This window comes from Euleptes europaea, chromosome 6 (assembly GCF_029931775.1).
Source record: "Euleptes europaea isolate rEulEur1 chromosome 6, rEulEur1.hap1, whole genome shotgun sequence".
Taxonomy (NCBI): domain Eukaryota; kingdom Metazoa; phylum Chordata; class Lepidosauria; order Squamata; family Sphaerodactylidae; genus Euleptes; species Euleptes europaea.
The window spans coordinates 98,201,177-98,440,329 of NC_079317.1; the positions used below are offsets into that span (position 1 = coordinate 98,201,177).

At 44.5% G+C, this 239,153-nt stretch overlaps 3 protein-coding genes across 4 annotated transcripts; 2 read left to right on the plus strand and 1 right to left on the minus strand.

The window, feature by feature from the left end:
* The first annotated feature begins 24,901 nt into the window (after nt 1–24,901).
* ANO9 (anoctamin 9) lies at nt 24,902–67,414 on the plus strand. The gene is made up of 24 exons (XM_056851977.1): nt 24,902–25,006; nt 25,266–25,328; nt 30,230–30,346; nt 33,782–33,933; nt 34,864–34,913; nt 38,132–38,190; nt 39,313–39,386; nt 42,981–43,115; nt 44,545–44,641; nt 45,229–45,289; nt 46,247–46,329; nt 48,214–48,318; nt 49,031–49,195; nt 49,298–49,334; nt 49,566–49,677; nt 50,598–50,655; nt 52,534–52,631; nt 53,958–54,121; nt 57,283–57,435; nt 58,537–58,684; nt 61,409–61,525; nt 63,269–63,362; nt 64,560–64,672; nt 67,387–67,414. Exons 1-24 carry the CDS (start codon nt 24,902–24,904, stop codon nt 67,412–67,414), a joined length of 2,388 nt encoding a protein of 795 aa, XP_056707955.1.
* Nucleotides 67,415–87,189: 19,775 nt separating this feature from the next.
* Nucleotides 87,190–133,782, plus strand: SIGIRR (single Ig and TIR domain containing). The gene is made up of 10 exons (XM_056851674.1): nt 87,190–87,307; nt 99,327–99,653; nt 103,013–103,190; nt 104,056–104,191; nt 111,727–111,865; nt 112,556–112,699; nt 114,061–114,163; nt 114,540–114,690; nt 127,683–127,857; nt 133,583–133,782. The coding sequence occupies exons 1-10, from the start codon at nt 87,214–87,216 to the stop codon at nt 133,774–133,776; spliced, it is 1,641 nt and encodes a 546-aa protein (XP_056707652.1). The 5' UTR covers nt 87,190–87,213; the 3' UTR covers nt 133,777–133,782.
* A 6,727-nt stretch (nt 133,783–140,509) lies between these two features.
* On the minus strand, nt 140,510–222,951 carry PKP3 (plakophilin 3). 2 transcript variants are annotated; one of them, XM_056851672.1, is made up of 14 exons: nt 222,790–222,951; nt 195,183–195,369; nt 162,163–162,251; nt 160,634–161,364; nt 158,784–158,907; nt 157,878–158,082; nt 149,895–150,069; nt 148,850–148,967; nt 147,336–147,503; nt 145,793–145,978; nt 143,979–144,132; nt 143,523–143,715; nt 142,186–142,273; nt 140,510–140,668 (listed from the first exon to the last, which is right to left on the minus strand). In XM_056851672.1, exons 1-14 carry the CDS (start codon nt 222,826–222,828, stop codon nt 140,633–140,635), a joined length of 2,493 nt encoding a protein of 830 aa, XP_056707650.1. In that variant the 5' UTR covers nt 222,829–222,951; the 3' UTR covers nt 140,510–140,632. The 2 variants fall into 2 exon arrangements, with proteins under 2 accessions (XP_056707650.1, XP_056707651.1); XM_056851673.1 differs by lacking the exon at nt 195,183–195,369.
* Nucleotides 222,952–239,153: the final 16,202 nt, after the last annotated feature.

Here is a 239,153-nt window from a genome sequence, read left to right on the forward strand (position 1 = left end):
CTAACAAAAATATTTTCTGGTAGGGTATGAGCTTTCGTGAGCCACAGGCTTTAAGGTGTTAGTCTTTAAGGTGCTACTGGACTCTTGCCCTTTTCTACTACTTTTCTACTACTGCAGACAGACTAACACAGCTACCCACTGTGAATTAGTCTTAAAAATGAAACCTTTAAAAAAAACATACTTGGGGAAGAAGCCGGGAATTACTTTTGAACACATGAAGCTGCCTTCTACTGAACCAGAGCCTTGGTCCATCAAAGTCAGTATTGTCTACTCCGACCAGCAGCAGCTCTCCAGGGTCTCTGGCAGAGGTCTTTCCCATCACCTATTTGCCCAGTCCCTTTTAACTGGTGATGCCGGGGATTGAACCAGGGACCCTTCTGCAGCCCAAGCAGTTGCTCTACCACTTGAGCTACGGCCCTACCTCCTGATCTGACTGTCTCTTGAATGCTGGTCCTCATCAAATTTTCCCCTGTTTCCTCGAATGTTCCCTTTTCTGAACTTCCCATTGTTTGTCTGTGTGTGTTTTCTGAGATTGCTGTTAAAATCTTCCCTTTTGTCTCAACTACTGTCTGGTTTGGGTTTATTTTTTTAAAAAAATAGGTTAATCTTGTACATTCTTGCAGCTCCCCCTCTTCACTTCCCACTTCTTAATTTTGTTTTGTTTGTACTTCGATTTCTTTGCTTTCACCTCCTTGTATTTTGTTCCTCGTCTCTCTCCCCCCCCCCACTCACCCCCAAACTCTTTATCCACCCTGGGTAGCTGTTCCCACTGAGGGACCGAGCCCTTCTGTACTGATTGGCAATCCTTTTAGCGAAACTCATTTGCATTCTTGACTCTCATTGTTTCTAACAGAGGACTAGCGATTTCTGAAGAAAGCTCTTTCTGTCTCTTTCTCCCCCTTCCCACTTCCCAAAGCTTTGTGTAAAATTGTCTCTGCACCAAGAATAAAGAGCTGCACTGTGGTTTTCTTTTAAAACAAACACACAATATTTTATTTTTGAAAGACGTTGTTTCTGCCTGAATTATTGTATTCGGAGGCTTTGGCACCAGCAAAATAAGAATATAGTTGACTTGCTCCAGGCGGTCCAAGTGAATTCATAAATTGAGGGGTGTGTGTGTTTTGAGTAAACACACAGCATAGCAATGGGATGCGTGTTCTACTAAGGAAGGTCTGCAGGCTGCTTCCCAGAGAGAGGCCATTTATGCTTGGTAATTAGCAGCGCGTTTCAGGCTGCATTGCCCCACATATATATATTTTTTTAGTTTTTCACGGGCCATTTATGCATGGTCAATTTGGATGCTCGCTCAAAACTCTTTTTTAAAATGCGACTTTAAAAATGCCTATTCACGGTCCCGATGCAAAAAGAGACATTCCACCCCCACTCGCCTGCTCCTTTGTTCCTGTTTGCATAGCCATTAGCATGTGCATAGCTAACCCGCCGCTGTTGTTTTGCATGGTTCCCTGAGGGGGATTCTTCGTGGCAAACACCAAAGGTCACGTTAAATGGGCTCTTTAGTAATGCGCAGGTATGCGCCGGCTTAACAGCCACTTCTGGAATGATGGTTCAGCGTGAAAAATTCAAAAAAAATATGTGGAGCAATTCAGCCTGGAACGCGCTGCTAATTATCATGCAAAAATGGCCTCTGTGTGTGTTAAGTGCCGTCACGTCACTTCTGACTCATGGCGACCCTATGAATCAGTGTCCTCCAAAATGTCCTATCTTTGACAGCCTTGCTTAGATCTTGCAAACTGAGGGCTGTGGCTTCCTTTATTGAGTCAATCCATCTCTTGTTGTGTCTTCCCCTTTTTCTGCTGCCCTCAACTTTTCCTGTCATGATTGTCTTCTCCAGTGACTCTTGTCTTCTCATGTGTGTGTGTTAATTGCCGTCAAGTCGCTTCCGACTCATGGCGACCCTATGAATGAAAGTCCTCCAAAATGTCCTATCTTTGACAGCCCTGCTCAGATCCTGCAAATTGAAGGCTGTGGCTTCCTTTATTGAGTCAATCCATCTCTTGTTGAGTCTTCCTCTTTTCCTGCTGCCCTCAACTTCTCATAATGTGACCAAACTACAACAGCCTCTGTTTAGTCATTTTAGCTCCTAGGGTCAGTTCAGGGTTGATTTTATCTATAACCCACTGATTTGTTTCTTTGGCCGTCCGCTGTATCCGTAACACTCTCCTCCAACACTGCATTTCAAAAGAATCTACTTCCTTCAATGTCCAGCTTTCACACCCATACATAGTAATAGGGAATAAGAATAATAGGGAAAACGCTCCAGGGCAATGGAACATATGAACCTACATTATACTGATTCAGGTCATTGGACTATACCACGCTCTGCTCTCTGTTTGATTGGTGTCAGCTCTCCAAGGTCTCAGATCATTGTCTAGACATGCCAGGAGATGAATTGAGTATCTTTTGCATGTAAAAGATGTGATCTACTACTGAGCCACTGCCCCTCCTTAAGAGGAAAACATGCAGGGTGAAATATTGCCTTCTTAAATTCTGAACTATGTACAGGAAACTCCCTAAGGGTCTGGGCTAAGCAACCCACTTGCTGACCCTCAGATTCTTCACCTACCCTGCATCTTGAGGATGCTCATAGCCATAAATACTGAACATACATCAGGGAAATGGTGGTACCACAGGGAGGAAGGATAGCTGCAACTTTCCCCCATAATCCCTTTCATTTGAAAACTGGTCCATGCCTCTGAGATCTGGTATCAGTGGCTTTAGAATCATATGCTTGCATTCCCTCCATGAGGCTGTAGCTGTTAGGTAGTTTGCAACTTCACTGATGTCTGCTGATTAAATAATCTGACTTAATATGAGGAATTCATTGCCACAAGATGGGGCAATGGCTGCTTGCTTAGGTGGCTTTCAGGAAAAGGTTAAACCAGTTTATTCAGGATAGGTTCCATCAATGGATATTAGCCTTAATGGTGAAAATGAACCCACATGTTCAGAGACCATGGCTGTCTCAATTCTTTTTTTTTGTATGTTTTACTATATAAAATCAATAAAAAATTAAAAAAAATCTTTTTTCTGTTGAAGGAAATACGCTAGACATCATAGTACACATAATTTTTTTTAATACTTAGTGCTTTGCATATTTTGTCATCATGTAATCTTTGCAACAGCTTTGTAGGGTAGGTTATAATTATTGCACTCATATTTTTGGGGGTGCTAAGGCTGAGAGAGAAAGGCTTGTCACCTAGTTCATGACAGAGGTGACATTTGAACCCAGGACCTCCTGGTTTGTAGCTCACTCCTTTAGCAATTAGGCTATACCAATTCTCAGATCTTTTAGAACCTCCCTTAGTTTAGGATTTTGAAAGCCTTACTTCTCTAACTGATTCCTCCCCATTTTACAGGCCAAAATTTTGTCAGGTGCCAGCCCCTCCACTGCAGATGCTTGGGAATATCCACCTGCCCTTGGGATTAAGAACCACTTGAGTAATGAAGACAACAACCTACCTGATCACTGACAGCTTAACGGTACTTTTTGATGAATGCACTTTGAAATTTGCTCACTTACCTCTCTAGCATTAGCTGCCAAGACCAAACCAGTGGATGTGGCAACCGAGTTTGACAGCTGATCATTATTACTAAGAATATCCTGGCATTTAAAAGAATAAGATCTGAGCAGAAACCATCAATTGCATTCTAGTCTTCCTTCCCATTCATTATTTTTTGTGCTATTGAAGGGGAAACGTGTCTGAGTTTCTATTGTGTTGCAGTTTTTGTGCTGCATTTGATGTCAGTTTTAATCAAATTGGCTACTAGACTAGCCATACAGTAGCAACTTTGGGTGTGCAGAAGCCCATCCGTATCTTTCAGCACAGCCAGATGGACATCCATCAGGCACTTGCAGTCTGATGATTGTTCCAAGCAGATTGGTTTTAAGCAGGTTATAGGCTGAAGCTGGAGGCTTGGTGTGTTTGAATGGCTAGAAATGTGACTCTGTCCATACTGATAGCTGCACGAGTTCACCAAACTGACCTAAATGCACAGCTAGGTTCCTACAATAGTAGGAAATGTCAAAGCTTGTGCTCTTGGAAAAAAATTAACTTTCAGAAAAACAACGGGGGCCTTATCCCACAGCAGCTGCAACATTAGAAGCTGGGGAGAGAGGTTCCAAGCCAAACATTACCTCCTATAGGTTATTGCAATGGAAGCAGGGCTGAAAAAATTTCTAGCAACCAGTTTTGTAGAGAAAATGAAAAAGAGTTTAACTTCTTAGATGCCCGTTTGTTTCACATTTCTTTGAGCCAGTAGAATTTTCCAGCCCTGGCTGATAGACTCATTAGTATTCAACCTGACAAGTAAACAGGTACTATTTAAAAAAAAAATTATCAGCTAAGTCCGTAATGGGCGCCTTGGCACAGAGTGGTTAGCTGCAGTACTGCAGTCAAAGCTCTGCTCATGGGCTGAGTTTGATACCGACTGAAGTTGGTTTCAGGTAGCTGGCTCAAGGTTGACTCAGCCTTCCATCCTTCCGAAGTTGGTAAAATGAGTATCCAGATTGCTGGAGGGTAAAATATAGTTGACTGGGGAAGGCAATGGCAAACCACCTCAGAAACATCATCTGCCTAATAAATGTCGGGATGGAAGTCGGTTTCAGGTAGCCGGCTCAAGGTTGATTCAGCCTTCCATCCTTCCGAAGTTGGTAAAAAGAGTACCCAGCTCGCTGGGAGTAAAGTGTAGATGATTGGGGAAGGCAATGACAAACCATCCCATAAACATGTCTGCTTAGTAAATGTCGGGATGTGACGTCACCCCATGGGTCTGTAATGACCTGGTACTTGCACAGGAGACTACCTTTACCCTTCTAAGTCCATACAGGTCATATTCACAGAATGCAGGTTAGCTAATTTTTTATTTTGTAGAAATCTTTATATAATATGGAGAACATGAGCTATTGATACAGATTACCATTCCACTGTTAGAGCTCTTAAATCAAGCACATGGGCTTCCCTACAGTTACACAATTACTTGATGCAGTGTGGGCCAATTATCGTATTACTTTTTTGTCCATCAAGTTTTATACTTGTCTGTACTGTTTAGTATAACTTGCTTTAGATAGTTTGTTGTTTGCATTGGTCTCTCATTCTGTAATCATAGTCCTATTGCCTCATTCATGGAATGTCTTATGCTGTCTACACTATTTTAAATCCTGTAATCTGCCTTGCCTGTACTGTTTTATACTTGTATGTACTGTTTAGTATAACTTGCTTTAGACAGTTTGTTGTTTGCATTGGTCTCTCATTCTGTAATCATAGTCCTATTGCATCATTCATGGAATGTCTTATGCTGTCTACACTGTTTTATATCCTGTAACCTGCCTTGAAACTATATGAGAAAGGTGGGATGTAAATAAATAAATAAATAAATAAGCATGCAGGAAATAACATAACAATAGCCTCCTTGAACATACATTTGGACTGCAACATACATCTCAGAAGGCTAGTATCCTCCTTAACTTCATACTCAAGTACAAGTCTCCATGTAAAACAAGGTAACATGAATGACAGCCCTGAATTGAAAACCCAATAGAAAAAGTTTCCTGTGTTTCTTTTTTTATCCATCTCTCCCTCAGCAATATTATCCATGTAATGCTGAAATCAAAGAGACACCCCCACCCACCCACGCACACATCAACTTTTGCTGGGTTTTTGGAACTGGTCTTTAAAAGCACCACTGTCCAAAATATGAGTACACTCTTATGCACACTCAATTATGGGGCTGAATTAGTCATTCTACTAAGTGCTCTGCAGTCTACCAAACGTCTGCCAAATGCGGGTTCTTGTAATGCTCTAACTATTTGGGAGACTTCCCAGTATGAAGAGCATATTCCTCTCGCTGCGTGCACTGCAGTCTTTTAAAATTTCACAGCAGTTTAGAACATGAATGCTATTATCACAAGAAAGAAAGCTATAGAGGGGGAAATAGGGAATGTTGAGAACCTGCCTAGCACAAGTTGCAGAGTTCTTTGTGTTGCACAAGATCATATTTATGGGTTTGTGTCCATGTTTGTATATGAATGCTGGGAACTTAGAAAGTTTTGCTCAGAGATATGGATCCCCAGAATATGACTTAGCTTGTCATCTTGCTATGGTCTGGTGGTGAAGAGTGCCATCAAGCCATAGTCGACCTATGGTGACCCCATAGGTAGGGTTGCCAACTGCCTGGTAGTAGCAGGAAATCTCCTGCTAATAGAACTGATCTCTAGCCGATAGAGATCAGATCACCTGGAGAAAAATGGCCGCTTTGGCAATTGAACTCTATGGCATTGAAGTCCCTCCCCTCCCCACGCCCCACCCTCCTCAGGCTTCGCCCCAAAAATCTCCCGCTGGTGGTGAAGAGGGACCTGGCAACCCTACCCATAGGGTTTTCAAGGCCTGAGATGTTCAGAGGTGGTTAGCTGTTGCCTGTCCCTGTGTATCAACCCTGGATTTTCTTGGAGACCTCCCCATCCAAATACTAACCAGGGCCAACCCTGCTTAGTTTCTGAGATCTGATGAGATCAGGGTAGCCTGGACCATGCAGGTCAGGGCCATGGTCTATCCCACCTTATAAACACCAGCAGGCTGTCTGTTTCCTATTAATGTCCAGAGGTTGCTCTGTGGAAAGTGTTACTTGAAAGCCTATGTTGTAAATACACTCTAAAGCTATTATGTTTACACAGCGTTTATGAGCTTCACAATTCAAAATTAAAGGGCTTCCCCGTTGCCCATAGCATTTAGTTGCCTTGTCCAAGCCTTACAAGACCCCCTCCTCCCCCATGGCATGATAAATAATGAAGGTGTGACACCAAAGCAGCTGAGCCCATTGGTAGCCAATACATGCAACATCTGGGCTGCATCAGATCCTCTGATGTCCCAAAGAACTTTGTACATCTAGGAACAAACAGCTGACTCACTTGTAACAGAAACACGAACCTGCTCTGATGTCAGAGCAGGTGAACCAATGTCAGAAAGAGAGTTGTGGCAAGCAGAGAAGACAGATTTTATAAAAGAAGTGGATTGTCATACTAACAGAACATTTGCTAGTTACATAAAAAATACGCATCATCTTAATATCCATGACCTTACATTTGTGTCCACTATTTGCTGTCATACCATATCAAAAATTATACATTTAAGCAGCAGTTTCCTTATCCAGTATCATAGGATCACATGATCGTACACATATTTTTCTAAACACAAGCCAGCCATTTTCATCATCATAGCAAAAGGAAATCCACAATCACAGATCTTAATGCTCCAGTGTATGTTAACTTTTCTATATACATTTGTGAGCCCAGATAAGTGATCACAGGAAGAAAAAGAGGGATAGCAGGCAAATTGAATTAAATTGCTTATAGATTTTATCCTAACTAATAGGTCTTTCCTTTTCAGTATTGCTTGTGGTTTGAAAGAGAACCACAAAGGAACAGACAGGCAATGGAGCCATTTTCTGTGTTTAAAAAGAAAAATCAGTGGGTTGGATCCAGCCAGCTAACGGAAACTCCAAGTATAAAATAGTTGTATGTATGGTAAAACAAATTGCAATGGGAAAGTCACTGGATAAAATAATGTAGATTAATAGATGCAATGTCACCAAAAACACAGTAGATGGTGCTGAAAGACAATTCAGTTCCAAAACAGTTCTTTTCAGTTCCAAGCTATTTTTACCCCAACATTATGGACCACTCTAGTTTATACAGTTCATTCACTTTCTGGTCTTGACGGTACAACAGTGAGCTGTTCATATAAAACAGCAACTTATACCTGAAAGACACTGACTGCTCACACATACTTGAATTAAGAGAAGACTTGTGGCATCTTAAACACTAGCAAATATCATCAGACGAAGAGGGTTCTTAACCATGACAGCGTGTGCTAGAATCAAAATTTGTTAGATCTTTAAGGTGCCACTAAACTCCCATTTACTTTACCTGAAGCAAATGTACAGTGCAACCCTAAGCAGAGATATGCCTTTCTAAGACCAGAACTGGACTTAGAAACGTGTAACTGCAATTCTCCTACCCCATAGGATGACATGCCTTCTTGCTTTAATCTACCACCACACTATGTAATCTATCATCTATAGCCAACCTCTACAATACAAATGCATAAATATACGGATTCCTGCTCTTTGAAAGCTGTATAAGGTTACCGCCATCGCTATCACTTGTGGTAATGTAATCAATTCCACAGGTTAATTATGTGCTGTGTGAAGAGTTATCATCTAAAGTAGTAGCCATCACCAAATCTTGTGGTAATGAATTCCACAAATTAATTATGTGCCTTGTAATTTACATTGTACCATTGATGCAGAATACACTTCACAGAGTTACAGCAACTAAAACAAGTAAGTTTCCTGCCCTGAGGAGCTTACCTACCATCTAAATGTAGCCACTTTAGAACTCACAACCAATCAGTTTCATTTGGTGACCTTGAGTTCAAATATCCTGCAAAATATAATTCTCTCGAACACAATCTTATAGTCAAATTTAACCAGTTGACCTCAAATTCTAATATTATGAGCTGAGGGAATGAATCTTTCTACCTACTTTCCCCATTCTGTTTAAAGTTGTATGAATCTCTAATAACAGCAGCTCTTTTGCTATTTTAAACATCTGAACTACAGGACAGGTGCTAAAGAGCTCATTCACAGGACAATCTGTGTTTTTAAAAATATGCTTTGAGCCACACTGCTAAAGAAACAGCTGGCTGTATGAAAACCACCCAGGGCAGGCCTCCCCCCACATACATAACTGTTCATAGACTGCTGAAACTCTTAATATACAATCACTGAGAGTCTATGGGGGTTTCCGCATCATGTATTCCCAGCGATGTATTAAGAGTTTGAAAATGTTTTATAACAGTTTGAAACTGTTATAAAAAATACTGTTCGCACTTTGTTTGGCCCCTTTAGCTGTGAAGACGTCTTCCAACCATTTTTTAGCCGTGGCATCCAAAACCCCTTTTAAAGCAATGTTTTTTATAACATTTTCAAACTCTTAATACATTGCTGGGAATACATAATGCGGTAACCCCCATAGAATCAAAGAGTTGGAAGGGACCACCAGGGTCATCTAGTCCAACCCCCTGCACAATGCAGGACATTCACAATTACATATATATCAGCTTCTGGGAGGCATCTGTCAAGAAGCTGAGGTCTCTCAGTTTCTTGGGGTTCATGATTTCCTTGGTTCAGGCCTAGAGGCCTATGATTTTTGTAATATTGTGAACAGTAAAATAGTTTCCTTTTGAAAACTGCTTCTGTGTAGGGAGTAAGGTAGGCCCCAGCTGGTGCTCGTTAAAGCCTTCTCTCCCCTTTCTGGAATGCAAGGCCGTGCAATGCCATAGAAACTAATCGGTCAGCCATCATGACGATGTCCAAGTGCAGGTAGTTCTGCAGGCTTCCTCACCTGAAAACATCTCTGAGTGAGTCAGCATTCTGACCAAGTGATTAATTAACAGCTAATTGCTTTCGTTTTCTCAATTGGCCTCTATGAGCTCATGCCACTGAGAAAACGAATATAAGGACGGACCAGTCCTGAGCCAAACGATGCACGCTTTGGGGTACAGCAGGAGAGCTGTGCTGGCGGCATCAGAACCCATTTGATTTTGGCCCTTGAGGGGGAAACTCTGGTCAAGTTGACCTGCTTGGAGAAACTTTGGACAATTTGTGAAACTCTTGAATGCTGGAAGCATCTTTGGAAGTTGGTAACTATAAATCTGATGCAAGAAACCTTTGCCAATCCTTTTGAACCAAAAAGGCTTTTGAATGTATTAGTTAGCTATGCTAAATGGTTTATTATTTTATTGCCTATCACTTCATGAAACCCTTTTTCTTTCCTGTAAACCAGCATAAATCTTATAAATAAATTGTTAGCCTTTAAATGGATTGTGTCGTTTGATTTTGGGATTCCAAGCCTAAATTCTAAGTGCCTTGTGTGAGTGTAAAAACCACCTACCAAAAACCTAAGACAGTTTTGGGAAGTGTGAACAGTCCTGGCTAGGTCTCAGCCTGGCAGGAAAAGTGTCACACTGAATTTGAAGCTTGGCAGGGGTTACTCTGGACCCAGTGCCTGGAGGCTTAAATTTTGGTCCAGAGTTGGTGGCAGCTACTGATTAAACTTGGGGTGGAGACCCGGAGTTTAATGTTTTGTCCTTTTGAGAAACTTTTGATCAAACCAAAGCAGCTCCAACTGGTGGAGGCTGGTTGGAGCTCTTTGACAGCATCTGCTTAGGCATTGTCAAGACCAGATGGACCAGATGGGTCAAGACCAAGACCAAGATGGACCAGATGGGCCGTAGAGTATGGCCCACCGGGGCTCTTCATATGTGGCAATGTGGTTGAGAGTCCGCGCTGCTATCCACCGCAGCTGCCATGGCTTTAAACGACGAAGGGCGGTGAAGGGCGCCCACGACAGTCCTAAAGAACAGTTACCCTTGGACTTCTCTCCTCCCCCCATCCCCCGCCATGGTAGGATTGCCAGGTCCCTCTTTGCAACCAGCGGGAGGTTTTTAGGGCAGAGCCTGAGGAGGGTGGCGTTTGGGGAAAGGAGGGACTTCAATGCCCTAGAGTCCAATTGCCAAAGCGGCCATTTTTCTCCAGGTGAACTGATCTCTGTCAGCTGGAGTTCAGTTGTAATAGCAGGAGATCTCCAGCTAGTACCTGGAGATTGGCAACCCTACGCCACGGCCTTCCCCGGAAGAAATGCCCCTCTGCTCAGTCAGTCGCAAATGACAATCAACAGGAGCGCTAAGTTGTCCTCGTTGCCCCACCCAGGCAGGGCCGGTGCTACCATTAGGCGAACTAGGTGGTCGCCTAGGGCGCAAACCTCAGAGGGGCGCAGAACTGGCCTTAGGGGCACAGTTTTAAATAGATTAGTTTTTTGGAGGGGAATTGCAACTGTCAATTTATATTTTTTAATTTTAAGATGAGTACCACAACAGTGCTAAGGAATATAATTAATTATAATGTCTTGTGCTTTTATTTTTTCGACAAGACACCTGCTTTTGAAAACTGGTTAGCAATGGGGGCGGGGCACAAGTAGTTAGCCTTGCTTAGGGCACAAAAATAACTGGCACCAGCCCTGCACACAGGTAAGACAGTGGGGGCGGAAAGGACAGCACCCTTTCCATCTGTAGCTATAGGGCCCATTAACACATGCTGAGTAATGCACTTTCAATCCACTTTAACAATTGTTTGCAAATGGATTTTGCCGTTTCACACCGGCCATTTATGCATGGGAGGTTTTGCCTTGGATGTGCCACTCTCTAATGCACCCTCTAGATGCACATTTTCCCCATCCAAATGCTCAAACTCAAAAATAAGCCCCTGTGCAGTTTTGAGAATTTGGATGGGGAAAATGTGCATCTAGAGAGCGGCACATCCAAGGCAAAACCTCCCATGCATAAATCCAGCTGCAAAGTGTATGGAAAGTGCATTATTCAGCACGGTTCTAGTTCTTTATTATTACAGTCCACGACCAGTATATATATATAAAAAAGGAAACATTAATTACAAAATTACAAAAGGGATAAAAGTAATATACCAAAATTCATTAATAAACACAGGATAGTCCTAATGGATACTGTAATGCCCAGATATAAGGGCTGGTATAAAATACTATGTACTCATATGTACACATATGGAAGCTTTGGGAAGTTGGCATCCGGGAGCCATGAACCAACAAATCATGCTCTCTGCACCTGGTACGGCCTTTCACCAGTAGAGAGCTCTGAATTACCTTCATCCTTAGGAATGTGTTTTCTAGTTACTAAGATCACAAGACCTAGAACTGGCTTAGAGACAGCCTTCGGCCAACATCTATAGCAGCGGTTCCCAACCTTTTTTTGACCAGGGACCACTAGGACTTTTTTGTTCGGTGCAGGGACCCCAAGGTTCAAAATAAAAATTTCGAGAATTTGAAAATAAACTTTAATCATAACTGTTAGTTAAACATTAAACTTAGAATAATATTTGAATATATATTTTTATAATGTGTGTGTGTGTGTTAAGTGCCATCAAGTCGCTTCCGACTCATGGCGACCCTATGAATGAAAGTCCTCCAAAATGTCCTATCTTTGACAGCCTTGCTCAGATCTTGCAAATTGAAGGCTGTGGCTTCCTTTATTGAGTCAATCCATCTCTTGTTGGGTCTTCCTCTTTTCCTGCTGCCCTCAACGTTTCCTATCATGACGGTCTTTTCCAGTGACTCTTGTCGTCTCATGACGTGACCAAAATACGACAGCCTCAGTTTAGTCATTTTAGCTTCTAGGGTCAGTTCAGGCTTGATTTGATCTATAACCCACTGATTTGTTTTTTGGCAGTCCACGGAATCCGTAACACTCTCCTCCAACACCACATTTCAAAGGAATCTATTTTCTTCCTATCAGCTTTCTTCATTGTCCAGCTTTCACACCCATACATAGTAATAGGGAATACGATGGCATGAATTAATCTAGTCTTGGTGGCCAAGAACTTTTAATTGAAAATATTAATTTATTATGGGTTTATAACTTTGTTTCGCGGACCTTAATTTAGTTCTCAGGGGTCCGCGGACCCCCGGTTGGGAACCAGTGATCTATAGGTTATGCCAATTAGAGTGGACACTTAATGTGCGTTGGTGCTTTTGCGTGTCAATCTGCTTGGCAGCAGCCATGCGCCTGCCCCATGCGCATGCATCAATGATCCCAAGCTTCCTTTGTTTCTCGGGTGAGTAACTCTGCACATCTTCTTTGGGGGTTATTTCACCCCCCAGATCTGTGTTTCGCGAAATAAAGGACGGTTGCTCTTTGTAACCTCCTCCTAGTTGTCTTCATTGGACTCTATAAGACAACATGTGCCAGGTGAAAGGACACCTGTCTGACTACCATTACTCAGCAAGTGTGGAAGCGCCTTGTGAGAGCGGCAGGCGGCTCCAGGGACGGGAGAGGCGCAACCGCCGCACGCGGAAGTCCTTCCCATTGCGACCCAACCCGAGGGCGAGAAACCGAGGGTCGGGGAGGTGGCAACCGAGGGGGCGCTGCCAGATTGTCCCTCTAGGGGGCGAGGGGGGCCGGGGAGAGCCCCCACTCTAGTTGAGGACGGGTCTTTCCCTAGTCTTGCCCGGCAAGGAAGGAAAGCAAGGGGGAAGACCAGCGCCGGTTGCTCGCCACCATGCAGGTAAGACGAACCAGGTCCTTGGTGGGTATCCCGTGCGGCGCTTCCTGGAAGGTTTTGCATTGGATTTGCCGCTCTTTAGATGCACTTTTCCCCATCCATATTCTCAAAACTCAACAATCAGCCCCCCTTGCAGAGCTTTGAGAATTCAGATGGGGAAAATGTGCACCTAGAGAGTGACAAATCCAATGCAAAACCTTCCATGAATAAGGTTTTGCATTGGATTTGCCCCTCTTTAGATGCACTTCCCCCCCATCCACATTCTCAAAACTCAACAATCAGCCCCCCCTGCAGAGCTTTGAGAATTCAGATGGGGAAAATGTGCATCTACAGAGTGGCAAATCCAGTGCAAAACCTTCCATGAGTAAATGGCGTGCTCTCTACGTGCACCTTTTCCCCCCATCTGAATTCTCAGAACTCTGCATGGGGGTTGGTGGTTGACTTGGGGGGAACTTGGGGGGGGCAAAGGGGCCTCTAAAGAGCGGCACAGCCCAGGCAAAACCTCCCCTGCGGAAATGGCCGGTGCGAAATGGCGAGATCCATTTGCAAACCATTGTTAAAGCGGATTGAAAGTGCATTATTCAGCATGTGTGAACGGGCTGGACTTTGCTCACGGGTTGGAGGTTTCTCTCGTACACCCGCGTTCTGCGCCTTGGGGCGAAAACGCACGGTCGCTTTAGCCTCCTTTCTTCCCTGTCCCAGCCAGGATTCAGCCAGGATCTTCGATCCTTTATCCCACGATCGCGATCTTACCCCCCCCCCCCAACGAGGACTCGCCTTTCCCCAGCGCACAATGGGATCGGACTGGAGAAACCGGTGCAACCTGAGAGGGGTGTTGTTTTTTTGCCTTGGATCCGCCGCTCTCTAGATGCGCATTTCCCCCGTCCGAACTGTCGAAAAACTCGGCATGGGGGCTCGTTGTCGAGTTTGGAGAGCTCGGATGGGATGCGACTGACCGAGCAGAGGGGCATTTCTTCCGGGGAAGGCCGTGGCGTAGGGTTGCCAATCTCCAGGTACTAGCTGGAGATCTCCTGCTATTACAACTGAACTCCAGCTGACAGAGATCAGTCCACCTGGAGAAAAGTGGCCGCTTTGGCAATTGGACTCTAGGCCATGAAGTCCCTCCCCAGACCTCGCCCTCCACATTGTTCATCAATTCTGCATCAGTGGTACAATATAAATTATAATACCTTACAAGGCACATAATTAATTTGTGGAATTCATTACCGCAAGATTTGGTGATGGCTACTGCTTTAGATGATAACTCTTCACACAGCACATCTAGAGAGCGGCGAAGCCAAGGCAAAAAAAAAAAAAAACACACACACACACACACACACAAAAAACCTCTCGTGCAGAAAAACGGCCTTTAAAAATAACCCCCCCTTGCAAAGTTTTGAGCGTTCAGATGGGGGAAATGTGCATCTGCAGTGGCGAACGCAAGGCCAAACCTCCCCTGCAGAAATGGCCTTTGAAGAGGTGGCATGGCCGTCTTTGAGAAAGTTCAGGATCTGACCCATATTCCGAATGCCAGCAGTGAACTTAAAAGACTGGTACCAGGTTTCCAAATCCCCATAGACTTCTGCAGTTTCAGGCGTTGATGAGGTGGCAGACCCTGAGTTGCTAGAATGGACTACACTGCTGCAGGCTCTGGATTCCAGTTTTGAATATATTTTTTTCCATTCATGCAAATAGCACCCTAGCGCAGCCTGCAGAAATGCCCTGCGCCAGCACCGCCCACCTGACAATATTAGTTTTCTATTTGCAGGGAGTTTTAACACGAGGGACATGCCAAAATATGTTAACCACACCTCCAGTCTAGTCTGATGAGATGCAGACTAGATCATTCTACCCCCTCACCATTCTACCACCTTATCCCTGGCCCAATGGCCTGCATGTGTGCACCACTTACGTTCTGGTTACCCTGACCCTTAACATGTAACATGGATGAGTTTTCTCCTCTTGAAAAGAGTATATACGCATCAACGTTTTAAAACCACAAATGTACTACATTGGTTACAAAGATATAGGGGCTTCTGTAAAAAAAATTCTAATATGCAATGAAAATTGATAACATGAAAGTTTGTTCATATATTTCTGCAAATCAAACATTTTCAAAATTAATGTAATGCCCTAGGCAGGGTAGTTCATTATAGTTAATCATTTATGTCAGTGATACTTAAAATTTATAATGTGCTTTTCAGTAGGCATGTTCAGTAGCATACACTTCTCCATTTCCGGGGTGGGGGGAGCATGGGGCTGCACCCAGCCAAGGCCCATACTTTGTAATCTGTTTTACATTATTTCAATATGATGTTATTTATATTTCCAAAAAATATGCTGTCAACAATCATGTAGTGTGTGTGTGTGTGTAATAATCTGAATCTCAGTCAAAACAAGGTTTAGAGTTTATTTAGGGAAGTATAGAGGTACAGGAATGGAAAAGGTACTCAAGCATAAGAACAGTTAAATAGTTGTGTTCAGAAGAGTTAGGAGAGAAAGCGAAAGAACGTCAAGACTCCGGCTGAATTTATAGAAGGGGAGAGGAGAGTTTTTAAGAGAAAAGGAATGAAAGCAATAAGGAATTTGCCTGACTGTCTGAGGAGCTGGGTAGAGTATGTTGTCCGTTTCGATGATTCACAAGTTGAGAATAGGGGCTTCAAGCAGAACTTCCAAAGGTCCCAAGGAGAAAATAAGGCAGAGGAGGGATGCTGCTGTGTGGCAAGGAAATGTACCAAAATCCCAGCGAAAGAAAAGCGGAGTTATCAGCCTTTGCACGAGTGGAGAGGATGAGACTGCACAGTTTTGGCTGGCTGAGTAGTGATCGCTATAGGGGCCGGCACAAAAGAATATCAAAGAAATAATTGTAAAGTCCAGGAATTCAGGGTGCATCCAGGATGAGAATGTGGATTTCCTGGCTCTGTCTGAGTTAAGGGAAGGGGGGGCGTCCCAGGAAGGAAACAAAAGGTGATTGTAGGCGATGTGGACAAAAGGGTTGGCGGGGTTAAGGCTTTGCTCATGCCTGAAAAAGGAGCCCCGTGGCGCAGAGTGGTAAGCTGCAGTACTGCAGTCCAAGCTCCTCTCACGACTTGAGTTCGATCCCGACGGAAGTTGGTTTCAGGTAGCCGGCGCAAGGTTGACTCTGCCTTCCATCCTTCCGAGGTCGATAAAATGAGGACCCAGCTTGCTGGGGGTAAAGGGAAGATGACTGTGGAAGGCACTGGCAAAATACCCCGTAAACAAAGTCTGCCTAGTAAACGTCGGGATGTGATGTCACCCCATGGGTCAGGAATGACCCGGTGCTTGTACAGGGGACCTTTACCTTTACCATGCCTGAGGCAGGCTGGTAGGCTAGCAGACATTGATGCAAAGTCAGAAAAAGGTGATCAAGTTTACCAGGCTGCTTAATAGTAATTAGCTTTTTCGCTTAGGAAGACTTGCATTTGCTGATGAATTTACATCGGTGCAATAGCTTTGCAAGCCCCTATGGCTCTGCATGCAGATGTCCCATGAATAACTCAGTCTGCTGCCCAAGGTTTTGGCCACTTGTTAGCATAGCCTAAGGAGAGCCTTGATCTCACCTTCTCCAAAGGCATTGCTAGCTCCTAAAATGGGCTTATTCACAGAATTACCCATTAAAGGTGCCCTCCCCCTCATCTTTGCAAAAAAACAAAACAAAACGAGCCCCGTGGCGCAGAGTGTTAAGCTGCAGTAGTGCAGTCCAAGCTCTGCTCACGACCTGAGTTCGATCCCGACGGAAGTTGGTTTCAGGTAGCCAGCTCAAGGTTGACTCAGCCTTCTATCCTGCCGAGGTCGGTAAAATGAGTACCCAGTTTGCTGGGGGTAAAGGGAAGGTGACTGGGGAAGGCACTGGCAGACAAAGTCTGCCTAGTAAACGTTGGGATGTGACGTCACCCCATGGGTCAGGAATGACCCGGTGCTTGCACAGGGGACCTTTACCTTTTTACATCCTGAGAACATGCTAAGTTGCTACAGAGGCAAACAGGACTGATTAAACTTGACAGCCTGAGAACCTTCACAGTGCTGCCTGGCAGCCCGGAGTGGCCTTGCCCCCAACCAGGAAATACTGGAGGGCATGGCAGCCCCCTGACGTTTACGCCCCTGGGCAAGTTTGCCCTCCGAAGAATGTGAGGTTTTTAAATCGGGGAACTGTTAGTACAAATCATTATTTGTTCCCGTGTTCTTGACATTGAAACAAGCTGATTACAGAATCTCTGTGTGCCTAGCTTGAAGACTGTTTTGTGTGCCTATCCCTTGATTTGAGTGACTTTGCCAATGCCACCCTGTTTCACAGCCACTTGTTAAATTACGATGGGTAGCCATGGCAGTCTGTCTGTAGCAGTAGAAAAGAGCAGGAGTCCAGTAGCACCTTGAAGACTAACACAATTTCTGGCAGGCGATGAGCTTTCGTGAGTCACAGCTCACTGTGAGCTGTGACTCCCGAAAGGTCATACCCTGTCAGAAATTGTGTTAGACTTTAAGCTGCTACTGGACTCCTGCTCTTTTGTACATGTTAAATTGGTGTGCACCCTGATCCTGTGCATGTCTATTCAGGAGCAAATCCCATAAATTCCGTGGCACTTATGGCCAAAGAAGTGGGCATAAGGCTGCAGGATTGAAAGTATCACTTGAGAGGAGCTACGGTAATATTTAAAGAATTCATTAGCTGATTAAAAAGCAAAACAAACAGCAAACTAAATGTTATTTAACTAGATGACGTCTCTAATTTTGGTCAGGCTATCAGAGACAGATGGGAATGCATTGGGGTTGCCAACCTCCAGGTAGTCCCTGCAAATATAAAGGCTCAGTGCTGTAAGGATAATTGGAGCAACCCAAAACAGCACTATAAACAAATATCTTATGCAAAAAGGGAATTTTATAGTGAAAAAGTGCAAAATATATACAATTATATACAAATAAAGATACAACAAGATACAAATGTACAATAAGCAATCCAAAAATGATTATAACAAGGATATCACAGATCCTAATTGATCTGTGATATCCTTGTTATAGTCATTTTTGGATTGCTTATTGTACATTTGTATCTTGTTGTATCTTTGTGTGTGTTAAGTGCCGTCAAGTCGCTTCCGACTCATGGCGACCCTATGAATGAAAGTCCTCCAAAATGTCCTATCTTTGACAGCCCTGCTCAGATCCTGCAAATTGAAGGCCGTGGCTTCCTTTATTGAGTCCATCCATCTCTTGTTGGGTCTTCCTCTTTTCCTGCTGCCCTCAACTTTTCCTAGCATGACTGTTGTATCTTTATTTGTATATAATTGTATATATTTTGCACTTTTTCACTATAAAATTCACTTTTTGCATAAGATATTTGTTTGTAGTGCTGTTTTGGGTTGCTCCAACCTCCAGGTAGTAGCTGGAGATCTCCCGCTATGACAACTGATCTCCAGCCGATAGAGATCAGTTCCCCTGGAGAAAATGGCCGCCTTGTCAACTGGACTCTATGGCGTTGAAGTCCCTCCCCAAACCCCGACCTCCTCAGGCTCCACCCCAAAAACCTCCCACCGGGGGGGGGCAAAGAGGGACCTGGCAACCCTAGAATGCATACAAATGTTTTTAACTGCCAATGCAAACAAAATTTCCCAAGAGTTTCATACATCTCCAGGCTTGGGTGGCGGCCACAGTGTTGAATGGGAAGGGGGAAGAGGAAGGCATTGTTTACCACAAGTTATACATATGGGAAAGATTTTCTCAGCCTGATAGGCAGATATAGAAAGAGTTGCGAAACAGTTTCAGACCGTATTTCTTACTTTCATCCATGCTCTAGTTTTTACCATATAAGCATTTGCACACAAGCCTCCTCTTTATGAGGCAAATGGACAACCATTCTGAATCTGATGAAGAACAGGTGGCCTGCTGAGGTGAAAGGGCTCTTTCAAATTGTAAGATAGTCACAGCAACCCTGGGAACTGTATTGCCTAAAATTCTTGGGGAGAGGGAAACCATGAGAATTAAAATGTATAAAACTGGCACATGTTTGACATAGTAGGGTTGCGAACTAGGGTTGCCAGCCTCCAGTTACTAGCTGGAGATCTCCTGCTATTACAAGTGATCTCCAGCCAATAGAGATCAGTTCCCCTGGAGAAAATGGCCACTTTGGCAACTGGACTCTATGGCATTGAAGTCCCTCCCCTCCCCAAACCCCACCCTCCTCTGGTGGCAAAGAGGGACCTGGCAATCCTGTTGCCAACCTCCAGGTGCTAGCTGGAGACCTCCTGCTATTACAACTGATCTCCAGCCGACAGAGATCAGCTCACCTGGAGAAAATGGCTGCTTTGGCAATTGGACTCTATGGTATCGAAGTCCCTCCCCAAACCTCGCCCTCCACATTGTTCAGGGCTGAATTGGCCATATGAACAATATCGTTAAAGTAACCTTGCCCTCCTCAGGCTACGCCCCAAAAACCTTTTCCCAGTGGCGAAGAGGGACCTGGGAACCCTACTGAAATAGAGATATATACTATGGATAATAGAACACTTGATGAAATGGTCTGTAGAATACCTCTGTGACTAAACAAGTTTGTATTTCTACTGTTTAAAGACTCTTTTTACATTGCATTAATGCTCAGTTTTTGCTTCCATCCGAACCCTTTTTATTCCTAGCTTGCAAACGTACTAACTGCAACCAAGTGTTGGCTTTATTTGGAGATAACTGCATATTAATTAATGAAGCAATGCTGAGTACAGATTAAGAGACTCTCTTCTGGTGACATTTCAAAAGAACCACATTGCATGCTAGATACAGATTGTGCCTTGGATCTGGGCCACTTTTATTTATTTAATGATTCAATTAAGTATTTATATGCTTACTTGTTTCACAACGGAGACTCAAAATATCTGGGAAACTCACGTTTGAATACTGACTCTGCCATTGAAGCTTGCTGGGCAACCTTGGGCCGGTCACACACTCTTCGCTCAACCTACCTCACAGGATTGTTGTGAGGAAAAAATGGAGGAGAGGAGAATGCAAGCTACGTTGGGTCCCCATTGGGGAGAAAGGCGGGATATAAATAGGGTTGCCAGCTCCGGGTTGGGAAATACCTGGAGATTTTGGGGGCAGAGCATAAGGAGAGTGTGCTTTGGGGAGGGGAGGGACTTCAGTGCCATAGAGTCCAATTGCCTAAGCGACCATTTTCTCCAGGTGAACTGATCTCTATCGGCTGGAGATCAGTTGTAATAGCAGGAGACAATAAATTCAAGACAAGGAAGCTGATAAAGGAACAAGCTAACCAACCATCCCAATACTCTCTCACACAATAAAACATGAGCAGTTCTGAAAAAGCCAGAGTTCAGTTTCAGGAGAAGACTCAGATGGTGGACTCAGATAAAGAGCTGAGGCAGTAAAACATTTTCATTGAAATGTTCAGCCACAACTTTGCTGCCTTTCTAAGATATGTTGGCAATGAAATGAACCAAGTTTAAAAAAAAAAACTCACCCCGTGGTAGCTTTACAACCTTCACTAGAACCTCAGCTGTTTATCTGAAGCCAAATCCATCCTGAGATTGAAGATTTCCCCTGAATTTTGGGGCAGAGCCTAAAATGAACGTGAGCAGCACAAACAGAAAATTCTCTACAGGACCAGAGCTATTAAACTGGGAGATATTTACATTGCCCCTGATTAGGATGAACTTTTATAGAACATAGTTGATAATCTTATAACACTTGCAATATGGTCAACAATATATAATTTTCAGCTCTGCTTGGTTAATCTATAACTTCTATCAGCCTGTGACTCTGAACCCAATTTATGTCAGATCCTGAAAATACTCAAACAGCGTTAATTTTTTTATTGAAGTATTTTTTGTTAAGGAGATGTGCCTTTCACCTTTTATCTCCTCAATGAAAGGAGCTATAGACTTACTTCAAAAAGAAGAAAGCAAGCTGGGAAATCAGAGAACCCAATGTACAGACTGCTACAATGTTATGCAACAATATCAAATTGTTCAATTCAATAAAAAATAAAACAGAAAAGCCCCCTGAGGGCAGGGGAGGAAATAGAGGCTGTGGGGCCAGGAAAACCTGGGCTTTCTCATCTTCGTGGCAGCCGTCAGCCTCTGGAGACTTCATGTGGGTTATCTGCCCTGGGTTTATCGCTGTTAGAATCATAAAGTTGGAAGGGACCACCGGGGTCATCTAGTCCAACCCCCTGCACAATGCAGGAATTTCACAACTACCTCCCACCCACCCCCAGTGACCCCTACTCCATGCCCAGAAGATGACCAAGATGCCCTCCCTCCCATGAACTGCTTACTGTCATAGAATCAGCACTGTTGGGAAGTGGGGTTTTTTCCCTGCTTCTTCACAGTATGGTGGTACATTTGTGCACCATCTGGGGATTCCCTGTTTTTTCTCCAATCTCTGTGAAACCTGCTGTGCTCCATATTTTTGGGAAAGATCGCAGTAAAGCCCAGATGGTTGCTGCATGAGAAAATTTGGATTTTCCCACCCACATGGCAGTAGGGATGCCAGCCTCCAGGTGGGACCTGGGGATCCCCCAGAATTAGAGCTCTTCTCCAGACTACAGAGGTTAGTTCCCCTGGCAAAAATGGATGCTTTGGAGGGTGGACTCTGTGGCATTGTACCCCACTGAGGTCCCCGTCCTCCCCAGCCTCCATCCCCAAATCTCCATCAGTTTCCCAGCCAGGATCACCCCCCCATCCCCTACTGATCACCAGGGGGGACCTGGCAGCCGTACATTTCCCCTGACCTTGGCTCCACTTCATCCATTTCCTCCCCAACCACTGGGGGCTTTTTTGTTGTTTATAAAAAATAAACAATTTCATATTGTTATATTACTATGACATTAGAACAGTAAATGTATCAGGTTCTGTGAATTTCCAGCTTCTGTCTTTAAAATAACCATGCAATCCTGAAGGTGGGGGGGCAAAGCACCTCAGGAGGCAGTACAAGCCCAGCACCGGCGTAAGTGCCACTTTTGGGCACCGGCACAAGGGCACTTATGCTGGCACCGTGGAGCAGTGCTGCAGGATGAGGCCGGGGCACTGGTGCAGCCCCATGTAACTCTGGCACAGGCACTTGCTCCAGCAGCAAAGGGGGTGTTCCTAGGAGCATCATCAGCTGTAGTCAGATTCCTCAGGGCTTTTGACCTGGGAATGCCCATTTTTTCTGGCGTAAAGTTACGCCTGCTGAAATCATGGCACAGCCCATAGAGCCCCGTTACAGCGTTTCCCCCAAATCCCCCCCCCCGACTCAGCCATGTCGCCAGCCCCATAGAGGCTGTGAACTCACAAACACATGAAGCTGCCTTATACTGAATCAGACCCTTGGTCCATCAAAGTCAGTATTGTCTACTCAGACCGGCAGCGGCTCTCCAGGGTCTCAGGCAGAGGTCTTTCACATCACCTACTTGCCTGGTCCCTTTAACTGGAGATGCCGGGGATTGAACCGGGGACCTTCTGCATGCCAAGCAGAGGCTCTACCAATGAGCCACAGCCCCTTGATCTGTGGAAGCAGATCAAGTGGTTGACCAATGGGTAGGGACTGGAAGGGGGCCAAGCCTCCATGGTGCTAGCCAATGGGTGAGCCCCTGCCCACTCATAAACACCTGTCCCCCCACACACACCTTTCGCCCGGTAAGGCATGAGGGGCTCGGGATGCTGCCCATCAGCACCCTGCTGTGGGGACTCAGCACGAGCAGCGCGGCACTCATGGTGGCAGCAATAGCACAGGGTGAGCACTTTGCACAACAGGGCTGGCACTTTGCCCAAAATAACCCACCTGGGAGAGCAAAGTCCACGCACCCTGTGGCTGAGCTTTCCCACTCAAGTTCAATTTCAGGCACAACAGCTGCACAGCCAGGACCCAACGGGGCGGCCTCACCATTACAAGTAAAGTGGGCAACGCACCCGAAACCTCTTTTTCGCCCCCCTCCTTTCCCTCTACCGGGGTTGGCAGCCCTCGTGGGCCAGGCAGCTTTTGTGTTCATCAGTGCTAGGCAGCAGCAAGAGCCCTGGGGCCCACGAGTTGCCATTGCCCGCTATCCCCGCCTATAAGGGGGTGCGATGTTCTGGGGTGAGGGCAGAAGGGAGGATGAGGCGGATGTGCAACTGTTTCCCATCCCCTGCAGTAATGGGCCTTTCCCAGTGGTCACGGAGTGAGGGTGTTGGGGTGAACAACAGCTCTCCAACACTCACAGGTCTATGTATCCCCAACTATAACTCGCACCCTTCTGTTTCAGAGGAGCTCAACCCCCCGCCCCTTGAAAGGATGGCAAGCAGGACCCACCAGCGAGCGCTGGCATTTACAGCAGCACCAGGCAGGAAGTGGAGGGCCCAATGTTGCAACGGCGAAGCCTGAGGGGGTGGGGTCAGTGCTGCTAATGCCCCAGACCCCACCCCCAAAGGCTCCCAACTGGACTGGTTGAACATCCCAGAGGATCCCTCATGCGCCCATCAGGGAGCCTTTGGCGTCCTTCTGCAGCCATGCATGCTGTATTTTCTCAACAGTCTGCTGTGGGAAGCCATCCAACAGGTGAAGCTTTGCATGCGGCTGGCAACCTTTCACTCCACCCACAGGCTCACCCGCTTAACCAGCCTTCATTCATAATGGATCTGGCCCTGTCATACACCTAAGTTGCAGAAGTTAGTGGAATGTGAAGCTCCCGCCAGACCCAGAAGTGGATTCAGAGCCTTGATGCTCCCATGCCCGTTCCCCCCCCAATAAAGCTTTGACAACCATGTGTGTGCATCTCTGATAGGGCAGGGTTTGGGGAGCGGAGGGACTTCAGTGGGGGGATCATGTCACTTCCGAAGTGGCCAGTGTCTCCAGAGGAACCAATCCCTGTCACCTGGAGATCACTTGTGATAGTGGAAGCTCTCCAGCCACCCCCTGGGGGATGGCAACCTGACCTCATCCTCAGTACATAGCCTTCTGAGCTAGGTGGACCCACCTCACTGTCATTGGGGCCTGGAGAGCCTCCGTGAGGGGCTTGAGCCCACCTTACGGGGCGAGTGCTGAGGGGAGTCTCACTCAGCCACCGAGGCGATGGCCTCTGGGCAACTTGGGGCTTTTCTCAGAGTGGCACAGGGTGTCACTGAGGGGCAGAAGCATGCAGAGGGGGAGTGCACCCCAGCCCTCCCCCAGCCTCTGCTCCAGTTCTTTGGGGCCGGGGTGGGGTGGGGTTGGGGACAGCTTCCATCCTACTTGGCCTAGCTCTGCCCCTCCCCATTGCTCCCTCCGGCTTGCCTGACTGCTGGGTCCCTGGCTCTGCCCACTCCACCCTGGCACAGTGGCACTGGCGCCTGACTCCTGCTGCCATACTGGAGCTGGCTGCCATGCATCAAAATGCTTAGGAGGTGGCTCGGTTGTGCTGTTGCTGCGCCATCCCTGGGTGCCGCGCAACTACCCCCCTTAAGATTGAGCTGTAAGTCTCCAACCCTTTCTGTTGTGGAGATATAAGAGGAACGGCATATATCTCCATAATGGAAGAGGCTAGATCAGTGGTTCTCAACCTGGGGCCATATGGCCCCCCAGGGGGCCCCAGGATATTCCAAGGGGGCCACAGGTGAAAATTGCGTAAATGGGGGGCCACAGAGGGAAGTGAGAAGTGAACAAAACAGAGAAGTGACCGAGAGAAGAAAGCAGACAAAAAAAACAGAGAAGTGAAGAAAATAGAAAACAGAGAAATAGAGGGAACAGAGAAGTGACCATGCTTCCCAGTGGATAGATCGCCATGCGCACTCTGTGGCAACATCGCTTCCGCTTCCTTCTCCCTCCCACTTCCGCACTCCACCGCTGCGCGCACCCAGCTGTCCTCATCTCGTCTGTCACGGGCAAGGTGCGTGGCTGCAGCAGTGGCAGTGTTTGTGGGGTGCTGTTTCTTCTAGCATGGAGATGAAGTGATTGACAAAGATTCACTGCTTGGTCGTGGCTGGCACAGCAATTTAAGATCCCGAAGCAGGCCCAGTAAATGAAGTCGGCAAATCTGTTTGGGGACTCTGCCAGAACTGATTTTGTACGTGCAATTATGTTTTGCTGTTGTAGAAGAACGGCCACAGTTTAAATCTCTCCCCACTTCTATTTCTTTTTCTCTTTAGAATAACATTGCATTGAGACTTATGCGAGACCTTCCTTGGGAAGACACTGATGCTCTGATCCCAGTAAGTTACATCCATCCCAGGTTGGAGTTCTTCAATAGCCTGGGGGAAGACTGCTGTCGTCTAGGATGATAGTAATATGAAGGGCCAAACCAAGGGCTCCAACCCTGCTGTATCCTAAACCATGTATGTTTAGGGCATCATACTTTGTTTCCCAGTCCTTACACCAATAATGGATTACTACCCTGACAGACTCTATGGCATCCTATCCCCACTGAGTTCCCTCCTCGCCCCAAACTTTGCCCTCCCCATTAGTTCTGCCAACATCCAGGTGGTAAACAAACAAATAAACAAAAACAGCTTCAAACTGCAAAACAGTACAAGTTTGTATTAACAACACATAAACATGCACCATACATATGGTACACCAAACATGGACAATGTCCAACCAAGTAAATACTATATACAATTAAAGCCACCGCAGGGAATATCTACAATCCTGGGCTTGAGAGCATCTTTTTTTCTCCAAGAGGTAAGGTAATAAGTCAGTTCTACAGAAGTCCGGTTCACTTTCTGTTTCAGCTTATCCCAGCCTTCCTCAGGGGCTCACTAAATATAAGGCAAAAATAAACATGCAGTACAGGATGGCATAAATCAAGAATCAACAAAGTCATATATACAATCATATACTCACACGCTAGCTGTATTCACACTGCTTATGCGTTGGCAAATTAAAGATGCTAAAGCCCCATTTTTTAAGGGCTTTAGTCACATGACAATGTAAGTAACTACAGCTGTTAGAAAATTAAAGTTACAGGTGCATTATTGTATTAAAGTCACAAAATACCATATTACAAAAAGCATGCCAAGTCTAGTGCAGTATTTAATCCTTTTGGGTACAATGTGTCAAAAAAATGTATGTATTTAGATTCTTGACGTTGCAAAATTAGATCAATGTTTGCTTTCTCATATTTATGTGTGCTGGTATAACGCCACAGCACAAAAAATGACAGATCTTCATCAGAATGATTTCTCTCCAGGAAATGAGAAGTTAAGGGAGCCTCTAAAACCTTATTTCTTAACCTAGACCTATGTTCGCTGATGCGATATTTAATAGGTCTGTAGGTTTTTCCAATGTACCAAAATTTACATGCACACATAATACAGTAAATAAGGTTACGTGAGTCACAATTGTTAAAGCTGCGGATAGAGAAATCCTTTCCTGTGACAGGGTTGGTAATATCTTTTACTGTCAGCATAAACCTACAACTCTGACAGGAGCCGCATTTAAAGTTGCCATTTGGTAGATGAGAGCCAGTAATTTTAATTTGCTAATTAATTCCCAGCTTGCTAATTTTTGTGTGCCTATAACTTCCAGGTGGTGGCTGGAGATCTCCCGCGATGACAACTGATCTCCAGCCAATAGAGATCAGTTCCCCTGGAGGAAATGGCCACTTTGGCCATTGGGCTCTATGGCATTGAAGTCCCTCCCCTCTCCAAACCCTGCCCTCCTCAGGCTCCACCTCCCAAATCTCTAGGTATTTCCCAACCCGGAGCTTGCAAGCCTGCTCCCCATACTGCACTCCTAAATCTCCAGGAATTTCCCAACAAAGAGTTTGCAACGCTACTAGTACCAGCACACTTACAGATGTGGCCGAATGAAGAGGCAGATTCTTGAAGAGTAGAATGGATTGTACCAATTTAGGCCACAGGTGGGGATCCCATTGATGAAACCTCTTTTGCATAATAAAAAATAAAACAGTCTTGAAAGTTGAAAATGAGCACAGAAACGAAGAGGCCGGGACAGAACCTTTCTGCTGGCTATTTTGTTTGTTTTGTTGACATCCAGGAAGGTTTATTTTCCACGCTTCAACACGTGTGTCCCACCCCTGCCTGCCCCCTGCAGTGGTACTGTCAATTCCACCACCACATTCTGTTGCTTTGTCTATTGGGCTTCAGCTGGTCGTGGTTACCTTCCTCCAAGCTGGAGTAGGGTGTGGGGAGGCAGCAAACTTGGCAGCTATGAAACTTGTTGGAGACAGGAAGCAAAAAGTAGGTGTGGGATCTGTTGAAACAGATGTTATCATGTATCTTCACCATGAGCACATTTACTAGCAAGAAACACCCACCTATTTAATATAAAGTGTTTCTGTGTCAATTAATCTAGGATTACAGTGTCAGTTTTGTAAAATGTTAGTATTATTTATTAACAAAAACACAGTACTGAGCCATACAAGACATAGAGTACAAATTACATGGCTACAGGGCAACATCTAAGGTTACATGAAAATAAAAGTTTTGTGTCGTACTATAATCCTTCTTTGAGATAAGCAGTTCACAGATAACCTCCTGGCAAGGAGTCAAAACTCCTTCTCCACTCTGTAATCTTTCTCTTCTCCACTCTGTGATCTCTCTCTCAAAGGAAAATCCTTGTTAATTAAATCTGTAAATTGTCTTCTCAGAATATACAGATAAACAATGGGTTGCCGGCTCTTGCCCTGTTTTGAAGTACCTTCATCAGAATAATTCTTATTTATCCATAGTAATAAATGTCAATGCATAGTCATCATTCGAATAAATAATCTTCCTCTTCCTCTATATTTAAGGTGATTCCAGGTCAGTCTGTCTTTCAGGTACTGGCCAAGTTGACCTGCTTAGCTTTAGCAGTCTAGTAATCCTCCATTACCGAACACGACACTTCTTCTCCTCTTCCCTCTCCCCTTAGCCTCCATGGGTTATAACTAGGGTTTCTAGCTCAGGGCTGGGAAATTACTGGAGATTTGGGAGGTATAGCCTGGGGAGGGCGGAGTTTGAAGAAACTTGAGCAGAGTATAATGCCATAGACTCTGCCCTCCAAAGCAGCCATTTTTCCCAGGGGATCTCTGTCTGATCCCCTAGATCTGGATATCAGTTTTAATTCTAGGGGATCTCCAGGCCCACCTGGAGGTTGGTAACACTATTTATAATGAGGATGGTGAATGTCAAGAGGCCTACTCTGACTAGAGCAGAATAGTGGATGGCCCTTTTGACGCTCTCCCATATTGAACACAGGTGAAGTTAATAAGAAGCAGGGATCGTGAATCAATCCATATCTACCCAACCCCATTAAAATAGAGACATCACTGCAAAACAATCCATGCATTTATTTAACAGTATGGGAAACGGAGTTCTGAAAGCTAGTCAGACAAATGGGATGGCCAGTTCTCTTGGCATAATAAAGCTTCTGTGCCACTGAAAGCGGGACTGACAGACTGCAGAATCACAGGTAGAGCTGTCCCTACCACTGCATACTCATAACAGGTACCATTATGGTGGTCCATCAATTGTATGTTGTTCAACTTGCAGTGGCGCAGTAGCCAGACTAGGACAAGAGAGCTGACAACCACACCGCAGAGCAGCTAGATGCGTGCTGGTCCATGCAAGTGTTGAGCAAGAGTGTCGGCACTGCACTGTGAATGGACTCCATCCTTGCCTCTGCACAAGGTGCTCTTCCAATTCTTCTTCCTTTCCTTTTGGGGGTTTCCTTGGGGAGAGTTGCATTGAAACACTGTCTACAGTATTTGTTTGAACTGTTCTATGAGGCTCTGATCCTGCAAGGCAAAGAGCATCGCGAGTGCGTAGTCAACAGTAACTGTGGCTGGTAGTTAAAAAACAACAACTGGTCCCATGGGAAATGGAGATGATTGTGGTCTCTCTGATGAAAAAAATGGCTTGGTCAAAAAAAGCCAGGGATGAGGAAACAAGGATTCCATTCTTGGACACTTTCTTGGGACTAAATTCAGCTTTCAGATTTAAACAACTCCCAAAGCCCAACAACTCTCATTTATTTAAAAGAGCTACCTCTCTACATGTTCAGGATGACCTACAACTGCTAATAACGTATAAAAATTTAAAAGCAAAATCACCTTGTTTCCACAAGAAATCACCAGCTGCAAATTAACCCTTATGAAGTTTCCACTTCTAGTCAGATAGCTTCTAGGAAGACTGGGGGATTTAGATTAGGTTACATGGAATCTATTCTCCTTCTTGCTGTCTTTCTCTCCCCAGAGATGCTTGCAGAGTTAATTTTTAAAGTGTACCCATAAAATAGTTTGCCTGTACACTTAAAAATGCAACACGTGTTTGCAACAAATGCAGGCTTTCAAGTACATGTATTAAATGTGTTGACTCGTCTGGAAACTGAACGGGCCCCAACTCCCAGTCAAGGATGGGCTTGGTGACAAGGTTTGCTGTTGCATGGAAGTAACCACTTGTGCTACAGCTCTTGCGCAAGAGGAAATGCAAGAAGAAGACTGTGTGAGCTGCTTGTTCTAAGTCAAACTTGTTGTATCCCGACATGCATTTCTGGTTGTGTAAGATTTCGTGCGCCCTGACCTGGATGGCCCAGGCTAGCCTGATCTCGTCAGATCTCAGAAGCTAAGCAGGGTCAGCCCTGGTTAGTATTTGGATGGGAGACCACCAAGGAATACCAGGGTTGCTGTGCAGAGGAAGGCACTGGCAAACCACCTCTGTTAGTCTCTTGCCATGAAAACCCCAAAAAAGGGGTCACTATAAGTCAGCTGCGACTTGACAGCACTTTACACAACTCAAGATTTTGCACAACCAGTTGCTGGGCACTATAGTATAAAAGGAGGAAAGCGCTAAGTGTTGCACAAGATGCGCCAACTCTGTTTAAGCTTCTTATCGCTGGATCCAAACCATTGTGTGGATACTGTGTATAGGCCTGTCACGGACAGAAGGGGGAATAGCAGCTTTTGCCCATGATAGACTGAAATGTATGACATAGATGAGTCTGACAGGGGGAGTCTGAGACAGGAGGGCTGCCACTAACGTTTCACCTGACAAGCATACTAAGGCAGAAATTCAGCATGGCTTGAGATGGAAAGAATCGCTAAGATCATGCTTGCAAAGGAGAGATTCTTATTGTGACACTTTTGATTCAGCTGGTTGTTTTCTTTGGCCAGATGCCGAGCAAATGGGATTTTGTCCTAGTATGTGACGATCACAAATCTTCCAGTAAAAAGAGGCGCAAGGAAGAAGAGTTTTTAGAAGAACTGCATAAGAAAGGATTCATTATCAAGGTGAGAGAGGTATTTCAACAAGTATTGTTTTTTTTATAATATACATACATACATACATACATATATATATATATGTGTGTGTGTGTGTGTGTGTGTTGGCTTAAAATAAAGCCTTAAAATCACATAAAACAACAGCCGTATTGGTATCTCTGTATAGCTGGTACAGGTTCTTGGCTATGACCGTTTGGGCTTTCTCAGCAGTGGCGTTTTCAGTTGAGGAATGAGCTCCTCGCAGAGATTAACCTTATGCCTAATCTTTTAAGTTTTAGGCGCCAGATGAAAATAGTTTTCTTTATTTAGTTTCTGTTTGTATTATGCTTTTTGGACAGCTCTTGGCAGAAGCTGCTTTCTTGCCTTTTTAATTCCCTGATAAATTTGATTTCTGTGTATTTACGTTACTGTTTTTTTCCATATTGTTACGTTTCAAACATGTTTTGAAGTATTTCAGCGTGTGTATTGATTTCTATTTAGAGCATACATTATGGGAAAGTAGCCACTAAATGACATAAATACAATAGCTTGTAACTTTTAAGTATTAATATGTCTCCTGTGGATATACATTCCATGTGTCTGACAGTGAGCTCTGACTCATGAAAGCTTATGCTGGAATAAATGTTAGTCTTTAAGGTACACTGGACTCCTGTTTTGTTCTGTAGCAACAGACTCACACAGCTAAATAAGCACCTCCAGAACTAGGTGATTGAGCCAAGAGATGCGCAGACCTGCTTCTTAGCAAGGGGTTGATGAGAATGGCTTGTTTTCATAGTTGGAGGGGCATATAGTTGAGGGCAGCAGTGGTATACAGCAAATCTATCAGCTGGCCTGGATCTTGAGCCCCCCTCCCACATTATGCACTATTAGATCATCTGGTCTTTTTGGCTGACTCCATACCAGCCCGGTTAGCCAGTGTGCGTTTGCTCCCAGTGCCGGAACTGGCAGCTGTATTTAGTACTGTTAGAACCTGCCCACTGCTGCTTTTTTAGCACCATTTATTGTTTTAAGTTAGTTTTACTCTTTGTGTTTATTTAGTGTATTTTAAATTGTTGCTACCTGCCCAGAGACCTGCTCTGCAGGGAGCGGGTGGGCTACAAATATAAGTATAAATAAATAAAATTTGGTTGAGGGGCCATCAGTATGCTGATGACATTCAGTTCTACTTCTGCATTTCATTAAAGGTAGATGGTGTGGTGAATGTTGGGGGAAATTCTGCTTCCCCCTCTCCCTGTTCTTTGTGATGGGACTTCTCTGCCTGCGTACTTACCAAAGCAGAGCCCAGAGAATTCGATAGGAAAACAGACCTTTCACACAGGATACTCTTAAGCATCCCACCAAGCATATAACAGTAAAACATGCAGTTTATTGAACTTACAAGAGGATATAGGGCAAAGAAAGAGGCAAATACTTGACTAAATATATATGACAGAATTTAACAAGCCCACATACAATTTGACAACAGAGCGCTCTGGGTCATTCCAAAGAAGAGACAGAGTGGTCTCTCCCTGGGAAGGACAAAGGGCTGGGCAGTTTGACCACCCTTTTATAGGCTAAAACGTGAGGAGGGGGTCCCACACGGACACCTCCTTTCAAATTCTTAAGGAGATCAAAATCAGGGCTAATTTTCTTTGGAAATATCCTGTTCCCAAAATAAGTCGCTCAGTTCCAGAGTCTCTGACACTGTTCGTCAGCCTGGGTACATAAACAAATCCCCCCTCAATCTATGCAGATAATTTGTTGCCGGTCCAAATGATCCTTCTATCCTTGAACATAATTTCAGGCACCTAATGTGCTTTGGTTATTCAACTCCTAAAAATGCAATCTCCTGTGACCCTCTAAGGTCAGGAGCCTAGTGGAAAAGCTGGGGTCAGCTACAGGCCTATCCCTTGAAAGCCATAGTCAGGCTTTCTAAGCTCTAGGCTATAATATTAAAGTAGAAATGTGGTTCTTCTTAAGCCAAACTATATATTTAATATAAAAATTCTCACCACAGTGAACAGGTATCTGGATGTAGTAATATCTTGTAGACCTGGGGGTGGTGGTGGCGGAGTGGGGCTTGTTCTGGATGGAGTTACATTCCCTCTAAAAAGTCCAGGTTCACAGGCTGGGAGTGTTTTCCGATCCAGTCTTATCTTTGGATCCCTCGCAGTGCAATCACATCCAACTCTACACTTTCTTGAAAAGGAATCTCCTTAGGGCTCTCCACGCTCTGGTGCCTTCAGGGTTAGAGGACTGTACAGCGCTGCCTTTTGGAAAACCCAGCTGATCTAACAGCTGCAGCAACGCCGACAGGGATACACCGGGGTTTATGTGATCGCGTACTGCAAGATTTGCATCGGCTTCCAGTGTGTTTGTGGGCCCAAGTCACTAAGGTCTTCCTCTTTTGGCTTCCTTCACCATCTGAAGTGAAGTGCGTAGGGGATGGTGAGCGTCCTCTTTCAGACATGGTGCCCTCTCTTTGGACCACCTTTCTCCTGTCATTTCTGTATTTAGGATATTTCTATGCCATCTCTTCAGAGTCCTGCTTGAGGCAGCTTACAATTAAAACCATGTTACAATATTAACAACAAACCACTGATCAAGCTTCTATGAGGCTTGCCTGACACTTTTTATTATTGGTGTTCAGGTACCCAGTGAAGAACAGTCCTGTTTGCTGATTGTCTCCCTGCTGTGTCTGTGTTTGTGTAGTGGGAACTGAATGATTTGCCTGTTTGCTGTGGTTTGTGTTTTATTTTGTTAATTTTATATCGTTATTGAAATTTTTATTGGGATATACTGTTACAGCCCGTTCCTGAGCCTCAAGGACAAAAGTCCTTAGGAGGCCAGGAAAGAGCCGCGCCAGTGTTCGCGCCCCCCTGCGCTGGCACCCGTGCCACTTTTCGCCATCCTGGATGGCACGGATTCCGGTGGGGGGACCCGGACGCCATTCTCCCAGCGCTGTCGCAGCAGTGCCACCCAGGGACGCCGTCTGGGCCTTCTGCCAGCATCCAACCGGAGCAAAGCCCTGCGCTGGCGTCCTGGGGGGCGTTCCCGGGGTGTGCCGGGGGGCGGAATTGCCAGTAGGCAGCTTCCTGACCCCTTTTGCCCCAGGTACGCCGGCGGAGAGAACAGCAGCCTCGCTGTTTTCAATGGGGCACAATGCCCCATTTAAAAAATAAGCCTACGAAAGGCTTTTTAAAGACTTTCAGCGTCCGGGGGACAGCTTGGGAGGTGCCGCGGCAGCACCTCGGCCACACTGCCCCCTGCCACCGAAGGCTCAGGAATGGGCTGCCCGTGTCTTTCAACGATCTACCTGAAATGTGGGATATAAACACTTTGGATAAATAATAAAATAAGTTGCTAAGTCTTACACAGTGAGGGTAGAAACCTTAAAAGGCCTGTCCAGTCCCACTCTCAACCTGTTCCCTTTATTTTATACTCCTTATCCTCTCTAATTCTTAGACAATTAAGGACAAAAAGATATTTCATGGTCTCCGTGCCCCAAGTGCAGTTGTGCGAAAATATAACTTCCTTTTGAGTAATCCTGACTCTGAACAGGAGGGTCTGAGTGCACAGCCAGAAGAGGAACAGCAGCAGGAAATTACTTCTATAAGGTAAAACCATTTTTTAAAAATCCAAACTCTTTGATGCTTTCAGGGGCTGGTCTACATATGTCACTCACTATGCAGAAGCCACTCTAAATTGGTCCATATGACAAATGTTATAACTTCGTTTACTGTTCAGATGGAGGAGCTTGCCACATGGATGGGCCAATTTTTCCGCACCATTGCAGATGTTAGCGAAAAAAGCACAAATGTTAGAGAGAAAACGGTTTGCACTGGTGCTCTGCGCTGTAGTCTGAAATTTTGTGGTTGATGAGGCAAATTCTATCCATCAGTCCTCTTGAGCCTGGCATTGAGTTCATGAGACAGGCTGGGGAATCTTTTGGCATACTGTCTGTGTTATGGATAATAATGCCATTGACGGTGGTATATTTCTGGGCTGGTTCTCTGGGGAAGATCTGTGGTATAGTGTTTTGCAACTGCTTGTCCTACCTGATGATAGGTTTTAATAAAACTATGTTCTCGTTTGCCCTCATCTCAGTCTTACCAGCTGTACATCTGGGTGAGAATCTTCTTTATTTCCTTCCACAACAGTATTCGTTGTGTGGACGGAGGCTGCATAGTGAGTGGTTAAGAGCGGCAGACTAATCTGGTGAACCGGGTTTGTTTCCCCACTCCTACACATGAAGCCTACTGGGTGACCTTGGGCTAGTCACAGTTCACTCAGAACTCTCTCAGACCCACCTAACTCACAAGGTGCCTGTTGCGGAGGAGGAAGGGAAACCTTGCAGTAGAGAAAAGCAGGGTAAAAAACCCAACTTTTCTTTTTCTGTATAGCTTCAAAGGCTATACTGAAAATCTTTTTCTGGCATACACTTATTAATTTTGGTCTCTGGAAAAGGTAATAGAAAGCTTACATATGAATTCTAGGCTTCTTCTCTTCCACTGCCAACTAATTTTTTTATTCTTGTGTATTTTTAGGATACGTATCGTCCATTTTATCCTGCAGACCACAGAGATATCTTCAAAGCGTATGGAATGATTCTTTTTCTTTGTTGTTTCTATAATGCTATCAATGTGTCTTTCCTTTCCATCTGTTATGTGTCAGTGTGAGATTTGAGAAGCCAGGTTCTGATTTCTACACAGGACTAAACTATGTAATATGGTAAAGATCTGTGACCAGAACTCTGATATTTTAAAATGTCTACCGATAGGGTGTTTAAGTGGTCCCACCTAGATGGGAATCATAGTGTGGGGAGGATATTAATTCATCATCCTGTACCGTTTTCTTGTTTTAAATAAAAGGTAAAGGTCCCCTGTGCAAGCACCGGGTCATTCCTGACCCATGGGGTGACGTGACATCCTGACGTTTCCTAGGCAGACTTCGTTTACAGGGTGGTTTGCCAATGCCTTCCCCAGTCATCTCCCCTTTACCCCCAGCAAGCCCCCCTAAAAAAAAAACCTGTTGTTTGTGTCAATAGGAAACTGCATGTTTTCGATTGGAACAATTGGCTGCTGTGTCAGTTCGTTTTAGGAGAATTGCTTGTGGGGGAAAGCAATGCTGCGACCCCCAGTATCCAGGTCCTAATGAAGCTTGGCTCCCTAGCACTGCTTTTAAAGAGATAAGAAAGCTGATCACAGATCTTCAAAGTTTTGTCTTGCTTGTCTCTCAGACACCTGCTTTCATTTGGTATCCTGGTTTTAAAGTACCTGTGTTTAAATGGCAAGGTACACGCATGGCACAGTGACTTGTGAATGGTGCTTGTATGTGTCAGTGGCAAGTCTTCTTTTCAGTTCACTCACACACTGATGAGTGCTTAATCCTGTCCTGAGTTTCCCTTCTTGTGTGTTTCATGCAGGGAAGCATGGACATTTATATACAGCTTCAAAAAATAAACTGTGGTTTGGTTCTTAGCTGTAAAGCTCACTGAGCGCTCTTTGTCAAGTACTGTCTCTTTGTTGGATACCTGGGATATAGGGTTGCCAGGTCCCTCTTTGCCACCGGCAGGAGGTTTTGGGGTGGAGCCTGAGGAGGGTGGAGTTTGGAGGGGGGAGGGACTTCAATGCCATAGAGTCCAGCCAAAACGCCCCTTTTCTCCAGGTGATCTCTGTCGGCTGAAGATCAGTTGTAATAGCAGGAGATCTCCTGCCACTCCCTGTAGGTTGTAATCAAAAAACGGCTTGCAAGTGCTAATCAGGAGTGTGGAATTCAAAATACAGCACAAGACTATTATTTCCAAATTAAAGGAATCAAACAAAAGCAACTCTTGCTATTAAAGATATATATTGGAAACAACTCTAGAGCAAAGAAATGTATATCACAATTGGTCTGAGTCAGACCCCAACTCTTAGCATAAGGCTTTACAGTGCAAAATATATATCTTCCAATATATATCTTTAATAGCAAGAGTTGCTTTTGTTTGATTCCTTTAATTTGGAAATAATAGTCTTGTGCTGTATTTTGAATTCCACACCACCTGTAGGTTGGCAACCCTGCTGGGATATTAAAATGCCTGTTCACTAGGCAGTAGGGGTTTAATGTAAGTATTCCTCGGCCTCATGTAAAGCTGGCAGCACAGCAGCATGTGAGTTAAGTGTTCAGGATCCCCAGTCTTACATGGACAATACCTATCAATAAAAGGGATTCCTTTGTATCTTCCTTGTACGATAGCTGAGGGAAGAATGTTAAGTCTAGTGAGCATGAAAGCTCTGCGAATGACCGGTGACTCCAAATAAGACAAGTAGGAAACTGCAGCTCCATAAGCCGGAGTAATACTATGAAACATGGGGGAACAGTGTCTATTAGCTAGGAAGGTTAGGGTCTACATTTCTATAGTAGGCGTTGACGTATCAATCTAAATGCTTGCTCTTTCCCAAGCATCAAAAGAGAATCAAACGGGATACCGACAGACTTGATTTTCCTGATAATTAATTTCGACCACTGGCTCATGTAAGAATCTCCCAGCAATGCAGGAATATAGCCAGGATATTCAGTTAGAAAGTGCAGACGTAACCAGAACTTAATGGTCTGGATCCAAGCTCTGGTCTCCAAAAAACCCTGTCCCGTCTCAAGGCACAGAGCTGCAGACCCTACACAATTGGGGACTGGAGAGCTCTCTTTGGAAATTGGCACTGCTGCTGCTTGGCATGGCACACTATTTGATTTTTTTAGATGAGCTAGCGCCGTGGGGATGACCTGCTGTGTGGGTGGACTACCTGCAGTAAAAGGTGGGGTATTAGATCTGGCTCCCATTCTAGTGCTATTATAGCTATTTTCAGTCATTACATTTGGGGGTGTTCAGCCACGTGTACTGGGAGAGTGTCCTACCCACAAGCCTTTTAGGGGTTGCCAACCTGCAGGTATGGCTCGGAGTTCTCCTGGAATTAGAGTTGATGTCTGGGCTACATAGATCAGTTCCTTTGCAAGAAAAGGCAGCTTTGGAGGGCAGACTCTGTGGTTTACCATAGAGTATAGGAGAAACACAAGTCCTAGAGTGACATTACATCCCCACTGAGCTCCCTTCTCATCCAAACTCTGCCCTTCTCAGCCACCACCCCCCAAATCTCCAGGAATTTCCTAAGCTGTAGTTAGCAACCCTAGAGCCTCTCAATATGTGCTATCATCATTTCATCTCAATCAGGAGTAGACTGGGATTTGAAAAAAGCCCTGGAACAAACCAATCTGAGCAACTCCTTTGGAGCTACAAGCCAGCACTACAGTGATTCTAGGCGTGGGCAATTAGTTCACCCATTGCATTCTCCCCCAAACTGGCAGTTGTGCAAGAGGAAATAATTTGTCAGCTGACACCAACTGTCATAACTGATGGAGGGTCTGAGCCAAGCGGTCCCTACGACAGTGGCAGAATTGCTGGGGCTTGGACCTGCTTGCCTCTGGCCACTAGTGGCTCAAGGGCAGTGGCCCACTGAGGAATTTTCACATATTTTAAATGGCCAGTGCACCTCTAATCTGAATAAAGCACCACGTGAAACTGAAAAGACATGCGGTTCCCCATTGAGGTGAAATGGTGACAGGGCATATCAGGAGGATCATGGTTATCACATGCTGCCACTATGACTGAATACAAGGACTGAGAAGGGTTTCTGAAAGGCTTACTTTTTACTGCTTCATATTAGAGTAACCAAGAAGACTTAGGTGTCTATTTTTTTGTACTCTAAGAGTCACAGTTTGCACTGGGGCCTTACACTAGGCTTTTTTGTCTTTAACTTTTCTTTCTTATTCTAATATTAGAGAATTTTCAAGATTTGAAGAGGGAGAATGTCTTTGAAACAGCATTTCCACTCCATGAGGTGAGAGAGCCTGAGTGTATCCTGATAGATTTTTTTTTTTTTTGGAACAAAAATGTAGAACAAGAGAGGTAATATGAATCAACTTTATATGGCTCTAAAAGTGTTCAAATGCAGTGTGCAAATTTTCAAATTTCCTTGATGCGTTTTCTATATGGCACTTTCCATGGGCCCCATGAATTTGCATGCAGGTCATTGTCATCTTGCTAATATTTGAAAACTCACAAGAGAAGTAGGCTGTGCCACATTTCACCTTGACACAGAGGAGCTGACCCGCTTCAGGGGTCAGGTTCTCTCACAAGCATCTCTACTTTGTTATCTAAACTCTCAGGGGCCTATGTTAATAACCTGACCTGTGCAAGCTGCATAGTCTGCTTCCTGCTATCTAAGAGTGTCCCTGGTGATGGTGGTGGTGGTGGTGGAATCCATTCTCCCGCCTGGAAAATTTCCAGGACCTTTGGTTGTGAACTTTGGGGTGAAAGCAAATGAGGCACTGGGAAACTTGTTTTTTACAGCTTAATTTCAGCTGCTGAGTCCCAACTTGGATTGGGACTCAAAGGGGAGAGGAGAGGCGTTCCACCCCACATGGTTCCACTCATCAAAACTGTCCACCACCCCCACCACCCCGTTATTAGAAGAAAAAAAGATAAGGAATTAGTCTTGGGGAAAAAAGATGGGGAAAAGATGGATGCTTTCTCTTTTTTTCTTTCCACAACGAAATGTTTGCAGTAGATTCAGTGTCTAAAACCAAATCTCACAATGATTATACTGAATTAGACTCCTGGTCCATCAAAGTCAGTATTGTCTGCTCAGGCCGGAAGCAGCTCTCCAGGGTCTCAGGCAGAGGTCTTTCACATCACCTACTTAACCTTTGGCCCTGTCAATATGTTAACCAATAACATAAGGACACTGGGTAGCTGAAGCATTAGGTGGGGAGAGTCTGGACTAAATGCATGTGAGAATGCATTTGGGATAGTGGGACAAGGCTACTGAAGGAGAAGTATTACTTGATAGATGTTTGTTCAATATACTTACACATACTTGGTGGTCTGGCCTAGAGAAAGGCCTTTGGAATGTACAGCATGTCAAGAGCCTTAAGAGATGTATTCATGTTGTTATACCCAGAAAGAAAAACTGGATACATTCCTGAAGATAAATTGGAGAAGCATCCGCGGTAAACTTCTTGTTAAAGACTTAAGGTAAGGGAACAGGTGGTCCACAGAACTCTCTTGAGTTGCACAAACCTATTGTGGGAACGTTTTCATTATTTTAATTGAAGTCATATTCATGAATTCAAATTTAGACTGGGTGAAAGGATATCTTCTGTATGCCTGAATATTTATTTTTTTTGCTCTGAATGGAGCAGATGATTGGAAGTTACAAGCTTACCATAAAATGTAATAAGATGGAGGCAAGTAGCTCCAAGCAGTTGCTGGATCCTGAGCTTTATTTGTAACATTGTCCAGCTCATCAGAGGAGCCCCGTGGCGCAGAGTGGGAAGCTGCAGTACTGCAGTCCAAGCTCTGCTCACAACCTGAGTTCGATCCCAACAGAAGTTGGTTTCAGTTAGCCAGCTCAAGGTTGACTCAGCCTTCCATCCTTCTGAGGTCGGTAAAATGAGTACCCAGCTTGCTGGGGGTAAAGGGAAGATGACTGGGGAAGGCACTGGCAAACCACCCCGTAAAAACAAAGTCTGCCTAGTAAACATCGGGATGTCACGTCACCCCATGGGTCAGGAATGACCTGGTGCTTGCACAGGGGACCTTCCTTTACCTTTTTACCAGCTCATCAAACCACTAATACTCTGTTTCAGCTTGGAATCAATTGATTCTTCAGCATTTTACTAAGTTGTTATGAAGACTAAAACCCAGGTTCATCTGTAAGTGGTGTAAGCCAGAATGATCCACATTTTAATAATTTTAATTAAAGATCTAAAACTCCATAAGGTGCCTGGATTTGATTTATGTCCTTCTGAGCTTTTTAAGGCCAATCCAATGTGGTGGGAGAGAATTTTGGCTCCCATCTTTTGTAAAATAAATAATTCAGGTATTATGCCTGATTCTTGGAAGCAGGCCATAATTGTCCCAATCTATAAGAAAGGAAGCTTGTTGGTTCCTCTTATCTATCGTCCCATAAGCTTATTAGCTGTAGTGGGTAGACTTTATGCCGTGTTTTTTGTATAATAAATTATCAGCTTATTATTTGTATAATAAATTATTCATCTAGTATTCTGGGAATGGAACAAGCTGGTTTTCGTAAGGGGCAATCTCTGGACAATCATAGTTTGGTCTTATGAATATTGGTTGACAAATATACCAGAGCTGAAGGAGGTATTCTATTTGTGGCCTTTATGGATCTAAAACAAGCATTTGACTAAGTAAACAGAGAGTGTCTTTGGGAAAAATTAGGAAAAACTTCAGTTGATAGAAGGCTCTTATGGCTTATTCAGTTATTATACTCTGACTCGATGGTTCAAGTTCAAACAGGAATGCTTGGGCAGTTAACCCAAGAAATCCCCCAAAATAAGGGGGTGAGACAAGGATGTCTATTGGGTCCTCTTTTGTTTAATTTATATGTAAATGATTTGTTTTCCTCTCTAGCACCCTATTTGATACATGCCCCCACACTGGCAGGACAAACAATACCGCTGTTGTTATATGCGGACGATGGACTGCAACTTTCCTGCTCTCCAATAGGCCTCCATAAAACACTTAAGGCCTTCTCTGATTATTGTTATTGTTTGAAAGAGATACACAAAATACACAAAAATCTAAAATCATGTGTTTTTTCTAAAGTCAGAATGATCCCTGTTTATAGCTGCAATGTTAGTGGAAGTCAACCTGCTCAGACAATTCAGTTATTTGGGTATTACATTCCAGGCTAATTTAAACTGGAAATTACATCTTTAAAATATTAAATTCAAATTGAAAGTTTCTAGCAATGCCTTGGTTCATTTTTTCTATTCTAGAGGTGGGGATTATTACAGCTTTTAATGCTGACTCCCCAATTACTGTATGGTATTGAAGTCTTGATAGATGTGGTTGATGAAGGCATCGGTCAATCACTAATGCAATTTCTCCATTCCATTATGGGGATGCCAAACTGTGTGTCTGGGTTAGCCCTTAGAGCGGAATTGGGCCAGAAATCCTTGGAGGCTTTCGTGGCAAAGAACCTTTCTATTATACCATAAGACACTTGTGTGTAAAGAGGGGTTTATGAGCCTTATTGGAAAAGATCAATCGGCATTCTCTTGGGAAAAGGTTATTGTAAATAGATTGCAGCAGCTGGGTTTTAACCCTAATGAGGCGTTCGAGATGAATGTAATTAAATCTAGGACGACATCTCTTGGTTTTAGTAGAGGGCGCGGCGAGTTTACTGTGTGGCTACTTATGGTTTAATCACTTCTAACTCCATTCCACAATATGTCTTCCATTTAACGGTATATCACTATAGAAGAGCGTATATGTTGGCTAGGCTGAATGCTTTCCCGTGTAGGGTTACTGAAGGGCGCTTTGCAGGCATTCCCTATTCAGACAGAAGCTGCGTATGTGGGGATGGCCATATAGAGACCTTGGAACATATTTTGCTGTATGACTGTCTTTGGGATGATCTGTATTGCTGTCTTTGGGATGTATAAAAATATTTATACATTTTATCTCCCCCCACAAAGCTTAATTCAATGGTTGTTATTTGGTACCAATAAAAGTACCACATTATTAGTGGCTACATTTTTGCGGGTGGTAACTAAATGTAAAAAGGGTTAATTTTGGGGATTATATTAGTGTGATGCTGCTTGTGGCCTTTTGGCTGTTTAAGCAATATCATTTAAGCAAGTAAGTGGTTTAAGCCAAAATGATCCATAAAGGTAGCCATGTTAGTCTCTGTGTGTTAAGTGCCGTCAAGTCGCTTCCTACTCATGGTGTCCCTATGAATCAATGTCCTCCAAAATTTCCTATCTTTGACAGCCTTGCTCAAGTCTTGCAAATTGAGGGCTGTGGCTTCCTTTATAGAGTCAATCCATCTCTTGTTGGGTCTTCCTCCTTTCCTGCTGCCCTCAACTTTTCCTAGCATGACTGTCTTTTCTAGTGATTCTTGCCTTCTCATAATGTGACCAAAATACGATAGCCTCAGTTTAGTCATTTTAGCTTCTAGGGTCAGTTCAGGCTTGATTTGATCTATAACCCACTGATTTGTTTTTTTGGCAGTCCACGGTATCCGTAACACTCTCCTCCAACAGCACATTTCAAAGGAGTCTACTTTCTTCCTGTCAGCTTTCTTCATTGTCCGGCTTTCACACCCATACATAGTAATAGAGAATACGATGGCATGAATTAACTTAATCTTGGCGGCCAGAGACACATCCTTACACTGTTAGTCAACTGTAGCAAAACGAAACAGAAGTCCACTGGCACCTTAAAGACTAACATCATTTATTCCAGCATGAGCTTTTGTGACTTAGAGCTCACTTCCTCAGATCCAATGGAAAAAACTTTCCATTGGATCTGGGGAAGTGAGCTGTAACTCAAGAAAGCTCATGCTGGAATAAACACTGTTAGTGTTTAAGGAGCCACTAGACTTCTTTTTTTGCAGCCCAGAGTGAGTATATGCCAGCATGTGAGGGTTAAGTATCAAACAACTAATCCATCCAGTCCATTATAGCTTTGGAACATGGTGTAACAGCAGGTAGTGTTGAAAACACATTACATAGTATAGTTTCCAACTCTATAGCCGGGGTGTTGAAATAAGTTTCAAGGGTGATCTGTGGCGGATAAGCTTCTGTGTTTGCCTTTCAGGATGTATTTTGGGGAGAAAGTCGCTCTCTATTTTGCCTGGCTACACTGGTACACTTACGTCTTACTCATAGCTGCAGTGCCAGGCATTATTCTTGTCATATATGGATTCATATCCTTCAATTCCAGTCAGGTCAGGTGAGTAGACCTAAAAAGATAATCTAGTGAGTTTTTTGCAAGTCATCAGAGTATACAGACATGTACGAGCATTTACCTGTCTTCATGCCATATTCCTCCAGATAGCCATTTCTGGCTTCTTCTACATGAACTGTTTCTGCATGGAACCTTTTTAATGTTTAGATGCGAATGATTTGCAGGATTGTAGGTTCTGCTTGTGATGTTGTGGCAGGATTGTTTTACCAAGCCAATCTGATTGCAGTCCCTACCTGAACGGGCAATAGTAGCATAGTAGACTTGAAGGTCTGCTGACCCTCTCTTCCCCCAACAGAACTCTTATGTAGACTGGCAATCATAATAAGTGATTCTTGGATATTGGGCCCAGTCATGTTGCTGTATAAATGACTTGGCACAATATCCACAAATCTTAGAATTACAGAGTTGTAAGGGACCACCAGGGTCATCTAGTCCAGTCCCCTGCACAATGCAGGAAATTCACAACTACCTCCCCCCATACCCCCAGCGACCCCTACTCCATGCCCAGAGGTTGGCCAAGATGCCCTCCCTCTCATCATCTGCCTAAGGTCATAGAACGAGTATAGTTGACAGATGGCCATCTAGCCTCTGCTTTAAAACCTCCAGGGAAGAAGAGTTTACCACCTCCCGAGGAAGCCTGTTCCACCGAGGAACCGCTCTAACTGTTAGAAAATTCTTCCTGATGTCTAGACGGAAACTCTTTTGATATAATTTCAACCCATTGGTTCTGGTCCGACCTTCTGGGGCAACAGAAAACAACTTGGCACCATCCTCTATATGACAGCCCTTCAAGTACTTGAAGATGGTTACCATATCATCAGTTATTATGACTGTGGCATCAGTTATTATGATTATCAGTCTTCATTTGAGTTGTTTTTTTTTTTTGAGGGGGAGGAGAATCAGCAGACCTTCAGGAACAGCACAGGGGAGGCAAAGTGGGGGGTCTGCAGTGGGGGGGATTACAGGAGTCACTGCCCTTTCTTTCCAATACTGAAGTTCTGGTGGGGGGGGGCTGTGGCTCAGTGGTAGAGCATCTGCTTGGCATGTAGAAGGTCCCAGGTTCAATCCCCGGAATCTCCAGTTAAAGGGACTAGACAGGTAGGTGATGTGGAAGACCCCTGCCTGAGACCCTGGAGAGCTGCCGCCTGTCTGAGTAGACAATACTGACTTTGATGGACCAAGAGTCTGATTCAGTATAAGGCAGCTTCATGTCTTCATGTGTCCACTTAGTCTTTGGAATGGGATGGTTGGATAGCTAGGAGTACCATGGGCAGGATGGATCTTCTGTTAGCTCCACCTTGCCTTGCTTGTGTGGACCTGGTTGAGTTAGTTGAATGGGATTGGTACTGGGGTGAGGGATTCTTCCAGGCTCGCCTTACAATCTTGCCTCATTTTGCTGTCTTTCCTGCTCTAGCCAAGAGATCTGTGCAGCCAAGACTACTATCATGTGTCCACTCTGTGACCAGAAGTGCCCATTTTGGCCACTGTCAGACACTTGCACTTATGCCAAGGTAAGAGTGCCCTGCATGAACGGAATACAATTCTGCCCTTGTACTGTTATGACTCCAGCACAATCCACCCCGAGGGAAACAAAATATTCGCTTCTACTTATGGTTACATTGTAGAAATTAAAATGAATTGTTATCCATTTAAGGAAATGCTGCAGAGGCATTGTGAGTGTAGAAATCTCCACACTTTGCTTTTTGTCTTTTTATTACCCCATTCATCATGTTCTGAGTTTCAGAAGAAAGTTGTTTGCAAATTGTCTGACATGCCATTACCTGTGACTAGGGTTGCCAGCTCTGGGTTGGGAAATACCTGGAGATTTTGGGGGTGGAGCCTGAAGAGGGCAGGATTTGGGAAGGGGAGGGACTTCAGTGCCATAGAGTCCAATTGCCCAAGTGGCCATTTTTCCTAGGGAAACTGATCTCTGTTGCCTGGAGGTCAGTTGTAATACTGGGAGATCTCCAGCCTCTGTGTGGAGGTTGGCAACCCTATCTGCGACCTCCCTTTTGGTTTTAGAGACCCCCCTGTTGCTGTGAGACTGTTCACCTGAGTTGCGTTTTTTTGCGTTTTTTCTTCTTTCCTTCCCAATTAGCTCACCCATTTGTTTGACAATGAAGGGACAGTGCTCTTTGCAATATTCATGGCTCTTTGGGGTAAGTTTCTGCATGGGTTGATCTACAGTCTGTTTTGGATTTGATGAGACAGCCCCTCACTTCTACCCAGGGAATTTCTCTCCCCCTCCCCTTGGAATCTTTTATTCCCTTTGTAAAATCTAGGGAATCTGATAGGGAAACTTGAAATTTGTGCTGATTAAAAAACACACACTCTAGACCTCTACCTCCACATCAGAGAATGATGTATGTTTACAAAAGACTGAAACTGGTATTTGTAAGAATGGAATTGGAAAGGACAAGTGAGATTATATCCAAAGATTCTTGCTAGGAAACCAATTAGCTAAATGACAAAGATTTGTATGCCCTGTAGCTGTCAGTCTCACATCATTGATGAACTGTCCTTGAAGTCTGCTTAGTAGCTTACTACAGATGAATGCAGCAGCTCATTCGTTTATGCTCTGACCACATTGTACCTTTGCTGAACTAGTTTAACTCAAGGATTACAAATATAATGGAACCTGGCCTGAGCGCCACTGAACTGCATGCAAACCTCAGCATCGATCCAGCCAACTGTGTGTTTGCAACCAAGAATAAATCACATGTGAGAGCAGGTAGAGAGGCATTACTCTTGAAAACAAAGTGCTGGGGGATGCTGTGCAGCACCTCCATAGATCTAAATTTGTGTGTGTGTTTTCTAATTAGGCTTCTTAAAATTTCCTATGATTAAAGAACCCCTGTTCTCTATGAGGGCCTTAAAATATATCCTGACCTCCTTTTCATTAGAATGGCCAGCAATGTGTACGGAAATCAATTGTTACATCTAAATGATGTATCTTGTTCATACCCAGACTCCCTCTGCTTCATCCATGCTATAAAATGGATTGACGTATTTAGTGTCATTGGCTGGAGGATCTCTAAAAGGGGTTGAACTGGAAGGCCTTTTGGTTTCCACTGCACATACAGGTCTCTGTACTATATAGGGTCTTTATATTTCAGCCACTGTATATTTGGAACTATGGAAGAGACAGAGAGCTAAAGTGGTCAGTGAATGGAACCTGTACTCGTGGGATGACGAGAAGGTAAGAATGACTCACCCGTTGTTGTGTGTTTTTTTCATTGACCACTATGCCATTGGTCTAATTGGAAAAACTGTTGTTACACTGATGTTTGTGGATATGCTGCTGTCATTGTGCTAGTGCTGGTGTCCTGTTTGGTATTGCAGAAAGAGTGGGGGAGCTCATATGGTTGATTTCGCCCTGTACTAGTCATGATACTGCTTGAGGACGTTGGTAGAGGCTTCAGGAATCCTCTATTCCGGTCCTGCATTGAGGCAAATATCTGTAATAGGGCTTGGCAACTAGTTATCTCTGGGGAAAAATATGGACTCTTGAGAGGTACCATCTGTCCCAAGTTGCCACTGCAGGGCCATGTATGGAAGGAGTGCCATCTGTAGACCTTGGACGGTGGGAGTGGACTGTGACCCACCCCCTTCATCCTCTCATCAGCATGGCCTTCCATTGAAGTGTGATGCTGACCAGAGCTCTCTGCCTTTAGCATGCTTCTCCCTCTGTTTCAGTAAGTTCATTCTGCAGCTCTTCACAGTGGCGGGCTTGGGTATTCTCTCTGTGCTTGAAAAAACAGAATTTCCAACACAGACAGGTCTTGTACTCACAGTTCGTGACTTATCAGGCCATTAGCTCCGTGGCAGAGCACTCTCTTTGCCTCCAGAAAGTCCCAGGGTCTATCCTTGCCATCTCTAGTTAGCAGTAACTCCAAAAGTAGAACTAGGAAAGACTTCTGCCTCAGATCTTGGAGATCCTGCCAGTCACAGTAGTTGATCTTGAGCCAGGTGGACTAATCGTCTGAGGTGGTAAGGCAGCTTCATATGGCAATATGCCTTGTCCTTTGGGCTACTGGAACTAGTTTTTATAACGGAATTACTTGAGGAAATGCCTCTCTATTCTGGTTACAGAGCTATCAACTGATTTCACAATAATTGTGCAGTTAGAACAGGGGTGGGGAACGTCAGGCCCGGGGGCTGTTTAAGGCCTGTGAAATCATTTGGTCTGGCCCTTCGTGGGTCCTGGCAGATCTCTAGCTCAGAAGGATCTAAGACTGGTGATACACCCATTCCAGCGGACAGGAACAGCCTCTATTCAAGGCAGATGTGAGTTTATTTTGCAGAGAAAAGGAACCTTTCCCCCCCTTGCAGAAGAGTGGTTAGCTATGGAGCTGCTAGGACCACCCAAGAAACTGTGTTAACCCTTTCCCACCTGGGCCATGGAGAAATGTATTCCCTCTGTACTACAAGGGGGTGGAAGTGGTGACAATGGAGGGGTTAAAGGAGGCAGGGCCAGAATATGTGTGTTGGGCGGGCGGGGGAGGGAGTTCTTAGCCAGTGTGCCCTCATTTTATCCCTGCAGGTAGAGGTAGTAGGAGCCGGCTGTAGAATCCGGCCCTGACCATGCGGAGCAGGAGCAACTCTGGCATGCGGCTGGACTGCTACGCCCGGCTGGTGCAACAGACCATCCTGTGCCACCAGGTGGGCGAGTGCGCCACTGGTTGGTTGCCTGCCTGCTTGCCTGCACGGGAGGGTGTCATCTGGGGCAGCTGCCTGCTTGGGGCTTGGTCGGCTAATTTTTAAGTTGATAATTTTGTATGGTCCACGAATGATGTTATAAATATCCAAATGGCCCTTGGCGGAAAAAAGGTTCCCCACCCCTGAGTTAGAATATCAAGGTGGACTTGTTTGTGTGTGTCACAGTTCTGTAGGAACAAACATCAAAGTGTTTTTGTCTTTTGGGAGGGGAACCAAGCTACCAGCAACAGGGGCTGACCTTCCAGGTCAGGATGCACAGGCAAATTCCAGTTAGAGTTAGCATTTTGTTGGGGGAGCTTATGGACCATCAGTTGGTCCATAAGGATCCATCAATCTGACTTGTATTTCTACTCTTTGTGTTCAGGAAGAGGTGGCCATGGAGCTCATTAGTAATCCAGACCGTGAGATCCGGAAGTACCAACACTCTTATGTGCGCACTACCGTTGTGCTCATCTTATTTGCACTTATGGTATGTGATTTCCCCCCCTTTTCCTTCTGGTACATATTTAAACTTCCTTGGACTGAGGTTAGAAAGGACATGTGCAAGGGAGCAGACTCAACAGAACATCCAATTTCCTTTCCTTGTCTTCCACAAGTTGTGGCAATAAGACTTTGACAGATACCTCCAGAATGAGACAATTAAACAGAAAACGAATGGCTAAATAAGGTCCAGCTGTCCCATTGAAAGGGGGGGGGCAATTAACAGCATTACTCTCTGCTGAAAGCCTCAAAAGGTTCATTTTGGAACCATTGCTAATTGTTGCCATCTGCACAGATATTGTCATGCCAGGAAATGACCACAAGCTGGAATAGAGTACACATTACACCTGCCATTTCTGTTCAACGAACATATGAACAATACAGACTGAATTGGTTTAATAGTCCTGAAATGGTTTAATAGTCCTTCTATTTCCCGAGGAAACCCTGGGAACCTGTAGTTTTGTAAGGAGGGGTTGCAGATTTCTAATCATTCTTAGCATCTTCATCCGTCTTCACTCATCAGGATTTTTGAGTGAGGAGGGAAGCTTTGACAGTTACAGTGAAATAAAATTAAAATACATTTGTGTCACAGACATGTCCCATAAATCTGTAGTTAAGATGGTACCTGACAATTGCCCATTCCCCCTCTGGATTTCTGCATTTGTGTCTTCCAGTATTACTGATACATTTTTGCCTTGTAGATGTGCGTGCTGATTGGTATTGCCCAAGGGATTGTTGTCTATCGGGTCATGGTGACTGTCTTATTCGCTCAGTCCAATTCTGAATTCTTTCGAGACCGAGCCACTACTATGGCAGTAGTCACAGGGGCTGTGTTGCATTACTTGTCCATCGTCATTATGAGCAAGGTATAGAGTACTGCACAGTGGGGTATCTTACATCTCTCTGTCTTATAGTTATTTTTTATAGTATGTATCTTACCACTGTTGTTTTTCTCTTGTCTCTTGCAGGTGAACCAGCGTGTTGCTGGGTTCCTCTGTGATCTGGGTAAGAGAAGCTTCATGCTATGTACATAAGTGCATCTGCTTGACATGTATTTGGACTGAGTATCAGGGATAAATAAAGTATAAGGGTGAGTGGGGATAAGAGTTGCCTATGGGCATGATCTCAGAGTCAGTCATAAGGGTGTTGGAGCAGGATTGCTTGGAGGCTTATAAGAATACGGATGGACATGCCACGTACTGCCACTAACTTGTGTGTTTGTGTTCTTGTTTCCAGAGAAGCCAAGGACATTCTCTGAACGTGAGAACAACTTCACAGTCAAAATCTTCACCCTCCAGTTCTTCACCCATTTCTCTTCTCTAATTTACGTTGCTTTCTTCCTTGGGAGGTAAAGAAACAAGTGTTAATGTGGCTTGTCACTTAAGAGTATTTAACCCAAGTTTTCCAGATACTCAGTTCCTGCCGTTTTTTCTCTGCTTCAATTGACATCTGTAAAATAGATGGAGTGATGCCTTTCCTCTTGTGGTTGTTGTAAGAACAAATCCACACACTGTAAAGCACTTTGCAAATTTTAGATAATATTTTACATTTATTAAGGATCATTAGAAGAAGAAGGTTGGTTTTATATGCCGAGTTTCTCTTATATGCTGAGTTTCTCTACCACTTAAGGCAGAATCAAACTGGCTTACAATCATCTTCCCTTCCCTTCCCCACAACAGACACCCTGTGAGGTAGGTGAGGCTGAGAGAGCATGACTTGCCCAAGGTCACTCAGCTGGCTTCGTGTGTAGGAGCGGGGAAACAAATCCAGTTCACCAGATTAGCCTCTGCTGCTCATGTGGAGGAGTGGGGAATCAAACCCGATTCTCCAGATCAGAGTCCACTGCTCCAAACCTCTGCTCTTAACCACTACACCACGCTATTGCTTTGGGGATGTAATGGATTAAACCCCAGAGTTGCTTGCCATAGCGTGTCTTTGGCAAAACTGTGGCTGCTGCATTCAAAGAACATGAGGTTGATGATTTTTCTCATTGCCTTCTTATCTTTTTATTTTGCGCTTGGTCAAGCGAGCACCTGCCTTAGTTTTCCCTATTTGGGGGATCCGCTTTGTAATTTTTCCACATCTTCATAATCACCTTCCAAATGTGAATCTAATAAAGTGAGCTCTGACTCATGAAATCTGTTGCTGGAATAAATGTTTTTAGTCTTTAAGGTGTAACTAGACTCCTGTTTAACCTTCTGAACTGGGTGTGTGTATGTGTTCCTCAGGCAAAGGATCGATGACTTATTATTTTTATTTTCTTGTTAGGATTAATGGCCATCCTGGAAATTATGTACGTGTTGCTGGCAAGTGGAGACTGGAAGAAGTAAGTTTCTTTGCCCCACTGGCTCTCCTTCCATCCAAGGCACGTTTGATTATAACGAGCAAATCTGAGTCTTATATGCATGAATGGTTGAAACATCTTGGAGCGTTGCCAATTGCATGTTACAGGTGTGCGGCATTTTCCTGGACATTTATTTATTTTATTTACTACAACATTTATGTTCCACCTTTCTACCCAATCAGGGCCATCAAGGTGGCTAACAATTAAAGTAAACATAATAAATATACACCTTAAAACCAATTAGAAAACAGAGCTAAAATACATATATAAAACACAAAACTGCAAATGAAATCATAAGGCAGGAAGGAGGGATCAGTTCTTAAAATTTTATTTTCCAAATGAAACAAACATAAACAAATTATTACATTATATTGGGACTTACTTTATGGTTATAATTCAATTATTACCATCTTTAACTTATACTTTTCTATATTCTGATTATATTTTCATATCTAATAATACATTTATTGCTTAAATTCTTACATTCTATTTCTTTTATTGATTATCACCTGTATAGTTAAAGACTACATTCCATTTTTCATAGAACTTCGATCTGTTATGTACTAAAGATGTTAATTTAGCCATAGTTGCATGTTCTGTTAATTATCCATTCAGTTACGTCTGGGTGCTCCTCTGCTTTCTACTTTCTTGCCTACACCACTCTTGCTTCTGTCACCATATACCTAAATAATTCATTATATATATATATTGGCATGTTGTTTGGTGAAATATTTAATAACATGCTTTTTGGATCTAACGCAAACTTAATTTTCAGTATTCTTTGCATTTCATCATGTATCATTACCCAATGTTTTTGTGCCTTTCTACAAGTCCACTACATATAAAATGTTGCATCTGTTCCAGCATTTCCCATTAAAACCTTTATTAACCTTTGCAGTGTCTCAAGGTGTTATATACCATCTAAAATACATTTTATACCAATTCTCTCTTAGTGTTTGGCATTCTGTAAACTTAATTTCTTTTGTCCATAGATTCTTCCACTGAGTCATATTTATACTCCCTCCAGGATTTTGCATCCATTTTTATCATACAGTCTTTTACTTGTTCTGTTTCAGTCTCATACTGTAATAACAGTTTGTAAATTTTCCCGAACAGATGTCTTAAGTCTCCTGTAATTAAACACTCATAAGTCATCTTTTATCTTAAACATCCACCTTCCTTTTTTATCTGTTCTTTCATTATCAAAGCTATTTGATGATATATTAGCCACTGAATAGTCTTTCCTTCGTCTTTTATTGTTTGCCATGTTTCTATTTTACCCCGTTTGTCCATCATATTCTCAAAAGTTGTGTAGTCTGTTTCCCTTCATATAATATTATCACAGTGTGCATCCACTGGCGATGTCAGTGGTGAAATTGGAGGACTGATCCTGCTTCTATGTTGGAACCACATTCTGAGCAGTCCATCTCTTAAAATATGCCTCCCATCTTGCTTTTGAATTGTTTTTAATACATTCTGAATCCACAGATAGTTATGAATTCCTTCTTTAGTATCAATTATTTCCTGTCTCACATTTCTGCATTTCAGATCAATCGTCCAGTCTGTTATCCAAATGAATGCTGCGACTTGATGATATCATTTGATATTTGGGGCTGCCAACCCTCCTCTTTGAGGGAATACCAGAGAAAACAAAAAAGTCTTCTCCAGCTGGCAGAAGACAGTGACAGAGGGGGATAAACAAATATCCTGGGGGAGGGTATTCTATTCTTTTAGCACCATAACCAAGAAGACACTTGTTCAGGGTCTAGCCTTTGAACTTTTTAAAGAACATGAATAGTAGTAAGTGATCTTGGGAGCAACCTTTAGATACAAAGCGACTCTTTTTCTTTTTCTTTCTAGTGCCATCCTAGTGGTTGCCTTTTAGATCTCTTTATCCAGATGGCTATAATCATGATATTAAAGCAGACCCTGAGCCACCTTCAGGAGTACCTGTTACCGTAAGTAAGCATAATTCACGTGGTTGGAACCAGCAGGTCCCACCTTACTCCAGATGTTGCAGACTTCCACAGTTAGAAAAAAGGAACTGTGTGGGGATTGTGTGTGCCCCAATCACATTTCTTGGGTTGGAAATATTTTGTGAAATGTACTTTGTCCTTGGGAGAGAACCAGCTGAATTTGGGGCAGGATGAATGTTGCGTTCCTTCAGACCAGATTAGGCAACAATTTGGAGTGGGGTTGGGGATTTTCTGTGCTTGCAGCATGAGGCTAGACCTCTTGTTCTTGGATAAGGGCCCCTTCCTGTTGTGTCTTTTGCTCAGTTTTGCTCTGCATTTTTATGGGGTACAATCTGTGGAGGAGTTGATGTATGAAAGAATATGAGTCTTGAGGTGGGGAGGGTTGAATAACAATAACAATAATTTATTAATACGGTCACTGACCAGCAAAAAAACACACACCACCAAACAACAACAGCCACAACAGATAATAAGAAAACCACAACAACAGCTATGGTTTTTTGTGTGTGATTTAACTACCTTCTGTTTGTGACTCTGTTTGTGACTCTATTTCCACTGTTTGTGACTATATGAACCAGTTCATATATATGATGGTCTTCACATGAGCACTTTTAGAGCATGCACAGGTGTCTGTGGACTCTATCTGTGTAGGTGATTTTTGTGAAAACAGGTATCTTCATGTAGGGGCCATGTGATTCGTGCAATTGTGGCACAAACTGTAGCTGCCACTTCACGAGTTATATCTGTTTCAGCTTTATGCTGCCTTTCTACCTCAAGGTGGCTTGCAATGAAGAAACAAAAAAAACTATCATAAAACCAAATTTAAAGCAATTTGAATCTAATTGAAAAACATCTTAGGGTGCAACAACCAACACCAGCTCATCAATCCCCCAGTCGTTCAAAGGTCTTTCAGATAGAAAAGGCTTTTTGAAGGCCTGCAATGATGGCATCAACTTTACCTTCTAGGGAAGGGAGTTTCTCGATACTCCCTGCTTAGAGGTGGTGTTCTCACAAGTCTATCAGGTTCCATCACATTCCCGTGAAGTGGAACCAGGTCTAAGAGGAATAGTTCTCTTTGCAGAAGCATGGACATTCAAAAACTGAAGTGACACCTTTTTAGTTGATTCTAGGCAGTGTCCAGAATATTCCAGACTTCCATCAGAAAACAGACAATTCCTTGTGATAAGGAAATCCCACAGTGGACTTTGGCTGTTGCCAGCTTACACATAGCTATTTGTGGACATCTTTGGCAGCTCACAGGTCCAGTACTTTGACATTTCCCTTGTCTTGTTAAATTTTCTCCTGCAGCTGGATAAAGTATCAGTGTCGAAAGCTTTGTGCCAAGCCCTGCCACCACAGCAAAATTCATGTAGAGGAGAGCGCCCAGGACAAATGCAAGGAGGACTGGTTGTGGAACTACCAGCTTAATGAAGTCGACGACTTCAGTTTGTTCAATGAGTACTTGGAGATGAGTAAGTGAAGCCAGGGAAATGGCTTGGGGGAAAGTGAATAGCAAGAACAAACGGGCACAACTCCACTTGCTGTCACTGGTTTAGTCCGCAGACCAGCTGTTTAGGGAAGGGTGTGTGGCTCAAGTAATAGAGGAGGAGCTTGAATGATAATGTACACGTTTAATTTATTTTGCCTCACAATTGTCTTGTACAAGATTTGTTGTCTTGTACAACAAATGGCTTTTTGAAGTGCTAGGGGGAAAAACACCTTGCCAACAGAGAATGGAGGGAGGTGGGATATGTGCGCAGTACATGAATCTTCTATCATATAACCTTCCATTCTCTGGAAAAAGTGTGAGCTGTCACTAGCTTTAGATTATGCTGAGAATTTTGGAATAGAGATCAGGCTTAGGAATACTCTCTGTAGTGAAAAACCCTAAACTTTGCTGTAAGAAAAGCTACTTTCAGAGGGCAGCTGTGTTGGTCTGCAGTAGAACAGCTAGATTCAAGCCCAGTAGCACCAGCAAGATGTGTACCCTGAAAATCTTGTTGGTCTCTAAGGTGCTGTGTGTGTGTTAAGTTCCGTCAAGTCACTTCCAACTCATGGTGACCCTATGAATTGATGTCCTCCAAAACGTCCTATCTTTAACAGCCTAGCTCAGGTCTTGCAAACTGAGGGCCGTGGCTTCCTTTATAGAGTCAATCCATCTCACGTTGAGTCTTCATATTCTCCTGCTGCCTTCAACATTTCCTAGCATGATTATCTTTTCCAATGCCTTCTCATAATGTGACCAAAGTACAATAGCCTCAGTTTAGTCATTTTAGCTTCTAGGGTCATTTCAGGCTTGATTTGATCTATAACCCACTGATTTGTTTTTTTGGCAGTCCATGGTGCTACTGGACTCAAATCTAGCTGTAAGAAAAGCTAAATTGTACAACCTATAATAATTATGCAATTTTTCTAACTTGCATGGCTCCTGCTGACTTAGGCACTTCTGTCCACCTGTCTTAGGCTAACTTTTTTGCAGAATAAAATTGCTACTTTATTTGGTGGTAAATGCCACAGGTATGGTGATTCAACTCTAACACAGCATTCGTATCAATGTTTGTTCTGAATCCTGATGGGACATAATTCCAAATAGGTCTGCGTAGAACCACTGTCACCCGCACTCTACTTAAACTCAGCATCTGCTGTTTAGGTTAAAAATAGACTAGATGCAACCTACCGGCGAACAGAAGTCCCAACGCTGTAATTTATTTTTAAAAGCAGGTACATCCTTCCCCAAATGGGTTAGGGATGCAGTACTGAGGGACTCTTTCCCCTCATAATGGACTGGATCCAGCCAGCTTTTCCTCTGGTGAAAAAAGGAAGGGATCCCCTTTTACCACCAGGAAGGTTGTGCTCATGGGGCCTGCATGGATCAAAGTCATGTGGGAATGGTCTGTAGTAAGGAGGGGAATTAGGTGAGATTGAGTGAAAAATACTTACTGGATCCAACCAACCATTTCCTTGAACAGGTGTTAGTCCTGGTAGGGACTAATTAGTCCCAGTTTTTGCCCGAATACCAGAGTATCTTCATTGTCATTGGAGACGTGATGATGTCACTTCCAGAAGTGACATAATTGCACTGACAACATTGAGGCCTAGGCCTCATTTCGTGCCTGGTAAGACCGCCCACCCTCTCCCCTGCCAATTGCCAAGGGGTACCTGGCAACCCTGCCCAGAATAGCCAAATCTTTTTTTTAAAGATATTTTATTAACATTTTCAAGAAAAAACAAACAAATTATATACACATACATTCACACAGTTTGAACTCCTTTGAAGAGTCTATTTCATCTTACATTTCAAACATCTTATACATTGTTCTTATATTCTACATTTTGGATAATAAATTCCTTCTATAACATATAGTAAATTTTATAAGCTGATCCTTATATCTAACAGCCTATCCTTTCCATTTAACATAATCAAAATAACATTCCCATTTCTTTTTGGGATTCTTCAGTCGTCTTCTCTTTCATCAAGCTGGTCAGTCTGGCCATCACCACAAATTCGTCCATCTTTTGTTGCCACTTTTCCAAATCTGGAATGTCCTCCTGTTTCCAAGATGCTGTCAGTACTAGTCTAACCGCTGTTGTCAGATAGCCAAATATTTCTCTGTGGTTTCTGTCCAGATTATCTGGCTCAATTCCTAGCAACATAGTTTCTGGGTTCAAAGGAAATTTGATTCTTAAAACTTTCTGCATTTCTTGATGAATTTGTATCCAAAATTTCTTAACTTTCTTGCATGTCCACCACAAATGAAAATATGTTCTATCTTTGTCTTTACATTTCCAGCACCGGCAGTCATATGATTCATTCATTTTTTTTAATGTCCATTGGTGTGATGTACCATCTAAAAAATTGCTTGTACCAGTTCTCACGTAGATTATTACTGGCCGTAATAGCCAGATCTTGTCTAATCTCAAAAGCTAAGCTTTACCGGCCCTTGTTAGTATTTGAATGGGAAACCACCAAGGAATAGCAAGGTCATCACACAGAGGCAGGCGGAGGCAAACCACCTGTGAACATCTCTTGCCTTAAAAATCCTACAGGGTTGCCATTAGTTGGTTGCAACTTGGCAACAACAACAAAAAAAAAGACTTATCACAAGCTGCTTTTCAAATAAAGGGATACACACTTTAAATAATCGTTTTAGAATACATGTTTTAAGTAAGTAATTTGCATAATTTTATTCTACTTTTATTTGATGTGAGGAGGGGCAAAGACCTGTACAGGTCACTAAAGCCTACCACCCCACTACTGGAAAGCTTACTCAACTTCTCTCCATCTTAGCATCTCAGATTGCAAACGAATTACTACACAGTTCTGAAATCATCTTTGCCTCCTTAAGGAATAGTAAACTTGCTGGTTTAAAACATGAAAGCCGAAATTCTGAGGATGCCAAGTTCTGTGTCTGGAACCAGTTCTCCTCGTGAAAAGGAGACTCAGAATTGTGAGATCCACACAGCCTTGGCAACAGCTGACGATAGGAGTAGACCTTAGCTTTGTACCAGTCTGCATATGGTTTGCAGGCTATTGGGCTATGATGCATCTGGAGGGCCAGGAAAGATAACACATGCTAGAATGTTGTATGTCATTTAGTACTTCTCTTCAGTATGCTGTGTTCTAAATCTTCAGTGATCCAGTACAGCTTCACCACCATTTTTGTGGCTGCTTTCCCTCTTGCCCCATTGCTGGCCTTTATCAACAACCTCATTGAAATTCGGTACGATGCTGTCAAGATGGTGAAACTGCAGAGGCGCATGGTGCCCAGGAAAGCCAAGGATATTGGTAAGGTGATAGTCAGGGAGAAAAACTCCCCATTCAAACCTCTCAGGAGAGGCTTCTGTGTGACCCCCAGGATTTTTAGTGTGATGATACTGGACTTACATACAAAGTGGCAGCTGACCTAGGCCAAGGCCGAGTGAAAAGCTTACTTAAGAGGAATAGTACAGATACAAGTCTTACGTAAACTGGGGGAGAGGGGTTCAGCCTTGAGAATTGCACTTACTGAGACTCTGCTACTTGGTTATACTTTTACCCCAGATATTGTGAGGGACCCAAGATTTCAAAGACCTTTACTGGGTCCATGTGCCATGCACAGAGCCCCCCCCCCTTGTGTGTAGGGTTGCCAGGTCCCTCTTTGCTACCGTCGGGAAGTTTTTGGTGTGGAGCCTGAAGAGGGCAGGGTTTGGGGAGGAGAGGGACTTCAATGCCATTTGAAGTCCAATTGCCAAAGCGGCCATTTTCTCCAGATGAACTGATCTCTATCAGCTGGAGAGCAGTTGTAATAGCAGGAGATCACAAGCTAGTACCTGGAGGTTGGCAACCCTACCTATGAGATAAAGCCTGGGGAAATGAATTAAACAAGCTCTGCAGGATTCAGCATCGGGAAGGGAAAGAGCCAAGCAGCAAATGCATCTAACACTTAGATCTAGTCTGGAGAGGTAGCCTTAATTGCATGTGCTCAAGCCCCAGAGGCAGGGTTGTAATTGGCTGGCAAATGAAGTTTAAGCCTGGCTTAAAATGGCTAAACCTGGAATAGATACTTGGAGCCTGCTCTCCTGCTTTTGCTTGGCCAACAGGGCAATGTGTTGTGCTTGCTCCATGTCAGGCTCCAGCTCTTCTTGCTTGAAGCCCCTGACCTCAGGGACCCTCTCTGGGCATGAAATGGGCAGTGACACCTAACAAAAGCACTCGATTAGAAACTGGGTGGGGGGAGAAAGGAAGAAATAGGTCTGCTGGTTGTTCCCTTTCCCTTTTATAATTACTTTGACCGGGGGACCAGTAACCACATTCTTCAGCCATTGCTGGCAGCTGGGGGGCAGGCGGGGGATGCTCTCAGCGTCGAGCTGACCAAGGCAATATGTTGCTCTCTCTCCCCCTTTGCAGGTATCTGGCTGCAGGTCCTGGAAGCGATTGGTATCTTGGCTGTCATTGCCAATGGCCTGGTTATTTCCATCACCTCAGACTTCATCCCCATGCAAGTGTATAAATACACACTTGGCCCATGTATACAGGAGAACTACACTGGCATAGAGTGAGTGGCATGCAAGAGCAGCCTGGCAGCACTGGAGATGCAGCACGTGGCAGTCATGGTGGTGATTTTCTAGGAGCGGAAGCTGCTCCCCCCGTTGCCAAAGAAGTGTCTTGAGAGAGACTGTCTGTAAAGTAGGTCCCACATCCTGGAGGGCGATGGGAAGATCTTGAAAGGTGTGAGAAAGGAAGAAGTCAGCGCTATATAAAGGGGGCAAAGTATGGCAAAGGGGGGGAGGAGGATGTTTTAAAAGTTAACAGTTCCATTCCACTGGCAGCAGAAGGCCTAGTGTATAAATTGTTTATTACTGTCCTTTGACCAAACATAAAATATTTACAGGAACATTGCCCTACCCAGAGCAGCAGTATAAAACAATACATTTTAATTAAATCACTGTACAAAATGTTACCCTCGTTAAAACAACTGGTCAACAATACAACTTAAGCAATCACTCCACTCTACAACTTTTCATTCCTGTTTACATTTAGGTTTCCTATGATTAACTACTATTCTACAAAACTGGGCCACAAACTTTGTTACCTGAGAAAATTCATCCTTAAGAATGCCTGGTGTATTTCTCCAGCACAAGGCATGTTCCACTGATAAGAACTTAAAAGAAAAGGTAAAGATCCCCTGTGCAAGCACCGGGTCATTCCTGACCCATGGGGTGACGTCACCTCCTGACGTTTCCAAGGCAGACTTTGTTTACTGGGTGGTTTGCCAGTGCCTTCCCCAGTCATCTTCCCTTTACCCCCAGCAAGCTGGGTGCTTGTTTTACCGACCTCGGAAGGATGGAAGGCTGAGTCAACCTTGAGCTGGCTATCTGAAACCAACTTCCGTCGGAGTCGAACTCAGGTCGTGAGCAGAGCTTGGACTGCAGTACTGCAGCTTACCACTCTGTGCCACGGGACTCCTATAAAACAGCCTTGCATCAGAGAAAGAAACTTTTGCATTGCAGGCATGTGCCATGGGCATAAAATGGCATAGAATACCTGGCTTATGACCCTAGACAAGCTCTGATTTGCATCCTGCCACCAGGGTAGGTTTTTGTGGCCGGGTATGTGAAGGAATCAGCTCTAGAAGGCAGTGCTTCTTGTTCCCAGTGTGCCTTTTCTGCTTTAGTCTGCCTCTTCTCCTTGGTCATGTACTGCCCTGCCTTGCCATGTAATCCCCACTGCACAAAAGTGAATGATATAAGCCAAAGCAAGAGCTGGGAGGAGTTGCTGGGTGGATCAGTGTTCTCCATGAGATAGGCAGTGATGGCGAACCTTTTAGAGACCGAGTGCCCAAACTGCAACCAAAAACCCACTTATTTATCGCCGAGTGCCAATGAGGCAATTTAACCTGAATACCACCCCCAGAGGGGGCCCAGAGGGAGAGGCTAGGGTTGCCAAGTTCCTCTTCGCCATGAGTGGGAGGTTTTGGGGGTGGCGCCTGAGGAGGGCAGGGTTTGGGGCAGAGGGCGCCTCCTTCGCACCCACCGGCCAGCCACGCCCCTCCACCCGCACAGGCCCAGAGGGCACTGGAGAAGCCGCCGGACATGCCGAGTGTGGGTGCTTGGCTTCTGTTCCCCGCTCTCCCACCCACCTGGCTGGCTGCTCATGCTCCAGCTGCGGCAATGGCGGCAGCTTCTGTGGGAGAGTCTGGGGGCCACCACCAATGATGTCGGAGGTTCCCCACCCCTGGGCTACAGCCTCCCCCATCTGGGGCGGGGCAGAGCCGGAAAGGCCAGTGGCTTGGAGGAACCGCGCGTGCCGGCAGAGAGGGCTACGCGTGCCGGAAGTGGCACGTGTGCCATAGATTCACCAACACAGAGATAGGGAGTTAAAAAATCATTGGGTCATTACTAGGCATAAAACGGAAGCAAAAGTTCATCTGGATGGATGAGGGTGACACTGGAGACTTGTCCGTCCCTGGCTTCAGTCTGTAACATGAACGGTTGTGTTAGATGATGACAAAGCTGTTTTCCCAAAGTTTTTTAAGCCAGGTTTTTAAAAATCATTTTATAGCTGAAAAGAATCCCGTTTAGGGGATAGATTAAAAATCTATTTATCTCCCACTTCTTTCCTCAATGAGGATTGAAAGAAGCTTGCAGTGTTGTTCTCCCTTCTCCAGCCCCCCCCCCCCAGCAACCACCCTGTGAGGTAGGTTAGGGTGAGAGAGCTCAGGGTTACCCAGTGAGTTTCCATGGCAGAACAGGGATTTGAACTTGGGTCCCCCATATCCTAACCCTCTAACTACTAAATGGCACCGACTCTCTTATTTTCACCCCCCTATTTTAAAGTGCTTGGTAACTTAATGGAAAAAGATAAACAAATCTAATAGCAAATAACAAAATAACAAATCTATTTTTTCCCTTCAACAATGAAATCAGGGAAGAGTCTTCCAGTAAAAGCAGGCTCAGGATAGGTATTTTGACAAGTAACTAGGAATATTTTTAATACAAATCATGAAAGGATGCACACTACCTTATACAAAATACAGAAATGTCTCAATTTATTTCATAACTTTAACACTAAAAATAAAATGATGGGCTGGTCAACACATCAACAGTGCCAAGTCTAATGCTTTGAGAAAATATATACAAGTAAAATATATAAGATCAAAACAAAATCAGTGCCTTTCTGAAAACTTTTCTTAGCCTTGCCAGGGTCTTGTAAGCTGCATAATTTGTCTAGGACACTGTTGCACCCCAATTCATGTCTTGTCTTTTCTGCCTGCTTGTAGCTGTTTGACAGGTTATGTGAACCACAGCCTTTCAGTATTCTCTATCCAGGACTTCGAGAATCGCAATGAACTATTAGAGTTTATAGACTCCACGGGGAATAAAATAACACACTGCAGGTACTTGCAACTTTGCTTTTCTTTTCGTATTCTGAGCTTCACCATGGAAGCCTCACAGCCCCATCCTTTAAGCAGAATATCAGCCCATTCCTGAGGTTCGGGGCCGAATGGGCTTAGGATGTGGCGTGACCCCTACGCTGGTGACCGTGCCACTTGCGCCATCTAAACTGGCATGGACGCCAGCATAGGGGCCCATGGACGCCAGCCTCCCAGCGCAAGTCCTCTTGCTGGCATCCCAAGAGGCATTCCCGGGTTGATCCAGGGAGTGGAGTGCCATTAGGGAGCTTCCTAACCACTTTCAGCCCAGGAATGTCTCCTTAAGCAACGGCGGTGCTGTGCCACCTTTCTGTTGACGCAGCATTGCTGTTTTCAATGGGGCTTCCCCCCCACTTTTCCAAATTTTTATTTCAAAATAGCCCTTTCCCCCCCCCTCCGCTGCAGCGGCAAATCTCTTTGGAGGCGCTGCACTGCCGCCACGGCCACACCGTCCCCAGCCGCTGCAGCTCAGGAATGGTCTGTATGTGTGTAAGCCTCATTTTCTTTCACATTATCAGTACAGCGCTAGAATGGTGTGGCTGCTCCTTTCCCCACATGAAATGTATATAAAGGGTCCAATGCATGGAAAACCAGCATAATGCTGGGCTTGAGGTGGCTTTCATTCCATCCCAATTAAACTGTATGTGTGTTAGGATGACGACTAGCTGGTGGAAAGCAGCCTTGTCTTCTTGTGAAGTCTGGGCCTGAGCCTTGCGTGCTGCAAAGCAGTAGAACTTCTTTTATCTTGATGGCTTTGTGCAATATGATATTGGTGGGGAGCAGAGAATTTGACATAGTTCATCTAAAATGCTTTTTATATCCTGTTTTATCAGGATACAAAATGGTAAAAAAAAAGTTTGCACCAATTAATGTCTGGAATTGCTGGTTTCTGCTCCAATTCCAGGTTTCATAGCTGGAAAGTAAGTTTCTTTGTAAAAAGGAACATTACTTTCTTTCAGTGTGTCTTGCAATTTTATGGACAGACATGGCAGGGACACAGGGTCTGTTTGCTGGGATGAGCTTTCTGCCACCAGGTCTCCTAATTAGTGGGAAGAGCTTCCGCCCGTCTCCAGAAATGGAGCCCTTCCGAGCCCATTGAGCTACAGCTGCCCTTCATCAGGCTGGCCAGGAAGGGCTGCATTGCAAGCGGCCTGAGCTCTACCCATACATCTACTGATGTATCATTGTTGTTCCACCCACCATTCCTGGATAGCAAAGAGCAACTTTCAAGGAAGAGGGAGGGACGGGAGGAGGGGATGTGGCTCAGTGGTAGAGCATCTGCTTGGCCTACAAAAGCTCCCAGGTTCAATCCCCGGCATCTCTAGTTAAAGGGACCAGGCAAGTAGGTGATGGGAAAGACCTCTGCCTGAGACCCTGGAGAGCCGCTGCTGGTCTGAGCAGACAATATTGACTTTGATGGACCAAGGGTCTGATTCAGTATAAGGCAGCTTCATGTGTTCAAGAAGGCAGAGCTTGACTCCTCTCATAAAAGAAATGTGAATGTGTAAGTAAGAACTTAAATGTTGCCCAGATTTGGAAGCTCATCTGAGAACAGGACTTTGTTGTTACTACAATATGAGTGAAGGGTATGGTCGGTCTTTCCCCCTCTCTGTTAGCTGCCTCTGGAAAAAAATGTATGAAAACAGAAGGTTGGAATGAGGCAGTGCACTGTGCGAATTTTATGTTTTGCCATACCCCTTCCTGCAGGTACCGAGATTACCGGAACAGCGATGACTACAGCTACTCGGTCGAGTTCTGGCATGTTTTTGCAGCACGCCTTGTCTTCCTTATCTTGTTTGAAGTAAGTGTTCTGGGTAGAAAGCTGTGGAAGGCAGTCTCTGGCAGAGTCTCAGTGTGTTGGTTTGGGGAGTGGGAGCACTCTGCTTGCTTAAGGGCATTGTTGTAGGTGCTTTATGACCTCAGCTGTCTCCGCTGTGAATTGGGGAAGGGCTGTGGCTCAGTGGTAGAGCATCTGCTTGGCATGCAGAAGGTCCCAGGTTCAATCCCTGGCATCTCCTGTTAAAGGGACTAGGTAAGTAGGTGATGGGAAAGACCTCTGCCTGAGACCCTGGAGAGCCGCTGCTGGTCTGAGTAGACAATACTGACTTTGATGGACCAAGGGTCTGTTTCAGTATAAGGCAGCTTCATGTGTTTGTGGTCCTTCTGGTAAGTTGCAGCTATGATGTTCCTAACCAATTATCGATGACAAAGTCACTATAAAAAAATCTTCTAGGTGCACCACCTCTACTAAATTGGTTTGAAGTCCTGGGCTTCAGCAGGTTGACATATATGTTTAACAGATGCTTTGCATATAAGAGAAGAAACAAGTCCCTGCTGCTCCTTTCAAGAGCTCCATTGCAAGAGAAGTTTTCCTTACTAGCAGTCAAACTGTATCTATCTGTAGGATATGGGAACTTGCACTTGCGGGGGATGGAGGCTGGGCCCAGCTTCACGGTTAGAGAAACCAGCCTGCCCAAAATTCCCTTACATGGAGCTGTTGGTTTATTATTTGTAACATTTGTGTCCTATCCTCATTTAACAGAGCCCCGGGTCCCAGCTATTCTCCCATCCCAGTACTGGCTGGGCCAAGCCTGCTCAGCTTCAAAAATGGAATCGTGCCTTCAGTCTATTATCTGGGCCTGGCTTCTTGCCAGTCAGCAAGGGAGTGGCAGTCTTGGTTTCCAGGAATAGGAGACCCATGTTGAATGATTGTTGGGACATCCCATTGTTGGCCCAGTGGTGGGTTTAGAAGGCTCCCAGGTCAGTTCCTTCCCAGTCAATGGAAGGGTCTGTATTGAATGTAGTAAGAGCTTGATTTGGATCAACACTGCTGAATTTCATTATGTACCAATGAAACAGGTAAGCATCCCCAAAAAGCCATTGTGAAGCAAATGAGAACAGCAGATTGCATTGGCTACTGTTGGTCACTGCCTAGATTTTGACTATGGCCTGTTTCTTATGAGGAACAAAATCTGATCTAGCCATTGGCTTTTTGCAGCACGTGGCCCTGTGCATCAAACTGATTGCAGCATGGTTTGTACCTGATGTCCCCAGAAGGGTTAAGAATCTGCATCTGAAAGACAAATGTGAGAAGCTACAGAAACTACTACGGTAGGTAGTTTTTGTCTTAGGCATGATTCTCCTAACATAACTAGGCATTGCATTGTACAAAAAAAGTTCACCACAGGGAAATGCAGCCATACTGCAACTGTGACTTCTTGGTGGCAATCCATTTAGAAATGCTACAGGGACCCGATTCAGACTGAGACCATGGTGTGGGGAGGAGGGGCTTCTGCCTCCCCCTACTCCATTTTCGCAAACCAACACAATCCAGGAGGCATCCTCCAGCAAATAGTGGGGCCATTTCAGCTCTCTGAAATGATTCAGGGGAGGAAAGCCTTTCTACCCCTACACTATTGTCCTGATCCGAATTGAGCCTCTGCAGCACTTCTAAATGGAGTTGCCAGCGGGATCTCACAGCTGCAGTATGGCTGGAAGTCCCTGTGGCGAACTGGTGTAAAATGGCCCTAAGAGGCAAAGCAAACAGGAGACTGCAAGTTGACTTTCAGAGAAACTGATCTTCTTGGCAATAGATGCCTTTGGAACTAGTCTTTCTTCTGCTTATGCTTTGCTCTTCAGTTACATGGGACTCACCCATCTCTGGGTAGATAGCAGCTTTGATCATGCTGAAGAAAGACTTAATAACTATATAATTTGATGATGGAACTTTTACTTATCTCCAGTGCTTGGATGTCTTGAACAAGATCTAATATCATGTTTTGGCCTGATTTCCTTTAAAAGGAGCCAGTTATACTTGACAATACAGAATGTAATTGGCTTGGTTTTGATTTATCCTACATGACAATTGAATGGTAATATGTCTTAAGGACTCTCAATGTCTTCTCAGTTGGCCTTAGTTGTTAGGAAATTGGTTGTTCAGAAAGTCCATCAGGGCTTGGGAAAGTTGAACTGCAGGGAGTAGGCAGGTGTGTGTTTGTGTGTGTGAGAGAAAAGTTTTAGATGCTGAAAGAGACTGAGAGGGAGAAACAGACAGACTGTGCTCAGTTTCATAAAGTATGTCAGATGTGCAGGATCTCTGTATTTCCCCGAATTGGGAAATACCTGGAGATATGGGGGGCGGAGCCTGAGGAGGGTGGGATTTGGGGAGGGGAGGGACTTCAATGCCATAGAGTCCAATTGCCAAAGCAGCCATTTTCTCCAGGTGAACTGATCTCTATTGGCTGGAGATCAGTTGTAATAGCAGGAGATCTCCAGCCACCACCTGAAGGTTGGCAACCCTAGATCTGATGTTGGTAACTGCTCTGCTGCTCTGAATTGCCTCTTTTCCTCCACCTGTGCTGTATTGGTATATTTGTAAATAAAGCAAACACTACAAAAACACATTCAGTCTCCAGTACTCTCTCCTCGAAAGGGAAGCCATCTAGGTAAATTATTACTCCTGGACCTTCTCATTGCTCAAAGAAGTGGGCTCCACGTCACAACATTGTGATTATGATCCTAATCACACTTACCTTGAAATAAGTACCAGTGAAACCAGTGGAACTTACCTCTGACTACAGATGCCTTGGCTTGGGGTGCAAAAGTGATGGTCTGGACACCAGTATTCCATATTGAGAGCCAGTGTGGTGAAGTGGTTGGACTAGGATCTGGGAGAGCCAGGTTCGAATCCCTGCACTGCCCTGGATGCTTGCTGAGTGACCTTGGGCCAGTCACAAACTCTCAGCCTAACTTACCACACTGGGTTGTTGTGAAGATAAAATGGAGAGAAGAATGATGCAGGCTGCTTTGGGTCCCCTTGGGGAGAAAGGTGGGGCATGGATGAAGTCAATAAATAAATATCTTCCAGTCTAGTTCTTGCATTGTAATTGAACTGTAGGTCATTTTCTTGACGTACAATAATTGTGTCATCTTGCTTCAAGTGTACACCTGTGTCACAGGACAAGTTCTAAAAGCAGTGACTAGTCCACCATGAAGGCACTAGAGCATATTTTCATAACTAGGCTGGAGATCTCAAAATCCCTGAAAGCAATTAGTTCTGTACATTTCTTACCCTGCCCTTCATCCAAGGAGCTTATAGCCCTTGTGACTTCCCCATAAAATAAACCCTGCAGGCCCTATAAGAGGGAACTCTGAACAGACTGCAGATATGAGATCATTCAGCTTCATCCCCTTCTCAAACACATTAAACGGAATGATTTATCATATTTTTTCCCTACCAATATAGTGCCAAACTAATCTATATAATGAGAAGGCTAAATCATGGAATGATCCAGTAGGAACATTTCAACTGGATGGCATACTGCAGGAGTTAACAGCAGCTGAGAAGATGTTTCTTTACTGCTACCACCAGTTATGGTTGGTTTTGGTGCAAGATAAAAGTCCACAGGCTTAAATGTAGTGAGAATTTACATCCATATCTACTTGCCAGTTGGCCAGTCATTGATTCCTGTGTCTGAAACCTATGGTATAAACCATGCCTAGACTACAATCATCTTTTGTTGGAATGACCTGTGATATTTTTTGGGTTTGATTTACAAGTAAATGTTTTGCAAGGTGATGACCATACATCAATTGTTCAGTACATTCTGTCTTGAACTTCCAACTTCAAATAGTCCTATCTTGATTTTAAATATACCATTTTTCTTTAACATGCTCAGAAGGGCTTACAAGAGACTCCAAATAATCTTCCATCCAAGCACTGACCAGTTCCACATTTCCTTATTTTTGCCATTGCTTATAAGATTCTATTAAAGTGTCGTAAGATGCAACTGTGAAATTATGAAAGCTGTTTTTCTATTGTTTAGTGAATTTGATGACTCCACAGAAGTATAGTGAAATACCACGGAGGAGTGTGTTGAGGAGCCAGCACTTTGCAGAATGGTGCTACATACAGGCTTTGAAGATGCCAGATGGACTTTGCAGGCCTCATCATTCTCTTACTTATGCTGCTGTTAGACTTTGTCTCTTCGCCGAAATGCAAAGATAGCTTTATACGGCAAAGCAATTTTGAATATTGCAGGATTTCTCAACAAGGTGAACGTGTATGGTAGGAATACAGCTATATTTAAGAGAATGGGGCAGAATTAAATGGGGATGTTTGCACTGTCAATAAAACAATTTGTTGAAATGCTCAAAAGCATTTTGGTTCACCAGGATTCCCATTTCCTTCCACCATGAGAGGCAGGGAAGAGCCCAACACATCTGGCATTTATAGTGAAACTTGCACAAGACTGTATGTTTCATAAGCACTGGTCATAAGCCGACCCCAAATCTCTGTCTCCATTCATGGGTGTGTATCTATGCTCTATTTTATTCTCCTCCTTGTTTTGCTAATGTCTCTTGATTTGGATAGAAATATATTGGGCTTGAAGTCTAGATTCTTTAGTTAAAACCCAAAGGCACGTGTGTACAGTGCTTTTAAAGTTATGTGTCTTTATTGGCAGAAAAATCCCAACAGAATGCCCCAGTTTTTGCAGGCTCCCATGAACTCCTAAGGCAGCTTGAAGGATTGGGTGTGAAAGATGCTGGAAGGGAAATGCACTAAAAGAAAGGGGGGGGGTCTTTTCAAAGTAACTTTTGCACCTTTTGGATAATTTCCCTTGTCTTTCTAATGACATGCTGTTGGATTTGGGAAGTTTCTTAACTTCTGTGTGTCAGTTTACACAATGGGGCCAATTAACTATCTACCTCATGAAGGTGATGCTTAATTCAGATCTAAAAATCACTTTTAAGGCCTTATCTATATAGTAAATGTTTTCTAATTTTTTAGTCCAACGAGCCCTTAGAGTAGATACCCTCATTCAGGCTCCAAGAGCTGTAGTTTGTGTGTGAGAAAGATATCCTTCACCTTACCAGATGTTCTTCGCCTTTATAAGCAGAGTCTATATTCCTATTCCCAGTACAGGCATGCTTCTTTTGGATTCTTCATTCAAGGTGCTTTAAGAAATGAATGAATTGTATTTCTGACCGACCAACCAACCAGAAAATTGTACACTTATTTACAAAGGTAACAAACCTTAATAATAATCAATTTAATTATCCCAGATAGGACTGTTGATATCAAACAGTCTGCTTACACAAAGACAACATGGGAAAAGAATATAGGGCTTTGGTACCTTTATACAGAAGAGAGAATTTTTGCTGGTGTAGTTTGTCATATCACTGTACTACATGGGTAAGAAAAGCTGCAATTGTTGAAATTCACTCTTCTTCTCCACCATTAAAAGCTCAGAGGCTCTGTGCTTCAGTGTATTTGGTTACCCTACATAAACAAATCTGTGTTTCAAATAACCATGTGCCTTCCTTACGACTGAGTGGTGTTGGTCTTGCAAAACAAAAAGTCAAGGCTTGAGGTTTTCTCTTAGATGTGGTCCAAATACTTGTGTCATTCATCTTGTGTTGTGTGGATTGAGTAAGAACATTGGAATAAATGCTGTAGTTTAGTCTTTAAAAAACAAACCAAAAATGTCACTATCTGAATTCTTCAATTTGTCATTGTTTTCAAATCTTACATTTTGTACATATTAAATTACTTACCGTAAAACTATATCATAACACTGAGAATATAATGGTGCAACTTCTGCTAAAGGCCGCCTCTATATTATTTTTTACTGTAGGGAGGAATCCTGACTTGTTGCAAGGAATTTAATTGATTATTTCAGTAGTCACAGCTATACTTGGGAGTTTTGACAGAAAAAGAGTATGGGTCCAAAGAAAAATTGATCTTTAGGTGCCTAATACATATGTACTTTCCATAGAAATTAAGTTCCTATGTCCAAATTTCACTGGAAGTTAGTGATATTTGGGGAACAATCCCAAGTACATTCCTTGAAACACAATAAAGTTTGATTCTAGGTAGATTTGTCTGAGAATCTGTAAGTGCCTCAATCCTAAAAGCATTTTGCTTAGGGAATCATGTTTTAACTGTATCTTACTCCACTATAAAGTTCACAGTTTGTGGCTCTGTAGATTACTTGAACAAGACAAAAAAAAACCTCTTGTGTATTGAAGGGGGGGGAGCTTAATTCTACCCAGAATGCCTCATATTATTTATTCCTGGGTTGTGCCTTCTTCTTTTCAATGTTGTATTTTTTTTAAAAACACACACAATTACTCTGAAATGCTGTGCAATAAGTGTAATTTTTAATAACTGAAATTTTATACAATTAACATGTTAAAAATAAAAGCTAAACCTTTCAAACAAAAAGAGTAGCTTTGTGTTATTTTGGTTTTGCATATATTGGCAGACATCCTGGGCTCAGAGAGAACCTAGAATAAGACAACTGTGCAGTGCTCATAGGTAGTTCTATTGGGTGGAGGCTGTTATATCAGCACCGTTGGTATTATGACACTGCGGTCTCCAGTGAATCAACATGTAAATATATGTGATGTTATGAATTTAAGAGCCCTGATCTGGATGGCCCAGGTTAGCCTGATCTCATCAGATCTCAAAAGCTAAGCAGAGTCAGCCCTGGTTAGTATTTGGATGGGAGACCACCAAGGGATACCAGGGTTGCTATGCAGAGGAAGGCACTGGCAAACCACCTGTTGGTCTCTTGCCATGAAAACCCCCAAAAGGGGTCGCCATAAGTCGGCTGCTACTTGAAGGCACTTTACACACACACACATGAATTTAAGAAGTACGGTAAGTATAATCTTTTTAGAAGAATAAGAGTTGGTTTTTATATGCCGACTTTCTCTACCACTTAAGGAAGAATCAAACCGGCTTACAATCGCCTTCCTTTCCCCTCCCCACAACAGACACCCTGTGAGGTAGATGGGGCTGAGAGAGCTCTAACAGAGCTGTGACTTGCCCAAGGTCACCCAGCTGGCTTCATGCGTAGGAGTGGGGAAACAAATCCAGTTCACCAGATTAGCCTCCGCCACTCATGTGGAGGGGTGGGGAATCGAACCCGGTTCTCCAGATCAAAGTCCACTGCTCCAAACCACCACTTTGTTAGTTGAAAATGGCATTTGATAATTGTATTCAATATCAATATCAAAACCTTTATTGGCATAAAATAAATATATACATAATTAGGTAAAAATAAGGTTTTAAAACTAAAGTGGGACTCTTACTTAAAATCATAAACGTGGATTAGAGTAATTTAAAATAAGTCCCAGGAAGCTGGCAACTTCTGCAGTAACCTGAGAATGACTATCGCTTAAGATAAATCTGACTAGCTCCTTGTCAGTGCCGCCGGGGATGTCTTTCAAGAGGGGTTCAATGATCTGTTCGCGAAAGGGTGAGCCATGCTCACTGTTTCGGCTTGGCCATGAGCACAAGAACATAGCCTTTTCGCGTTGGGGATCTTAGCAAATCTGCCCCTGGTCCATGCCGTGGGAAGGATATTTAAGCAGGCCTGCATAAATAGGCGTCTGAGGGATGGGGAGGTCAGAGTGTAGAAGTAACCAGGTAGAGAGCTCGGGGTATTGGAGATACCATAGAGTAGAGGCGAGTATTTAAAAGGTTAGAATTAAAAACAACAACACTGTAAGACATTTTGATATCTGAATGTTATATTTAGATTATACAATTATGATATAAAAGTTGTGCAACAATATATCATACCCTGAAATTTTACTCTTTGGACATTTCTTTCTTTCACATAAAATAATTATATTACCCAAAGCAGATGATCCTCAATTGACTTACCATATAAGCTTGTAAAACTTACTTTGCTTATATCTACCTGTCTCTAAAGGAAGGTTAACCATGTATGTGATCAAGCAGATGTTGAGAACATCTCTGGTGGACAACCTTGATCTAAAATGAAGTACTCTGTTGCTGTTTTTGTTTGGAGCTGATGGCCGGCCCCGACACGACCCCTCCTTGGCTACCCAAACCACACGACTGGGGGCCTGACTCATCCATGTGAGGAGGGCCAGCAAAGAGAGGCAGCTGGGACTAGGGATGCCAGCCTCTAGGTGGGCCCTGAGGATACCCTGGAATTACAGCTCATCTCCAGACTACAGAGATCAGTTCCCCAGGAGAAAATGGATGTTGTGGAAAGTGGACTCTGTGGCATTGCACCCCACTGAGGTCCCTGTCCTCCCCAGGCTTCACCCCCAAACCTCCAGTAGTTTCCCAACTCGGATCTGGCAACCCTCCCCCCCTCCCCAGATGGTGGCCAGGAGGGACGTGGCTGCCAACTTGGAAGGCTTTAAGAGGGGAGTGGACATATTCATGGAGGAAAGGGGTATTCATGGCTATTAGTTAAAATGGATATTAGTCATGATGCGTATCTATTCTCTCCAGGATCAGAGGAACATGCCTATTATCTTGGGTGCTGTGGAACACAGGCAGGATGGTGCTGCTTCAGTCGTCTTGTTTGGGGGCTTCCTAGAGGCACCTGGTTGGCCTCTGTGTGAACAGACTGCTGGACTTGATGGGCCTTGGTCTGATCCAGCAGGGCTTTCTTATGTTCTTATGTTCTTAACGCTAGCTGGGACCAAGACAGAGTGCTCCGACCCAGCCGAGAGCAAGGCCAGGAGCCAGGCAGTGGTGTGGAGGAACATGACCAGAAGGCAAGGCCAAGCCTGGATCTGGGAAGGCCAGGTTGGGAGACAGTAAGAGACAGCCTTGTGCAGCAAGGGGAAGGAGCAGGGCAGGGAGTCGGGCAGCAGGGGGAAGAGGTGGGGGGAAGGATTAGTTCCCTTTTATAGCCTCCCAAGTAGAGCAGGTGGAAGGGGATTAGATACAGGTAGGGTGGGGATGGGGCCAGGGAGTCCCATAAAATGGAAGGTGCCACACACCCAGCCAGGGAGGGAGGGAGGGGCTGTGCTCCTACAAGGAGAAAGAGAAGGACAGAGTTAGCCATTCCAGGGACGGAAGAGGACCATAGTGCCAGAACCCGCCCCCCTTCTTCCCAATTCTGAGGTTGGAATGAGGGCCTCCTCCTCACCCCCCTTTTGTCTGGGGAAACAATGGGGGCGGGAGCCCACCCTGGGGACAGGGGAATTTCACATTTACACTGCACAGTCTCAAAATATGATCTTGCATTTACAAAGGTCTGGATTTACAGTAAATGATTATCCTCATCATCAGTATATTTAATAGTCAAGTGGTCTGTTTTGAAAGACAGCGTGGTGCAGTGGTTAAGGTGTTGGACTAAGACCTGGGAAACCCAGGTTCTAATCCCCACTTACACCATGGAAGCTTGCTGGGAGATCTTGGGCCAGTCACACGCTCTCAACCCTGATCCTGGCTAGGGCTGACAGCTGTGGGTTGGGAAATACCTGGAGATTGTGAGGGAGGACCCTGAGAAGGGTGGGGTCTGGGGAGGGGAGGGACATCAATAGAGTATAATACCATAACTTCCACCTTCCAAAGCGGCCATTATCTCCAGATAAACTGATCTGTCACCTGGAGATCAGTTGTAATAGCGGGAGATCTTCCATTACCACCTGGAGCTTGACAACCCTAACGCTGGCTAATATCTGGATGGGAGACCTCCAAAAAATACCAGGGTCATGACATGGAGTCAGGCATTGGCAAACCACCTCCGAACTTCTCTTGCCTTGAAAACCCTATGGAGTCAAGTCAGCTGTGACTTGAGGGCAAAAAAAAAAAGTGTTTTGTGCCAATCGGAAAAGCAGCAAAGCAAGGCCAACCATCGACCACGTGGCAATTCTGCATATCCAGGGGATTCCCTAGATCTGCAGAAAAATATTATTTTATAAATTAACTGAAAGAAGGGGGGAGATTTGTTTGGTGAAGACTAACAGTGCATTCCTAAGGAGAGTTACTCCACTCTAAGCCCTTTGAAATGAATGGGCTTAGACTGGAGTAACTCTCCTTAGGAATGCACTGGAAGTGTTCTAGGAAGCACAGGATGTTGTAAGTTAAAGGGAGGAAAGCCTAAGGGGAGAAGAGGACAGCTGGCTCAAGTTCCTGAGGACTCAGATAATCCTGGATGGAGAGATTTGTGTACAAACCAGCCTGCTCCGTACCAAGAGCCTTAAAATGTTGTGTGTACGTTAAGGGGGTGGGGCGCAGAGGGCAGTCTGGTATTTAGCTTGCTCAAGCCCATAAAGGTTTATAGCATCCTGGAGGAGGAGATTTCTCAATCATTTATAGCCATGTCCTAATAGGGTTGCCAGCTCTGGCTTGGGAAATTCCAGATTTAGAGATAGTGTCTGTAGAGGGAGTAATTTGGGGAGGGATTTTCCCTGGAATCTATGGTATACCAGAGTCCACTCTTTGAAGCTGCCATTTTCTCCTGGGAAACTGATCTTGGTAGGTTGGAGATCATTGTAATTCTAGAAGAACTCCAGGATCCACCTGAAAGTGAGCAACACTATGCCTGGGCCTGCATTTTGTTCCCTCCCTCTATCAAAGGTCAAAATTTCTGCATGTTCAAGTTAATCCCTAGGAATGTAGAAAAATTTGACTGTAAACTAAACACCCACACACACACGGATGAGGCCTGGATGTACTCAGTTGTAGGGTTGCCAGCTCCGGGTTGAGAAATACCTGGAGATTTTTGGGGTGGGCGGGGTTTGGGGAGAGGAGGGACTTAAATGCCATAGAATCCAATTGCCAAAGCAGCCATTTTCTCCAGGTGAATTGATCTCTATCAGCTGGAGATCACCTGTAATAGCGGGAGATCTCCAGGTAGTACTTGGAGGTTGGCAACCCTACTCAGTTGCCTTTCAAGCGACATGTAGAACAGTTGTTATTTGAAGAGGGGGAAAGAGGAGGAAGATCTATTGGTCTGCTGAAACCCCCTATGAGTGTAAAGTAGGGGGAAAGTGAGAAGAGGAAGGGGTTTCCATTTACTTCTCTCCTGCCCTACCTTGATTCCTTGTGAGCTCCCTATTTGAAAACTATGAGATCTGGAACTAGCAGAACTGTACCCTTAGGAACAGGTACTGCCAGAATTTTAAAGGAAAATAAAGTGATATTTTAGGGATACAGGAATGTCTAGTAAGCCAGAGTCATTACGTACAATTTCATGTTACCGTAATTAAAAAGTGTTTGAATGTGCCCCCGCAGTCCAAGAGCAGAGGTACTTCAAGAAGATTGCTTAAGGTTTGCTATAAAACAAGTCATTTAAGTGTATCTTTATCTGCCCAGATGCTATAGATCTTACTGATTTGGCCTTCACACCACTTGTTTTACATTGGCACAACTATTATATTGAGCAGGAGAGACAATGACACCAAGCACTGTGGATATTCAGAGTTAGGAATTCAGTCCGTATGGGATGAATGGAGCGGAGGTTTCTCCTCATCACGTCCAGATTAATGTAGCAACTCCTATTAAAAGACCCATCTAATACAGGCAGAGTTTTATTGGAAGCACGTTCAGAAGAGGGAACATCCTGGCACCTGCATCTGAATCGCCATGGAGAGACACTCATTACTTTGTGCCTCCCGATGCTTCTTCTGGTGCTGGCAGCTTCACATGATAAAAAGGGGTTTATTTTGGAAGACAAGGCTCTTAGTGTTGCAGGAAATTCCCCTCATACCCAGGATTAATTTGACGGGCTCATTATTGTAAGTTACAGCCATTCATTTATGCTCAGGAGTGCAGAAGCAGGAAAGTGATTGTAAGTTACAGCCATTCATTTATTCTCAGGAGTGCAGAAGCAGGAAAGTGAAATTACACACATCATTAATACTGATTAGAAAACTCTGCCATTGCTTCCTTTCCTACTTTAATCATGTTCAGCATTTTCTCTCCCATCACAGCCAATACTGTAAGGAGCTATAATAATTCAGGCGCTACAAGAAGCTGGGTTACCCTCATAGCTATCTAAAAGGTGTCTTCTCCCTAAATACCGTTAATTTGTTTATGGTCTTTGGATGGTCACAGGCTAAACCTTAACAATTTCAGAATCTGACCCTAAAATCAGGCTGCTCACTGCATTTCCCAAGTCCTCACATGCTTTGAGACTGCCCAAACTGGCCACTCCAGCTAGGGTTGCCAGTGTAATTTCCAGCAGGGGTCCTGTTCATGTAGAGCTGTGCAACTAACAGAAGTTCAGCTGGTGAAGTAATTACATGTAATTACAGTGGGAGGAAAATCATCATCTACTTAATTTAAACTTTTCATATATAACAGGATATAACAGCCAAGCCAGAAAGAAAGTTGGCAGCCCACTTCCAGCTCTCTCTTTGACACACTGGCTCCAGTCTCTACCATGGCAGGAGGGTTTAGTCCATTAAGGTTTTTAAGCAGAAGCTAGATGGCAATCTGTCAGCAATGCTGATTCTGTGAACTTAAGCAGATCATGAGAGGGAGGGCAGGAATGGTTGTGTCAGTGTTTGGCTCTCATGGCCCTTTCTGACATGCCCATGGTTATGCTAGGGTTGCCAACCTCCAGATGGTACAGACAATGGCTATATATAACTCTATGATAAGTATATTTGAATGATCCACAAAGGCTACAAGGCCAATGTTACATAAAAATTACACTGGTACTACAAAAAGTATGAAAAGTACAGTCACATTCATTCCAAAAATACAATCTTCTCTGAAGGATGGTGCACAGTGACGATGCCTAGAGAGACGATCGTTTCACAGTTCTTCATCAGTCCCGTTCCTGTACCAATAAACATATCTTACAATATTGTGCAATAAATATCTAAACTTCTACATTAACAATATTTTCAAATATCAAATCAAGCTTATTTTAAGTTGTTACAGTATTCATATTTGCACATTATTCCTTAATTTTAGCCTCAGTAGCTCCAATACTGTCTCCGATGATGATTAATCTTATTAAGTATAACAGCAACCACCACATACAATTTTTTAGTTCCAATATTTCCACAATGGATAACCTGGTATTCCTTGGTGGTCTCCCATCCAAATATTAACCAGGGCTGACCCTGCTTAGCTTCTGAGATCTGACAAGATCAGGCTAGCCTGGGCTATCCAGGGCAGGGCAGGGGCCTTGTACCCCAGCCCAAGTATCAGAGCACTTAGGAAGCAACACTCAATGCTTCTCAAACTATATCTAGGAGAAAAAGAAGTGAAGCAGTTAAATATTCTGCCATTCTAACTCATACAGATGAGGGCAGTTACAGTATGTGGCAACAGAATAACCAAGTATGTATACACTATTCCTATGGCAGAAAATCTCTCTTGCAGGTAAATTTATGAAGTGGCACTGTGTTCCAGCCCCCCCACCTGGCTGAGTAGCTCATTATAGGGAAACTTTTATTATAATTATCAACCACTAATGCTACCATCATTGAACTAGAGCTAGGGGCTTAGTCAGCCATATATCCCCACACCTTCAATCCCTATGGAAGCAACCCCAGTTCACTACCTCCTAGCTCATATATGGAGTTATATGGTTTGCAGTGAACTCTAGTGATGTACCCAGAACCATAATTCACATACAAGTCACCACTGTCCATGAAACTTGCCTTTAGGTAGATACAACTGCCTTATGCACTCCTAGCAAATAGGCTTAGGGATGGAGCATCTGCTCTGCAAGCCAAAAGTCCAAAGAAATTTAGGAACGGAGCATCTGCTGTACCAACAAAAAAAAAATCCCAGCTTCAATCTCAGGCTGCAGAAACAGGAAAAGACCCTGCCTGCCTCTGACGGAGAGCCTGGAAGCCCCTGTCAGTCACCGCAGACAGCTAGGTATGTCCCACTACAATGTAGTGTCATATGTTTATATCTTGCCTTGGTAGAGTAGCAGGAATCAAGACGAGATTGTTATCTATACTGTTTCTGTTCGTGAACACTATATTGTGATTAGGTATCTGGGACAAAGCTAGGTGATTTCTAGCATTGTACGGCAAGAAAAACCGTAGAATAGCAACTCCTTTATTTAAAATATGTTTAATAAAGGAGTGGCTCTTTCTAATACCAGAATATACCTCTAAATTCATGAAGACAGGTTCCTAGAAATTAAAGACCCTGACTAGGTTGGAATAGTTTCTAGATCGAAGTTAAAAGGACAATAGTAGTATTCCATCTAGCTAGCATAAATTTAACTAGATGGAACCTAGATTTAACTGGTATCTTGTAAAATTAATGGGAAATTGACATTGAGGGCAACGTCTCCAGGAATGTAGTTGTAAATATACAATGGTACTATTCACAGTGTATATATTAACAACATTGCAAAAGAAGGTTCTGCAAAGTACAGACATAAACAACAATTACAGGGTTAATCCCCCCACTTCTTCTTTGCTCCATAGCAGGTCAGCCACCCCTAGGCAAATTACTCCAACTTGCCACCAGCGCTTATCTTTGCACTAAAACATTCATACGATGAAAGCAAGAGATGCCTTCTTATTGACCTTATGGTGTGGCACTGACGGCAAACTTCAAAGTTCATAACTCATAACTGAAACTGCATCCCATGTTCAGGTTATCCCAGGTCTGCAGTTAGGTTTATAATATTACAATGAAAATCCCAGGCTGGCTCCTGGCTATTTAAATGTTTGAAGCATTTAGTGTTTAAAGCATTTAGTGTTCCTTCAAGGCCTGTGCAAAAATCCCTGCACCTTTGTGTGGCAAAGGTGTGGAAAGTAGATGAGGCAGCAGCCAGATAAAGGGAAGGTCCAGGTAGCGTTGCCAACTCTGGGTTAGAAAATCTCTGTAGATTTGCAGGGTGGAGCCTGGAGGTGTGTGTACATAGTGTGGGGTGGGGCTCCCCCTGCTGACCCCCTTAATTCCCCTCTTCCTTTGCAACACTAGATAATTCGGGGTAGGGCAGAGTACAGAAAGCTGCCAGCAGGTAGGAGAGTACAGCAAAAAATCACTGCTAGTGGTAGGACCCAGCGGAAGCTGGGCAGCATATAAAGAGAACAGAACAGTTCAGGCCTGGGGCTGGTGGGGGTGAGTGAACTTAAAAAGAAAGCAGCTCAGCCGCACACAGCACAGAGGAGGCTATAGCCTGACAGGCTACAATCTCATCTTGGGACTTCAATGCCATAGAGTCCAATTGCCAAAGTGGCCGTTTTCTCCAGGTGAACAGATCTCTATCTGCTGAAGATGAGTTGTAATAGCAGGAGATCTCCAGCTAGTACCTGGAGGTTGGCAACCCTATTGGGGATCCCTGCTGTAGACTGACTGATCTGGGACGGACTAAAACTAGGAACAGCGCTTGCCCATAGACAATACATAACTGCCCATAGAGAATGCTCACTTACCCATTGGTAATAGTGGAAACCATGCTTGCCAATAGAAAACAGTGAGACCACGCTTGCCAATAGGGAAAAGTGAGACCCTGCTTGCCAATAGTAGTGAGACCCCGCTTGGCAACAGGGAAAAGTGAGACCACGCTTGCCAACAGGAAACAATGACACCACGCTTGTCAATATGGAAAAGTGAGACCGCGCTTGCCAACAGGGAAAAGTGAGACCACGCTTGCCGATAGGGAACAGTGAGACCACGCTTGCCAACAGGGAACAGTGAGACCACGCTTGTCAACAGGAAACAATGACACCACACTTGTCAATATGGAGAGTGAGACCGTGCTTGCCAATATGGAACAATAAGGCTATGCTTACCAATAGGGGATGAAGAAATGAAGGAATTCACACTTGCCCATAGGCAATAAACAAAGGAATGATGGAAGGTAGGCTTGAAGGAAGGAACACCTGAGGTTCCTTCCATGATGCTCCCCCAATGGTGTTGTCTCAGAAGCATCCAGAGCTGAGCTCCATTGTGCTGGGAACTGTCTGGGCAGGCCTCCCTTCATAAGCAAGTGACCCCTGATTTACATCATCACCATGCTCGTTGTTAGATGCCTTGGGCACCCTCTCCACCAGGCAGACACCTTGCAGCCAGGGTGCCTTGTTACGCCAAGCACAGAGGGGGTCTCCTTTTATTTGGGGAAATTAGCTGGAGACTAAATATAGCTTTGCAAGAGGCTGGCGTGGGGATCTTTCTAAACCAATTCTGCCCCTAGGTGAGTGAGCCAAAATGGAGAGCAACCCAATAACGAGGAGGCCTTAATGAATTTTAAGGGTTTTATTAAAAGTAATGAAATAGGGTAAAAAAACACACAAACAATTAATTCCCAACACACACAGAGTAAAGAAGTAAAGGTTTTGAGATTCCCAAGGGGTTCATAGTCACCTTTCCTGCAGAATGAGGTTCCAGAATAGCAGCTGCACGAGGGAAGGGGAAAAAGGACTACACGCCAGGTGTAGGACTCACATCTTGTGTTCTGGATCCAAAATGAGAAGCCACTGACATGTGCCAGGTCTCTCTGTTTTATAGTCAAATTCTGCCCCTGGGGCAGACTGACTCACAGGGCATGTGAACAGTGGGGCACAAAGGTAAGATTGCTTTAAAATTGAAGAACGATTGAGTGGTGAAAAGGATTGATGGCTGTCAAGTATTGATTGATTGCGATATTGACAGCTGGCCGGGAGTTAGGAGGAGGAGAAGGGGAAGGAGAGAATGGGAAAATGGGATTAGCATGTAGTCAGACTATCCCAGAGAAGGAATGCAAAGTGAGGAAGGGGATCTGTCATTGTTCAGAGTCCAAGGTCGTTAGACAGATCTTGATATGCTTCGGGAGCTGGGTACTCAGGAGATTGAAGGCTGGATCCCCCTCATGGAGACCCCTACCCCAACCCAGCCTTTTTGGCGCTAGAGAGGAGCCAGGAGCCTCTGTGCCCCAGGACCGCAGCTGATGCAGGCGGTCATTTATCTATCTATTGCCTTTCAGTGGGGCCCATCCCCACTCCCCGGCTCATATACGCCAATCTGTGGCCTACACCAACTGTGACAGACCTGCTGGATCACGTTGACCCAGGCTGCCTCGAATTTTCCTGGGACCCTCCAGCGCCACCAGGCCCCCAGGCCTGGTGCACCAGCTGAGGCCAACTCAGGAAGTCATGCACCGGTACCCCGAGCTGCCTGAATGACCCTTCCCTGAATGCTCGGTGACTGCGCTCCAGCGGCTCTCTCTGAACTGCCCCCTGGCCCCAGAGTTGGCCCCACCCGGCGGGATCTGGACCCTCCCCTTTCAGACCGACCTTTCAGATCAGCACTCCTCATTCTTGCAGCATGTGACTTCAAGGAGGATCCCCTAGCCACGCTGCCATGGCCTGGAAGCCAGGCCAGCTCCGACTCCCTGGGTGGCCACCAAAGCCAGGCCCACTCAACTTAGGATGGGCCATCTAGTGACCTGGATCCCAGCAAGAGAGGATCGCACAAGATCACTAGTGGGCCGAGATCAGCCCCGGCATGGGGTCCCAAGAAGGGACATCGAGGGTCCCAGAAGGAGCCGATGGAGCTCACCCTGTAAGTCATTCAGGACCAAACCACACCCCCACTGTTCCCTATTGGCAAGTGTGGTCTCATGATTTCCTATTGGCAAGCGTGGTCTCACTTTTCCCTATTGACAAGCGTGGTCTCACTTTTCCCTATTGGCAAGCGTGGTGTTATTATTTCTTATTGGCAAGCGTGGTCTCATGATTTCCTATTGGCAAGCGTGGTCTCACTTTTCCTTATTGGCAAGCATGGTGTCATGATTTCCTATTGGCAAGCGTGGTCTCATGATTTCCTATTGGCAAGCATGGTGTCATTGTTTCCTATTGGCAAGCGTAGCCTCACTTTTCCCTATTGGCAAGCATGGTGTCACTTTTCCCTATTGGCAAGCGTGGTGTCATTATTTCCTATTGGCAAGCAGGGTCTCACTTTTTTCTAGTGGCAAGTGTGGTCTCATTATTTCCTATTGGCAAGCGTGGTCTCACTGTTTCCTGTTGGCAAGTGAGGTTTCCACTATTCCCAATGGGTAAGCATGCATTCTCTATGGGCAGTTATGTATTGTCTATGGGCAAGCGCTGTTCCTAGTTTTAGTCCATCCCGACTGATCTTGCTATTTTCTACTACATTCATAGTTAAGACTGCTGAACGAATAATTTGAGAGCAACAGCATTTAATTCTTCCGGCCATGTACATATTTCACTTTCTTGTTTGTATTTTATACAGGCATCTAACTTGGCACATTAATTGAATCAGCAAAATGAAATATAACAATCCAGCGCTGAAGCCATAGGTCTGAGAATTCACACCTTGCTAAAGTTAGGGGGAAAAACCCACAACTGCTTACATTTCTGGGACCCCCGCTAACACCGAATAATAACCAAACCTTGCTCCTCACAACCTTGGAAAGAAAACAGTCTAAAACTAGCCACCCTAACTGCCCGGCTCAACACCCTTATTTCCAAGCCTCCCCTACTATACAGTGCAGGCTCATAAATACAAGAATACCAAAATGTGTATTAAATTTCACAACAAATGCAAAACATCAATCAACGATACAGTGTGATAAAAAATATATACAGTGCTATACGATATGTACAAGTTCTTGAACAGATAAACACACTGGCTATTTCTTAAGACAGACGTGAAGCAGAGCCCACTTCATCAGGTGAGTAAAGTCACTTTCAAGTGGACAGAAAGCATTGCATTGCAGCCCCGTTGCGAAGGGGAGCATACACCAAAGAAAACCTATATAAAAATAGCAAAAATAGCAAATAGTATTTGGAAACTAGGTTGGTTAGTTAACCACCTAGAACGAACACGTAATCTTCCCCAGCATTTTGGATGTGTTCCACGGGGAGTCGCCTTCTCTTCTAAGCTCGAGGCTGATGAAGCTTTAATGGTGAAAACGCCAAAATACCCGGAAAAGCGTTTCCTTGTTGTTTTGTTGCTTTCTGTCCGCTTCAACATTCTTCACTTGAAAGTGACTTTACTCACCTGATGAAGTGGGCTCTGCTTCACGTCTGTCTTAAGAAATAGCCAGTGTGTTTTTCTGTTCAAGAACTTGTACATATCGTATAGCACTGTATATATTTGTATCACACTGTATTGTTGATTGATGTTTTGCAATTGTGAAATTTAATACACATTTTGGTATTCTTGTATTTATGAGCCTGCCCTGTTTGGTTTCTGCAATATTGTATTAACAGTGGTTTTGAGTCTTTTTGCTATCCCCTACTATACAAGCTGCCGCCCGCTTCTAGCCGTGTTACTCGGCGCGCCTGCTTCCTCCTTCCGTCTGCGCTGCAAAACAACAAACACGAACCTCACCCTATCAGAAAAAAGCAAGAGTCCAGTAGCACCTTAAAGACTAACACAAATATTTTCTGGCAGGGCATGAGCTTTCGTGAGCCACAGCTCACTTCTTCAGATGCAAGAGTCCAGTACCACCTTAAAGACTGACAAAAATATTTTCTGGCAGGGTATGAGCTTTCGTGAGCCACAGCTCACTTCTTCAGATATCTCACAAAAGCTCAGACCCTGCCAGAAAATATTTTTGTTAGTCTTTAAGGTGCTACTGGACTCTTGCTCTTTTCTACTACTGCCGACAGACTAACACGGCTGCCCACTGTGAACCTCACCCGGTTCAGGTGTGCTTGGCCCCAAAACAAGGCAGCCCGATGGATGCTGGGAGAGGTAGTCTTTTCACGCAAGACGTGCCAACATCTGGGAGCTCCCGCACTACGTTACCCAGAATGCCCCCAAATGCAGGTGCCAGGAGCCGCCCTTTGGTCTACCTGTGCACGGTCTATGGGCTGCTATGGCAACAAAGAAGAAGGCAATGCAAAATCTTTTGTTTCCTCGGTAACCAAGGTGTTGGCTGCGGCCAATAGGTTACTTCTGGCGCGTTGGGATATGACTTCTTTGGATGGAGGTAGGCGGCCGCTCTAGTTCATCGTTTTTTTTCTTTTGTGGTCCAGGAAGGTATACACAACCTCTCTCTCTTTTCTCTCTTTTTTCTCTCTTTACTCATCTGACAATATAAGAACGTTATTTTGTGAGGAACGGGAGTTGTAGTCAGACAGTATTACCCTGCATTTGGGCAAAGTGCCTTTTGTTAAAGCAATAATGTTATTTGAGTACAGGAGAACTCCTTCATAAAGTATAACTTCCCTTAACTGTGAAATCCTAAAAACACTTTCCTGGGATTATGCCTAATGAATAGACTGCATAACTTAGTAGGATTAAAAACACACAAAAAAAACCTAATCGTGGATATGATACAAATTTACTCGCAAGTCAGCCCTGCATAATTCAAAGGGGTTTACTTCCAAGTAAGTGGGTATATAGCATTTGTTTCCTCCTAAATTCAATTAGCATAGGACACACACTCCTACTTATATGGAAGTAAGATCAATTAATTTTCATGCTACTTAATGTGGAACTTTGTAGGATTACAGTTTTAGATTCAGTTTTTTTACTTTAGCTGGAAAAAATAAGGATAATCCAGCCAAAGCTATGCACTTTTAATGTGCAATCTCATAAACATTAATAAGGAATACATCTTATTGAATGCAGTAGGATTGCTTCAGCATAACCATATTTAAAATTGCACTATACATACTGCTGATTTCCCATTTAAACGAAGGGGACTTAAATGTGCTGTACGCATTTTTGCTGTATATTTAGTCATTACTGTTTGTTATAAAACTATACTGCTGCTTCTGACTTCTAAAAATTCCTAAAATATAATGTTATTATTGGGAGAACATATTAGATTTGGCATTTTATGCTGAAGACTGCCCTCATAAAACTGAATTTCAGTTTATTAGCGACAAAGTGAATAATTGGCGGAAAATTGCAGCGGTGAAATTGTGTGGTCTGATTTCTGGGGTAACAGAGTTGTCTGGTAGCTGTACCGAATGAATGAATGAATCCATGAGTAAAAGCCAACATAGTGCTGCCTCTTCCCTAAGATTGTCTTTTGAGGCTTTGCTCCAGGTGCCCTCACCATAGAACTGAAGGTGGAAAGCAGCTAAGGAGAGAAACTTTTCCGTGAAGGCTCTGTGTCTGTGGAACTGTGTACCTCAGGAGGTTTGCCTGGCACTGTAGTCTCTTTTAGATGTCAGGTGAATGCATGTTTTTTTCAGTTGACTTCTGAAGAAGCTGGTTTGAAGCCTAGGGGTACTGATCTACAGGTCTGATTTAATTTTATTTTATTTGATTTCTAGGCTAGGAGCGGCTTACAACTTTTTAAAACAATCTAAAATCTGTGGATAGTTACATAACATACAACAATAAAACCAGGTTTAATTTTTATTGCTGCCATTTCTCTGATATTGATTTTTTTTTTTTGCCAGAGTTCATAATTGATTATTTTAATTGTTTTACTATTGTGAGCTGTCTTGGACATCATATCGGAAAGAAGGGTTACATAAACAGCCCTTACTTTGCATTCCTCTCAGTGGGGAAACAAGGAATGAAAAATTGAATACAGTGTAAGCTGCAAACAGAAAAAACGTGCCAGATAATAAGATGCCTGATCCTACAGTATAAAATAATGCCAGAGTTAACCATCGAGTTGCCTTTGTGAAAACTGGTAAATGTAAGTGAGCTGTGTCCTCTTGATTAATGTTGTCAAGTAAATTACCTGGATGCCTTTCCCAACTGATTAATTAATGAGCGCATTCATTCAAGACAATACATTATATAGTGAAGAGAGGATATGATCACTCTAATTTGCCAAGAGCGGCTTCTTGGAGATCACAGGCATCCTGTGTTTTAGACAAAATAAAAAAATAGACTGTTCTTTTTAAAAAAAATTATTGGAAAACAACAATAACAATAAACAATAACAGCAACTAAAAAGAAGCAGGAAAAAAAGACCTTCATGATTTAAAATACAATACATCTAGATACACAATAAAATAACAACAGGATTCCTACGCTACATCTTATTTCTTTGTCTTCATATTCTTCGTTCCATCATGACTGAGCACAACACATTCCCCTTTCTCGCCCTTATTTATAAAATTCTCTATTTTATTTATAGTTTGTGACCATAACTCATCTAAACTTATTGTATTTTTTTTCTGAAATGTTGTTAGCTTAATTAAAATATACATATATCTTTAACTTTAACCAGCCATTCCTCTATCCTTGGAGCCGATTTTTGTAAAAAAAAAAAAAAAAAAAGACTATCCTGTGTGTACAAGAAGTTAAACAGCCAGACAATTTCTGTGCCATTGTATGCAGCATCATCCCAGCTATGATGAGCTGGAGTACTCATCTGTGACAACGGTTGAAAGGCAATTACTGGCTTCTGTGTAACGTTTTGGAATCTGATTTGGTCGCTCTTATTCTCACCGAGTAGCTCTTTTCTTATTGTACTGACTGAGAAACAAGATATTAAGAGTAGTTGCCTTCTCCAGCGGTCTCTTGCCAAAGGCAAAAAGCAGACAGGAAGCAAAGGAATGTGGTGCTGGAGCAAAATTTTGACCGGTGGTATAAGTTACCGCAGAATACCCAGAATATTGCACTCAGTGTGAGCTCAGTACATTTTAGCTGCACTATGTGAGGTCTTGCACAGGGCAGATGTGGGCAGGGCAGAGGAGGGTGGTGTTACTGTACAGTCCTGCTTCCGTTCACAGGGCCAGAGAGGTCTCCCACCTTGGCACTGTTGCAACAGTGTGGCATCCGGTGCATATTTTAATTAAGGGACATAATTACAGTAAAGCATTTTGCATGTTGACAGTTCCATGCCTGCTGTTCCTCTTGGTAACCAGTAGCTCTGTGTAGTGTGAGCCTATCAGGCAGGGTGTAGAGGCATATCTGGAAGAACTATTAAATTGTCCATTATTATTCAGTTTATGTTTACCCTCACGTGGGAAGTGATTTGGATTTTTTTTGGTCTTGTTTCACAGAAATGCCTTGGGCTTTTTTTGGCTCTGTGGGAACACATGCATAAAATAGGCAAGGTATCCCTCGAGATGAGGCTCACACAGCCAATATGGTTTAGAGTACTAAATACTTTTCGATGCATATTAATGTAGGGCAGCAATTTATTAATCAGACACTGATTTTGAATACTGGGCCAGGGGACAGAGGCAGAGTTCTGCCTTTCCTTGAATTCATCCACGAGTGGGCTCCTCTTCAGTGCTGTTTTATTCACTGGATTGCCTATAGCCTCTCTCAGAATGTGTATTTTTTCTTCTGCGTGGGTTGCAACAAATTTATTTTGGTGTCTTTTAGTGGTATCATTGGATTTCGTAATGTTCCTCATTGTCATAATGTAGCTATTCAGGTCCGACCTTGTCTTGCAGTCTCAGCTTTTATCCCCGGGGAAAAGCATCCCCCCCAAAGAGCTGGAGGTGTTTACCTGTTTTTGCCCCTGTGGTTGCAGCTTTGCAGCAGCCTTTGCTAGAGTTTGGGATGACTGGCTTAGTGCCACAGAACGGCAAGTCTCACAGCTGTACAGCTCTTGAGCAACCCGCCTTCCAGATCTGTACTGAGCAAACTCCTGGTCGCTTGCTTTACTGCCAACAGGTTGGGCGGGTTTTAGTATTTTTTTTTTTAAGTGTGCTTGTTTCGTTTTCCCATTGCACGCAGGTGGAACGATAGGAGGAGCAATGATAACAGGTGGGAGGCCCCAGCTCTCTCTAATGCAGGCCTGGAAGGCTGTGATTGGGAGTGGCAGTGGAACAAGCCACTAAAGGACAGGTGATTGAACAATAAGGGGGAGGAGGTATTCAACAGGCAACGCCAGTCTTTTGGACAGTCATGTAATTAACATGGCTAATATCAGGGAGCACACAGGGAGGAAGTATAAGACGTTTCAGGATTTGAAGGTTTCTGCCTGAATCTGGAAGAGAAAGGTAATTCTTTCCCCTTGTATTTGTTTTCCAGTTTGCAGACTGCTGCTTGTGGATAAGCCAAAATGACTGCGAAGTTGCCCTTTCTTCTTTCTGTGACATCTGTGCTCTTGGCTCTTGGCGTAGGGAGTGAGCAGGAAAGGACAGCAGCTTTACAAGGTGAGACTCGAGGAGGGGAAAGTGACATTTTAGTTGTGCTTGTGATTGTTTTAGGAACAGACCCAGAGCTGGAGGGGTTGTCGATAAAGGCTCATGGTCTCACTCTCTGTTCTCCCTTCCCGCTGTCCTTGTTGCCTGACCTTAACAAATCATTTGCCTTAGCCGTCTTTATTGCTTGACCCAGAAAACTGTCTTCTCTGTAGAGATGGGAACATCTCTTTTTGCAAAAGATGCCCTTCATTCTGAGTCAATATCAATATTTTGAGGGCGTATTTGAAACTCAGGTTTAAATCCTCTTTCCCATCTGGAGATGGGACCGCACAGTGCAGGGAGGTTTCAGGCAGTGGCATTCTAAAGGGCCGCTTACTAGTGCAATGAATAGTGCAACAATTTGCTGCTGATTTAGCAGTAGCCAATCCTTTGGGCTGGGGTGCCACGTGCCCAGTCCAGAATATGAAAGGCTGCTACTGCAGTGTGTGACCTCTTGTGCCTTGGAGCGGTTTTGCTTCTAGTGTGTTGGGCTCAAGCGCAAGCAGCTGTGTAATATTGAACAGGTACATCAGCAGTTCTGACTCTACTATAGCTTAGGGGCTCTCATGCTGCACTGTGCCTCTTGTAATGCTTGTGCCGTACATACATTGATTATTTATGCACATTCATGCAAAGTTATTGCCTCACTCTGTTTCCTGGGAAGGACAGAAAGACAAACATCTTGCAGGTCTTGCTAACTGAAAGTTGTGAGCTCTGTTAAACATTTCCTGGGAAAATAGGGACCTTTGCATTGTAAAGGCTGCTGGTGACCTGACATTCCTGAGCTTTACAAACAATTTAACTATATATACTTGAACACAGAGAGGAGTCAGAGACAGAGAACTGTACCGGCTTAACATTTGTTCTCCAACCTCCTAGTATGACAATTCGCATTAAAACTTTAATCTGGCACCAACAATATGATGTCCTGTCCCTATAATGGAAAGGGGATGAGGGAAATTTGCTGCTTCTCTTCTTGTAGTTTCTTTCTATTGCTGCATGCTGTTACTTTGGTTCTGGAGAAAGATCACAATTCTCATCTAGTCAACCATCATTCTGAGAACCCGTTCCAGTCCAATCTTGTATTTTGGTCATTATAAGACTTCTGAAGGGTGGGTGCAGAAAGGAGTGCTTCAGCGTCGGCTGTTTGGAATACTGAGAGCTTTCTAAAGAGGCCATATATTTTCTTCACCTTCCTCATTCTTAAGCCAGAACAGCAATGTGTGTGTAAAGTGCCATCAAGTCACAGCTGACTTATGGCAAGCCCAGCAAGGGGTTTCCAAGGAAAGTGAGAAGCAGAGGTGGTTTGCCGTTGCCTTCCTCTGCAGAGTCTTCCTGGGAGGTCTCCCTTCCAAGTACTGACCTTGCTTAGCTTCCAAGATCTGATGAAATCGGGCTCTACCATGCCGCTTTCCCTTCCCAAAACAGCAATTTATTATGCTAAATCATTCTAATAGTCAAGGTAGGTGGCTTCAGTCTTTGATAATCAACAAGGTAGCAAAATGAGGCCACACACAAACAAGAGGTAACTTTCTGCATTCCTGGGGGAACACCCAAACATGCAGAATTATTAGTTGTCTCCTGTATTGCAAAAGTGGGCAAACATCCCAAATACAGGGAGACAGATGACTGCAAATGCATGGTAATCCTGAACACAGAGCACAGATGTAAGCCCTTACCCTGCACAGTGTTTATTAGGCTGAAGAGAATCATACTGCTTGCCTCTTGCTTCCCAGTATCCATAACTTGCTGGAGGGCAGGATGTATGTCATGAGTAATGAATAATCAGGCTAAATTTTCCTCCAGGATTCTTTAAACTGGTAGACAGTCTGCCCACCTTTGCAGTTTAAACACTCCTTTGGGGATGATTGATTAAAACTGATGGGAATGTGCTTAACTAATACACCCTACAGGACCATTAAGATGCGAAACAGCAGCCTCTCTGATAGTTTAAAGATTTTATGGGGGGGGGGGATCAGAGGTAGGGCATGCATACCATCAGGTACACCCCCCCAAACCCCAATTTCAGCAAGGACTTTTACATACAGGAGGGCAAATGAACATACCCCTCTTTCCTGTGTTTCTCTGCTTGGGTTCAACAATGCAGAAACTTGAGTTAAAAAGGGAGAGGGAAAATGTCTTTGTTTCCCCCCCTTTTCCTATGATGCTTCTCATGCCTGAACATTATTCCCTTTAATGGATTTATCTATATAACTTTGACCATTCGGGATCTCAATAGACCAGGTATAGTTGCTTGTCATGATTCATGCAGAACTTGAAGCACTGACCAGGGATACATGGCAATGCAGGTGGAAATGAGGGCTCCTGCTTGCATCTGAATGTGTGTGGCAGTGCAAACAATCATACACTTTCCTGTCCATCTCCAATCTGTGCACATTTGACATGTGCCCCAAGGAAGCTTCTAAACTGAAGCTGCTTCCTTGCATTCATCTTCTATGCTGGATCAGAAAGTTAATATCCCAGTATTTACGTCACATTCTACACAAGTCATGCTGAATTTATTTTGTTTAAAATGAGTATAAATATGTATTGCTGTGTTCTTTCTCTCATTTGATGCTCTCCAGCATGCTTCTAAATAGGCTCTCAATTGCATACATTAATTGAAGTTAACAGTGCAATCCTAAACAGTTATATCCTTTTAAGGCCATTAATTTCCCTGTAAATCTCATTGCACTATAGGTCTCAGAGAAAACAATGTGTTTATTGCTTCTTAGGGAATTTAACTACACTTAGCTTTCTCTGGAGTGAACCCAGTATGTAAAAGAGCATATTACATGTGATCAGGAGTTATAAATACTATCTATTGAAGAACAAAAATTGGTCCTTGACTCTTCTACTGAATGTAATGGTGTAAATTCTTTCCATATAAGCAATTGTTCATTTAGCATAATCCTGCAGTTGTGAAACTTTATTATGTTTCTGTCTTTCTGAGTGCATGTTATTATTTTAATCTATGCACACCTGATTGAAATTTAAATGCAAGACTGTGCGGAGTGGTAGATTTTGTAATTTTATACAGCTGTAGTTTTTCTGATTTACACGCAGTTTCTTTAACTGGGCCTGGCCATCCATGCTGAGTAATGCAGTAGACTTTGCACCTGTTGTCCCCAAGAGGCAAAGACCTAATGTCATCTGGGTCTGACCTCCGGAAACAGTGGTTTGCTTCAGGGAAAACTACTCCTCTGGGGAAAATGTAATTTTCCACTCGGGCTTCTTGAAGTTTCTTGAGGCTCTTGCTTCTGTAATCACTGAGGCCTAGTGTATCATGCACACCAAGATAGTATCAAAGCAGTATATGCTCCAAATATCAAAGTTATACGTCGGTTGGAAGTTGAGATAAACCTTATCTCTGTCTCTGCCCCTCCTTGGTACACAAGGTTTACATATGTTGGCTGTGGCCATGGGAAAGTACTGACAGTGTCAATACAATAATGTTCCTGTCTGCTGGACTCATAAATAGGATTATAATCCTTGAATTTTACATTAAATAGCCTTGTTCAGTTTTCACTGTTGCGACAGACAAAACTAGCCCGCATTTTATAGATACTGTTTTTGTATGAGTAAGCCATACCTTGGAAAGAAGCTGTCCTGGCTGGAAAGGGTATTTATGGGTGAGGAAGGGAAGAAAGCAAAAATACTGATTTGCCGAGCTAGTAATAAGTTAATTTTTCAGTAAATCCATTCTTTATTATGGCATTTCTACATTTGTATAATAGGGTGAACGTTCCTTACAGGGAACTTGATTACACTTCTTGTTGTGGAGCACTGCTGTGCACTCGCTGTCTCCAAAGATCTCTCAGGCCCTTTCAGCACTGGTGTATTAATGCTAGACGTTATATGCTGTCATTGGTGTAATACCATGTCCCCATGGAATGGCTAGAGCCCTGTGGCACAGAGGGATAAGCTGCAGTACCGCAGTCAAAGCTCTGCTCACGACTTGAGTTCGATCCCGGCAGAAGTCGGTTTCAGGTAGCCGGCTCAAGGTTGACTCAGCCTTCCATCCTTCCGAGCTCGGTAAAATGAGTACCCAGCTCGCTGGGGGTAAAGGGAAGATGACTGGGGAAGGCACTGGCAAACCACCCCATAAACAAAGTCTGCCTAGGAAACGTCGGGATGTGACGTCTCCCAATGGGTCACTAATGGCCCGGTGCTTGCACAGAGGACTACCTTTACCTTTATGGAATGGATAGAAGTGAAGGGATAGCTAACTGGCATTCACTTTTTACCACTGTGATTGATGAATGCTCCAGCACAGGCTCAGCACAGTGGGAAAATGCTCAACCAGTAAAGAAATCTAGAATGAACCTTTCTGAAGTAAACTTTGGAGAATGGGGAGCCTTTTTTAAATTAATGGAAAACGGTATAGTACTGCAATAGCCCAGCGAGATGCTGCACGGCCATGACGGCCGTTAAAAAGAATAAGAACAATATGGATTGCACCCAAATGAAGCACTTCACTAGCCAGCGTGGTGTAGTGGTTAAGAGCGGCAGACTCTAATCTGGCAAACCGGGTTTGTTTCCCCACTCCTCCACATGAAGCCAGCTGGGTGACCTTAGGCTAGTCACAGTTCTCTCACATCTCTCTCAGCCCCACCTACCTTGCAAGGTGTCTGTTGTGGGGAGAGGAAAGGACTGCAAGCCAGTTTGATTCTCCTTTAAAAAGGAAGTGAAAATCAGCATGTAGAAACCAACTCTACTTTTTCTTCTTCCAATAAAGTGTTGAGAGTATGCGCAGCTCTCTCTGTGCATGTCTATGTTTAATGCTTGTTGTTAGTGAAGCCTTTGGCACAGTAGGAGGCCACGGCACGTGCGCAGGCACATTCCATGCAGCGTGTGCAGCAGCAATGATTGTGTTAGTGGCAGGAAGAACGGCCTTTTCCCATTGGCAAGATATTACAGTTTGAATGCCGGGAAAGTGAGATCCCATGAGCAGAAGTGCTACCTTGAAGTAAAGCCCCTGTATTGCCTACATTTCACAAGAAAGGAATAACTGTAACTCGTTTGTTTTACTATCTATCCTTTGCCAGGAAAATCCCTCGCAATTTGACAAGTATGGCCTGATCTCTGTTATTTTGTCAATTCTCTCTTGGATGTCTTTGCATACAGCTTACTGGGGTGTTTCCTTTGTCTTCTGCTAAGCACAGCTGTGGCGGGGCAATGCGCACAAAACTCTTTAAGCAAAAACTTGACTCAGTTTTGCTTTGCTTTACATTTCTAAGTGTAAAATCCCCCTCTCAGAGAGACTTTGCCCCTGTGGTAATAATTGCACTGAATCAATTGTTCATGTCTTATTTCAGATTTTATACAGACATTCACAGCAAATTTTTAGGCCCTCTTTTGACAAAAAAGTCAAACTTTCCTGATTGTTTTAAAGCTCTTTTCTTGCTGAATAATCACTCTCCCGCTATACTGGAGATTGTAGCACAATTTCTGAGACTTGCTATGAATGTTCGTCAGCAAGTTAAGTAAAGGGCTTTTATTAATTCTGCCATTCTTTTATCTATTATGTTTTATCCTTGTCAAAAATGTGCAACTGCAATAATTTTATGCTACTATGCAGACACCCCATGTTTCGATTTTATGCCAATAAAGGAGATTGTTGCTCTTGTTGTTGTTGTTCTTGTTGTTGTACATTACTAAGTTCATCAGCCAGGAAGCACATGTTGGCATGAATCATCTGAAGCATTTGATTATTTCAATTGGTGGTTGGTCTATGTGAGCTTTGGCCTGAGGCAAGCAAGTGCTTTTTAAGTACAGCCGCCTTTCAAGTGACACGATTGGTGCGGGACCATGAATGAAAAGTGTGCAGGGCCTCTGGAGCCGGGCTTTAATATTGGTTGAGCTACTAGAACACTGAAGGATTTTGCAAGGAAGCATTTTGCATAACAGTTACTAACTTAAGTTTATTGCAACAGTTAGATAATGGAGGCAGTAATTGTCCCTTCTAGGCCCTATTACCCAGTAAGGTGCTACATTGCATCTCTGGGTCAGGGGCCATTATCACTGGACGCTTGTGGGTCTTTTGTGCATAGTCTAGAAAGCAGTAGGGCACATGGGATCACTCACTGCCTAGATAAGCCCTCTTGCTTAATACATATGTGAACTAATGCTGTGGTCTAGAGAGTGCTTATATTTAAATTGACAGCAGGATATAGAGTTGTAGTACTGTGGGTATGCCTATAATTACCTAAACTAACTGACAGACATACTAACGGCTGCTTAAAAGGTTAAGTTGAATGAAATACATTGGTTTGAGCAAAAGACAAGAGTACTAACTAGAAAATACTAAGGATAAGAGCAAAGGGGTAAAATTTGATCTAGCTTACAAGTACATTTGCTTAAATCCAGTTGGAATGAATGAGACATATGTGCTTAACTGTGTGATGAATTGTGGCCCTGGACCACACATCTATTTGCTTGGACTTCTGTAGTCTCGTTTTTTTAGGAACAGTCATGAATATGATGACTTTACGCTGAAGCCGGCGCTGAGGGGATGATGGCTGCAGTGCATGCATCTCAAGATTAGAACATTTCTCACAGCCCTAATAGCCGCATGATGCTGGCCACGACAGTAATGGGGTGCCGGTAAAGAGCTGGCCTGGTTGAGAGAAGTGCTAGAGAGCTGCTGTAAGGCCCCAGCACAAACTGCTGCTGGGCACTCTCTTGCCACCATGAAACCGATATCACAACGAAGCTCAGATTCTTTAAGCTAAAGGTAAAGGTCCCCTGTGCAAGCACCAGGTCATTCCTGACCCATGGAGTGATGTCACATCCTGACGTTTTGTTTGCGGGGTGGTTTGCCAGTGCCTTCCCCAGTCATCTTCCCTTTACCCCCAGCAAGCTGGGTACTCATTTTACTGAGCTTGGAAAGATGGAAGGCTGAGTCAACCTTGAGCCGGCTACCTGAAACCGACTTCCGTCGGGATCGAACTCAGGTCGTGAGCAGAGCTTGGACTGCAGTACTGCAGCTTACCACTCTGTGCCATGGGGCTCAAGCTGAAGGTAGGGAATAGTTTTTAGGGGAGTTGAAAGTTGCTTGCCATGCGGTGAAAAATGGTTGTCTGTCTTCAGCTTCATTCTGAGGGCAGCAAGTTGAAAATTTAGTGTTGCCTGCTAATCCCCACCAGTGATGCCTTCTTTTAAGATCTCCTACATGTCTGCTTGGGGTACCTGCATTAGAGATGGGAGGCAATAATCTGTCACCAACAGTTCAATACGTCTTGTGTTTGTGTTTAACAAATGCATAACTTCTGTGTTATTTTGTGTGTGTGTGTGTGGAGGTAGGTAGGTAGGTATGGGGAATTAATCTCTTAAAAGCTACTTGATTGATTGTGACTATACATGTTCACAGGTACCATATGAATAATTTACAGCATTGTGTGGCTATGTTGTTATTCAATGTGACATCACCAGGTCCTGTCCCATGACTCTGAGGTTTTGGGCGTCTGGGGACCTGACAACCCTAGATAGGACAGAACATGTTTTTTTCTGTTCCGCAGTTTCTCTTATCAGATGCAAGTGAGAGAGACAATACAAGTACGTGCAAAACCTGGTTTTTTTAAAAAGCTGAAAGTGGAATCAGGATATACAACATGAGCAGCAATCACACCACTCCCCTGGTTGTCGCCTTTTAATTCTGCTGCGGCTTCTGCTGCCTCTTGTCCTGTGCACAACCTCCGAGAAATACATTAAAGGCTGTAGAAAGGCTGGAGTGAGAGAGCAAGTAGACACAGACGTTGCTTTGTGAAACAAGTTCACTGACTAGCTGAGCATATGATCTGGAGCGGGGAGGAGATAATCAACAGAAAACTACGTCCATGAAGTGCCTGGGATCATAGAATCATAGCGTTGGAAGGGACCACCAGGGTCATCTAGTCCAACCCCCTGCACAATGCAGGAAATTAACAACTACCTCCCCCACACATCCCCAGTGACCCCAACCCTTCCCCTGCCATGCAGGATCCCACAATCAAAGCACTCCCGACAGATGGCCATCTGCTTAAAGACCTCCAAAGATGGAGGTCTTTAAGCAGAGGCTAGATGGCCATCTGTCGGGAGTGCTTTGATTGTGGGATGAGTGGCACCATCTTTTTGGAAAGATTATGAATGCAGTATTTAGATGAAGCTGTGCGTTGAAAATACAGTATTCCTGTTCTATCTGGACAAAATGCATATGAAGAACAAGAGTACTGATTTTAAAAAAAGATTGTGTGGAGGGATCCTATAGTAGGAATGCACAATAATATTGGTAATATAGTAGGAATGCACAGCAGCCAAAAGATTTTTAGTAAGTCAGCACTGAAGCTCATCTACCGGTAAGTAGGTTTCTTCTGGGCAGTGCTTTTTCTGGTTGTTGTTTTTTTAAGTCCTAGTACTCATATATAAGGTTGTACAGATTTCCACTAATTTCTCCTCAGGGCTTGGGAGAGCCCCCCACCCACCCACAGGTCCCAGTACTTAGAGTCAGTACCAGTGAGTAGCACCACACACACAAAAGTCTACTTTGGGGAGTTAAAATAATTGAGAAGCAACCTGGTGGGTATAGTGGTGTAGAGGTTAGGAGCGGCAGACTCTAATCTAGAAAACTGGGTTTGATTCCCCACTCCTTCACATGGGCGGTAGTCTCTAATCTGGTGAGCTGGGTTGGTTTCCCCACTCCTTCACATGCAGCCTTGGGCTGGTCACAGTTCTCTCAGAACTCTCTCAGCCCCCCGTACTGCACAAAGTGCCTGTGGAGGGGAGGGGAAGCGAAGGCGATTGTAAGCCGTTTTGAGGCTCCTTAAAGGTAGAGAAAGTGGGGTATAAAAAACCACCTCGTTTTTTAGCTTCATGCCCCAGTATCTGGGATTTGCATGTTTGAGGGCAGTACTCTGGCCTGCAATTTGCCCTCATTGCAAATTTAGAAATGGGTGTTTGCTTAGAAAGTTATTTGTGTAAAAAAGGGAAAAACATAGGTCTTCCTGTAACCTCTCCCTGGAGCCTGGCAGCATATTTACATACTAGTAGTGAAGTGGTCTGTGTTAATGTATCAATTCCCAATGACAATAACACAGTAGGAGGTTGATAGTTTAAAGCAGTTGTTCATTGGACCCAATATACATACCGGGTGAAAACTGCCCCAAAGGCGCAGGACAATTCACACACCTGAACAAAGGGTTGCAAGAACCTTTATAACCTCTGGTCAGGGGTGTTACAATACACATAGATTCACTGTACATTGGTTGTATACTCCAATATCTCATTAGAATAGCCTATAGAGCACTGGTTCCCAACCAGGGGTCCGTGGACTCCCAGGGGTCCGCGAGAACTAAATTAAGGTCCGCGAAACAAAGTTATAAACCCATAATAAACATTTTCAATTAAAAGTTCTCTATTATAAATATATATATTCAAATATTATTCTAAGTTTAATGTTTAACGAACAGTGATGATTAAAGTTTATTTTCAAATTCTCGGAATTTTTATTTTGAACCTTGGGGTCCCTCCACCGAACCAAAAAGGCTGGGAACCACTGCTATAGAGATTGCCCGAGGCTGTCTCTGAGCAAGCACTAGGTCTTGTGATCTTTGGAAGTAGGAAAACACATTCCTTAAGAGGGAAGTAATTCTGAGCTGTTTATTGGTGAACGGCCGTACCAGGCAAGCCATGTAATCTGTTGGCCTCTTATAGTTGTGGATGCCAACGTTCCCAAAGCTTCCATGTGTGTGCAGAATATATATGTTTTCCCATAAATGAAGTTTATAGGCGCTTCAGTAGGGATCCAGCTCGGTCGTAGCAGTGGCCCCTGAAGCTTGAACAAGATTACTACGTGAATTCAGACAAGGGATAGTGTATACTCTGACTGGGAACAGCTCTCCGGGGTCTCAGAAAGAGGTCTTTCACATCACCTATTGTCTGATAAGAACATAAGAACAGCCCTGCTGGATCAGACCCAGGCCCATCAAGTCCAGCAGTCTGTTCACATCGTGGCCAACCCGGTGCCTCTAGGAAGCCCCCAAACAAGACGACTGCAGCAGCACCATCCTGCCTGTGTTCGCACCCAATATAATAGGCATGCTCCTCTGATATTAGAGAGAATAGGTATGATCTTTTTAACTGGAGATGTTAGTGATTGAACCTGGGACCTTGTTGACACTCTATAAGAGAGCCACAGTCCCTTCCCAAGTATGATGAAGTGAGTTGGTTTCTTTCATTCACGTTTGCTAAGGGGGAGAACATGAAATGAAATCCTGTGGCAGGAGTGCTCTATAGGTAATTTCTTATGTAATATCCCTGACTATGGCAATGCAAACAAGCACTGAAAGCCCTCTCGATCCTAAGCGTATAACCTGAGGTGCCTTTATTTATTTACGTCCTTCATAGTCCGCCTTTCTCGCTGAGGCTCCAGGCAGATGAAACGGTGAAAACAAGGAGAAATCTGAAACAGAGCTGAAATGAAGCATCAGCTTGTAAACATGGCATGTTAAACCATGCAGAAATCACATAGTAGGAGCATGCTTGTAGGTGTTAGGAGGAACTGGTTTGTTCTGATCAGCCATCCATTTTGTTATCACCTGCTGAGTTTCATATGCATAACTCTGTCAATAATAGCAACAGTGCTGTTATATGAATGATGTTAAACTCTTTTTTTTTAATGTTAAAGCACCGCTGCAGTATTTCATGATACTTTAATTATGAGAAAGTGATATGCATCCAGCCATGCAGGTCTTCCGATGGGATGGAATTTCTGTTTGTGGAAGAAGGGGTGGCAGTTTCCGCCAGTTTTTGCTCCCAGTATAGTTTCCACCCTTTACCTCCTATGCTGCTCCTGAGGGTCCATTAAACAGCATGGTGTAGTGGTTAAGAATAGTGGTTTGGAGCGGTGGAGTCAGATCTGCAGAACCAGGTTTGATTCCCCACTCCTCCACATGAGCGGCGGAGGCTAATCTTGTGAACCGGGTTGGTTTCCCCACTCCTACACACGAAGCCTGCTGGGTGACCTTGGGCTAGTCACAGCTCTCTTAGATCTCTCTCAGCCCCACCTATCTCACAGGGTGTCTGTCGTGGGGAGGGGAAGGGAAGGTGATTGTAAGCCGGGTTGAGTCTCCTTTAAGTGGTAGAGAAAGTTGGCATATAAAAACCAACTCTTCTTCTTCTTGTTAGGAGGGGGACTCTGTGGGCTTCGGTGGGAGGGAGCTGCAGCTTAGTTCCACTCTGCAGAGACTTTGGACGATTGGGTAGATTCCAGTGTTTCCATGATCCATGGCATTCACTGTTGGTAGGAGAACAGTGACATATGTACAGCAAGCACACTTTATTACCACTGATATTCTGGCAATAGTGGCATTAGCTGTTATAGAACAGCATATTTGTGGCCACCGTACTTGCTGATCGTCAGATGCCAGTGGTGGTTTTACTATTATGTGTCATGAAAGCCTCCTGATATACAAATAATGCAACAGTTATCAGTGGATATAAAATACTGAAATTGCTGCTTTTTAGAATTCTGGTCTGTCTTCTTTTTCTGAACAGCTTGCTTCAGCTATTTCTCTCGCCTGAGTTTGTGAGTGAGGTATGTATTGGAAGGAGAGTAGTGGAAATGTGTCTCCAGGGTTAATTCACGCATTTCAACCTAGATATACTGGCTCAGTCCTTGACTTGCTCAAGAACTGATTGAACTAACCTATGCTTTCCCTAGTTATCAATCCGTACAACTGCAATAATACATTTTGCAAGCCTTGTATACCTAGTAAATCTATGAGACCTCCTCTTCCTCGCTTTCTCTTTCTCCTTTTTCTTTCATAGACAACCTATTACTTGATGACTTCTGTAAAACAGATCAGGGCTACTAGGCTGTGACTGCGTATGTAGGATGATTGATTGTACCTTGCTTGTGGTGGATTTGTGAGCTTGATCGTGAGTGATAGGAGTAGTTGCAGTTTAACTGGTGTGCGATGCTTCTAACTTATTTCTCTGTTGATCTTTTCAGCCCCTGATATATCCTGTGTGGACCCAGATCGCTTATATGATCACACTGTGTGGACCCAGCAAGAGTCGGTTAATCATTTGTTTTGTCCATTGGATGAGCAGAGTCTCCAACTTCTTCAGATTACCTCAACCTTTAATGTCGATTGGACCAAAGACTGTCAACCGCTTAACCTCAGTGCTTCAGGGCGCCTACACAGCACGCTGCACAACACAACAGCATATCTGTCCTTTGAGCACCCGGAGGCTGAGGATTCAGGCAATTATACCTGTACACTCTACTTGAATGAACAGAGAAACGCCTCCTTCACCATTCATCTGGTCATGGCAGGTGAGTAAAGGGAGAGGGAGAGTTGACCACAAACTTAGTTCTGGAGTGAAAAGCTTTGCCTCCTCCAATACTAGTGTTTCCAGATAGGTCATTTTCCTACTTAGTAGTTAGTTAGACAAAGGAAAATCTTGAAATATCTAACCATGAAGGGAAGTTATTTTTTTTCATTCTGTAAGATATCCAATCATATACTCAAAAAGTATGGATCTTGGTGGTCTAGTTCATGCAGTCGTGTGGTTCACGACTCTTCCAATATTTGGTCAGCTAGTGTCTATGGCCAGTACTACATAGTACAGCAGCTGTGTGGCTGTTGCCAGAAACTGATTCTTGCACCATTTCCTCCTGTCTGACCTGGCAAGGTTCAGCAAGGTAAAACGTGTAACATGTCTTTGTGCTTTCCTGCCACCGCTGTATTTCATTAGCTGCTGCATTCATGTCACTTTTATTTTTCTGTGATGTCTGCCATAACATATAGTTCTACCTTTTCTGGGCTGCAGTGGGTGAATTGTGGAAGTAGATGTCCATCTGCTTATGAGAGAATGGTAGACATTTAGTTCTCTTTGTGCCTCTGATCCCATTGTACATATTAGGTTCAGTCCTGATTAAATTTTCCAGTGGCAGAATGGAACTTTCCCACTGCAGCTCATGGATCTCTACGAAATGCTGCTCCTGGGGGCTCTGCTGCAGGAAGGGGGAACTGGCAGAAATTGCTAATTTAATCTGGGTCCAGCCCCCTTTCATCAGGCAAAAGAATAAGAAATACAGTTGTAAGAACAGTATGAAGTCAAATTGGTACAATTCAGTGCAAATCAGCTTTCCCCCCCCCACACACACACATTAAATTCTATTGTGGCGACCCAATTTAGATGTGAAAGAAGGCAGTGACTAGTAATAGTGAATGATGGGGCTTGAAAAGTGCGAAAAGGTGGCCGAAGGTGCTGGAAAGTGTGCAAAGATCTTACCTCACACCTGCTCCATGTAAATACAAGATTAAGAATAGCTGTGCTTGATATTTAATGTGCATGTTGTTCTGGGTCGTCCCTCCCCCCTCTAAATATGCCGCTTCTTATAACTTTGGAAATTACTCACAGATAAAGTTAGCAGTAGCTGTGAGCTGTCAGATTTTAAAAAGTGAAATATTAAAGGACTATAAAGTATCAAAGGACTGTAACGTACCCGTTGGGACAGATAAGTATGCTGTCATTTCTGCTTTATTATCTTGTATGGCACATTTAAACTATAAAGTGTGAGACTGTAAATCGAGAAGGAGAAGTTTATTATGGTGTTAGCAACATGAATCAACCCAAAATGATCTTAAACAGTCCATTGTGAGATTTTTTTTTAAAAAAATCCAACTTTGTTTAGTTAAGTTACTTTTTTAAGATTCTGAACGTTGTCCTGGCTCAGCTAAAGATTGGGTATGGATCCCCCAGAAAAGTAGGAGAGGCCTCACCAGTGCATGCCTTGCAGTGTTCATTTTTGCAAAAACAGTGAGCTGATCGAAGCAGTGAGTAATGGTGAGAGTATCGGACTAGGATCTGGGAGACCCAGGTTCAAATCCCCACTCTCCTAGGAAACTTGTTGGGTGACTGTGGGCCAGCGGTACACTTTCTGTATAGCCTTGCCCGCAGGGTTGTTGTGAGGATAAAATGTGGCAAGGGAGGCTGTTGTATGTTGCTCTGAACTCCTTGGCAGAAGGGTAGGGTAAAAATTTATTAGATGGATTTCCGGCTGGGATAAGGAACCTCTGGTAGAATAGGAAGGAATGTGAGAGACAGCTGATTAAAGCATTCTTAATGGTGAATGCAGTGTGACCTGCCACTGCACTATAAGACCCCTGGTCTACCTGTCTATTTGAACAGCAGGACTTTTCCACAAAGGGCTGCAACTCTCCCCCCCCTTTCCCTTTAAAGGAAAGACTTCTGTCAGCTCATAAAAGGGTAAGCTAAGTTGCATGGATGAGTGAACTGGCATCGTGGGAGATGAAGGGGAAAGAACATTGTGCTGGACTCTGAACAGGAATCGAGAGTGCAGTAGGTCTCAACACAAAAATTGTCACTGCCAGATCTCAACTATGTATAATTGAGCTCTGTGTTTCCCTTTTATTCTGAGCACCTCTTTATAGCGACACTTTTCATGCTTCCCAAGGATGGTCACTGTGACTTTTCACTACACTCCATGCTGAACTTTCTTGAGTCGAATCAAAGGTGCTGAATCAGGGGGGAGAGGTAGTATACTTTTTTTTTTTGCTGTCACATCTGACCTATGGTGAGCCCTGGTGGGGTTGTCAAGGCAAGAGAGTGTCGCACCCCTGGTATTCCTTGGAGGGCTCCCATCCAAATACTTGCCAGGGTCGAGGCTGAGAGCGTGTGACTGACCCAAGGTCATCCAGCAAGTTTCCATGGCAGAGTGGGGATTCGAACCTGGGTTTCCCAGATCTTAGTCTGACACCTTAACCCAGGGGTGTGGAACCTCCGGCCCGCAGGCCATTTAAGGCCCGCTACGTCATTTGGTGCGGCTTGTGGACTCTCCCGCGAAAGCTGCCGCCATTGCCACTGCAGAGCTAATGCGCACATGCGTGTGTGGGGGAAGACGGCAAGGCTTCCCCCGATCGCCAGGCCACTAGCGCTGCCTGGTGAGTGTGTGCGGGCGTGGAGGGAGGGGGGAAGCCAGCCAGGCTCAATCCCTGGCAATTCCAGTTAGAGGGACTGGGCAAGTAGGTGATGTGAAAGACCTCTGCCTGAGACCCTGGAGAGCCGCTGCCGATCTGAGTAGACGATACTGACTTTGATGGGCCAAGGGTCTGATTCAGTATAAAATAGCTTCATGTGTTCATGTGTGTGTGTGGAGGGAGGGGGGAAGCCGGCAAGGCGTGTGTGTGTGTGTGTGTGTGGGAAGCCTCCCTCCTTCTCTTTCCTTCCTTCCTTCCCTCCCTCCCTGCCTCCTCTGCATAGCCTCTCCTAGGGTTGCCAACCTCCAGGTGGCGGCTGGAGACCTTGCAACCCCAGCCTCTTCCCCCCCCCCCGCCGGGAGATCTACACCTGGTATGGCCCCCGTATGATGTTATAAATGTTCAAATGGCCCTTGGCAGGAAAAAGATTCCCCACCCCTGCCTTAACTGCTACACCACGCTGGCTTTCATATACGAAAATACAGATGGTTAAACCTGTTCGTTTTCAAAATAGAGGGGAAAGTAGCCGGGTTTGCAGAACAGGAATAATGCCTAGATGCAAGGTTTGTTCAGCTCTTTTTGCCAGGGTTAAATACTACGCATCGGATTTGCAGAGCGCAAGCTGGTAGTAGAGCACCCTTTCTCAAAATCTCTCTGGTGATATGCTACTCTTTTGTTTTTCTAACAGATCTTTGCAGTGTGCTACCCAGATTCCTCTACCCTTCTAACAATGTGACTTTGGAGCACGCTTTAGGGAGCCAGATAGCACTGAACTGCACTGTACAGCTGCCCTTTAGCAAGAACTGTGACCTTGCCCTCCACTGGATGAAAGATGACCAGTTGTTAGATGGTGATTCCACTCAATGGTAAGAAAACTTACCTGCAAAGTTTGTGTAAAATGGAAACAATGAATGAACAGGCTGTGTAAAATGAAGATAATTGGAGGGAGGGGGAAGACTAACAATAATTCTTGGCAAACTGAATATTTTCCCCATGTTAAAGTCAAGAGCCATTTTGCAAAAATAGACTTCTGCAAGCAATTAACCTTTGTGGAATAAGGGGCAGTTGTGCAGTGTGTGTGTGTAATACAGGTGTTATCTGTGGGAAAGAATAGCAAGGTTAGCTTTGGGGATTGGAAAATATGATGTCTGTATTTTTAAAAAAGAGTTTAAAGCTTCAGTGCTGGAGAACAAGGGTGTGCAAAGAAGAAAAGGTGGGTCTCGGCGAGATGTTGCTGTGGTGGGGAGAAATAGCCTTGTTAGTTTGCACGTTTCTAAAGCACAGGTGCTCCGTCATGTGAGTTTTACAGCAGAGGAGCACTCATTCCATAAAGAAGGAATGTCATGGGCTCCTACCAGTCATGGGCCATGAGCTCATGCAAAGTCCCACACATTATTTAATATTAAATAATGGCATGGAAATGCTAGTTGGGAATAAGAAGAATTTCCCAGCAGCAAAATGTTACATTTTTAACCAGTAGGAAAGTCTCTATTGTAACTGCATAATAGAAATGCTTTATTTGGAAGAAGACATTTCGATCTACAGCAAGAACTGAGCAATCCCAGCCTTTTCAGTGGTGGTGGGGGGAATCAGAAGAGTCCCAAATAAACTTCTGCAAATAAACTTCAAGCTCTTGACAGGAATTCCTTGGTGGCTTTTTCCAATCTTTCCCCCCTCTTTTAAATAAAATAAAGGGGCACTGTGCTAACCCATATCTTTTTGACTCATCAGGTTCAATGATAATGCAACAGAGATATTTATCTCCAGCACTTTGAATGTGAATGTGACTACTGATGAGAGTTATGGAGTTTTTGCCTGCTTGGTTAGAAACCACACAGCAGTTTTCACGTTGCAAAAATCAGGTACTGTTTTCTTTATATTGGGAATGGGTCTGGTTCTTTTTTGGAAGACGTATTAAAAAGACTTCAAGAAAGATTCCACCAGCTGCTTCATGCATTCTACCTAGCTAAAAGTCCCAGTAGTATTGCTAAAATGTGGGGTGAAGTGAAGATATAGCCTTGTTAGAGAGCGGGACCAGTGCAGAAACAGCCCTAGTGAATTCAGCACAAACATATCTTTCCTCTTCCAGTTTGAGATGGTGGGGGGGAGTTCTGCTCTTGAAGCTGGCTGTGCATGTTTATTTAGTCTGAGGATGTGGACAGGTTCCTTGAAGGTTTAAGGTCTACCACTTGCTTGTATGACTCTTGACCTTCCTGGCTAATGAAATCTGGGGGAGGGTTGGCTGATTAAGTCCGGGAGATAATTAATACCTCTGGGGGGTGCCCCACCCTTGAAACAGTCTGTGGCATGTCCACTACTAAAGAAGCCTACCCTGGTCTCATAGAATCATAGAGTTGGAAGGGACCACCAGGGTCATCTAGCCCAACCCCCTGCACAGGAAATTCCAAACTACCTCCCCCCCACACCCCCAGTGACCCATACTTCATGCCCAGAAGATAGCCAAGGTGCCCTCCCTCTCATGATCTGCCTAACTTGGGAAATTTCAATATCAACTGGTGGCTTGGAAACTTCAAGCATTCCTGGATGAAGCGGATTGTTTGCAGTCTTTCCAATCTAGTTTCAAGCCTGGTTATGGGACTGGAAAAAATATTAGTTGCCTTGGTGGATGATTTGTTAATTTTTTTGGATTTCTCGGTGGTTTTTGATACTGTGAATTACCATCACAAAACAATACCTTACTGGGAGGTATTGTTTTGTGATGGTTCTGGTGCTAACTGGAGGGTAGTTTACAGAGTGTGGTGCTGGGGGAAAGCTGCTCAGTCTGTAACTGCCAGGTCATGGTCGGGGTTAGCTGGCTAGGAAGTGGTCGGCCTTTCAGTCCCCGAAAACACTCACCCACAGACTCCAAGCTTTATTTGAGGGTTTGGTGTACATGGTCTCCCTCAGGATAGTTTCAGCACTCCCTTGACTTGGCTGCCTAGGCAATTCAATTCAATTTATTACGGTCATTGACCAGCCTAGGCTTCCCTGCGCCAATGATGCTGCCTCACTGATCGCTGGGAGCCCTCCACTCATCTTCTGCCGCCCAGCTCACCAATATGGTCATCCTTAAATCTTCTCCTAGAGCTGGTCTTGCACCTGGGTAGCCTGGGAGGGCGCTGGGCCCATGACACCCTTGGCAGCCTCTCCAACCCAGGGGAACGCCCTGTCCAGACTCTGCATCTCTCACTCCCAGTATCCACCCTCAACCCAACCGGTGGCCTTCCGGCCATACTCCAGCTATGGGCTTACTTCCCCCCATCTGGGCTGTCTCTTCGGTCTCTTAAAGGTGCCTGTCCCTTCTCTGCTTCCTGGTGCCACACAGTCCCTTGGCCCCTGGCCTGCGCTGTCCCGCAAGCCTCCATCTTGTCTCCTGTGCTTTTCAGCATCTGCATGGGTGAGGTCATCTGGATATTTGAGCTGGGTTGTTACCAATAGGAGGATGAAACTCAGCTCTGTCTCATGCTTCCAGCTGATCCCAGGAAGGTTGTAGAAACACTGAAGTGGTGCCTGGAGGCAGCTCTGGAAGGGACGTGGGCTCATAAACTGAAGCTTAATCCTGAGTCCCGACAAGACAAATGCTACTGGCAAGGGGAAGGTCTGACCCAGGACCGAAGTGTCACTGTTCTAGAGGGAGCTGTACTCCCCTTGGAGGAACAGGTCTGTAATTTGGAGGTGCTCTTGGACCCAGGGGAGGGAAGGCAGCATGGTATAGCCCAATCTCGTCAGATCTCAGAAGCTAAGCAGGGTCAGCAGGGTTAGTATTTGAATGGGAGACCACCAAGGAATACCAGGGTTGCTATGCAGAGGAAGGCAATGGCAAACCACCTTCATTAGTCTCTTGCCTTGAAAACCCCATAAGGCAGGGGTGGGGAACCTTTTTTCCGCCAAGGGCCATTTGGATATTTATTACATCGTTCGCGGGCCATACAAAATTATCAACTTAAAAATTAGCGGACCAAGCCCCAAGCAGGCAGCTGCCCCAGATGACCCCACCCCTGTGCAGGCAGGCAGGCATCCAACTGGTGGCACATTTGCCCACCTGGTGGTACAGGATGGTATGTTGCACCAGCCAGGCGTAGCCGTCCAGCCGCACGCCAGAGTTGCTCCTGCTCTGCATGGTCGGGGCCGGATTCTACAGCCGGCTCCTGCTACCTCCATCTGCAGGGATGAAATGAGGACACACTGGCTAAGAACTCCCCCCCACCCAAAAAAACACCATTCTGGCCTTGCCCCCTTTAACCCCTCCATTGTCGCCACTTCTATCCCCAGCCCTCTTGTAGTACAGCGGGAATACGTTTCTCCATGGCCCGGGTGGGAAAGGGTTAACACAGTTTCTTGGGCGGTCCTAGCAGCTCCATAGGTAACGACTCTTCTGCAAGGGGGGGAAAAGGTTCATTTTCTCAGCAAAACAAACTCACATCCGCCTTGAATAGAGGCTATTCCTGTCCGCTGGAGGGGGCAGATCGCCAGTCTTAGATATTTCTCAGCTAGAGGGCCAGACCAAATGATTCTGCGGGCCTTAAACTGTCCCCAGACCTGACGTTCCCCACCCCTGCCATAAGGGGTTGCCATAAGTCAGCTGTGACTTGGCAGCACTTTGCACACACATACTTGGACCCAGGCCTGATGCTGGATACACAGGTGGCAGTTATAACAAGTTGTCAATTTTACCCATTTTAACTGGTTAGCCACCTGCAGCCTTTCCTGGGCAGAAAAGATCTGGCCACTCTGGGGCATGGGTTGCTTACATCGACATTACATTACTGCAGTGCACTGTATGTGGGTCTGCCCTTGAGAAGTGTTTGGAAACGTCAGTGGGTGCAAAATGCTGCAGCCAGGATTGGGTCGAGTGGGTCGAGGGTCACGCCAGCCTTAGCCCTTCTGTACTGGTTCCCATTCTTTTTCCGGGCGCAATTCAAGGTGCTGGTGTTGACCTTCAGCGCCCCAAGTGTCTTGGGGTCACCATACCTGAAGGACCACCTACTCCCTTACGAATGTACTGACGAATGTTTTCGACAGTTGTCTTCTGAAGGCCCTGCTTAGGGTGCTGGGAGAGGGCCTTTCAGTGGCTGGGCCAAAACTCTGGAACTCTCTCCCCAGGGAGGCTTATCAGTTGTGCTTATATTTTGGTTTAAATTATTTTAGTGGCGGGTTTTTGTTTGGTTGTAACGGTTTTAAGACCGGCTTTGATTGTGTGTGTTTTAAATCTGCAAGCCACCATGGAGACCCTGATAAAGGCAGAAAGATGGATGTATGTTTTGTAAAAGAAAGAATCATTGGTCTGTGACGATGAAGTCACCACAGAAAGCTTCCTGCTCTTGCCAGTCCTTATAACAGTTTTGCACTTTTAAAAAAGTACTTAAAAAAAAAAGGCAGTCAGTCTACCTGAAACTTGAGGTAGGGGAGCATTACTGATCTGAGTCTGTGTTCGATTCTGTTGCCTTCCTCCCTTTGGCCATTCATGCTTCGTAATTCGCAGCGCGTTTCAGGCTGAACTGCCCCGCATCTTTTTTTGAATTTTTCACGCTGAACCGTCATTCTGGAAGTGACTGCAAAGCCAGCGCATACCTGCTTCGCATTACTTAAGAGTCCCTTTAACACAGCGGTTCCCAACCTTTTTTTGACCAGGGACCACTAGGACTTTTTTGTTCGGTGCAGGGGACCCCAAGGTTCAAAATAAAAATTCCGAGAATATGAAAATAAACTTTAATCATAACTGTTAGTTAAACATTAAACTTAGAATAATATTTGAATATATATATTTTATAATAGAGAACTTTTAATTGAAAATGTTAATTTATTATGGGTTTATAACTTTGTTTCGCGGACCTTAATTTAGTTCTCACGGACCCCTGGGGGTCCACGGACCCCAGGTTGGGAACCAGTGCTTTAACACGACCTTTGGTGTTTGCTCCACCCCTGCTGCAAAGAATCCTCTGAAGGAACCATGCAAAATAACAGCGGCACGTTAGCTATGCACATGGTAATGGCTATGCAAACAGGAACAAAGGAGCAGGCGAGTGGGGGTGGAATTTCTCCTTTTGCGTCGGGACCATGAATAGGCATTTTTAAAGTCACGTTTAAAAAAAGAGCTTTGAGCGAGCATCTCAATTGATCATGCATAAATGGTCTCTGAGAAACAAAGTACCTTAACAGTCACTTGCCGAAGATGAAAAGAGGTTATGCCTCTTCCACCACAGGCAATCGGCTGGGGATATTTTCTTCATTAGAAGCAGCAGCAGGAGGAGGAAAAAATGGCATTAGGAGGTGGGAAGCAGATGAGCAAGTAGGGAAAATGAGTTTGGAAGAATGCGCGTAGCAGCAGCCTGCGTGTTTTCTCTTCTCCTGTCCCCTCTTCTCCGCCTTCTGCTACTATTAGGAAAGAAAGTTTCCCACCGCGGAGTGCCTGCAGTGGAAGTGGTACAAGTTGTACCAGTCAGGCAAGTAGCAGAATGCTTCATTCCCCAACAGGAGGGAGAGTAGGATGTGCCCATGATGGAGCAGCCAGCCAATGGGGAATTGTGGCCAATGCAGGTGTTTCAACTGCTCTCTTGAGGAAGCGGATTGTGTGGACCTGGGCAGTGTAGGCACATGACCATTGTCTTTTTGTTATGTATTTGTATAAACATAGTAGCTAAGCTACACCCACGGTGTATACAAGATGCAGAGTACAAAGTATGTGGCTACAGGGTACAGACTAATTATAATATCTGAATAATGTATTTCAACAAGACAACACCAAATATATATAGGGGGAGGGAGGGAGAGTGAGTGAGTTAGTTACATGGAAGTAAAAATTCTGTTTCATATTATAATCCTTCTTTGAAATAAACCGATCACAGATAACCACTGGGCAAGGAGTCAGAAGTCCTTCTCCACTCCGTAATCTTGCTCTCCTGTGATCTCTCTCAGTGGAAAATCCTTGGTAATTAAATCTGCAAAACTGTCTTCTCAGAATAAACAGATACACGTCTTCTCAGAATAGACAGTTAAACAACGGACTGCCAACTCTCTCCCCATTTCGAAGTGATCTTCGGAATAATTCTTATTTATCCATAGTAGTAAACCTCAATGCATAGTCATCATTTGTGTAATTGTCCTACTGTGTCATCATACACCCAACTCATAATTCAACCCACATTTCCACTTTAAGCTGTCATTGTTCCGTTTACTTCTGGCAACTTTGCAACAGCATAGTAAAAATTGGTCAACATATTTTTTAAAGCCTCATCCACCTGATACTCTTTTTGCTGCTGAAAATGCAGAGGCTACAGCAATAGAGCATTGGTGTAGCAGTTTCCCCCTCACTTTAATCTCCTCTGCCACCCCCCATGCACTTTTCAAAAATAGGCACTTGTTGGATTGCTACTGCACAATAATGTTATACGATTCTATTGCCACAATCTACTAGCTCCTCTGAATCCCCAGTTTTCATTTTTAAGTAAGCCCTTTTCACTGCAGTGATAAAAAGGGAAATATGCACTCTTTATATCTATGCAACAAAAAGGGCTAGAAACTTACATTTTAAAAGGAGATTGTGGCAGTAGATCATTATAGCATTATGTGCTGTAGTGGTCTGGAAATTGCTGAGTAAAAACATAAAGCATGAAAAAGCTATCCGGTGGTGGTGGAGGTGGGGGGAGAGTAGTGGCTGTGTGAAACTGATGTAGAGATAATGACACTGGTGTGTGTGTGAAGGCTCTGAAGAACCACCCTCCAGTGTAGATGTAAAACTGGAGCAAAATCTCCTTGTGAGAGCACCCCAGATTTGCTGTCTTGTTTGGAGGAAATACAGTTTTTAACTTGGTTTCGGAAGGTGGTGTTCAGAAGTTCTGTGTGACTTAAAGAATTTTTGGAAACTATTTCAGAGTAGTTTTCCTTCTCTGTGGGAGTAGCATGCCATGCTTTTCTACCCAGGAATCTGATTACTCTTGCTTATTTAGCTATAGAGGTAGAATATTTGCTCCTATTTTTTCTTTGCTTTTATCCTGGATTTATTTCAGTGGTTTTATTGTCAGTAAAGTAACAATTGATTTAACTTCACTGCATGTTGCATTGGCATTTCAAAGACTGCACCTACTCCTTGGAGGAGCCTGCCTGCTTTAAAAGATTCTTATCCTCTAATTGCAACAGGGTGGCTAAAGGTCCCCAAGCAAGATTTTCCAGCTTTCTAAAATTGCCTGCAGTAAAGAGAGCCCCAGGTGCCTGGGGCCGGCTGTGTAACCCAGTAATAAGACTGCAACCGTGTGCTGGTTTTAGGGATTTTGTTTGCAAAGCAATATTGTGGTAACATGATCTATAAATCTGATGGCAGAAATTGCCACATGAGGGCACCAGCATACAATGAAAACCTTCCTGAGATAATTAGTCACAGCTTTTCCAGTTGCATCCAGAGAACATGTTTCTCTGTTTCTGTTTAGCATATCTGAAACTTTTTTAAAAATCCTCTTTCTGGAAGTTTCTTTGGATTGCTGAAACAGTTTCCAGATTGGAGATCAGTTTATTATAACATATCGTTATCATAAGTGTTTAGATCAGATTTCTTCTGCAAATGGTCTATTTAAATAGTGCCTTTTGAGATCCTTATGCACTGTGAAAGGGGTACGTATGCACACCCAAAGAGATTTGGTTGGCGGTGGAGGCTATGGGGAATTTAGTTCATGGACAAACAACTGGCAGAGAGCAAAAATCTGTAATCCAGCTCATTTGATTTATTTCTGTAGACATGTGAACAGCGTGGTGTAGTGGTTAAGAGTAGTGGTTTGGAGAGGTGGACTCTGATCTGGAGAACCAGGTTTGATTCCCCAATCCTCCACATGAGCAGAGGACGCTAGTCTGGAGAACTGGATTTGTTTCCCCACTCCTACACACGAAGCCAGCTGGGTGACCTTGGGCTAGTCACGCTCTCTCAGCCTCACCTACCTCACAGGGTGTCTGTTGTGGGAAGGGAAGGTGATTGTAAGCCGATTTGATTTTTCCTTAAGTGGTAGAGAAAGTTGTCATATAAAAACCAACTCTTCTTCTTCTTCTTACAAAATCTGGAGATGACCTAGTAACAGCGCTAGGATAAATTTGTTTTTTTGTATAGCTTCTGCGTATCTTCTCATTACTACCTACAGTCACTTGTTCCAATAGCTGTTTTAATCACTTAACGTCTCTTTGCTGATACATAGTTGCCCTCACTCATTATTGTTATATTATGCAATGCATTTGCCTTTTACAGACCATACAACCTTGCTGAGCATCCAGCAACCACTGTCTAGCCTGTTCCTTTGCAGACTTATACAGAGCTGTGCTATGAACGAAGCTCTTCTCTGCCTTCCCCACTTCCCATGTATTATATGATTGACTGTTGGTCATGAATGTTGAGGGAAATGTCCTTTTTCTATTACTGCAGAGGCTGCCGGGCACTTGGGGCCTGTGCTAGCTGCGTTCCTCATCCTGACACTGTTGCTGCTAATGGGTGTGGCGTACGTGAAGTGTCGTCTGAATGTGCTGCTCTGGTACAGGGACCGTTACGGCGATCTGGAGATCAATGGTAAACCCTTGGGGTGGGGTTGTTACTGGGCCTTCTCCTCTCGATTAAGAGTGTTTTGTGCTAAGAGAAGTAACTGAGGGGGTTTGTATGTTGTAATCTTTGCACTCTTGCCAAGACAGTTTTCTGTAGCTTCTCCCAAAGGAAAGTTGTAAGAACATAAGAAGGGCCCTGCTGGATCAGACCAAGGCCCATCAAGTCCAGCAGTCTGTTCACACAGTGGCCAACCAGGTGCCTCTAGGAAGCCTACAGACAAGACAACTGCAGCAGCACCATCCTGCCTGGTTGTAGGGTGGTAGAAATATAGTGAAAGTAAAGTCTTCCTGCCATATCTGAACTTCCAAACATTCAGGGTGGCGGAGGAGGAAGGTTTTTTCCCCACCCATTTTTGGAGTGCTTAATTGTTTAGTAGTTAAATCCTAGACAGTTATACCCTTTGAAGTCCAGTTGATCTCAGTGTACTTAGAAGGATGCAACTTATTTAGTTTACCTAGCATGTCATTCACTTGCAAGGGATCTTTCTCCACGGAGAGTCCAAGGTAAAACTGCAAAGTCAATCTTGCCCCAGCTGTGAAATTCTACAGGAGATTCTCAGTGTTATGGTTGGTCTGCACTGGAAAAAAAATAAGGAACTCATGACATGAACTATTATACAGTATTTCCTCCTTTCTCCTGCTGATACTTTTTCCACAGATGGCAAGCTCTATGATGCCTACGTGTCTTACGCTAGCTCGACAGATGATAGAAAGTTTGTGAACTTCATAATGAAGCCACAGCTGGAAAATCGTTATGGCTACAAACTCTTCCTGGATGATAAAGACATCCTGCCCAACTCAGGTAGAGAACTGATCCAACACCCTGTTTAATGTTTACCTGTGATGGACAACCTCGCTATTGAATTTGACAGTCAAAACCTGATTAGTTAGCTGAGCACCTTGACACCACTGATTTAACTCGGGTGGGTTTGTGTATAAGTTGGCTTATTTGTAGTTTAGTAACTCAACATTGAGGGACAATCTAGGTGAGACACCATGAAATGCATGATCAGATCTCCTGTGGTTGGTGGAGGTTTGCAGTCCAAAGCAGCAGAAGGGACAGCGGTGGCCACTGTATAAGATCAGGAAAGTGGTACATGGGGAGGTGCTGTTGGTTGCTAGTTGGCCCATGTGGTGGAACACATGGACACCATGTGTATAGCTTTTCTGTGTGGAGTAAATATCAGCTGGGGGGATGTGGAGAGAGTGTAAAGATCCCTTGTTCCAGTGCCATGACTTTGATCTGATTCCCTCCCCCATTCACATATGGTTGCAGTTAGCTTTAAAAAAAAAGTGAGAGTCTATTCATTGATTTCCCATTTATAGTCTAGTTCGATCCTAGTCACGTACACTCGGACTATTCTCCGGGCTGGTTGTTCTATCTAATTGTTTTTCTTTAATCTGTTTTTCCCCCCAGGAAGTATTCAGGGCTTGTGTTTGCAGTGGAACTCAAATAGCTGCGAACATAGCAAATTGCCCCTTCACTCCATGCAACCCCATTAACATTCTTCTGTACTCTTACATTGGAATGTATACATCCAACAGACCACACCACACCAAAAAAATCCTGTACAACACTCCACCTGCATAAAACTGGTGATAGCAAGAGTGGGAGGGAGAAAGCACATGCAGGGAGCAGCTGGGACCATCATTATGCCCATAATGGAGGATCCTTCGCATTGAGAAGATGGTACACAGTAATGCATAAATGGTATTCTCCCGGTACTGCATGACCTTTCTGGAGAAACGCTGTGAAAATGGGACAAACTTGATAAGCCGTTTATCAGATAACCGCTGAGAGAAAGTGCATCTGAACTGTGCTTGGTATGCCAAGGAGCACCGTCCTTCAATCAAAGCTCCAGCTTTTGACTGTGCTCTGAAGAATAAAATTAAGATGTGCTGATGCTTGGTTCCATCCTGAAGCCACCGGCACCCGTTTTATCCAAAGCAAGTAGGGCCATCTGAAGGGTCATTAAGCACTAAAGAGAATGAGCTGGCAGTAAGGAATTGACTCCTGTCTTCAGGGCATCTGTTTGGAGCTGGTGGGGGTTTTGATGTTAGGATCATTCCTTCTAGTACAGGAGTAGGGAGAGTGCTGAACTATTGGTAGGCTAGCATTGGGCCTTTGCCGAAAAGAGATTCAATTGTCTACCTTTTCCCCAGAGCCTTCTGCAGATCTGATCATGAATGTCAGTCGGTGCCGTCGCCTCATTGTCGTTCTTTCTAATGCTTACCTGGAACAGGAATGGTGCAACAGTAATTTCAGGTAACCGGAGGGCCACCGAGAGAGACAATTGGTCACTATTTTTCTGGATCTTCTTGGGCAGCTTTCGCTATAGTGGCAGGATCTTGTCAGCCAAACTGTTGCAGTTGTTATCCCCAGTATCCAAACTTTCATAGGTGTCTGGAAGTGAAGTATAGAAGTCTTGAGTTTTTAATCTCTCAAACCTTCTGAAATGTAATCAAGTTGGTTGAACATCATTAAAGTCAGTGAAGCATCTGAATGAATTCTTGAGGTGGCTGGATCAGAAGCAGGGCCTTTCCTGCAGTTTGGTTGGGCACTGAGGAGTTGCGCTTCTGCCTGAGTGAAGTAAATCTACGTGTGACTCTTTAAACTGTTTTTTTTTTTTTTTCAATTTCAGGGAAGGTCTGTGGAGACTGCTGGAACTGTCCCAGAGGCCAATCTTCATTGCCTTCGAGAGCCAGCACCGGGAAATAGCACATCTCGCCATTAATTTGCTGAAGCAGCACAAGGGCACAGTGACTCTGCTGACCTGGCGGGCTGGTTCCATGGTAAATTACGGGCTGCAACCCTGTGACCTCACTGTCTTGCTTCCTTCTCGCAACAGCAAAGTAATGCTTGAAGCTGTTCAAGAATCATCGAACTATAGAGCAGCTTGTTTTTTTTTGTTTTTTTTAGTGAAGGCCCTCTGTGATTCCTTGACCTAGCAACACATGTACTAATGACGCTCTGCTAATTTTCGGAGTGCAGAGAAGAGAGATCACTTGGCTGCTATTTTTGTTTATTTATATGCTGAATGGGGAATCTGGCCAGTGTGGGCCTCAGGAGATAGGAAAATGGTATCTCCATTATGAACTCTGCCTTGTTGAGATCCTATTGGCTGCTCCATGTGCTGCTCCTGAGGCTCTTGCATGGAAACCACTGGCAAGTATGAACCAGTCCTTTGACTGATGCTGAAAATATGGAAGAGAAAGTAGGATTAACTTGTAATACCCTAGATTTTTTGTTAAAGCAACAGGGAAACACCATCATCTGAGAAATGAAAATTGGTAGCTTCAGCCAGAGAGCTCTTTTAGCACAAGGACTGTACAAAGTCAGGAGACAGTTACAGATTCAGAAAGTTTTTTTCCTTCCATTCTAGCAGTTTAGACTTTTCTGATTATCTACATACTATTAGCCAAGTCAGCCAAATCTATGAATACTTAAATCCGGAGATTGGAGCTATGAACGGGCAAGACTGGTCTTTCTACAAACCTGAGCAAAGCCCCAGGTTTGCAGAAAAATCTAAAAACTCAAAACAAAACATTTGGGGGTTTAAAAACCTGAAAATGATAAAAGGAGCACCTGTAGCTTTAACAAACAGATTTTCTCAGTGGCCATTGCTAGGCCACCATAGCATTCCAAGGCTTGGTTTCTGTGTATAAAAGGCAGGGGGGTTAGGGTCCTTTCCAGGGCTGTTTTGACCTTTGAGGAAAGACTAATTGGGGCCAGGCTTTGCTAGGGTTGCGAGTTCCAGGTTGGGAAATTCCTGCAGCTTTTGTAGTGGAGTCTGAGGAGGGCAGGGTTTGGGGAGGGGAGAGACCTCAGCTAAATATAATGCCATACAGTCCACACTTCAGAGCAGTCATTTTCTTCAGGGGGACGAATCTCTGTCATATGGAGTTCAGTTGTAATTCTGGGAGATCTCCATGTCCCACCTGGAGGTTGGCAAACCTAGGCCTGTTAGCAACCTCTGGGTGTCTTGATGCCATCTGACTTGCATGACTCAACTCGGCCTAGCTGCTTGCTCCTGTTCAACAGCATCCACCCGATGAAAGCCTGTGTGGTTAGAGCTTCAGAGTCGGGTCAGGAAGACCCAGGTTTTAATTCCTATCTTGCTGTGGAAGCTCATTGGGTGATTTTGGGCCAGTCACATACTTTCAGCTTAACCTACCTCACAGGGTTGTTTTGCAGATAAAAAGGAGAGGGAAATAATGTAAGCTGCTTTGGTCCCCACTGGAGAAAAGTGGGGTAAAAATGAAGTAAATAAATAATAAATGTAGCTGAAGATGAGAGGTAGATAAAAGATAGGTCAGTGAATGGCTGAGGAGAGAATGAGGTAAGGAAAGGGGAGAAAATATGTGTCAGTCTCAGCCGTTTGCCTCTAGCATCCCTCAAGCATACTCATCCAGACAGGTAGATCTGAAGCAGTAAAATTTTATTAGGAACTAAAAAGCAAATTAAAAGAACTAACTGCACGCAGGCAGGCAAGGATAGCAATGGAAAGCAATTACAGGCTACCTGCTTAAAAACATTAGGACAAGAGAGTAAGATAAACATTACTAGGCAACAGCGAGATAGGCATTTCCCATGAATGAAGACGCAACACGCCACAGCTGTGATAACAGGCACTAACAAAGTAGACATAGGAGCTTCCAAGCCCTGGGAACCAAGGACTTGACATGTGGCCAGAACTTGGCCTGAACTCATGACAAGAGCCCTCTGGATCTTGCGTTCCATGAAGAACCTGACAATATGGGGTTGCCAGGGGGAGGGAAAAAAGAAATATTGTAGGGAGGGGGATACAGGGAAAATTGAGGTGCCCCTCACAGGTCCTTAAGGTTTCCCTACCATGCAAGTGGGCCTGGCCCAGTGGCCGGCACCACACGACCGGGCCATATTTTTCTTAGGTAGAGGCTGCTGAGGGGAGGGGAAGCTGAAGACAGAGGGGCAGATCAAGGTAGGTTGGCTGTTGGGTAGGGAGGAGATAGGGTTGCCCACTCCAGGTTAGGAAAAATCTTCAGATTTGAGGGTGGAGCCTGAGGAGTGTGGGGTTTGAGGGGAGAGGGAACCTCATGCTGTAGACTCCACCCTCTGAAGCAGCCATTTCCTCCAGAGGAACTAGGGTTGCCAACCTCCAGGTGGAGGCTGGAGATCACCCGGAATTACAACTGTTCTCCAGCTGACAGAGATCAGTTCCTCTGGGGAAAATGGCTGCTTTGGAGGGTGGACTGTATGGCATTATACTCTGCTGGGGTTGCTTCCCTCCCCAAATCTCGCCCTCCCATGGCCCTCAAATCTCTAGGAATTTCCCAACCTGGAGCTGGCAGCCCCGAAGAAGGAAACAGGGAAAGGGGCCAGTCTATGGGGGCTTTCAGAAAAGGGAAAGAGGAAATAGTGGGGGAGGGAAAATGATTTGTCTCCCCCAAGTCCTTGCAGGCTCCTCTTGTATCTGTTATATTTGTTATCATATATCAGTGATAAATGGGCACATGTTTTTGACTCTCAATACTTTTGCAGTTGCACATCAAAGCAAGAGATCAACAAAGAGAGCTTATTTGCATGATGAAAATATGCAATTTAATATTATTGGTAATTGACATGTTGATGATGCAAAATGTTTCTGCTACCGAAACTCTGTTGGTTATGAGTCCTTTATTAGGAAGTCTTGCAATACATAATAAATATACATGGAGCACCCTGCATGATTGTTCTAGCGCACTGGCATAAAGCTTCATGGTTTGCACTTGGATTACTGGCATCTGTTCATCTCTATCATTTCCCTTTCTGTAAATCATCTCTAAGAAGCTCATTAGTCCCATAAAAAATCTTTGCCTCCTGCCATTCCCTTCACCTGCTGGTTATTCCAGCATCCCACCTACCCCTTCAATATGCTTGAACTTAAATATTTCATTTTCTTTTTTCAAAAAGCAGAATTTGGCTCTAGAGCCATAGGTTAAAGACCTCTGCATCTCTGACTCAATCTGTTATAGCCGTGGTTCTCAATGCAGACTTCTCAGGATGTGGACGCAGCTGCAATGGACAGCATAAGCTCATTTGTGCAGATCAGATGCCTGAAACCATCTGCATTTACTGGGCAAAATCATTATGAGGTGTGCCAGTTTGGAAAAGGAATGTGTATTATCTCTTTTGCCTTATTGCCCCCTAATTCTCCCAGCACTATTTGCTGGATGAGCTGTGTTACAGTTTGTGAGGCTCAGGAATTTTCTGGTCTTGACTTGAAAGGGGGTGCCCATTGGGAAAAGCTGCCCTACTATAGTTGAAAAATGTTACTCAAGTACAGGCTCCGGCTTTACCAAACGGAGACTCCTTTCATCTGAACCTGTGCTACAATAACAGTTTTGAATGACAGTAGGGTTACATTTCCAAATGGGCACCCCCATTCAAGCTCAGTGTGCTTTTTTCCAGCTCTGCCAGCTTTCCATTATAATCGCTAAGCAGTAAGAAGTAGCATTTGCCAGCACACTGAAGCAAATAAAATGTGGGAGTTTTGATTCCTCTGTATATTACATTAGACAAATCAGGTTCTTATAAGTATCTATTTAATTTCCACAAGCCTTGCTATTCTCTAGGTTCACAACCTTTCAGATTTATCTATTATGGTCACAGAAGTTGATTACTTTCCTTGTCATTCTGATTTGTGCAACTGTGGCCATTAAAAAAAAACAAAAACCTCAAGGTTGTTTTTCAAAATCTTCAATTGAATTTGTCTGGAAGTCAGACCTTGTGTCCTATGTAGAGAACTGGAACAATCAGTCCTTGCATTTGGGGAATGCAGCTTCTGGTTTCTCTGATTGCGGCTGCAAACCAAAGCCTTGTGGACAAGGAGAAGTGGGGGGACACTGAGAACCACACAGGGTTGACCTCTCAGGAAGGTAAAGCATCCCAGAACATGCATACTTTGAATAGGGGCACCTAGACAACGGATTGCAATCATAGCATACTGTTTGGAGGTTAATAGTCTTGCATATGATAGGCACTATTGCGGGAATACCACTTTTTATTGTTAATGAGCACATTTTATTATCTTAGCTACATACAGCCCTAGTAAAAGGTAAAGGTAAAGGTCCCCTGTGCAAGCACCGGGTCATTCCTGACCCATGGGGTGACGTCACATCCTGACGTTTCCTAGGCAGACTTTGTTTTACGGGGTGGTTTGCCAGTGCCTTCCCCAGTCATCTTCCTTTTACCCCCAGCAAGCTGGGTACTCATTTTACCAACCTCGGAAGGATGGAAGGCTGAGTCAACCTTGAGCCGGCTACCTGAAACCAACTTCCGTTGGGATCGAACTCAGGTCGTGAGCAGAGCTTGGACTGCAGGACTTGACAGGAAGCCAGCCTCTGGCCTGCAATTGCCAAACTCCTACTCCAAAGGTAGCAATGACCTGACATTACCACTCTGCGCCACGGGGCTCCTACAGCCCTTGCTTTTGCTGCAAGTGATGCTGTACTATTTTTAAAATTGCTACAGCCCTTGTAGCAATTTAAAAAATCGTACAGCATCACTTGCAGCAAAAGCAATGTGATTAATTTCTTTTTCTTTTTTTTAAGTGTGTTGTTTTCCCTCATTTTTTAAATTTTGTTACCCTGGAGAAGGTCCAGTAGTTCTCTTTCCTGGATGATCCCTCCTCTGCCACCACACTCTTCCCAAGGGTGTTACAAGATTTCATGAATTAAGAAAAAACAAGGAGGCACTTGCTGGCTTTCACAGGTACACCAAGTGTTGTGAGAACCGAAGGGAAAGCTGGTTAGCCAGTTATGGGAACTGATACAGACAGAGAAGTTGTGCAACAGACATCCAACTGTTTTTCCAGAGAACCATACCACTTACTAACACCCCCCCACCCGTATACAGATAAGCTTTAACTGTCATGGTTGTGAAGAAAATTTTTGAAAACATGTGGGCAGTGTGTCTTCTGAAAGCTTATAAATCAAACGAAATCAATGTGAGGTTTTCAGTAGTCAGGATGCTGGTCTAAATTTCCATCCTGTACCTCCCTTAGCCTAGTCCTTTCTGACTTTATTGTCTGCCATTGGAAATGCCAGGGATTGAACCCAAGACCGTCTGTGGGCCAAACAGATGCCGTACCACTGAGCCACAACCCTTCTGTACTGAGCCATGGCTGTTGACCATTGTCTGCCATTTCTTGTGTGTGTGAAGTGCCATCAGGTCACAGCTGGCTTATGGTGACCCCATAGGATTTTCAAGGCAAGACACAAAAGAAGTGGTTGCCTGCCTCTGCGCAACAACCCTGAACTTCCTTGGTCGTCTCCCCTCCAAGTTTCAACCAGGGCCAATCCTACTTAGCTTCAAAGATCTGACAGGATCAGGCCAGCCTGGGCCATCCAGGTCAGGGCAGCCATTTCTTACTCAGACCTTAAAAATCCCATCGAGCAGCCTCTTTCAAAACAAAGCAGCGGGCTAGGACTTCGTATCTAGTCATCATTACTAAATGGCTTGATTCAGTAAATGCACTGGGTTGCGTTCCATCAAAGTGGAGTGTGAGAGTAGTGATCTCGTTTGTCAAGGAACAGACTCAAATGAGCCTGCAAATTATAGACCAATCAGTCTGATGGACATCTCAGCAAAATTATGAATACAGTGTTGCGTATTTAAGTTTGAAGCACGGGCTGCGTTGCACCATGTAATGGCGAAAGAAAAAACCAGCTATAAAGCTGGTTATTTGACGCCAGGCAACTGTTGCCCATTTAATCTGTAAGTCTGTCGACATTAAAAAAAGGAGAAGCTCTTTGCAGCTTTCATGGCTTTAGAACTGCTTTGGGTTGCATTAGCAGAGACAAGCTCTGAGAGACACTTTCTAACGCCGACAGTTGTTGCCGTTGGTTAATTTTGAAAAGCATTGTACTAGCACAAGTGGGGCCCCGAGAAACACACGAGGGGGGAAATCTCACCTCCCCCCCCCACTCAACTTCCAGCCGGGCTGCAGCAGATCTCCCCCACTGTGGACGGGCCTGGAGCAGCTCCTGGACATGACTGTTGTGGCTCCTGGGCTTCACCGTGATGGTGTCCAGGAGCTGCTCCAGGCCCAACCGCAGTGGTGTGCCCAGCTGGGCTGGCGGGGGTCAGAGGCCGGCGCTCTAAGCCCAGGTGGGGCGGTGGGGGAAAGGAGATAGCCATGAAAGTTAGGTGCATTCTCTGTGCGTTCTCAGCAAACATTTTTTTTTTATTTGGGGGGAATTTAAACCCCCGTTGTTGTTGTTTTTTTTTTAATTTTCAGATTTTTCTGCAAACTGGGGGAATACCTCCAGTTTGATGAAACGTCTGTTTGAGGTAAGTGTGTCCCCTCTCTGCGGATTTAAGTATCTGCAGAGAGGGGGCACATTTGGGAATTAGATATATAGCTAGCAAGCTCAGAGTTTGATTTCCCAACCCACCCCCCGGATACTTGACTATTGTACAGCTGTATCCTGGAGTCTAGTAGTGCCATACAAGGTAGTATATCAGTGGCTTTCCTTTTCAAAAGTTATATAACGTCTTAATTAAAAGGAAATGATTTCTTTCCACTTATGTTCAGTGAGCCATGCTGATTATATGGTACTCCTGTTTCCTGTGCAGATTGTTGGTATTTTTAGTGTGTTCTGTCACAAGAACTTCTTAAGCCTAAATGATGAGAAAATTAAAATCCTTGTCTTTGGCTATAGAGCAGGCCATCAGAAATTGTATATCGACAAGTCAATTAATCTGAACAAACTAAACCCTGCTGTTACTTCAGGTTTTATTTATAATTATATTTCTTTTATGGCACTTTCAGTCTGCTTTTCTCAGCTCAGTGGGGGCTCGAAGCATCTTAGTGTCAAAAAACAGAACAAAATCCCCATCACATTCCACAAATGTTTAACGCCATGTTAGCCAGCACATAAACCCCTAATAACAAACCTGTATCAATATTCTTGAGTGCCCCTAGTTCTGAAATGGTTAAATTCTAAATAATCCACAATTGCTGTGGATGCTTTGGGGTGTGTGTGTTGGAACATGGATGAAGCTCCTTCAGTTTACCGGCAGCAAGACCGCCAAAAATCTGTCTCCATGAACAGTCAAGGGATATTTTCCCTTAATTTAAATGCTTGATCATAAAAATTCATCACCATCTGTAAAAAAACAAGGACTGCCCACCATGTGAATAGCAAAATCCATTCAATGGGCTACCAGTCTAAGCTCTTGAAATACGTATATTGGGGCTGTGGGGTTTATAGAGTTTGCAGCCTTCTTGTTTGGAGGCTTGTCTGAAGTTTAGTGTCAGACCTCAAAATCACCCTACATCTATATATCTTATAGCAACGTGTGACCCCCTATCTGCAGATACCTAAATCAGCAGATCGGGACCACACTGACTTTTCTACAAACTCTTCAGGTTATCAGAAAAATCTGAAAAGTTTTTTTTTTTAAAAAAAACATTGGGGGTTTAAATTTACCCCAATTTAAAAAACCATGTTGTCTGCACATTCACAGACAACACACTTACCCATTGAACTGGCTGCTGCTGCTCTGGCCGACATGTCAGAGGACGCCTAGAGCCATTCCAGACCCAGCTGCTGTAGTGGCAGACACCTGGTAACTGCTCTAAGCCCAGAGCAGCTCCCAGTATAATCTTTAATTTAGTGGTTCCATCCAATTTTATTACTAGAAAACAGGGCTGCCCCAAAGATTGTTTGGTGCTCTGGGCAAATCACTTTGCTGCCCCCCATGCTGCGGAGAAGCTGCCACCTACTCTCCTACCACCCTGCACCACAGAGAAGCTGCCGTCACCCTCCTCCTCCTCTCCCCCAAGGGAAAAGGCGAAATGTGAATGAGCCATAGTGTAGCCATGTCAGTGAAGCCAAGTAAAGAAATGAGGTTTGACCTAGTGCTGATCCAGCACTGTTGTTTGTGCTTTCAGTTGGTCTCCAAAAGTCAGCATTCCTCACCTCAAAGGGCAAACTAACCTTTAATACATATTCTGTTTTCTTAAACATAGTGGTCAGCGATTCTTCTTACGCTAGTGGAGTGAAATAGGTAAGGTAGTAGTATTCTTAGAAGTGTGATAAGAAGGAAGTATTGGCCATTTATTCATGGAAGGTTTTGTATTGGATTTGCCCCTCTATAGATGCACGTTTTCCCCATCCAAATTCTCAGAACTCTGCATGGGGGCTTATTGTTGAGTTTTGAGAATATGGATGTGGAGAAAGTGCATCTAAAGAGTGGGAAATCCAAGGCAAAACCTCCCGTGCTTAAATGGCAATAGATTGCTTTTCTATTGGTTACAATTTGGTGCTGTATTGAGTTGTCATTATGTAATTGGTGTCAAAGTGCTGCGAGTTCCTGATGTCAGTTTGCCTATATATGCTTGTGCTTTTGCCTGTAAAGTTGTCAGCATCTTGAACTTTCTTAAGAATAGGTGCTTTCCTTGATCACGCTCAAGCAATAAAGAAAAGTGTTTCTACTCTAATTATTAGCAGTGATTTGAACCCCTTCTTTGAACCCAGCTAAAATTTGTCCTCTGTTTTTCTCCGTCACCCCCCCCACACACACACACACACTGTGGCGAAGCTGCCACCACTAATACCACCTTCGCTGGAGTTGGGGCTGTGGCTTGCCGCGGTACCGTGTCTCCCCATTGGGGCAAATGGGGAAGCAAAACCAGCCCTGCCCTGCCCCAACAGAGAGGGAAGGAAGGAAGAAGTCAGCTGGGATCGCTAGCCCCCTCATGGGACAGGGATGCTCTGTCCCCAGTTGGCATTTCCTGTTGCCGCTCTGAGCAGTGGAGGGAGAGAAATAAAATTTAAAATGACCGGTGGGCAGACATCAACCCATGTCCCAACCCCTCCCCAGTCTCTTGCTGGTTTCCTGGCCAGGCCTGGCAACCCTAATTAGAGGGCTTCTCCTGATGGAGGGAAGGGAAGAGCAAGCTCAGTGTGGGCTGCCCCCTAGGGCCAGGGGCACTGCCCAGAGCTGCTGCTTGCTGCAGCAGACCCCGTTGATATGGGTGGGCAGGTGGGGCAGCGACGGCTGGTTTTGGTGCACCTCCGACGCCCCGTGGTGCAGAGTGTTAAGTTGCAGTACTGCAGTCAAAAGCTCTGCTCACGACCTTAGTTCGATCCCGACGGAAGTCGGTTTCAGGTAGCCGGCTCAAGGTTGACTCAGCCTTCCATCCTGAGGTCGGTGAACTGAGTACCCAGTTTGCTGGGGGTAAAGGAAGAGGACTGGGGAAGGCACTGGCAAACCACCCCACAAACAAAGTCTGCCTTGGAAACGTCGGGATGCGATGTCACCCCATGGGTCAGGAATGACCCAGTGCTTGCACAGGGGATCTTTACCTTTACCTTTACCCAACGCCCTGGGTGATTGCTTAGGTGCTAGGAAGTCTTTTGCATTGCTCAGAATGCAGTTTATTTATTATTTAAAACCTTTTTACCTCAACTTTCCATCCTATATGGGATTTCAAGTATATAAAGCAGTTAAGAGCCCACAAGCAGCAATAATAACACAGCAAGAAAGCCAATAACATAGAATCAGAACAGCAGCAGCCTGGAATCAAGAAAGGGTTGGGTGGCGTTGCCAATACAAAGCCGCCCCAATGTTTTTAAACTCCGAAAGCCCTTTGAAAGTTCATGCCACCTCTTTTCATCACTGGACAATAAATACCCCTTTGCCTCTCAGTTCTGCTTCTGTGGGGAGGGTGTGGTAGCCGTGTTTTTGTCTTAGTGTAACCAATCGGTGTTAAAATGTTTTGGTTGTTCATGCCATTGACTGTAGGTTGGATGAGTATGATGATCATTAATTTCCTCACAAAGTATATATTTCATTTTTCTTTACGTTGCTGCTGTTTCGATGTACAAATTTACATCTGCATGGTTTGTATAGGTCTATCTGTTACAGCCTGGAGCCACAACAAAATAACTTATTTCTCTAGCTAGCTATCCTGTTATCTCTAGGGAGATGCACTGACAAAGCAGCTCTGCTCTGAATTTGCAACACCTCCAGTGATCAGGCTGCAATCGGAAGGAATGTTGCGCTTCCTTGGGTCTGCAAAAGCATGACGGCACTGGAAGATTCCCTGCCAGCCTTCCCCTCTCCCTCAAGAGCACAGGCAACTCTCTGTACAGTTCTCAAATAAACCTCCCTGGCTTTTTTGCATCATTTCCACTCTAAAAATATATGCTCTGAATATGTTACATAAATAATTTAATATAATTGCATGGAATTGTTTTCCATGCCTAATTCATTTTGCTTCCAGACTTTCCAAGGACTGAAATGATAGAGGGAAAGAATGGAAGTTGAACTTGTGGGGCAGTATGGTCAAAGGGTCAGGAAAAGGGAGTTGTGAAGGACATCGATGTCCCCTGTTCTGCCCATCCAACATTGCCCCTTATGTGCTCATGCGTTTTCTCTGTTGCTATGAGGGTTGAAGCTGTGCTTTGGAACAAGTGAAAGCTGTGGTTCTCAGAATGCCCAATGCCAGATTCTGCATGAGTACTGTGAAGCTGTGTTGGTCTCCGTTTTCTTCACTGGCTGCATCTACCTGGGGGTTTGGCTTCCAAACTGGAGATCTGGGGGTTGGAGCGGTGCATAGCATCCACATGAAATGGTCTTCTAAGCATCCTGTTTCCAGGTTTCTCCCTGCTTTGCTCCAGTCTTTCCCACACCTGTGTGTTACTCCAATCACTACACATTCTGGATAGGAAAGTTTGCATTTTCACAGATACCACCATGTTTACATCATTTTCATAGAATCATAGAGTTGGAAGGGACCATCAGGGTCATCTAGTCCAACCCCCTGCACAATGCAGGAAATTAACAACTACCTCCCCCCCACATCCCCAGTGACCCCAACTTCCCCCCCGCAATGCAGGATCCCACAATCAAAGCACTCCCAACAGATGGCCATCCAGCCTCTGCTTAAAGACCTCCAAAGACGGGGACTCCACCACCCTCCGAGGCAGCACATTCCACCATCGAACAGCCCTCACCGTCAGAAAGTTCTTCCTAATGTTTAGGTGGAATCGCTTTTTTATTAGTTTAAATCCATTACTCCATGTCCTAGTCTCTGGAGCAACAGAAAACAAGCTAGTTCCCTCATCAACATGACATCCCTTCAAATATTTAAACATGGCTTCTTTCTTTCTTTCTTTCTTTCTTTCTTTCTTTCTTTCTTTCTTTCTTTCTTTCTTTCTTTCTTTCTTTCTTTCTTTCTTTCTTTCTTTCTTTCTTTCTTTCTTTCTTTCTTTCTTTTCCTCAGAGCTGCCATTTTCCTTGCTGCCTTACCCAAGGGCTTTCTGAGGGCTTTCAAAAACATTAGTTATTATTATACTGCTATAGCAATTACCAACTTTAAAAAGCCCTGGAAGCAGGAGAAAATGCTGGGGAAATGACAGTCGATGGAGAAAAGTATGCAGACAACTCCCTTAGGGAGATTCTGTTGCCAGCGTGAATGCCTCCATTTGTAGCAGCAACAGCAGAGGCTTTAAAACAGAGGACAATCCTTGCTGTGTGGATGCAGCCACTGCTTGCCATTCATTGGCCCATGCAATTTTTCCAGTGACTCTTGTGTTGTTGTACCACTTCATATTTTGTTACTGAATGTTGTACTCTTTTTCCTTGTAATGCCTGTGATGTGACATCAGTTTGTGTGTTTCCTCTACTCTATGTAATTGACTAATAGGAGGGACAAGGTATGAGTTGGAAGGAACCACCAGGGTCATCTAGTCCAGCCTCCTGCACAATGCAGGAAATTCCGAACTACCTCCCCCCTCACACCCCCAGTGACCCCTACTTCATGCCCAGAAGATAGCCAAGGTGCCCTCCCTGTCATGATCTGCCTAAGGTCATAGAATCAGCATTGCTGACAGATGGCCATCTAGCCTCTGCTTAAAAACCTCCAGGGAAGGAGAGGTCACCACCTCCCGAGGAAGCCTGTTCCACTGAGGAGCCGCTCTAGCTGTTAGAAAATTCTTCCTAATGTCTAGACGGAAACTCTTTTGATTTAATTTCAACCCATTGGTCCTGGTCCGACCTTCTGGAGCAACAGAAAACAACTTGGCACCATCCTCTATATGACACCCCTTCCTTCTTGAAGTACTTGGATAACATGCAAATGAGATATTACAGGGACTGCGGAGAATGCAACCACGAGGAGGTCATTTTTGGAAGTAGGCTTGTCCGCCATAACATGTAGTTTGGCCCACAGTCACAGGTTAGATTGTGTGTGGCTTGATCCAAATCTTGCTAATCAGTGACAGAGTGGGAAATTGAGCCAGCTGTTGCTACATCCAGGTTAAAGGACCCACCCACCCTTGCTACACTTTCTCTCATGTGCTGGGTTCCTTCTTAGCAGGTTTTGCATCCCTGTTAGGTCCTCAAAGGCAATCTACGAGCATCCTTTCACTGGGAATTTTGCACAAAAAACCTCTGTTACAGGAAAGGCAAAGTCTGTTGCTTTGTTTATTTGGTCCAAAAAGCCTTCCATCTGGAGCAATGCTCCTTAATACCTTGTAGATTCTGTGGTGTGTTTCAGCTCAAAGAGGTATGCAGAGCTCACTGGAGATACTATTGAAGGAATATGGATAACCAGAGGGAGATGAGTATTGTCCTTTGGGAGACTGTCATGATGTTTGTACTTTGTGGACCAAGAGGGTCCTTCTGAGAATGCTGTCTCTAAGGCAGAGCTGCTGGAACCTTCCCACCGATGTCCTTCAAGAGGGGATTGCATGTGAATGATCCGACGTGCGTGTAATAGAAGCCTGTGCTTTTCTTCTTGCTCTTCTAGATACCTTCATCTGATTTCTGGAAGGAGCTGTGCCTTGCTCTGCCACGGAAAGTGTCCTGTCGAGGCCTCAGAGGAGACCCCCAAACCCATCTCCAGGAAGATAAGGACCCCATGTTGATCATCCACAGCAACTACTTGGATTTCCGGGGGGAATCTCACCCTGAGGGAGACGCTGGTAATGACACCATTTTAATCTTGGCTCTGCCACTATTTTTTGAAGGAATTAGACTGAATTAAGCTAATCAGAGTGTACATTCTTCATCCCTAAATAGCATATCAATAGGATTCAAGCACTGCTGTAGGCTTTTCTGGTAGATTTTAATTACTGGTCGATTTTAATTACTGATGGATTTTTTAAAAAAATGCATTGTATTTTACTGTATTGTACTGTAATTTAACGATACAAGCCGCAGAAGCATTAGCCAGCCGTGTGAGCCTTTTTGGACAAGGAGTTGTGCAGTGAGGGGGCCACCGGAGAGAAGGCCCCGTTTCTCAGCACCAAAAACCTTACATCCAAAGGCAGTGGAACCTGGAGCAGAGCCTCACTCAGATCTCATAATCCATGATTGATCCCATATCTCCTTGTGGGATGGTCCGGTGTCTCGGTCTTTCATTGGTTCTTTCTCCCAAACACAAAAAAGTCTTAAAATGACAGTCAAAATGAGAGAGCTTTCAGGGGCATTAGAATACTGAAAGCTTAGCTGCCACCAGCTGTGAAGCATATCGTTGCCAAGACAGACATATTAAAGAAGAATGCACCTTGGCTAAAGTGTTCCAGCTTACCACAGGATAACCAGTACTTAGGTGAGCTCATGCAAGACTTATAGGGCCCTCCTTGCCACACCTCTGTTGCTGCCTGAAAGAGTATTTCCCATCTGAGCTGTGAGCTGGCTTTGTACTTCCTTTCTGTATTTTCATGGCTGTTTGTGTAGTTTTGACTGGATTGCGCCGCAATGTTGTGTACACCCTCTTCGGATGAAGTTCTGTGATGAGCAGACATGCGTAGACATCGTAGATTGATGAAGCCTAGTAAGGCAAGAGTCAGAGGATAGTTTCTGCAGAGAAGTGAAGGTGCTTTGAAAGGCAGTGAGTTGCTGCGTGCACTCATGGACGCTAAACAGGTTTTTGCATTGTTTAAAAATGTGCAAAACCTGTTTGACAGGAAGTGACCCTTTGAAAAAATGTAATGCCTGTGCACACAATGGAATCCCAATCCTTTTATAACCCCTCTCAACCAAGTCTCTACAGTTTGGTCAAATGGTGATTGCCTGACCTCTTCTTACACAGCAGTGTTTTTTATCTGTGTGTGTGTGTGTGTGTGTGTGTGTGTGTGTGTGTGTGTGAAGTGCCGTCAAGTCGCAGCCGACTTATGGCGACCCCTTTTGGGGTTTTCATGGCAAGAGACGTTCAGAGGTGGTTTGCCAGTGCCTTCCTCTGCACAGCAACCCTGGTATTCTTTGGTGGTCTCCCATCCAAATACTAACCTAGCCCCACTGAAAAGCTTTCCCTAGTTGCCAAAATTCGCTTCAGCTCAGCCATCACAGGCCCTTCTTCTGTGGCTTCCGGGTGGTGGAACACTACACCACACCAGCAGATATATTATAACTATCTGTTGCCATAATCTACTAGTCCCTTTGAATTCCCAGCTTTGCATGTGGGGTTCTTTTTAAATACTATCTCCAGCTTTTCATTGCATGAAAAGGGCTAGAGACTTTCTTCTTGAATGAAAGCTGGGAATTCAGAGGAACTAGTAGATCGCGGCAACAGATCATTACAATGTTATGCTGTAGTGCAACAGTAATTATTGATTTTTTTTTAAAAGGCCCTCTGGTAGTGCAATGAGGGGAAATGGTAGCCTCGACGGGCTGACATAAGGAAAAGGTCCCTGATGTAGGCTCGGCCTTTGAAAATGCACATCTTCCCATCCAGGCAGCGTGCTACTGTGCTTGGACTGTGTTCTTTCTGTAACGATTGCACCAAACCCAATTAGGGAGAGCATGCTGAGGATGGGAAAAGCCTAGACAGGGGGTGATTAAAGGGCAGCCTCATCTTCCTGTTCCCAAAAAATCCTGCTGCAGTTTGTGGACGCAGCCCCACTTTCCCCCGTTGTAAACAGGAAGTAGAATGATAACTTTCATGCAGGACGTGCTGCCCAATATAACCAGGGATCAGAACTGGAAGGAATTTGAGATGCCGAAAGGCAGTTTTCCATCCTCGGAGCCTGGGGCTATAGAGAACACAGGAGGTCCTTGTGTCTTCCTTCCCAGGCCTCCAGCTGCACAGTGGATCAATAGGAGGGAAGTGCAGTTATGGGCAGAAATCCCAGAGGTTTTGGAGAACAAGTCCTGGCAGTGGATATTTGTTAACACAGCCTGAGCTTGCAAAGCAATACATTTTAATTTTAGTAACACGAGCAAAATAAGTTCCGTGGTCATAAAAGATTTACGAGCAACTGGCAACAGAAAGGCCAGCTTGCTTGTATGCGGTGATTTTACTGTCAAGAGAAGAAGAGAGAAAATAATGGGCTTGGCTGGGCTTTTCTTTGTGTTCGAACAGCAGCTCGGGCTTATTTAGCTGAGGGTGTGCGTTCAGTGTCATTAATAGGCATTGTTCATTGCCTGGTGTTGCCACACACCTTGTTGGATGCTTTCCTCATTTGTCTGCTGGCCCCTTCCAGCAACATGCCAGGGTGCTTGAGGCTCTTTGTTCTCCAGCTTGCATGAAGAATAACCTTTCATAAAATGTTTTGTACTCACTGTGGAATGGTGCCTATTTAAAGTGGAAGAAGTAGCTCAGATCAGAATATGAGGCCATGAGCTTACCATGTGGTAGAGATTTCAAAACTCGTCATTTCTTGGTTGTCTGTGTTGCTAAAATAAGGCCCGTTTCTGTGAGACATTCTTATGCAGAAGTTGAGGTCTTCACCAAAGTGGGAAGGCTGTCCCATGTGATTGGGTGCTATAGTGCCAGCACAGTGTAGTGGTTAAGAGTGGAGAACTGTCTTGGTTTCCTCACTCCTCCACATGAAGCCTGCTGGATGACTTTGGGCCAGTCACAGTTCTCTCAGAACTCTCTCGGCCTCACCTACCTCAAAAGGTACCTGTTGATGGGAGGGGAAGGCAAGGCAATTGTAAGCCACCTTGAGACTCCTTAAAGGTACAGAAATGCGAGATATAAAAACCAACTCTTCTTCTTCTGCATTACCATTCCCCCAAAGGGGGATCCATAAGAATCTCAGGGGGAGGAAAATCCAGTTTTCCCTTCTTCCCCCCTTCCTGGTCACCATCACCTATCTTGCTTCTCCTGCCATTGCTGTATCCTCCTCTTTGTCCTGGCCATCAAGGCCCCCTGGGTGCTTTGTCCCATTTTCTCTATTTTACCTTCACAAAAGCACAGATGCAAGGTTGTTTTTTACCCCCTCGGCAGCCTTGAAGCCCCCTCCTTTGTCCTCACTTTCCATTTTCCTAATGAGCTGCACTGCAAGGCTACAGCACAGATCAGGAGGGAAAGAAAACAAGTTTTAAAGGGGAGGGGGAATGGGGCGTAGCTGCAAGTATTTTGAAAGCAGAGCTTGGCACTTCCCCCTCCCTGTAGTGGCTGAAAGTGATGCACATGGATGCTTAACTCCCACCCACCCTGCAGTTTCTCCTTCGAGCCAGAGAAAAATGACTTCTTAATTAGCTTCAGTTTGGGGGACATGTGGAATCCAGATCCCGTGTGGGTACAGCCAAAGACACACAGTGTATAAAAGGAGAATATAAAATGATTTGGATGGAGAAACAAACTAAGAATGTTAGAGGTCTTTGGAACAGTAAGTGTTGCCCTTTGATGGAAACTGCAGGGGGGTTAGGATAAATGGCCAGAGTGTTTCTGCATTTGGCGTAGAATATCCACATGGCATAGAATATCCAGAAGTTGATACCTATGACTGGCTCCCACTAAATAACAGGGGGTGCCCATCCACTTGGGAGATCATAGAATCATAAAGTTGGAAGGGATCACCAGGGTCATCAAGTCCAACCCCCAGCACAATGCAGGAAACTCACAACTACCTTCCCCCCCCACACACACACACCCAGTGACCAGAAGATGGCCAAGATGCCCTCCCTCTCATCATCTGCCTAAGATCACAGAATCAGCATTGCTGACAGGTGGACATCTAACCTTGTCACGGTCTCTGATATAATTATGGTATTTTGTGAACATGTGCAGAATTAATTCCATATAGAGCTTAAACACATCATGCAAACTGAGCCACTGCAGAGGTTTGTATAATGAAAAGCCTGTGTAATGCAAATGTCCTTAGAACAGGCTGATAGAATTCTCTCAAGGTCAGCTCTTTCAAGAGCTAACTAACTATGTCACTCTGATCTTGTCCTTGAAGGGGGAAGAGCAGAGCACCTTCCATCTATCAGTAAGATGTAACTAAAATCACCTTTCTGATTCAGCTGCCAGCTGTCAGAATCTCAAAAGCAGAACACTTTTGCCCTTCTCAAGGTCTCAAGATATCTTAATGTACTGAGAGTGCATTAATAGCTTAAACTGTGCTTTTTATAACTTAAAGGCATTAAAGGTTCCTACAGTCCTATCAAGAATATGCTTTCTTGCCTTCTGTAATCTTGCTCAAGGCTATGTGTTACTAACAGATGGTCACAAAGTGACAATGTAAGCAATAATTGTGTTTTATGTTATATAGTTAAACATTGTGCTACAGATTTCTAAGTAGTCTCATTTAATGCATATTGTCCTAACGAAGATGATGGTATAAAAATTAAGTATATAATGTAATCATGAAACTCAGAAATGAGTGTTTATACTTTAAGCAAAATAGATTGAAAGGAAAGGAAGCCCATATATGGTCATGGAGAGCTGAGCTGCTGCTACTAAGACATTACTGCACTGCTCCTGATATCTGATAGAGGGAATAAAAGGTATTCCTCTTGATAGATAAAAATGTTGTTTGAAAGTGGGGGGGAAGAAACCGCCACCGCTGCTGCCATGCAGAAGGCGCGATTGGGTGGGGTGGGGGGGAGAAGGCGGGACAGCCCGCCTATCAGCTGGCCGGCAGGAGCACGCTGGGAGAGGGCCTGGCAGGCGAATTACCGTATTGACCCGAGTATAAGCCGAGGTGAGTTTTTAAAGCCAAAAATCATGGCTAAAAAACTTGGCTTATACTCAAGTATATACGGTATGTAAGACTTGCTTGCTTTTACTGCATACATTGTAATACATACATTGTATTTTATAAGAGTTTTTATAGAAGTGTTAAAGACTTGATAATCTGCATTTACACATATTTTACTAGAAGTATATCAATACTAGAAGTATATCAATAAAAAGACTTGCTTTTAAAAAGTAAGTAAAGTTGTTGAGTCCTGCTTAATCAATGACTGGCTGAATAAGATACCTTCACTTCTCAGTAAGTGAAACATTCTAAGAGCCTGTCATCTGAACAGCACGACCCACTTCAACCTCTTCTTAAAAACCTCAGTGGAAGGAGAGCTTACCACCTCCCGAGGAAGCCTGTTCCACTGAGGAACCGCTCTGTTAGAAAATTCTTCCTAATGTCTAGATGGAAACTCTTTTGATGTAATTTTAACCTGTTGGTTCTGGTCCGACCATCTGGGGCAACAGAAAACAACTCGGCACCCTCCTCTCTATGACAGCCCCTCAGGTACTTGTTCTGTGCAAGCCCCATTGAAATGTCTGGTCCAAAAGGTGGCTGCTAGACAGGCAGCTGGAGACTGGAATGTATCGGCTGTTCCTGGGCCCAGTTTAAGGTGCTGGTTTTGACTTTAAAACCCTAAATGATTTGGGATCCAAATGATTGAAGGTCTAATGTGAATGTTCCCTCATTTTACCCGACCTTTACTCCTATCATATCCTTGTCATATCTACAGGTGTCAGAGGTCCCATTTTCAAAGGTCCACCACCTCCTCGAATGACTGGCTCTGATGGTCCCCCATTTGGTACATTGGATGAAGTGCAGCTCGGAGAAAACCAAAGGAATGAGATAGACATTTCTGATTTGGGATCTCGCAACTACGGAGCTAGGACAGACTTTTACTGCCTTGTGACAGAAGATGACATATGAGAGATTCTGGAGATATTTCTATTCATCTGACAATCTTTAGTAGCATGACAGTCCCTAACAAGGATAATCTGCTTGGCTAGTTTCTTTATACCATTCTCCTCCCTCCCCAACTGCTATGATTGCTGAAGGTAGTGTTAGTGACACTTGGGGAATGTCTCGCTATTTTCAGACAATAGTGCCTTACAATAACAGTTATATGATGTCCATCTTGTGTTTTTAAAACGTGTTTAAAAATCAAGGGGAATTTTCAGGGAAGAAAGGTTGTCTTGAATGACAATGTGGCAAATTCGCCGATGCTATTGGTTTGGTGGACCACCATGCCAGGATTGACTTTAACAACAGGATTGGCATGCTCCTTTATTGCTAGCATCTGTGGAAAGGCCCTGAAATTACAGAAGTTGATACCTATGACTGGCTGGCATTGGGGCCTGTCAGGGCCAAGACCCTGACTCTTGCTTTAAATACGATAGCAAGCAATGCCTGTGGCGTGGTAGCAACATTTTGGATGAAGCTCCCCCCAAGAGGGCAATTGAAGATACTAGAGAAAAAGAACATTGACATGAGTTCCCTAGGGCAGCATTAATTTTCCCAGTACACATACTTTGCCTTAAAGACATCATATAAGCATGTTTGCCCAGGAGTGAGTGCCATACTGTTTGGTTTCTGAGTAGGATTGGGATTGCAGCTTTGATTGTCCCTGATGCCATTAGGTGCTGAATGCAGAGGGAGGAACTGGCTACTGATGTCTCAAGCAAACCATGGCACACAGGGTAGAGGTTTTGAGAACCGGTGGTACAGGAGATCTAGAGTTACGGCACAAGGTCAAGTTTTACTTTATGGCCCAGTTAGCGTAATAGCTGAAGTGCCCTCTGCAATAGTAACATTGGAAAAGATTGGCACAGGGTCCATCCAGGATCCTGTGCCAACTTGCTCTCTTCAGGTAAGGCCCTGTAGATGTCCCTTGCATGGGTGATAGTAGCAGATCAACAAGCCTTTCTTGAGCTGTATTTAACCACGGTTGTTCACTGCCTGATCAGTTCACAGGGCAGCTGTTCTCATTTTTTTTTAAAGAATGAATGTAATTAAAGCTTATCGTTTTAAGCTAGTTGTGGACTATTTTTCCCCCTCTGTCGCCAATGGGCCGTTGGTGCTTCAGCTGTTGAGCTGCTGCTGTTTTGCTAACTAGCATCAAAGGGAAATGGACTTGGAAAATGGGGGCTGCTGCAGATCTGTCCCAGGACAAGAAGAAGTGTGGACTGCTGGCTTTCTTGCGGAAAGGTGTCTGCTAACAGTGAAGTTGGAATTGGTGCTTAGTGCCGGCAGAGTTCCAGGGCTTCATAGTATTCACACACATCGAGATTTCTTCCCCATCAAAAACAGTAGCATTATTTAACTGATTGGAATCCTTCTGGTATGTGGAAGTCAAAAATGAGACCACTTGGTGTTATAGTTGAGGCTGAACTGGATTTTTGATCCTGCTCTGAGTAAATTACTTACACTTGTTGCTTGGTTTCTGCTAGCAAAATAGAAGTCTAGTGAAAGTTTGCATAGGAACTCTTCCTCCTCCAGGTTAAGAGCTGTGCTGTATAATGTACCACAGCATTCTTAGAGTAGAGACAGCATCTAGAAGACCAGGACAAGCCCAGCTCATTCAAGAACTATTAAGGTGACAGGATAGCTCTTCAGTAAGTCTGCTCCAGAGCACGATTTTTCATGTTAGCTGGGTTTTCCTGGTACAGATTTTTCAGTATTCGTTGTAGCACTAATGCAGGGCTAGAAACATGCAGGGTTTTTTTTAATGCAATCGATGGGAGGATAGCTTAATTTTTTTCCCAACTTATTTTTTTGTAAACAAAGCCAGTGCTGGCTTCACATATTCTGTGTATGTTCCATACAAATGTACAGTCACCACAATTTTTTTTTTAAAAAAATGTAAAATAAAGTGTTCCTGAAATACAGGAGCAGTGAGAAAGTTTAGCATACATGGTTGGTACCTCAAGAGGGAACTGTGCACAGACATGGCAGTTGAGTCATATTGTCATTACTGATGATAAGGGACAGTAGGTTTCTGGGACATTCAAACAGCCACAGACGGCAAGAGCAATGAATGTACAAGGTGCTGGAGACACAGTATTTTCCTCAAGTATGGAGTATCGCACATCCTGTGTTTGGCAAATATGACACAGCAAAAGCGCACCCTTCTGGGAACAAATGATTAACAACTGCATTAGAAAGATGGAATCCAGCCACAGTTAATGCCCTTTTAAGTTCTGTTCATTTAAATGGGATCAAATTAAGAATGTGCTCAACGAATGTGATTGTTGGACAGGGCTGTGCCTTTATTGTGAGATTATCTCACCAGGCTCTAACAGAAAAAGATAAAAAGCGCTCAGTAATTGTTCCCATCCTGGGGAATTTATTGGGCAATGCATATCAATATGCATTAAAAAACCCGAATTGTTAATACCACTGTCAAGACAAAGGGGTCTAAGAGTCAGTGCTTTCTCAAAGTAGTAGCTTGGTTCCTCCTCCTGCTAATGCATGGCTTCTGATTGTTTCAGAAGAAGCCCTGAACAGATTCCAGAGCTATCCTACTCTCAGCTTCAGGAAGGGGTGGACGACGAGCACACTCTGCATCAGATTCTGTAATGACAGCAATATGTGCTATAATTATCATATAGTTTGTGCCTCAGAAAAGGCCTTTGGCTTTAGTCCATGTATCACAACCTAGAGTTGGTGAAAAACTGCTGAGAGTAACCAGTATTTAGTTGCTAATACTAAATACGGTTGGTTCAAGGGGAAAACCTCTCTGTAGAAGATGAGTTGGTCTTTATACCCCGATTTTCTGTACCAAATGGAGTCTCAATCCGGTTTACAATCACCTTCCCTTCTCCCTTGTGAGGTAGGTGGGGCTGAGAGAATTCTGAGAGAAGTGACTAGCCCAGGGTCACCCAGCAGGCTGCATGTGGAGTGGGGAAACCAACCCAGTTCACCAGATTAGAGTCTTAACCAGTTCACTCTTAACCACTACACCACTCTGGCTCTCTCAGTAGCTGCTCCCATCCATGCTGGAACTAATTTAATAGAGGCACACAGATGGAAAAGTATATTCTGTTAATGTCATGATATTATACAAGGCTTGGGATTGCTACCACAGCAATTGTACTAGACCCAGGCCCATACCAAAGTTTCATAGGTAGTCAGAATTTAGTTCAGGATCCTGACTGATACCCAATAGGATGAAGTTTGGGAAGACATTTTTCTTGCCTGGAGGCTGGAGAGAATGCATTTTCCCTGTTCCAAGCATGGATGGGGCACATACACTAGACCTGGTGTGGGCAGACAGACAACAGTCTGATATGCTTACTGTGTTTCCCTAATCCCCACTATAGTATTTGGGCCTAGCTGCAATACGTTGGTTTTATTTAACTGACATGCCCCCCTGGGATGCTGGGAATTATAATTTTGTGAAGTTGTTGAGAATTATGTTAAAGATTCTTAACTACAGACTAAAACAGCCCGGGATTTTCTATGGGACGGGAATGATTACTAACCTGTTTGTATAGACATGCTATTTGCACATCTGAAACAACAGAAAAGGGAACAAAACCAACAGGCAATACTCAAGGCCTTTATTTAGGTAATAGTACAGATTAATTTTAAGAGTTAGAAAGTACACAGTTGAGTGGGCCTGGAGAGAACAGCCTTGGCAACATCCGAAATAGGCTCTGCTCTCTTATTAGGTTGTTACTTTGGAGGGGGGAACGGGTCATTCTCTGCTTTCAATGGGAGGAATATCTACCCTGGTGTCTCTCAATATAGACATCTGATGCAAAGAAAGGTCAGGGCTCTTATAACATAATAACTGAAGACCAGAACCTGAATAGGTGCAGCTGGTCATGCTGGGAGGACAAAAGCTGCTCTGGATGAAATCCCTTCTCTACATAGGAATTAAAGGTACAGGGTCCATATCCTCCACAGCTGGTCACCCCACGGGTTCCACTGAAGACAGCCTTCCCAGCTTGCTCATGTATTTCCACCTCATTAGAACTGCTGTAGTTGACCCACAGTCTTGAATATAATGTTATCAGCTATTTATCATGTAATTCAATGCCTCGTGCCTTCTGAAAGCAAACAGAAAATGCTGCAGCAGTGAATGCACTTAGGTTAGCAGCCAGGGCTTCTCCAAAAGGCAGTGGTGGCAAGAGCCCTAGTATCTGCACAAAGATACAGTTGTTCTGGGTTGTAACCAGAACATTTTATAGACAAACTGTGCCATGGGCTGAAGATGTGTGCCTGTGTTTTCTATGACATTCACCGTTTAACTGATTTTTCTTCTTGGATTGGTGAACACAGACTTCACTGCTACTTCACCACTAAGATTGCAAGTTTGCTAACAGGACTTTGGTTTGATGAAGAAAATATGGGTGCATCTGAGAGAGCAGAGCCTGTAGGAATTAAAGGAATAATGAAGGCAGTAAGCTAGCAAAAGAGAAGCAGTATTATGCATTTGACTGAGTGACTGAGCCACTAGTTGAAGGATTTCCTTCTTTCTTATCCCCCAGCTCAGCTCCATGAAGGTGTAAGATCTCTATTTCTGGGAAATGATCTCAAACATCCTAGCTTAAAAACATGTGGCTCTCAGCTAGAGGTAAGGAAACTTGTGCATCCATTCTAACCTGAAAACGAGGAAAGACTAATTGTATATGCACAAGATCAGCTGTATAAATCAGGCAGGTGGCTTGGAAGAGAAGGGGCAAACATCATCTCTTTGTACCACATAAACTGAGTATATATTTCACAAAAGAAATGCCAACTGCTTAAGAATCATCTTCCATCCTTAAAGTGAGTTTACTTTTCGCTTGCCCAGTTGTGATTCCCAAGGAAGCATGCAGGTAAATGGAGACAAAAACATCTTGGAATGTGAAAAACAGCCCTTAAAAACAAAAGAAAAAAGCCTATCCCTTATGCAGTTGGGGAGGGAAAGCCTATATACACTATATACAAGTTAATCCACCCACCCCTTAATTGCTGCCTGTTGGGCCCATATGGTTTCTCATTGTGACTAAGCCAAGTATGGCCTCATACACGTGCTAGAGTAAAATTGTAACAATTATAGCAGCATGTTTAGGGAAAGAAAACAGCAGTTCCACCATCCTAACTCTGCAGTCAAAGGCCAGTCTGTGCTGACCTGACAGAAAGCATTAAAGGCACATTGTTCATCTCTATATGCTTCCCTTTCATGAGGACAGTTACTGTGAACTGCTGCTGGGTCAAGAGAAAAACAGAGTTAAGATTTCAATATATGGGTAAGAAAAAGCTTGTAACTGGTTCTTTCTGCTGTCTGCTGATGGGGCTGAAACACACCAACTCCGTTTTCAATAAGGCACAGTGTAGATATCTAGTACTGGGGCGGGCATCAGATGTTACAGCCTTCAACTTCCTCACAGGCATATTTAAGAGGACAGAAGACAGCCATAATATTATATTGGGGACCCAAAAGTGTGCCTTGCCACCAGTCTCTCTGCAACAGGCAATACAACTCCTAGGTAGTTCAGGACTTGTTTGCAGGAGATTGGCAAGCAATTTTGCCTGCGGCCAGCATGCTGTGATGATATTTCTAACATGTCTCCATCACTGGACTGCATGAACGATTCTGTGTAAAATATTGGCACATGTGGAAATGCTTGCTTGCTGCAGGGGTTAGAGTTCATTTCTTGGTCCTTATATGATCTTGCTCTTCATTTAATGTACTGTGGCCCAGAAAACATGACTGACGGGGTGCTAGTTAAAGAGGATCTGACTCTGCTTTAGGCTACTACTCATTTATAGTGCAATCCTAAGCAGAGCTATACCTTTCTAAGTCTACTGCAATCAGTGGGGTTAGAAGGGTGTAACTGCTTAGATTAAATGGAACACAGACTGAGCCTTTCAAACTGCTGGATTCTTTTCCTGTGTCATTCTAGTGTGCCATGTCCATAATTTCTCCCTAGCTTTACTTTATAGAACTAACAGCCACGTAGAAATAGAAGTAGTCATAGTATGTGTACCAGCCAGAAAATTCGCTCTCCTTCCTCTAGGATCCTAACTGCAACTAAAATAAAAGTATCCACCACCCAATTCCAACAAAGCTATACCATTCGGCCCTACTTTTTGGTCAGTGCAATCTCAAAACTTGCATTTAACTCTCAAAAAGTCCACTGCTGTGAGTCCAATACCACTGGAAACAAATGGTCTTCCCCATGTATCCTGTTGTGTAAAGGGTATGTATTTGCTATAAAGTCTATTCATGCCTTGAAATAAGATCTCCTAAATCTTTTAAAATGAAAAGCAAGCAACTCCTTTTTGGAGGCCATGGGCAGGGTGGGCAAAATTTTTGCAGGGCTCCACAGAGTGAAATTCATGAAAGCAGATGATGTATCCATTAATGGTGCAAGGCCTCTCTGAAGAATTCCCTCAGTATCCCTCAGTCTGGAAGTCCTGCTAGCCTATCAGTGTCCACAAATTCCAGAGAACCTCCCACTAAGTAACGGGGATGAAAAGGAGAGTTCCATGTTGATTGGAAGAGTCCCGAGAATTTGCCTTAATGCTGAATTGTAGCTTTACAGAATGTTCTGATGAAATCAGGTGGCCAACAGGCGAAGAAGATGGGCTTCCAACAGGGACGAAGGAAGAAATCATAAAGAATGCAAAATTCAAGTTGGTTTGAGATGTATGAAAAAAAGAGGGGAGTTGCAGGCAAGGAACTTTATGAAGCAGAACCATGGCCATTTACAACAGCACTTCAAAAACATTTTCATGGAGAGGTATCGGGGCTAGTCAGTCCACTTTCTGCAAGCCTCAGAAGCTCTTGAATTTACAGGCCAACAAAATCCTCTTTTCGGTAGCCCTTCTGTAAAACAGAATAAAAGATCCATTAGGTGCATTTACAAGTGCATTTCACAAGGGCATTTCACAAGATCTAAGGGCAAAAAAATGGTGAAGTCTCAAGGACTTTCTCACAGAGGTGCTTCAGAGGAATGTGATCGGTATCAGAGGGCGCCCTTTGCTTTCTCATAACTGAGGTTCTCAGCTATTACGCTTTGGTTAGGTGAAATTGCAATACTCTCATTTCTATGTTTTGAAATCATGCATTCTGTTCTAGTGGACCAGAATCTTCTGAAATGAAGCCCAAGCATTTAAAATAAGGAGAGGAATTTAAAATAAATGGCATACATTTCTCATATCCAGGGCCGGTGCCAGTCATTTTTGCGCCCTAGGCAAGGCTAACTAGTTGTGCTCCCATTGCTAACCAATTTTCAAAAACAGATGTCTTGTACAAAACAAATAAAAGCACAAAACTTTTTATAAGATGTTATAATTAATTATATTCCATAGCACTATTGTGGTACTTATCTTAAAATTAAAAATATAAATTATCAGTTGCATTTCCCCCCCCCAAGAAACTAATTGGTTTAAAACTGTGCCCCTCAAGCCACCCCTCTCAGGTCTGCACCCTAGGCGACCGCTTAGTTCGCCTAATGGTAGCACTGGCCCTGCTCATAACCCACTTAAACATCCTTACGCTTGAACTGGAATTGCAGATCACTCCGCTATTTTGGCTCGTGTGGCCCTTTCTTACATGCCCAGGGTAATGCTGATTACCACGTTGGGGTCAGGAAGTGATTTTCCTCCAAGCCAGATTAGTCAGGGATCCTGGAGGAATTTCTCCCCATCTTCTGGGCACGGAGGTGTGTGTGTGTGTGTGTGTGTGGGGAGGTAGTTATGAATTTACTGCATTTTGCAGTGGGGTGTACGAGATGACCCTGGTGGTCCCTTGCAACTCGATGATTCTATGAGCAGGCTCTAGGGTCCATCCCTGGTTATGGTTAAAATGGCAACCATCAGGGTTACTGTGAACAAACACAGGGTAAATATATTTCATTTCTATTTAGTGCTGCAGTGCTTAAACCACAAGCATAACATGTGCCCATGAAGCATCCCTTAGCAAAGACTGACCAAATGCCGAGGATGACAGGCTTTATGCACTGTTAGCAAATGTGTAAAAGAGAAGCTTTCAACAAGTGCGTGCTTTGTTTTGTATTTTATGGAATACACCAACTGGAATTTCCTCTTCTATTAAAAAAAACAACAACTGTGATCCCCCTTTGCAGCTGATTATCCTAGAAGACACTTTTCCACCTCTGGAATGAGAGGGAGAGAGCATTACATGCAGCATAATACACCGATCCCCTTCTTTGATGTAGACTTTCAAGAACAGAAGGAGAACTGGAGTAAAGTGAGCTTGTGCATTGTAGGGTCTGTGGGTGCTTCACCTCAGCAATGAGTACCAAGCCAATCCTGTGTCTATGAGCTCAGTGTGAAATAGAGGGGTACTGGGAGCAGGGAGTGGGTGGGGAAGGGACATACCGTCTTATAGTCCCGATGAAGCTTGCTGTACTGCCACATGTTGGTCAGGAGGCTGGAAGCAGCTCTGGATGACTTCTCACTGTCAGAGCTAGAGAAACAAGGCAGATAAGTTGATAATAGCGCAAGGCCCCATCAGACACAGGCGCTCACAATGAAACTTCATGATCCTGTGGTGGACATGATATCAAATACCTCCTGTCCCTATCAGTGAAATCTGAGGGTGAAGTTCCAATCCTGTGCACATTTACTTGGGTGTAAAAGCTGACTCATTACTTCTGAGTAAACATGGATAGGATTGGGCAGTCCCTCTGGAAGAAAAAGGTTCTCGGTTAAGAAAGGGAAATGAATTGCAGAATCAGACTCAACATTTTTGCAAAGCCACAAAAAACATTCCTGTCATTAAAAATGACTTGGGGCTGGAGCCTCTGTAACGGCAGATGGCTGGAACGATTCACCCTTTGCTTGTGATAGCTGAGCCATGGGATCAGAAGACATGGAAAACCAAAATGCCCCTCACTGCTCTCCCAGAATGGCAGACTTAGATACCTTTGCACTGTAATGTCTTTCAGTTGAGTGGTATTCTGGGAGACCTTGGAGATAATTCACTATATGTTCTTTCGTGTTAGGACTTTATTCATTTATTGTTTCATTTATCACCTACCTTTCTCACTAAGGAGGATTACAAAATATAAGCAACAATTCCATCAGACGGCATAAGATATCTGATAAACAGATCAGGTTCTGAGCCTAGAACCTGAGAGATAATCAGGCAGGGATTTAGTCTCTCTGTCCTGGCCACAGAACTGGCCACAGAAGGCAAAGAAACCTTGTGACAAGTCTCATGATAAGACCTGAAAGCAAAGCTTCCAGGGCAGACTTGCTCTCTGATCTGAGTATCAAGGGGAACCTGTCTCCCCACAGCTCTAGCCCCTGCACCTTGCTCTCTTGACAGGAGTGTGTCTGACAATTATATGTTTCTGGTATGTCCAACCCCAACCACAGAGACAGCAGAACTCAGACCAGGAGCCAGATTTCTCCCATCAAACTGATGATGTAGTAGGCTTGGAAAACGAGTTCTAAATCCGGACTCACGGAAATTCAACTAGGGTGTTCAGAAAATGGGAGCCGGGGAAGGAAACATCTGGAAATTCATACTTGTCCCTTTTTTTGCCATCAAGTGACAGCTGACTTATGGCTAGCGTTGCCAGGTCCCTCTTTGCCCCCAGTGGGAGGTTTTGGGGGCGGAGCCTGAGGAGGGCGGGGTTTGGGGAGGGGAAGGACTTCAATGCCATAGAGTCCAATGGCCAAAGGGGAAGGAAACGTCTGGAAATTCATACCTGTCCCTTTTCTTCTTGATGAAGAACAGTTTACGCAGGCCATCGAAGTAGACAATGTCCCGCGCTGCAATGGGGCTTTCCACAACCAAGTTGTTCAGCACTGCGATAATATTGACGATGACGTCTGTTGGGGGCCACTTATCACTGAGGCTCCCTGGCAGCTTCTCAATCAAATGGCTCACCACCTTGGTTGCTGCCAATCCAAAACAAAACTGGTCAGTACTACAAGTCCTCAAAGGCAAAGACACAAGAAAGGGGGGGGTGTTTCTGGAGTCTCGATGGATGAACCACTAAGGTGGCCTTTGGCCACAAACAATAAAGTATATCAAACTATCAACCACTAAGGCATTTATTTGGCCTGGAAGGCAGCTCCTCCCCCTGCTGCCTCCTCCTAGCTTTCCATCAGGTTCTGCAGAGGCAGCCTTCGTTGTATTTCCCCCCTGGAACAGAACTTACACATCTCATCCTTGTTGCGCGCATTCCGGGACAGGTTACGAATCAGCCCTGTCAGTGAACGGAGCTGGTGATGGTCAGCTGTGCGGACTCTGTCCAGCACTGGGTTCAGGATCCTCTCTTGCTCCAAAGCCACTCTGCTGAGAACACCGGCCCACTGCAATTGTGAGGAAAAAGAAGTAGCACAAGACATCAGTGCCCAGCTTGTGAGATTCCTCTAGTTCAGGGGTGGGGAACGTCAGGCCCGGGGGCCGTATAAGGCCCACGAAATCTTTTGGTCTGGCCCTTCGTGGGTCCTGGCAGATCTGTAGCTCAGCAGGATCTAAGACTGGCGATCCGCCCCCTCCTGCGGACAGGAATAGCCTCTATTCAAGGCGGATGTGAGTTTGTTTTTCTGAGAAAAGGAACCTTCCCCCCCTTCCCCCCCCTTAGCTATGGAGCTGCTAGGACCACCCAACAAACTGTGTCTTGTGTTGCTGCCCTGCCTGAATCTCTTGGGCCCAGCTGGGAACTCTACGTGGCAAACACTCGGAGCCGTCTCCGGTCGTGCCTCTTGGCTAAATGTTTGACCAAATATAGCAGGCTAATTTTTAAGTAGATAATTTTGTATGGCCCGCGGATGATGTTATAAATATCCTGATGGCTCTTGGCAGAAAAAAAAGGTTCATCACCCCTGCTCTAGTTGTTACTATACCAAGATCATAAACTTGTGTCTACCAGACATCCCACTTTTAAGATACCACTGTAGGGCCGCTGACCATGGTTTTTAGTGCTGTAGCACAGAAAATCTAATGGAGTAAAGGGGGAGGAGGAACCTCCACTCTCTTTTATGTTGGAAATTTGGATGTGGCAGGGTACAGAACTGGTGGTGATCTTTTCCTATAAAATACATTTCTAAAGCATTTCAAATCCTCTACGTCAGTATACCAGGTATTTGGACACTGCAATCTCTGGCTCAACCCAATGCTCCCCTTCTCCATGCCTCCTGGACTACTTCCTTCTTTCCTGTCCCAGTCAGGTTTGGCTTTGGAGGCCCTGCCAACTGCCAGCAACTCCTTCCTCACTTTCTCCCTGCTGATTGCTTTCTTCCCTCTTTTCTCTTCTACTGACCTCTCCCCACCTCTTTTGCAGGGGGAGCAGCAAACCTCTCAGAACAGCCACGGCTCAGGCTTAATCAAGGTAAGATAAGCTGTAGAAAAGAAGCTAGACCCCTTTCTGCCACCTGGTTTTAGAACCGTATAAGCTTAATTTAGCTTTTTTGCAAATCTTGAAATTTGAAAAACAGCACGTGGGCTTCAGATGCCTACCTTGCCGCATGAACACATGAAGCTGCCTTCTACTGAATCAGACCCTTGGTCCATCAAAGTCAGTACTGTCTACTCAGACTGGCAGCAGCTCTCCAGGGTCTCAGGCAGGGGTCTTTCACATCATCTACCTGCCTAGTCCCTTTAACTGGAGATGCGGGGGATTGAACCTGGGTACCGTCTGCATGACAAGCAAATGCTCTACCACTGAGCCACGGCCCCTCCTCTCATCCCTCCCTCTTCCTTGAAAGTTCTACTGTTGCTCTTTGCTATCCAGAAAGGGTGGGCGGAACAACAATGATACATCAGTAGATGTATGGGTAGAGCTCAGGCCGCTTGCAATGCAGCCCTTCCTGGCCTGGGATTGAACCTGTGACCTTCTGCATGTCAAGCAGATGCTCTACCACTGAGCCACAGCCCCTCCCCTAGTAATTGATCAGTAGGTCCCTGAGAAGATCCTAGACACAAAGTGTCTGGTTCTTTAAGAGGAATGTCCCGGGCACTCAGTCTTACCCTTCGGTCTCCGGCTGTGATGTTCTGAAGTGCCCCAGAAGCTGCCTCTGTGGTGTGTTTGTTTAATTCACATCTCTGCAGGAGCCTGTTATAGACCCCTATAATCTGGGGGTTCCAGAGCCATTCCATTCCCTTGGGATCCTTAGAGACTTCTGTGAAGGTCACGATATCTGAGTTCACGTAGAGCTGGAGGGGAAAAAATAGAGATTCTGTGCAACAAACATTCCCTGAGGCTCCATCTCTGAAGGGCCGAATCCTGGCTCAGTCACTGTCTCCTCTATCCTATTATTAACTCTCACCAATCCAGGTAAAGCACCAAGAGAAGCTTACAGCTCTTCTCCTGACAACTGTTTGTCGTTTGGGGGAGGTCAGTCTAACAGCTGACAAGCAGTCAAGAATTTCCCCAAATGCCTGCTGTGGGGAGTTACTTAATGCTGAACGGAAGTGTACTCTGCACATGGCCAGGGGCACTTCAGTCTGTTTTTTTCTTCATATGTTCCGACCTTGAGCCATGATGCTGGGAACATTTGTTGGGACCAGATGCCGGGTACAAATGAAGCCATGCAGTTTTCTAAATCACCTTGTTTGTGGGTTCAGTCTGCCTTTTCATCTCAGGGATTAACCATCCTGGTGTCATGGCCTAGCCTGAGCTCAGCGACAGTGAGAACTCCGCAGAGGAGGAAGGACCTGGTACAGCACAACCACAGCTGTCGACAGACAACCAGCAAGGAGACCAAGTGCAGGCACTCCCAGAGGTGCAGCCGACCATCAGCTCAGAGGCCCCGCCACCTCCTGACCCTGAGGCAGTAGTAGCCCAGCCCCCCAGCTCCCCAGGGTCACCAGCCCCCTTGGAATCCCGCAGAAAACAACTGAGAACAGAACTGCAGACTCGAAGACGGAGTGCCTGCCTGGCTGTTCAACGTCAGCTGCAGATGGAAAGCAACAGGGATGATGAGTAGTTGCAGGACTGATCTTGAGAGGCGGGCGGCCTGCCCCAGCACCTGCTATAAAGCCTCGGGACAGGAGCTGGTGGGTGTGGACACAACACGTTCGATAGGCATTGAACTGGCTGACACTACCTGATTTATCTCCTGTGCCCTGACCTTGGACCGGCAAACCTTCCTGTGAATCTTTCTGGCTCCCTTTTGAGTCCGGACTGCAATGCAAACTTAGTAATACGGTCGACTGACCAATCATGCGCCAACACATCAAAAATTCCAGACTCAATACTTTTGCACCGCAGAATCACAGACTGCCCATACGTATAAAGGTATAAGATCAATAAAAGCAACCCCTGGTTAAAATTATCATCTTAAAATTAATAAAATTGTAAAATAATCTAACAAACATTTTCTAATAGGGTTCTGTGTATTTTAATAGCAACAGCACAGAACTTGGTAGCTTGGAGCGTAAGCTGAGGATCATCTCCTAATAGGAGACGCTGTACCCTGACGCCAGGCAGGAAGGCAGGCAGGCCACCTGTGAAAGGGTTGCCACGGCCGCCGGCCAATCCCTCTCGTGATGCCATTCCTCCCGCTCTTACCTCTCGGGCCTTCTTGCTCTGAGGGCTGAAGCAGCCCACCAGCTCGCTCGTCATGGCCGCCCCGTCATTCCTCCTTTGGCCTTCCAGTCGCTGGAGTGAGGAAGGAGGCATTTCGTCGTACAGGCGGTAGGAGAGATTGCGCAGGACGCAGACCGCATTTTCTACACTCTGTAGGGGCAAACAAATATATATATATATATATTTTAAAATAAGCATCGTTTTACAGTGTGTTTTCCACTGCAAAGCATTTCCTTTTTTTTTTTTTTAGGCAAGCTTTGCAGACTTCCTTCTGATTTTTAATGGATGACCTGGATTGTATTATAAAGAGGTATAATTTAGAGAGTTTAATAATAATATTGTATGCTTACTTAATTTTGTATTTGAATTTTGCTGAAGGCTGCCTCAGACAAAAATTTGAAAAGGCTAAAAATATAGAGTATTAAATAAGTAAATACGATTACATATGTATATAAAATTAATTAACGATTTCTATTTTGTCTTCCCAAATTTTTTGCCCAAGGCAAGTCATAGAAATCCTCACTAGATTCAAGATGGGGAATTCAGGTTGCTTTAATGGCCTAGAGACATTCACACTTCATTCCTGTCAGACATGAAATGATGAACTAGAAATGATTAAAAAGGAGACTTCCTGGCAGCTCTGTCCTAAACAGCTCACTCAACCCGGCATTTCTCAGTCCACAGAGAGCCCAGGCAGCCTGGACACAGGAAAACATATCCATCACTTTCGTGTCTGGAAACTGAGTTGTTACAGACTCTCAGAGCCACCTCTCACGTTCTTAGGAGAGACTTAAGACAGCAAACCAAAGATATGTAACGGTGTCATTTCTGATGCCAGACTCCTTAAGACGTGTGTCAGTCACCTTTTAGTTCCCAGAGATATTCTGAATGTATATCTGCGTGCTAATAAGGGTCGCTTCATACAAAAGATTTTTTAGAGGCACACCAAGAATATTTTTAAACTGTACATCTAAAAATGTAAAGTGTGACTATGACAAACACTTGTTTTCTGTGTAGACAAATGATCAGGTTGTCATGCTTGGCTCCAGCTGCCTGTTGAACAGACACCCAGTAGCCAAGGAGGGTTTTCCCCTGCTTAGTATGTGAAATGGCCTGTCACAGGTCTTTGGAGCGCGTCCCAACACTTGCCTTGTGCTGGGAAAAGTAGTATGGAAAGTGGTCTCCTGTGTTTAGACTTAGAGAGATCTCCCTTGTCTCTCCAAGAAAGTGTGCATGCCACAACTCTCCCAGTGCTTGTCCAGAAAGTAACATCTAGAGAATCTTAATTTTTCATGTTTTCCCTTTCCTATGTTAGATTTCAAGAAAACCGTCTCTTTCGCATCTTCAAACAAACTAACAAACCTGGCACTGGAAACATCCAGATTAGACTTACTTAAATCAGAACATAGGACAGAGTCTACAAACCAGATTCCTCACTGCTCACACCCAACACGGACAGATCCAGCACTGTACTCAGCATCAAAGAGAAGGCTCACCTTGTCTTCAGACTTTCCCACTTCCAGTGAGCTGTTAATGTAATTGACCATGGAGTCCACTAGCCCATGGCACTCCCGCATCTTCTGTCGAGTTTGCTGGCTGGCGGAGCTGAGATTCCTACAAGGGAACCACAACAGAACAATTTTCCCTCAAGCTACAAAGAACAAGCATTCTTTAGCCTCCACTGTCTCACAAACCCAAGGAAAACTAGCTTGCGTGACCTTTCAATTATTAAAAAGGGAAGGGCAGATTAAACACCTAAGATTTCTCAGACCAGAACAGGCAACTTGTTTCTGGGGCTGGTTTAGAGAATATGATCTTGGCTTTGTTAACTGTTAGGCCTGCTTTGTCAGTGGGGTCAGGCAAAGAGAAAGAGGATGCCTTTACATGTTGAGTGATATTGTTAGTCAAAGGGCCCCTTTTGCAATCCCAGGAACCATTCACATACAGCACAACTAAGAATGTAATTTTTTTTTACTTTAATCAAGATTGCTGATTTAATATGAACTTGTGCAGTGTGCTCATTAATAGCCCCCCGCCCCGATTCTGGCTTATATGTGCTCCAGTTCACTGCTGCTAACTTGAGGCAGAAATGAGTGATGTGCTAAGGACAGCCAGTGGAGTGGAGTGGTTAGCGTGTCGGACTAGGACCTGAGACACCCAGGTTCTAACCCCCTTGCTACTATGAAGTTCACTGGGTGACCTTGGGCCAATCATTCTCAACCCAATCTTCACAGGATTATCAGGATACAATGGATCAATGAGAACCATGTACACCACTCTCATCTCCTCAGAGGAAGGGCAGGGTAAAAATATTAGAGAGGGCTGTAAATGAATGACTCTCCCAGAACTTTGACTGCATTACTTTTACTTGCTAATCAGCTTGTAAAATGTGAAAGGAAGATGTGCCCACATTTCTATAGTCTTGCTACGCCCAGGATTATTCCACTATGCATAACTTTCTTGAACAGATCTCATCAGGATACAATATTCACAGAATATGGATTTCCCTCAATTAGAAGTAAAGGGAAGATTCCTCAGTACCTGAGGAAGCCAGTAGAATTGTAGAAGATTTCTGCCTCAGAGGCATTTTGCTGGATAACAGCAGTGTTGCCTGAGCCAGACAGAGGGATCAAGATCAGTTCTGTCAGCTGCTCCAGGGTGTCTCGGGCCAGACGGTCCTTGAGGGTATCGCTGGAGGACAGATTCCAGAGGATGCCTGCAGAACCGTGAGAAAGGGAAATGAGATCATAGCTGCAGAATTGACTGTTCAGCAAAATGAGGGGTGTGTCTATTGGCTTGTGGTGGAATTCAAAGTCTGCCCTTGAGGGGCTTTGTGAGTAGGTGTGGCTATTCTATACCTAGAAGGCCCCCATTTCCTGTTAACCATCATCAGTGTTAGAGTTACACACTTGAACGGTGCAAATTGCTTCACAATCCTTCTCATAGACATCCTCATGATCAAATGTGAAAGGAGTCCATTACCATTTAAAATATACAGATAAGCAAATGAGTCCCAGTTCAGAGTTCCAGTTTCTATATGGGGAAGCCACAAGAGGCTACCATTTTGCTGACACAGAGGCCAGATCTATAAACGCCCTCACGTGTCTCAAGGTTGGAACTTGCCACATCCTCGGCTTAGCTCACACTTAAATGTTAGGAGCATCGGGTGAATGTGGTTCTTAGTTCATGGGTTCCATACTAAAAGGTGGTAGCTCATCCGAGTGGCTTTCCTCTGTCATGAGGGTCATATGGCTGAGGCAGACCCAAGGTGTTTTGAACAAGGCCACCAAGTAAGCTGATGGCTGAGCAGGGCCTCACACCAAAGTGTCTCGGCTCCACGTTTTATGTACTGGTTCACATTGAAAGTCTGAACAATATCAGGTCTGCTGTAAGGCAGGCCTCCTTGGGACTCTTGAAATGTTGACAGGGTCCTGCTTCATTAGGTTAGGGCATCTATGTGCAGGATGCTCCCTTGAAGCTGTTGGCATCTTCACAGTCATCTCTGAACTGCTGCACTAGCAATCAGCATCCCACACGATGCTATTTAAAGTTCAGCTGAAACAAACCAGCAAATCAATGTAAAAAAAAAAAAAAGCAAATATCAATCAACCACTTTAAGAAACCTACTTTAAAGCCCTGCTAAGCATTTAACTAATTCTAAAGGGATGGAATAACAAAGCAGTAAAAACCCAAGTAGCTGCTCTGCAGATTTTTGAGAAGTAAATTCATATCACATTCGGAACTATGGGTGCATTTGGTCCAGTTAATTTTCAAAGCTCGAATCCAAAATTCCAGCGGTTCCAAGACAAAAAGAAAGAGGCATCAAACAGGAGCGACCTTGCTGGGCCAAACCCCGACAGCTGTCTTGTAACTGAACTGTGCTCTATGGCCACTGTGTGTGTAGCAGGAAAATGACTGGAAGAAAAGTACTGCAGCTTTCTTGCACCACGAGGTTCATCCAGGCCCAATTGGCCTCCTTAAGAGATCTAGAACCATGGTGGAGGCCTAACATGACTCTTCAACATGAGCCAAGTGAAAAAGGAGTGATATAGACCTATCCATTCCTCAGAACATCTGCCTTTGCAAGAGAGCCAGTGTGGTGTAGTGCTTAAGAGCAGTGGTTTGGAGCGGTGAACTCTGATCTGGAGAACTGGGTTTGATTCCCCACTCCTCCACATGAGCGGCGGAGGCTAATCTGGTGAACCGGGTTGGTTTTCCCACTCCTCCACATGAAGCGAGCTGGGTGACCTTGGGCTAGTCACAGCTCTCTTAGAGCTCTCTCAGCCCCACCTACCTCACAGGGTGCCTGTTGTGGGGAAGGGAAGGTAATTGTAAGCCAGTTTGATTCTTCCTTAATTGGTAGAGAAAGTTGGCATATAAAAACCAACTCTTCTTCTCATTCAGTAGCCAAGGCAAGCCTCTTGCTGCTGATATGGGTGGAGAAAAAGAGGAAGAGTACACCAGCGTCCCACTGCTGAGTAGGGGGGGACATACTTTCCACCAGACCTAACAAGGCTTGTGTGCACTTCTCAGTAGCATGCAACAGCCCTACACTCAGCACTCAGTGTAAGGCTGTTGCATGTTAAGCACCTAACATCAGCTTTAAAACCTGAAGAGGCTAAGGAGCTCCTTGACAAGTAACTATCTCTGGCAGTAGGAGAAAGAAGCAGACACTGGTTGTTGTCAAGGCCATGCAGGAACTTGTATAGCTGCAAACCCTTTAAATACCATATTTTATGACAAAGCATGGAGAAATTGAATCGCATGAACTTGTTAGTGCAAGAAAGCCCCGCAGGCAGGTTAATCTTTTGTCTTTCAGGAACTCATCTCAGCGCTTCCCTGGGCAGTTTCTCTGGATGGGGTCCTTTTACTGTGGCACTGACAGGACCGCATTCTTTCAAATCAACTCTCAGCCTGACCTCCCTCACAGGGATGTTGTGAAAATAAAATGGAGAAGGGGAGAATGTTGTAAGCCACTTTCGGTCCTTGTTGGGGAGAAAAGTGGATACAAATGAAGCAAATAAATAAATAAATAATGTCAAAATGGGAATGGGATGCCAGTGTGCAAGTGTGTGGGAGAAATAGGTTTTGTTCAAAGCTGGATATAATCAGAAGATAGAATAAGTGAGAAGAGCACTGCTCTTAGAGTTCAGATAAAGGGGTAAACCAGTGGTTTCAGATAAGGGTTTCTTAGAATCAGGAATTAGTGCACAAAGGTTTAGGCTGTACTCCCAAGCTTTTCAGCCTGTGTGGTGCAGTGGTTAGGAGCAGTGGACTCTAATCGGGAGGACCATGTTTGATTCCCCACTCCTCCACATGATCAGCGGACTCTAATCTGGTGAATAGGGTTGGTTTCGCCACTCCTAAACATGAAACCAGCTGGGTGACCTTGGGCTCGTCACACTTCACTCTGAACTCTCTCAGCCCCACCTACCTCACAAAGTGTCTGTTGTGGGGAGAGGAAGGGAAGGAGATTGTAAGTTGGTTTGATTCTCCTTAAAAGGTAGAGAAAGTTGGCATATAAAATTAACTCGGACAAGACCAGGTCCTAAGATCTTGACCTGGAAAAACTGCATTTTCCCTCCTTCATTGTTGAATTTTTGTAACATATAGCATGACAAAGAGTTCTGATGAGCTTGAAAGCTTTGTACAATGTTTTGTGTCATTCTGGTTTTGTGTCATTCTCTAATAAGAAGTGTCAACATAGATTTTGTTTCTTGTTTTGGATTTTGTGTGGGCCAGTATGTCCGTTATAAACTTTTCTTGAACTCCCAACTGCTAATATTGATTTTTTTTTTTAATGAAACAACAATATCTCCACACACTGAGTATGATACGGGTGTTTTTGAAGCATAACTCCACCAATGGGAGCAGGATATTTGTGGTTCTCGAGGAAGGAAGTTGTACACACTCAGCTCATATTATGAAAGGGGCTGGACAAGTAATGGGGTGGGAGAAAATAAAGTAGGAGAGGAATGTTTACTCAGAGAGAATGAGTGTGGGCCTGGATCGGGCAGCACATTTCCTGGATAAAAAACTGAAGGAGCAGAACAGATTCAACAGGAATCCTCTAAGAAAGTACTGGTCTGTGCAGGAGAAGAGAAGGGGATAGTTGAATGGAAGCTAAACCAGCCAGTCTGATTTAGAAATAAGCCTTGTAAAGTACTGCAATTCATGTTGCGCCACCGGGACAAGAGGTACAAGAAATCAATCAAAACAGTGACGCAATATTTGCTTTGGACCTTGTCTGTTGACTGATTTGCGCACGAAGAGCCTCACAGCAAAAGCAAAAATGTGCACACAAGCCATGTTAGGTCTTGGTAGGGTTGCCAGGTCCCTCTTTGCCACCGGTGGGAGGTTTTGGGGACGGAGCCTGAGGAGGGCGGAGTTTGGGGAGGGACGGACTACCATGCCATAGAGTCCCATTGCCAAAGCGGCCATTTTGTCCAGGTGATCTGATCTCTATCAGCTGGAGATCAGTTGTAATAGCAGGAGATCTTCTGCCACCACCTGGAGGTTGCAGCACGTGGCTCAATAGTAAAACTAAAGTAAACCCAAATTAGGATATATGTATGAATAGAACTGCAAAAGTGATTAATTCTAAACCAAAACAATATTAATACACCAACATCAAATAATTAGCATACATCAAATAATGCACAGGAGCTTGAGGGAGGTCATATAATCTGTGTTGGAATGCACACGGAAACCTCAAACTACAAACAAGGCAAATAAGGATACAATGTATACAATGTTACAATGTATAAGCCTCAAACAAACTGAAAAAATGGATACAGTAAACAAAAGTTGAAACAAGCCTCACCAGGCTTATATACAATGTATTTAAAGGTGGAAACAAAGGAACCACCATTCATTCACTGAAGTTGCATTTTAAGCATTTCTCCTTAATCCATTACGTGGTCGGCAAACTGATGAAGGATTTCGAAACGCGTCCTTGCTTTGTACCCACCTGTTCATCCACCGGCTCAGGTTTTCTTTGTGTTGAATTATGGACTATGACTTTGAGCTTTTGCACCAATTATTTCATTTGTTCTTTACAATAACAGCCCGGTGAGGCTTCAGCCCGGTGAGGCTTTTGTTTCCACCTTTAAATACATTGTATATAAGCCTGGTGAGGCTTGTTTCAACTTTTCTTTACTGTATCCATTTTTTTTCAGTTTGTTTGAGGCTTATACATTGTAACATTGTATACATTGCATCCTTATTTGCCTTGTTTGTAGTTTGAGGTTTCCGTGTGCATTCCAACACAGATTATATGACCCCCCTCAAGCTCCTGTGCATTATTTGATGTATGCTAATTATTTGATGTTGGTGTATTATTATTGTTTTGGTTTAGAATTAATCACCCTTGCAGTTCTTTTCATACATATTTCCCAATTTGGGTTTACTTTAGTTTTACTATTGAGCCACGTGCTGCCTTCTCCAACAGTCTCCACTAGTTCCAGCATAGGTTATCCTCTTTGTTTCTAACCACCTGGAGGTTGGCAACCCTAGGTCTTGGTCATGCAGAGGGCCAAAGGTGGGTGTTCAGTGGGGAGCTGGCTTGCCATTCTCTTCCTCTTTTTCTCCGCCCGTATCAGCAGCAAGAGGCTGGCCTTGGCTACTGAATGAGGTGTGGGCCCTGGGCTGTGATGGGGGGGGATTACTCTCTCCATCCTTCGATTGTATTCAGCTAAAACCCCTTTCACAGACTCCACTGCGCTTGTAAAACTGTGTTAAAGCTCATTACATCATTGCTCCTGGGCCTAACTTTCCCATTAGCCCTGGTATTCGATTAGACAATCTGAGCCTGTTGGGCAGGATTAAAAAAAAAAACCCTTCTGTAATAGAAGTAAAAGTAATCTCCCATTTGCTGGATCTCTCTGTTCAGCGTCTCAGCACTCCCCATGCAAAGATAGCAGGGAGCTGGACTAGCGCCAGTCTCTAGCCCCTGCTCTCCCCACAGCCTATATTTATCTCCCTTTTCAGCATGCCATGATATAAAGGGAATGGGACTCCTGAATCCCTTTCCCCAGCCCACACATTTTAGACTTCTATTGAGCTCCTCTGCACTCAGATTTCCTAGTGCTTATTCAAATTCCCTCTGCTAATGGGGGGGGGCGGCATTCCAATGTCAACTCAGAAAATGTTGGGGTAGCTGGGGTTTTTTTTAGGGGAGTTGCTAAATCTCCAGTGATTTCTTCCTCTATCAGTTTGCCATGCCCTCCAGCGCCTGGCAAATTGTCCGAGAAAAAAGCCAGTATTTGGGAAATTTGCCAGATAAGGCAGCTAGTTTTGAAAGGGAGCATAAAGGGAGATATGGCACAGAGGATGGATCAGGGAAGAGTGTGCCTAGTTTTGCATTGCACACAACTACACTAGGTACAAGCAGCCCAGTCTAGGGCTGCATCTACACTTCCTACAACAGCAGTAGCCAGCAGGGCAGGGACGGTCTCTGCACACATTGGATTCCCGCTCCACTAGGTGCAGCTCCCTCGGTTCCAGCTCCTCCCCACTTTCTCTGTCATGCCTGTGCAAAAATGCAGAGCCAACAATGACTTTGAAGGACCCCCCCCCCCCGTTGCCCAGAAACAACGACGTTTCTGCTGTCTTTCCCTTTCCTTATAGAGCTGTGCTGTTGCTACAGCACGACTTGGCAAGGAAAGGGGGGAAAGCCTTTGAAGAGCTGACTGGCGGTGTGTGTAGGGATGCGCGTACAGAATAAATGGTGCATGGCAATGAGCAGCTCTGAGCCATTTTGAAAGCAGAGTGTAGCTCCACCCTCCTCCCCAAAGTGGCTACAGCTGTGTCATCCACATGGACACTCCGTCCTCAGCCAGCCTGCAGCATCCCATTGCAGCTGGAGAAAATTAGAGTTTCGTTTTAGAGGAAGAACTGGGACTCAGGAGCGAGTTGAGTTGTGTCTGCTTTGGACACATCTTTTGGATGTTCTAATTTACTGCGGGGACTTCCTGCTACTCCTGTGGTGAAAAACCCCTGGGTGGAAGCAAGGGTTGCCAGTTCTGGGTTCAAAAATTCCTGGACATTTGGGGTTGGAGGCTGGGGGGGAAGGCAGGGTTTGGTATGGGGAGGGACCTCAGCAGGGTGCCATGCCACATAATCCACTCTCCAAAGCAGCCATTTTCTCCAGGGGATATCTCTGTACTCAAGAGATCAGATGTAATTACCATCCCTACTCCCACAAATTATTCCTGTGTCTCAAAGAGTGCTGCTGCAATGATTAATACAGAAACCACTGAAACAGACTCATGAATTGTGGTAGCAGCTGCTAGCCAAACTTTCGCTGGTGGTAGACAGGGGTGCCAGATTGTGACCTGGACATTCCCGTTGTATCTTTCAACTTGTCACTGAACTCTGTGGAAGAGGCAGCTGTGGTTTCTCCTGTGCAATTTCCTCCCCACCCCTTTTGCATTGCAGAAATCTGGAGAAACCACAGCTGACTTGTCTCCAAGTTAAGCAGCCAACTAGTGGTACAGTTGAAATCTCCAGGTGGTAACATGGCAACCTATGGGGGCCCCTCCCTCACTCCAGAATCCCCTTTCTACTTAGACCTCCCCAATAATAATATAGAATTCTCACCAGGGTCTTTTATTTCCTGAATCTGATTTGCATGCATTAATAATTCTGACATGAGCATAAGAGCCAGACAACTTGTGACATTTACCATGGCGATGCCACCCAAAACAGCTTCCCTGTGACATTGTCTCGCTCCCACAGTTACACCTGATCACTCCTGACATAGTCTGGGGCCACCAAAGTGTGAGTTTCCCCTTCCCCGGCAAGTGACAGGCAATACCATGGAGTGCAGCAAGGAGAACTCGTAGTATGGTGGTTCTGGTCCATGCAAAGTGAGAACTCCCAGGCAATGTTATAGCAGGGTAGGGCATGTCCTTCTCACAGGGAGATTAGTTTGGGGCAAACATAAGCAGGAGTCCAGTGGCACCTTAAAGACTAATAAGATTTTATTACAGCATAAACTCTGATGGACTAGAATCTACTTCATCAAACTGAACAAGGTGATTCTTGCTAGAGAAATCTCTTATTTAGGACGTATGAATACATAAACAGCAGGTTCAAAGACTATGAAATGCAGGAAGGACAGGGTGAAATGTGATTGTGTACACTTCAAATATAATCAAGGAAAGTTATAGTATCCATTCACAATAGCAGGAATTCTCTAGTTTTGCTAAGCTAGTTTTGACTCAGCAGACTATCATACTAACCCCTCTAGTTTTTGGCAGCATGCCAAAACCTACGTCTAACATGATGTAATGGCCAGGCTGGTTCTACTTTTGTTGTAGTACTCCTGTTACTCATCTGTAACTCTGAAGATACACTTGGGGTGGGGCCAAGATGGTAAAGCAGTGTGCTTTCATGCTGCTTAAGAATAGTGAGCCCATGTTTAGCCCTGAGCTCCCTCTCTTTGTCTTGTATCCTCAGCTGCAGCTTGTTGCCCCCCAACCTCTCTGCCCCATCAACTTGCCCTAAGCAACATTCTCCCACCTGTAACATTCTTGCGCAGCTCATCATCTTGCTCACGCAAAGTGCGCATCAGCTCGTAAATGCCGTTCTCCTCCACCAACGTCAGCTTATTTTCAGCATTGTCATAGATGAGATTGCGCATGGCACCGGTGGCGTGGCGCTGCACCTCCTGGTTGGGGTTGTTGAAAAGCTTCACCAGCTTGGACACAGCTTGGAGGCTGCGAGCCTGTAGCAGCGAGAAGGAAACAGAAATAAAAAAACCAAACAAACAAATTGGAGACAGAAACATGAAAGCAAATCCCTGGGCGACCCTCTCCTAATCTCCACTCTGCTATGTCACCTAAGGCAATCTCCTTTCTCCCAGCTCAGATAACACATCCGTTCACATTCGGCAGTTCAGCTCATCTACACTGCCTCGTGACTGAAACAACATTCTCTTAAATGAGACACATCAGTGACTAAACCTGCAAACATTGTTTGTCCCAAAATATTGTCAAAGGCTTTCACGGTCAGAGTTCATTGGTTCTTGTAGGTTATCCGGGCTGTGTAACCGTGGTCTTGGTATTTTCTTTCCTGACGTTCCACAGCTGCTGGCGAAACGTCAGGAAAGAAAATACCAAGACCACGGTCACACAGCCCGGATAACCTACAAGAACCAATTGTTTGTCCCTTTGGGATTCAGACTGAGGCTCTGGACAAAGCTCATCATGGGAGGGACCACAGCTCAGTGTTAGAGCATGTGTTTCACACAGAGAAGGTCCCTGGTTCAACACCCCCAGCATCTCTAGTTAAAAGATCTAAGGGGTTGAGAGTGGCTCTGAAGCCCTGGATAGGTGACAACAGTCGAGAGTTGAGATGGATGGACCAAAGACCCTCATTCATTATAAGGCAGCTTCATATATTCCTCTCTACTTCTATCATACTCACCTGTTTCTTGGCGTCATTGTCACTATAACACTTGTGCTGGATGTAGGCAGCCCCAAGCACTTGCAGGTTGGGGTCACTGGCCATCAGGTACTTCACCGCAGAGGGCAGGTCCATGTCATCAAACCTGAAAATCAAAGTGGAGTCAAAAACGACATGATGCCGGGCCCTGTCAATAGTGTGCTTAAAAAATAATAATCCAAATGCCCATTATACAAACTCAGCTAAAGTACACATTTTGTGGCATTCCTGAAATGGTATGCTAAAGAGGGGCGGTGATCTTGGAAATTTGGTTTCGCTGGCCAAGGAACAGAAATCGAGACATGCAAGAAGGGTAATGGGGTCCTGCACAGCCCTAAAGCCTATTTCATTATTATTATACACCTCATTTGGATGTCTGAACCTTGCCTCTTTGTTTCTCCCATTTTCAGCATTTCTCCTTAATCACAAGGGCTACAAAATATTGTCGAAGGCTTTCACGGTCAGAGTTCATTGGTTCTTGTAGGTTATCCGGGCTGTGTAACCGTGGTCTTGGTATTTTCTTTCCTGACGTTTCGCCAGCAGCTGTGGCAGGCATCTTCAGAGGAGTAACACTGAAGGACACAGCTGCTGGCGAAACGTCAGGAAAGAAAATACCAAGACCATGGTTACACAGCCCGGATAACCTACAAGAACCAACGAGGGCTACAGTTTTGTTTTTCAAAGAGGACTAGAGATTTGCAGACTGTAAAACTCCAAAATAACTTGCAGGTTCTGTGGAGGTTGTGGACCAAGGCTTCAGACAAGGCTGAGTATGTTCCTGCCTATTATTTCTGAAAGGAAAGAATTCCCAGCATCAGAAATCACAGGAAAAGGTGAGGTGTATTATAATCCTTTACCAAATACATGGAGTCAACTTCACATCAATAACAAATGAGCATCCAGGAGCTACCACAGTTTCCCAGCTCTGACTTCAACATTACATCACAGCATCCTAATAAACAGCTTGTAAAATCACAGTGTACAAGCCCAGCCGTTTCCCTTGCAGCATCGTATCATGTGCTAGGCTTCTCTCTCTACTTTGCCACTATAGTAATAGCAAGTTCTCCAGAGTGACAGCCTTTCCCCAGCCATGTGGAGCAGAAACAAGTGGGAATCAAGGTCCTGCCTAAAACACCAGACTACTCACCAGGCTGGGGAGTACAAACCTGTTCCAAGACTATGGTGTCTTCCACACACGGACAGGCTTATGTGGTTTCTCCATCACTCGTGTGGCTGCAGAATATTGATATACCACTGTACCAACAGGTGTAGCAGTATCTCTGAATTCTCAGCTTTCATTTACACAAAAAGTAAGTCTCTAGTCCCTGTCTTGTGCAGATATGCCTTTCCCCTTGTATCTCTTCAAGTAAAAGGGCTAAAAACGTACTTAAAAGTGAAAACAAGGATTCAGAGAAATTGCTACACCTATCAGTGCAATGATGTTCTAGTGCCCCCTCCCTGGAGGCAGGGACAGGAAATGGCTGCCATAGGGACAGAGTTAGGGAAAATGGCTGCCACGTGAGCCAGAAAATCTGAATTTTCCCACCTACAGCAGCCACCATCCAGACTTTACTCTGACCTTTTCCAAAACTTTGGACCAAAGCAGGTTTGAGAAAGATTGGAAAAAATCTGGGGAGCCATCAGAGGTGCACAAATGTACCATGATGCTGTGGAGAAACAGGAAAAATCCCACTTCCCCAAAGCACTGAAATCCATGTGGAAGACACCCATGTCCCCAGAGGAAAACCTCAATTTGTTTCTCTCTCCTTGGAGGCACCAACTGGAAATACAGCAACATCCCTCCTCCTGTACGTCCATTATAAGACACTCACCCGCCAGAAAAGGACTGTTGGGTCACGAGTGAGTTGTGACCATCATACATATCAATGGCACGCAGGTCTTGCAAATGGTGGTTGGAATTAGCCAAGCTATGCACAGACGGGGCACGGGAACTGCGCTCCACTACGCCTGCATAGGAGCTCCCAACGCCTCCTTGGGAAGACTGGAGTCCACTGAAGGAGCCGGTGCTCATGCGGGAGCGGTTGTTGCTTTGGAAGCGCTGCAAGGTGCGCATGGCTGGTGCACGGATGACTGTCCTATTTTGGGGTCCATCCACACCATCCATCCAGTTGGTTGGCCCCTTCATGCCAACATTAGATCCAGCACTCATCTGCCTTTCGAAGGAGTAGGATTTGTTGAAGTTGACGCCTCCCCTGTTTTTGTAGAGAGAAGCTTGTGCCAATGGGTCTATCTGCTCAGACATGATGCTATAGCGCTCGTCGATGCCCCCAGGACTGCCCGGCCCATCCGCCAAGCGCAGGGAGTGGAGGGACATGGTGTCGTAGTTCGGACGGGCCCGATAGCTTCGTTCATGGAAAGAGCCTGGGCGTGAAGTCGAGTTGGCAGCTTGAGACAGGGTGTAATTCATGCCATAATTTAGGCCCTTGGGCCCAACACCGTTGCTGACGGAGGCCATCCTTCTGCTGGGCCTGAGGTCCACTGCTGAGCGAGAGGACCAGTTAGTAGACTTCATGGTGTTGTATCCTTTCTTTGTCTGATATAGCTGCGGGAGGCAGGAAAAAGAGAGAGCAGAAATGAAGCCATGAAAATATGTCCCGTTTGGCCACATCTTTCCTGATTCGTGTACAACATTATAGAATTTATGAAACAAGATGTTGTATGTTTGAAACGGAAAGAAATTAAGCAGTGATGTCAATGTCTGAAGGCAAATTTGCTAACAAATTAAATTGTATTTGTGTTTAGCCCTGCAAATGTTATCGCTGGCTCCAGCTACAAGTTCAACGGGAGTGTGTTCACACCACCTGTTAATTAATCATTAATGGGCATCTTCTGTAGGCTCCATTCTGCTCAGCAATGTCTGTGCTACTCTACAAATAACCTTCACAATTAGCGCAACTGACCCTGGCATCATTGTTGGGATAAAGTAGAATGGTGTATGTTACTGATACCATCCCTGCAAGGCTGTGTTACACCACTGGGGGGCAATTTTGTGATAGTATGGGGAACCAAAAAGAGAGTCAAGCCGTCATTGGTCAGCAGAATCCTTTACCAAACTTTTTTTTTTAATGTCAAGTTGCAGCCAACTTATGGCGACCCTGAGGGTTTTCAAGGTTAGAGATCCTGGTATTTCTTAGTGGTCTCCCATCCAAATACTAACCAGGGCCGACCCTGCTTAGCTTCCAAGATCGTCCAGGCTAGCCTGGGCTATCCAGGTCAGGGCACAGATAATACTAATAAAAATGCAGCAACAACATGTTGCCAGTGCTGCAGCCAAGTTTCATTAGCAATGAACAGGTGATGACAGACAGCTAGGTTGGCCCAGCAACATTTGTGTACTTACGGAGCCTTTGTGGTCTGTGCCATTTGTTTGGGATCTGGAGCTAAAGCTTGGCTGAAGAGTGTTGTATTTGCCATTGGAGATCATTCCACCTGCAGGATGTAGAGAGACAATGGATTGAGCAAAATTAGTTAAGAGTGTGGGGTTTGGCAAACAGCTCAACAGCAGGGGCAGCAAAAACCTGGAAGGAGATACACTATCTGACTGAGAATATCATCCTTCAACCCCCCCCCCCCTCTGTTGTGGTGGAGAGTGCCGTCAAGTTGCAGCTGACTTATGGCGGCCCTGTAGGGTTTTCAAGGCAAGAACAGAGTTGGTTTGCCACTGCCTGCCTCTGCATATCAACCCTGGACTTTCTTGGTGGTCTCCCATCCAAATACTAACCAATGTTGACCCTGCTTAGCTTCTGGATTATGATGAGATCAGGCTAGCCTGGCCCATCCAGGGCAGGCTACTTTAACCCCTCATAGACTCATAGAGATGGAAGGTACCACCAGGGTCATCTAGTCCAACCCCCTGCACAATGCAGGAAACTCACAACTACCTCCCCTACACACACCCAGACCTCAGAAGATGGCCAAGATGCCCCCCTTCCATGAACTGCCCAAGTTCACAGAATCAGCATTGCTGACAGATGGCCCTGTAGCCTCTGCTTAAAAACCTCCAGGGAAGGAGAGCTTACCACCTCCTGAGGAAGCCTGTTCCACTGAGGAACCACTCTAAATGTTAGAAAATTCTTCCTAATGTCTAGATGGAAATTCTTCTGATTTAATTTTAACCCACTGGTTCTGGTCCGACCTTCTGGGGCAACAGAAAACAACTTGGCACCATCCTCTATATGACAGCCCTTCAAGTACTTGAAGATAGTAATCATATCCCCTCTCAGTCTTCTTTTCAGACTGTAGGAAAAGCACCATGGGTCTGTGACTGATCCCATCTAGTAATTATGACTTCGGGTATCCCTGCCTAGTGCCTCTTCGTGTTTCGACAGATTGCAAACTACAGGATCCTGCAACCTTAATTTGCCTCAGGGCTGTGCAGGAAAGGGAGAAAACGTTTATCCCTTTAACCTCCACTGGGTTTTACTATTCAACATCAACTCTGTTAACACTTTAAAGGAAAATATGCATATTTTAAAAGACACATAAATTTCCATTTAAAAGGCTAATACCAGAGCAGGAGGAGTTGGTTTCAAGTAGAAAACCCAGGTTAAACCTCCTCTTCCTTTCCTGGACAGCCCGAAGGCAAACTGAGCCTGCAACACCTAAATTTGCATTTTATAGACAGGCGGAGACACCTGATTTTTGTTTCTTCTGTTTGAGCACTGAGGTATTGGTTCATCTTACCCAGTATTGTCTATTGGGCAAGCTACTTTCCAAAAATCAGCTGTTCCCAGTCTACTACTTAAGATCCTATGAACGAAGATAGCAGGGAATGAACACATCATTGGGACTGGATGTACAACTCACACCTTGAAATGAAAGCCAGGTGAGGCAACAAAATAACCAGAGAATTGAATGGCTGGATCAGACCAAATTTCCGTTCTGGTTCCAGCTAGGAACCTCAAAAGTGTGAAAGTGAAGGTAATGGCCATGCCTTCTGTCTCCCCGGATCTGGTACTCAGCAAAGCATATTGCCTCTGCACAGAGCTCTACATTAAGCTATTATTGCTTTCTGCAAGATGTGCTTTAAACTGCGCAGAATAGATGCCACAGTCTGTGTGGTAAAAGGCCATACTGGCTGGTTGAAAACAGAATGTGGGCCTACAAACAAGTGTGCGTGCAATATATGGGGTCAAGGAATTCAGGAACAAAAAACGAATTTCATGAAGTATATATACCCTCAGTTGGTATGTGTGTTCACGTGTGTATTCTCTCAAACTGACACACAGAGTCTAGACTATATTGGTAAATCTGACTGTATTTATCGAGGTCTTGACTAACAGTTTCTCACCACTACAGGTGTTCAATTAGGCTAGCAAAGCTAGAAAGATTGTGCAATTATTGCTGTTGTAAAAGTCACTGCGCTTATCTTGTATAGATTTGGGTACTACATAGAAATGTTCCAACTGAGGACAAATGTCATATATCTGATGGAAGTAGGCTATAATTCACAAAAAACTATGACACATAAAACTGTTAGTCTATAAGGTCCACAATTTACAGTGCATTCCTAAGGAGAGTTACTCCAGTCTAAGCCCATTCATTTCAATGGGCTTAGACTGGCGTAACTCTCCTTAGGAATGCAATGTTAGACTCCTTTCTGTGTTGCTATAATATGCTAGCATTGGAACTGTCACCAAGGGATCTGGAGAAGCCGAAGCTAGAGAACCTTTGAGCTTTGAAGCTTGCATCATAAAGAGACCGGCCTTATTCAGACCTCTATTTATCTTTATCAGTCTAACTTCCAGAGTGACCTGTAATAACTTCCTAAGTGATATCACCCCTTCAGATCTAGACGTTATGGCTGAGACATCGCTGTTTGTCTGGATTGCCTCACCTTTCTTCTAATCTACCCAGACTTTTCTCAAATGATGTTGGTTCTCTTCACCTTGACTCATCTATTTGCTCTGCTTAAAGGTTCTCCTGCATATTGACTTTAGCCTGAACTCTGTTCCCCCCCCCCCCGATTGCTGCCAGGTAGGGACACTGTCCTTACTTAGTGGACGACTTGCTCAGAGGCATCTTCACTCACTTCTTGAGCATTGAGCCATGGCACTGAAAACAGATGCTGGGGCAGAATCCTGGTGAGCCCAGACACAGATTAAATCTCGGCTGTATTCTAGTTAAGGTCATAAAATGGCTGAGCAGCATCATACAGTTTACTGCTTAATGGTTTCCTGGTTGTGAATGATCCTGCTAATTTGGTCCAAAATTACCCTGGCTTTCTTCTCACGCCACGGCATGGCACTGTTGACACAATATCTGTTGTCCGTTATAGCCCCTGAATGCTTGTTGGAACTATTGATGTTCAGCCAATTGTCCAATGTCTGTCAAAAGTCTCTGAACTGAACCTAATTTTTAAAACTACCCTTCACTGCCCCTGCAATGTCCCAGTTTTCACCATATGTTCCTAGTAATCTGGACTGGCCAGCAACCATGCCTTATATGGTAGCCAAAGCCATAGTGAAAAGGCAGCAACATTTCAAGGTGTCCTGTTCTTTTGGGGGAATAAACACTAGAGGACACAGTTTATTTCAGAACAGTCCTGTTTCACTATCTCACTATAGTTTTAGGACTATCTCACGTCCTAAAACTCCTGGGAATAAACATCCTTTAACACCAATAAATTTGGCAGTTATTCTCAAGACGACTTCATCTTGTACCAAGAGCTTCCCACACAGCATGGAAGATCATCAGAACTGCCCTGTTGACTCAGACCAAAGGGCTATAGCGCACAAGAGTATGTGCACATCTTTTAGCTTTCGTTTGTCTTTGATTCTCATTTATAGGGCTGCTGTCCTCCATTTTAAATTCATGAGAAGTACTTGTGCATTTGGCTTTTCCTTTCCTGTCATTCAGTTATTTATGGTGTTTTTTTTTCTGATGCTCTTTTAATCAGATGATAATATCGTAGTGGCTCACATTCCACCTACGCATGAATTCCTGGATAATATCCCAGAACACACTGCAGTGGGATATGGCATGGTGCCTTGTATGCAGTGACACCTCCATTTGCTTTTGGTTAAGAACTGGAAGTGGCTAAACATTCTGGAAGGTTTATCTACTTCTCTTGAAAGAATGGAGTGCCTGTATGGATGGCCCAGGCGAGCCTGATCTCGTCAGATCTCAGAAGCTAAGCAGGGTCAGCCCTGGTTAGTATTTGGATGGGAGACCACCAAGGAATACCAGGGTTGCTATGCAGAGGAAGGCACTGGCAAACCACCTCTGTTAGTCTCTTGCCTTGAAAACCCCATAAGGGGTCGCCATAAATCGGCTGCGACTTGAAGGCACTTTACACACACACACACACACACACACATTTCCCTCATGGAACAAGCAGCAAATTACTGCAGGGGGATGCAACTGGGGTTGGGAAAACAGTACTGGGGAGAAGGGTTAACCGCCCCTCCCCTGCACCAATCTCTATTCTAGCCCTCAACCCCTGCAGCCATCACCCCTATTCACTTGATACAAACAAACCAAAACCAGAGGAGATCTTATTTTCCAGTGGTGCTTCTACTTTGGCTTCTAAATATCGGGTTAAGAATACTAAAAGTGCGCTTGTTTAAATGTACATGCTTCCTTGGGCGACAGACAAAAAGAAAGCTTGAGATAAACAGGGGATTGCATCACGGGAGTTCACCTTCGAAACAGTGTGGAGACAGAATAGCATTAAAACTCCACAGACACAACAGTTATTCTTGTGGAGGTGGGATAAAACCTGATTCCTAAAAGTATCACCATTGCAAATCAAGCCTCATTTGAACTCTTAAAACTCCTCACATTCAACCATTTTCTGCACAGATGAAATGAAATAAACATGTGTGATCATCTTATACAAAAATGTACACATGCTTTTCCAACACAGAAATGTGGGGGCTATTGTGGTATGTAGGGTTGCCAATAGTAGATCTCCTGCTATTACAACTGATCTCCAGCCGATAGAGATCAGTTCGCCTGGAGAAAATGGCCGGTTTGGCAATTGGACCCTATGGCTTTGAAGTCCCCTCTCCAAACCCTGCCCTCCTCAGGCTCCGCCCCAAAAACCTCCCGCCGATAGCGAAGAGGGACCTGGCAACCCTAGTGGTATGTGAAGAGTTTCTCAAAGGGTCAGATACATACTGAATGCTCTCCCAGCTGCTACGGCCCAGCCATAATGAGATGCCTACACCATGCTTCTGCATATTCTCCCCTCACCGTCTGGATGGAGGCATTTATATGACTGCCATATTATCAGCACTGACCAAGAGGCTTGTATGGCTGAATCTGAAACACAGGTGCAAGGAACCGCCAAAATGAAGTTCTCTGTAGTTCACAGAGGCGTCCTGCACTCAGAGTTAAAAATGAAGAGACGAAGTGCAGCATGTCACTGCATAGAGATCCTCTCACTCTCCCATTCAGAGACGCTTGGGTTCTTTTTTTCCTGCTAGCTACATTCATTCTCATTTCTGACAAACAGGCATGCAAGTCAATCCCTTGTGGGCTTTGCCACTTGTGAACAAGCTTCCGCTCTTCGGGTTGCCTATCTGCTAACCTTCTCGCCTCCTTTTTCTCCCATGCACCCTTTTCCTTTATATAAACACTTTTAAAAAATGGTTTCTTAACAAAGGGCCTTTTAGAAAGCTGTAATCTGGCACATTTCCTGGAAAGCCAAAGGGAGGAGGCCAGTTATCACTGCAGCAAAGACGCTACTGAGCGATTATGTTTCAGAAGCTCTGGAGTCATCGGTAGTGACCTGAGCCAAAACCCCAGCAAGCGGGATGTTTTGGTGGGCTCCGATTAAGTTCCAAGCCAATGCTTTATCCTCAGTTCTGCCCAACCACTTTGGTAACAGAGAGAGCCAGAAGAAGAAGCAATAGTTCCCCCCATCTTTTTATCAGTCTGTCGAAGATGCAATTTCAATTCAGACCAATGCATTATTTGCCTCTTAACTTGAAGGAGCTAAAAAGTGTTCTGACTAGGATTAAAAACAGTCGGGACACAAATCTTGGCTCTGACAGGCAAGTTGAGACTGGCAGACAAGCTTACTGCTGATGTTATGCAGGTACTGGTATGAGACATCACCCCCAAACAATGATTGATTTGTACACCACTCCCCAGTAACAGTTCCATGTTAAAACACCATTCAAAGTGAGCCTATCACAGCTTGATTTTATGTGCTACAGCAACACTTTGTTTCTAATGGGTCGTGCCAACTACGAGGCTACACTAATGGCAGATCCACAAGATACAAGCTTTATAGGTAGATATACAAGAGATAAGTATATGAATGTTTCTGAACACATAGGAGACTCCGCTGAGTTCCAAACGTCCAGAGGGAATGTGTGAAACTGTCACCTTTCTAGGAAAGGGAGTTGCTACCAGTTGTTACAACTGATCAGATACACTATTTCTATGGAGTCTTGCCTTCACCCCTAACTTAAGAACTAAACTAGATGTTCACTTTTTTTTTTTTTTTAAGAGTTGGGTCTGGGTTCCTTGTATCCAACTCAGATTCTCTGCAGCCACACAGCAACTGCAGGCAATGGATATTAAAAAAATAAATAAACTAGAGCCCATTTGGGCTCAGAACACTGCCACAGGGAAGAAGGATTATTTCCCTGTTTTTGCTGCTCCATATGCACAGAATGCTCCATGTGGAGCAGCAAAAACATGGAAATAACTCCCCTCCTCAGCCCTGTTTCAGTGCAGAAAATTACTAGGGGCAGAGGCAGGAGCCCATCCTCCTACCGTGACGGCATGCTAAGTCCAAACAGGCTCTGCTTTATTTTTAATAGCCAGTGTGGTGTTGTGGTTAAGAGAGGCGGACTCTCATCTGGTGAACCGGGTTTGTTTCCCTACTCCTCCACATGAAGCCTGCTGGGTGACCTTAGGCTAGTCACAGTTCTCTCAGAACTCTCTCAGCCTCACCTCCCTCACAAGGTACCTGTTATGAGGGGTGAAAGGAAGGCAATTGTAAGCCGCTTTGAGACTCCTTAAAGGTAGAGAAAAGCAGAGTATAAAAACTATCTCTTCTTCTTCTTCTTCTTCTTCATAGCTGCTTTGAGGGTGCTCAGAGCCCAGACCCAACTCTTTAAAACAATGAACGTCCAGTCTGGCCCAGAGCGTGCTCTGCATTTGCTCACAGCGATGCCTTGTTATCCTTTCTAATTCTATTTACCCCACTTTTGAAATTTCCATTGTAGCATCCTCTGAAACCCACACTTATCGTTAAAGCACCATGCAGACTGACAGTATTATAAAAATAATAATAGCAAAAACAAGTGGTTTAGGGCTCCACTCCTATGCCTGCCTTCTAGGGAGTACATCCAATTGAACTCAGTGGAGTTTACTTCATAGTAAGAGTCAGGATCGTGCTGCACTGTGTACTTTCCTCTCACAAAGTCTAACTCTACAACCGTTCTGAGAATCTACACATTACCGAGCTAGGAGTTAGAAAGAGAGGGAAGGGCAAGGTTGAAGAAACAGAACTATTCTGAAACACTGGTGCGAGGCAAGAAGGAATAAATCATATGCATGCAATTCAAAAGATAATTACTGCATGCAATGGAAACCAAAACAAAGCAGTTGCCATAGGAGTTAGAAACAGATGGTGTAACACTTGTATTTGTTCAGGTCACCCAAATGAAACCATGCCATGTATGATGTCAGCATTAAAAGAATGTGTAAACCCTTCTAAGGGTCTGCAGCAACAACAGAACTGTATAGCCACCACATAACTAAAATGTCATACATAGCAAAGGTGTTTTAAAAATGGGTTTTTCCCTCTCCTCAGAATATTAGGAATAAGTCATGGGGGAGATCATGTCTGTCATACCAGAAGACTAGAAAACTAGTGTTTGCAGATGCTGTGTTTCCAGATGCCTTCGCTCACGAAGCTAAACAAGATAAACTTTATGGAAGCAATGAGGACCTCCGTGAAAATTCTTCTTTTTGCCAGATATACGTGGTTATCAAACACAGCCCCTAGTAAGAAGAACAATCATTTACACAGTTGGTCAAATTTATGTAGTGACAGATTAGGTTGCTCTTTTCCAACAACAGAGGAAACACAGATTAGCCAGAACCAAAAATTAAATTGCAGTTCTGCACCTTTCTCAGTAATATTTGTAGGTCTTCTCAGCCAGGGTAGGCGGGTGCATCCAGTTTGCTGGGGGTAAAATGTAGACGACTGGGGAAGGAATTGGCAAACCACCCCATAAACAGTCTGCCTAGTAAACATCGTGATGTGACTTCACCCCATGGGTCAGGAATGACCCGATGCTTGCACCTTTTAGGGGGGTGCAGAGTGGGATCAGGAGGCCCATGGCGCAGAGTGGTAAGCTGCAGTACTGCAGTCCAAGCTCTGCTCACAACCTGAGTTCGATCCCAACGGAAGTTGGTTTCAGGTAGCCGGCTCAAGGTTGACTCAGCCTTCCATCCTTCCAAGGTCGGTAAAATGAGTACCCTGCTTGCTGGGGGTAAAGGGGAGATGACTGAGGAAGGCACTGGCAAACCACCCGTAATCAAAGTCTGCCTAGGAAACGTTGGTATGTGACGTCACCCCATGGGTCAGGAATGACCTGGTGCTTGTAGAGGGGTCCTTTACCTTTACCTTTAGAGTGGGATCACAGTGGCCACCATTGCCACAGATCTACAAACAAAATTTATATATACACATATATAAATACACATTTATTTGCATATACTCTCCATGACTTCAAGAACACTGATGCATGGAGAAAGCTCTCTCTACATACACTTGTACGTAGAATGAACACACATGGGAGGGAAGTGGGATCATTGTGGTGGGCTCTGATATGGACATTCACTGAAATATATATAATAGCGTATACCAGTGTATAAAATGTTCCAATGAACAATCACAGGTTGACAGCTCAGCTTGCTATCACAATCCTACTCCCTTCCTATGCATTCATTCTAACCACAAAGAATGTCTAAAAAGGGTTACTGACGTGTTTTTTTTTTTTTTTTTTTTTACAATTTCACATCATGGTTTAAAGGCAATGTTATTGGGTTAGTTTTGACGTTTCTCCATTCGCAATCACTCCAAAGCACAGTGCAAAATAAATCTGTCACTTTTTAAAGTCAGCCAGGCACTCGTCTACAAAAGTATATGCCATTACAAATCTGTTAATTTTAAAGGTGCCACAAGAGAACTTTTTATTTTGCCCTGACAGACCCACATGGCTACTACATCTGGGTTTTAATGTTTTATGGCCATGTGTTATTATTTCTTTGTTCACAAAACACCTTGGATACCTTACACAATGTTGAAAAAAACAAAAAGCATAATAAACAAAAAGGCCATTGTTCGTCTATGCATGCTCAGAAAAAAAGTTTCACAACAATTAGGTCATCTGCAAGTTCTTATACAATTTACTCAAGGATGGGTTGATGCAAACCAGGTACTGCCTGAATAAGTGAAAGCTTTGCATCCCTAAGAGGTGAGGTGAATTCAGTAAGAAAGGGAAGGAATACGGCATGCCATGATTCCTTTGCAGCCCCAAGCAGCGTCCAACATGTTGCGACACTTTCACCTTTAAAGAAAGAAGTAATGCTGAACAACAGAAGAAAAATACTGCTTCATAGAAAAGTATCTCCTAGGGCTTCCTGTGGGACAGGGAGAAGTGGAGAAGATGTCTATTAGGGGTGTGCATAACAGAATTCCCAAGCCAAAGAGATACACAGAAGTTTGGTGTCATTTAGAGGAAACTTGTGTGGGTCCTACAACAAGTTGGCTGAATTGTATTTTAATATTTAATTCATTTGTATCCCGCCTTTCTCCCCAATACGGACCCATAGTGGGTTACACTGTTCTCCTTTCCTCCATTTTATCCTCACATCAACCCTGTGAGGTAGGTTAGGCTGAGAGAGTGTGACTGGCCCAAGGTCACCCAGTGAGCTTCCATGGCACAAGTGGGGAGTCAAACCCGGGTCTCCGAGATACTAGTACAACCCTCTTAACCACGACACTGCGCTGGTTCTTTGCTGTGTATGTTTTTCAACTAGTTTCCAGTACTCAAGTTGCCTGTTCTGGAATCAGTTGGTAGTCAAATAATTCTTGATTATTATATTATGGAACTCTGTGCTGGACTGTATAACAGCTACTGTCCTATTCCTATAATAATCTCTATCCAAGTACGGTACTTGTTTTTTTTTAAAGCACTAGCAGTCTTTTTATTACTCAAATTTAGAAAATTATTCTGGTGACATACAGAAACCTTTAACTTTAGGAATTTCAGTCATTCTTCTCCATTGCTGTAGTGTTGAGGTACTTATTGCAACCCTATGGTTGTGCTAAGCCTTCTGGAGACCTCAAGGGTGACAAACAAGTCCCCTATATCAGTGTATCTTCACGATACGCTGGGCTGATGTAACATCACCACGACATGTTACACCTGCGTAACCCTGACATCAGCACAACTGCACCAGCCTGGGGACCAGCACCAGAGGCGCTGACCATGAGTTATGCCTACAGAACTACTGAGAGCTGCACTGTCCAGTGTGCATCTAGAAAAGAAGTTTTTGCAAGGCAGGTGGAACAGTGACACAAGCCCAAGAGAAGACTCAACTGGGCATTCACAGGAATCATCTCCCCAACAACTCACTGGAAAAGGTATTGATGTGGGCAATGGGAGATTAAAGGTAAAGGTAGCAAGCACCGGGTCATTACAGACCCATGGAGTAACGTCACATCCCAAAGATTACTAGGCAGACTATGTTTACGGGTTTGCCATTGCCTTCCCCAGTCATCTACACTTTACCTCCAGCAAGCTAGGTACTCATTTTACTGACCTTGGAAGGATGGAAGGCTGAGTCAATCTGGAGCCGGCTACCTGAACCCGACTTCCGTCAGGATCGAACTCAGATAATGAGCAGAGCATTTGACTGCAGCTTACCGCTCTGAGCCATGGAGCTCCTAATGGGAGATCCCACCCCCATCTCTCATTCTCCACATCTGTTCTTTTTTCAGTAAGTTGTTGGGCAGATGGCTCCTCTGAATGCACAGTTGGGACTTCTCTTATTGCTTGTTTCACTGTTCCCCCTGCCTCGCAAAAAGCTCTTTCCCTCCCAGGGTCGCTGTTGCTTCGGTGGAACTTTGACCCTTGTCTGGAGGGGGGATGAGTTTTCTCAGGGGGATTTTCTCCCAAATAAGTTCTAGAGATGGCTGGGTAGAGGGATCCATGGGAAATGGTAGTTACAGGATTCTAACCAGGTACGTACCACAGCGATTGTTCCTTCTAGAACATATTTCTTTGGGGGGAAGGGGAGCATGGTAACATCACAGTGTGTAGAATGGCTCCTTCCTTGTATGGTTAATGAAGAGACACCATCAGCATACCATTCCATGGACTCCAGTGGTGGTGCTATGCTCTCTTATACTTAAAACGATACTGCTTTTTTTCTTTCATTTGTCAGCCACGAGAACAGTTTACCCATATAAGATTTGCCAGCACTACCCTGGCATTAGTGGGATTCTGGCATAGTGCGATCATAGGATTACAGTGCAAGAAAGGGTATGAGCTGGCAAAGAGAGGGTGTGGACATAATTCATTTGGCAAAACAGGTGGAATTTCCCGTTATCAGTAAGTACACACTGTAAAAATGATTATGTGAGGGGAGGCATAATTTACAATGGCCTCCCTAGGAGGTTGTGTTTCAGTCTGTTTTTACGAGCATCTTCTGATGTGTCCAGCTACCCACCGGGACCATAACTCACATGACGGAACTTGTATGTTGACATGCCATTTCATAAAATTACATACTCCCCACCTCTCCGTGTGATAAGAAACTCCAGGGTTAGAACCAGGGATGTAAAAATTCTGGAAATTTTGAAGCCATGGGAAAAAACTGAGGTTTTTTTGGTGGGAGGGAGCAAGATTTTTTGGGGGGGGGGGATTTAAATATATGCAATGCTTACTGTCCAATCAAACCTAAACTAATTTTACTGCTTTAACAACATAAAATGCATCATTTCCAACTTACTTACCATATGAAATTGCAATATTTGACGTATTTATGGAATTTAAAAGTTATAAATGCCTTAGTTTTGTACAAGCAAAATTGCAAATACCCAATACTTGAGAAAACTGCAAACTGATGCTATATTAACGCATGTACCCTAATTTTTACTGTCTGGTTAGAGAGAGCTCAGTTCTCAATGAAACCTCCATTGTCCTCTAAGGGTTTGGTGCAGTTTCTACCCCACCTCCTTCTGATCTTTTTTCTCCTCCTGCGAGGTAGGGCAATAAGCTCTTTTTTACCCAGTCTGTGGGTAAAGGTGTTCACAGTGGTTTGAAGGAGAGGTTAAAAGTGCAATCATATCAGGTCAAAAAACAACAACAGAAGGCATACAACTGTTGAGAAGCAATGAAAGCCCTGCATCTCCCTTCATGCAGAGTCAGTATCCTTCTAGGTGCAGACACACATCTTGGATTTAAGAGCTGTGTATGCCCATAGCACATCCACATGATCTTTAAAAGCATTCTACTCATTCTAAAAGATAAGATATTTCATCGGCGTTTCCAATTTTTCTGCTGGAGAAATTGAAAAAAAGGCCTCGGGAAAAAACAGAACTCTGCCTAGTTCTCTCCCACCCCACCCCATATTTTTAGGGTTGCCAGCCTCCAGGTACTAGCTGAAGATCTCCTGCTATTACAACTGATCTCCAGCTGATAGAGATCAGTTCCCCTGGAGAAAATGGTGGCTTTGGCAATTGTACTCTATGGCATTGAAGTCCCTCCCCTCCCCAAACCCCACCCTCCTCAGGCTCTGCCCCCAAAACCTCCCGCTGGTAGCAAAGAGGGACCTGGCAACCCTACATAGTTTGCCATTTCCCTTCCACAGGCCTTCTCATCTCTAGTTAGAGCTGCCTGAATTGGTTCCTTTGAGAGAACAGAGTACTGGAGACTTATGGTAGTTTTGCAACATTTTATGCATTTACAAATATACAATTGCAACATAGGTGCAGGCAAAGCGACACTCTTACAGGGAAGCAGATTCAGTACCATTCAGGGACAAAGAGAGTGAAAGAGATCCTGCATACAAAACGACTTCAGCCAACTCACTACAGCCTCTCTGTAGTTCTCCCTCTTCCAAAGGTGCTGTTTCTAGCATCTTTTGTTGTGAGAATACACCTTTCCCTTTGTATCACTGCACTGAAAGAGACTAGAAAGCTAGGTATTAAGAAAAGTTGACAGTTGGATTGTTATAAAAGCTCTCTGGTGGGTGGGACCAGGAAATCTGGGCTTTCCCACCCACGTGGGTGCTATGTATCCTGCCCTTGCTAAGGTCTTTCCCCAAACATTGTGGCAAAGCAGGTTTAGGCAAGATTACAGAAAACATGGGGGAAATCTGGGAACTGCACAAAAATACTGTGATGCTGGTGGTGAAGCAGGACTTCTACCCCACCCAGTTTCCCATTAGCACCCATGCCAGGGCAAACAACCCATGCCAGTCTCAAGCCAAAAACAACTGCTAGTGTCCCGACTAGTTTTAACAGTCTCTCTCCCCTAGAAAAGAAAATGAATGGTTATCAAGAACATACAAAATGATTACTCACCAACTATTTACATATTAGCAAAACATTTCCCCATTGCCACACCTTTAGATTGAAGACTATCCCCATTTGCAATTTCCATTCAAAACAGCACCCAACCTTTTCGATTGCTTTGAGTCTCTGCAGCACATTAATAAAATTTAAAACAAATATTTTTTTATTACATCGCCCTAAATACAAACACATAAAACAGAAATTTTAACAATTGGAATTCTTTGCTAAGTAACTTCTAGTTCAGATCTCCAACCTACCTCCAACCTACCTGGCTTTACGAAAGTTATCAACAAAGCAAACCTAAACAAAGTTATACCCTTCTAAATCTAGTGAAATAAATGGGTTTTCAAAGGATGCTCCAAAAGAGAAAGAAAAAATAGCAAGAATGCTAGCAAACTAAAAAAGATGCTGGGTATCAGGTGACAGCTTTATTGTCAAGTAAAACCCCATTTCGCTGTACCAGCTTCATTAGGGGGATCAACAGAACTAATAGAACTCAACTGCTGTGGAAAGGTTTAGCCCAAAGGAACTCTGATCTCCCTGATGAAGCTTGTACGGCTAAACACGTAGTTGGCAGAGCAGGGTACCAAAATAAAGCAAATAGATGCCCAACTCTCTTTTGCTGCTATCTTCTGGGTGGTCCATACTGGAAGGGCCTGTCCATGAGGCACATCAGCTGCAGCCCCAGTAAGGTCTTCATAGAGGATTCCTGGATTTCTCACCACTCTTAACTCCAAGCTGTGACTGAGCTTCTGGCCTCCATCCTTACAGCTTTTCCTCTTGCACATGAGTTGAAAAAGTTCGCAAGACGCTACTCTTCCATAGCTGTGAGCTGCAGTTCATCTTCCTCCAAGGCATTTGTGTTCAGTATGGGTTGCCCTATGGCCAACTTCGACTCCTATGAATTCTTTCCCCAGCATTCCTTCCAATCTTGTGTCTCCTCCTCCAGCTTCTCTACTCATCACTGCTGGTAGGCTCGTGAATGGGCAAAGCCTCATAATTTTCAGCAACTGTGTAACTCCACAGTCCAAGCCCATCAGCTGTTTATTCACCTCCTAGATCCCCTCAGCCACCCTAAACTGTGGGCTCTGCAAGGCCAAGCCTCCAAATGCTGCTGGAACAGCAAACTATATTGCTGTGGAAATGTCTCAGTCTCCATTCCAGCTGGTCACACTAGCTACAGTTTTCCTCCAAGGAAACACAATCCCGTCGCTCACCCCTCCTCATTTCAACCAGCAAAAAGAAGTTCCAGAGTTTTGAGGAAGAAAAACAAGGAGCTGATACAGAACCACCAGTGGGCCGTCTTCTAACAATTATCTCCCACAATACCTAAGGGATATCAACATACTTTTATCTTAGGACCTAGCTCCAGTTCCTCAGGCCACAAACCCCAGCTGACATGGTTATTTAAGAGGTCAAGCACATGGGTACAGAATATACTGGGATCCAGTAAAGAACATAGAAGGCAGGGAATAATACAAATTCCACAATCATTTTAGAAAGCCCTACCTGAGCATGGGGTGCTTGCTAGATCATAGCCACCATCCGTAACTTTTCTATACTTTCCGTATCACATAAGCATGGAAAGAAGATGCTAGTGTTTCACAGTCCTGAAATGGAAAATAGTAAATCCTCTGCAGATGCTGAGCTGCATTTGCATTTCTCTCTTTTATTACACACCCAGAGACACTGAGTTGTTCTGGGTCAGAATGGATACTCCCCTCAGAGGATTCTCGAATGGGCTTAGAGAGTCTGCCTGTGTATTCCTCCTCCACCCTTCCCTGCCCCTCTGGCCCACACAAACAGATAAAGAACAGCATCTGCCGCCAGCTAAATACTGTCAAGGAGCATCTGTGTGATGCAGAGAATGCATGCTCAGAAACTGAAAGGGGTTAGGGTCTCTGGCAGCCCAGCGCCAATGACAGCCAACTCTGAGGGTCTTACAGCACCAGCATAGCAATGATACTGTACAGCATAGCAATGGCAGGTGCCAAAGGCAGGGACTGAGCTTGTTAGGGTGAGCGTTAGGAGGAAATGGTTGGAGGTGAAAGAGGGTGTTGAGGGGTGGCTGCGGCATATCAGATGGAAGGGAAGACCCTGGGGCTAGTCCTCATGACAGTCCCAGTGTATGAAGAAAGGATCAGGTGCTGAAAAGGACTGGGGAGATTTTGCTGAGAGAGGTGAGCTCTCCTTCCTGAGGTTTTTAAGAAGACTAGATGGCCATCTGTCAGCAGTGCTGATTCTATGACCTGAGGCAGATCGTGAGAGGGAGGGCATCTTGGCCATCTTCTGGGCATGGAGTAGGGGTCACTAGGGGTGCAGGGGGGAGGTAGCTGTGAATTTCCTGCATTGTGAAGGGTTGGACTAGATGACCCTGGTGGTCCCTTGCAACCCATATTCTATTCTGTGTAATAGAAGGAGGGGCTGTGGCTCAGTGGTAGAGCATCTGCTTGGCAAACAGAAGGTCCCAGGTTCAATCCCCGGCACCTCCAGTTAAAGGGACTAGGCAAGTAGGTGATCTGAAAGTCCTCTGCCTGAGACCTTGGAGAGCTGCGGCCAGTTTGAGTAGACAATACTGACTTTGATGGACCAAGGGTCTGATTCAGTATAAGGCAGCTTCATGTGTTCATGTGTACTGCTGTAGTTTGTTTGTAGAATTCAGCAGAGTACACTAAATTCCCAAGCATACATTATTAATGCCACCCAACATCCCTCAGTCAGTTGTGTCCAAGTCTCCTTGCATTTTATTCTTGCTCTGGGCTTGGTGTTGCTTTAGCTCAAGGGTCCCCAATCTTTCTAAGCTTATGGGCACCTTTGGAATTCTGACACAGGAGGTGATGCTAACCATAAAATGCAGGGAGTGAGGTTATACATAATTCTAATAGTAACTAGTTCAACATCTAATATTTCAACATTTCAGGCAGAAGCTGTGTTCAACATGATGTCTTTTAAAATGAACATATTGTTTTACAATATTATCTTGCATACACCCAGCTTATGTCTAGTCACCCAGTGAAGCGGTGGTAGCTGCTGCCAAAACAACATTTTAAAAAATTGGCACAGCCAATCAGATCTCCATTGGCCAATCAGAAGCCCTGCCAGGCAAAAGACCCATCTGGCCCCACCCACTTTCTCAAAACACTTGGCAGTATCCAGCACACCCATGGTTGCCACGTTGGGGATCCCTGCTTTAGCTTACGTTATTGCAAATTGCTAATTCTTACCCGGGATCAGCTCACACATAACCACACCTTAAGTTAACTAGAAATGAAGATAGGCATAACATTTTTAGAGCAGTAGAGTCAATTTAGAGGTATCCTTGATGCGTTCTATACAAATGCACCTTTTCTCTCCAGGATAGGGTTGCTTGGTCTGGCCTGGAAACCAGTGGGAAACTGGGGGAATGACTTGGGGGGGGGGGTGACCATCAGTGACATTACTTCCAGGAAAACTCAAAAGTGATGTCACACCTCTCTAGGAATCACCGGAGGGGCTGGTAAAATCATAGAGTTTCCAGAACTTCCTAGAGAGGACTGACATCACTTCTAAGTTTTCCTGGAAATGATGTCAAGCCATTACTGATTCCACCTCCTTTCACCCACCAGCCACTGGACTGCTGGCAGGCAAGGCCCACTGAAGGTGGGAGCTATTATTTATTTTTATTTTATTCAATGTGTCCCCCGCCCTTTCCCAACCAAAGTTGGGCTCAGGGCGGCTTCCAACATTATATATCGCAGTGTAATTAAAACATGAATTTAAAGCACATACAGGTGAAAAGGCCATCTAAGTCATACCTGCTAATAAATACTTTCTGAAAAATTAGGGAGGACAATGAAGCAAGGAAGAGGGAAGGTCTGACAACCAAGGGACAATTTTCTCATTATAAAGGCCATATGACTGACACACATGATTCTATCATAGTTGTACTGGGAGTTTCCCCACTGGGAATTTGATTACCAGTCTTATTGGGACTGTGGCATGTGGGGAGAAGGGGCTTAAGCCTCCCCCCTCCCATTTTCCTGACTTGAAGACTCCATGGATCAGGTATTTGCACCACTGGAGAAACTTATATGTACTGATGGTTCCTCACAAAAGAGTCTTTTGTTAATACCGTTACTCATGAGGATTACATCTATGACTAGGATTCTTACCTCCAGGTGGTTAACCCAACAAACAGCACTTATGACCAAATTATTCCATTATCAAAAATATATTCTATCAAAACAAATTATAGCTACTACTATTACTAGGTTCCTACAATGTTACAATATTACTAAGGTTCTGATCACCCCAAACTGTGAACGTAACCCCAAAACGCCCAGTGGTCAAAGCAGTCCCACTATTATAGCACGTTAGAGTCCAATAGTTATAATCCAGTCCTCCGTGAGAAAGGAATCTGATACAAACGGAGAAGGGAAGACTGCTGGTGGGCGTCTCCAGCGAATAATGGAAATTTATGTCTGCACCAATAAATGGAAACGTGACTGCAGTAAGGAGTGAAGAACGCTGCGATTGAGTCCAGCTTTTCCAAAGTGCGACTGAAGAAAGATTGCTTCATGAAAGAGGAAATACCGGATTCCTTACTTGCGGAGGACTGGATTATAACTATTGGACTCTAACGTGCTATAATAGTGGGACTGCTTTGACCACTGGGCATTTTGGGGTTACGTTCACCGTTTGGAGTGATCAGAACCTTAGTAATATTGTAACATTGTAGGTACCAAGTAATAGTAGTAGATATAACTTGTTTTGATAGAATATATTTTTGATAATGGAATAATTTGGTCATAAGTGCTGTTTGGTTAACCTCCAGGTGGTAGCTAGAGATCTCCTGTTATTGCATCTGATCTTCAGGCAACAGAGATCAGTTCACCTGGAGAAAATGGCTACTCTGGAAGTTTGATTCTATGGCATTATACTGCATTGAAGTCCCTCCCCTCTCCAAACCCTGCCCTCTTCAGGCTATGCCCCCAAAACCTTCAGGTATTTCCCAACCAGGAGTTGGCAATTATATATATATATCACAGCCCAGACCTGGGCACTTTTTGTTACTGACCCAGTGTTATGGAACAGCCTCCCCGGAAGGAGTGATGCAGGCACCCGCCCCTGGGATCTTCCACCAAGCTATAATATAGTATTATTTAAAAGAGCTTATGGGGCAGTTTGGCTGGGCTCTGGCTTAACTGTTTTAATTACATCTTTTAATTAACTGATTTTAATTACATGTTTTAATTAAATATTAATTTTTGTATTTTATTTATTGTTGTTATCCACCTTAGCTCCTGACAACTCCAGGAGAAAGGTGGGGTCTGTTTATGTCTACAAATGTTCTAACCAAATAAATGAGCAAACTACTACCCAAGGGCCATTTCAGCTTGGGAAAAATGGTACGTGGGAGAGAAAAGGGTAAGGCCTCACTCCCCATATGCCACAGTTTCAATCCATGTCAGTAGGGTTGCCAACCTCCCGGTACTAGCTGGAGATCTCCTGCTATTACAACTGATCTCCAGCCGATAGAGATCAGTTCACCTGGAGAAAATGGCTGCTTTGGCAATTGGTCTCTATGGCATTGGTCTCTATGGTCTCCCCTCCCCAAACCCCGCCTACCTCAGGCTCCGCTGCAAAAACCTCCCGCTGGTGGCAAAGAGGGACCTGGCAACCCTACAAATCAGGCCTGCACAAGCCTCGGAACTGAGTTCCCGACAGGATACTCCCAGTACATGCCTGACAGAAACACACTGAGCGGGCATGGAGACTATTTCAGTCTAAAATGAACTGGCCCTCAGTCAACATTTAATTTGCTGGTATGCATATTGGTGACTTCTGTTGCAAAGACAAGGAAAGGATAGGCACACCACCCAGCTGATGGCTCCTCATAAGCTCCCTTTTTATATTATATGTTATATGTTTATATGATATTTTATGTATTATATTCTGTCTTCAGCCTTGCTGCATTCTATACAAATGCACCTTTAGCCTTTAAGAATCTAGATTCATTGCAAGCAATCATGGGATCTAGATAATTCATAGTGGGGTCAAGTATCCCTGATTTTGCCAAAGGATTTTGCCACGCTGCTATACCAGCACAGGGTGACCATTCTAAAATGATAATTCCAGACGGTTGAGCACATTAGTCTGTAGCAGCAAAAGAAAACAGGAGTTTAGTGGCAATTTAGAGATTCAGATTCAGACACCTTTATTAGCATAGTAAAATAGCAACAGCCCTGACCGGGATGGCCCAGGCTAGCCTGAACTCGGCAGACCTCAGAAGCATAGCAGGGTCAGCCCTGGTTAGTATTTGGATGGGGGACCACCAAAGAATACCAGGCTTGCTGTGCAGAGGAAGGCACTGGCAAACCACCTCTGTGAGTCTCTTGCCATGAAAACCCCAAAAAGGGGTTGCCATAAGTCGGCTGCGACTTGACGGCACTTTACACACACAAAATAGCAACAAGGGAGCATAAATACAGGCACCCGCAAGGATTCACAAACAACAGCTGACCAAAACTCAGCCATCAAGTTAAAACACTTCAATCTAAAAACCGTAACAATACATTCATCCAGCCAGCGGATATGAACCGCAGCGAAAACCGGCACCCTTCCAGTTGATATTGCCCAGTGCCTACAAATTACCTTGGCTGGTTTAAAACTGTTTATTCTTTACCCTCTTATTTTTATTTTTGATGACAATCATCAGAAACTCTGCCACATGTTCGGTGACAGCAGGTATCTTGTCCTCTAATAAAAATTTGATGCCATCATGTGCTAAGTTTTTTAAGGGTGTAATGTGAGGATTGATTAATTCTAGACGTTGTTTATGATACAGGGGACAGTACAAAAGGATAAGCTCAACTGATTCTGGTTCTGTCATCTGACAGCTGCAAATTCTTTTGTTCCAGGGGATACCCCTGTATCTGCCAGAAACTATAGCTGATGGGAATATGTTTAATCTGGCTAACATAAAGGCTCTGTGCTGGGAGGGGTGGGTTAAGTTGAAAAAATAATCGGCCATTGATCTTTTTGGAAAGGAAAGGCCAAAAGATGTAGGTGAGCAGATCTTTTGCTCCAGCATTTATTTTCTGCAATTCCATATCCCAAATTCTCCCTGTAATCGTCCGAAGAATATAAGCATCCCCGGAGTTTGCCAACCCCTCTGTATCAATGCCAAAAGTACAGATTTTCCTTTGTATGAATTCAGACCATTTAAATACATAAGGGTCGGCAACCAAACTGGCTATAAGGCTATTTGAGGGGGCACGAAAGTGTAGGCGCAGCCAGAGCCAGGCTCTACTTTCAATAAGATGAAGGCCTAACTCCGCGCAAAGTGTATGGTAGCCAACAGAGTTGGGTATTGGTTCTTGTAGGTTATCCGGGCTGTGTGACCGTGGTCTTGGTATTTTCTTTCCTGACGTTTCGCCAGCAGCTGTGGCAGGCATCTTCAGAGGAGTACCACTGAAGTGTTACTCCTCTGAAGATGCCTGCCACAGCTGCTGGCGAAACGTCAGGAAAGAAAATACCAAGACCACGGTCACACAGCCCGGATAACCTACAAGAACCAGTGAACTCTGACCGTGAAAGGCTTCAACAATATTTAGAGATGGGTATACCAAGTATGCGCTGCAAGAAAGACATATTTATCCATTCCACCCCCTTGATAAAAGCCTGGATCCACACCAGGGCTCCATACAATAAATGTGGAATTATTGTGGCCTGAAAGATTCTTATATCCGCAGGGACAAATTTGTTTCCTTTTCTGTAGAAAAATTGGGTAATAGCTGAAAGCTTACTCTTAGTTGAGACAAGGGCTCGCTCCCTATGTAAAGACCAGTTCAAATTGTGGGGGGAAAGCAACCCCAAATATCTAAATGTTTTGACTTGTTCAATTTCCCTATCCCCAATTCTGCAGATCTCCTGTTTCCATGATCTGGAGAAAACTAAAATTTTAGTTTTGGTATAATTAATGTTTAAAAAGTTTTTATCGCAGTAAGAAGCAAAAGCTAACAAAGCTCGCTTCATGCCTACTCTAGGATAAGAAAGCACCACTGCGTCATCTGCATACAGCAAAATGGGAACATGGTAGGAGTTCAATAGGGGGGGGGCAATTTAGAGACCAAAAGAATTTATTCCAGCATTTTTTTCTGATAGAGTGCTCATTCCATTGGATGTATGAAGTGTTCTGATGCTTGTAGCTTTTAATATAAATTCATCAACCTTATGGTTATATATGCATCTGATGAAATAATCTCTGGATCATGAATAAATTTGTTTAATCTCTAAAATGTCATTTCATTCTAATATGGATTAGTACAAATTAATCACTGAATAGCAAAATAAGCTGTGGTATTTAATGTATCTTGAAAGAACATGGCCCTAGCAATGACTCTCCCTAGCATGCCACTTCGTGGATTTTAAACTGACCTTGTTAAGCAACTGCGTACATTTAAAGGAGGGGTCCGTGTCTGCCTTTTCTCCTGCAAGCTATGGAAATCTGAGTACTTACAGCCATAGCTCGTTTTATTGTGCTTCGCTTTATTGAGCTTCACAGAGATTGCATTTTCAAGCAAGTCTATCAGCACCATTCTTCCAACAGTGTGTGCTCACTTCGTCCCTCTGTGTTACATTTTGGCAATTCTCGCAATATTTCAAAGTTTTTCATTATTATTACAGGACATTTTTTAGAAATAATGCTATTTCACAATAGACTACAGTATAGTGTAAACATAACTTTTACATACACCTGGAAACCAAAAAAATTGCACGACTCGCTTTATTGCGGTAGTTGGGAACTGAACCTGCAATATCGACAAGGTATGGTTGTATCAATACTGTAGTGCAAAATAAACTTATCTAAAGTAATTTCATATGAAAAGCTTGAATTTTCTTCTCACTGCTAACAAATAGAATAGTGAATTGGGACCCAGATTCAAATCTCTACTCAGTCTGAATTCACTTGGTAGCCTTGGGTAAGTCACTCTTAAGCTCCAGTACTCCATCTATAAAATGGGCATAATAGTCTACTCCATAGGGATATTGGATTGGCAAAGATAATAGAACTACTTGTATATTCTTGTAATTAGCTATTTGATTTTTGCCTAAGCAATTGCCACTGTATGAACTATGGTCACCGCACTGCACTCTGTAGACAATGGTCTACACTATGATGACTGCATGCATAGTGCTTTTATTTTCCTGTCATAACTTCAAAAACTATTAGTACTTTAAAGATTACAAGGGAGATAAAAAAAGAAAAGCAGAAGCAGAAGCAGAAACCAAGAGGGCTCAGGCAAATGGTGGGTAATCAACACTCCATTTACAATGTATTTATGTATAGGACTGCATTTGGACATTAAAACTGTCACAGGAGTACTTACCACTTACTGAAAGAACTTAAAGGTAAAGGTCCCATGTGCAAGCACCGGGTCATTCCTGACCCGTGGGGTGATGTCACATCCCGACTTTGTTTATGGAGTGGTTTGCCAGTGCCTTCCCCAGTCATCTTCTCTTTACCCCTAGCAAGCTGGGTACTCATTTTACCGACCTCGGAAGGATGGAAGGCTGAGTCAGCCTTGAGTCGGCTACCTGAAACCAACTGAATGCACTTACTTTTGAATAAACATATTTTGGCCCAGTGGCATTCTTAACTAGTTCAAGTCATGCCCTGTCTGAGCTCAGTTTTTACACATTCTCAGAAAGTAGGTTTGGAAATTCACAGAGAAGGATATTGGCTGCTCTCACCCACCTTGCGCCCATTACTGGATCTACCATTTTGTTATCCCATGCAACCCCACACATTATTATGGGAAATTATAGGCCATACAGTAGGAACTGCCAGTGGCAGGTAAGGGCATTAAAATTAGAATTGGAGACTGGAGATCATGGTAGCAGAAATGACTCTGAATGACCCACAACCACTACAACCAGGCCCATTCTCAGATACCTTTTAGCACACTTAAGCAGATTAATTGCCTTTCAGAAGTCCAACACCAAATTCGGTATATTAACCTAAAGAAAAAAAAACATGTTATCTACCTCCTCACCATTGCCGACTGAACTGTACTTTCAAAATATGGCTCAGTCAATTTAAAACCAATTTAAAACTCAAATTCACCTGCCCAAAGATGTGGAGTGCCTACTAACTATGCAGAAGGTTTTTGAAGATGGGACTTCAGAAATGAACTCAGAACAAAAGTATACTTCCCATATTCCCAAGGAACTGTGTCATACTTGGATTCTGGTTGACTACAGAGAAGCATGAGAAATAGCTCTCAATTTGCAAAAACTGGGCACAGCTGTTGCAGGAACAGGAGTGGACTGGGAAGTTACTAATGGCCTAGGAAGGAAGTAGAAGCTGTCCTGCTTACATATCATTACCCCATATGCACTATAGTAGGTCTTTATGCTTCTGGATTATTTACAGATAGTGTTCCCTTGGCATGCATATATGTATGAGAGCCAGCATGGTGTATTGGTTAAGAGCAGCGGACTCTAATCTGGAGAACCGGGTTTGATGGGTGACCTTGGGCCAGTCACAGTTCTCTCAGAATTTTCTCAGACCACGAACAGGCTGGCAATGGCAAACCACCTCCGAAGTCTCTTGCCTTGAAAACCCTACAGTGTTGCCATAAATCAGCTGTGACTTGACAGCACACACATACCCATTGGAGTGCATATAACTGCAGTCTAGTTTTCTGGAAAGTCTGGGGCCATTAATAAGCAAACAGCTTCCACTTCAGTTCAGCATTGTACATCATTATTCTTAGTATGCCAGTCTTCTGGGCAATTGCCTGGCTCCTAGGTTGGTCTAACCCGGGAAACGACTGAGATGTGCTGAGAGAGACACGGAGAAGTCTAGGACCAAAGAGCACAGGATACAGAAAGGAGAAATAAAACCTGCACTATGTCCACCTTTAACTGCTGTAGGAAAAAGTCACACATTTTGATGGGTTCCAGTACTCACAGCAGCAGATTCCTCAGAACAGTGTTTCTCACTCCACTTCTTTCTTATCATATAGCATAAACAGAACATCCGACTCCAAAGAAAGCACAAATTACACACACTTGTTGCTCTCTGGAAAGCTTCCAGGCAATACCCCTCCTAATGTCTTCAGAGGCAGGTTGACACAGCAGCCACTAAGTGGGTGGTTTTCCAAGCAAACAGGACTCCTGCTGCTCACCAGATTTGCGTTCTTACGGTCTTTAATGTTTTACCACTGGAATCCAGCAAATGCCCTACCATCCCAAGAGAATATATGTTGGTGACTGAGGCCAAAAATCCAAATGGCAGCCCCCCACACACATACACAAATAAAGTGTATATATAAACCGCATATTATAAAATTACTGCCTACTTTACTCAAAGAGTGCTCAAACTTGCAGCCTAAGGAAGCTGCATTATTTTGCCTCATGGCAGAAAGGAATAAAATGGACAAAAATGCTTAAGTTTCTTCATTGCAGAAAAACCAACAGGCAGGTGAGAAAAATGAAACAGTTTGTAAGGAAATAAGGTTGTTTATGCATGTACTTTCACTCACATTTGCCCCTGGTCTGTCTCGGTTGTTCCTTAGAGTTATGCATGAGTTTTCCATCCATTAGGGATGACCTCGCTGCTAGCCCTCACAAATCCTGGGACTTCCCATTCCTCTGATTCTTCCCTCTCCCCTGAGCTCAGCCCGCTCAGCCCGGGTGAAATCCCCGTGCATAAGGCAAAGAGCGGGTCACGCAAGCTTGGTTTCTCTCACAGCCAATTACAAAGCATTGTGTAAAGAGGCGGGGATTCAAATGCTTCCTGCTTCATAGAAACATAGAATCATACCAGGGTCATCTAGTCCAACCCCCTGCACAATGCAGGAAATTCACAACTACCTTGGAGCTCTTTCTGAGCAGAAGAAAGGCTTTTTAAAGCCGAGGCTTGGATTTCAAAACCCCCCCCCCACACACACACACTTTCAGATTGCTCCTTTTTTTGTTCTTAAAATGCTTTTTTATGCAGCAATTGGGTTTGGGGAAGAATTTTCTCTCCCAGTAAATACTACAAAGTAAGCCAATTACAAAGCAGCATTTAAAGGGGCGGGGACTTGATTTGAGCTTGGAGACTGCTGGTGCATAGACCCCCAAAAGGAAAGTGTGGATCCAGCGAGCAACGAACCTCAGGTAAAACTCCCATGCATAAACGACCTAAGAGAGAAAAGGTGAAAAATAGGCAGGTAAAACAGTTTGAAAGGAATGCTTTTTTAAAATTCATTTTTCCTGAATTTGTTCAAAACAGCTAACGAACAAGTAATCAAAAGTTCAAGATCAAGAATAAATCTAAAGTTCACAGACCAGAACCCAGCAAATACCAGCAAAGAAATACAAGCTTGCTTGCTGAACTTTGGCCCAAATGCCCTTTGAAAAACAAGCATTCCACACACTCACTGGAATGGCAGAAGGAAAGGGAAAACCAGGCCTCCTCCAGCAAACTATTCCAAAGAGCACTGTAAAGCACTGAGCCCTCGAGGAAGCTGGCACAATGGAACTACTAACAAAAACGTACAGAATGGCAACAGCCTGATTCAGGTCAATCTGAAAAGCAAGAGGGAGCCCGGGCAGAGACTTGGACCTTTTCTGCCTGATCACTGGAAGTTAAGGATGCCAGGCAGTGGTCCGGAATCCCCAGGAGCTTGGGGGGCGAGGAAGGGGGCAGACATGGTATCGGGCTACATGCCAACATCACATTTGGGCAAAAACCCAGACAGGTATGCCCCCCCAGAGAGCCTTACGCTCTACTAACAGGAATCTGCTGGTGGTCCTTGGCCCGAAGAAAGTGCAGCTGTCCTCAGCAAGGGCCGGGGCTGAAAAAGCCTGGTGGAATAGTCTTCCTGGTGACACCAGGGCCTTGCGGGATCTTAAGTTCAGCAGGGCCTGCAAAATGGAGCTATTCCGCCAGGCCTATATCTGAGGACAGCCGTAAGAGGATCCATCTTTACTGGCCTCCCTATCCCGCCCCCCACTCTTGAAATCTGTGGGGGGCTGAACTGCTGATAGTCTATTGAGCTGTGGCACCTAGGTACATTTATGGCCATCTGTGTAATGTGATTCATTGAGATGATGGTTTTAATTATGTTGATGATTTTATGTATTTTATATATTTTATTTATTATATTTATTATATTTATTATAATATATTTATTATATTTTAATTGTTGTTACCCGCCCTGAGCCTGGCTTGCTGGGGACGAGGGCGGGCTATAAATTTGAAAACAAAACCAAAAACTGGCACCTGTGGGCTGCATCGTGGTCGCAGAAGGAATGCAGGACAATAAAGACAATTGCAGACCCAGCAGTCCTACTTTCTTTGTGGTTGGACCAGATGCATCGGGTAGCTAACAGCATTATGAGCTGTGGAGCCATCTCCTGCTTTCCCCATTCAATGACCTTGATGTTGTGCAGCTTCCCAGCACCAAAGACGTATCCTTATAAAAACTTCCTCTTTGCAGACCCCTTCTCTGCAGTGCTTGAATGATTCTCTGACCTCCCTGCCCTTCTTTTCTCAATAGATTCTGACGTCAGCAAAACCAAGGAAGAGGCCACAGCCTCGGAGATTTCTGGGGCACAAGGCCTGGAGGCAGAATTGGTCACCGACTTTGGAGTCAGAGACTTTAAAGGAGGGAAAGAGAAGAGCCCCCCCACCAAGATCTCGTTAAAAGGCACTACAAAAAAAAAGAAGAAGAAGAAGAAAAAAGAGGTGAACAGCACAAGAGGCTGACAGTTTTTTTCCCAAATGCCTGAAAAATAATGATCCCCATGAAGAGGGTGAGGCCAGGCTGTAGGAAGGCAGGCACGCACATAAGACAGCAGGGTGGGAAAAGAATCACGGCAGGAGGATAATAATAATCCTACCTCAAAGCATTTTAAAAAAAAGGAATTCAAGCTTACTTTGGCATGACTAGGATCTGAAGACTGCTGAGGAAAGGGCGAGGTGGTAAGAAAGGAAGCGTACAGTATTAACATTTCTTTATTATCCAGTTCTAAAACTGTGCTGGGTTATGAGCTAGCCACAGGCGTATGTGAATCGTAAGGAAAATGCCATCGTGAATGACAGGGCTGCTGTGTTTGAACACTGGGGCAGAATTAGGGCAGGTCATGCCCACAGCATTTTCCTAGGCCCAGTTTGATCATTATGAATAACTCACACATCCTCGCATTACCGGCCTCTCTATTCCTTTCCATCCCACCCTCTCCTCTCAGTTTCCTGCCTTTGTTCCCCTCCCCACGGGATGAGGTCTGCCGCAGGAACCCCCCGAGCTCTGCTCCATGTGCATTCAGTATACTTGAACGGTACTTTCGTCTAGGGCTAGATGTTATAATTAATGGAGGAGAAGGAGGGCAAGAGACACATCTCCAACACTCCGGCAAGCTCTTTCAGTCAACGCAATCAGGTTGTCTGAACAGATCCACTAACATATGCCTACAGCGTATGGTTTGTTTCTGTAAGGTAGGTCCCACCTCTCCCTAACTCCTGTTTCCCCAAACCAGGACAGAAAAATTTATGTAGAATTTCAGACTTCCACATTGTGCATGATAATGTTTGCAGCCTTACAACATTATTCTAACCATACGATTCAAGTCAGATTTATGTCTTGCTGATTTCAATGGGACTTACTTCTAGGGATGTATGCTTAGAACTGCAGCCTTCTCCTGCTATAAAACCAGTCAGAGTCAATCATATTCATGCCATACAAAGCTCTGTAAACGAATAAAGAGCTTCTGCTCTGAGAAGATACTGCACAATTCTCCGACCACTGGGAAGTACTAACGTTGGTCTGAATTGACTTTCTGCCTCACTGAGAAAGCTCCATGTATTCAATTCCTTCCTTTTCACACGACTTTTTAAAGTCACATGGTTTGTTCAGTAAAAGTGACAACACAATCCTAAGTAGAGTTGCATTCTTCTGACTCCACTGAAGTTCATGGTGTGTTTAGGATTGTACTTAACCTTACACAAAGCCAGGAAATCCTAACAGAATCATAAAGTTGGAAGGGGCCATACAGGGCATCTAGTCCAACCCCCTGCTTAATGCAGGATCAGCCTAGAGCATCCCTGACAAGTGATTGTCCAGCATCTGCTTAAAAACTGCCAGTGAGGGGGAAGATCACCACTTCCCTTGGTAGCCGATTCTACTGTCGAACAACTCTTATTGTAAAAAAATTTCCCCTAATATCCAACCTTTCCTCCCGCAATTTAAACCCATTATTGAGAGTCCTATCCTCTGCTGCCAACAGGAACAGCTCCCTGCCCTCCTCTAAGTGACAGCCCTTCAAATACTTAAAGAGAGCAATCATATCCCCCCTCAACCTCCTCTTCTCCAGACTAAACATTCCCAACTCCCTCAGCCTTTCCTCATAGGGCTTGTTCTCCAGGCCCCGGATCATCCTCGTCTCCTCTGCCCCCGCTCAATTCTGTTGATGGGGGTTGGTTGGGCTACATTACTCAGGAGGCCCTTTGCAAATCTATGACTCAGAATTAAACTGACCAGTCCAACTGACTCTGAGAATCCATGGATAAACAGAAATTTAAGCCTGTTTCTTTTAAACATGCTATTTAAGGCACGCATAATGTTGATGTTATGAGCAGGAACTGGGACTCCTTGCTGGTTGCCCACCCTTTCTTCCCCTTTTTCAGCAGCTCCAGCATTCTCCTGTCAGACTATTGGACAGGACCTCAAGGGACAGGACAGACATACCAGGGCAGGGTGGGGGATTAGACTCTATAATTAGATTCAGACTGATAGATCAAAGGGAGGGTACAGTCGCAAAGAAAGTGAGCTGCAGGTGCTGCCTACCCTCTGGTGATAAGGCATTAATTCAGTGCAGTTCAAAGGATAAACGTTGACACAACCCAGTGCCATGGATCTGTAGCCATCCAGAAATTTCAGTTTTGTGAAGACACAGAGCTAGATGCCACTGAGCCTAGATTTCATGGAATGATATGGTTCTCATTTACAGGTTGAGAAACACCAAAGAGAGACTTGAAATGGGTCATAACTGAGAAGACATTGGGACAGCACAAATGCAAACCAAGGCCTGGGCTGCCCCATGAATTTCTCCACAGCATTGTGAAGGTTGGAGAGTACAGCACCGCTGATTCATCACATCCTGATAGAAGATGTCAACTTTAACCTAGCTCCTTGGGTGGATACCTTCAATATTAAGAGGCTAAATAGCAGCACTAAAAGATGAATCAGGAATTGTTTTCGACTGATCAAATACATCAGGGCAGTTAAGGCTGCGTTTCTGGGGTTCTTTGGGTGTGTGTGTGTGTGGGGTGAACCCTAAACTAGCCCCAGGTTTTTTGGCCATTCAGTCCCTTCTGTGCAGCCAGTATCCCAGTGAGGCAACTACCAAGCTTCCCATTCAGTACTGGAAGCTTGCCCTAGTTTTGGTGACAGGGCGCTTACGTGATTGGAATAGTTCCACCGTGACAGGTGGGTTATAAATTACAAGCAGCCTTTCCTAATCTGTGTATTACAATCTAGGCCTCCAAACACAGAGCCCAAAACAAGTAGGGGCAATGCAACCCAGGTAAGCCCGACTTCCACACTAATAGGAACACACTTGGCTCTAGGGATGCTACTTTCCTTCCCCAACCTAGGCTCTGTTCCTTTAAAAGTTGCGGCTAATCGGTAATTCAACAGATTCACCTTTCACCACCACAGCATTACCATTCAGGAGAAAGCTACATGAGTTGAATGCCAGCCCATAAAGTAGGATTGCCAGCTCCAGATTGGGAAATACCTGGAGATTCTGGGGGTGGAGCCTAAGGAGGGCAGGGTTTGGAGAGGGGAGGGGCTTCAATGCCATAGAGTCCAACTACCAAAGCAGCCATTTTCTCCAATTGAACTGATCTCTATCGGCTGGAGATCAGTTGTAATAGTGGGAGATCTCCAGCCACCACCTGGAGGTTGGCAACCCTACCATAAGGTGACTTATAAGGCTCACTGCTGGGGAAACTCAGGTGACACCCCTGTTCAACAGATTTACAGTCTTTAAATCCTCCCAATTTTCTAGAAGGTTCCAGTCACAATTATTCAGATTCTAATTACTAGGCTGTGCTGTGCCCCATCCGAAAGTTACTAGCTTTGGAAGGAGACAAGTAGTGATGAGTAAGGGCCTAGAAAGTACAGGTTCAAGTCCCTTCCCTGCACAGTCTCCAGATTCACTGGGCTGTCACAGATAATTGTTATGCACACTTACCTGAGAGTAACTCCTATTGGATTTATTTCTGAGTACATCTAATCCTAAGTATGTTTACTAAGAAGAAAACCCTTATGAGTTCAAGGGTCACAGCGCTATACTGTAATCACTCCCAAGCAGATGGCACATGGTAGCAATGACTAGACCATATTAAAGCAGTACTTCTGCCCATTCAGCGGGTTGTGCAAGCCATATGGATATGGTGTGGAGGAAAAAATCTAACCAGCTACTATGGTAGAGGGCCACACATTGCACAAAAGGGACAGGATGGTAGCTTGGGAGTGGTAAATGTGGCTTTGTTCCCTCAGGAAAAGCTAATTCAAAACAAAGAGAAATAAATGTTCAAATTGTTCCAACTAGAGCCGCCTCCCCCCAAGCCGGGGAGTGGCAGTCCAAACTAGGTTGGTATAACAAGCGTAATGTAGGTGCAAGAGAACTTGACCATCTTATACAGAGCAGAAGAGGGCAAAGCCATAGCCAAAGCCCTTCCATAATAAGTATGTGTAGATGCTTGGAGTAGTTATGGGGTGGGGGTTTCTGTATCTGATTAAACTTGCAGAGTAAGACATTCTTCCAGACAAAGAGACTAATCAGCAGACAGAATTCACCTCCAAACTCAATTAGTCATCCTCAGATAGCATATCATCATCGGTGCTTATCTTTTATGCCTTAGACTTTCCTATAGAAATGTCGTAGACCATAGACCATGTCATAGACCACAGACCCTTCCCCCAGTGTGTGTGTGTATATATAAATAAAAGATTCACTCCATCCGTTGTTGGGCTCTAGCCCATGATAGTTTATGTTACGATAAATCTGTCTTGCCTTTAAGGGGCCTACAAGACATCGTTTTGCTTTTTTGCTTCAATTTTAGATTAATCTTTGAATGTCTTTGGGGCCCAGGATAAATCTTTGAATGGACAAGCCAGCTTCCTAGAGATCCCGGGAAACAACCCCATCATTACTAACAAACCTGTTGGTGACGGCTTCACCTTTTGTACGGAACACAACAATGTAGTTGGAATGAACTTATAGCACCGACTAAACCAGTCACCCCCACACCGTATATTCCTGGAAGCAGCATTCAGAGCATAACAGCTGCGCTAACTCCTCCACGGCACCTTTCCTTCTCTGTGCCTGTTTTACAGGCCAGTAGATTAGTGTATCTATACTGTGCTGGGTAGCTGGTCATCCCCATTTTACGTATCAGGAAAACTAAGGCACAGCAGGGAAAGAGGTAGGAGAGTTCAATAGTGAAAGCTAGCGTCTCATAGCAGCTTTGAGCTGGGGCTACAAATGCTGATTTATCTTACTGAGCAGTTTGAGAAGCACTTTGAATTAAAGAAGAAGAAGAGTTGGTTTTTATATGCCGACTTTCTCTACCACTTAAGGGAGACTCAAACCGGCTTACAATCACCTTCCCTTCCCCTCCCCACAACAGACACCCTGTGAGGTAGGTGGGGCTGAGGAGCTCTAACAGAGCTGTAACTTGCCCAAGGTCACCCAGCTGGCTTTGTGTGCAGGAGCGGGGAAACAAATCCAGTTCACCAGATTAGCCTCAGCCGCTCACGTGTAGGAGTGGGGAATCAAACCCGGTTCTCCAGATCAGACGCCATCGCTCCAAACCACTGCTCTTAACCACTACACCACGCTGGCTCTCCAAGGGCAGCCATGGAGGAGCTAGACAATATTCTTAAGGGTAAGGACGCGTGACCAAGACAAAAGTAATTCATGCGATAGTATTCCCTATTACTATGTATGGGTGTGAAAGTTGCACAGCGAGGAAAGCTGACAGGAAGTTGACTCATTTGAAATGTGGTGTTGGAGGAGAGTTTTACAGATACCGTGGACCATCAAAAAGTCATATCAGGACGGTTCTAGATCAAACCAGGCCTGCACTCTACCTTGAAGCTAAAGTTACTGAACTGAGGCTATCATACTTTAGCCACATTATGAGAAGACAAAAAGTTGCTGGAAAAGACAATAACGCTAGGAAAAGTTAAAGGCAGCAGAAAAAGAGGAAGAACCAACATGAGATGGATTAACTCAACCGAGGAGTCCACGGCCCTCAGTTTGCAAGACCTGAGCAAGGCTGTTAACAATAGGATATTTTGGAGGTTGTTAATTTATAGCAGTGGTCCCCAACCTTTTTTTGACCAGGGACCACTAGGGCTTTTTTGTTCGGTGCAGGGACCCCAAGGTTCAGAATAAAAATTCCGAGAATTTGAAAGTAAACTTTAATCATCACTGTTCGTTCAACATTAAACTTGGAATAATATTTGAATATATATTTTTATGATAGAGAACTTTTAATTGAAAATATTAATTTGTTATGGGTTTATCACTTTGTTTCGCGGACTTTAATTTAGTCCTTGCGGACCCCTGGGGGTCCACGGACCCCCGGTTGGGAACCAGTGATTTACAGGGTCACCATAAATTGGAAGCGACTTGACGGCCCTTAATAAACACACATAAAGGCCAACGCGCACACAACCACGCTCCACCAAGTGATGCCCCATACGCTCGTAGGAGGCCCACCCCCAGCCTCGCCACTCGTCCAGCCCAGGGCCTACCTTTCGGCTCGTAGTCAGGCCCAGCTCCGTTCGCCCTGGGGGCCGAGTGGCTCTTCTGCAGCATCCTCATGCGGACCTGCTCCTGCACCCGGGCGTTCTTGAGCCCCTCGGTGTCCTGCGTCTCCTTGCTCTTCCTGTCCAGCTGCTGGTCCGAGGGCAGTGCCAAGGAGCACACGCCATCCTCCGGCTGTAGGGCCGACAAGAAGAAATTACTTTCCTGCATGGCAGCTCGGCGAGGTGGACATGAAAGCAGCCTGGCTCCTCCCGGGGGTGACCCTGAGGCCTTGTGTGGGCAAGGGGTCAGTCCCTCTGTGGCTTCCTACAGCCCTTCGCTGCGCACTCCTCTGCGGCCAGGTAACCTGAGCGGCAGGTTGGCACTCCAGAAAGTTGGCTGCTTATTCACAGGTGAGTCCAGGCGTCAGGCCGGCCCTCCCTCTGCTTAGTCAAAAAGAGCTTCTCTGCTCAAGGGACACCTGCGCCTCCACACCAACCCACACCATGCCTGTCCTTCTCCACGCAGTTCCTTTCCCGGGACAGGACTTTCTCCTCTGGGCCGTATCACAACACACACATGGTCACACCTCCTCTCCCTAGCCACTGACATCAGCACAGAGGCAGGCTTTCAGGCAGTGCAGGTCAGCCAGTTCCACCTTAAGCAGGTGAGGCTCCTGCCAAGCAGGGACTCTAAAGGTGGAATTCCAGGGATGCAAAGATGCGAGGACTAGCCCTGCCCTGCCCTGGCCCATCCCATCCACCCCCAGCTGCACAAACTAGCAGGAGCGGTTCTGGGTGCGGTGCCTGCAGGGTTGGGGATGGGCGTCGTGTGGGGTGTGGCGCCTTCCCCTCGTCCTGGGCTTGCGAGAAAAGCTTGACGCTGCAAAATGATCCTGTCCGGCCAGTCGGGCTTCTTAGGTTCTGGCCAGCTTTTGGCAGACTCTACTTTTAAAAGATGAGAGAGAGAGAGAGAGAGAGAGAAGCAGGCGTGCAGTCCCTGCAACTCTTTGGGAGCTCCAGAGTAACCGTCCCGCCTCGGCGGAACCTCGTTGGGCTCCCTCCCTTCTTGGGAAATACTAACCCCGCACATATTCCAAATGCTGGGCTTTCACAGGCGCCGAGGCGCTCGAGCAAAGCCAGGCCAAAGTCCAGGATCTCACCACTCTCCTCAACTAGAACCCCTGGCTAGCTTCTTTGCAAAATACAGCAAAGCGCGGGACTTTAGGCATGCTTGGAGAGGGTGGAAGTTAGGGCAACCTGTTATCCTTTCACCCAGCAACCCTTTTCTTCTACAGAAGCATCCCGGGGGTGTTGTTTACAAAAGCAGCGGTGTAGTTTTTAGAGCAGGCTAGCTAGACTCGTGGGTTTCCATTCAAAAATCGTCCCTCGTGCTATGATAACATTTCAAAAATCGTCCCTCGTGCTATAATTGTTTGCTTCTGTTTCACTGTGTAAGGTTTGATTTTTATGACTGAATTATAAAAAGTCTTATTGATGTTTCCAGTAGCCACCAGTGCTTGTTATTTTCCTTCAGACTTGTGGGTTTCAGCAGCTTTTCAGTTGTGGGATTATTGTTTCAGCCGTTAAAATTTGTGGCGTAGATGCCAAAGCCACTTTTGGTTACCAGGCACAGTGGGATTTTGGAATACGACAACAACCCAAGCCGCTAAGAGAATCACACCCTCCACTCTCTGCTGCAGAGTGCTAAACTGGCTTACCCACCTCTAGGGGAAAAGTATATTTCTTCTGGTAAATATTCCTGCCCGAGGTTTTCAAGGGACAATAATCAAGGCACACGTCTCTCCATAAAGATGGGTTCCCCTTAGATGGCCTTCGCTAACCAACTTAATAATTAACTAGCATTTCCGGAGCACCCTCAGATGTCCAGTTGAAAGACTTTCTGGAGGGTGCAGCATTAATCCTAGTAATAGCCAGGTCTAGCCAGGGCCGGTGCTGGCGGTGGCCTAGGGCACAGACCTCAGAGGGGCCCAGGACTGGCCTGAGAGGGGCCCAGGACTGGCCTGAAAAAATGCAACTGACAATTTATATTTTTTTTATTTTAAGGTAAGTACCCCAAGTGCTAGGGAATATAATTAATTATGTCTTATAAAATGTTTTGTTCTTTTATTTTATTTTTTCTACAAGACATCGGTTTTTGAAAATTGGTTAGCAATGTGGGGGGACGACGACGACACAAGTAGTTAGCCTTGCCTAGGTCACAAAAATGACTGGCCTGGGTCTAACCCAGCTTGGCTTTCAAATTCTGAACAGCACAGGTGATGCTGAGTATCTAGCAATTCAACATTGTGGCTAAAGTATGAATAAATTCCCCAGGTTAAAAAGGTACTCCCAAATGTAGAAGACCTCATTAAGAGAGAGTGACCCTCTGTTAACTGGGGGGAAACTGTAAAGTGAAGCTATGAATCAGAAGCAGAGCAAACCTTAGCATGCAGCAATTCCCAGTAGGGTTACCAACCTCCAGGTACTAGCTGGAGATCTCCTGCTACTACAACTGATCTCCAGCCGATAGAGATCAATTCACCTGGAAAAAAACGTCCGCTTTGGCAACTGGACTCTATGGCATTGAAGTCCCTCCCCAAACACCTCCCTCCTCAGGCTCCACCCCAAAAATCTCCCACTGGTGGCAAAGAGGGACCTGGCAACCCCAATTCCCAGGCATGTACTTAAATTTAACCTGCCTTTGTGTCTGCTTAACACAGTTCATTGTAATTGGTATCCCCATTCATTTTAAACAATAATAATTCCCCAAAGATGTGCTAGGGGTCTGGGGGAAGTGTATTATTTATTTTTCTTTATGTTGGCTGGCCAAGATGATTATTAATTTTATCAATGCAAACTCTGGCTGAGTCTAGATTATTCGGACCCTTTGTGCTGTAAAAGCCTTGAGGGAAGAGTGGCCCTTTCCCCTCCTCAGATGAATTATTGCTAAGAGAATCCTATGATGTCATTTTTCTCATGTCTCATTTTAAAATCTAGATTGGAGCGGCAGCAGGTACCTCCGAATAGAAATTACCTCTGTTGTAGCTGTACCATAAATACGTTTTGCATCAATGCGGTTGCCCTTATTTAGCTCAAAATCTAATGGTTAGGCTGCTTCCAGAAGACACGACTTTTTTGGGGGGGGTGTTACATGCTGATTTGGTGTTCCTGACACACAAGCCATGTGGATATTGTGGAGATTCCTGTACTGATTTTTTGGGGTCCATGTAGCAGGGTCTTGTGGGATCAATGCAGGTGTCACCGTTCAAAAGGAGAGCCCTTCTCGTGGTACCTCACCCCCTCTGACCACTTCTAGCTTCATGCTGCAACACTCACAGCGCATTCCTGACTGGAATGCCTGGGCTGGGCTTAGGAGGCAACGCAGTGGCCGAAACCTCCGCCCAGTGCAAAAAGCCCTATGAGGGTTGCACGGGAGATACGCCCCCTAAAAGATGGCGTATCTTGGGGGGGGGGAAGGGGGCATTCCCAAGCCGAAACGACTCAGGAGGCCACATACTGGTGGCCCCGTCCCCTGGTTGGCACCATAATGCCCTGGGAACGCCTCCCGGGATGCCGTTACGCCCCTGGAATGCCTCCCGGGACACCGTTATGCCCCGGGAACACCTCCCGGGTCACCGCCGCGGCCTTTTGGCATCCGGCCCTGTACGCCAGAGCTAAGCCGCAAACACCGGTGTGCGCCTCCCTGACGCCAGTGCTGTGGGCCCTTGCGCCGGTGTGGGCCTTCGCCGGCCTCCTGAAAACTTTGGTGCAGGCCGCCAGCGCAGCTCAGAAATGGGCTGTAACTAAAGCCAACTGGGAAGCTTCTGTCTGGAGAAGCCTTTACTTTTTCCTTTAATTTATAGGCGGTAGCGGAGTGATAGATGTGGATATTGAATAACTGCACCAGCCATGAGGTCCAGTGAAGCTCCCACATTGGATAGCAACCTTTAAGTCGGGAGCACCTCATTCCTTTGCTGGTGCCATCACCCATATTGCTGCCCCCTTGATCCTTTTATGCAGGTGGTAGCAGGAAGCATGGGGAGACCGGGGAAAAGAAAAATTACCAGAAGGGGGCAGACGTCTGCCTCACGTAGTAATGAGGTTGTATATACATGTGTTTCTTGGGCTGGTTATAGAGGAGAAACAAGATTGACATGAAAAACCTCAGCTGTGCTAAGACAATTGAGGTTTTAACCTTTATGTCCTAAGCCTCTTGAAAATGCAAAATTAATGGATTGCAAAATGAAAAGCTATTAAGATGTCTACATTGGGTCATTTTTGCATAATATGTCATTAGAAAACACATGAGTGGGTGTTGTGGGCATGGCCCACAATGTATTCAGTCACTACCATTCCGCTTCCTGGTTTTTTGATGTGAATGTTAGGCTTCATGCAGATGCTAGTGGCTGTGGAAGCAAAGAGGAAATCATGAAAAATGTAACTCAGATAAAGAAGAATCAACTAGAGTGGTGATACAGGGGCTGATTTGGGCTCTGTCGTTTTTGCTGATTGTACTAGTCCATTGGGACTACCAACAAACAGTATGTGGATCAACATGGGGACTGTGTGGGTTGCAGGTGCTAAATCATCACACTTGAAACTCACAAGACCTCCATCCAGCTGGAAGTGCCTTGTCAGTAGGGTTGCTATCTTTGCTATGGGTGGGATATTTTTAGGGTGGAGCCTAAGGAGGGCAGGGTTTGGGAGGGGAGGGACTTCAATGCCATAGAGTCCAATTGCCAAAGCGGCCATTTTCTCCAGGTGAACTGATCTCTATCGGCTGGAGATCAGTTGTAATAGCAGGAGATCTGGTATTACCTGGAGGTTGGCAACCCAGTTCTGAACATCAGTGATTTACTTGTGGTCCCCACCAGACATTTGGCATTACCCTTTTAAGGGAACTTCAAGAAATGGAAGAATCTTGGTGCTTAATATTGAGTCTACGAACAAGACAAGTAATTTTTTGCTGGAAAGCTTGATGAACTTTACTAGCACCTATCTGGTGGTGACTTTTTCTTGTATATATTGTACATAGTACACAATCATTGTTCAGCACCGTTGCTTGATTATATGTTTGTTTGCATAGTCCTTGTCTGTGGATGGTTGTTAGATGTTTTTTGAATAATATACACTTGATACTGTTTGATATAAATTGAGCCTATTGTTGTTTATTATATTGCATTACCTGGGGGTTGGCAACCCTACTTGTCAGTGAGGCTCAACCAGTCTGTGAAAGAAGCGTCCTTTTCCTAGCTGTTTCCCCTCCATCTTCTACTCATAAACAAATTCAGCATAGCCAATTTAATTTTTTTGTGGGAGAGGAGGAGGAAGAAGTAGCATAACGAAGTGATTGGTATGTGTATGGGTGTTTGTGTGCTCCCGTACTGCATTTCTATTATAAAGCACCAAAAACAAAACAAAAAATACAAATCTGACCCCACTATCTCCAGAATAAGTTATGTATAAGTTATGTATATGGAAATTTCCTGAAAAGTGAGAGTTGGATCCAAACTCCGGTGAGAAGAGCTCAGCTGGATGGAACTTTCCTGTCTCCCCTCTTGCAAATGTTCTCACAAACATTGCCCCTGGGAGGGGGGGCAGGGACCCTCCCAGGAACAGTCCAAGGGGTGAGGTCCAGCTTTGCCGTAAGACAGAACAACCAGTGGAAACGCTTCTCTCCTGGCAGAGGTGCCTTCCTGCAGGTGAAAATTTGGACAACTTTTTCCACTGGAGTGCCAAACACAAATCTGGGCTGAGTTCAGTGTATAGTTCCAGCGTACATGGACCATCTTTGCTGATATGGCTAGAAGCCTACAATGGTTGACAGAAAACTGCAATTGCTATGACTAAGTCTAGAGTGACCAGATGCAGAAGGGATTTTGGATGCATCTCCATGCATGAAAATCTGCATTTCAAAAAGTCCGCCTTCTCCATAATAAAGGCTGCGCCTTCTCCATAATCACTTTGCTTTATACCAGAGGCCAGATACAGATGTCTATTATGGCAACCACTCTGGGGAGTTTACTGGTATCAGTTCTCTAACAATGGAGAGAGAAGGTTTAGCTGACATGTAATCAGCTTGAGCAGTGCATTTAAAGGAGCCCCCCATGGGCAGCAAGACAGGTCTACTCTCCAAGCAGATATATTAAAGGACTACCTTCTCTAGTGTGAACCTGCTTTCTCACTTTGTTCTTCATCTGAGGTCTTGCTCAGTGTGCTCCTATTTTTAGAAACAAGGTAAATGACCTCTTGGATTGGGGGGGGGCTTCTTTTTGTAGTACCTCAGTTATGGGACATCCTTCCCCGTACCCTACGCTTGGCAGAGTTGCCATCTAGCCAGAAATTGGCTGGCCAAGGTGGCTTCCTATACCTGCCACCTACTGGGAAGTTTTGAGTTTGCATGAGGAAGTCTCCTCCTGGCTGGCTAGTTTGTCCTCCTTGCCTTCACCAGGACGCTTTAAAGCAGTGCAGCAAGCCACACAACTAGGGTTGCCCTTCTTCAGGTACTAGCTGGAGATCTCCTGCTATTACAACTGATCTCCAGCCAACAGAGATCAGTTCACCTGGAGAAAATGGCCGCTTTGGAAGGTGGACTGTATGGCACCATACCCTATTGAAGTCCCTCCCCAAACCCCATCCTCCTGAGGCTCCGTCCCAAAAATCTCCAGGTGTTTCTCAATCCAGAGTTGGCAACCCTACACGCATCCCTCTTGCCAGAACAATCAAAACTGTCAGGCTCACAGGAGAGGACCCTGTGTGCATCTGCTTGGCTTTTTCTTCGGTTTTTCTTATTTTGTTGAATGGTCTGCTGCTTTGCGGGCATTTTGAATACTTTGTCACTGATTCAGTGATTACCCTGCAGCACAGCTCCCTTTATTGAGAGCTTTGCTCCGCGAGGGATTTGAATCTGTGCTATGGATTGTCTTTTTGAATTAGAGACTCCTGAGCTCAGGGTTTCCTGTCTGTACAATGAATGAATTGTTTTCCAGAATGTGTTATAATATGCTGCATGTATGTTTGTCATATAGGTAATTAAACCTGCAAACTACAGTGCTTACACCTGCTTGAGTTATGTTTTGTTCTTGCTTTGTGCTTGTGGCAGAATAGGAATCTGGATTGTGGTTGATTTATTTGTGTTGGCCTGTTATTATGCATGGGTGTATTCTTTGGTGGGGCTTGTGAGCATGTGAAATAGCCTGTGCACCTTAGGGGAACAGAGTGTTTTCTGACAACTCTGCTTTTTGACTCCTCTGGACCCACGCGAATAGGTGATCCCACTTCTGCTTCTTGCCAGATTTGTGCTTTCTGAATATTGGCAGCTCTAATGCCTGATACCAAGTGTGATTATTTTTTTGCAACCTTTGCTGTTTGCCCAGATATGTTTACTGTTGCGGCATTGCTTATGGTTAGGGTTGCCAGGTGGTGATCTGGAGATCTCCCGCTATTACAACTGATCTCCAAGCGACAGAAATCAGGTCACCTGGAGGAAATGGCCACTTTGGAAGGTGGACTGTATGTCATTATACCACATTGAAGTCCCTCCCCTCCCAATACTCCATCTTTACTAGGCTCCACCCCCCACAGGTATTTCCAGACCTGGAGGTGGCAACTCTACTAATGATAAAAAGGTAAAGGTAAAGGTCCCCTGTGCAAGCACGGGGTCATTCCTGACCCATGGGGTGATGTCACATCCCGAAGTTTCCTAGGCAGTCTTTGTTTATGGGGTGGTTTGCCAGTGCCTTCCCCAGTCATCTTCCCTTTACCCCCAGCAAGCTGGGTACTCATTTCACCGACCTCAGAAGGATGGAAGACTGAGTCAACCTTGAGCCGGCTACCTGAAACCGACTTCTGTCGGGATCGAACTCAGGTCGTGAGCAGAAGCTTGGACTGCAGTACTGCAGCTTACCAGTTTTCTCTCTGGTCCTCCTTGGGAGGATAAATTGGGGGCTTCTTGCCTCCGAAGCTCAGTCCGTCTCTGGCTCTGTCCCAACCGTCCCTCCCTTTGATTAGGTTTAAATGTATTAATGTTTACTTGTCACAATTTGGGCAGTGTGACATGGGGCTGTAGTCTTTTATGGGGTAAAGCGGCTTGCATGCCCCTTTCCTCTGGCTTGGGGGATCCCAATAAGGGATTTTGGGGAGATGATTTAGGCCGGTTATGCCCTGCTTGGGCTGGGCAAAAGGGTCTCTCCCCAAGTGGTGGGGGAATCACCTAGTGGCAAACGTCCAGGTGACAATCCCAGTACCACCATCCCCTTATACCCACATTGGGGCTGGCTGATGTACAGGCTACTGCCCCCATGCTACGCCAAGGCTATTGCAGCTGTTGCCAATATAAATTGTGGCCACATAATTTTCCAACAAATTGTTAAAAAGACTGTTTTAGTTAATAAAATTGTTAAACTGTTTTAGCATAATAAGTGTTGTGAGTTGCTTTGATTCTGACTGAAATTCCTTCTATGGTAGGCCCTGGGTCAGCAAGGACTCGGTTTTTGTATGCATGTTTTTCCTCACAGTACACAGAGGTGCATCCAAAGTGTTAATTTCTGGAAACATGTCACTAGACCAAAACTGCATTTGTGCAATGACAAATGTCCAGCAATGGCCCCTTGCAGATGTGTGCCTGTATGTATAAAGGGGAGCACCGCACACACCACGAAATGCCAACATCTGGGTGGTAAAAGGACATGCACATGCAGTCTGTACGATTAGTTTGGTCTTGCTCCGCAGATGAAATACGTCTTTGCTAAGATTTGTGTCTCACGCATCAGTCAGAATAGCCCTAGGAATAGCCCTGGAACATGGAGAAAAGCAGCAGACCCCATACAAAACAGGGCTTGTGTAGCCAGAAGCCAGCAGCAGCATCTCAAGATCCACCTAGCATCTCAAGCGGCAGCATCTCAAGATCCACCTAGCCCTAGGAATAGCCCTGGAACATGGAGAAAAGCAGCAGACCCCACACAAAACAGGGCTTGTGTAGCCGGAAGCCAGCGGCAGCATCTCAAGATCCACCTGCTTGCATCTCCACCTGCTGTAGGTTTAGTTCCCCCTAAGCTCAAATTTCTCTCTCTCGGTCAGTCACAAAAGCAGTGCCATCAATACACTTTTGTCCCCACCCTCAGCATCAAGGCAGCCTTGTCATTAGTGAGGAACGCAAGAAAGGAAAGCTTCTAGTGAAAAGCTGTGAGCCGTCATCAGTAGAGGCGGCTTCATGCATGAATGCAAAGAAATTCTAACAGATGGCAACTGAAGCTGCAGATGGGAGACATTTTGAATCCGTATTATGAGTGCTGGGGACCGGTTGTTGTTAATAATTTTAGTAGCACTTTTAACATGTGAAATGTGTTGCAATCTTTGTCTAGTTCATGCTCAGAAGGAACCAGTGAGGCAGGTAATGAATGGCAACTTTACAGAAAGGGGATTAAGGCAGAGCTTAGCTAGTCAAGCAATGCACCTGCTGTCTGCTTGGGTTTGGATTGGGTGTAGACGGATGCTCCAGGCCACAGGGTGCTTTTTGAAGAGTGAGTCTTAAGCCTCCAGGATCTGTACTGCTATCTGGACTCAGTTCTGCTCTGGAGATTGTAGGAATATGTTACATGTTACTTGGAAGCTTTTCGCAAGCCTGCAGTCCCAGTTGTATAGGGCTTTATTCCCTTTCTCTGCTATCTGCTTTTGTGGTGGATTGCTAGGCAACCATCAATGATGGATAGGGTTGCCAACCTCCAGGTGGTGCCTGGAGATCTCCCGCTATTACAACTGGAGATCTCCAGGCGATAGAAATCAGTTCCCCTGGAGAAAATGGCCACTTTGGCCATTCGGCTCTATGGCATTGAAGCCCCTCCCCTCTCCAAACCTTGCCCTCCTCAGACTCCACCTCCAAAATCACCAGGTATTTCCCAACCCAGACCTGGCAACCCTAATATGAACCTCTGGTTGTGGGTTAGTATTGCCAGCTGCCTCCTGTCATGTATTAATGCCAAAGCCCTTGACTGGCCAATATAGGATACCAACACATCTGCATTGCATGGACGTCACTCTGGGGAAGCTTCCAGAGCTTCAGTACTAGCAGCAGCTCCCTTGCCATGGCAGAGTGATGGAGAATCAGAGCACATTGGTGCTCAAATTAAAGGGTCAGGGGGTGTCTGACCCCCTGCCTCTTTTGACTGGCCACTTATATACTGTTTTAGAAGACTCCAGAGGGCTGAGCACCACTTCTTTATTTGTTTGATTTCTATGTCGTTCTTCCCAACGAGTCAGGCTCAGAGCCTGTTATTAAATAAAACAAATGTTGCAAACAATATACCCAATATAAGCTACAAAACCAGAAGTTAACAACACATTTATATGTTGTTTTTCCTGCTGAGCACCGTGGCTCAAGGCGTCTTACAGAAGCCTGACTTGTAGGCAGGAAACAATTTAAAATAATAATTAATAATAGACAATTAGAAAGTAATAATTGCTATACAACTTCCCTTCCAGGGAATCCTTCCATATAAACTAGCTGCCAAATGCCTGAAAAAGCAAGGCTTTACAAGTATAACCCTTATGTAGACAGTACAGGAACCTGCTGTGCTTCCTTGGAGAGGGCATTCTGTAGTGCTGGAGCCACTATCAAAAACAGGCCCATGCTGTGGCTGATTGGACAGCTTGCAGGATGGACTCAACCATGGGAAGATCTGAAGTGGTGAACAGTCTCATAAAAGGTGACACAGCCCTTCAGGTAAGCTGGTCATAAGAAAGGCCCTACTGGATCAGACCAAGGCCCATCAAGTCCAGCAGTCTGTTCACACAGTGGCCAACCAGGGGCCTCTAGGAAGCCACAACAAGATGACTGCAGCAGCACCGTCCTGCCTGTGTTCCACAGCACCTAATATAATAGGCATTCTCCTGTGATACTAGAGAGAATAGGTGTGCAGCATGACTAGTATCCACTTTAACTAATAGCCATGAATACCCCTCTCCTCCATGAACATGTCCACTCCCCTCTTAAAGCCTTCCAAGTTGGCAGCCATCACCACATCCTGGGGCAGGGAGTTCCACAATTTAACTATGCGTTGTGTGAAAAAAATACTTCCTTTTATCTGTTTTGAATCTATCACCCTTCAGCTTCAACAGATGACCCCGCGTTGTAGTATTATGGGAGAGGGAGAAAAACTTCTCCCTGTCCACTCTCTCCAAACCATGCATAATTTTATAGACCTCTATCATGTCACCCCTTAGCTGCCTTCTTTCCAAGCTAAACAGCCCTAAGCGTCTTAACCGCTCCCCATGGGACAGTTGCTCTAGTCCCCTAATCATTTTGGTTGCTCTTTTCTGCACCTGGTCCCAGTTGTGTAGGGTTTTAAAGTTCAAAAACAGCACCTTGAACAGGCTAGCAGTATGCTTCTGGATCCCATATAGGCTTTTCAAGGTAAGAGTAATATGCTTCCATCTTTGCATTGTAGGCAAGTTGCCATATTTTGCACCAGTTGTAGCTTTATGGGCAGTCCCATACAGAGCACATTTCGGTAGTCCAGTCTTGAGGTCACAGAAGCATGACCAGGTCACTGGAACTCAAGAAGGGAGATAATTTCTGCAACAACACAGAAATTGTTCTTTGCCACTGGATTTACTTGACGTTCTAACAAAAGTGCAGGATCTAATAATGGCCTAAGTTCTTCACAGAGGTAGTCAAACAGTGCAATCCTAAAGAGAGTAACTCCAGTCTAAGCCCATTGAAATGAATGGGCTTAGACTGGAGTAACTCTCCTTAGAATTGTACTGAAATGCCACTGTATGCTATCCAAAGTGGGTAGGGCAATCCATGGCAGTCTCTACCAGCCAGCATCACTTCCATCTAACCTGGATTCAGCCTTAGCTCATTTTCCTTCAGTTACTTGACCACATCTTCCAGATACCATGATCACTACCTCTGGTAACGTCTTCAAAGAGTAAGTGAACTGATGATACTAGGGTTGCCAGGTCCCTCTTTGCCACCGTTGGGAGGTTTTGGGGATGGAGCCTGAGGAGGGTGGTGTTTGGGGAGGGGAAGGACAGGACTTCAGTGCCATAGAGTCCAATTACCAAAGTGCCCATTTTCTCCAGATGAACTGATCTCTATCGGCTGGATACCTGGAGGTTGGCAACCCTAGATGATACCCCTCTCCAAAGCTTTGCATGATTTCACTCAAAAGTGTCACGTATAATTTAAACAGCATGAATGAAGGGATCAAACCCTGCAGAATATATCTTATACTCACACTTCTTGTCAATCAGTATGACCAAACAGAAAAGTCTGAAACCGCTTTAACGTTGTTTTAAACTCCCAATTTCAAGACATTCCAGTAATATTGAGTTGTCTACAGTGCACAGGCAGCAGAAAGATCTAACAAAATCAAAAGGAGCACATTTCCTTTCTCCAACCGTATTTGGAGATGCCTACCAGTGCAACAAGAACAATTTCTGCCACAGAGCTGTGCCTGAAGCTGGATTAAAATGGGTCAGTAAAAACTTGTTGTCCCCCCATTCAAAGACTACTCTGCCTAAATCTGTTTGCTTGGTCTCTTTGTGGCTGTGAGCTGAAGAGGGTCTATAAAATTATGCATGGGAAAGAGTGGACAGGGAGAAGCTTTTCTCCCTCTCTCATAATACTAGAACAGGGGATCATCTGCTGAAGCTGGGGTGAGCTGTTCAGAACAGATAAAAGGAAGTATTTCTTCACACAACACATACTTAAATTGTGGAACTCCCAGGATGTGGTGAAGGCTGCCAGCTTGGAAGGCTTTAAGAGGGGAGTGGACATGTTCATGGTGGAGAGGGATTATTCATGGCTACTGGTTTGTGGGCTTCCTAGAGGCCCCTGGTTGGCCACTGTGTAAATAGACTGCTGGATTTGATGGACCTTGGTTTGATCCAGCATGGCTTTTCTTATGTTCCCATGTTGTTTTGCAGTTCTGCTTTGTTTTGTTGAATCTCTCTAGATCCACCAATTTAATGACCCCAGACAGGATCTCTATTACGGCCAAACTAGATGGGATAGCTTTCTTGTGTCTTCCAATGGGATGCCACCCCTGTTTTAAAATGATTTAAAAATGCTACGAGGGTCCGATCCTGATTAGGAAGGCTGGGGTGCTCTTGACACCCCCCTGCAACTTTTCAAGCACCAAAACAGCTGTGGGTGGGTGTGTAGTAATTTGGCACTTGAGAAGGCATAGGGGGAACAAGAGTACCTCAGCCCAATGCACTGTGGGCCCCATCCCCTTGTGGCATTTCAAAATCCTTTTAAAATGGGCGTGGCGTCCTTGTGGCGGATATGAGGAAGCTGTCACATCTGGCCCTGAAGCAGCTGGCTGTCTTCCTGCCCTATGTTTCTATATGCTGTGAAACTCTTATTGTAAGCCACCTTGAACCATGAGGAAAGGTGGGATATAAATGTTTTAATGAACAAAGAAACAAACTTGTTGCATTGTGTTAGTTGCCCTGAATCTAAGGGGAAAAGGGAGGATATAAATATATTAAATAAATAATTATCCATTTCCTGTGAGCATCCCTGTTGAATGAGCCCTGCATTAGGTATCTCTCTCTCCCCCCCCCCCGACCTCACGTATTGAGAACAAAGGGGAAGAAGTAAACACCTCCCTATCATTTTCCATAATGGAAAGTGTTTGGTAAGAACAATTTGTTCAGTACCCTGTAGGAAGAGAGCTGGGGTGTGGCCTATGAGTACCAGCTGAGGAGAGTTGTGTTTGTGGACTTAATTGTTCCACCTATCTTTTCTTCTATAATTGGAGCATTGAAGCACATGTTATTCTGTTGATAGCAGAGGTATTGATTGCCCCCACTTGCATGCTGTTTTACGAGCCCTAGTAAGGCAAGTGCTACTCCAGTGGTTCGGCCTCACTTTTTAAACATAGGACGGTGTAGTTGCTGAAATGGCATAAACAACCTCCTTTGCTGTCACAAGTACAATGCTCTATAGTAAGTTGCCTGACAGGTCATTGTTGCATGATCTCACCTATTACCGAAAATGCACCCGTACTTAGTAAACCATAATCATGCGTTAGTTAAGAGAATGCTGCTGACCCACCTCTGTGAACTACTTCAGTTCTGCAGATGAAAGTGACCAGATGCTGAGAAAGAGTTATTAGTGCTATTAATTCCTCACAATCCTGCTTGGTGCACCTACTCCGCCTCCACTTCCAGTTTGACTCTGCCGTCTGGTTCTTCCATTCATCCATCACTTTGATTATGGCTCCTTCATTTCCTCATAAACAATGTACACTGACTACCCAACTTCATGCCTTTCCCAAGAAGGATTTTCATTTACTGTTCCTCACACATTGATTTCTTCTGTCATAAGCTCTTTGGAGCATAAATCTTAATGACCTTGCTTAGTTAATCAACTGCATAGAATGCTATAGAGATTTACCAAAGGTAACACTAAAGAAATATTTTTGACTATATATATTCTCAGGATAGGCATCAAATCTGGACACTAGACAAAGGGGTTCCTTTCTGGGACCAAGCTTTCCAGTTTAATGTAATGAGGTCAAGATCTGTGCTTCCATGACCATGAGTAATAGCCTAAAAATGCAACTTGATGGTAGCCTAAGTTTTATAAGTAGCTTCCAGGAGCAGGAGGAACTGTAACCACTGCTTCTGCAGGAAGATATTCCCAAGGTTCACACCCATTAGGAAGTGAACACAGCACACTCTGCTGAGTTCTTGGAATATCCTCCCCCCCCCCCATCTCCATACTTTAGGAACTGAAATTCATGGCTGGGAAAATGTGGGAGGTAAAGGTACACTGTAAGGTCTGAGTCCGCCTGTCAAATCCCAAACAACAGACCATCCAGACAGAGTCGTCTAAGAAGCAGTTTATTTGGGAAGCATAAGGTGTGTAGCAGCAACTTACAGGAAAAGGTACGAGGACTCAAGTGGGGGGAAAGCGGGCAGGTTGACACATATACATCTGAAAGGCACCGTTGGATACCAGGCTGAGCCTGGTTCCCATGATAGATTACATTTATCGTGCCGGGGCCCAGCTGCGCTCTCAGCCTAAAGCTCACATACACACAGCTCCACAGACAATTTTCATTCCACCATTTCATCCTGGTTGCCAGGACAATCAGATATTGCTTGTTTAAAAGCAAATTCCCTCATGTTACATTATTGACTTTTGTTCCAGAATGTAGCAATATCTGACTCACATAATGGATGTCCCTCAGAAACATTTCCTTTTTCCTTTTAACATATTCTGGACATTCGATGTAACGAGAGCCAGTGTGGTAAAGTGGTTAGAGTGTCAGACTAGGTTCTGATAAACCCAGGTTTAGACTCCCACTCTGCCATGGACTAAACTGAGGCTATCATATTTTGGTCACATTATGAGACAAGAGTCACTGGGAAAGACAGTCATGCTAGGAAAAGTGGAGGGCAGCAGGAAAAGAGGCAGACCCAACAAGAGATGGATGGACTCAATAAAGGAAGCCACGGCCCTCAGTTTGCAAGATCTGAGCAAGGCTGTCAAAGATAGGACATGTTTGCAAGATCTGAGCAAGGCTGTCAAAGATAGGACATTTTGGAGGACTTTGATTCATAGGGTCGCCATGAGTCGGAAACAACTTGACGGCACTTAACACACACACACTGCCATGGAAGCTTGCTGGGTGACCTTGGGCCAGTCACACATTCTCAGCCTAACCCATCTCAAAGGTCATTCTGGTCACTGGGGGGGTGGGGAGGTAGTTGTGAATTTCCTGCATTGTGCAGGGGGTTGGACTAGATGGCCCTGGTGGTCCCTTCCAACTCTGTGATTCTATGATTCAAAGGAGTATTGTGGGGATAAAATGGAGGAGAGGGGAACAATGTATCTTCAGATCTACCCAGGCCATACAGAAGTAACTCCAGAAGGTAGTAAACCCAGAAGGAGACTCATTTGACTGGTTTGCTGGTTTCCATTAAAATCGTATTACCAGTAGGCAGCAGATGCTGCCATGAGCAATGAAACAGTTGAAACATTTGTTTCTTTTCCATTACTATCACAGAGCTTTTCACCTGGGAAACAGCTCTGATGTTTCAAGTCACAAGGGAATAAGGAAATGAAAGAGCCAAGAAGAATGGGCCTAGGGCCAAATGACATACAGAAACATATTCTACAGTGGGGAAACTCTCATACAATGTGACACTTCTCTGGTTAAGCTGGCAATCATTGCTTGCCTTTAATTTTTTCTTCTTCTAATTTTCTTTTTCCCCGCAGCAAAGTTGACGATCCTTTCCTTCACATGCATGCATATTCTACACACTGTTTTTGGACAGAAGCCATTATCCAGAATTAATTCTCAAACAAAAACCAATAGCAGCATTCATCCTTGAGGCATCAGTGGTTAATTCTTAAGGAAAATGACTTAGGGCTGCCTCTGGGATACTATTTCAGGAGCAGGACCCCTGGAAAGTTAGGTTAAATTGAGCGCCACTATTCTGGTTTGCTTGCTATTGACATTTTCCCTTGCCTTATAGTGAATATTGTTGAGGCCATTCAAAATTATTAAAAAATTGAAAGTCAAAGTCAGCTTCTATGCCCTAGTGCCCTGACCTGGATGGCCCAGGCTAGCCTGATCTCGTCAAATCTCAGAAGCTAAACAGGGTCAGCCCTGGTTAGTATTTGGATGGGAGACCACCAAGGAATACCAGGGTTGCTGTGCAGAGGAAGGCACTGGCAAACCACCTCTGTTAGTCTCTTGCTATAAAAACCCCAAAAGGGGTCGCCATAAGTCGGCTGCGACTTGACAGCACTTTAACACACACACATGCCCTAGTAGTCTATTGTGATTTGACTGATAAAAGTGTGAGAGCCCAACTACACACAATTAAACATATATTGTGAGTTTCATGCTGTGGATTTAATCCCAGGCACATGAGGGCCCAATTTGGATTAGGACTAGCCTCGTACAGATAAGCCCCTCCCCCTGTGTGTTGACTCACTGCGTCGTGGGGAGAATGGACATTGGCATGCTGGCCCTGCCCTCTACCTCCTTGCAATGGTCTCATCATCTGGAGGGTACGACTGCATGGAGGAAGTGGCCATATGTACACCTGCTCCCTGTGTAGGGTTGCCAATCTCCAGGTACTCAGCACAGGAGCGACTCAGCACAGGTACAACAAAGAGCAAAATTGTATATTAAGTGCTACAATAACAAAAATGCAGTGGGACACATCACAATATAAATATATGAAAGACTCTACTATCCTAACCCTAATATATACATGCAAAAGTCCTATATGTGTATCTTCAAATTTCAAAATTCAAGTTCCATCTTGGTCCAAAACAGGTACCATCCAGAAAGTAAAAGGGGAGGTCCAAGACAGGTACCACTAAGCCTGCTAATGCCCACTCTCCCTGCCTGCTCGGTGAGTCAAAGCATGGGGGGCATTTGTGCCAGGCTACTGAGGCACATGATTTAAGGGACTCAAGTAGGGTTGCCAACCTCCAGGTAGTAGCTAGAGATCTCCTGCTATTACAACTGATTTCCAGCCAACAGAGCTCAGTTCACCTGGAGAAAATGGCTGCTTTGGCAATTGGACTCTATGGCATTGAAGTCCCTCCCCTCCCCAAAACCCACCCTCCTCAGGCTCCACCCAAAAAACCTCCTGCCGGTGGCAAAGAGGGATCTGGCAACCCTAGACTCAAGCCTCCTCCCCCCATGCCATTTCCCTAATCTGAAATGACACTGTTCCAATGGGGAAGCCTAGGAGTATCCCATCATTGCACGTGAGGCCATTTTTGAATTGGGGAAAAGGCAGGGGAGGAGGGAAGCTAAAGTCCCCTTTCCCTACACACCATGTTCCCAGTCTGAATTGGGCCTGCGTGCACCTAGCATTAAGTTACCAACTTGCAATACGTATTTGATTACATGGACCCTGGGGAAAAGTAACATGTAGAATCTGGCAACCCTACACCCCATCCCGTGCCGGTGGCCAGTTGGGACCTGGCAACCCTGCAGCTTGAGGAAAGGCTTCCCAAACCAGGAAACCTTCAGTCATGCTCTGCGCGTAAAGGAAAGGGGTGACGGCAGTGCACAGACGTGGAAACATGCCCATTGTGGACAAACTTCCACTTGTTACGATGTCTGAATACAGCCTGATTTCTTCCTTTGTTTCTAAATTGTACTGTTTGTTCATTTAAAATATGCTTAAGCTGCCTTTCAGCATATTGCTTCTAAGGCAGTTTACAAAATAAAACAACATTAATAGCCTAATTAAAACACAAAGTCAACAGCCTAATGACCACCAATGTTCAAACAACAAGAACAATATAATAAAATGCTTGTGTTAAAAACACAACTTCGACAGCCTAAAAATATTATAAAAAACCTGCCAATAAATACTATAATCTAAAAGCATATTTTAGATGCAGCTGCTATCTATATTCTACCCATGCTCCCACTGTCAATGAAGACTGAGAGCCAGCATCAAATAAAAGCTCTAACAGCAGTCTTTCTGGCCTACAGCTTTGTTTGGTTGAATTCTTTAGCCCAAATTTTCTGCCCCTCATTTATCCCAATATTTTCACTAAGGGTGCTCAGACTATATGGTGGTGAGCCTCCCCTAAGTCAAGAGAAAGAGTGCTTGAGTTGTCAAGTGAAGCACCAAGTTAACTCATAGCCAAAACCATAGTAGAGGAACCCCCAATGAGCCAAAAACCTAGCCTTAATTTAACACATAAAGGTGCTATTCACTCAGCCCAAATAATGCACTTTCAATCCACTTTCACTGCGCCTTAACGATCGCCAGTTCACTCAGTAAAATCCACCTTCAAAGTGCATTGAAAGTGGATTGAAAGTGCATTATTTGGGCTGTGTGAATAGCACCAAACTTAAAAACCCTAGAGTTTATTCAACTGATCCTAAGGAATAACTAAGGGAACGGACATGGTAAAAGTGTGATTATGAACAAGATAGCAGCCATTCTCCAAACCTGCGCAAAACACCCAAAATATGTATGTTTGGTAAGAAGGGAGAAATTGTGACTTTTTGTTGGAGACAGAGGCAATAAGGCAACCAGGGAATAGCCTCTCCCGGGCAAAAGAAATGGAAGGATTCTGTGTCCCCGCATGTCATTCCTGGTTCTCACTGTTCAATAGTTTCATCCTTCATGTGGCCCAATACCCAGGGAGGGAGAGAAAAAAGGAAGTGGGGAGGGAGACAAAATCTGTCATTTGCCAGGCCGGTTTGCCAATGATAGCAGAAAGTATGCAGCCCGTTTAGTATCCTATATCCTGGCCTAGCCCTAGCCCTCCAGGCCCTGCCTCTCCCTGAGGAGAGGGTGGTGAAATCAGTTGCTTTGGCAGAGAAAAGCTGTGGCAGCACAAGTCTGCACTTGACCTGTGCCGCCGCCGCCACTAAAGAGAAATGTTAAGTATCCCAGGTGCCTTGCCTTTCCAGCAAACAACACGGCTCCTCCTCAGGGGAGACTATTTCAGGTCAGAGACTCCTCCCAGCTCCAGCCTTCTGCAATTTCTGTTCCAGCACCACCTGCCTGCAGTACATATACCAAATACAGTTCCTCTCAAAGGCATTCTTCACTGATATGGCTTAGAGGCAGTGGTAGATATATCCTTACAAAACATGTAGTTCTCCTAAGTACTGCCTTAACGTGCCAACTATGCCTTGGGAATGTGCCTTCCAACATGAGATGCAGCCAAGGTTGGAAAACCCTAAAATCTGTTACCTTTCCACCTGCATTTTAAGTCTCATGCGCAAGGTCTGTGGCTAGCCACACCCAGGAGCCACCCTCCCATATCCCAATATCTGGCGGCAAACACTGAATCTTATGTACTATGATGAAAGTAGGGAATAATCTCTTACAGATACTGTTGGTGTTGTAACCTCACCTTGTTGTGGTTTTCAATACATTTAGGGTTAAAAGTATAGATAACTGACAACCTGCAGCGTTGACTTAAACTCCAAGTAATGATTTTAGGCTTCAAATTTGAACCTGCATGGGAAAAAATGAGTTGTTTGTCTGGAAGGATGTTTAGAAGGTATTTGGAAAACCACAGAGCAAGTCTGGGAATATAGAGACAAACAGCTTGCTGATAGCAGAAGCAGAGAAAAACACAGATGCAGAGGAAAAGACTGTTTTGTGGTTGTTTCCCCACTCTTACACGTGAAGCCAGCTGGGTGACCTTGGACTAGTCACATTCTCTCAGCCCCACCTACCTCACAGGGTGTCTGTTGTGGGGAGGGGAGGGGAGGGGAAGGGAAGGGGATTGTAAGCCGGTTTGATTCTTCCTTAAGTGGTAGAGAAAGTCGGCATATAAAAACCAAATACTACTCCTCTTCCTCCTCCTCCTTCGTAATAACCAGGGTTAGCTGAAGTTTCACTGCCGTGGTCTATTATAGATTCTCCACCAGTGTCATGCTGCCCAGTAGCTACCCTTCAAGGATTCCTCTGCCCCCATCACCACTGGAACTGTCTGTTCTCTTCTGCTGATGTGGCCGTTGATCTTTGAAGGGGTGGGGTGAACTTATCTTAGTCTGGTATCTCAGCTGAGACTATTCCATCTTGAGTGACTCTGCTAGGAGTTTAGCCTCTTGACAGAGTCTAGACCCCTTACAGTATTGCTCCTAGCTAGGCTGACACACACAAACCCACTCAACGCATTAAGGTGTGCATCCAAAAGGGGCAAGATTACCCCAACAAATACCTGTGTTTTTCTGTACTGACCACTCAGGGCCTAACCATACCCATTTGTTGCCAGTGCTTATTCTGTAACTAAGGAAGCTGATACATCACCACCAGCCCTCCTCCTGCCATTCCAGTTTCTTTAAGGCTGTCTTTGCAGCACCTCCTTCCACTACTGGGTGGAGTCTGGGAAAAACTGCTTTTGATGAAGGTCACATTTGATTTCAGTCTCCTGCTACCATATGCACCCAGTTCAGCTATTCCTGCCTTGTTCTCGTCTGACTTTTCAGCCATATTTTTGTTAACAACAGCAAGCAAACCTGACCGCTGCTACATTGTTCTGGGCAGAGCTAGACAACGTCTTGGCATGCGAGTATTCCCAAATGCATGTGTGCCAAGCTAATGCAAGTGAGGGGGCGTGGGAGGATTTGCAAGGAAGAGCTGACATGTGGCAGGGAGGGGCCCTTTACCCCTCCTATGACTGCTGATTCTTCCTGGAAATGGCTCCCCAAAGCCACTTTTCTCCCAGCCAAATGTACTTCCTCCTTCAGAAACCTGGCAGGGAGATATTTTTTTAAGTATTTAGGGATTTGTAGGGGGAAATTAAAGGGGCAAGGAAAGTATTTACAACCCCCTCCCACTTCTTCCCTGCAAATGTTCCCCATCCCCTGCACAAATGGGAAATGAGAGGTTGAGCAGCACCCACACCATGTTTCCTTACAGTCTCTAGTTCTGTCCATGTAAGTTGTGAACCAAGAACTTGTGCTAGGTGACCACTCTTTCCTTGCTCTCAGGCCCTGCTTTCACTGCAAAATGAAAAATAAATGGACTGATCTGCCTTACAAGGCTATTATAAGAATCACTGAGGTGATCTATGCAAAGCACTCTGAACACTTGAAATGTGCTATATAAATGCTAATAGCCTTTTCATACATGAAACCTAAATTATCTTTGAACATCTCTTGTGCTATTTATGTTAATGTCTAATGACTGTTTGTGAGGAAAGGAAACCTTTGTCATTCGTGTTACAAAGCTGACAGAAGCAAAAGTTGTTTTAAGATTGCGTGTGAAAATGCTCTGTGACAGCATGTGCCAATGCAGTTTGTAAAATAGTCACTTATAAACAACAAACACGGCTTGCAAATTTGCACATATGTAATGCCATTTTTAAGAACTGTTCACGAGTACTGTGTGCATCCTACCTGTCTGTCTGTCTAGTGTGTGGGACAGGTATGATTCTACACAATCATGTAGGATCATTTACACCAGATCAGAACACCTGGAGGCCAAGGAATGGCACAGTTGCTTGGTTTTTTTTGGTTTGTTTTTGGTGAGGGTCTGTGATATTCTCATCCAGATGGACATATCCTATCCACATGTAGCAGCTGGAGCCTCAGCCAATGCTCAGGGCAGGGTCTACATTTTTTTTGAAGGGGGCCAAAAGTACAAAAGGATGCTCCCTGCCCCACCCCCATATATTGGGTGTGTAAAGTGCCGTCAAGTCACAGCCGACTTATGGCGACCCCTTATGGGGTTTTCAAGGCAAGAGACGTTCAGAGGTAGTTTGCCATTGCCTTGCTCTGCATAGCAACCCTGGTGTTCCTTGGTGGCCTCCCATCCAAACACTAACCAGGGCTGATCCTGCTTAACTTCCAGGATCTGACGAGATGGATCTATGCTGTCATCCCTCCTCCACCATATATACATGTTTTTCTTTATAAATATGTATATAATCAGTGTACATAATCAACAACTCTTTTAAATGTTAGAATAAATTATGTTGACCTCTATAAAATAATGAATAATTACACTTTTACATTATTTTATCTATCTATAATCTTTGAATATTCCCTTAACCCCTCTGCACACATAAAAACCCAACCCAAGGAGAAAGTTTTTCAGCCTAGCCTTTTTCTTGGCCTTTTTTTTTTTTTAAACACAGCACACATAATTTCACATGGGAAACACCAAACACACCTCACGCTCCTTTGCAGCCTGATAAAAGAAAAGCTTTATCTGGTAATTATGCTGCTAGAAGCTAAAATGACTAAACTGAAGCCACTGTACTTTAGTCACTGAAAAAGACTCACTGAAAAAGAGAATAATGCTAGCAAACGTTGAAGACAGTAGGAAAAGAGGAAGACCAACCATGGAATGGGTTGGTTCAATAAAGGAAGCCATGGCCCTCAGTTTGCATGACCTCAGCAAGGCTGTTAACAAGAGGACGTTTTGGAGGTCATTGATTCATAAATCAGAAGCAACTCGATGGCACATAACTAGGGTTGCCAACTGCCAGGTAGTAGCAGGAGATCTGCTAATTCAACTGATCTCCAGCCGATAGAGATCAGATCACCCGGAGGAAAATGGCCGCTTTGGCAATTGGACTTTATGGCATTGAAGTCCCTCCCCTCCCCAAACCCCGCCCTCCCCAGGCTCCGCCTCCAAAAATCTCCTGCCGGTGGCAAAGAGGGACCTGGCAACCCTACACATAACACATGTGAACAGGCCTTTCGTTCTTGTCCCCCCCCCCCTCTTTCCCAAGGTAGTAAAATCAGGGTCTTTTGGGAAGGCCAACCCTATCAGATGAGGGGGCAATTTTACTCATAGACTTTGGCAAAGCCAAGCATAACACAGTTCCCATTTTTAAAGCTGGGGGCGGGGGGAGAAGAGCCCCTTCCCCTCTGCCCCATTCAACTCCAGGCAGCTCCAAGGCTTGCAGCACCTCAGCAGAGCACAAGACAAGGGGGGTGGAAAACGGGCACACCAGTAGGGTTGCCAGGTCCCTTTTTGCAACCGGCAGGAGGTTTTTGGGGCAGAGCCTGAGGACGACAGGGAATGCCGCTGTGAGGCTGCCAAAAAGACAAGAGGGGTTTTGGGGGTTCAGCCTGGCTAGCCGATCTTCTGATCTCATTGCAGGCACTCAGTTCATGGTTATCCCTGAACAACTCCTCACACAGATCAAGGGCCAGTTCTATAAACTATGGAGAGGGAGTAAAGCTGTGGGGGGGGGGGAGTCTAGAAAAATTGTAATAAAAAAGCATGAGGCTATAATAATATTTTATATATTGATTCATAGTTCAGAGTTCTTTGCATATATTATCACCCACATTCCTATCCTATTTATGATTACCTCCGAGGACTCATCAGAAAGTGGAAAGAGAGAGGGGAGAATTAAACTTCAGATATTGCTGGGGGGGCATTATTTCAGAGCTAAGTAGGCCACAACTAAAGTGCTGCTTTAGAAGCATTTTCACAGCACTCTTCTTAAATTTCTCCGGCTAATATAAAGTGGGTGGGACCTCATAGCGGGTTCCTGACTCCACGTTCTGCCTGTCAACTCAAGCGGCCACTATGTGAAACGTCCTGCATTTGGGGTCAGAATACAAGCAGTTTTGATGGGAAATCAGTGCATCCCCCCCACCCAAGTAATGTTTCAAAAGGTTGCAGGTCAGTGCCTTTCACTGAAGGACAGTGCAATCTATGCGTAATCAGAGGTTATGAAAACACATTTAGAGAGACCAGAGGCAACTGTGCAAGAGCTAGAAGGAAATGCATGTGTCACGATGGGACACACGCATAAACGGAGGCAGCTGGGAGCAGTAGAACTGTCACTGCTGAGGTTGAAAGGCCAGACCGTTTTTTTCTTTACAGCTTAAATTTGTGGTGGATTTATAGAGCTCATAAAAGCGATGTCTTGTCTGCCGTGGCAAGAGGCGTGTGGAGAAGAATGCAAATGATTCAGTGACGGCTGGGGAAACTTTCTTTGCCGTGCAAGACAATCCCCCCCCCTGTATCACAATCTTCTGTTCCACTGCTCTCCACTCTTGATAATGCACTTCGGGACGAATTTGCATGGCAGCGTTTCCACGAGCTAGTTGCATTTATTTCTTGATCACTTGTACAGGTGAAACTGCTGTCACCAAGCGTTCGGACACTTATTTCACGCAATCGTTTGACACAGAGGCAAGCCACTAGGCGATAAGGCAAAGGTGCTTCTTATTGCTTGAGTCTCTGTGAGAAAGAGGGACTATAAATGAAGTAAATAAATAAAATAAATATTAAAGCAGCTCCGCTCCCCAAATGTATCATGAATTCTGGGAATTGTGGTTCTCTAACATATTATGGATATCCATCAGATAATGCTAAACACTTGTAAGAATACTACAGTTGGTTTATAGAAAACTATGAAAAGTAGTTTACCAAGGTGAAAATCCCAGGTTCTTGTCATCCTAGATTTTATGGCCCCTATTCTACTAGTGCTGATCCTGGATTTATGGAAATCTGGTGGGCTTGGATACTTCTGGAGGCTTTCCTATCACAGTAGTCCTAACAACATGTTTGACTTTGGCAGAGTAGAGACTTAGTAAACTGGCTGTCTGTATTGTCCTGGTGAGGAGCCTACTATCCTGTGCTTCCTTAATTTCTGGCAAAAGAAACAAAAATATGCTGAGATTTCCTTCACCACTTGCCAGAATTGTTCAGATGACTGGTTTACCAAGAGTTTGCATGCCTACCACTTCACAAGCGTTTCATGTATTCATTCCAAAAACTGTCACAGAACCCATCAGATTCTGGTAAATCCCTAAGATCATTTCAGAGTACTTTGGGCACCGAAATTCACAGCTGAATTCTAGTTATTCCAGAATTTGGCAGTGCAGTGTTCAGAGTAACCATGTTCTGCAGTGCTGGCTTACCAAGCTGAGTCCATGAGGAATTTGGCAAAATCCTTGTATCCTGTATGCTTTGTACCTTTATCTCATATGGCAAGATTTATGGTTTTAAGTCAACTGTTTTGGAACATTTTATTAAGATTCTTTCTTTGTAGGACTCTTTCCCACTCTTTCTTTATATTTATATTAAGACTCTTTCTTTATATATATATTTTTCCTGTGATCTATGGGTCACTGCTGAATCATATTCAAAACAGTGGACAAAACTAGGCACAGGAGGTATGGGGATTTGTAGGGGGTTTGTCAATTGCGAACATAAAAATGAGATGTGATAAAAAGCATGCCTCGATTTCATTATATCTGGCTGGCTGTTTTATCTCTGTAGCTTGTGATAAGCAAATAGAAGTGCAAGGCCCTGTCCCCTGTTTTTGACTGCTCTTTTTGTTTGTCAGTCAGGCCAGAAGCGTTATTCTTGTTGGCCAAAACACAGAAAGCGTGTGAACCCAGCATTATTTTTATCCAGCAAGGCATTTCTGTCACTTGTTCCTGTTTTTCTCCTCTAAGAGGACTAAAAACTGACTGCTTTTAAAAGGAAAATCAGAAGACAGACCACCTGAATCCAGGAATGCCGTTTCTTATTCAGTCATTTCCCCTCCACTCTTGCCAATCAAAAATGAACATGATTTGCAGTCGTAGACCACCTATTTTTGGTGTTTGTCATACAGCTGTTAAAAACACAGCCCTTCTTCCTCGTACCCTTTTCTTTGGTCTCTTGCTTTTGTTCATATTACTTTGACTTCACAACAGCCCGATGACATCTTAGCATTTTCATTTTATGTGAGAAGCTGAGGTTGAGAAAGCACTGTTTGCCCAGGCCCGCACAGAGAGCATAGTAAGCCTATGCCAAAGTCTTTTGACTTGCGTCCAGGTTCCAGCCACTAGCCAGTGTGGAGTAGTGGTTACAGGGTTTTGTTCAGGGGGAAGGGGGTTATTTGTGGTTTTATGTACTTGTATAGTTTAAATTTGGATTTGCAAGCTGCCTTGAGCCAGGGGGAAAGGCAGGGCAAAAATATTGTATTTGAATAAATAGATAAAATAGAGCGTTGGGGTAGGAATCAGCAATAAAGTCACTTGGCGACCTTGGGCCAGTCCCTCTCTTTCAGCCTCACATACTTTACAGGGTTGCTGTAAATACAAAATGGAGGAGGAAACTATGTACACCTCTCTGAGCCCCTTAGAGAAAGAGTGGGTTACAATTAAAAGAAAATTCTACCACTTGAGCCAGATTTTAAGTGCCTGCACAACTGATCCTAGCAGTGTTTCTTGAATCAGAAAGCGCTTGCCAGGCTGAGTGAAGAATTTACCATCGTGCCCTTTAAAATCAAGTCAAACTTTTCACTTTTGCTCTATGGAAGAAGTTATTCTTAAATTGTACGATGTTTGTAAAAATATACAGCTCTTCTCCATTCTTATTTCAAATTGCTTCTCAACATTCCTTCTAACAACAGAGAGGTTCCGCTTAGGTTTTATGGTGAAGCCATTGATAGACATATCCCCCATGAATTTGTCTATTCCTTTTAAAAGTCTAATGCCATTGCCACACCTCATAATACTGATGTTCCTAACAATGATGTGGTATATGAAGACACCTTCATATAGCACAGACATCTTATTTTACAAGATAGAAATTATGTCTAGGAAACTGAGATTTCTATGTAGCTACCCCATTTATGGTTTATTTGGGATTTTAATCCAGGTTCAGATCCAACACTACCATATACACTCTAAACAGGATCACTCACAAAAATTATACATTCACGAAGGATATCCTTGTGGAGTGAGATTCGCATCATGCCTATCACTTCTCCTTATGCAGAAAGCTACAATGGCAGATCTCAGGTTTTTGCAGATTGCCGGCCATATCCAGATCCAAAAATCCAAATCTAAAAATACCAGATCCTTTGTACTTGGAAGGTGGCTAAGAGGCACATGTAGTTCAATCCTATGCCAGTTTTAGCAGTAGTAAAGTCCACTGAGTTTGGTGTACCTTATTCCCAAGTAAACATGGGCTGGATTGCAGCCTTAGCCCCATTTCACAAAATATTCCCAAGAGGCCTATACATTCCCATTGGAGCACAAACTTATTACCACACATCATATCAGAGCTGGAGCGAGGAAATGCAATGCCCAGCACTCCAGCCTTTACGTACAATACCCCAACACCAGCTGCCTTAATTAAGAGAAAGCCAGAACTCAAAGGGAGAGAGATGGAAACGTACAGAGCTTGGCAACCTTGACCGTTTGTTCCCCTGTAGCATCCTCTCGGTGATGATGGAGGCAATTTCTCACGTGCGTGAGCCCAGGGCTGTTGAGGTCCAGAGGCTGCCAGCTGGGCAGATATTTCCGACTTCAAGCAGCTGGGACAATTAAACTCGCTCCGTTTAGTACCTCTTGGTGCTACAACAAGACTAGATTAGGCTGGGCTGGGAGCTGCAAACTAGCCCCACCCACTGAGGTTGCCTAACCAGTTGATTTTCTTTTGTTGTCAATTTAAAAAAAATTAAATAGCCCCAAAGACAAGTTTGTACTTTCTGGGGCTGTTGGGGCGAAGCTCGTTTTGCAGATCAGCAGCAGCAGCTGGCTGCTGGGTGAGAAAGTGTTGTCTATTATCTCAGCTGCTGGTGGCGAACTGAGCCATGGTGAGGTTGCAGGGGTGTACAAGCGTGGATGGGCCCGCTACACTTTGGCCCGGTCTTTTCTCACTAACTTTTTGGAGTTTTTTTGAAAGTGTCAATAAGCACGTGGACAGGAGTGAGTCTGTGGACATTGTGTATTTGGAATTTCAAAAGGCTGTTGACAAAGTCCCCCACCAAAGACTGCTAAGCAAACTTCATAGTCATGGGATAAGAGGACAAGTCCTCTTATGGATTGAGAGCTGGCTGAAAAATAGAAAGCAGAGAGTAGGAATCAATGGCCAGTTCTCACAATGGAGGGATGTGGGGTCCCTCAAGGATCTGTGTTGGGAACGGTGCTTTTCAACCTGTTCATCAGTGACCTGGAGTTGGGGGTGAATAGCAAGGTGCCAAATTTGCAGACAACACCAAATTATTTAGGGTGATTAAAACAAAAACAGATTGTGAAGAGCTCCAAAAGGATCTCTCCAAACTGGAGGAATGAGCATTAAAATGGCAAATGAGATTCAATGTGAACAAGGGTAAAGTGATGCATATTGGGGCAAAAAAGTCCAATTTACCACCGGCCATGTCTCCTGTGCACATAGTACAGAGGGATTTGCTGAAGATGAATTGGCCAGCATAAGTGGCAAGAAGTGGAATGAATGATTGGGGGCAAGGAAAGGAGTCAAGGAGATATCAATAAGAATTATTACTTGGCTCTTAAGGGACTAGATGACATAAAAAGAAATAATTTGAGATAGTATCCTCAGAGAGATCACCCTTGTAAAGTTGAAATCCCTTATTTTGGAGCAAAGAGCTACAAGTCAGTGTTGAAACACATTGAAAGAGAGGTGAAGTTGGCAGCAATGTGGTTTTCCCCGATGCATACAATTAACACTGAATTGCATTTAGCAAGTAATTTTTTTTACCACTAGGAGAACACACTGATCAAAGCCAGCCATTTCCGTCATAGTTCACTCCTTTTTCTGAGGGCTAGAATCACACCTACCAGAGGATCTGAGGACTGAACAGGGCTGTATGAACTTCTTATCCACATGCAGCAACTGCTTTGCAAAATATATTGTTATATACCTCCACTACTCCAAGTGGTGAGATGTTCCAGGAACTAGTGCTTATCCAGGTTGGCTCCCTTTGGCAAAGAGAACAGTGGAGACTTACAGCATTATTGCAGTTTCTGAATTATTTACCAATATACCAGCAGAGCACAGGTGTCAAGAGCCAAGATGTCTTTCTCCAGAGCAGCAGATCTGGTACCCACATCAGATCCCAGAGAGAGAAAGATCCTTCGCCCTCAAGGTGCTTCAGTCAACTCACAGCAGTGCCTGGTATCCCATGCTTCTTTCTGTGTCTTTTCCAGAATCAAAGCAGCTGTTTCTTCACATGTAGACATATATTTCACCTTCTCCAAGCTTAGATTGGTTCTTGGACGGAGCCATTTCCTAACAATTAAGACCCACTAATGTAATATCTGCAATCATTATGAAACATTATCATTCCTTTTGTCATGGCCTTTGGTTTCCCCCAGGCATGCGACCGATCCCATAAGGATAAATGACCTCACAATAGCCTGTACCTCCAAGCTCTGCACAATATCTTATGAGCAATATGCAGTACATATGGATCATCCTCCCTTCAGTTCCTGGAGCTAGGATATACAGACACAGCCATCAGATAGTAGGGATATGAGGCTGGGGTGAGGAGTACATTATACGAGGGATGAGCAGCTGCTAATAATGTTGTAGAGGATCTTCAGGTCTCTTGCCCAGAATGAAGAAGGCGGAGGTGCAGTTGGGCTTGTCCAGGCATAAGCCTTGAGCTGGTATTTCCCAACTGATGTCTCTGAGCAGCCACAACTAAGAGTGGTGTTTTGACATGCAACCCTTTCCCCTTCTGCTCCAGTGTTTTTGTCTACCTCTTCTTCACCTCAGGGGATCAACACAGAACTTGGCTGTGAATTGTTTGTAGAACCGTGCCATTACTTCAATGTAGTAAGAACAAACTCTCTTTTTTAGCCTTGCCTTCCACTTTCCCCCAAGGCTTCACAGAGAATCAGAACTCTGCATCTGTGTGATGGAGAATGATGGAATAATTCAAGAATGAATGGCTCAGAGAGAGATGACTAACACCTGTGAGGCCCAAGAGGAAGGGAGTTCCAATAGAGTTGTACAGCTTAGGCTGCCTATAACGAAAAAAGAAGAGTTGGTTTTTATATGCCGATTTTCTCAACCTTTTTAGGAGAATCAAACTGGCTTACAATCTCCTTCCCTTCCTCTCCCCACAACAGATACCTTGTGAGGTAGGTGGGGCTGTGAGATTTCTGAGAGAACTGTGACTAGCCCAAGGTCACCCATCTGGCTTCATGTGGAAGAGTGGGGAATCAAACCCAGTTCTCCAGATTAGAGTTCACCGCTCCTAACCACGACACCATGCTGGCTCTCAAGAAAGGCCAAGAAGGATCCAGAAGATAGTAGCCTATGACCCTGTGTTGACCAGTTGGAGCCTAGTAGTTGGTCCCCTATGTTTATTAGCTCTCATGTGAGTGGCTGGGGTGATCTGAGAGGCTTTGGTTAATAGATGGGGCTGCTTGAGGGTGCAGCTGGTCAATGGAGAGCGGCAACAAGGAATGCACGCAAGCTGGGCAGGTGCTTGGCTACCTGTTGATTGGCATTGCCATTGCAACATTACCTTCATTCCTGAGCAGGGATTAGAAACCAGGCTTCCCACTGGGTTTCCCACATAGAGTTAGCCAATATCCCAAACAAATCCAAGTGCTGCTTTGTGTGAGTACTCTTCTTGCATCTCTCTGATGTTGCTTTTATGTTAATTATTGGAATCATATAATTGTTCGGGAGTAGAAGGGATGACACAGCTTGATAAATATGGAAATCTTGCTACAGATGAGAGTATGTTCAGATGCCTTGACAAGCAGGAGCCGACGTTGGCCTGACTTCAGGAGTCATTGCATCTCATTGCATGGAAAAAAAAAATACTTTGCAGCAACATGCTTATTAAAACTTGCATCAAATTTGTGAAGCAAGATTTTAAAAAGTGCCCCAGAACAAGTGCTCAGTTTCCAACAGCTCCCGAAGTAACACTTGCAGAATGTTTAACGCCCAGTGTGCTATGCTCTTTTGAATCACCAGGTTCAGATTATTCATAATGCTTTTCTTCAGTCCAATGGAAACATTACAATCCCAGATTTCATCTCTGGCTCAGATTATATTCTTCCCTTAGACCTGCTCCACCGTCCATTCACTTAGCTGCTGTTGCAGGAGGCAGCTACTGACATGCCGGAAGGAAGGAGGTCTCCCTTTCCTATAGATGTGCTGCTTAACATCTGTGGGGGCACATGTGTCTCATGGGCTATACAGTTGGATGACAAATCATAGTTTAAGCAAAGTAAAAGGTTGCTGTGATGTGGAGATAGTGAATATATCACTAACTCTGAGGGGTGGTGGTGGAAATACCGCAGTGTTGCATATTTAATTCAGAATAACTGCTGGTTTGAATATTTGCTATTACTCTGGCATGAGGTGACAACGTCTGACTATAAACCGATTATACAACAAGTTCTGACAGTTATACAAGCAAAGGTCTATACTTGGCACAGTATTGCACACATGGAGCAAATGTGTATATGTATATAAGCAGGGCCAGCGCCAGTCTTTTTTGGCTCTAGGCAAGGCTAACTACTTGTGCCCCCCCCATTGCTAACCATTTTTTTTAAAGATGTCTTGTAGAAAAAATAAAAGCCTGATGCATTCCTACAAAACTTTTTATAAGACGTTATAATTAATTATATTTCATAGCACTGTTGTGGTACTTATCTTAAAATTAAAAAAAATATAAACTGTCAGTTGCATTTTTTCAAGAAACTAATCTGTTTAAAACAGTGCCCCTCAGGCCAGTTCTGCGCCCCTCTGAGGTCTGCGCCCTAGGCGACCGCCTAGTTTGCCTAATGGTAGTACCGGCCCTGTGTATAAGTATTTTGACATCCAGAATTTGAAAGGCTAGTCCATGTGTGTTGCTGTTCATTGCTAACTCTACCCACTCTCTTTGTAGTACTCAATAGTGGGTCCTTGGATGGTGTTGCAGTTGTTGATTGTTTTTATCTTGTTTGTGCACACCAGGGCATATATTAAGTAACTGATGGTTGCAAAGAAATATGGTGGTTTTGAGTCACAAAGATGGCAACAGCATGTTGCTGTGGTTGTGTCAGGTTGTTATCTCGGTTTAGATGTTTCCTTTCGTTTCTCTGCTGAACCGTCCAGACTCAAGGACGGCTACACATACCAAAGCCTGGGAACGCCACTCCTGGGAAATAATGCTCTGTTTATGCTTTGTAATCTCCCGCCGTTTCTCTGCCTTATATTTCCAAATAACGGGCAAGACAAGCCATAGCTGTCATCTTGCTTTTCATGCACTGTATTGCCTATTTGACCAGTAAAGCCATCTGCTTGGAATCTGATTGTCTCTGTGGTGATTTCTGGTTCGATGGGTCAAGAGCTGACAGGTTGCAGAAATAGGTACAGGGGACTGTGGTTGGGGCTGGGGTAAAAGGATTGCTTCCATATCTCCCATTCTGAGTTTGAAGGAACCCTGATTTTGCCTGAAGACCAGGAATTGATCGGTTTCGTCTGATCTGGTCTGTGTTCAAAGCAGTTTCTACAGCTCTATTTCACACTAATGCCTCAAGCATCATTTCTCTGGGCCCAGGGACAAACTTGTCCTGTGGGCCTCACCACTACAGTCCCATCCCATACATCAAATCTCATGAGTCATGAAAGAAAAAAAAGAAAAAAACACTATTTTTATTTCTGAAATGACAGACCATATCATAGCAATCGGCTTGCAGGCTGCTTCCCCCTAAGTTTGAGTGATGCTTGACAGGCTCTGGAGACCTAAATGTCTCTTTTTAACCAATGTTCTTTTCAGTATATGGACCTCCAGCTATTAAATCCTTGCTTCATAGCTGTGATACATATTTTAATAAGCCTATTGCTTAAAAGCTTCCCTGTGCAGTGAGATGCGGTGACTCCTCAGTAGGTAAAATATGTGCCTTAACAACAAAAACAGTGTAGTGTGGGAGTCATTAAGAATAATCTTCTTCTCAACAATCTCATGAGTCCTTATCTTAGACTCTTTTCATCACAGAGCTGTGTGTGTTTCCATGCATGGGCTTAATTAAAGAATATTTTAATGACCACTGCATTGAAAGGAGGTCTTAAACATGCCAAACCTGTTTGGGGCAGGAACCTAAACGGTCATCTGACTTGGTTGTACTTAATAGCACCATTGCTATGTCTTTTTGTTGGAGGACCTTTACATAGCAAAAGTCTAAATGCTCCTAGAACAGGCACTGTAAAATGAGAATAACCATAAGTGCTACAATCAGCAATTTCATTTTTTTGGGAGGTGGCCCAATAAACCTGGCTCAGGTGCTTGAGGTGATGCACAGTCCTACAGCGCAATAGAACTATTATGATTAAAATGCTTATTAGTGAAGTAAACCAAAGGGGCTGGAGGCAAAGAAACACAGAGAGAGCTGTTGCAGGTGGGAATCCTTCCGTAGCCTCCTGTGAAGGGGCTGGAGCATCCTGTGGAAAGCCTTTGCATGTGCAGATATTTTGTACCATGTGGAACCTGCTCTTCAGGAGGTGCTGCTTAGCTTGGAGGTCTTTCCCATGCTACAATAGCAGCCAAAGCATCTAGACTTAAAAATTATGGAGGTTTTTAAGAAGAGGTTAGATGGCCATCTGTCAGCAATGCTGATTCTGTGACCTTAGGCAGATGATGAGAGGGAGGGCATCTTGGCTATCTTCTGGTCACTGGGGGTGTGGGGGGGAGGTAGTTGTGAATTTCCTGCATTGTGCAGGGGGTTGGACTAGATGACCCTGGTGGTCTCTTCCAACTATGATTCTATGATTCTATGACTAAAGATGCCAGTTAGCATCTGTCCTGGAGGGGATGCTATCTTCCACTCTTGTCTTGTAATCCAGGCCTTTCTTCCAAGGCTGGAGACATTGTGGTACAAGAAGTTGTAGGACCAAACAGATGTTTTAATCGGATAGGGAAATAAAGGGTAAATTGGCTAGAGAAAAGCAAGCCCTGAGATCTTGGACTCAAGTTTTATATGAAACCACAACCCCGGTAAAGCTGATCTGTGCCTTCTGGGTTTTTTCTAAATTAGGATAATTGCTTGGCTCCCTCATTTTGGCTGGAAACAAATAACTGCCTGTCCACACTGTTGCTGCAGCCATACAGTATGTTTTAAAGCAGCCACCATGTGGTTAGTGGTTGTCTGTTTCCACACACCCCTTCTGACTATCATTAGAAGTAGCTATGGCTAATACAGCCTTAGTTTAGAATTTGTAAGGCCAGACTTCTCAAACTTGGGTGTCTGCCAATGTAATTAAGGGGCTTTATTCTAACATGAATGGAGAATGATGGAGCCAGCAGTGAGAGGAGAGCTTCCTATATGTTCTGTTCATTGTGATTTCAGTTACCCAAACTTTACTAGAGCCCCAAGGGATCAATTTAGGGGGTGGGGAACAGAGGCCAGACCATTTTGATAACTTAAGAATGGGGCAGATGTTCAGCAAGACGTGTGGAACAGTTATCAGGCTTCTCCCTAATGTACAAAGAATTGAACAAGAGGACTTGTAGTCCAATATGTGGTTTCTCCACATACATAGGTGAGGAAGTACATCCCATGAAGACACCAGGACAGCGCTGTCCATGACCTAAGCACTGGAATCTATGCATGCAGCCTATATGGGAACAGATGTATGCATAATACAGTTCTCTCAGTGCAATCACAGATCCTACTTTTTCAGAATTCCCAGTGATGCAGAGAGACGCTAACATACAATTCCCCCCGCCCTTCTCTCTTGGGGATGCCCCAACTTCCCTCTTCTACAATAGATTAGTAACAACTATATATTATCTCTGTTGTTGTTAGCAACTTTCCCCCAGACAATGGCCTGTTTTACAAAATGTCGTTTTTGTAATTAAAGAGCAACATGGGTCAGGAAAAAAAAGCTTTACGCACCCCTCTGCAGCCATTTGTCACACCCTGGTTTACAGTCTGAACCATGGAGAAGGGAGCTTTACTTAACAATGATGCTCAAATGTTAATACGGCACACTGCTGAGAGCTGCTCCACATCTGAATAATTTTACGGCTGACTAGCATCAGTTAGGCCAGCATTAGTTCATCTGATGCTCTTACTTAGCTAGACTGCAGACACAGAACATATATGCACTATGCTCAGTGCTTCAGGAATGGTTTGCAAGGAATTTATTTCTCTGATATTGTATAGCATAGGGCTTATGTTTGCAGCGAAGCAGCTGGTGGTGAATTCCTTGATAGCAACAGGCAATTTTCTTTTAGAACGTACAATGGTGTTTGGTGTCGTTATTGGTATGTCTTGGATCATATTAATGTTTTCTTGATAGTATATTATTTTTCATTGTAACTGTTGTTGTGGATTTCAGGACGAGACAATTTAATATATATTCTGGTGTTTTTCTGGTTGTTTTGTACAACACTGCAAAAATGTGAGATAAATTCATAGCCCGCTTCTGTGAAATTGAAGGGTCAAGAGCCAGCGTGGTGTAGTGGTTAAGAGCGGTGGTTTGGAGCGGTGGAGTCTGATCTGGAAAACCGGGATTGATTCCCCACTCCTCCACATGAGAGGCAGAGGCTAATCTGGTGAACTCGATTTATTTCCCCACTCCTACACACGAAACCAGCTGGGTGACCTTGGGCAAGTCACAGCTCTGTTAGAGCTCTCTCAGTCTCACCCACCTCTGTTGTGTCTGTTGTGGGGAGGGGAAGGGAAGGCGATTGTAAGCCAGTTTGATTCTTCCTTAAGTGGTAGAGAAAGTCGGCATATAAAAACCAACTCTTCGTCTTCTTCCTATTAAATTCTCACTGTCCACCACCGATACTATACCTTGCTCCCTGTTATAAAGCCATAGACAGGAATATCCTTCAAGGCCAGGAATTGGCAACCATATGTGTTGAGAAATGTCTTATTATGTACAGACAAAGCAGAGTGTGGGGGATGAGCCTGCCTGCACATCACCAGAGGTTAAAATACAAACAGAAAGGAGTTCCTTATCAACCTGGTACCAAATAGAGCTTTTTTTCCTGAAGAGTAGAGTAGAGAATCAAAGATAACCCAGTTTCTTATGATCCTTTCATTAGAAGACTGTGGCCATTTATTCATGGAAGGTTTTGCATTGGATTTGTCACTCTATAGATGCACATTTTCCCCATCTGAATTCTCAAAACTCTGCATGGCGGCTTATTGTTGAGTTTTGAGAATATGGATGGGGAAAAAGTGCATCTAAAGAGTGGCAAATCCAATGCAAAACCTTCCATGAATAAATGGCCTGTCTCTCAGGCTGGGTGGAGGCCCATTAACAAAGCATTATGGGAAGGAAACAGGTTTTTTCCTGTATCTTTTTAGCAACTAAATCGAGAAACCTTTGTCTTCAGCTGTCAACCTGGCACCTGTTGCTCATGTTAGTTTAATGAGAGAGAAAATAAAGTTACTATAGATAGTGCACTTGTACAGTAAATGTACTTTTATTTTCTATGTAAATAACCTGTCTAAGCTGAAGCACATCTGGAAAATGGCCAGAAGTGAATCAAATGCTTAACATTTTTAGAATCTATTCAAGACAAGCCAGCGAAGTGAGGAATCAAACCCGGTTCTCCAGGAGAGAGTCCTCTGCTCTTAACCATGCTGACTCTCGATTATCTGGAATAACCATGATCCAGTAGTGTCAATTCCAGAGATCATGTGGAAGTTCCCTATGTGTTGCTAGGGTTGCCAGGTCCCCCCAGGCCACCAGATTCAGATTGAGAAACTCCTGGAGATTTGAGGATAGAGTAGATGTCAAACATACGGCCTGTGGGCCGGATCCGGCCCTCTGAGAGCTCTTATCCGGCATGCGAGCCAGCCGAGGCAGCCACACACCCCACCTTAGGAATGATCTGGGCTGGTGAGGCATGGCCCGTCCCGACCAAATGACATCTGGCCCTCGTAAAAAAGAAGAAGTAACTATTGAGTTCGACACCGCAGGGATAGAGCCAGGGGAGGACAGAAGCCTCAGTGGGGTAGAATGCCATAGAGTCCAGCCTCCAAAGCATCCATTTTCTCCAGGGAACCTGATCTCTGTAGTCTGGAGATGTGCTGTAATTCCAGGGGATCCCCAGGTCCCACCGGAAGGCTGGCATCCCTGCTGATGCCTGACACGAGAAGGGAAAACCGCAGAAGAATGTGCTGCTGCAGACAGTTTCCTAAGGTGAAATGGTTGATATTGCTGCTGTGAAAGGAAATGGAGGCATGCAGCAAGAGGGCAAAGATGGAGTCTCCCCCTCCACCCAAGTTCTGAGAATTTTGAGGCAATCATTCCAAATTAAAAACTGATAGAGTGGATGGTGTGTGTTTGTGGGGAGGTGAGATGTAGTGGAGCAAAGGGAGAGTGCCTCAGGAGAGGCTTCATATTGGGGTTGAGGGTAGACAAACCAGCTTTGGGGAAAGGAGCATGGGGATAAACCTTGCACCCTTCTTTTTTTATGGCAGAAGTCTTAAAATGAGCAGGGAAGTGGTCCACTGTAGAGGGCACTGGGCTAGTGGAAGGGAGCGTACATGTGGCTGTGCTCAGTGAATGAGCATCTGCTTTGCATGCAGAAGGCATCTGCTTTGCATGCAGAAGGGTTCAATCCCTGCTGTCTCCAGTGTGGCGAGAATATTTTATATTGGTTTGGGTTAAAAAAAAACCCAATTTTTATTAATCTGTAGTTTATTAATCTATAACTTAGACACCATACGAAGACCTGACTTTTAGTTGACCCTAGTTCCAATTAGGATTCTGACCTAGAAGGTCATAGGAAATTGCATTACTTAGAGTTAATCACCCACAACACATCGGATGCCCCAAAATTATGTTTGTGATGGCAAGGTCATTTAAGCAGGCAACAAATTGTCTGCTCACGTAGGGGGAGATTGTTTTTGGTACATTGGCAGAGGGACAGAACAATCAGTTATCAGACCTGGACATTGAAAGAATTATTATGGAACAAGAGATCTTCCAAACAACTTATAGCCATGATTTGTGAAAACTCATATCCTGAAGAATTTGGCAGGAGGGGGCCATTTGAGACCCTTTCTCATGGTTCAACCTATAAAAGGCTGGTCCAGTTGTCTCTGCCTCGGAATGACCCAAAGTACTTTGCTAACTTTGCTAACTGTTGTTTGTCTGTCAGTATGTGTACGTTTGTTAAGTGCTGTCATATATATCCAGTTAAGTATTGCTTTTTCTCTTTGCTTTATATTTCCTTGTAAGTATAATAAAGCTGCATGATTTACTTTATATGTTTGGTGTGTGCTGTTTAAGAGTGGCTTGCGTGCAAGGTTAAATTCTCTGAACTCTGCTCCTGGTAGGTAGCAGGCAGAGCGATAGCTAATCACGAGGGACCGAGAGAAAGCGGGAGGGTAAGGAAAAATTCTCCCAACATCCAGTTAACTGAAAAGACCTCCCCCTCAGACATTTCTAGGCAGAGTCGACAAAACTAACTTTGATGGACTGATGGTCTGATTCAGTATAAGGACGCTTCAGCCTGACACTGGCTGCAGGCTTATTTTGAGACAGGGTTCAGCAGGGATGAAGCTTGGTACCTGACCTGAACAGGTGCAAAGGAAGGGGAAGGGTTGGCAACCTCCAGGTAGTGGCTGGAGATCTGCTATTACGACTGATCTCCAGCTGAGATCAGTTCCCCTGGAGAAAATGGCCACTTTGGCAACTGGACTCTATGGCATTGAGGTCCCTCCCCTCTCCAAACCCCGCCCTCCTAAGGTCCGCCCCAAAAACCTCCCACCAGTTGCAAAGAGGGACCTGGAAACCTTATGCAAAGATGATTTTGCGTGGGCAGACGATTGATGGTTTAGCAATGGTTACTCATTTTGAGAACAACAGACTATCTGGAAATGGGAATCCCCTTAATTAAAAAAAATATTTTCGTTCTCAGCTGCTAGTCCTTTCCACAGTTTACTGAAGTGTGAAACTGATGATACGAACTCTCGAGGTGAAATCTTGAAGGTGGTTGTTTTTGAGTGGGTTTTTAAACCAGCCAGCTTGGTTTGCCTCTGCCTTTCCCCCTGACAGTCTGTACACGAACCCCCGCACCTCTCTCCTTTCTTCTAGAATCCTTACAGGGGTGCCTTTCACTCCTGACCGGGGTGGTGTGGACCTAGAATCACGCGGCCATTAGTTTGCCTCACAGGGAATCAGGGGTCTTCCTTGGGAGGGATCCCTGCTATCTTTCCAGTGTGCTGCTTCTCTGCCAATGTATTATCTCTTGGTGATCTGGCTATGACAAAAGCACCTCCAGGTACTAGCTGGAGATCTCCTGCTATTACATAGAATCATAGAGTTGGAAGGGACCACCAGGGTCATCAAGTCCAACCCCCTGCACAATGCAGGAAATTCACAACTACCTCTCCCCCTCACACCCCTAGTGACCAGAAGTTGGCCAAGATGCCCTCCCTCTCATCATCTGCCTAAGGTCACAGAATCAGCATTGCTGACAGATGGCCATCTAACCTCTTCTTTAAAACCTCCAGGGAAGGAGAGCTTACCACCTCCTGAGGAAGCCTGTTCCACTGAGGAACCACTCTAACTGTTAGAAAGTTCTTCCTACTGTCTAGACGGAAACTCTTTTGATTTAATTTCAACCCGTTGGTTCTGGTCCGGCCTTCTTGGGCAACAGAAAACAACTCAGCACCATCCTCTATATGATAGCCCCTCAAATACTTGGACATGGTTATCATATCCCCTTTCAGTCTTCTCCAGCCGATAGAGATCAGTTCACTTGGAGAAAATGGCCGCTTTGGCCATTGGACTCTATGACACTGAAGTCCCTCCCCTCCCCAAACCCCACCCTCCTCAGGCTCCACCCCAAAAACCTCCCGCTGGTTGCAAAGAGGGACCTAGCAACCCTATCCAGACAGTCTATAACCAAGTAGCAAGACAATATTGCATGACTCTGGTGTTACTTGGTCTAACACAGTCTAAGTTATATCCCTAGTAAGTGCTTACAGTGAGTATGTGGCAGGAATAGCCATTAACAATGTTAATGGTTCACCACTAGGGTTGCCAGCCTCCAGGTACTACCTGGAGATCTCCCACTATTACAACTGATGTCCAGCCGATAGAGATCAGTTCACCTGGAGAAAATGGCCGCTTTGGCCATTGGACTCTATGGCACTGAAGTCCCTCCCCTCCCCAAACCCCACCCTCCTCAGGCTCCGCCCCAACAACCTCCCGCCGGTGGTGAAGAGGAATCTGGCAAGCCTATTCACCACTAGTATGATACATTTGATATTGTAGGTATATCTTGAACAAAGGGTAGTGCAGAGATATGGTTTTTGTTTCATGAACAATGGTATGGAGATGACAATAATCTCTGAATGGGCCATCCTGTGCTCTGTCATTTGAAGGATGGGGTTAAGGAACAGGGCCTCCTCAGCAGAGATGCACATATTATGGGATTTCCTCCCCAGGGAATCTCATCAGGTCAGCTGCATTACAGTCTTCCGCAGTATTTGTTAACACCTGATTGCCTGTCAAATGGTTGTTCATGCAGAAAATAAAGTGCAGGAGAGTAATTTGTAACGCAAATTAGCATTGAGGCCAATGCAGAATTTACATTCATGGTACACGCCTGTTTATAGCAAGAGCTCTTGCAAGTTGCATGTGTGAAAATATACTGCTTGTCTAAAACAATGATGTCTGAAAGTCCTGTCCTTGATTATTGGGAGGCGGCAGAGAGAGCCTTGCTGACGAGAAACGAGTCCAGATCAGTGGTGGTCTCTGGGAGATCTCCCACTATTACAACTGATCTCCAGGCGACAGAGATCAGTTCACATCAGATCAGGGATGTACAGATTTCCCAGCTCAGTCCCTTATTATTTAGGGATTCTCTTTGTGTTGTATTCCATTCCTCCTTAATTATGTTTTATCTTGGAGAATTTCTGAAATTAATGCCACAATTGGATCTTGCAGAATTTGCCATAGCTTCCAGTTCCTTCAGATCATTTCCATCTTCCCCTCTCCTCTATGTGTGAGGTGATAAAACACTGAAGAATATATACCACCTTGATATAGTGGTATGTAAAATTTCTGGGGGGGAAATAGAAATGTTGGGGGGAATAAATATATTCAATACCTATTCAATACCTACTTTCCTATCAAACCTAATCTTACTTTAGTGATTTAATAACGTATAAAGCGTCTCTTATACCTTTGTACTAATTTGGATATTTATGGAATTTAAAAGTATAAATATCTTCATTTTCTGTAAGAAACACAGGAAGTTTACTCAATACTTGAGATAGAGATGCAAACTGCTGCACCCTATGCAACCATCGTACTTGTATCTTTAATTTATTTTCCCTCTGAGAGGTAGGATAATAAATTGAACGTACAAAGCAAATTCTGTAGAAAACAAAACAAAGTATATTATCTGGAGAGAAACTGTCTCATACAGGTAGGACTGCCAGCATGTTTGGATATTAAACTAAACTTTATAACATTGAAAACACAACTGTTTAATAATGTATTATCATTAAACACACTATAGATGCTGGTTGATATTTAGAGAGGTTGTAGAGAAACACCTGGCTGCACCGGAGGAGTACAAATACCCCGGGCCAGATGGTGTGCATCTGAGAGCCCTCAAAGAACTTTCTGGAGAGCTCATAGATCCTTTGTCCATCATCTTCAAGACTTCTTGGAGTATGAGAGATGTGCCATAAAACTGGAGGGGGACAAATGTTATTCCAATCTTCAAAAAGGGAGGAGGGATAACCCAGGAAACTACAGGCCAGTCAGTCTGACATGTCCTAGGGAAGATGCTGGAGCAGATTTTAAGGGGGTTAATCTGTGAGCATCTGAAGGACAACTTGGCGATCTGAGGAAGTCAGGACAGATTTGTCCTCAAAAGGTCCTGCCAGACCAACCTCATTTCCTTCTTTGATCAAGTGACAAGATTACTGGATTGTGGGAACGCCGTCAATATTGTTTCCCTGGATTTTAGTAAAGTTTTTGGCAGGGGTCCCCATTATGTTCTGATGGGTAAATTGGAAAACTGCAGGACTGTGGACTGGACTCTAGGATATTTAGGTTGATAGGGAACTGGTTGGAGAACTACACCCGAAGAGTAATTGTCAATGGCATTTCATCTAATTGGAGGGAAGTATCCAGTTGGATGCTACAGGGCTCGGTTCTGGGCTTGGTACTTTTCAATATCAATAAATGATCTGGATGAGGAGGTGGAGAGACTAATCATTAAATTTGCAGATGACACCAAATTGGGAGGAGTAGCGAACACACCAGAAGGTAGAGATAGAATTAAATGAGATCTGAACATACTGGAAAAGTGAGTGCATGTGAAGAAGATGCAATTCAACAAGAATAAATGCAGAGTTCTACATCTGAGTAACAAAAATGAGATGCCTGCATACTGGATGGGGGATACACTTCTGGGTAGCAGTGTATGTGAACAAGATCTCGGGGTATGGGTGGACTTAAAGCTAAATATGAGCCACCAGTGTGATACAGCAGCAAAAAAACAGTAATGCTGTCTTGGGGTGTGTCATAGAATAATAGAATCATAGAGTTGGAGGGGACCATACAGGCCATCTAGTCCAACCCCATGCTCAATGCAGGATCAGCCTAGAGGATCCCTGACAAGTGATTGTCCAGCCTCTGCTTATAGACTGCCAGTGAGGGGGAGCTCACCACCTCCCTAGATAGTTGATTCCACTGTCAAACAACTCTTACTGTAAAAAACCTTCCCCCTAATATCCAGCTGGTACCTCTCCACCTGCAATTTAAACCCATTATTGTGAGTTCTATGCTGCCAACAGGAACAGCTCCCTGCCCTCCTCTAAGTGACAGTCCTTCAAATACTTAAAGAGAGCAATCATGTCCCCTCTCAACCTTCTCTCCTCCAGAGTAAACATTCCCAACTCCCTCAGCCTCTCCTCATAGGGCTTGGTCTCCAGGCCCCGGATCATCCTCATCTCTCTCCTCTGCACTCACTCCATTCTGTCCACATCCTTTTTGAAGTGGGGCCTCCAGAACTGCAACCAGTACTCCAGGTGTGACCTGGCCAATGCTGTGTACAGCAGAACTATGACATCTTGCGATTTGGATGTTATGCCTCTGTGGATGCACCCAAAGATTGCATTAGCTTTTTTTGTCACTGCGTCACACTGGTTGCTCATATTTAACAGAAGCATAACGTTCATAGAATCATAGAGTTGGAAGGGACCACCAGGGTCATCTAGTCCAACCCCCTGCACAATGCAGGAAATTAACAACTACTTCCCCCCACATCCCCAGTGACCCCAACCCTCCCCCCTCCATTCAAAGCACAAGATGTCATAGTCATGCTGTACACCGCATTGGTCAGGCTGCATCTGGAGTACTGTGTAGAGTTCTATGTACTGGAGTACTATGTGCAGTTCTGGAGGCCTCACTTTAAAAGGATGTGGACAGACTGGAGTGGGTGCAGAGGAGAGCAACAAGGATGATCGGGGGCTGGAGACCATGTCCAACCCCTAACCTTGGGACTTGGAAAAGTTTAGTCTGGAAAAGAGGAGGTTGAAGTAGGACATGATTGATCTCTTTAAGTATTTGTTGTTATCATTACTATTATTGTTGTTATTAGAAAGGCTGTCACTTGGAGGGCAGGAAGCTGTTCCTGTAGGCAGCAGAAGATGACTTGCAATAATGGCTTTATTATGCGTAGAATGGCAATGACTGGATATTAGGATTTTTCTTTACAGTTAAGTGTAGTTCAGCAGTCAGCTCCTAGGGGGGTGGTGAGCTCTCCCTCCCTGGCAGTCTTCAAGCAGTAGCTGGACA

What these genes read in the sequence shown, in the direction of transcription:
- ANO9 (XM_056851977.1), top strand. Translation starts at nt 24,902, where the DNA reads ATGCGCACTCTGTGGCAACATCGCTTCCGCTTCCTTCTCCCTCCCACT. An exon ending in TCTCGTCTGTCACGGGCAAG is followed by an intron (nt 25,007 to 25,265) that starts GTGCGTGGCTGC and finishes TTTTCTCTTTAG; the next exon opens with AATAACATTGCATTGAGACT. An exon ending in ACACTTGCACTTATGCCAAG is followed by an intron (nt 44,642 to 45,228) that starts GTAAGAGTGCCC and finishes CTTCCCAATTAG; the next exon opens with CTCACCCATTTGTTTGACAA.
- SIGIRR (XM_056851674.1), top strand. Translation starts at nt 87,214, where the DNA reads ATGACTGCGAAGTTGCCCTTTCTTCTTTCTGTGACATCTGTGCTCTTG. An exon ending in CGTTGCAAAAATCAGGTACT is followed by an intron (nt 104,192 to 111,726) that starts GTTTTCTTTATA and finishes ATTACTGCAGAG; the next exon opens with GCTGCCGGGCACTTGGGGCC. An exon ending in CGGCGATCTGGAGATCAATG is followed by an intron (nt 111,866 to 112,555) that starts GTAAACCCTTGG and finishes CTTTTTCCACAG; the next exon opens with ATGGCAAGCTCTATGATGCC.
- PKP3 (XM_056851672.1), bottom strand. Translation starts at nt 222,828, where the DNA reads ATGCTACAGGGGAACAAACGGTCAAGGTTGCCAAGCTCT. An exon ending in CAACAGTCCTTTTCTGGCGG is followed by an intron (nt 158,908 to 160,633) that starts GTGAGTGTCTTA and finishes TTTGATTTTCAG; the next exon opens with GTTTGATGACATGGACCTGC. An exon ending in ATCAAGAAGAAAAGGGACAG is followed by an intron (nt 142,274 to 143,522) that starts GTATGAATTTCC and finishes TTGTTTCTCTAG; the next exon opens with CTCTGACAGTGAGAAGTCAT.